At 47.2% G+C, this 243,793-nt stretch overlaps 12 protein-coding genes and 1 non-coding gene across 34 annotated transcripts; 7 read left to right on the top strand and 6 right to left on the bottom strand.

Annotated features, from left to right (window-relative positions):
- Nucleotides 1-18,158: 18,158 nt before the first annotated feature.
- THUMPD3 (THUMP domain containing 3) lies at nucleotides 18,159-24,567 on the top strand. 2 transcript variants are annotated; one of them, XM_029996141.2, is made up of 9 exons: nucleotides 18,159-18,479; nucleotides 18,967-19,044; nucleotides 19,554-20,093; nucleotides 21,283-21,413; nucleotides 21,859-21,928; nucleotides 22,315-22,430; nucleotides 22,620-22,727; nucleotides 22,980-23,103; nucleotides 23,364-24,567. In XM_029996141.2, the coding sequence occupies exons 1-9, from the start codon at nucleotides 18,267-18,269 to the stop codon at nucleotides 23,493-23,495; spliced, it is 1,512 nt and encodes a 503-aa protein (XP_029852001.1). In that variant the 5' UTR covers nucleotides 18,159-18,266; the 3' UTR covers nucleotides 23,496-24,567. The 2 variants fall into 2 exon arrangements, with proteins under 2 accessions (XP_029852001.1, XP_029852000.1); XM_029996140.2 differs by having other exon boundaries at nucleotides 18,161-18,479; nucleotides 22,617-22,727.
- A 1,874-nt stretch (nucleotides 24,568-26,441) lies between these two features.
- On the top strand, nucleotides 26,442-29,170 carry VHL (von Hippel-Lindau tumor suppressor). The gene is made up of 3 exons (XM_030043900.1): nucleotides 26,442-26,689; nucleotides 27,029-27,139; nucleotides 27,554-29,170. The coding sequence occupies exons 1-3, from the start codon at nucleotides 26,449-26,451 to the stop codon at nucleotides 27,736-27,738; spliced, it is 537 nt and encodes a 178-aa protein (XP_029899760.1). The 5' UTR covers nucleotides 26,442-26,448; the 3' UTR covers nucleotides 27,739-29,170.
- A 190-nt stretch (nucleotides 29,171-29,360) lies between these two features.
- Nucleotides 29,361-53,895, top strand: IRAK2 (interleukin 1 receptor associated kinase 2). 6 transcript variants are annotated; one of them, XM_041118661.1, is made up of 14 exons: nucleotides 29,361-29,468; nucleotides 30,931-34,373; nucleotides 36,215-36,394; nucleotides 42,495-42,665; nucleotides 43,379-43,485; nucleotides 44,932-45,126; nucleotides 45,570-45,634; nucleotides 46,100-46,214; nucleotides 46,961-47,070; nucleotides 47,455-47,650; nucleotides 48,348-48,410; nucleotides 49,474-49,674; nucleotides 49,833-50,349; nucleotides 50,753-53,895. In XM_041118661.1, the coding sequence occupies exons 2-14, from the start codon at nucleotides 34,187-34,189 to the stop codon at nucleotides 50,869-50,871; spliced, it is 2,226 nt and encodes a 741-aa protein (XP_040974595.1). In that variant the 5' UTR covers nucleotides 29,361-29,468; nucleotides 30,931-34,186; the 3' UTR covers nucleotides 50,872-53,895. The 6 variants fall into 6 exon arrangements, with proteins under 6 accessions (XP_040974595.1, XP_029899756.1, XP_040974594.1 ...); XM_030043896.2 differs by having other exon boundaries at nucleotides 29,395-29,468; nucleotides 33,428-34,373; XM_041118660.1 differs by having other exon boundaries at nucleotides 29,405-34,373.
- A 9,964-nt stretch (nucleotides 53,896-63,859) lies between these two features.
- On the bottom strand, nucleotides 63,860-70,651 carry SEC13 (SEC13 homolog, nuclear pore and COPII coat complex component). The gene is made up of 9 exons (XM_029996031.2): nucleotides 70,515-70,651; nucleotides 70,014-70,058; nucleotides 69,072-69,187; nucleotides 68,473-68,624; nucleotides 67,577-67,710; nucleotides 66,633-66,766; nucleotides 66,002-66,122; nucleotides 65,063-65,209; nucleotides 63,860-64,610 (listed from the first exon to the last, which is right to left on the bottom strand). The coding sequence occupies exons 1-9, from the start codon at nucleotides 70,515-70,517 to the stop codon at nucleotides 64,500-64,502; spliced, it is 963 nt and encodes a 320-aa protein (XP_029851891.1). The 5' UTR covers nucleotides 70,518-70,651; the 3' UTR covers nucleotides 63,860-64,499.
- Nucleotides 70,652-70,842: 191 nt separating this feature from the next.
- On the top strand, nucleotides 70,843-92,834 carry LOC115333282 (cullin-associated NEDD8-dissociated protein 1-like). Of its 4 annotated transcripts, none has more exons than XR_003920732.2 (15): nucleotides 70,843-71,038; nucleotides 73,532-73,675; nucleotides 77,599-77,753; nucleotides 79,518-79,641; nucleotides 80,290-80,546; nucleotides 81,165-81,270; nucleotides 81,954-82,102; nucleotides 84,219-84,511; nucleotides 85,870-86,011; nucleotides 87,246-88,751; nucleotides 89,125-89,220; nucleotides 89,852-90,021; nucleotides 90,144-90,304; nucleotides 91,018-91,125; nucleotides 91,346-91,478. XR_003920732.2 is itself a non-coding variant. In XM_029996020.2 (15 exons), exons 1-15 carry the CDS (start codon nucleotides 70,971-70,973, stop codon nucleotides 91,571-91,573), a joined length of 3,711 nt encoding a protein of 1,236 aa, XP_029851880.1. In that variant the 5' UTR covers nucleotides 70,845-70,970; the 3' UTR covers nucleotides 91,574-92,834. The 4 variants fall into 4 exon arrangements, 3 of the variants coding, with proteins under 3 accessions (XP_029851880.1, XP_040974779.1, XP_029851881.1); XM_029996020.2 differs by having other exon boundaries at nucleotides 70,845-71,038; nucleotides 90,140-90,304; nucleotides 91,346-92,834; XM_041118845.1 differs by lacking the exon at nucleotides 70,843-71,038 and adding an exon at nucleotides 71,820-71,895 and having other exon boundaries at nucleotides 90,140-90,304; nucleotides 91,346-92,834.
- A 214-nt stretch (nucleotides 92,835-93,048) lies between these two features.
- On the bottom strand, nucleotides 93,049-95,269 carry RPL32 (ribosomal protein L32). Its single transcript, XM_029996032.2, has 4 exons — nucleotides 95,139-95,269; nucleotides 94,298-94,398; nucleotides 93,875-94,056; nucleotides 93,049-93,227 (listed from the first exon to the last, which is right to left on the bottom strand). Exons 2-4 carry the CDS (start codon nucleotides 94,391-94,393, stop codon nucleotides 93,098-93,100), a joined length of 408 nt encoding a protein of 135 aa, XP_029851892.1. The 5' UTR covers nucleotides 94,394-94,398; nucleotides 95,139-95,269; the 3' UTR covers nucleotides 93,049-93,097.
- LOC115333455 lies at nucleotides 94,468-94,606 on the bottom strand. The gene has a single exon (XR_003920804.1). It is a non-coding gene; the product is annotated as a small nucleolar RNA SNORA7 (small nucleolar RNA).
- A 449-nt stretch (nucleotides 95,270-95,718) lies between the features above and the next one.
- On the bottom strand, nucleotides 95,719-101,504 carry EFCAB12 (EF-hand calcium binding domain 12). Of its 2 annotated transcripts, none has more exons than XM_029996030.2 (7): nucleotides 100,628-101,504; nucleotides 100,313-100,507; nucleotides 100,033-100,186; nucleotides 99,051-99,277; nucleotides 98,337-98,550; nucleotides 97,351-97,516; nucleotides 95,719-96,076 (listed from the first exon to the last, which is right to left on the bottom strand). In XM_029996030.2, exons 1-7 carry the CDS (start codon nucleotides 100,952-100,954, stop codon nucleotides 95,875-95,877), a joined length of 1,485 nt encoding a protein of 494 aa, XP_029851890.1. In that variant the 5' UTR covers nucleotides 100,955-101,504; the 3' UTR covers nucleotides 95,719-95,874. The 2 variants fall into 2 exon arrangements, with proteins under 2 accessions (XP_029851890.1, XP_029851889.1); XM_029996029.2 differs by having other exon boundaries at nucleotides 100,619-101,503.
- A 7-nt stretch (nucleotides 101,505-101,511) lies between these two features.
- On the bottom strand, nucleotides 101,512-106,652 carry MBD4 (methyl-CpG binding domain 4, DNA glycosylase). The gene is made up of 8 exons (XM_029996028.2): nucleotides 106,609-106,652; nucleotides 106,162-106,389; nucleotides 105,061-105,812; nucleotides 104,316-104,390; nucleotides 103,536-103,670; nucleotides 103,132-103,281; nucleotides 102,367-102,470; nucleotides 101,512-101,759 (listed from the first exon to the last, which is right to left on the bottom strand). The coding sequence occupies exons 1-8, from the start codon at nucleotides 106,650-106,652 to the stop codon at nucleotides 101,682-101,684; spliced, it is 1,566 nt and encodes a 521-aa protein (XP_029851888.1). The 3' UTR covers nucleotides 101,512-101,681.
- Nucleotides 106,653-106,784: 132 nt separating this feature from the next.
- Nucleotides 106,785-140,757, top strand: IFT122 (intraflagellar transport 122). 10 transcript variants are annotated; one of them, XM_029996027.1, is made up of 30 exons: nucleotides 106,785-106,928; nucleotides 107,753-107,819; nucleotides 108,796-108,880; nucleotides 109,738-109,816; nucleotides 110,619-110,695; nucleotides 111,134-111,200; nucleotides 112,232-112,378; nucleotides 113,283-113,444; nucleotides 114,374-114,449; nucleotides 115,006-115,197; nucleotides 115,986-116,124; nucleotides 116,756-116,958; nucleotides 117,427-117,564; nucleotides 118,333-118,497; nucleotides 119,452-119,649; nucleotides 121,324-121,464; nucleotides 123,199-123,252; nucleotides 125,260-125,421; nucleotides 128,431-128,597; nucleotides 129,498-129,669; nucleotides 130,815-130,917; nucleotides 132,461-132,601; nucleotides 133,640-133,737; nucleotides 134,686-134,786; nucleotides 135,963-136,128; nucleotides 137,097-137,208; nucleotides 137,652-137,780; nucleotides 138,645-138,724; nucleotides 139,384-139,548; nucleotides 140,291-140,757. In XM_029996027.1, exons 1-30 carry the CDS (start codon nucleotides 106,888-106,890, stop codon nucleotides 140,378-140,380), a joined length of 3,717 nt encoding a protein of 1,238 aa, XP_029851887.1. In that variant the 5' UTR covers nucleotides 106,785-106,887; the 3' UTR covers nucleotides 140,381-140,757. The 10 variants fall into 10 exon arrangements, 8 of the variants coding, with proteins under 8 accessions (XP_029851887.1, XP_029851882.1, XP_040974780.1 ...); XM_029996022.1 differs by lacking the exon at nucleotides 113,283-113,444; XM_041118846.1 differs by lacking the exon at nucleotides 113,283-113,444 and having other exon boundaries at nucleotides 115,117-115,197.
- Nucleotides 140,758-145,424: 4,667 nt separating this feature from the next.
- On the top strand, nucleotides 145,425-148,509 carry RHO (rhodopsin). The gene is made up of 5 exons (XM_029996218.2): nucleotides 145,425-145,960; nucleotides 146,883-147,051; nucleotides 147,162-147,327; nucleotides 147,570-147,809; nucleotides 148,196-148,509. Exons 1-5 carry the CDS (start codon nucleotides 145,600-145,602, stop codon nucleotides 148,313-148,315), a joined length of 1,056 nt encoding a protein of 351 aa, XP_029852078.1. The 5' UTR covers nucleotides 145,425-145,599; the 3' UTR covers nucleotides 148,316-148,509.
- Nucleotides 148,510-151,495: 2,986 nt separating this feature from the next.
- Nucleotides 151,496-152,942, top strand: LOC115333342 (histone H1.8). 3 transcript variants are annotated; one of them, XM_029996201.1, is made up of 5 exons: nucleotides 151,496-151,579; nucleotides 151,774-152,060; nucleotides 152,148-152,280; nucleotides 152,375-152,433; nucleotides 152,508-152,942. In XM_029996201.1, the coding sequence occupies exons 1-5, from the start codon at nucleotides 151,564-151,566 to the stop codon at nucleotides 152,853-152,855; spliced, it is 843 nt and encodes a 280-aa protein (XP_029852061.1). In that variant the 5' UTR covers nucleotides 151,496-151,563; the 3' UTR covers nucleotides 152,856-152,942. The 3 variants fall into 3 exon arrangements, with proteins under 3 accessions (XP_029852061.1, XP_029852059.1, XP_040974744.1); XM_029996199.1 differs by having other exon boundaries at nucleotides 151,774-152,265; XM_041118810.1 differs by having other exon boundaries at nucleotides 151,774-152,433.
- Nucleotides 152,943-154,833: 1,891 nt separating this feature from the next.
- On the bottom strand, nucleotides 154,834-243,289 carry PLXND1 (plexin D1). Its single transcript, XM_030043757.1, has 38 exons — nucleotides 241,953-243,289; nucleotides 241,827-241,919; nucleotides 240,268-241,786; nucleotides 220,797-220,973; nucleotides 217,744-217,875; nucleotides 215,832-215,932; nucleotides 215,027-215,156; nucleotides 213,509-213,683; nucleotides 211,899-212,007; nucleotides 210,829-210,931; nucleotides 205,614-205,718; nucleotides 203,154-203,243; nucleotides 202,173-202,266; nucleotides 199,559-199,722; nucleotides 197,617-197,768; nucleotides 197,170-197,269; nucleotides 193,709-193,848; nucleotides 192,753-192,920; nucleotides 190,336-190,426; nucleotides 189,878-190,153; nucleotides 188,809-188,958; nucleotides 184,807-184,921; nucleotides 183,627-183,734; nucleotides 182,815-182,927; nucleotides 181,467-181,574; nucleotides 180,234-180,364; nucleotides 179,615-179,813; nucleotides 173,595-173,741; nucleotides 171,374-171,530; nucleotides 170,167-170,270; nucleotides 169,028-169,091; nucleotides 167,091-167,125; nucleotides 165,230-165,334; nucleotides 164,239-164,402; nucleotides 162,645-162,792; nucleotides 159,350-159,490; nucleotides 158,307-158,381; nucleotides 154,834-157,624 (listed from the first exon to the last, which is right to left on the bottom strand). The coding sequence occupies exons 1-38, from the start codon at nucleotides 242,624-242,626 to the stop codon at nucleotides 157,508-157,510; spliced, it is 6,774 nt and encodes a 2,257-aa protein (XP_029899617.1). The 5' UTR covers nucleotides 242,627-243,289; the 3' UTR covers nucleotides 154,834-157,507.
- Between the last annotated feature and the right edge of the window lie 504 nt (nucleotides 243,290-243,793).

The raw sequence follows: 243,793 nt of genomic DNA on the forward strand, positions 1-243,793 counted from the left end.
GAAGCACACAGATGGTTTTCCACTTCTTACTCTCTTCCAATTGTCCTTCCATGTGCGGGAGTCAAGTATTCTCTCCACATAATAATTTCTGTTTAAGAAAGAGTGAAGCATAAATGGAAGCATCACCTGAATCATGATATTGCTTTCACTATTCTTCATGTACAAATACCCTGAAAAATTATTTGTAAAGACATGAATTCTTTCGTCCAGCAATCTCAAAGCACAAAGGAACCAAGTTAGTGCAGATGTGATGTGACTCTCATTCAGTCTTTTCATCGCACACTGTTCTCACCTTGGTTACATTCTCTGTTTTATACACCTGCAGCATTCAGACCTCTCACTGTCCAGATGATATTTTCTCATGAAATGCACCTTTCTAAATGAGATTTCTGATTTGCACATGCTAGTGCTCCTAGGGGTGAAAAGAACTTTGTTGTTAGCAAATGAACATAGTTCATGGGACTGAATTAAGTACTTGCCATATCCCATTAAAAGGCAGAGATGAATTTGGATAAATCTTACACTGCAAATGTTGTATCTAGTTTCTTTATGTCTGTTACATAGACACACAGAATAAGTAGGATTCAGTCATTTCGTTCATGGAAACCCCCTTTCAGAGTGAGTCACAGTAAGACCAGCTTCCTGCCAACGCAAACTCCTGCTACAGTCACTTCTGAGCAGCTCTACCAAATGAGAAGCACAGGAATATGATTCCAAAGGTGCATTTTTGTGCAAAATAGAATTCAAGTAGGTGATCAAAGTGTTTGTTTCACATGTTAAAAGACAGTGCAGGCTTCCCACTTAAAAGCGGTTATGTTTAAAATAGAAATTTTAATAGATTTTAAAAAAACCAAAACCCCAGGCTCCCCAAAAGGTCTTTTAAGTGTGTGCCAGTCTTCTTTCAAATATTCTTAACACAAGGATTTCCATTTAGTAACATAATTTAAATCTTCTATGTAGGATATATTTGCAGAAATTAGATTACAATTAAGCTAAACTGTTTGCAGTCGTGTTCAGCTGCAATGCCCATACAGGTTATACACAGGCTAAGATAGTTCTCAGCAGAGTCATTGTCACAAAGGTCACTCAAATTTTTGCCAAGCTTCTGCTGTTTAAGAAGTTGTAATTTCCCAGAAAAGTCAATGGAGCCTCACTGCGGCACGCACACTGCTATACGTAGTATACAGTACTTATTAATTCCCAATACATACACCACCTCAAATGTCAGTGTAGTCTATTCGAAATTCACTAAAATAATTTTGCTTTTTCTACCATAGAAATGACTAACAATGAGTTGGAAACAATTGAACAGTCACGAACAAAGGTCTGAAACAACAACTTTTATGTATGGACAGTTTTACTGACAGATGCTTATTATGATGACTTCAGAGAAAGAAAGAGGTCAAAGCACATTTGTGCCACCACTTTGAATACAGCAGCCTGGTTCTATAGAAAAGAGGCTGAAACCAACTTTTCCCAGCTCAAAATATCAGAGTAGGATTGCTGAGCATCTAATACATATTTTGAATGTATGGTTTAACACAACAGACGTTAGAACAACAGCTAGGCGTCTTACAAATCCTTGCATCCCCATAGCAGGGTCACAGAGAGTTTAATGGCAGGTAAATTAATAGAACTCTTTTGATATTGCAATACATTACAGATCTTGTAAGATTCCATCCTAGAGAATAATTAAAAAGACTTTACAAGATAGCTTTTCGGGGGGGGGGGGGGGGCGGGAGGGAGAGACTTTATAATTCTATTAGACTCTATTCTGGCCCCTAAGTGATATTTGGCAGGTCTTTTAATATGCAAGCCTCAATTTACTTGCTAATAAATTAGCTGTTAGGAAAACAAAGCTTCCCATGAAAGGTATTAGTAAAACACAAATGCAAACTATGGAGATGTTCATCAGTATCTGTGGTATCTCACAGAAGTTGTACATTCTTGTAGCATCAGTATCCTTTTGGACTCAGGAACTAATCAGACACATCAGGTGTAACAGAAAACATGACAATGCACATTGCAGGGCCACAACAAGATTATCTCCCCTGCTTCTGAATTATGACTAAGAATTAAGAATTCTGAATTAAGAATGAGGAATGGGACTAGTAGGGAGTTCCTGCTTCACAGGTCCTATGTCAGTAAGAGGAGTTTAGATACCTAACTGTCAGGAAAGTCTCCTCCATCCCACGCTCCTTTAGCCTTAGCATGGTTGAAGAGTGGGGAACAAAATTCTTGTATTTAATCTCAGTATTTATAGCTGCAGTTTAAAGGAAATAATGTTTTGACCCTTCTGCCATGGACAAAGGCAAAAGATTGTTCCTTTGCTCTTAGCCTTATAGTATTTTTAAATTGTGTTACCCTCACACACCTCCCCCATTTCCTTGTCCCATTTTTTTTGAAGAAAAGACAGTTCCAGTTTGGTCAAATTCTCTTAGAAGTCATGCTTTTTATACCATGCTCCTTTCACCTTTTGAATACTGTCATGATTTAACCCCAGCTGGCAACTAAGCACCACACAGCTGCTCGCTCACTCTCCCCTGGTGGGATGGACGAGAGAATTGGAAGAGTAAAAGTGAGAAAACTCGTGGGTTGAGACAAAGACAGATTAATAAGTAAAGCAAAAGCTGTGCACACAAGCAAAGCAAACCAAGGAATTCATTCACCACTACCCATCGACAGGCAGTGACTTAGCAATTCAGAAACTTCATGTAGGACCAGACTGTTTCAGTGAGGAGAAATCATCCAGGCTTGGTTTACACTTGAATAAGGTTAGCATGGATATTTCAGTTAGGGTGGGGAAAGCTATCCCTAACAGGCATACCTAACCCACCACTGACACAAATAATTTCTATCAATGAAAGGACCTCTACTATTATGTCCAGGGAACTGGTTTTTGGTTTGCTTTTTTTTTTTCCAAAACTGTTCATTTCCCTTCTACAAACACAAAACAGTGTCCTCTGGGAGAGCCTGGCAGTCCAGCTCCACTGCCTTTGCTGTACCAGCACAGCCTTGGAGAGGCAGATACGTCCTTCATAATTCAGAACAACTTTTTGGTGCCACTATTTCCCCAGAGTGGGCGAAAGCAGGATGGCCGCGTACAAGGACTGTAGCTTCACACAGGCTGTATCGCTCCTCGGTTACCTCCTGCACCCAAGCAGCACACCTGACACAACACCTTTGAAGGCTTAAGCAGCAACAACTTCAAACAGCCAAAATACCATATCCTCGCCAGAGCTGCAGAAAGCCACAGAAGAGCTAGCAGTAAAGTTGGAGGAAAGATGGAGCTCTAAAGATTTAAGTTTAGTAAAACTTCTTTTATTGGAGGGCAGAAGGGGCAGGGGGTAAAATTCAAACCAAAAAGTTTCCATGGGCTTTATTACCCTCTCCTCCCACTACAGCTATGAATAGACCAACTGATAATATTTTGCCTTCAAACTTTGCCTCATAAAAGAATTAAACAAATTTCAGCTTCAGAAATGTATATATCCTGTGATAGTGTATTCATTAAAACACCCAGAGGCTGCGATTCAAACTGCAGTAAATGGGACAAGCAGATCTCCATTTTAGATTCTCATTATTACAATTCCCTTTCAATTAAACAACTTTCTTAAAGTAGCAGAGAGAAAGCAGAAGATTTGCTTCCTTTAAATTATCCATTGGTCAGTGGCAATGGCCTCTTCCTGCAGCCTTTCTCTTGTGTGTGGTCTCCTCGATCAAGCTGCTTTATTTAAAACACATGAAAGCAGCCTGCTCAGTCTGAACTGCTGACTGAAGCTGAAACACATATGAAAAACCCTTAGCCGCAGGAAGGATCCAAAAAGTCCTTCTGATTCAGGCTTCTCAGCAGGAGGCAACTTTTTATTATACACACGTACTCCCACACATAAAAATGAAAATCCGCTAGCTGGTAATGGCCAAATCATGTTTTGGTAGAAGCAGAGGCGGCGTGCTGAGAGCGCATTCCCCTGGCCACGCTGTGGGGGGGAATGTGTCTGTCCATTCAGAAAAATGTGAAACATGCTGATACCCGTGGTCTGCATGGACTGAGCCACTGCGTCCAGCACTTTGGGCTGAATCTCTGACCATGGCCCCATGGACATACTCCATGCACCAGCACCACACCTTCACCTCTGCACCGAGATGTGCTGCTACCCTGCACACACCCATGCGCAGAAAGCCTGAGCTTTGCTGCAAGTCCAGTAGCACACAAACCCAGCACCAACAGGAGACTTAAACGGTCTCCTGATGAAAGAATCAGCACATTTACACACAGTGTTTAATAAGTTCTGAGTGTTGTGGACAATGCTGCAGCTAGCATAACGCCATTTACAGAAATGCACCAAGCTCAAACACTGTTTTTTTCCCAGCCATGTGTGCTGGTCATACTGGGAAGTTTTGAATGATGATGGAAGGATGTGACAACCCAACAAAACTAAGAGCTGCTTCTCTTAGCAGCCACCTGACGATGCTTTGCTGTTTCCATTAAAAAACTCCTAAGGACACAAACTTCTAACATTAATGAAGAACATTTTACAAATATAGCCAAGTCTTGGCAGCGGCACAGCAGATCCACTGCAGTAATTTAATGATCTCCTCTACTGACAACAGTGAATCCTGGGTATGTTTTATGGTAATTTATGCAGAGGAACTTTCATTCTGTACCATCGCAGGCAGGGAAGCCATCACAGCTGTTGTCCAGTGAAGGCAATTTCAACAACAGATGGATTGAACATTGCACAAACCTGCCTTGGGTTTTGAAAGATGGTGTATGAATGACCCTGTTTACTCAAAGATCCTATCACAGGTAGACCTATCAGAAGAAACAAAAGTGTTCATGTATACCACTCCTTCCCCCTTCCTCTTCCCCAAGGAAAGTGAGCCCAGGTACAAAGAAAGGAAATCTTAAAAACACATTGTGGGTTTGCTTCCAGAACTGTTAGAAATAAGTTTAGGGATTATTAGTTTTCCAATCTTTAAAGCTCATGCTAGCTCAGCACGCACTTTGACAAATCCCTGTTTTCTGGATGTCAAAGCAGATTCAAGACCATGAAGTTGTAACCCCTACTGGAAGAGCAAGAACTCCTGAACTGTGCAACCTCGTCTCTTCCCCACACAGGCCACTGAGACAGCACAAAGGACTGGATCCCATTAGACCTGTCTGACTGGTTTACAGCTTACACCACAGGCTATCTATCCACACTTCATTCAGACATTAACAGCACCATTTGAGGTTAAAATCCCATGAAAATTTTTGAATTGTAAGCTACTTTGTCTTTGCCTTCTTTTTTATTTGTGTGTGTAAGAGTATCTCTTCATGAAGTTATCTCAAAGTAAACTTGGCTGTCAGCTAGCAAGTAGATGCTTGTAGGTTAAAAGGTTACCTGAACAAATCCCAATACTTAACTCTCACTTCTGTAGTGAATCCATGGCAACTTTCTGTGTAGCAGTGAAGTACCCCAGAAGAGGAAGTAAAACCAGTACCAAAAAGCAGGCAGCAAGAGTGACATTTGAAGAGGAAGTGGTAAAGCTATCACCCAAAGTCCCCTGAAAGCAGTACTTTCTTAAAGAGGTTATAGAAGGAAAGAGCCTGACACCCTCACATGCATTTTTCACTGAAAAGCTTTCTATACTGCTCATAATATTTTTTATATTGGAAGAGCAAACTTTTTATTTCACTTCTCAATGCCTATATTTTAATACAAAACTAGATGCCCGGCAAGTTTGCTATTACTCCAGAAGGAATCAGAACAACAAAGAATGACAGCGCATAGATCAGCACTGTTCAGTCAGCTTGTTTCTCAAGCGAGTTGGCAATGCACGCACACCACAGCAGAGCAACCACTGAAGGCCCACCAGAGATGTGCGTTACCAGTGATTAAAGTGCTGGGAGTGAATAAGTGACAGGAAGTTTAAAACAGGATTTAATTCTCTAATCTAAAACAGTCGTTCAGGATGCCCCAGAAGCAACAATGAGAGAAAAAAAACTGATCCAGAGGTCAGAGAATCATGTGCTAGGCCTTCTTATGGAGCCTTCATGCTGTCATTTACAAAGAGGCATTTAATTACCATATCCAAGTAAACTAATCTGCGAGTGCGAAAATTTCTTTTCTAGGTGAGCAGTTCCCCACCTAAGGAAACTACACATCTGCACCCCTGGCCATTCCTGGTAGGAGCATCAGCACCACAAACGTTGCCTCCAGGAGGCCGGCATAACTCTCTAGGTGCACTAGAACTACTATACAGATCAAACTAGATAAAATCCTTTTTGGGGACGCATGTCCACTGATGAAAACCTTCTCATAAAGAGACTGCAACTTAATAGATTCATTAGAAAGAATACAAGTGAGAAGATTTGAAGTGATTCAAGCAAGGAAACTGGGAAAGCCACAACTTTTCTCAGCCTTGTTGCTGATACGTTGTATGATCTTCAGCAGGTCTCGAAACACTCAAGCCTTGGCCAAGACCTGGGAGCAACTCCCATCCATCAACATGCAGAGACCAGCCAGGCAGTTTCTAATAAGGGACCTAGAATACTCCAAAGGCTTTGGTTGCTTGTTTTGGAAACATCTTAGTTATTAAGGAATGGAAGAAAGAGGGAGATAATGTTTTTGGTTTATATATCAATGAATCAGCGTCATCACAGCAATAAAGACAGCTTTTGATTTAGGTACTAACTTATTGTACAAGAAGCTACAAGTAAAGTTTAGCTTTTGATTTCCTTTCACAGTCTTCCTGCTCAGAAAAACAGATCGTATTTCAAAAGAAGACCAGGACAATTCAACTTGGTCCCAGCAGAGCATAGTTTGTGGGCTCTTTGCTACTCTCCCCTCTTCTGTTTAGTAATGAAGGTATTATCATTGTCCACTTCATCTTAGAAACCTGCCTTTCTTTACTATCAATTACTCAAGCTTAAGTTCTGGTCTAATGAATCACTCACATTTACAAACACAAAGGACGTTAAGTGACAGGCCAGTGAGTCACTGCTGTCACTCTTAAGACCTGAATTGTTTGATTCCTCAGTGTCACAGGCGGTGTAAACTGTACACATCTCCACTAAACCGGCATGGCAGTGCTCTATCGCCTCTTGGCATACGACTACACGAAACATCAATCAAAGGAACTGTCTGTCCACTGTCCTCTACGAGGTCCAGTAGTCCTCTGCTGCCAGTTTGTTACTTCTGCTCTCTCATACCCTAATTAGTATTATTTCTATGTCAGACTTTCTCGCTGTACAGAATGTCCGTATTTTCATCTCCCCTCCATACTCACAGTCTCACTGTGGGTATTACTATTACTATTGCTGTTGTTGTTTTCTGTTCCCAATAAGCAGCTACATGAAAATTACTGATAGCAATGACTGAATACACAGCAAGGCTCTCCTCAGCCAAGGAAAGGATGGAAAGCACTGACAGGTTACATGAAACACAAGGAACTAGAGTCCAGTAACATCCAGAATGTCCTTCTCCAAAACTGGCCTAGCAGTGTTCCCAAGTACTAGAAAGATTTGTGGATGTGAAGCAATAATCAAGTTTTTCCTCAGGTTTAAACTTGTAATCTGATCAGCTGCAGGAGCTGGAAGAAAGAAATCTCTGCCACGTGTCAAGGCCTGGTGATATATTTGTATGGGGAATGAGAAGAAACATTCTGCTGTATCAGATGTTAATCTGTATAAAAGATCTGACCTATCAATCAGGGCCAATAACCTGATCCAGTATCAGGAATTCTTAATCCGGGGTGTGGCTTTTCTGGCTGGAACATTCTCCTTTTTATATAAAATCACTCCTCAAGGAGACAACTTGGATCCTACCCAACAAGATACAAGAAAGAACTCTGCTCCAAAGCTTTGGAAAGTAACATCAGGCATGCAATGTATTTAACAGACCTATAAAATACTGGTTCCTTGTAAAAAAAAACAGTACAAATAATTAATCATGGGAGCGGTTTAACTTGCACCTGAAGGATTCTCTACCAGCTGATGGTTTTATATTAAGGTCATTTTTTTCAAAACTATGCTATAGGTAAACAGAAGATACAGGCTGGATGCAGGAATTATTGAGTGAAGCTTCATGTAACAGACCTGACCAGAAGTCACAAAAATGGCTCCGTCTTTAACACTGAAGTTCAAAGAATTTTACATTGTTTTTAATGTAGTATGCCAAACCCCCACAGTTGTAAAATATATCAACATCTCATCTCAGTAGTGAAGGAACTTGATTTTTGTCTAAAAGATCCCACACACTTCTCATTCTCAGTGTCACTAAGGATCCCAATAAAAATAAATGGCTAAGGGATCTATTCTGTCAGAATACAAACTGAAAGAACCTATTCTCTTACACCCATGCCTTGAATTCTCCTTCCAGCATTAGGCTGACTAAATCAAAACTTACTTTCCAGCTAGCTAGCAAGAGCCCCAATTAGGCGGTTTGATGAGGAGCACGCTGTGCCAGTTTCTGACGTCAGTAATGGACCAGTGTAGGTGTTTCTTTGAAACAATGAAAAGCCCAGCTCACACTACCTATTTAATAGCTTCAAGCTGTTAAAACATAAATATATTTTAAAAAAGCATCCTGTGGCGCCAGGAGACAGCCCTTTGAGACATCACATATGGCTTCAAGAGAACAAATTTGAAGCCACAGACGACCTACTCTGTATTTCTGAAAATTATCTCTCTGAGGCCAATGGTTACAAGTCCTCGGAGATGGATTTGGTAGTGCTGGAAATCAAACTCACCTCTCCAAGTTCTTCTAAATTTTTGTCCTTGTTGAGGACTGACCCCATAAACCAACAGCCAGAGCAGCTCAGATCCTTCCTCAGGTCACAGGTTTATGGTGAGAGAGCATGCAGTCTGCCTGCAGTAGGAAGAAAGGAAAAACTGCTAGGAAGCAGAATACAACATTTGGCATTAACTTTCAGGAAAAGAAATCTACTAAATTACATTTGAAACCGCTGATCAAACCCCATTTCATTTCTGAAATTTCTTCCCTAACTGGTATTGTTTTGTTTTCCATTCCCAACAAAACAAGCCTGATCCAATTAAATCCAGTCCTATTACCAGCTAGTGTCATCTTCCCTAAGGGAAGTAGAAAGTATCCTTCCTCCTGTCAAAGCTGAATTCATCTCAGTGGGCTCTTCACCTGCTAATCATGAGATCTTTAGTGATGAATAAGTGGAGTAATTATCATCTGATGGATATTACATTAGCGTAATTGCTGAGTCTGAGTGGAGCTGTAGATGAAGAGCTCACTGAGCACAGGAAAGTGCCACCATCCCTGCTCCAGTGCAGACCCCAGGGATGGGTGTCCATACAGACTCCAGCACCTCCTGAGATGTCAGACCACTGTAGGGGCACAGGGCTGACCCTGCAGTGCCTCCCCTCAGGGCACACCTCTCCTGGCGGGGGACTTCAGACCGCACCAGGGTTTAATATAAGGCTCTGCATGAGCATGAGCTCACTTAAACACTCCAAGTGTCGTCCAACTGAGGTGCCAGTGATTCGCTTTTAGCTTCAGACTGCACAGAAAGGTAGGATGTGGAAATCATAGATGTTTACAGGAGAGACCCACAGCTGCTTTGCCGTAAACGCCAGCCATGCGTGGCCACTGGCTTGTTTGCTGAGGTTTATCAGGGTGTCTGGCATCTCTGGGCTACTCAGGGTTCAAACACACAAAAGTTGCTGGTATAGTTCAGACACCTTTTTGCTCTCTTTCTCATTGGGTATTTATTTATTTATTTACCTCAGCATTTGCATGCCTTATAATTTCACTGAATTTCTCATAACTCCTGAGGTAGAGGAGTGCTATTTGAGACATTTTAGAGGTGCAACACTGCGACAGAGAGGATAATATTTTCAAATATGTCTAAACGTCATAAGAGGCTAGACTCCGTTTACAGTGTGTTATCACGCTGGAGCTCAGCACTCTTTGAAAATCACTGGAATTTGGGCTTTGAATAGCTTGCTTTATTATGGGGTGCGGTGTAAGCGTGCAGTGCTTTGCTGCTGGGGGGATCCACAGCTTAGACAGGGGTGTGCAGGCAGGTTCCTTCACGGTGCCACAATGGAGGGGAATGATTAAATACTCAAAAAGGGATCTAGAAAGCCATCTAAACGTAAACTAGCAGCAGGAAATGCAGAGAGGGGAGGTACCGTTCAAGCCCTAAAGCAGTTAGACACTTCTGAGTTCTCACTTGCAATTCCCCACCTGGCCTGTGGCATGTAAGGCAAATTATCTTTTCCTCCAGAAAAATGGCTTTCCCCGCGCCCCTCTGGCTGGATTACACCAGCTTGCCCTGCCAGGTTTGGTGGTGGAGCTGGAATCCAGGTCAGCTTTGTCTCATGGAAGCACCTCAGCTCCCAGACCAGACAGTCAATGGTCCAGCAAGTACTGACACCTAGAGAGGTAACTGCAACAGCAGAGACTTATCACCCCTCCACAGGCTGAAACAAACAGCTAGGACACCCAAAGAGAAAACTTATTCTCCAGGTCATGTGGAAGAGGAGCTTTGATGGGCCCTCTCCTTCCACTCAAATTGACAAGACAAAAGAGAGCCCATAAATCTAAGCACAAAAGGTCTCAATATCTTTCTTTTGGGAAGGGTTGAGGTGGAGGGGAGATACGCTTTGATTTAAGCGAGAGATTGCTATCTCTGGATCAGTCTCCATGGGCAAGTTGGAGAAAGAGAAGGTCTTGTCTGAGAATCCTCCCAGGCCTTGGGCAGGAACTGATGAACAGCTTCAGGAATTCAGCAGTTATGTTCATGTCTGCCGACAGAAATTTAGGTATCCATGGCTTTTAGGTACCTGCAAGATTAGGCAAGACTTTTCAGTTGCTGGAGGTACCTGACAACTGGATTCGGATGGCTAACAACTGACTTGCACACATTCACAGAGAAGGAAAATGGTTGCTCAAGAGCTTGACCCCAGGTGGCTGGAGCTGGGAGTTACCACTGCCCTGTTCTTTGAATTAAAGACCAGCCCAATCCATTTGCCAGAAGCAAAAAATACAATTCAGATCTGTATTAGCTGGAATAACAGGCAACTCTTTTTCCTGAATGCGCTTTTCAAAGAATTTAATTTTTGAAAATATATATTCATTCAAAATCAAAGGAAAACTTAACAGTAATGGGGTCTTGCTCATCCATCCTCAAATAAGGCTTCAGGCTTCAGCTACCTGTGACTACAGCTTTTCAACCACCCCTCCTTTTTACCCTCTAACTGCCAAATGGAGCAATGGTCTATAAAAATCTGCACAAGTCTGGAATACCTTGGGAACCCATTTTTAGTAACATTCAGCATTACACGAATATTCATTTTGCTGGCATTTCTCTGAACAGCCAGGCACGCAGTGCAGTAACTTGCTGTCTGTGTGCAAGACCCGTACATAGGGCTTCACTGGTGGTCTGCAGTGCATTAGTTTTCATTAACGGTAAGCTGATATGATCTCTGATATGGAGATCCAAGATAGCTCACCAGAGGGAGAATGCTTCATGAATGCAGGAAGAGATGTAAACAGAGCAAAAGACTACTATTTCTTGAGTTTCTTCTGATTTTGATTATCACAGTGAACCCAGGATTACCTTGACATGAGCCTCAAATGTACCTAGTGAAGCCAATGAGGTTTATCCCAGAAATTAATTCACTCTACTATTTTCATATGTCTTTTAAAAGAAGCTATGGCTAAGTAAGCAGAATATAGAAAGCCAATCATTCTCACATAAACGTGTGATTTTCTTCATATCCACAATAAAATGTGTGGAACTATGTTTTTGCTGTTCACAAATTTGGATCGAAAATGTTTTGTCACCATAACCAACAGATAATCCTGCTCTGTCCTGCAGTGTGGCATGCTAGTCCAAGGACAGACAGACAGCTGGAAAATGTCATATATTTGTGACTTGCCAGAAACAAAAAAGGTCTCATGCAGCACCATGTTGGAGGAAAAAACCCACGCAGAAGAAACTTGTACTGAATCCAGGTAAGATCTACACAGCTTCCGCTATAGCACTGAATACAGGCAACAGCATGGTGCTAGTGCTAGCAGTGCTGATTAGCATGCTGCTTCTACAGGATACAAAAAAGTCATTTGCAGTTATCTGGTAATTCCCAGAAAGACAAGAGTGCTGACTGTTTTGGAGTCCTGATCCTACCTGCTGAAGTCAGTACTTCTAATCTGTTTACATTTTCCTTCCTCACTGTCTAATTGGCATTGTTACTGTGGTTCCTTCTCAGCCATTCTGCCAAAGAATCATTTCTGGGGTGGTTGAAATGCTTCTTCCCGTTCAAGGACATTTCAGGTAATCAAATCCAATTTGGATTAATTGTGATGTTTTTCAGTCCAAAATAAAAGTTGAGATGGTCTGGAGCAAAATCCAGACACTGAAAAAGATCAGCTGTCTCACTTTAAAGCTTTTCTTTGATGCGGATTTCTTAGGATGATATATCATGGATATTAGATCTTCCCATCCTCCAGCTTTTCCATGATGGCCTTGAATATTTAGGGATCCCAGCATTCCATAATGCTTTCTTTAAAAACTGGGCTGCTCCAAGCAGTCCCACTTGTGTTTTTCTCCTCATGAAGACCAGGCTCCTCCTTAGGTATGCCTTAGGAGGGACAGGCTTTGCAGCTGTATGTTGAGGGGCTGATTTGGAAGAAAACATATCTCCTTGCTCAAAGAACTTTAACCCTTGCAAAACCAAATGCCAGATGGGATTTATACAACACATCCCTGTTACTGCAAGACAAAGTGTACCAGTTCACACCAAATTAATTCTACAGCTCTGAAATTAACTCAGTATAAGCAGTTACTCCAGGCAAGGCAGGTGCAGACATAACTTTGTGCTTCATTATTGGAAATTCAATGCCATCTCTGAATTTGTTTATGCCCTACCAAATTAATTAAATCAATCCAAGAAGTTAATTTCAGTTACTCTGGTCCAAATTAAGCAACATCTTTGAACACCTTTCACTGTTTTCATGAAACTGTTAGTGGTGTAAAGTTCCATGTGCGCATTGAGTTTCTTGCTAGATGAGGCTCCATCAGCAGAGTTTTCATTTAACAAACCTTACAGAGGACAAACTCTGGTTTCTCTGGGTGGAGGTGTACGTGACCCAGTACTGAATGGCTTGATCCGTCTCACGTTTTAAGCACATCTTTTACACTTTGTAGTATTAGCTTCTCTTTCTTGTATCACCTTATCACTCATCTGACTTACCAGAGCACACAGCCCTGCAACCACCCATGCTGCCCATACAGAAATTGCTAATTGTGGCTTATTTGTTCATGTGCGAAATCTACTGGGGACAGGAAAGGCAGGATGGTCGCCTTGTTAACAAAATACCTCCAGTATAAGGGTTTGTGATACAATTTCTCACTTGAAGTTGTTAACTGTTTGTCTTGGCTTATCACCTGCTAGCCTCAGTTCACACCTCTTCTGACTAAGGCACAGGGCTCACCAGCGCTACAATAAACACTGACTAATTCTCCCCCATCCAGTAACCACTACGTTGCCAATTCACTCCTCTTCTGATCTCTGGGTTTCAAAATAACATTACTTTATACTTCAGCTGGAGATTGCCAAACACTATACTATATTATCTTTCTCTCCCACAGATGGAAATAGTAAAACTTGAGAAAATTAAGTAAATCCATGAAGAAAGCTGCTGATGAATGGCTTACCAGTTCTGCCTCCCAGCCCACTGCTCTACCAGCCTCGTGTGACACGAAGAAAAGCCACAAGGCCTCAATACCCCAGACCATCGCTCTGTTGGCCACACTGCCCAGCACTCCTATTCTCAAGACCTGGCTCTTGCTCTGTCATGCTAGAAGGCTGGCACTGCAGTTTCAAGCTGCTCCGAGGATAAACTGAACCATGCCAGCCCCTCACCACCTTGCTCTTGCAAGCTGTCTGACTGACAGCGGATTGCAAACACACAGTCATTTCGATCCATCACACTCCATGCTAAAAACTCCTCCGGCCCCATGTTTTTTGCTGAAATTTTACTGGCTATGGTGCATCTTGTCCCAACACAGTGCATCCTTCTCACATTGTCCTAGAGCCAACCAAGGATTCATGTGCTTGATTTTTACTTTTGAAATTCAGGACTGTTCACCAAAGAACTCCAGAGGCTTTCTGGAGAAAACTCTGATCCCTGCAAAGTCGGGGAATGGTGGTACAAAAGCAGTCTGAAAGTGGCAAGTGAACTTCTGAGAAAGGAAAGTACTTGGTTGAGTTGTTTGAGGTTCTTGCGTTTTTTTGTTTGTTTGCTTGCTTTGCTATCTATAGTCAAACAACACTTTTGGAAAATAACACATTTCTGAAAGATTTGTCACCCAAGTTGCCTTTTTCAGGGGTGAAAGAATCCATGCAGGTGTCTTAACAGGTCACCTTCAAAAACACCCAAACACACGAAAAGCCAGAAACCCAGAATTTTCTCATGTGGAAAGCTAGTAACAAAAATTAAAAGAAATCCTCAATTCATCACCCAAACCATGCTTTTTTAAAACAAATTTGCAAATTATGCTTAAGTGACTCTTCCAAAGTCACACAGCAAGTCAGTGGCAAACTAACCATATAGCTGCTGTGCACAGTCATATGCCTATTCTGAGGTACACGATGATGTAAAATCCAGATTGTTCTTTTTTTAATATTCATCCTATAGTCCTAATTATAGGATAAGTTACTGGTCTTAGTAAGTTAAGTTTATTGTAAATGTTCTTCAGTTATGTGCCAGTATTATGAGACAAATAATTTATTCCATTCCATAATCCATTATTCCATTCCATAATATTAGGACACTTTCTTTAGTTGGACAATTGCTATTTCCATCATTCTGTGGATTAACCCTGAAGAGCAAGAGTGAAGAAAAACACAGTATCCTCTGGGATACATCCTGCTATTTGAAGCGTGCCTTCCAAATGGACAGACCCAATTCACCTGGCGTACAAAACCTTTCAGACAAATGGACGGCAATGTTCTTCTTCAGGTATGTACTAAATCAGCCACAAAATCGATGCTGCCAGCTCATCAGGAACCACTATTGTCTCTAAATAAGTCTAACAGATCTACTCAACCAGTACCTTCTTGCTTTAACTGAACATTTCTTCTTCTGGGAGCCAACTGGATTTCTTGGCTCTGGGAATGGGGTTCATAATGGACATGAAAATACAACTCTGGTTTTGTCTTGAAGACGGCTTGTCATTTTTTCTCTCCTACCAAAACACAGGTCCAATATTGTCTATAGGGAAAAAATATATTGGCAGTTTGGATAAATGAGAATATGTATGCTACTACCAGTCTGACAACGCGCACTGACTCCCACAGAATAGCACAGCAAGAGTTCCTTTTTCCACCTACATTGGTGACACTACATCCCAGCTTACATAATTATGCAGCACCAACTACCAACACATCCATGGTCTGCTTCTACAGAAAGAGACAGAAATGAGGTAATACACAGTTGAAAACCAGGGTTTTTTTATCTCGTAGTCACTCAAGAAGGCTTTGAAATATACAGGAGCTTTCTGTAACCAAGGATTGATCAAAGAATGAGAATTAAAATACTTAGATTCCACCGAAACTGTTCTGAGTTTTGCCAGGGTCACCTCTCTTCTGCCCCATAAAGTCCGGAGCAGATGCCATCACTGCAGTGCATCACCATGTTCCCACTGAAAACAACTGCAAAATTCTCACAAGGGTTCAACAAATACAGCGATTTCAGTGGCAGCCGAGGACACTCAGACACTCACACAGCTGAGTCTGCACCTTTCAGATTGCATGGGAGGACTATCCTCTAATTCACTGTATGGGACCCTTCTCAAGATAAGATCTTAACAAAAACAGTAATGCAGTTACATTTATTACACTGTCAGTGTGCCTCCCACATAGGAGGGTTTGTCCTGAATCCTTAGGCGAAAATTTCTCTTTACACCCACTGTCACACGTGGTGCCCTGCAGTGCTGGTCTAAATGGGTTTGCGTCTGTCGTTCATAAAGGTAACATCTACACCTATTGAAACTGAAAGATGCTTTGGCTCTACACTTACAGAGCACGTCAGGAGTTTTTTGGAGGAAAGCTGCAAGTGAAGCATGGTATTATACTAAGAAACAGCCTTGCATGGGTATTAGACAAACAGATGTCTTCAGCTACTGAAGGACCTGGCCACTGGCAGGAAATAATTCTGCGAGTGGTGCTTGGACAGATTTCAAGAGCTGAAGCATAGCAGGCTGATTACCGGTTCTCACCTTTCAATCTGAGACCAACTGGGAGAGGTCAGAGCTGCTGCTGACAGGCCAGACATATGGAATTAATTTAAGGGTCTGGCAAACACCTTCACCAAAATATGCTGAAAATTCTGCTATTGAAAGTAGCTCAGCAAGCCGAGTTCATTATTCCCCTTGAATCACAAAGCTCTCCCTTGCTATAGGTATTGTTGCAGCATAGAGCTAAGCAAAATCTGTAAAATCAATGTGAGCAGCAAGACACACACCCGGGACCTGGCCACTTGGGTTCCCTGCTGCTGCAGGGAGATCACTGCCTGAAGCTCCACTAGCCAGGTCAGGGCTGTGCACGGCGTGCCCATGCTGCTCTGCTGGCACGGAGCCTGCGAGCAGGATGCTCTGTATTGCGCTAGCCAGCAAACCACACTAACTTTATCTACAACTTAGAAAATGCTGCAGTAAAGGTGCAGTGTCACAGGCTGCTTCAGCAGTCACCAGGGGCATAACACATGAGGATACAAGTTTGTGCAGCCACCATCACACCCCGTATCGCAGCACTGTCACTGTACTGAAAAGATCTTGCAGGGTGCCAGCTACTGCAGAAGTGCAAACATACCCTAGTGGCTCTCTCTGCTTTAGCTTATAAGTTCTCATCAAAGAAGCCATTTCACAGAAACTTTCTCCAGTATGTTTATGACCCAAATTCCATGGGTTTAATTCTGTATTTTCAGACTTGAATCACAAGTTAGAAATAAACTGATGGAATAAAACCCACACCTTCCCTCTCCGAGACACACTCTCATACACACATACTTCTCACGTGAAAGCAAAGCGATGCTTCAGAAGGCTTAATGGCAAGAGCAGTGCTTCAGGCATCCTGCCTGTTAGTAAAATGTCACAGTGGAATCAGAACGTACGTAGGAAAACAGAAACAAACCGTGCTCTCGCCAGCATGCGCTGCAACTGTGGAAGAACAAGCTGCAGAAACAAGTTGTGTTTACATTTATAAATCCAATGCTAGAAACAGGTAAAGACTATGGGATTTGAAGAAGAAAGGAGGCGGGAAGTGTGCCTCTCCAGCTTCACGCAGTTCACACTTTGTCATACTGACGCAGTCATGGCCACGGAAGGTATTTAGGGAGGCCTGTCTCTCTTTCTTTCTCTGCCTTCTGAAAAAAACATTGAGCAGCTAGTTTTTTATTTAAAAATCAGCTCTAGTGCTGGAAACACGCCAAAGACAATAGCCGGAAGACCAAGGAAATTCAGTACTTTCAATAACGAGGAAAAAAAAAAGGAAACGGCCACCCATGGTTTGCCACCCAAAGGCAGGTGGATTCTCGCGGCAGTCGTGCTCACGCGCCGTGTAGGCGCGCAGCCGGCAGAGCACGTCGACCGCTCAGCCAGAGACCCGGGCAGCGGGACCGGGGCTGCGCTCAGCACCGCACTGGGGCCGCGGCCTAGCAGTGGCCTTGGGACCTGCGACCGCCACCGACAGCCTCCGTTCTGTCAACGCTCCTCACGGAACACCTAACTGACTGGGGCCGGGTAGGCGATTCGCACGGACCCTTCCTCCTTTCCCTGCATTTTCTGGTTACATCTGCCAATTTACTACCCCTCGGCGCAAAACTCCACCTCGCCGTTTTCTCACAGCCAGGTGTCAAACACAGATCTGCTCTCCCGGCGGGAACGCTTCCCGGGCGACAGGCAGCTTCCTTAAAGAGCCTGGGCACAAACGAGCTCCTCCGCACCGCCGCCCTTCGCTCCGAAGGCGGCGCTCTGGGCCGCTCCGCCGGCGGGGCCCGGCCGGGGCCGCGGCCGGGCCGAGCCCCCCCGGCTCCGCTGCCCCGGTGGCGGACCCCGCCGTCGAACAGCAGGGGGCGCTGCCGCCAGCGCGCAGGCGCGGGCACGGCTCCCGGCCCGGAAGCGGAAGGGGCGGGCGTCGGCGGGGTGCGCTGCTGCCTGTGCCGGCGGCCGGAGGCTCCGGCGCTGCGCGGCCCGGCCCGGCCCGGCGGTCACTGTCCGCCGGCGTCTCTCGGCGGCGCGGCATGGCGGAAGCGGAGGCGGCCGGCGGCGCGGGGGAGGCCCCGGCCCCGGCCGAGGAGGGCGCGGAGCTCACGGCCGTTATCGGCGCCACCGTGCCCACCGGCTTCGAGCTGACGGCGGCCGAGGAGGTGCAGGAGAAGCTGGGCTCGGCCTCCAGGATCAGCAGGGACCGGGGGAAGATCTACTTCGAGGTCCCGGCCCGGGGCCTGCCGCAGGTCCGCGCGGGCGGGCGGCCCGCTCCGCTCCCCTCCCCGCTCCCCTCCCCACCGACCCCGGCCCGCTGGCCCGGGGCCGCGGCCGGCGGCCTTGCTGCCCTGGCTGTGACTAGACTAGCGGTGGTTTTAACGCAAAGGACAGGATCTTAGCCCACCGTGAGCGAAATAGTTTCGTTTTAAAGGCATTCGTTGTGAAAAACACTTGGAAACACTGCCTCAGCTGTCCTGGTTTCAAGAGCTATATCCAGGCTTATTGTGGTTTTGCAAGGGTAGATGAAGTCAGAGGTGGGGAGCTTAAGTCCGCACAAGGAAGTCTTCCTTGTGGCTTTGCACGTAAAGTGATAACCCCCATATAAACAAAAAAAGTGGAAAAACGCGGTCTTCTAAGTCTGGATGTAAGATTACAACATTCTAATTACAGTGAACACGGAGTCCCCTGGATGTACGTGGTTAGTAACGTGCCACTGTGGTTTCTCATTTCTTCTAGGTCCATCGCCTAAGGTCAGTGGATAATTTATTTGTTGTTGTTCAGGAGTTCAAAGACTATCAATTTAAAGAAAATAAGGTGAGTTACTCATCATTTTTCAATCAGTTCTGGGTTTTGGAGTGTTTTTTTTTAATTCAAGATGAGTTTCAGAAAGTACTCTGTTTCATGAACAAGTTGTCTTTTTTATTTTATTTGTGATATTATCCCAGTTCCTCTGTGCTGGCTTGTAAAATGGAAGTGCAGACGTGTTGTCTAACATAATTTCTTCAGTTAAATATGCTGTGTAGGCAAAATCTAGGATCAGAGCCGATACCATGCTTGTAGGTCACACTTAGACTGAAGTATCACTTCAGTCGCTTATTTTAGCATTAGCTGTTTATTTGATGAGATAAATGATGAAATACTATGGGTCCTGTGACTTTTAAGTGGACTTCTGTTTAGTTATGGCAAAAATCTCACAAAAAAGCTGTAAGCTTTGCTTAAATGTGTAGTGGGTTACATGTTTAGGAAACTAACTTGAGAGACTTAAAAAAAGGATAGTTTTTAAAGAGATGGAATGACTTCACAACTTTTTTTGTCTTTTAAAGGAAGATGCTCTAAAGGATTTGGAAGATTTGGTTAAAAAACTGCCTTGGACCGATCCATTGAAAGTTTGGGAGCTGAACAACAGCTTAAAAAAGAAAAAGACAAAACGCAAAAAACATAATCCGCAGAGTACTGCAAGCAAAGAGAAGTTGAATGAGGATGGACAAGGGGAAGGGACAGATCAAAAAGACGCTAGTAAACAGGAGGGTTGTGCCCAAAACGCTGCAGGTGTAGAACCTGCTAGCGGCCAGGATACAGAAAAGGCACAAGGAGTGGCATCACGAAATGGGGAAGAGGAGGAGGAGGAGGATAATGAACAAGCAGATGTGAAAGACGAATTGCAGGCGGGTTCTGGGAGTGAGACCAAGGCCGGTGATGGTAAGACAAGCGAAGGAAAGGCGAAGGTGTTGAAGTTCCGTGTTACGTGCAATAGAGCAGGAGACAAGCACAGTTTCATGTCAAACGAGGCTGCGAGAGACTTCGGTGGAGCTGTGCAGGAGCACTTCCAGTGGAAAGCTGACATGACTAACTTTGATGTAGAGGTATAGTGTTGTGCCTTGGAAGTACTTTTCTATGTACTGCATTTCTATTGTAAAAATTCTTAGTTCTTAATTCTGGTGCTTAGAGATCTCCAAAATGCCTTCAAAAGATGACTCTGGAACTAAAAACTCGTAACGCTGAAATCACGGCCTCCTCAGAAGCATTCCTTTCACTGACACATTATGTGTGTCCTCAGATCTCACCACTTGCTACTGCTTTGGCTATCCATAATAATAATCTCTTTTGTGGCCCAGTGTGGGCACCTCTCCTCTTCCTCTGGTCCCTCTTTTGCTCTGCAAACACTGTTGTCTTCTCCTCAGGTTAACTGATTAACACCACTACACCCAGTGCAGCTGAGCTGGTGCTCAAAAGTTTTCTGTTCTCCCTCAACCACAGCAAAAGCGCTGGTACCGAGTGTTACCTCCTCCTATAGCATTTGGTCTCATTCATATTTAAGTATAATGTAGGCGCCTTCTGCTTTACCTTTACCCTCATTAAATCTTTCCTTAATCCATTGTTTTATATCAGTGTAAGAAGTTAACAGAAGATATTTCCTCTAGAAGCTGTAGTTTTATGGGTGAAGGGGACAAAAAGGGTTAACGTTAACTGTCCAGTGTTTATTTCTTATCATAGGGAAAGCAGAGATTTGGAAAGGACGACCAACAGATGTGGTCCATCAATGGCACGGGACCACCATTTCTGAGGGGCAGAAAAACTGACTTTTTCTTGCAAGTCCATTAAGGGCTGGCCCACTGTTCTGTAACAATATTTTCACCTTCCAAATTAGTATGGTGGAGGGACCAGGAATATGATTTTTATTGCTGCTTTGCAAATGCTTCACTGTGACTTGCGGGACTTACCCGACTTCTCCCCCATACTTATAAAAGAAAACTTTTTTAAAAGTCAGCGTAATGGTTACAGCACTTTTTGAAGTCTTGTGTAAAAGATTCTGTGTGAATGAGAAAATGCTCGTTCTCATTCTGTGTGAATGAGAAAACGTGTGAATGCTTTCCTGAATTTTGTCCATTGTTGCCATTAAAATGGTGCATTGCTTTTCTTCCAAGGATGCTCTTTTACATCTAGTTCCTGGTTTTTTTTTAAATTACCATCCAAGATTCTCATAAATACCTACCAGGCATACTATGGAAAACTTCTGTTACTCCTGAAATTTAGTTCAAGTTTTTTCTTTAGGTTCTTCTGAATATTCACAATAATGAAGTAGTTGTGGGTATTGCATTAACTGAAGAGAGTCTTCACAGAAGAAATATTACACATTTTGGACCCACAACTCTTCGTTCAACTCTTGCTTATGGCATGCTTAGGTCAGTGCGATTGCATAGTATTATATTATTCTCAGTTAACAAGTCATTTTGTTTCAGAAATTAGATCCTTCATTCCCCCCCACTGCTTCCTCAAAAGCCATTTCTGTTAATTCTTAGAAAAAGAAAGAAAAAAAGTTAAAAAAAAAATAAAGCATAGTTGCTGAAACAGTGTTCTTTGTAATTAACAGTGGATGTTTTCCAGCTAGTAAATGTTTGCTGTGTTAGCCAGTTTTCAAAATACTGTATCACATTCTTGAAAGTATTTCACTGTATTGCTGCTTATAAAATGCTAATTAACAAATGGAAAAAATAATCACGTAGAAGTTTTTTTGTTAGAAGGGTAGAATTGGAGTGATTAAAATAGTTGAGTTTTCCTTCCTTACAGAAATTCACGTGTTTGAGACTTTTCTCTTTTGTCACCATCTCTTTTTTTTCTGTTTCTCAGACTCTGTGATCCACAGCCAACGGATATCATAGTTGATCCCATGTGTGGTACAGGTGCAATACCAATAGAGGTGATTCTTCCTTTATTTTTTAACTTAATAAAACTTGACAGTATCTGCAACTGAATAATATGTGTAAGTTTTCTTGGTTATAACTGAATAGCGAACTCCAAAAGTGTCTCACCAACTTTTAAACAGATACAAACACACTTTTTGTAAATGACCTCATTTTCCTTCCTAAAGCTGTAGCAGGGAGAAGCTAAAACCAGAAGTATTTTGAGCTTTTAAGGTGCATAATACCTCTAACAGGTATCTGTTACAGAATTTTAAAATCATTGACATCCACTTCCAGTTGCTTTTTTGTATTCTGTCATATTTGAGTAATTCTTCTATTTGTTTTGTTTTGAATTAAGCAGTGTTGATGCTAGTGTTGCTTATTATCAATATTTCCACCCCAGGGAGCTACAGAATGGCCTAGCTGCTACCATATTGCTGGTGATAACAACCCACAAGCTGTAAAGAGAGCAGCAAACAACATCTGTTCTTTACTAAAGAAAAATGAGAATAAGGAAAGGTGAGAAGAGTACCAGTGATTTTCTTTTCCTGCAGTATTGTATGTAAAGAAATCCATTTTGCATTGATGCATTTCACTATCTTATTTGTATTTTCCTGTTCATTCTTTTGCTAACATTATAGACCTCCTCAGTTTAAAAATATTCTCAGTAAATCATGTCTGAGGTAAGTGTCTTTGCACTTGCAGCAGTACTTCCCTGGGCATACCCTTAGACATCATTCAGTGGGATATTTGCAACCTCCCTTTGCGGACTGGTTCTGTGGACATTATTGTGACAGACATGCCATTTGGAAAGAGGTGAGGTATCGCTGGTAAAGTTACTGCGCTTAACTGCCGCTACTGCATGTTCTTGCCTGTCCAGGGTTAGGGTTCTCTCTGGTTAGTTACTTAACTGGGCCTAATTAAGAAGTGTTGATGTACTCCATATTAAAAATGCAGGACAAAATTAATAGTGAATGTGGTCCTGAATGAGCTAATCCATGCCTGAAAGACCAACAACTGTTAACTATTTTTCAATGATCACAAAGGGGATCCTAATTTATTTTGCAGGATAGGGTCAAAGAAGAAGAACTGGGATCTCTATCCAGCCTGCCTTATGGAGATGGGCAGGATCTGCACACCAGGGACAGGCAGGGCTGCGCTGCTTACGCAGGACAAGAAATGCTTTGCCAAGGTATGTTCTGAGAGAAAATCAAACCTATTTACAGTTGAAAATATATCGAGGAAAAAATTGTAAGCTGACTTCATTACAGAAGATGATCTATTTTTAGAGCAATAATAAGTAACATTTAAATGCAGTTTTAGACCTGAAGAGTCATTTGACATTGCCATCAGATGAGATTTAGAATAAACAAAAATAATTTCAAAAGCAAATTTACCCTTATTGTCTTGTCTTGAAGCCGCCACCACTCTGGCTGTTTTTTTGGATTGCAGGCCTTGTCACGAATGGGACACATCTGGCGCAAAGGTCAGACCGTATGGGTGAACGTAGGGGGACTTCATGCTGCAGTGTACCTTCTGAAACGCACCTGGGAAAGAGCAGAAGAAAAAAGGTCATTCTGGTAACCTGCATGGAAGAAGACAAGACACACCTCTGGAATTTGTTGAATAGCAGTCTGGTAAAGCAGACACCTGAGAGCATAGGTCTGTCAATTCCTGAGGAAAAGAAAAAAAACCACCTATGTAGAAATTGTAACATTAATATTAAACCAGGGATCAACTTGAGACCTACCAGTTGTACTATGTGTTCTGAAACATTGTTATTTAAATCACCTCTTTCCTCCCTGCCACCCAAACTGAAATTCAGTAGTGGAATTAGCAATGCTTTCCTTTGCCTGAGTCTTCTTTACTGTGTCCATTGTATTTTTCAGTTAAATGTTTATTTCCTCTGCTTATAGTAGAAAACATGTTGAGGCAGCTTTGGAGGTAACAGTTAATTTATTTCCCAAACTGTAGAAATCGTATATGTATCTTAAAATGACTAACAGGACTACTAAGACTGTCATCTTGAAGGGTTTAGAGGTAGTATCTCTTTAATGTAGGATTTTTTGAAATTGAAGTTTTCTAATTTATGCCATTGCCCAAATGTAAACTAAGATGATAAACCAGTATCTGTTTTTCATGGTCTGATAAGCAAATGCCAATTAGTAAACAGCATGCTGGTGCTACTGTTCTCTTCCCGTTACCTCAACTTAGTGCTAATTGTTAGTAAATATCCATATTTTAATGTACCACTGCCATGGGTGAGGGGGGTAACACGCACAGCCTTAGCAAACTTTCTGTAGTTACTATTTGAGAACAGAGATACTTTTAGCAATTATATTAAAAAGTTCATGTTTTCATTGTCTACTGTAGACATATCAAGGTGGCAATATGTTTAAATTTATTAGGTGATTTAACTGCCATAGTTATGCCACAACATTTACAAAAATATATTACCTGTTGAATAACTTGAAGTTGCAAATATTTTTTTCTTCCATGAATATACTGTGATTTCTCAAGCCTCTTACTCTTTGCTCATCAGAGGTTGAAAACACTAGTTACCAGTTTGCCATTTTTATTGAAGTGCATTCATGCTAAGTATGTGTGTTTAGAGGTGAATTAACAAGTATTAAAGTTTTAGAAATTTTGCATAGGAGATGAGTCTTAATTGTATTCTTTTTCTGGTCCGTGTCCAGCCCTTTATTTACTACAGAATTGTCTTTCTGGATAAAATAGTGCCAACAGTGTCCACTTAATTCTTTCCCACACTGCGTGGTTTATGTGACAGCATCAAGGTGATGCAGACAGTTGTTGCGTGAGGTAGCTATCTAAATACTCCTCCTCTAGTGAACTCTACAGCTTAACCTGCATGTATTACGTTCTTAAAATGCACTAACACCTTGGTGGTTTGTTACTGTTGGTTTTTGGTTTTTTTTTTTTTTAAAGGAAAGCCAAGCACAGTAATGTTTTAAGACCTTACAAGGTGCATTTTGAAGTATTTTTATTTCTTGAGTTAAAGATTAGAATGAGATTAGTAAAATGCTGGCCATCCCTTTTGGCCTGAAACATGACAGGATCATGTTTTGGTTTTTAAGCCACAGCTAACATTAAATAGATTCAAATTGGGTTGATGCGACTCAGCAAACTAGGCTTTAACTAACATCAGGAAATGGGAATTAAGTTTATTGACTGCTGCAGAGAACTTATATTTGTCTCAGTAAAATGTACGGCCTCACATAATTGTGTCATACTTCATAGGAAACTGTAGGTTTGAAATCATTAAAGAATGTGGGAATGGGAAGATATACAGTGATAAACGTATATCTCTGCTCTCTCACAAATCTGTGCTCCAAGTTGTACAATTTGAAGCAGTTTCTCTTAAAGATTGCAATTCTGTTTTTATGGAAGATTGGTACCAGACACTGAGGACTAACAGCTTTTTTTCAATTAAGACAATCAGCCTCATTGTTTATATATGCTGTGTAATCCCACAATGCTGCACAGTTTCTTGTTTCTTACAGTATCAGTAACTATCTGAAACACGTGCCCCTTCCATGATATGACTTCACTGTTTTCCTCTCACAGAAGGAAAGTGGGGGAAGTGACTTCTTTGGAACAAGGGCCAGCCAGGAAGCCTCCCTGACAGTTCTTACACGTTCAGCTGTACTGGAAAAAAACGTTAACAGACAGATGATGGCCTCTCGCTGTCATTCTCTACCGATTTACATACTTATCCCTTGCAGGCTGCTAGAGGGAGAGTACAGAAATTACAGAAGGACCCCTCATCTAAGTCTTGTTGCAGAATGAGAAGCATTCTAAAAGCAGGAGCTGGTAAGAGGTGTTGAGACATACAAGGAAAAGGCACCATCTGGATACTTTGAGCACTGTCACCTGCAATGACTGTGGAGAAAAGTACACTAAACTGCCTCGACACGTGAAGTGCTGTGTTTTGAGGGGCATCTGCTGTCATATACTTGAAAAAGCAAAACGTCATCCGAGGAGGCTTACCCCTCTCTCCAGAAAGGCTGAAGCCCTTTGCGTGTAGAGGAGACTTAAAGCCGTCAGTGCTCCAAGTCAGGTATTTGTCAAAAGGGTTCGGCCCGAAGCCCTGCCAGAGCAGCTCCGGCCCGGGCTGTCCCTGCGGGGTGGCGGGATCCCCGGCGGGGAGCGTCCCTGCCGCAGGGCCGTCCAAGCGTCTTCCAGCTGCAGCCCGGGGGCTGCGAGCACACCTCCCTCCTCTCTAACGCGGAGCACATCCCCCCGCTAAACCCAGCGCTCGGCGACCCGTTTTCGAGCCGGAACACAGACAAGGCTGATCTTTCCCAACGCTGTGCCCTCAGGGCGGACCGCAAGGCTGGCGGGCCTTCAAACGCCGGGAATCCGGGACGTGCTCTCCGGCGCGGCGGCCCCAAGGGCCGCCCCGGCACCGCAAGGCCGCCCTCCCGCCGCCCCGGGGATCTCCCCTCACGGCGCGGCGACGCGCATGCGCCAGGCTACCCTCCCGCCCCCCCGGTACCGCCCCCCCCCCCCCCGGCGCATGCGCGTCGCCGGGCCGCCGCGGCGGGGAGCGGGTGAGGGGATGTCGCCGCCGGGGCCGGGGCCGGAGGACGGCGGTGGGCCGTGCCTGCGCTCCGTCAAGACGCGTGAGCTCTCCGAGGTGGTCTTCAACAACCGCAGCCCCCGCTCCGTCCTCCCCGTCTGGGTGGATTTCGAGGGCAGGCCGCGCTGCTACCCGGTCCTGCAGCCGCGCACCGGGCGGATCATGCACAGCTACCGGGGTGGGTCTGCGGGAGCCGGGCTGCGGCGGGGGGCGGGCTGCGGCCTGCCTTCTGCCGGCGGGCACCGGGGGGGTGAGCTGGCGGCGGCGGCGGGCCTCCCCCGGGCCTCCCCGGCCAGCTGCGAGAGGCTCTCCGGGAAGCAGCAGCCTGCCTTCCGTGACAGGGCGGCTCGGCTGCGGAGGCCAGGAGGCGGCCCCGCTTGGCTTCCCGCGCCGCCCGCCTGCTCGGTGACATCCCCCGGCGGCCCCTGCACCGCTGGGTTCCTTCCGCTGCCCCGCCAAACCGCCGGGTAACGAGCGCGGTAACGGCTGCGGCGCCGCCGTGTTCTCTCTCTCGCAGGTCACCTCTGGCTGTTCCGGGACGCGGGGACGAACGACGGGCTCCTCGTCAACCGGCAGGAGCTGTTCGTGGCGGCTCCCAACGTGAACACAGCAGACATCACCCTGCCAGGTAAACAGACGGGCCCGCCTGCGCCGTGGGAAGCGGCGGGTTTCGTACTTGATCGCTGTGGACTGCAGCGTAAGGACCTCGAGAGAGATCGAGCGCTTGAGTAGTAAAACCTGCCTCAAAACCAGGAAGAGATGGTGAGGGTTTCTGGATAGAGCAGTGCAGTTGTGTTGAATAGAGCTGTTGCCAGACCTCTCGTTTTCAAGATCTCTCTGATGGGTTTCACGAGGTGCCTCCAGACAGGGAGCGGCAAGCCCTTTTCCTCTCTTTCTAGCGAGTCTAGCGTGTTGTGAGTAACGCCGCCGCGCGTTACGTTCTGTATTCGCATACTTGGAGAAGTGCTCTCTGCGTTGGAGGCAGCAGCTAACGAGAGCCCTTGTGATGAGGTCATATGTGTGTGTTTGTTTTTAACCTCAGTGTTCACCCTGAAAGAGAGATGTCTCCAGGTTGTTCGCAGTCTGGTCAAACCGATGGACTACAGGAAACTGGACATTGTTCGATCATTATATGAAGAGCTAGAAGATCATCCTGATATTAGGAAGGATCTTCAGCGGCTTTCTCTGGAGAGAAGCGAAACGTTGAGGAACGGAATTCTGGAATAACATGACGACTCACTCCAGACTCTTCAAGTAGCAAACCACTGAGTTTAAGCAGGGATAGTCACTGCGAAACATGCCAAGAACTAACGTCTGTATTTTAAGTTCTGAAACATAAACTCAGTTAAATTGTGGAAAACTTGCTGTGATGGTAAGTCAGACCCAAAAGACTAAAGAGCACGCAGAAGTACGTCAGGTTCCCAATGGTTCAGTTCTGTTCTTCATTACACGTATTGCAAACCGATGACTGTAGAGGCCTCGCACAGGCGAAGCTCAGAGAAGTTTTATTTGGAACACTGCATATGGACCAGGTCATCTCTGGTCTTGAAGAGGTCAGGTCATCTCTTTGGAGAATATGCGTACAGATCAATGTTCTCTGTATTAGAAAGTAAATTACACCAAGGATTAGTTTAATCCAGACTCTAATGATTATAAGTGGCAGATCAACACCAGTTTAGCTTAAGTAATTTGTTTCCGATGGAATTTCACTCTCTCACACTTAGCCTAGATTTGCCTGTGAATCACAAAGCGTGGGGGGTGTTTGTGTACACAAGGGTTTCCATCACCACCTTCTGAGGACCTGACCTGAAATGTTACGTTGGTGGACAGATGACGTGTGTAAATGCTTGGGGTTTTTTTCAGCCTCTTGCCTTTGCATTTATAAACCCATGTCATATCAAGTCTGAGGCTGACACATTTTCACACAGATCATACCCTGAATGCCTTATTTGTCCTTTGTGATTGGATTCTTGCCTAGCTGATCTCAAGGTGATCCAACCCAGTCAGCCGTATAGACTGGATCCTAGCTTGGGGACACCTTTCTCCTCCGCAGCTGCTTCCCCAGCTGCCTGTACAGGCATATCGGGTAGCGTTCCTAGAAGGTTGATGCTCCGAGTTCTACCTTTTCCCGTTGCAATGCAATAGTTCAGGTCGTAGTGGAAGGCCTTTTGGGGGAGCGTGGACCGCTCAAGCTGCTTATGTCTCCTGAGGAACAGACAGGAGACCATATCAGCTCCTACGGGCCTGTTGTTAGATCCAGCTCACAGGCAGATCCATGCTTTATTACAGGCTAGATAAGCAAAGAAAACATTTCTTTACCTATATTCTATTCCCCCCATACCTCAATTAGAATGTATTTGTGCGAATGTACACGTGTAATTCAAAGCAGCGTAGTTTTTAGCAGATATGTGAATTGTCCACCAAGTAACTGATGTAGTGCTGTTCAATGTTAGAAGCGGATTGATAGGACATTATAGCAGGTTATTTCTGTGGCATACGTTTCTTTCCAGTTTTATGTTCTAAGAAACACAGCTGTGAAACTGAGAATATCAACATACTCTGTAAGTGTGAAATGTCTCCCCTTTTTGTAGACTTGTTTTTCTTACATATTTGAAGTGTATGAATTGATCTTTGTCATAAAAATGTAAATCCATGCTAACTTTTTTACTCTTAATTCTGTCAAATAACTTCACAGCGCTTGTGACTGTATGCTTGTATTCCTGCCGTACTCCTGGAAGTTCTAGTTGATCAGTAACAGGTACTTTTGAATTGTGTTTACAAACTGTTCAGCCCCCTGTTGCTGCAGGACTGTGTTGTGGCTAACACTAAACTGTTATCACAACTTTAGGCAGTGTCTGCGCGTGATCGTCACTACGTGACGATTTCTGCTTTTACCCCCTTTTGCAGATCTCTTTCAGAGAAGAGTGCGCCTGTGCAGGCCTCGGGAGCAGACATCAGTAAGTCGCCCAGCTCCTAGGGAGCCCTTGGGTTAGAGGGTGCCGCACTGTGCCCCTGCAGGCAGGGTCCTACCGGTACCTGGGAGGAGTTTCTCTCCTGACATCCTTGTGATGCTGTGCGTTAGGATTAACGTGGCAGTACTGCCAGCCAGTTGCAGAAAACCGGCCTGCTCGACTCTCTAGTTTTTCTTTTAACGTAGTAGGTGTTAGGTCTTAGGTTTAACAGATCTGTACATACCACAAACATTCTGTATATTTCTGATTTATGTGGGGTCTGTGATCTCTTGTGTTGCTTCTTAGGATAATTTAAATTGATTCCATTAGTCTGTGACTTCTTCCAGTGTACAGCCAGTCGGTGATACTTTCCTTCTACAATGTTTATCACCGCTAATGGATCAGATTCCTTGGATTCCTGCGTGTTAGCAGACAGAAAAGCATACTTACGTATCTGTGACTTGCCAAAAACAAACATATGAAAACTACCTCATGATCTCATCGCTCATCGGAGCATCCTGCCTTTGCTTAACTTTTAGTTACATCTACTGAATTCCAAGGCAACTTAAATCCTTAGCCAAAAGCAGCTCCTGATAAGCAACAATTAGTTGAGAATGCTTTGTGTTAATTTGCTGTGGTTCAGCCCATTTTCTAAGGGACGTTTTCTGTCCACTCTTTCAAAGATTGACTTGAGGGTGGTTTGTTACAGTGTAGAAATGAACCAAAGATCCATCAGTTCCTGGACAGCCTGACTGATGAGGGTACGCCCAAAGCAGGGAGTGTTGGATTGTTTCTTAATGACTGTTCAATTTACATTGCATAAAAATGCAGAAACAATTGTCAGGGTAGAGACCATCCTTCAACTATGTGCTGTCATCTGCTGTCACATATCTACACAGTCTCTCTACCACCTTTCCCTCATCAGTTTGTGTTTTAAAAGTGAAACATTTAATTCTTTGGAAGACTGTGTGCATTTATCCACAGAATCCCAGGTAGAAGGTGGCATTTCCCTGAATCCTTGAGGCATGTGAGTCCTAGGACAGGAATTTGACAAACCTTGCTTCAGTTCTTTAGCATTTCATTTAAGCGCGGATGCTGTCCTTGCACAGCAGGCCAGCTCCTCTCGATCCCCTCCTGAGGTGGCAAATGCCTCATTTGCAGAACAGAGGCCAGATAGGGACTTTCGGATTCCACACCAGGCAGATGTCTCAAAGTTAGGCACAGTAGCATATGATTTTTAGTACCAAAGTACATTATTTGGATCTAGCTTCACAACTTTATACTATCATTTCATTCTGCCAACAGTAGCTGACTACTCTTTCCACAGCCACTAAGAAGGAGTAGGAAGTATTTTATTTGTAAAATAATAATTGACTCTTGCTTAATATATAGCAAGAGGCAATCCATGCTTGAAATCTTTACTTTCCCTATACAAGGTAACAAAGGAAATTCTGCTTCCATTTTGCAGATGAAATTGAGTTGTCCAAAGTTATGCAAGAAGTCTGGGAGAGGAAGGGACTGAACACAAATACAAAGTGCGATGCAGAACCCTGTTCACGCAGCTGCCGCCCCTATTCCTCCCACATGTTTTCTTGCAGTGTGGATACATTTCCCTGTGACATGAATTCTGTAACTCCTTAGATAATTTTAGCTCTCACATACTATCTAAGTGTTGATTTTCCTGTTGACAAATCAAGAAATATCTTTTTTTCCCCCATACGTCAGGTATAAAAACTTAGCAACTTCCTCTCTAAGATAAGAAGCACTTAAAAACATCTTTCACAAAGAGCTGACAAGGTTTTGTTTTTACAGTCCACTGAGTCACATCTGATGTTACATTTACTCCTCTTACCGCAGTCTGACAGTACTCTTACAGGTCTTGCTGCTTCTGTCTTGTCTTTTTAACCCACACAGCAGTGATTGTGAGCATGTTAAATAACATCTTCCTTTACCTGGGCTTGTCATAAGAGTCCAATTATCAAATGCTTATGAGACCCTACCGTGGACTAGTTTAGTAATAACATCAGCCCAGCTGTGTATCTTTTTTTTTTTTTTTTACTTAGAGGGATTCTAGCATAAAAACGATTTGATTACATATTGTCATTGGAATGCAATAGCTCATAATATTTCTGATATCATTTGGGTTTCATTCTTCAGCCAAACCCATGGCTTGAGTATTTACTCAAAGTGCAAAGCACTGACAGGTGTAAGGAAGTAATTGACATAAAAGTCTATTCAGTTAGAATTGTTAAAGCAGGTGCATAAATGCTGTACTAGAAATTTTTTAGTCATTAAAGAACTCCTGTTGATAAAATATGTTTACAAAAAAATAAACAACAAACCCAGATGTTATACATAGGTAAACTTCTGGAGATATGCTTAACATATGCAAGAAAGTGTATTTCTTCTGTTCTGGAGTGCTCCTTTGGGTCAGAATAAAAAAAGACTGGAGAAATCCCCAGCTGACTCGTAAGACAGGAACATTGGAAAATGGAGCCTCCTACTAGTTACTCAGCTAGATTAGTAATGAGTGAAAGTTGTCATTTACTTGTGACAACTACATTAAAAATTTGGGTAGTTTTCAGTCGGAGTCATAGCACCGTCTCATTTGACAGTCACGGGAGCAGCAGTAAGTTGAGTGGGAGGTCGGGACTAGAGTGAAAGTTGCCGCTCGACGCAGCTGCCGAGTGCGGTCCGGTGGGAATGCGCTGCTGCAGGAAGTGGCCGGTTGCAGCTGAAGGTGAAAAATACCAGAGAAATAACCAATTATTCTGACATTCGTTTGGTGTGCTCAGGGCTCAGAGAGAGCATGCAGTAGTACAGAGTCCTGCCTAATACCTCATTATTTGAAAGCAAAGGCTAAACAACAGGAATATATAGGATCATTCTAGTCTGCATTTGAAAAAGTAAATTTTAGTTCCCTTGTAAAACCTTTTATTACATATAATGTTTATTGCAGAACTGAAGCCATACACACAGTTAGATGCATTCATTCCCCTCATTTTCCCATGAGGCAGATAGTCCAAAAGGTTTCACAGGTTTTTTTCCAGTACCCAAGGGAAAGAAGTGTCTGTTCTTCCTGCTTTCATCCAGTTCTTTGCCACACAAGTGTCAATCTCATCTTACGTGACTTTCAGAGATGCTCTGATCATCTTTCCATGACAGAGAATTTAGGTTATGTGTCAGAGGGACAGTAACCAGGGAAAAGGGAGGGTAAAACCCCATAAATATAACTATTATTGTTGAAGTAGCACTACTGCTAAAACAGCTAGGTCCCAAGGCAATCTTTGAAATGCAATATTTTAAATAAGAATACACTTTGGATATTTTTGTTCAGGTTTTTTTTCTGTCTTTTGACCTTTTAGCTACATTAATACCACATTTTTCAGCCTTTCCTTGCTACAGTGGGGGTGAGAAATTAATTGTTACTTTAATGGTACTTGAAAGGTTCATGATTTCTGAGGCTAGAAGTATAGAAAACTGCCAAAGTTTGAAAGTTTGATACTGAAAACGAGTTAACTATACTGTAAAATATATGTGGGTTATAAAGAAATAGTAAATTAAAAGGTCTCAAAACTTAAGGTACTGTTTGCAATTAATACAAAAGACCTAGGGCTGAATATGAACAAAAAGAACAGAAAGAGGAATGGGTTACAATTATGTATTGCAAACTGTCCCATGATGGCAGAGGTAGAGCTGTAAGGCTCTCCAAGTAGGTCATTTTGCCGGAAGTATTTGTTGCGTGTACGCTGACAAATTAATTAATTATAAATTTTTATCAGAAGTGAGTTAAACACAAAAACTGGGAAAACTGAAAAATTTAGAAAAATTATTGACTTTAAGAATGTATTTTAAACCTAATCCTTGATTAGTGAGACTTGACTGTATGACAAATGTTGATTTTTTTTTTTTTTTTTTTTTTACTTCTCACTCCCTGCATCTGCTACCGTACTACATATAATAAGTGAAATCCTATATGCTGCAATGATTGTAAAATCCTGGCAACAGTCAGGCTGACAGCAGCATCGCTGCTTTTTACTGCCCTCTTTGTTGGCACGCGTTACTTTCTTAGATCTTGTGAGATCTTTGAAGCCTTCTCGATCCCCGGTTGTACAGCACCCACCACGGTGGGGAGCGTGCTTGGTGTGGCTCTTAGGGGGATCTCTGTTTAAACACACACATCTACACCCCTACGGGCGAACAAACCACTAGCTGACTGCCCTGGAGACGTGGCCAACGTCCGGGCAGAGCCGGCGGGCCGGCCCTGCCGGGCACCATTCCCGACCTCCACACATCTGGCTTTGTCCGTAAGCGGCTCTTGCACAGCCTGTCGGCAATACCAGCTGCGCGGAACGCGCAGGAAAGCGTCTTTCGCCTCCACCACGTGAAACTTGTCATTTGGCAACCAGGCTGGAGCAATAAGCGTTCATGGAGAGGAAAATCTGATTTGCATTTGGGGCCGGAGCCTGACGTCAGCCGGAGCAGGAAGAGTGTGGTCTGGCCCTGGCAAGAAACGCTCGTCTGCGTCGCTCGGCTCTTTCCCCAGCAAAGAGCGAGCCGGGCCGGGGTGGGAGCAGGCTGTCAAGGCCAGCCCCTTTGAGAAGAGGAAGCTTCGGGGAGAAAATCAGCCCTCCGCAGCACGCAGAGGAGGCAGAGGCTGGCGAGCGTCGCTGCCTGCAGCCGTGGTCCCGGCCCTAGGCGAGCACCATGCGTGGCCGCTGCTGATGGCTGCGGTGGGGACAAAGGACCCTCCGGAGAGGGACTGCGACGCCATGACCCTGCAGCGGCCGCCCCTAGCCCTGAAGGGGGGCTCCCCCCCGGCCCTGTACATTCACAGCATGCCTGCCTGGGTGCTGGAGGACTTCTGCCAGAAGATGGACTGCCTGAGTGACTACGACTGGATGCGATTCGGTGAGGGTGGGACGGCGCTCGGCGAGCCGATGGGGTGGCGATGGCGGCGACGCGTTTGGGACGTGTGGTGGAAGGGTGCGAGGTCCGGCCGAGGTAGGCGGCCGTTCCCACGCAGGGCCGCTGGCCCGGTGGTTCCCCAGCGCTCAGAAGAGCACACCCTGTGGACAGGGAATTCCCGTGCACCAGTCTGTTTTCGGGATCAAGCGAAACCTCTGATTAATAGGTGGAATTCCAGACTTCTGTGTTCCCTTGTCTTCTCCTGGGCAGCCAGGCTCCCTCCCCTCACTCTCTGCTATCTTTCACACTCCCCTCTCTCTTTGCGCTTTGATCTTCTGCTACCTGCCTGTTTTTACAACATCCCTCACGTGTGCTTCGATATCCTATTTTTTTCTTTCTTCCTTAACTTCATGTGTATTCCCACATACTTACTGCCCCTATTTTTCTCGGTCCTGGCCGTGTCCTGTTAATAAGTATAGAAAACGTAGTCCCTGAGGTTTTTTTTCCTTTTTTCTGTATCCCAGTCCAAACGGTTCTAACCTGGATCTTTTCTTAGTTGGCCTACCTTCCTTTATTTCACATGATTTAATTTCTTTCCAGACTTCACCAACTCTGCTGAGTAAACTCTTACCCCAGTTAAACTTGCTGACTTAGGGTGGGCTCGGTCTCTGCTGTCTTCAGATGCATAAAGCTGTATGTCTAATGTCCTTCTAAAGCCAGCTGAGGTGCGAACTCGGGAATCTTTGTTTCCGCACACACACCCCCCAGCCCCAAGCCTCTCTCCTTCGGGCTAATCAAGCAGCACGTCAGGTGCGGGTCAGCTGAGAGGGGCTGAGTCAGACAGGCACCCTCGGTGGGTATCTCCCCCAGCCCCCGGAGACCACAAATGAGCACAGCTGAATTTACACAAAATCCCAAGACGGAGTGACAAGGTAACCGTGCGTCACAAACCGCTGTTTCAGCACGGTTCCTCCTGGCTTCTCTCCCCTGACCCTCTGCCCTAAGGAGCTGGGGCTGCCACCTCCCGTCCTGCAGACCGCAGCAGGCGGAGAGAGGGCTCCCCAGGGCCGGCAAAGCCTTTTGCTGACGGCTGGGGAAGCTGTGACATAACCCCATCCCAAATATAGGGGCATTCCTAGACACTTTTGTTGTTTTACCTCGCCCCCGTCCAGCCCATGGTGCTGTAACTAGCACTGACGCTGTGACCAGGGGCATTGGATTTAGTGGGCGCTAAATAAGGGGAGGTGGATTACATGCTGGTAAGCCAGCCAAAAAGAGTACAGAGGGGTAACCAGCATGCTGTGCGTGTTCAGGAATGGGGACAAATTATATAGGGTCAGCTTTAGCATGCTACCTCCTGCTCTTAAAATATAGCTGCGTTTCACCGATAAGTTTATCTGACTAAATAAAACTCAGATGATTCAGTTACTATTTGGCTTACCATAATATTGGTATTTAGTAACGTAGACGGGAGTGCAGTCTCACCATTGACTTCTGTTACCTATTTTGGGAGAATCACACCAGGAATTTAATCTGAACTTACTTTGGTACAAGGTATTAAGGTGAAGGAGGATTATGGGGAAAAAAATACACTGAAAAGTGTGACTGGGTTGTCTTTTGGGGTCTCTGATAGAACGACATTTTTTCCAGAATAGTCGAAGGAATAAAAGGTGTATCTTACTTTAGGAATTTTCTTCATGTCCGCATAGCTAATTTATTGCGAGTCTTCCTTTTAAAAGTGTGCAAATGAAAAAGCAAAGTGTGTCTTGCACCTTAGCTTTCCCTGCTTGCACTTGCTTGTTTTTTCTAATTTTTAAACAGAAATATCTGTTGTCTCCCACTAGCTTCCTACGTGATAACTGATCAAACAGAGCTACGGAAAATCAAGTGCATGGAGAAGACAGGTATCAGCATAACAAGAGAGCTCATGTGGTGGTGGGGAGTGAGACTGGCGACGGTGCAGCAGCTCCTGGACCTGCTCCAAGGACTGCAGCTCTACCGAGCGGCTCAAGTCATTCTGGACTGTGAGTAGCTGCCCCTTCCTCCCGCAGGGAGTCTGTGCTGCTTCTTAGAGCACCCAGACCCAACCCAGTAAATCTGTCTTGCTAGCAAAAGAAACTTTTTGCTGGGAGTCTCATACTCAAATTCTAAAATTTCCTCCACCGATTCTGATTTTCTGCGCTCTCAAATAAAATTTGTGGTGGAAAGGAAGAGGTGACATAGAGGAGGATTCACTGGTCCCTCTAGTTCATCATCCCACCTTTGTAGTGACCATCTTAGATGCTTCAAAGAGGTGTCAAAGAGAGTTTTGCTGTGGTCTGAACCAGGGGTGGTACTTTCATGCATCAGATAGAGTTTCAAAACAGAGCTGAATTATGAATGTTTTAATTTTTCATACATTCTTGTTTCTCTGTGAAAATTTGTCATTATACTCTAATTGTCAACAAACTCAGAGTAGAAAAACATATAATCAGTTCTGCCTATGCAGCCTGCTTTCCTGCGCCATAAGAAAAAGGTTATGAAAAGGAGAAATGGTTTATTGACTACCTATATTACTATTTCTTTATCTCACTTCATATTTTCTCTATTCCTATCATATGTTCTCCTCGATCCCTCCATAAATTAAACACCTGTAGTCTTTTCTAACTCTTTGTATGTAGTTCTTCTTGCCTATCTCCAGTTTGCTCTATTTCAGATTTATCTTTTTTTGAGGTAGGATGATTAGTATTTGAACTCAGTGTGCCTAGTTAAGGTAAACCATTGCCTTATAGAAATCACAACACTTTTAAATATAATTTTCCTTTCCATTTTTCTCCATTGAAAATTACGTTTAAATTGCAGCTGTCCATTTTTGTAAGCCAAATTGTACCTTAATCCAGTTTTACCACCAAATCTGTTGAACCCTGGACAACATACTGTCTTTCTGTATTGAGCTGTTCCAAAAAGTTGAGTGGACCACATTCCCCTTTTCACACATATTCCCACCAAAAATCTACTCTCTGGAAATCAGATGTTTGTATGAATTTTGCCAGTTCTCCATACAGAATTACTAGAAAGAAAAATCACAGATTTTTGTTATGTGGCAAAAAATGCTTGGAGAAATACTATCCAGGTTTAGATGGGAAACGGTCAAAGCTTCTGAGGGCATATGCTTCCACAGGTGGAAAATATCTGGAGGAGCACCATCTGCTCTTCATATCCTGTGACAGGGAAGCTGTCGTCGACTGGGGTGGGTTATAGTTACATCACGAGCGGCTATTGCAAAACAGCAGCCAGCCTCCACAGGGCAGGGCGACCAGCAGTCAGAGGTGCAGCTGGCATTCGCTGCACAGCAGCTAGAGGCCTTTCTTTTGGAAAGTCCAATAATGCATCATGGGTTTCTTGCCACAGCATTTCTTTGTGTAGCACTGCTGTTTTTCTGTAGTGTCCTGGCATTAGCATGACTTCTAACCTTCATTTTGGTGTGGCAGAAAAAAATGTTTAACAATGGTATTGTAAAATTCTATTTTCTTTTTTTAAAAAAAAGGAATATTACAAGCAGCCTTCAAGCAAATTCTGTCTTAGTACACCAAACGCAATAACCACAGACCCTAACAAGAGCATTGCTCAGTATAACTGATTTTACCATCACCCATATGCAGCCTTTTGTTTCAGCAGATCCACTTTCTGACTGAATTCAGTCACAGCATTCCACTTAGGGGACTGTAACAATTCTTACTCCTCATTCCTCAGCAAAGCAAAGCAAGCTCCAGGAAAGCGAACTTGAATCTGTTTTAATTTGTGTATCAGTAATCCAAGTGTTAACTTAGTCACAGTGACCGTGACTTTGAGGGTCCAGTCTAGTGGACAGGATGGAAAACAAAATCTTGATTTATTTTTTATTTTTTAATCTATACATTGAATAAATCTGATCTGGATATCACCAATGTAATAAGCCTGGCTCCCTGATAATGGTATTTTTATGGATACTCTGGAGTAGAGGGTGGCTTGCATGATGTGGTGACACTTTTGCTCTGTTCAGTATTTAACACAGTTGATTCCTAGTCCATACAGAGAGTTTCTGAGTGCTCTTACATAACACAGGATAACCTACCACACCTTAAACTCTCATTAGTTACAGTCCTTGCCTTCTTTCCCTGTCAGAACACATTCTGGGGCTTACCTTTGTTTATGGCTGGCTTGTTTTCGTTTACAGAGTTCATTGACCTTTCTGTAATCTGGCTTTATACATTGTGATTTAATAAAAAAAAAAACAAACACCTGCATTCTCCTTCCAAGAAACATAAAAACTGAAATGCAAAAATTACTGAATGTTTTTACCACTACATAATAGCAGCAACAATTTTCAATGTAATTTTTAGCTGTTATGGAAAAGGCTGGTTTTGTTCAGCTAGGTACAATGCCGTTTCTTTCCCATGTGGGTTAATTTTGCCATTTTTGCAGAAGCTAAGTTCAGAGAGCTCAGAAAAATTATTTGTTGTAACAACTGAGATGCTGCTGCTTTTACCCCAACGTAGAGGGTTTTCTCTTCTTGTAATTACAGGCCTTTAAAACAAGACCATGAGTAGATTTCAAACTGAGATTAGTTCAGCACATTGCAGTGGTGTATCACTCCAAGAGAAGCTTCATGTATTTAATTTCAGAGAGCTATTGCTTGCAAACCACAACATTGTAGGATTCAAGCTGACGTATAGCACATTCCATAAAACAACCCCCTGGAAACCCAGAGGCTGCACAGAGGATCTCTGATCATTAGGCCTGGTCCTTTGTGCAAAGGCCAGAATATCACACTGGATCAAATCCTGAGAGGTGGCATTTTAAAGCCCCTAACAAGATTGCTTACACAAGAACCAAGTAAGATTTGTCTCTGATTATGCAAAATGCAAAGAATCAGGCTTTCAAGCCAAGAGCAGCTTCCAGCAACATCACCATTAAAAATAAAGATACAGCACAGCAAAAATAGTCATCATCACTGCACAGAAACATTCATTATCCCTCCGTTTGTCCAACTGGTTTTAAGTGGTATATAAATATAACTGTAGCTTGCGCAATATGCGCCTGACTTCAGCCTCTGGGACAAGAGGGGATTACCTGCTTTCTCTTGTGCTTCTGTGATTTACCTGTTGTTTTTGTTTGGTTTTTTTTGAGCTCTCTCAAAAACATGTCTGAGATTTTTTGGGCTTCACTTGCCACAAGCTGCAAAAACTGAGGGTTTTCCCCTTGTTAAAAATAAAATCCAATCAACTTCCTCCAGGCTGGAGGAGTACACTTTTGTGATTTCTAAGGAAAAGCTTGGTTTCTAAAAACTGTAGTTGGCCAGTGCAAGTAAACAGGGGTCTTATCATGATTTCTGTGGGCTAGGTAGTAAATAGGGAAAGTAAGTATTAAGAGATCATGGCAAGAAATGGACATACTCAATTCAGCTCATTAAGACACTGAATTGATGTAATATATCTAACATACCTTTGTTTCTCTGAGTTCCTCTGTGACAATGGCTGAACTACAATACTGGACTGTTCCATGAAGGGCTTCATAAAGAGTTAGAAGTGACTTTGGTTTTGACTCTGAATTCTGTAAAGCAATATGAAGGCTAGATAAAGAGGGTTTAAAAGAGGAAGGAAGAGACAAATCCTGTGGAGTCATAATTTTTTAGTTACGTTTTTGCATGATCAATATTATTTTTTGTCCCAGATCAATTCAAATGCAATAAATTGTAAAACTACAATGAAATTATCTTTTTTAAAAACTTATAATAGTCTTTTATATTGAAGTCCATAACAAAGCTTCATATTAATTTAAGTGGCAGAAAGTCTGGATTATTTTGTTGTCCTGCCATGAGGAAGTAGTTAATGTTTTCTAGAATTAACTCAATACGGGCATTCCACTGTGTGCTCAGTCATAAGCAGAAGTGATTTCTAGCAGGATCTTTCTAGGTTTAGACAAATCTTTGAAGTCTTTACCCTCTATTTCTGCTTTTTTATCTATATCTGAATATGCTTAACTCGGGTGATTCTTCTTGGGGAGATACAGAGAATACACTGCTTGTTCTATTGGGCACTTTAGAAAACTAAGTGGTCCTTACATCACCGTAATGCTATTCATTCTGATTTAAAGCAATCAGATGCAACACATGGGTAGATGTTTTGCTGGCAGATTACTTCCAGGAGAATTCTACCTCCCTTCAACAATTTCTTGCGCTACTCTAGTCCTACTTCCAGATGTCCATAATAATGATTTTTTTTGTTGGTGGTGGTTTTTTTGTTTTAATGTCAGTTCTTTAGTTTCAGCAGTGACATGTTTGATGTGCAGGAAGTTGCAAAATTCATTAAAAACCCTGAAAAATATGTTGAAAGAGGGAAGTGATTCTAATTTTAGAGACTTCTAGGTTAAAGTACAGGAGGGAAAAGCCAGCAACTGCAGAATACAGGGACTGTCAGTTTTGACTAAAGGCCTGCAGACTGTTTCATAGATGATTTCAAAAACCTGTAAAATTTGGGATTTCATAGCATTCTGACACAGTAATAAAGAAACATACCTGATTTTTCTGAGTTTTAGTTTGAAAACCTAGTTTCATTCAAACCTGCATTCATAGGTGACAAACCTATGGGTACAAACTCCAAGTAGAGGTCAAAGGAAAAAACTTGCCTGACGTGAACATGCCCACTTCTACTGTTATTGCTTTCATATACTCCTACTCTTCAACCTTTAGTATGCTGAAACTGTCATAGCTTGTTGTCTCTTACACAGTTCTACTGAATCTTGGTTTATCGTAAGGAGCATAGATTATAAATGAAACATAGTGCTTCCTGCTTGTTTCAGATACTCCCAATGCTTTGTACAAAAAAAACCCACAAAGCTATTATCTGATTTCAAATGCAAACAGAGGCCTGCAGCTTTTGATCCCAAGATCACACACCATGGTTAAGATACAAAGCTGATAAAACAGCATGACAAAAACCCCCTTGTATTAATACTCGTGCTTATTTTCTTTTATATAAAAATAAAATGGCAATTTTGATTTTGAAGAAAATGCTAAAACTATTGCTGATAAAAGGTGCCAGGTAGAGACAAAAGTTTAGAACTACAACCAGGAAAATGTTGTTATTAGGCAGTAGAAAGTCCTTATATCACCCCTAGTGCACACTGGGCATTTCCAAGCTCCTTTTCAACCACAGTTTTAAATGTATTCATGGATAAGAATTCAGCTGCTTCTTCAGGAGATTTTGACAGCCTTGTATATCACGGTATCTTGAATTTTTTTACTTTATTTTTTTCCCACCCTAACTGTAGCCTAATCTAATTATAATAATTCCCTCTAAGATGTACATATTTTTCAAGTCCGTGTACGCTGGAAGCGTCTTTGTATTTCTTTTAACCAGAATTCGAGTTGCTTTTTCAGGCCTGATTCTGAGATTTGGCAAGCTGTATACAACATAGAATCTTTGACAGCTGTAATGAATCAATAATTCGGCCTTTAATTTTTCCTTATATATCAGTAAGTCTTGACCTTTGACCATTTTTATGTTTTCCCTAGATTGTCTCCAGTTTGTTTCTTTCTGTTCATAAGTAAAAGTATGATTATTGCAAATAGTTCTATATAGGAAGGTGTTTTCTGGGAATGAGCATGGTCATGACACTAAAACCACACAATTGAAAATAGTCCTAAAATATTTAACTGATTAAAACCAATACAACTCTGTCAAACTTCCTCCCAATCCCATGACAATTAACAAAGAACTAGATGCCTTCTTTAGGCTGGCAGATATTTGTGATTTGAGATCATTGGCTGAAGGATGCTGTATAGAAAATGACAAAATAAATACACTATTATTGTTAATTTCTTATTGTAAGAGACTATGTATCTTTTGCATAGTCATCACTGGTATTTATGTGAAGCTATCACTTCTTATTAATTTTCAGTAGTAGTTAATGCCATGAATATGGTCTGAATTTAGATACCAATAGTATTCCAGCAATTTAACAATAAATTGCTTGAATCTTCATTTTAATGTTCATGTTAATTTACAGTCTGTTTTTCTGACTAGGATTATTTCCTGATAACTGATGAGAGTCAGTATCTATTTTCCCTGGTAATCTTTGTCTTTCCTTTGTTCTCTTTTGAAGGGACATCAGCCTCTAATATTACCAACTCTGAAAAAGAAGAGCTGGTAGAGCCACCTAAACAGGAGAATGTATCTTTAACTCCCACAGAAAACAAAAAGAGAGAGAGAGAAAATGAGATAAGTCTGTTGCCATCACCAGACTCTTCACATCTGGGAGTATCACCAGCAGGTAGTAAGTAAAGTAGTAGATTTTGAATTTGCTCTAACATTGAAATGACCATATAGACAAGACTGCTTCCCTTTCGCTTTCAGTAGAGTATAATGAATATATTGCTCTTCAGAATGGTCACATTTGAATATTTGCCTTTTTCCTAGCACTGTTGTCTCCTGACCTGTTTGTTTCTAACTTTAGCCCATGGCCTCCTGTTCCTTCTTCCTATAGCTCTCTTGGCCTTGAGAGATGCTGGCTATATCTATCCTGTGGGATGTCAAGACATTTCCCAGATCTCTGTGAACACCCTGGTCCCGTCCTCGCTCTGTACTAAGACTAGATCAGTGCATACATTTCCTGCCCCATGTCCCTCTCTCCATGCAAAATAAATCTAGGCCAGAAGAGAGCTGTGCACGGGTCAGCAGGTCCCTCTGCCTGGGAAGGGGACGGACCAGAACCACAGGACATAATGAGGAGAGCATCTGACCAACAGTATAGACATAGGAAGCTCTATGTCCTTGAGCCAGGACTAGAGAGATCTACATAATCATCTTGCAAAGAGGAACCAGGAAAGTAGCTCCCTATCTTCACACAGTATTTCACATTTTGACAGCTTGTCACAGATTATCCCTGGTTAGGAAATTCACCAAAATACCCCAGACCTTCATAATTAGTCACAGACTGTGGTATTACAAAAATAAGGTATATTTTCAATGCTGTTATTTCAATTTCAGGTGCTGTTTCTGAAGGAGCCTTGTATTCACTCCCTTCACCACCACCTCCCCCAAGACACCTTTTGAAATCCTTACAGTCAAATCCTCCTGTCTCATCAAGTGTGAAGGTAAATCCCTTTAGTACTCATTGATTATAACAATGAAAATTGTCTTTATGACATTCTGTGGTTTTTCAGTTAAAGTTTATCCCTCTACTTGTATAAAATACAGATCTAGTGAAAAAGCGGGGCTTGATTACAATTTGTACAGACTGAATATAATACTAATGCTTCAATTAGATTACTTACAGTTTACATCACTTTTTTTGACAGTGAAGGACCAGTGAGGGAAAAAATTAACAATATTGCATACTGCATAGCTCAGCATGGATAACATGCCCACAAATAGCAATTAATTTTGAAGGAATTTCCAGTATAGATTTTACAGCGGACTTAACACTTCTGGTATGATCATAGGACAGTGCAAAATATACCACTGACTAGTCAGAATGGCATACTACTTTTAGTTTAATTTTATAATGAAAAGGTGGTTTCTCCTCAAAACTGGGCTAGTATCAAATTTAAGTCATGTTGCCCAGAGCCTTGTGTAACTGACAGTTGAAAATCTGCAAGGATGAAGGTTCCATCCCCTCTCTGAGCCCCTGTTCCAGTGCTTAACCATCTCATGGTGAAAAGTTTTTCTCATGTTCTTAATGATTTCAGCACACAGTCTCCTGTTCCTTCCTCCCTATAGCTCTCTAGTCTAGCTAGATCTGTCCTGTGGGTTCTCAGAGTGTTTCCCAGATCCACGTGCACACTCCGGTGCCGTCATGGTTCTGCATTGGCCTGTTTTCCTTGGTTTATTTTGTTTGAGTTTTTTTAAAGAGGATTTTGTTTTAAGACTTTAAACTCTTCCAAAATAACGTGGTTCAAGAGTACCAGCCAGATGAGAAGATTGCTACAAAGAATGCAGCAGTTTCAGTGTTTCTTGAGAGGGAGTTAATGTTTTGTTTTCTCAAGTCTGGAGCACATTCAGGTTGTGAAAGCTGCATGATTAGGCTACAGTGGAACTGTAATAACAATTGGCAATAGAACTTGCCACACTGGAAGCAACAAATTCTTGTGCAACTGACACCAGATGCTTCAGAAGTAGATGCGAAGTTCCTACCGGAACATAAATACATTATGAGGGACCCTACTTTCTGATCCAACTGTTTCTTAATATATGCCCAGGCCATAAAGATTAATATTTTTTGTAACTTAAACTGACATCACTTCAAATAAATATATGGACTTTTAAACAAAACTAAGTCTGTTTTCTGAGAAAGGTGGAAATGCAAATTGGTAGCTGTTTTCAAGTCTCTTCTACTATGCAAAAATTTTACACGGGCAAAACACATCAAGACAGGTATTACAAAAGGAAACCCTAATAAGTGATTGCACAGTACCTTTCACAGTTTGTTTCAGCAATCACAGTGATTGCTCAAATCATGGAAAAGAAAATATGACACCTGAAAGAAGGAAAAAGCATATGAATTTTCATGAGATAAACTTGTTTCTTCTACAAATGTGTAGCCTTGCAGCTCTTCTATGCCTCAGCAGGAGACAATGACTGATCTCCCCAGTGGGAGCCTTTTGTGGACCCAGAGGGAAGTTACTAATGCTACAAATGGCTTCAGTGACAACAGCAGAATTTGTGAAGGTACTTTTGCGGATGTCTACAAAGGTCAGAGGAACAACATAGTGTATGTCATTAAAAGACTGAAAGAGGCAAGTACTCCACCTTTTCTTTTTCTTTGAAGGGGTATGTTATTAGTCTCTCTTGAACATTAGCAGCTGTTGCTTAATATTGTGTGGGCAAGGGACCAGAAAAGCTACACAAGAGGAGAGGTAAAAAGGAAATTATGTAAAGTAAGTAAACCTAGATTCAACAAACACGTATGAGAGATACTTTACTCATGTGTGTGGTTTTATTAACTCTGTCCATGGGAGTAGCCTGCAATGTAGCTACCTGCATTGATGATTGGATCAGAGGTGTCTTTACACTGTTCTGTTCTAATTTTCAAATAATTGTTGCCTTTGACACAAAGTTGCCACCAGTGATACTTGCCTATTTTCTAAAGTAGCTTGTCATCTAGAGGCTAAAAGATCTGTGTAAATGCAACATCTTAATAATTACTATTGACATTCTATTGCATGTTTTAATTTTTTAGATGGAATGCACAAGCCCAAATTCCACCCAAAGATTCTTTCATACAGAAGTACAGATTTGCTTTCGGTAAGTGGTTGGCTTTCAAATGCAGCCTGTGCATGTCCTGCATGTGGCCTGTTGCCCGTGTGTTTCCTTTAAGACTGATGTGTCTGTCTCCCAGGCACTGTGCTGTTCTGGGGACAGCAGGGTTATGCACTGCCTTTGCAGGAGACTTGGGGAAACAGCATGCCTCCCAGTGCTGCTGCAGGTCCCTGCTGAGCTCTGCCAGTCCTGGAGGTGGTGAGGGAGCCGTGCCTTGTGGAGCTTTGTACCCCTCCTACCTGCTCAGAACCGGGCTGTGCTATAATGATCTCTCTCTTTGCTGCTGGGTTAGTTAGCCTTCTGCAGGTCTGCTCAGGGCCATTCTGTGCTTCCAGCTGCAGGACACAATTCCCAGTTGCCTTGAATTTAGGAATTTATTCCAGCTCAGGGATGTATTTTTCTGTGCTGCTCTGACTTCATTTGCAAATTATTGTTGATCTGTGCCTGCAGGTGTTGTCATGTCAACATTTTGCAGCTGCTGGGTTTCTCAGTAGAAACCGGATTGCACTGTCTGATATATCCATACCTGCCTAATGGATCACTACAAAACAAACTTCAGTGTCAAGTAAGCAAATAATCTGGGTCTGTTAGCTACCTGTGGTTACAAGTCCTGTCCTGTCCTGTTATTGTATGCATCTCTTTGAATTCTGAGGAACAGCCAAAAAAAAAAAAAAAAAGTGCCCAAATATCTCTACTGCAAGTAGTACAAAGGCTGCAGCTCTTTTGCAGTTTTTCTACTGCAAAGCAGATCAGGTCAACAGGAAGTTTCTGCTGTGCAGCCTTTAGATTTTTAAAGTAATAAAGAATCTGCAAAATGTGTCTATTCATATTGTAATATTTCACTGGATTTGGGAATATGTTTCTGTAGAATCCGTCATCATATTCATTGGCATAATGAGCTATGAAGTTTTACGAGGGCTTAAGAGGGAATAGTTTGAAGTGTTCACAACTACTGAAAGAGTGTTTGCAGAGGAGATCATAGGGCAGAGAAACATCAGAAAAGAAGCCATCCATCAAAACCAGCGCTATGCCTCAATAATGGCCAGTACTTGGTGATTTGTACAAGCATGATCCTTGCGGTAGCCTTATCTCACTGTGTCCGATGGCAGGCAAAACGTGCAGCACAATATATAAGAATGGGTTCCTTCCTTGGCCTAGAAATCATCAGTTTCTGCCTTGGACCAAACTTTTGATTTAGGTCAGCAGGATTTTTGACTGGGACTAAAACTAAGTCTTTGGTTTTCAAAACTATTACTGTCTTACAGTTTTTTATTTTATAAAATACCATTTTTTTTCCTCACTTCCTTGCAGGATGATTCTGCTCCACTGGCCTGGGACATGCGCATTAGCATTTCTATAGGACTCATCCGAGCTGTAGAGTATTTACATAATTTTGGAATTCTTCATGGGAATATCAAAAGGTGAGGGGTTTGGCATATTAGCACTTCCTTGGTCACCTGTTCATTCCAGGATTTCTTTAACAATAATGGCTGAAAGCTTATGCAGTTTTGAAATCCGTTTGCAGTATCTTTTGGCTGTTTCTTGTTCTGTAAGGCATTTACTGTTTTATGTTGAATCTGTCTCTCTTTTCCAAATGATGGAAGTATACTCTTTTGAAGTAATTTCTGGAGTGCTTGTTTTTCCCCCTTTCCCTTTCTACCATTCTTTATCCTCTCATTCATACACAGCAGACCAAATGCTGCAAACTTTCAGCACTTAATTTTAAAAGTATAAAACTGTAATTCTTTACCTCAAGTTAAAGTAATTATTTGACCGGTATTATTATTTGTCTTCCTTTATCACAGCTCAAATGTCTTGTTGGATGAAAACTTTACACCAAAGCTTGGACATTCAGGTCTGCGATTGTCTTCTGTTGATAAAAAATCAGAATATGCTATGATGAAAACCAAAGTCCTCCAAGCTTCTCTTACTTATTTGCCAGAAGATTTTATCAGACATGGGCAGTTCACAGAAAAAGTTGACGTATTCGGCTGCGGTGTGGTACGTTGCCTTTTTTCCATGTTCTGTTGCATTCTTTGGTGCTTCTAGACAGGAAATTGGATATAAGAGCTTGGGCCTCATACAGTTGTTTTGCTGGCAATTTCATATCATAGTTGCTGACTATATAATGTGTTGAAATCCTGTTTTTAATTATGTTCACACTCCAAATATACTTCAGTTTGTGGCAAAGTGAGGTGAGAATCTTTTGAACAACAGAAACAAAATTGTTTCTTGTTGTAAAAAAATTGTTACTGCTGATTGTAGCAGAAAGACTGCAGTTAGGTTCTCAGAATTCTTGCAGATTTGCCACATGAACTGCTACAAACATCACCTGTTAATTTGGAATTTCAGCTAAAATAATTGATAATTTATGATGTCAGCTGTCTCCAGGTGTTTCCATTTAAATAGAAAGTTACTCTGTTCAGTGTGATTTCTTATCTAGATTTAGAATTACTTTCTTCTCATCCTTTGTTTCAACAGTATCTATTGTAACTAACTATAAAATTTGGACTTGGCTCTGGAGGTAGATTTAAAGTGTCATAAAGATTGCCCAGATCTGGCATTGTTAAGCCATCTGAAATAAAAATAGAATTTCAAAATGCCCTGGCAGTTCAATTTTTCTTTAGTTACAAAACTTGTTTTTAAAAATAGAATTAATTCTGAACAAATTGTTTTACCTTTCAAATGTATTTTCTAGGTCTTAGCAGAGATACTGACAGGGATTAAGGCACTGGATGAAGGAAGGCACCCTATTTATCTGGTAAGAAAAAGCAGGAATAATGAATACCAACATAAGTGAATGGGGTTGCTGTCAGAAAATGAATTTTCATTTTATATAATACAGTTTGTTATTTGCAGTCTGCTGTACACATCCTGAAGAAGGGATGTTTAGAAGCTATATCCTGGTTCCGTTAACATCAATAGTCTACCTGCCTTTAGACAGAAGCAGAATATATATTCCCATTTCACATACAACACTCATGAGTGCTGGCCTGATGATGTTAGGAGATATTCCAGAATAACTGGTGTTTAAATACATGCTTATTTAAGAGACAAGGCTTTGTGCTGAAATGCTGCTGCATGCTTTTTATGTGCCAGAAGGAGGTCTTATGAGCCAAACTGAATGGGGAAAGCTGGGTAGGTGGCAACTGCAGTTGCTCATCATCGTGTTTATCAGGCATTGGCGTATTGCAGTAGTGTCTGGAATTCATATTGCGGCCAATTTGCCCAAGCTGTGATTAGAACTACACAAACTACTTTCACAAGCAACCAGAACTGGCCAGGCTCACTGAATGCCATTAACAACCATCTTCATGAAAACAAACTCCACCTATATTCCTTCTATGGGATACACTTCTGATTTGCCATCTTGTTGAAGCCTTTGAGGGGAAAACGATAGTATTCTTTCTTACTCTTTCCAAGCAATTCAGCAATGTTCAAATGGGTTCAGAAAATAAAGGATCCTAGGTTTCTGATTTCTTTACAAAATGTTTGAAAAGTCCTGTGCAAGAATGCTGCTTTATACAGTGTTGATTATTCTTCATTCCTGTAAATGGTCATAAGCCTAGAAGAGCTGGGTCTGCTTTAGTGAATTTGACATTAGACACATGCAGAGAAAACCTTTGGCCTTTTCTCTCCTGTGAAAACAAACATTTCTGTCAGTTGCATGAATGGAGATTCTTAAAGCTTTTAGGTCTGTAAACCAGCCATTAAGGAGCAATAACAAATAATATATAGCAAGATTCATATTCTCAGTGATTCAGATAGAAATAAATGTTTGTGTTATTTTTGCCTTCACTAATGAATCTCTTTTCTTTGAATAGAAAGATATGATTGCTGATGAAATTCAAATAGCGAAAGAAAGTTCATACTCCAAAGTAAAAAACTTTGAAAAGCTAGCTGCCAAGGAAATATGCTGTAAATACCTAGACAGGAAAGCAGGACACTTGCTGGAAGAGGTTGCTATTGATTTCGCCTCAGCCATCTGCCTTTGCCTGAGAAAGAAGAATTCTAACATAGCAGAGGTAATATTTTAAATACATGACCAAGTCTTCCTGACAGCAAGGTCTGAAGCTACAACATTCATGCCTTGCTTATTTTTGAGAGTGTTGACATAGGAGAATATGTGTAAGCAGGGGTAAAGGAATTATTCTGCATTCACAGATTTTGTTGTTAAAAACAGGTGCTTGAAATTATGGAAATGGCTGAAAATAAATTAAGAGAGCATTACATCTGTGGAGGCAGCACTTCTGGGTTGTCCATGAACACTCCAGAAGAAACTGATGATGAGACAACTAGTCTCAGCATGGATGTGCCTTCTGCAGGGGAGAATAAAGAGGACAGCATGCAGCCAGTAATCCTGACAAGTGCCAATCCATGCACACCTTTAATAGGAGTTGTGTCACCTGACATTTACTGCGGACAAATGTCAAGGGTCCCTTGTGAATCAGATGAATCAAGTAGTTTTATATGGAATCCTTCAGAAGGATCTACAGATGAGCTATCTAGCAACAGCTGTAACAATTCAGAAAATATGGCAGCCTCTGACGACAGGATCAAGCAGGAAAAACCTGCAATTGGACTCCAGGAAAGAAATGCGGCATGCACCAAAAGTGATGATGTCTTGGAAACAGAGTCTACTGCACAGAGCACCTTTCAACAAAAAAATGCAGACCTTGACTCTTCATGTTCTTCACAAGGTAAATGTAGATAAATCTGAAGGGTGCATGCAGAACATTCAAACACACATGATCTTCAAGCTGTTTTGGCAAATCTGCCCATGCTTCTGTTACGATAACCAAAGTCTTTGTAAAAGTGCTCTAGTATTATAATAGTAGGGACAAATTACTCTTCTCCAGAATTGCTTAGGTTCTTCTTCCTACTTCTAAACACATTTCAGTAAATCTTTTCTCCTTGGTTATGATTTTACCAATAAATCTACAAAATGTTTTCTGGTTTTCTATCAGATTTTTTTCTTAAGCCAGTTTTGGGTTTTTGTTGGTTTTTTTGGTTGGGTTTTTTTTTTTTAATTTAAAATTATCGTCCATTCCTTAGACAATAGATAGATTTTTTTCTCAATATTTGGGCTTTTTTATTTTTCAGCATCAGCCAGAGAGACATCTTGGAAAATAAAGATAAATGATCAAAAAAAGAAGCTCATGGAAAATATTTTGCTGTATGAAGAAGACAAATTAAACAGTTCTGAACTTTTTGAATCATAAATTGGATGGATTTATTAGCAGTGGCCAGCTCAGAAGAAGAAGTAAGGACTGTCTCTTCATTAGAAGGGTGGTAAAAGTGTACCTTTTACATAAGGTTAAGTAGCAGATTTGGATCAGAAACATTAGCCCTGACTGAAGAAAACAAAAGCGATCACACTTAGAAGAAGCAGAAAATATCTGTTCTAAAGCAAATTAAAGCACAATGCCACTCTGTAAACAGAAATGCCTTCTTCCTTTTCATCTGCAATGTAAAAAGATATGGCAAACACAAACAATTGCCAAAATAATTTAGGATCCTTTTGCAGTGTATTTCAGAAAGCATCTACATATAATTTATGTCTTATTAAAAAACCACAGTCCTAGAAGTTACAGGGCAAGCACTGATCAGCAACCAGTTAGCAATACCCTTTACTGTTCTCCCACTGTGTACAGGCAGAGGGAAGCCTTCAGAGAGATGGGAGTAGGTTTCAGTTTTCAAATGAATCTATCCTAGTCCGTATAATCTTAGTCCACATAACTCAAAACCACTGCATTACCAGAGAGGGGAATTTTTATGCAAGTTCTCAGATGTATTCTATGTGACTCAATTTCAATTTGAATTGCACTGAACATAGTTGTAAGTAAGTAATTTAAGCCATGTTAGTCTACTCTATGAGCTGCTCTACTACGTATATACATAGGACACATTTGAAGTCTAACCTTTAAGTTTCACTGTCAGGAGCTCTAAATGTTTAATACTTCGTAAGAGTATTTTTGGAAGTTATTTTTTTCTAAGTGTCCTTTACATGTTGTTAACGTTTCTCATTGTGTTTCACATGGTCATTGTTGTATATTTTGGATTAGGGACAAGCTTTTAATTTAAAATATCTTTAATTTTGTTATAGGTCACTTGAAATTTGATTGGTTATATTTATTTTGGCAATGGGTTAAAGAATCGGTGAAAGATGAGCTAGCAAGTGGACCTGTTCATGGTGTCACGCTCACCACATATTCTCAGAGAGGAATAATTTTGTGTGTCTCTTGGCTTACCCAGCGTTAGCAGCCTTGGGGTCAGCCTTGGTGATCACGCTTAAAAGAAGAAAAATAGAAACTTGTATGCTGTCATACATATTATCAAGTGAAAACCCCCTTAAGAAAGTGTCACTTTCATTGCTATGACTATTTATTGTTTGTAATATTGTCAGTATATTCCATTCTTGTGCAGTCTAAGGAAATACAGGTTTATTATAAACAAAAATAACTATCAGAACATGTAGCTCAGCTTACAGACAGGTGACTGCTGCCTTCTTAGCATACGTAATAGGGCCTGATGTACAGAAATGGCTAAAATTCACAATGGAGTTCAGGGAATATTTTTAAAAAATATGAATTTATATGCAAATCTTTTCACTGGAATTGTGTAATGGTATAGTTTTCCTAGCTTTACACGAAGGTCTCCAAGTAAGGCCTCATATCTTCTATATTTGTACAGTACCTAGTTCATTTTAGGTACTATTATGAGCAGGTGAAAGTATTTTAGCTAAAAACCTGAGTATTAGAATCATCTACACATTTATCAAATTGATTTCCACACTAAAAACTGGTAAAATTCCTTAATTATAAGTGTCTTGGATACTGTCTATATATTTGCCAGTGTCAGTTTTTTATTTTACCAGAATCAAACCAAGAAAACATTGGTACTGACATAAGAAATATTGAGTATACTCAGATTGGTCAATAACTGCTTAATTCTACATGAGATTTAATTGAGATACTTTATGGCACTGAAAATTTAATATTAATTGTTTTTCATGGGTATATTTTGGGAGATCCATGGTAAATACCTCGGGTCTTCTCCACGAAGAAATGCACATAGACACGCCCCAGAGCTGAATGGAAAACCTAAGTTTTTTAAACTGAGAAACATAATTTAGACACAGTTCTGTTTCACAGAAATGCTTTAAAGGTTTTGTTCTCTTCTAGTCACAAAATGAAATTGTTACACTTTGCCTTGTTCCATGTTAGTTTTAAAATATTCTCAGGTGATATACATGGTCTTGTAGAGTTACGTATGTAATGTAACATATACAAGACGTTGCGTAGTCTTACAATAATGGTACTCTGTTACATATGTTGGCTATTCAGTATAATGTATGTTTTAATCTCAACTTGGCAAATTTATACATTACCATTTACTAATACCTCTGTGAATAAAAAAACTGAAAAAACCCCTTTTTTTATAGCCTGCTTTTTCATGATTTACAGCACAGAAAAATGTGTCTCAATCCACCCTATTTAGGTAAATTTGTGTTCATAGGGAAGCAGCTCAAGGTCTCCTTACACACACTTAATCATTAGTAATTATTAGTACAAACATGTTTATTCTATCTTCATTCACTGTTAAATAGCTAATTTTTTCCTTTGAGGTGTCTCTAAAGAAAAATGTCACTCTAAAATTAATAATTACAAGGATTACTGAGATACAACTGGCATTTATTGTTGTTTAGATGCAGAATCTATAGTATCCTTTATCCTTAAGACATTGTAGCTCTTTGTCAAAAATGGACAACTCTGCTTTTTTTTTATCTGTGAACACTAGAATAAGGGCACAGAATATAATTTAAAAAAAATAAAATAGTTGTTATAGAACTATAGAACTGTGCAAATAAAACTAATTTGGAGATTAGCACCTCCCAAAGGTGCAGTTAAAACCTAGAGGCTGAACATCATCCTATGTTGTTGATTAATGGTCAGAATTACCAATTCAATGATACATTATTCTATTTTTTCTTGTATGCTTAATTTTAATAATGTGAATAAATACAAACATGGAAGTATCATGTCTACTAGCAAAACTGAGAAGGCATTTACATATGTAGAGTGTGAAGAAAGCTGCGTTACACAGTTTTCAAGGTTACTAATTGCTATGTAACAAACTAGCGATTTTTCTGTAACCATTGACTGCATCTTCTGTATCCTTTGTACTAGAACATTTTTGCATCTAAAAATGAAATGTCCATGCTATAAAATACACAGCTTCCAACATGTGCTAGGGTTTTTTGGTTTTTTCGGGCAACAGTGAAATAGATGCATTTCCTAACATTTGATGAATCATATTTCCTTTGCTATTTCTTATACAGTTGCTGCCATTTGTTAAAGTAAATGGTAAATTTCCCTAAATTGAATGACTGGACTACACCTTCAAGCATTCCAGTAAAGTGAGTGTACAAGGACAACCCAACCACACACAACATTGATCTATACACATTATTAAAGTAGAATCTTTTTGTGTTTACAATTTGAACTGCAATTGAAAAGTTCATACTTCAAGATTGAAGTCCTACAGGAGAATATTATCATTCAGAGAAAACTACAGTATTATTTATGCAAAGCCATTGGCTCTTTAGAAAACCTTAAGGTACTTGTAGCATACTTCTCATGTATTCGCCCAGTGGTGAGTAACCCTAATCCTGAGCTGTGTGAGAGGCTCATTGGAGAGGGAGAAAGGAGCTGTTGAGCCCCACAGAAAAATCAGCGTTTGCATTTGTGGGAGGGTGTGTTTGACAGGCTGGGAAAGATGAAAAGCAAGTAGAAGAGAAAATGGCATGACTGCATAGCTAAATCAATAATAACAATTCTCACGATGACATGCGCATCCCCATGCACCAGCCTGCATACAATCAAATGTGTATGTCGTATTTTGTGTGCTGTTCTGCATGACGCCCTTGCCCAAACTGATGTCTTTCAGCTGCAGTAATCCACACGGTACAATCCACGCGGCTTTTGCAGCACTCCCAAGGGATACAAATATCTTTCTTCCCCTCGTTAAGTCCTCTAATTAATAAAGCCTGTCCTGCCGAGAAGAGGCTTGGTACAAAAGCCCACAGGAGACCGCAGGCCGCTCCTCGAGCGCCTTCTCTGCGCTTCCCGCCCCGCGGCAGAGGCTGGAGGCCGCGCCCTCACGGCGGCGGGCCGGGCTCCTGAGGGCCGAGCCCAGAGCCCGCGGGCGCCCCGGGTCCCGCAGCCCACCCCACAGCGTATTTCTGCCCGTCCCGTTGCCACCGACCCCTTTCCCCCGAGCGGTCTGAGCGCGGCGCAAACGGGCTCGGCGGCGGCCGGCGGCGGGGCTGAGAGGAGCGAGCAGCGGGGCGGAGCGTCCTTCCCGCCCTTCCCGGGCTGCCCACCACAGCCAATCGTCGCCAGCGGCGGCGGGAGGCCGCCCAATCGGCGCCAGGGCTGGCCCCGAGGTCCCGCCTTCGGGGGCGGGGCTGTCCCTGAGGGGCAGCCTCCGCGCTTGCCCCTGAGGTGCGGCGAGGCTGGGTTGGCTTCGGACCCCTCGTCCCGAGCGGGGGGCGGCTGCGAAGCGGCGGTGCTGCAGCCCTGGGAGCCGGGCCGGCGGCCTGAGGGGTGCGGGGGACCGAGCTGGGCGCAGGGTTCCCCGCACAAGCATGGCCGGCCGCCCGGGGGGCGGCCGCAGTGAGTCCGTGGGGCAGGAGGCCCAGCCTCGCTCCGCGGCCCTGGGTACCCAGCACGGGTAGCTGGTCCGAAGGTCTGCTTCAGAAGCAGACGTAGGATTTCAGCGTGAGAGGGCGCGTTGCTTTAAAAGGCAAATGCTCTTCGTGGCTGGAAGAGCCAGTGCGTAGGAGGGGAGCGCAGGAACGCTACTGCTACAGCAGCATTGGTAAAAGCACCTGAATTTTTTTATTTATTTTTTTTCTCTAGGCTTGGGTTGGGATGGAGTGACAAAGGCTTGTCCTATAACAATATGCTGTTTATTGGCTGTGTTTTAATGTAGTGGTCTGAAGTGGGACATCTGTGGAAAGCAAATGGAAGTTGTTTGCATCCTGTTTCACAAGGAAATTTTAAGTGTGTGGCTCTTGAGTTCCTAGCACTTCTTATAGAGTACTGGCAAGCGTTGGTTTTAAAAATAACTTGCAATGTATGCAGTTGGGTTCATGTTCTTTATTCCCTTATGATGAATAAAGTTGTTTCTGTAAGAGAAGAAAAGAGAATCCCACACTGCTTACGTTCTCACTGGGTACTGCTAAGACTAACGGAAGAGTCCTGGTCAGATTTGGCTTGCCTGACATCGTCATGCCAACACCAGCAATGCTAATGCTTTAAATTTTTGTCTGTGACTTAAACTTTTTGCTAAACCCTATCAGTTAATGGTTACCTGTGTCTAAAAGCACAGAGATTTAGTCATAGTCTTTAAATACGTGTAGATATATAATTATGTAATGTCATTGTTTGCCATCATTCAGTCCCGCAAGACTTTTATTATCAGTGGTATCTTCTAGTCTTGAGTTCTGTTATTGAAAACAAGCCTGTAGATGCATGTGTAAATGAAAATTTCAGGTTTCAGACGTAATTTCCTTTTCCAGTTAATAATTCTTGGAGGGCAATCTAACATCATTTGTTCACTTACTTTAAGGACTTAGAGAGTTGTTCCTGTCACTCCTATTTTTAGGTATGAAGTTATGTTTTTTTGTGGAAGACTTTCAAATCTTGGCTTCCTGTTCTTGTAACGAACTGCAAGAATAAGAATGAACATAATGGATTGAGAAAGTATTTAAATTGTAAAGCTGATGTAAAAATCCTTTGCTGTAGCAGAGCAACTTTGATTTTTTTGCTTTGCTTACTGTAGGGTGGTTGTTTTCTGTAGACCCTCAGGCTTTCTAAAAGGCAGGTTTTTATCTTAACAAGTGAGGCTATGAAACCATAACATTCATTGAGATTGTGTTGGCCAAAATCAATTGTATTCTCTAACTATTTACCCTTTTTTTGGGGTGTATGTATATATATATATAATTTGATAATGTCTGAACCTCATTTAGTATCCAGTGATGTATGATGGTCACTTAATATTTCCATTCAGGTAGACAACTACTGATGTGTTTTATTGTAAGCATAAGTGTGATGAGAGGAAAACTGTAGGGAATCAGACTACTCCATTTCCAGTTATCGTACTGGCTAGCTGCAGAGTTTTATAGCACCTTCCCCTTTCTTGGGAGGGGGGAGAAGTTCTCATCCTTTAGGTTGTTGTTCTCCCCTAAATCAATATCTGTTTAGATGTTCAAAACTGCTTAAACATGTTACTAACAAATAGACTTTTTCATTTATTATCTAGCTTGAAAATAAACCTGAGTGTGATGAGAGAATAACAGACTGGAAATCACAGGAAGAAGAAAACAAAGCATCAGTGATCCACCATAACATGCCTTGAGGCACTCCCGAGTGCTTTTGGAAAGTCAGTCAGGGAACTGTCAGTAAGGAGGTATCTCCACCAGGTGAAGTTCAGGCTGATAGCCCGCAGTGTGGAAGAAGTCTTGTAAGCTCGCTTGCATCTCAAGAAGTGTCCGTGTCATTCCAAAACTTGAAGAAGGCTGACAATTGCAACTGTGTTCAGACAGAGAAAAAACAAGCAGGTGGACAAACCTGCGGTTGTCCAGTTGTTCTTCAGAATGACTCTGAAGGACACCTTGTGATTTGTCAAAGTGCAGTCACTGAAGAAGCCCCTCCAAGTCTGCATATGTGGCTGAACCAGAGGAGAAAAAAAAAAAAAAAAAAAAAAGGGTGGTGAGTATGTCTTTGAATGGATGTGTTGAAATATTTGTGGGATCTCACTGGTTAGAATCTTTTTGAAAAATTTTAAATTAAGAGGATGAAATGTTTTTAGTCTGCTTCTTACTTTAGGAGTTTCCTGGTTTTGTAAAGCCCAGTCTAGCGATGTACTATTATAGGAAAAGGGGAAAAAAAAGCATTAGATCATTCTTTAGTTGGGGGAACTATTACCACTGAAGTGACTGGATATTTTCCACTTGCCTAATCTATAAAGAATTAAACACTTAAAGTCATTATAAAATAGTAGCTACTTATTTTGAGGGACTCTTGATTGTTATTTCTTTGATGTTACTATGAAATTTTTTTTTTTTTTTTTGCATAGGAACTGGGTTGATTATAGCTTAATTAGTCACCTTTTTTCATCTTCACATTTGAATAATCATCTCGAATTAGTGGAAGAAGACAATTTTTACTTAAGGGTTTTGGAAAATAAAAGTAATACTGCATCCTGTTCAATTTAGGGAGATTGATTACAGCTGAAGGTGAGTCCCATGGCAGCTGCATTTGCCTTTTCCTAATGTGATTTTTTTTTTTTTTAGTATATATATTTCATTCATTATCTCAAATTATTAGTAAGAATGAACCATAAAGAAATAAGCATATTCAGCTGCAGCCTGAAAAATATCTTAATTGTGGGTGCTTAAGTAATACTGGAATGGTGACCAATTCCAAAATAGCTTCTGGTTAGGGAAGTCTGGGTGAATGACTTGAGTAACACAGAAGTGCACTCTTCCTTTTCCTCCTCCCCTGCTGCCCTCCCATCCAAATAATATTTAAGGACATAATAAAATATTTGTGTAACTTTGTGGATGGCTCCTGGTCATGTAAGAGTGCTTTGTCATACTGTTACTGAGTGCATAAAGTAATATTGTTTTAGGGGTTGTTTTGCTTTTCAACCCTGCAAGAATCCATTCCCTTTGGTTGCTGAAATCTGAGAAGATGAGTATGGTGAGGTTCTTGACTTTGTTGGAAACATCATTACCAAGTGAATAGAAACTGGATCTGCATTGGCAGAGAAAACATGCTTTTACTTTGGCTTTTGATTGTGGGGGTTTTGTTGTTGTTAAATAATTCCTTGCATCTTGGCTAGATCACCTTCTTGGCATTCATTGTATGCAGTATTTGGGTTAGGACAACCAGTTCTAGTGAATACCTAGGTAATTACCCAGCTTCTGTTAGATGTTTTTTTACCTCAATGTCATTGCTCAGAAATAAGATAATGAGAATGGCACTTTTGAAATTGCCTGTGCTCTGTCAGAGGGTAGAGATCTAGCTTATTTTTTCAAATAGATTGCATAGTTGTTTTGGAAAAATCCTAGAGCAGATATGATAGGAGTAGCATGGGTTATTTTATTTTGCTGTACAGGGCAAATTGTACCACATGAGCACACCGTGAGCAGTATAATCACAGTGAGAGCTGAGATAGCCTTTTTTTTTTTTTTTTTAAACTCATGTTGATATGGGCAAAAAGAAGAATTTCCAAATATCTGTGTGCCAGCTAATTCTGATAATCATGCAACTTACTGTTCTTGAAAGTGTTTTATTGAAATTTTGGCTCTTTTTTCCATTTGGTTTGCAGCTCAAAGGGGAAGAGATGTTAGAGCAAATCAAATTTGGTATAAAGTTTTAATTTTAAAAAGCTTCTTGAACAGTTGTTACTTAGGAATGAGTTTTGCATTGAAAATGGCATGTATTCCACAATGTACTTTTAAGGGAAGTCTAGAGATAGACAAATAATTATACACCAGAAATATAATAAATTATAAATCACTTCTGCCTCAGTATGCAAAGATGCTTTAATAGATTAGACACTTTGAACTGTTTGAATCGGGTGCTAACTGCCTTCTGTGGATGTGGTGATAGGACAAGTGGTAATGGCTTTAAACTAAAAGAGTAATCATGGTAGTCCAGTGCTTTGCTCTTCAGGCATTGCTTTACTGGTAGCTACAGTGTCATAGAACCATTCCTGGAGCACTTCTGTGCTTTGCTTACTTATTCTTCTGGCTCTAAAGCAAGAAAGACTGTACAAAAAGTCTCTCTGACCAGAATACTTAGAAGAAAATAGGGAGCATCATTTTCTACTAGGCAGGTTAGAAAGCACCCGAGACCTGTTTTGTCCTTATGATCGTTGTGCACTGCTAGGTTATACTACCCTCTTGAGGTTGATGTCATATTTGCAAAGGAGAAAATACTGCACACATTTATAGGTCCAAAGTTTTTTCTCTAGAACTCCAGGAAACATTGTTGGGTTTTTTTGTGTTGTTTTTTTTTTTCTTAAGACAACCTTAGAATGTTCTACTCAATAAGCTGGGTAAGCAACGCAGCACAATAGCCTGTGCCTCGATTTTTGTTCTGTAGACTAGCTTGGCCATATTTTTTCTTCTCAGCAAGTAGACTGTATCCTGCACAGCTCTGTCAAAATTCTAGAAACAGCAATCCTACCTACACTGCTTATTATTTTAAGAAAGGATTTATGCAGGATCTGTGGCTGACAGTTTCATTGTACTGTTGGGCAGCTTATTGGCTGACTGTTTCTATGGAATATGCTTGTAAAACATTAAAAAGAACACAAGCAGTAGATCTGTTGTGGAAGTGATGATTGGAGTTCAGCATAATAAATGCGACTTCAGTGCTCTTTCTGACTCTTCCCTTTCGTAACACTTCCGCAGGTTTCAAAACGTTGTGTCCACATCCTTACCCTGGGCTAGTCTTCTAAGAATTGTTTACTCCTTTTTAATCTGCTTTGCCCTTCGCTTCTAATTCTCATTTGCCTTCTGGTGGAGTATAGCACAAAACAATGCTAGTGGCATCAAAGGGATCACTTCATTTAGGTGATTAATTCTGTGGCAGGAAAAGAGAACATGTCTAATAAAAATTGCAATTATATTTACATTTATCGCATTAGCCTGTTAAAGAGTACTTTATAGAATGTCTTCAGGAGGATGTTCTAGAAAATGTTCATGGATTATCAGATGCCCATATGGGCTGAGGTACAGAAAAGAACATGTGCTGCATTGGAGCATACTGGTTTATGTATTTGAAGGCATGAAAAATTACCTCTGATGTATGCACCAGTATGGATATGGTTCTGAATCCAAGCAAGTTAACGGGAAAACAAATTTTTTTTTTTTCTTTTTTATTTTTTTTTAACTGGAAGAGATATTAGATGGTTTCCTTGAGAAGATCCATATTAACAAATCCCTTGGCAATTAAGCTAATTTGGCAACAAAGTTGAGTCCTTGTCCATCTACTTTGTGTAGTTTATTACCTGAACTATCTAGTTTGAGCTACTCTTAAACAAAAAACAACCCCACAAGTAATTGCGGTTTCAGCATAAGCTTTATTCTCTATTATAGATATGTATGGAAGTGTAAGAAGAGGTTTTCACAGTTTAGAAAGGATTCATATAGCGTTCAAACACATCGTTTAAAATAATCACTATATTTACTAAGGAAAAGAGATGAAATAAGAAAATCAGCCTACATGTCAGGCTGTCATTAACCTTGCCCTTTATTATTTTTGGCTCTAGGTCTTGTATTCTTTCTTAAAAGATTATACATTCCAAAGTCTGTCAGGGCAAACTGTTCAGGTTCACATACTTCCTTCTTCTTTAGAGTTGTGAAATCAGTAATAATTTCATTTTAAAGTAAAATTTAAAACAAATCAGGCCATCTGGTGCTTTGTCCTTCATCTTGCCTCAGTTTTTCATCTGAGTTTCAAGATTATTTTGATAATATTTTCTGAAAATCCTGTTTTGATAATCTATCTAAAAGTTCTACAAGTGTTCAACCGAAGGCAGAAGATAAGGTGGCTTCACATAGGTACATTCTATAAGGGCACACATGCGTAAGACTGTCTTATTTGTGTAATGGCCATAGAAGTAGCCCTTCAGAAGGATTCGGAGGACAATGCAGAGAGGAGCTTGGGGGAAGTCTTAGGAGCCTGAAAAGCAGGGTGAAAGCGGAAGCATGAAGCAATTTGTAGTTGGAATGTGTAATGCAGATGTTAAGTCTGACATAAACTTTAAAACAGAAGATTCATAAAGATCAGTTTAACATGGGTGAGTGCAAATAAAGTATGACAGGCTGGCTGTAAAGGTGAAAAAACAGCTTGTGGAGGGAGTTGGTCATTAGAACTTTAGTTATCAGTGAATCTGCTAGAACTATCTTAGTTACAATAATGTTTTTAATACTTTTCACTATGAAAATTGTGAACGTCTTAGCTGAGAAAACAAGGAAATGCTGGGATTTGAGAGCTGAAAACAAATGGAGGTGATGTATCAAAAACTCCTCTAGCAACAAAGCTAGGTTAAGAAACTCTGGTAATCTTCATCTTGGCTTTTATCTGAGGGTTTGTTAATAAAAACGTTCAATAGCACAAAGAAAGCAGGCAGAGCTGCTGGATCCTACCAGAAACAGTAAGGAAGCAGAAGCCCCTTGCATTTTTACAACACACTGTGTTTTGTTCTGGGCTGGCCCCAGAATGAAGCTGTTTCTGGATTCCCAACACAACAGGGACATGTGTCCCCTGTAGCTTCCAGGAGCTGGGTCTTTGGATCAGCATCTTCTGTTCTATCAGGGCCTGTCAGCACTGCAAGTAGTCAGGAAAATAGAAGAAGTGTAGGGTATGAATTTAGATAGGCTGTTGTACAGAACAGTGGGTTTTGTTTGCTTTCTAAGTTTCAAGTGACCACATTTGCCATTAAAGACAGTCTAGATACCAGTCTGTCAGTACAAGACATGCCAGAAACTTCATAAACTTAATGCAGATTGTCTGCTAGAACTTCATTTCTTATGTGGAAACTCCTTTCAGTCATCACAAGATGCAAACTTTTCTTCTTCTCAGGCTAGACAGTGAAAGAGAACAACGGTGCACTGTGGGCACAGGAGAGACCATGCTGGCGTTAACCAGACTGAGTAGCAATTTTAAGTAAGTTTATTCTTCAGTGTGAAATTTCTGTTGAGTATGTTCTTCTCTCTTTCTTTTCCTCAATCCTGACCCCAAGTATAAGGAGGGGATTAGAGATCCAAAACCATGAAGCTTATTCTCAAGAGCAACTGAAAAACTTTTACCTAATGCTTATATTCACAGTGAATAAACTTCTAAGCCTTAAATAATCTTTTATCAATTGTAATTGTTGGGGATAATTTGATCATTACTTGAAACCATTTTAATACATTTCATTTTAAGTACGAAAGAATAACAGGCTCAACTGGGCCTTGCTTCTAAGTAGGTTTGAATTCTGAAGTATTAAAACTCATAAAATACAAGAATAACTTTTAACATGGTGAATTGTGGAAGCTAATACCTCCACAGGCAAAAACTCTTCTTGTGTACTTAAGGAGTTAGTGCCCTTCTTCCTTAGAATGAAGGGTGGTAAAAGCTAACTAAGAACAAGGCTTCATTTTTGAGCCTTTTTATTGGAGCTAATGTGCTTGATTTTGTTTGTATAGTTTCTGCAGCAGTTAAAGCCAACCCAAACCCCTCATAGATGACCAGGTACTCTGTATCAAAGAACAAGTGGGTATGGTACTGGGAATGAAAGGCTGCCTGTTCAGCTTAGCAGTTATGATTATGATCTTAGTAGAAATGGAAAACAGCTTGAAAGAAAATAGTGCTTTGCTGTATAATTTGAAATGGAACTGTTTGAATGTAATGCTAACTTCTAGATGAGTTGATCCATTTTTGGGGGGTAAGGCTACAGTGCATTTAAACAAGAACAGGAAAGTTGCATACTTCTGTTGGTATATAGAAATTCATCTATGTGTTTCTGTGAGAGCAACTAGGATATTTGGTTAGTATAGATAACTATCATAAAATAAGGTTTGTTTTTGTAGAAAAGGGGGGTATATTATCTTGACTATGCCAAACAAAAGAGCATGCCTAGGATCTGCTACCTTGGAGAAGGAGGAAGGCTACAAGTTGTTCACTTGTATTGCTTCAGTGCAACTGAAGAGTAAAGGGAAAATGTGACCTTTTAGTTAAGTACTTTCCCTCTTGTAGGAGGGGAAGAGCGCTTCAGCTTTTAGCTGAAGGCATACTGAAATGTGGTTTGTTCGAGCCTAATATACTTGCCTGAAGTGCAATGGCACATAGGTTTAACTGAAGGCAAAACTTTGTCCTGTCTTACACTATATACAGTGTTAGTCTCTAGTGGACTAATACCTTCCCAGCTATTGCAAAGCTAATACCATGGATGGGAGGGTGACATGACTGTGGCTTGACTGAAGGTAGACTGTAGACAGCCTTGACGAGGTCCCTAGGAAAAGATTATCAAATACAGCACACCAGGCTTTAACCAATAGGACTTTATTCTGTTGGTACCTCAACAAAAAAACCCTGAAGTACGGTACAGAAGTGTGGCTAAAAAAAAGGCAAACCAAACTTCAAATTACGGTTTGATTTATTGATGTTGGTTAAATAACCAAGTTTGAGATTATTGTAAAGCAAAAGATATATGCATTCCACTACTCCTTTTCATCTTCAGGAAAGCACACTTTCACCTACCCAAGCACATTATTTTCAGGAAGATCTAAGCATCACTTCACTACTACCAGAAGGGTCATCTAATGCCAAAAACTTCACACCCCTTCCCCTCAGTTGAAACAAAGTTCTGGCCTTTGAAGGGACAGAGTATTTGTCTCCTTGCACAAAGGAGTTCACACCTCACCACTTTCACAGCCTGTGCCTGTTCCTACTCACATGCTTGAAGTCTGACCACAGCATATCCAATTAAATATGATCCCTAAACCAGAAAAGCAGGGTACCACTTCTACAGCATGAAGGAGTGGTGTAAGGCACAGTACTTTGCTATGCTCTTGACCTTAAATTTAGGGGAATGTCAGTTAAGGCTGATTATCAACATATTGTAGCCTCCCAATGGTATTTATAGAGTGCTTATAAAATTGGATAATTGTTTCCCATGTTCATGTCCAGTTTAGCTAAAATCAGTTCCCATCCACTTCAAGAACGTTGCAAATCGGGTATAGTGATCACTTGTTGCAGCTGGAACACTCACTCATACATCATTGCTCATTCTGCTGCCCCTCTGTAACGGCAGACACCCCTCCTTGGCCCTTGTTGACATCGCTGATACATGCCCACAGTCCGTCTACTGATTCCTTCCATAGCGTGACCTCAAAAACAGACCAGGAAGAGGTTTCAGCCTTAATACATTCTCAGTTTCCCACTTCCTCACAACTATCACATCACTAGTTTGGTGATAGTCTACAGTTACAGAAGCCAAGTGTTACAGCATTGTTCTAAGTATCAAGTTAGTTGTTGCTGTATACTGAATAATCATCCAGTGGTAAAGGGGGAGTATGTGAATTCTGCTGTTAGTACCATACAAAATAAAGTTAAGCCTGCATTTCTAAGCTCCAGCAAGGACTAAGAAAGCAGTGCAAGTAGTTTGCCAAAGGTTAGGGTCTCCCTCCCCTCTTGATAAGTCAAAAGAAAAACTTGTCACCATTGTAGCAAAGGAGAATCTACAAGTTTTGTCTTAAACAAAAGTGACAATAGCCTATCTCATCTCATGTCTTCTGAAAATACAGCATGCAGGAGTAAAAGCCAAGGCAGCAGTACTCACTTTATTGTCTCCTCCAGACACTGCAAGAATATTTGCAGTAATGGACCAACTCACATGCCAGACAACATCATTGAACTTGTGCAGCAACTTTGGTGACCATGAATTTCCAGAGGCATCATCACATGTCCAGATAAACACTCTGCCATCCTACAAAAGCAAGCAAACCGAGTTGGTTGGACCACTAGTTACAACACAGAAAAAACAACCTTGATTGCACTTAGAGCTACACTTCCAAATCACAGCTCCGACATGAACCCTAGATGTGTTTACATTTTTGCTCTTCTATAGCTGAGAGCCAGATAGGAGTACAGCTCTCTGATGAGGAAAACTACATACAAAAGGTGACTTGCAAGCAGCACAGAAAAGCTCCCAAAATACATATGTATCAGCTGAAATTTTTTCCACAGAATGAGATTTTGCTTTCCAGTCACATGACAGCAAGTTAGCAGCTTACTGAGTAGTCTTCTTGCTATAAAAAAACCACATTTACAGAATTATGAGCAGCAAGAACACTACAGTCAATATGAAGGTTGAGGACATCAGAGCTGATTAAGAATGCCAGTTATTAGAAAACAGTATTTTTAGCTGGCAGTGCAGTGAATTTGATCCAGAGACATTAAAATATGACATTAGTTTGAAGGTCTTCCTCATAGTGAGACTATCCTGCTCATGATTTTCAAAATAAAAGATAGTCTTTGGTACAGAGCCACACACACACAAACCTTTGTTCAGAAACACTTCTATTGGGCTTCCGAGTTTGGGAGGAACAGGAATCAAAGGCTCTTATGCACAGACCCAGATATAGCAAAGCATTGCCAAGAGGACCTATTACAGCAGTTCTATCCTTACTATTCCTTTACTAGAGAAAAGGGGAAGGAAGTGGAAAGTGGAAGCAAGGGCACTGAGAGCCTGCCTCTGTCACTCCAACAGAAGCTTCACCTGTGAGCAGCTAGCGATGGTACTTGTCGGCAAACCTATGGATGGAGCCCAGGCTACATCTCGAACCCAGTCACTATGAGCCTCCAGCTTCTGCTCTTCTTTCCACTGACCATCTTCCTCCCTGAAAACACATTTATACAGTCAGAAGGGTGGCAGCAGCAGCCAGTCACATTTCTCATCTCCTGTTCTGGAAGGCTTTGTTTTTGTAGCTTTCAGACTCCTGGTTTATCCAGATAATACAAAGCACAAGTGTTCCCTGCTCTTCTCCAAAAAGCTCTATGGCTTAAACTGACAAAATCTGTTCCAGGGGACAGAAAGCAGCATAGGCAATGAGTATTTGATCTTCAGTTACTGTACAGAAATCTGCTGTTGTCCAAGTGACAGTGGTAATCAAAGACAATTGGAAAGCCACTTTCCAAGATAAGATGGAAGCAGGGCTGACACAAATTGCTATAACCATGTGATAGATTGTACATCACTAAGTTGTTTCCATTTTCAAAGCACTTCTTTAAAACGGTAATTCAAAGATGAAAGCACAGAGATGCAGGAAATATTACCTGAGATACTAACAGGAACATTCAAAGACTATAAAAGGTATCAGGTTTTGTAAGTTTGGCAACAGAGCACTTACTTCCAGATCTTGACAAGGTTGTCACAACCACCAGATGCAAATCTTTTGATGTAATTTGGTTTTTGACCAGATGGTTGCTCTATAAGGCTTCCTGGTACAACAGCAGGAGCCCAGCTAACTGCATTACATCCAATCTATTTAATGAAAAAATATCATTATTAGAAGTTGCTTACTTTAAATAAATAAATAAAAAGCTGCTGAGGGAGCAAAGGACACCTACTACATACTCTCCATTGGTGGGGAAGAAGCCCATCTTAGGAAAATAGGAGTCTTGCACAACACTGGACAAATATTGGATGAATAAGAAATCCAGATACAGTCTAATCTCAGTAAGGCACTTATTCAGAAACCCTTAGATAGCTAAGTAACTGCTTTATGTGTAAATATCATCTTGGATATGTAAACGGTGGAAACGGATATAAACTGAAAAGACACAAGACATATGCAGTTGCTAAGATTTAGGAATGCAGGAGCAGAAGGAACCTTTGGTCCAGAGCCCTATTTCCTTTTATTGAGAGCCACTGCCATTAGCCTATGAAGTTCTGCTTAAGCAAAAATCCCCACTATTTGGGAAAAACATGAGTCCTGCAGTTTTTCCAGCTTCAGTTTACTCACAGTCAGTCTGCACAGGTGTTCTTAATACCAAAGCCATTTCTTACCAGGTAGCTTCCAGCACTCTGTTTAACAATCATGCTTAATAAACAGGTATTATCAGTGCTGTTTAGTAACCTTCACGTCTTGTTTTCCACTTCATTTTAGTGACTACAAAGTGTACCTTCCTACTCTGGATTAATTTAAAACAAGTTATTCTTGATTCCAGAAACTGTTTCACATCATTTCATTGTATTTCAGTATTTATCTAGTCTGCAAGTTCTCTGAGGCATCAACTTGGTGTTTATCTGTAGCTTCAAGAGCTTTGTGCTGCTCCAAAGGAACAGACTTACCGTATGTGCATTGCTGATCTTTTTGACTTCCCACTGCCCGTCACCCGTGTAGCTCAATAATGAAATGGCCCCATCTGAGCTCCCGCAGGCCAGGATCAGTCCATAGTCATGTGGTGCCCAGCAGACAGAATTCACTGTGAAGGGTGAGACAGACTGGATTACAACACAGTGACTACCTAAAATCGACTAACCAATTCACTGATTAACATTAGTAGAACAGTTGCTAAAAGTGTGCAGCTTTGAAAGCTAAGAGTCTTAGCATTCCTGCATTTCAGCAAAGCCAGTCAATTAACAATTATTTACTGAATGACAGAAAACTGCCTTTATTTTTGGCAGCTTTCAGAATGAGAACACCAAAAGAGCACTCTTAATGAGAAATTAAAAACTGACTATCCCCTGCAACAGCAAAAGTATTGCTGACTCTAGAACAAAAGCTGAATGGCAGGCACAGTATTTAAAGACTAAATTAGTAACACAACAAAGCTGGAGACTTCTCAGCTCTGCATGTAGGAGGACCAATCATCTGAACAAAACAGTTTCCACTGTGAAACAAAACACAGCATGCTAAAATCCACCTCTTTCCTTTCTTCCTGTAGTGGATACATACAATATTTTCCTTAAGAATTCAGTACCCTACCATCTTGTTTATTTGCAAGCTGATTTATTTGTAAAACAACTCCTACACAAACATCCTATGAATCAGGACAGGAGGTTATCCAGCAACATGACCTTATGTAAATGTCCTGTTTATGCTGAACAGATTCACTGTCTCTCCGTTAGTTTATCCCCATCTGTTTGATAGAGGCTTTCTTCCTTAACACTGATGGATTTATTCCAATCTTACCTGCATCCTCTCACATCCCCAGTCTTGCTTTCCACCTCCAGACCCCACATACCTGAGGAATCATGCCCTGTGTACTCATAAGTCTTCTCCCAAGTGCCATTTTCTTCCTTCCAGATAATAACCTTCCTGTCATAGGAACAGGAAGCCAAGATATTTCCGTACATAGGATGAGCCCAGGCAACCTGCCACACAGGGCCTTCATGCCTGCAAGAAACGATGCTATTTGGAAAAGCTGAGAGAAACCCATTCCAGTTGCAGCTGTTTCACAGCCATCCTCATTGTAAATTGGTGTTCTTAAGCGATTAATGCAGTGATATGAAGAATGAGTAATGCCAAGATAAAAAACAGCATACAGGACTGTCAAAGCCACTGCCTTAAAAAAAATTCCAAACATTTATCTTTATATTAGCAATTAGGATTGTGAGTTTACTTCTTGAAAATTATAGGTGTGAAGTATTTAATGAATGAAAAAGTCCCAGTGTTATTTCTAACTGGCTCTCTGTCCCCCCTCACAGCTCTGAAGAGTTGTTTAGCAACAACCAGCCAGAATAATTACTACCTTGGAGGAATTTACCATGCATCTTATGTTACCAAATAACAAAAACGACAAAGTTTTCCACAGATCAGAATCTCCTGTTTATGACACTTTACCCTCTCAGGTCCGCAATGAGGATTTGCCCTCCGTTCCGAACATCAAAGATTTTCACGGATCTGTCTGAAGAACAGGTTGCTAACCGAGTGCCATAGTAGTCCATCTGAGCATCGTGCTGCAAGGTGATGGAAAAGCTGCTGTCAGCACGCGTGAGTTCTGCTTTGGCAACAAATCTTACTACATTTTAAAAGTAGCTGTAAGATTTGTGAACAGATGACTGAGTCACAACATGACAGGTTAAAAAGGATAGCTTTTCAACAATGCAGACAAGCCGCTTAAGTCGTTTATTTCCCCAATTGCTGTTTTCACTAACTATACAAGCGTTATGCAGAAGTAATTTAGGGAATTCAGAGCAGTAATGCATAGCATTTTTGGGAGAGGACAGGAAATTAGTGCCACTGACTACAAAGACTTGACCAGTTACATATTTTTGTTTCTTAAGATGTAAAGTGGGTGTAAGAGCACCGACACCTCTTATTTATGTTTGAAACTTCATTATCTAACTGGGCTCCCCGCCTCTACAAATTACTTTTAAATGTTTCCTCCTACCCGTACTTACACCTCTGCTCCCGGAAACATCCACACAAAGGAAAATGAGTTTCACCTGCTGAAGCTCTGTACCACTTAGTGTATGCACACATACCATTTCATAGAAAAGAGCAGAAACAAGGCTAGGGATGAAAACTGAAGTTTTAAATCACTTCCCCCTCCCCCAGTAGCTATGTTTTCCTGTCCACACAGTATAAAACATCGGGATATCAGACAGCATTCTCCATCTGATACCCCATGTGCATCGCTTTATACAGGAACATGCCTCGAGCTCTGCACCCCTCATGAGAAAGTGCCATAAAGGAGTTGTGTTACGACTGGAGAGAGCGCAGTCAACAGAGCCGAGCGGTGTTTTCGTGAAAGACCAACAGCCCCCCCCCCGGCACACTTACTATCATGTCCTCGTGAGAGGTGTCCACGGTGTTAATTACCGAGACCTGCGGGGTGAGAGAGGGGAAGAAACAAGCACCAGTACAGCGCACATCAAAGCCTGGCGACTAAACCGGCAACGCGCGGCCGAAGGCGGAGAGCCCGCCTCTCAGGCCCGGCGCAGCAGCCCCGCGACGGGCGCGGCGCCCCGGGGCTCCCCGGCCGCCCGCGGCCCCAGCCGGCGCCGAGGCCGCCATTAAGCGGCAGCCGAGCGCTGTGCCGCTTGTGCCGCGCCCAGCCGCGGCGCGGGCTCCCCGGCCCGGGAGGCCGAGGCCGGCTGCGCTCGGGCCGGGCGCCGGGGACCCCGCCGGTTCATCCGCCGCGCTGCCCCCCGCCGCCGCTCCCGACGGGCGCCGCGGAGAGGGGCAGGGCGGCCCGGAGCCCCTCCTGCGGCCGCCCAACGGAGCTGGAGCTGGGCCTCGGGCTGGCCACCCTCCCCCTTCGCCCCCCCGCCCCGGGCCTACCATGGCGGCAGCGAACTCCGCGGTGCTCCCCGGCGGCGACCGGCCCGGCCTCGGCCTCCGGCCGCGCTCCTCCGACGTGGCACGGCGGTCCCACGCACAAACGGCCCCGCCGCGGCGCCCGCCCGCGCGCCCAGGTTCCGCCCGCGCCGAGGTTCCGGGGCCGGGCGGAGGGCGTGGAGGGGGGGCCCGCGGGCGCCGCCCTCTCTCTGCCGGCGGCGGGCCGGTGCCTCCGCGCACAGGAGCGGACGGCCGCGCGTTACTGCGCGCCGGGCCCCGCCCCGCGCCCGGCCGGCGGCGGCCCCTCGAGGCCGCCGCCCTCGGTCCCGGCCCGCCGCCTCGGGGGGGCGCCCGGCCGTCGGCAGCGCTGAGGGGAGCGGACGGGCGGGCGGCGGCGGCGGCGCGACCCCGGCCCCTGCGCCCGCCGCCATCTTCCCGCGCAGCCCCGGCGCCGACACCATGGCCAGCGTCTCCTACCACATCTCCAGCCTGCTGGAGAAGATGACCTCCACCGACAAGGACTTCAGGTGCGGGGCCCGCCGCCCCCGGCGCGGCGCGGGGCGGGGCGGGACGGGAAGGGCCCTGCGGGCGGCAACCACCCGGGGACGGCGCCTTGGGGCCCTGCGGGGAGCTGCACGGGCGGGGAGCTTCCCGCTGGGGGGGGTCCCTTCGCTCTTGGGGGGGTCCTTTTGTGGGTCCCTTCCCGCTGCGGGGGGTCCCTTCCCGCTGGGGGGGACCCTCTGCGTCAGGAGCAGGCACCGTGCCCCCGACCCTGCCGGCGGGTAAAATCCAACTGCAGGCGTGCAGGGTGTGTCTGTATCGGAGGAATTAATCGGTTTTATTTACAATATTTCAAGCCAACTGTGTTCTTCTGGCTGAGGGGGGAGTGTAGAGAAACCAACAACGTTCCCTTCCCTTGCCTAGATTGCTGCGTAACGGAAGTGAACGAGCAAAGTGGAAGGGGGAATAAAAGTCTTGACAGCTAGACTTTAAATTCTTACTTGTTTTGCAAATGAAGCACATCATAGCAAAAATGCTGAAACACTTCTTAGTTTGTTTTTCCGCTAGAAGGTTAGATGGTCAGTGCATTAAAAAGGCTGAGAGACGCCAGTCTGAGCAGCCGTGTCACCTGGGTGATGGACGCTGCAGATATTGGCTGAGCTCAGGTCGCTTTAAGAACTATTTCTGTGCAATGGGAAAATATGCCTCCCTAACAGGACTATGATTCTTTTATTCTCTTTATGTCAGCAGAAAAAAATGACATCTTTCTAGGGTTGGGGCCAGTGGCTTGACGCTTAAGGTGCTGTGTAAGAAATTGTTAAAACTAACAAGTGTGGAGGATTTCACCCATGAGCATATTGTTCTCTCAATATCAACCTGGAAGGTAACGTTTGTGCCAGACTTGATATTTTGAGGTCTTTTAGAAGAGACGGGTTAGTAATATCCTAAAAGTAGGCCGATTTTTGCAGAGGCTGCTGATGTTTTTCTGATGTTAAAATAGGTACTTTTTAAAGAAGTAGGTGATGGAGTAGTTGCACAAACAGTTTGTTCAAAGAATATTCGGTTAATACTCCAAACAAGATGTGCCCAACACAGGGCATGTGTCATGTTACAGAGGTATTCCAGGGCCATTTCCTCCCAGCACACGGTCAAACATGAGCCTGTTGTCTGTCTTCAGTTGCACGACCAGTTATAGGAGCAGGTTTCACAGGCTTCCCTCTCATAAATGGATCCGTGTGCCAGTTTCTGAAGTCCTGTGGGCAGGATGGCAGAAGGTAGCGAGTTGACAGCTGGATGTGTTGCTGCAGAAGACTCTGCTCAGCCTGTGGCCATAATTGGTCATGCTTGTTCTATGCAGACATTGAACTGCAAGTGCAGCTTAAGAGCTCTTGCGGAATCAAAAATGGATTGCGTGTTGTTAACATTATAGGGCAAAGTCCCTCTATTTTTCTCATTTTGGATTTCAGGCTGGCTGTCTAACACTACAGCAGTCCCTCGTTCCAGACGTACCTGGTTGCTACTCAAGAACGGTCCTGCAGATTGAAGACACAAATGTTGCCCTGGTGCATGAGGGCTCTTACATGCTGAATGAATGACATCAGAGCCTAATTTAAAATGGAGGTGTCATTTGGTAAATGAGAGGGAAGAGCTTCTCTGTGGTTCCTTTTAGACATCCATCCCTGTGCTGGGGCTAACATTAGAAAGCAGCTAATATGTGATAACCACACTTATGTTTCTCAGAACCTCAGACTTCTATACTAGCACCTTTTATGTTTCCTGGTCCCAGGAAAATAGATACTTTCCAGAACTTCTCAATATCCGTTTTGACATTGTCCCTGTTAGAAAATTATGTTGACTAACAGTCAGCTGGAGTTTGTTTTTCCTTCTAAGCTGGAATGGTAAATACTTGCTTGGTTTTGCTCATAGCAATCTAAATATAGCCTAGGGAACTTCTGAGGTATAGTTAGTCTGGAGTCATGACTTTATTTTTCATTTTTTAGCTTGCTAGGACTTTTCCATGTGTGGGATCATACTGTCAGTGCTAAATAAGACAGAGGAAACAGAGCCAGGTGCATTCTTAGACCCTAGACTGGTTTTCCTAGGCTGGGCAATTGGTGGGAAAAAAAAAAAAACACCATGATTTTTTCTAGCATAGTTAACCATCTTGATTTAGCAACTGAGGAACAAATACGCAAGCTGGATGCCAATTTTAGAGTTTTAGTTTACCCCATCCCTGTTACGTATTTTAAGGAGAGGAGAAAACGTCTATTTCTCATTTTCACAGACTCCTTAGCTAAAGCCTTTTCACCAGCTACCTCTATCTGAGTTTTCCACTTGTAAGATAGTAATAATTCTTTGTACCTTATTTTTCAGGAGAGTCTACAGGGTTGTAAGTCACTCTTTGAAAGTGTGTTTTCGTACAAGCACTAATTGTCAAGTTTCGTTGTCCAGAGTGATGTGAAGGAAGTGCATTTGTGTCTGTATATCAGCCAATCCACTTTTGCTGTATGTTCCTTCAGGTTTATGGCCACCAATGACCTGATGATGGAACTGCAGAAAGATTCAATAAAACTAGATGAAGACAGCGAGAAGAAAGTTGTGAAAATGCTTTTGAAATTGCTGGAGGACAAAAATGGGGAAGTACAGAACCTCGCTGTCAAGTGGTAAGAGCCTCGGCCGTAATTACCTTATTCCCTGGCAGTAATAAAGCTGCCACAGACCGCAGAGAGTGCGTTAGAGTGGAGCCTGGCCCTGCTGCATTGGCACCTTACTCAAACCTCCCTTTGTAGGGGCTTTCACTCTCATGCCAGGCACAGCAGTTTCTTTCTGTGTTGATACTCAGAAAGGGTGAGCATACAGGTATCTTTGTAGAAACAATAGGTGATTTTTGAAGTAGCTCAGCGTTTATATTATGAGTCTTACTATATTAAAAGTAGCATGCGTAAGATTTTATTTCTTCAGAGAGAAGCCCAGTTTAAAATTTTGGTCATCAAGTTCCTCTCCTTTCTTGGGCTTTGAAATCCAGTGCTGAATTTCCCAGTGGTCCTGTCTTTGACAGAGATGGTAATAAACATGTATAGCCCTTCAAAAATGGCATTTGAATTTCAGGTCCTCATCCTGCTTGTTGAGGGCATTTTCATTAAAGTTTATAATGTACTTGGGTTTTTTCCCAGCTTTGACTCCCAAGTGTAGCCTGTGCTGTTGCTTTACCTTTCAGTTTCATTATTTTTTTAAATCCAAATGAAAAAGGCAGAAGGTTCCTTTATTACTGAATCATCTGATGAAGTGATCCTACTGCTGACATGTTCTTTCCTGTCTCTTTCCCCCAGCCTGTCTAAATGGGAGTGTTCATTCTAGAAATGAAATTGAATGGGTCAGTTCACGCACAGGGCTCCAGAAAGGTGGGCCATTTAAAGACAACTTTGGGTTCCTCTATTTTTTCCTACTGTGGATCTTATTCATACTCCCTTCTTTTTAACCATATATTGCTTCTATCCCTGTACTTTCCCTGTGATCTTTGGCCCTTTCTTTTTGATTCCCATTTTCCTGACTTTTTCTGGCCCTGTTCCTGTCTCTGCCTGCTTTGGGTTTGTTTATTCTGTTTTTTAACCAAAATTTTTGAGCACTGAACGGAGTACAAACTTCTTTGGCTGTTTATCTATGGTTGCATTAGCAATAAGTCCATACTCACTACAGTCTCTGATTCATCCAGAATGTGATAATGAGAAGGCCTCAAAATGGAACCAGTAATATTTCCTTTTCATACTGAAGGAGCTACCTATAACAGTTCACGTCCAGTCAGTTGGCAAGGTTCTCTAAGAAGGAGAAATGTGACGGTTTGAAGGACACTGGCAGTTGGATTAGGCCCAAGTGTGGATTTGTGCAGCCCATATCAGGATTCAGGAGTGAGTTAGGAAACTACTGCGAGGTCTTGCAGTTGATTTTATCATCTAAAACTATGATCTTATTTCTTCAGAGGAATGCTGAAATCACACTTCACACCCAAAAAACTCACAAGTTTGAAATCTATATAAAAACTTGCCCTGTTTCTGGATCTGTGATTTATTTTTTTTTTAATTTCAATTTAGATGAGTTCCTTAGCTTCTCTGTGCCTCAGTGTCCCTGCCTGTAAAATAGGGATAACCATCAGTTCTTTTCTGCATGTTGAGGTGTAAGATTGAACACTACTTGCACTTGCACAAAGTCTTATTATTTAGTATTTCTTTTCTAATTCTTGTATTTCAGAGTAGCTACTCAGACTCTAAACAGCTATTATTGTCCCCATTGTTGAATTTAGGAATAGTCTTATATAGAACAGGCTGCATGTGAGTTTGCTTTGTGTACTCTGGGAAACACTGCGCTTATAGTGTTTGTTAAGCGTGCTGTCAGGGTAATTGTGGTGTGCCAGCAGGGAGACAACTACCTGTGCATAGGTGTTCCATACAGTTTGCATTACTGAAGCTGTGCCGAAAGGAAGAGAGAAAAAGAAGACAGAAAATGCATTTTTGTACAACAATTCTATAAACTGTGTTCAGCAATAAACATTCTAGAGTGCTAGCACCATATCTTCTCATACAAGCTCTTAAGGAAATGTAAGTCATTAAGGCCGATGTTTTGACAGTCCTGTTCAGCTTCCACTGAAGTCAGGGACTTTTACCACTGACTGTCAGGAGCAGAACCTTTCCTGTGTGTAAATGTCAGTGAAAAAAGAGTATGCTGAAAGCCCTACATGCGTCTCTTTTTGTACTCCATTGGCAACTGGTAGCCTTCCTTTTGAGCTGTATGGACATGTAGCACTGACGATAGTCCCCAGGGATCAGTGGCTATGCCCTAGCATTATGCAGCATACAGAGCCAAAACCTCTAGTCCCTCTTTTCTGTATAACATGTATAAAAAAGAAAAAACAAAACTCCAAAGAGGCAGATTAGTCCTTTCCTTCACTCCATTTTCTGTTTTCACCTGGCTATGTGGACAGCCTGCTGAGAGAGGGGAAAAAAGAACTGTGAAACCTTCAGGAACTGGTTATTTAAATATATTTTTGCTCTGGAACAGCAGCATGATGTTTTTAAAACTCTAGAACCCTGTTTAGAAAAATAGTTGTGCTGCACATGAATCACAGGTGCTGTTCAATTCCCATACTGTTTTTTGAACCAAAAGGAAAAGATCTATATTATTCAGTTCAAATCATTCAGTTTTGACTAGTCCACACAAGAAAGGGAACAAGGAAGCAGTGACTAACATTTTGTACCTGGCACAGAAATTGGAGCACAGCCACATCGCTGCTACAGCAAGTAGCTGCTTCTCTGCAAGGTGGTATTGACTCAGGGAAATAGAAAAGTACCTGTAGCATCTGTCAGGAGTCTCTGTTCAGGCCCAAATCCTTCCAAAGTAATTTCTAGATTTGGGCATGAATAATTACCTGGTGGTGTTAATCTGCAAGCTAGGGCCCCAGTTCTTCACCTGGGCAGACCATTCAGTGGGAGAGAAAAAGGTGGCATAGCCACGGGGGCTTGGGCATGGATCTCCACCACTGGTGGATCATGGAGCCGTGGGCAAGCTCTACTCAACCTGTAGAAGAATGGCGTGTTGTTAGGACTGAAATTGGGCTCAAAGAATTTTCTGTGGATGTTCACTAAAACAAGAAGATGGAATTTTCTGTGCAGTATGATGTTTCCACTCATCAGTGTTTGCTTCTCATGAAAATTCTAGCAACCAGATTTGCTGTCTGTGAAACAGCAATTTCTTAGTAAGGGATACAGAATATTCACGGGAAACAAATGCATTTTGAATTCATTAGCTTAATTCAAAGAGTTAAGTGCAGCCGGTTAGGGAAGGAAAGCCATAACATGTGACTTGCTGAAATACAGTTAATACTTTACATTTTAGCTAGTGACCTTGTAAAGATACAAAAATAAATAGTTGCAAACAAATGCTGACAAACACTCTGTGCACAAATTTGAATACAAACTTACCAGCAGGAAACACAGGTTGTTAACAGAAAGTTTTTCTAATAATAATAGTTAAAAAAAAGTGCAGGGGAAAGGGAGCAGTCTTCCCTCTGTTGTAATTCTGAGCCTTGGCTCAAGTAGAGGTTTTCACACAGAGGGCAGAGGGCAATAGGTAGCTAATTGCTTGTGAAAATCCATTTGGCATTTCCTCCTGAAAGTCATTTTTTGATGGTTGGGTTGGTTTAGGTTTTTTTGCAAAACCTGACTGTGATTTTACCATTACTCTGTGTAACATGGTTGCTTTGATTGAAGTTCATCACCTCATAATTTCTGAGCTGCTCCTTCCAGTAAGATCTTAACTGGCCTCATGTTTGCAGTAGTTGATGTGAAATGTCCTCCTACAAATCTGATCTAAAATCCACTGAAGTCTGATATAGAGTTAACTGAGGCAACAATGCAGGGTACATAAATCCGGGGACACAACATGTGCTGCAGGATATCGGTACTCGATACTGATGTTTGGTAGTATTTGCACTTGAGGCTGAGCTGCATTTGAGGAGGAGTGAGCCTGAGCATCCCTTTTGATGGTGGAAGGCATCCCTCTTCCTCTTCATTCTGACTGGCTTCTCCTTCCACAGCCTGGGCCCTCTGGTTGGCAAAGTGAAGGAGTACCAAGTGGAAACCATTGTGGATACGCTGTGTACAAACATGTTATCGGACAAGGAACAGCTGCGGGATATCTCCAGCATTGGACTGAAAACGGTCATCTCTGAACTGCCACCAGCTTCTACAGGTATAATGTCTGTCCCTTTTTGTCAGACTGAGGCAATAGGGAATCACAGCCTTTGGGACACAGAGGAAAATGTGTAGTTCAGACCCTAAAAGTTATAGATTTCTTATTCACTTGCTAGAGGACAGCTAATGAAATAAGGAGGAGACATAGTAGAACCTGAGACACCAATGTGATTAAAGATGGGATGAAATGAAAACTTGAGCTGGTCACCCTGAGGATACTTAAGTCTGAAACTGCATCTGACTTCTTGGAGAAATCCACTGCTGTTCACGGCAATCTTAAAGCATTCAGTGTGTGCCAAGATACTGCTGTTTGGGCAGTCTGGCAGTGCTGTTGGTCTCCACGTCAGCAATGCCACTACCCTCTGCGATCTCAGCAGTGGAAGCACTGCACCACCTCCTGTTTGCAGCCTGGCTGGACCATGTCTTCTGACTGCCACAGCTACCCTGGCTGCTTCTCCTGCTTTGGGAACTACGTAACCCCAAAATGCAGCAGCTATTCAGGAGATACCTGAGGCTCCCAGAGATTTAAGTTTCCTCTGCAGCCATCTCATGTATCTGTTGTGCCTTCATGGCAGGCGGCAGTGGCAGTGCTGCCAGGCTGCTGGATTTTAGGTTGGGAGGAGAGCTAGAATCAGTATGCAAATACTTGCTGAACGTCTCTCTCAATTTCTGCAAAATCTTAAGCTCTTGTGAGCCATCCTTTCAGAATTCTTTATTTAGCATACATCACATGAACTGAAACTGTTTTAGGGTAGCAACAGATAAGTCATCTCCTTAAGGGTTGGGATTGACACCGTGTGGGCAGAAGGCAGCGAAAGCAGTGTGGGTTTGCTGCAAAATGGAGAGGTTGAACATCTCCCCCAGTGCTTTCTTCACCCTAAGCCCCACTCCGTGTGGTTGCTGTTGCTGTGGTGCTGTCTGGAGCAAAGGGAAGGTTTGAAATAATAGTCCAAGAAACAGCATGTGCCTGAAGCAGGCTCCTTTCTCAGTGTTGTACAGTAGTTAATGATGCTCCTAGGATGTTCCACTTCTGCTTTGTTTCTGTTGCATCATGGAGGCTGTTCAGAATGGCATGAGAAGCAATTGTCCCTTCCTTTTAAAGTTTTGTGGAATTTGAAGCTGCTTATGCTTTGCACTGAACCAACTGGGAAAAAACCCACAACAAAAATCAGTGTTTGGACAGGCACAGCCCAGCATGAAGACTAAACTGGTATCTAGACATTGTTCTGGACTGTAGGAGATTGAGGTTCTAGACTGCAGTTGTAATCTCAACATGTTCTTGAACCTGGGTTATATATTATTTTGAGACAGATTTATCTAGTTCTACCCTTAAATTTCATTATGGAGCTGAGAAACAGTTTCTGTCAGGACTGTTCTTCCTATCGAGAAAACCTCGATTTGTTGAAACTGAACATTTTCAAGGGAAAAACGGGAAAAAACATGCCAGAAACTTCCCACACAGCTCTACTCCCTGCATTGCATGGGCTTGGGAGCTGCCTGTGAGACAGCCAGAGCATTTTAGGGTAAAAGACGCTCTCCGAGAAGAGAAGCTTCTTCCAAATAGTTAAAGCATCATACTGCAGGGGGAGATACTTCACTGTTTGCAGTGTATAGCCACCATCTCAGACAAAAGCTAGTTGACTGCTCTTCTGGTTAGGTCTCCCAGTGGTGATTTCTTTTTTTAATGTAGGAGGGATTGAGTGGTTCTTAGCAGTAAAAAGAATTCTTTTTAGCTGACAGGGGGGAAAACTCTCTCTTGCAGGCTCCACCATGACAGCAAATGTGTGCAAAAAGATCACAGCCCAGCTGACAGGAGCCATTGGCAAGCAGGAGGATGTATCTGTGCAGCTGGAGGCCCTTGACATCCTGTCAGATATGCTGAGCAGGTACCAAAGGATTTCCTTCTGGCAGCTATGTCCAGCGGGGGCTGCATGTATGTGTTTGCTTTTGATTTCTGTATTTCCCTAATCCTACTACGAGGACTTAAAAATAAAGGATTTGGGTTGGCTGCCACTGGGGAATATCTCAGCAGAGCAGATTCCCCAGCAGGGATGAGAGATGACATGCTGAGCCTTTCTGTGCTTGGGAATAGCAGTAACATTGGTGATGGATCCCACAGAGGCTGAGTTTCAAACAAATGGAGGGAGGGAGAGAGCCAAGCAGGGAAGTTTATTTTAGCCCTGTGAGCTGATCCCACATACTTTTTTTTCCTGGCTGCCTCTTTCTTTTGTAACATAAGTCAGAGTGACGGTGTCATTTGTCAACTGCATGCAGGAAATTATTGACAAACCTCCAGGTCATCCAGAAGGACACAGTCAAAATCAAACTCCTCCATGACAGAAACAAAGAAATTCTCCCATTGTTTTACAGAACAAGTCAGTGTTCAGACCAAAATGCCAAACCCACCCTTTTCCTCTCCCTCCCCACAACATGTGTGAAGTCTTCATAGCTGAAAGATTTTTACATTTTTTGCTGGCAAGAGGGCTTTTTCTCTGAGGCTTTGACTTTCAGTTTCTGCCTTGTTCTGTTTGCAGACTAGGGGGAACACTCTACTCTTTCCATTCCTCCATCCTGAACTGCCTCCTACCCCAGCTGACAAGCCCCAGGCTGGCAGTACGTAAAAGGGCCATCATTGCCTTGGGTCATCTTGTCTTGACCTGCAGCGGAAACATCTTCTCAGAGCTCACAGAGCATCTGCTTGCTGAGCTGAAGAAGAATGAGTCTACTTCTACTACCAGGACGTACATTCAGTGTGTCGCTGGCATCAGTAGGCAGGCTGGACACCGCATAGGTAGGATGAGTAGCTTGAAATGGCGCTGGGAAACGTGCACACACTTTAGAGCAGCTCCTTTTAGTGGTAAAAGAAGTGTGCTCGCTCTGTTCCTAACGTGTTAGTGGCTTGTGCTTTGCTATTCCCTCTGTGGTCCTGACCTGGCTCTCTGATCTCCACTTGGAAGGGAGGGGACACCAGAGTAACTCTCTGGCTGCCCTTCTGTAGTGGTATCATCTCAAGGTCTTGCAGCACTTCCCTCGTCTGAATTAACACCTCTGTGAATTAGGTCAGTGGATTCACCCCACTTTAAATGAGAGGAGAAATGGAGGGCAGCGTATTGTATTACTTGTCTAAAACATCTGCCAGAGCTGACATTAGGTCCTAGAAGATCTCTGATCACAGCTCTTTCCATGACTGAAATGCCAACAAGGGGCTGAAGACAGGGAGCAGGGGTTGTCTGCTGAAAATCTCTGCAAGGCTGGTCTTTGGTGGGCTGCTGGCTCCTTGCCCATGTGGTCCAGGGGAGGAATGCTTTGCCAGGCACACGAAGGAAGTGGCAGGTGGCTGAGTTGTTAGCTGCTTGGATGAGTGAAGGCTGGGATGATTTTTCACTGCTGCTTGCTTTATCTTTCCCAGGAGAACATCTGGAGAAGATAATTCCTCTGATTGTTCAGTACTGTAACGTGGAAGATGACGAGCTGAGAGAGTACTGCTTTCAGGCCTTCGAGTCTTTTGTGAGAAGGTGTGTGCCCTTGAGAAACAACTGTGCACCATCCTGTGCATCAGTATCCTTCTGGTGTAAATATCTATATGTTCGGTGTCAAGGGTTGAGTACCTTCCTACGTGCATTCCTGTTGGGAAGGACGGTTCACACGAAATCTCTTCTTCACATGCAGAGTTGGGCTTGAGTTATGAGCTATTTTACCTCAACATGTGAGAGTGTGTTTCTGTATTGGTTTTGCAGGAGTGGGAGTTTTCCTTGTCCTTGGAGGATTCCTCAGCAAGAGGGAACTGCCTCGCTCCGGGTGCGTGGAGGGAGTGGGAGGCAGGAAGGGGGCTCAGGCAGAAGAGCTGCTGAGCTGCAGCTCTCCTGTTGTTTAATCAGACATTTACTGCTTGTCTTGGAAAAGGAGCCCAACAGAGCTGCTGAGGTTTTCTCCCATGAAGGGAGGATTCAACTAGGTGGTGAAGGCAATTTATTTATTTTTTTCCCCTATAGAAATCATTGCATCCTCCCCAGGGGAATGTGGTCTTGCTTCGTGCACAGCAGGAAGGAGCAGCTCTGGTTTAACTGATGTTAACAAAACGTTCATATAGTCTGTGAAGCATTTTGGGATTCTTTTGAGATTAATTATATTATTTGGATATTTAAAATAGCTTAGTCTTTAATTTATTAACTATTAGGATTTTTATTTGTCGTGATAGGTGCCCAAAGGAAATTGACCCTCACATCCCTAATGTGATGGGGTTATGTTTGAAGTACATCACCTTTGACCCAAACTACAACTATGATAATGAGGAGGAGGAAGAGGAAGAGATGATGGAAACTGAAAATGGGGAGGATGAAGAGCAAGGTGCCTACTTGTGAGGATGACTGTGCTCAGCAGAACACTGGGTTAACATTTCTCCCCTTCCTGCTTTCTCACCCTCTGTGATGTTACTTTCCAGATCTGCTTCGATCTTTTCAGTTCTTCTAAATGGGTTATTTTAAATTACCAATGGTAATAACATAGCTGTATGTGCGAAGTTCCAGCAGTAATTCTGAGTTTGTTAGTTTTATTTTTTTCTGAAAAGGTCCTCAGATCTCTGCCTGCCTTAGGTGGCAGAGAAAACACTGAAACTTGAACTCTGAACTAGCTTAGTGGGGAGCTAGACCAAGGAAGCACTGTTTTTCCTGTGCCCCCTGACTGCAGGAGTTTCTTAGAGCACATCCAGCAAGCACCCAGGCATAATGCCTGGAGATCCTGAGGACCAGCTGCTCTGCCATCCTGACTGTTGGAAACGCTCCCTTGTGCTCCCAAAGGTGCCTGTGCTGCTTGCAGCCTGCCAGGCAGACCTCGGACCCCTGCTGCAAGCAGTTGACTTGATACGCATGGGTCGTTCAAGGGGAGGTGTGAACGCTGTTGTTCTTGCCTGCTTTCTGCCCTGTCCAAACTTCAGGTGGTGGCAACAAGCGTTTGAATGCAGCTGTAACACGGATTCCTGTCTGTCCTCATAGTTTAGCTCTAGTAGGCTTAGGCTTGTGTGAGAGAGATGGCTCCTTATGGGGTCCTGACAAAATGGGATTTCTTGAAAAGAAAGATGTTACAGGCAGATCTAGAAATTGCAGTTTGTTACCCTCTTACTGCATCTACTGGGGTGTTACGCAGTGTTACCTTTTTTAACCAGGTAGCTAGCCAGCATTTGTAGCTTACTCTGGTTAGAAAAGGAATCAGAAATCTCTGATGTGCTCTCACTTATTTACAAGACTGGACAAACTCCTGTTTGCCCTGGTTGCAGGGGAGGTCAGGCAAGCAAGCAGCAGTTCCAGGCTGTGGCAGCCAGCACCCCTGCCCGGGTGCATCAGAACCATGCTGCTTTGTCAGGCTGCAGCTTTTTCTCGGTTTCTGTGTTGCTTCCTCTTATCTCTCTGTCTACAAGGCTGTTTTCCACACATACATACTGTTCCTGAGCACAACAGCCAGCCAAAGCTCATCTTTGCAGTCACCCAGAGGCTGCAGAGCCTGTACTTCTGCACTTGAGCCCCCCTTTGCAAGGCTGGTTGCTTTTTTTTTTTTTGCAGGAAGAGGTAAATGCTTAACTGCTATTTTAAATGAAGGCCTGAAATTTTAATGTAACAGTTTCAGGGCAACTTAACTCAGCCTACAAACCTAGTAGCCACACAATTACATTTTTACTATAAGTTAGTTATTTTTTGCTACTTGTAGCAAAAGAGAGCAAAGCTATAGTCCTGAACACTTAAAAGTGCCACCATTAAAAACATCTTGGTCCACCACTAAAAACATCTTAGTCATCGGTGAAAGCAATCTGATACTGTCTTCAAAAGAGGCCTTTCATTTATTTTCTGAATCATGTTTACTTTGAGGTGGATGTGGAGCCTTGGTCAGATAGGAGGGGTACTTTAATGTTAGCTACAGACAACATTTCATAATGTCTCTATTTATAGCTGTGTATAGTATGGCAGCTAAGAGCAAAAGTTAGAACAAGTTCCTTGGAAGACAGGCATTTTTGTTTACTTTCATACTAATTGGGGTAAGATCCTGGCTGGCTTCCTGGAGAATATGTTAAATGTTCTGCCAATAACATAGTAAATTGTTACGCTGTTTTGTGCCATTCAGGAATTGCTAAGACAAATATTTACATATTTCTGGCTTTAAAATCTGGGAACTTCATTCTCCCTTCAAAACAAAAGCCTTGATGCCTGAGCTGAAGTGGCCAGTAAAGGTAGTAACATCAAGGTTTATTCTCTGTCAGCTCTTACTTGGAACAGAAGAATCTGACACAGGGCAGCCTGGCTGGTAATAATGTCTGCAGGGACAGGCTATTCTGGACAATTTCATGTTCCCAGATATGTGTGAGTTATTGGCATCTGTTTGGTCAGCTGGAGAGGGAAGCTCTGAGGATCAAGTGATCCTCTAGCTCCAGTTTTCTCATAATGGTGCACCTTGTTTTCCCTTGTCTTCTTTCCAGAAAGCGATGATGAGTACAGCGACGATGATGACATCAGCTGGAAAGTCCGCAGGTCTGCAGCAAAGTGCCTGGAGGCCATTGTCAGCAGCAGGCATGATCTCCTGCAGGACTTCTACAAAACCCTCTCCCCAGTCTTGATAAGCAGATTCAAAGAGAGGGAGGAGAATGTCAAAGCTGACATCTTCAGTGCTTATATCTCCTTGCTGAAACAAACACTGCCCATCCAGAGCTGGCTGCATGCTTCAGATGCCTCTGGCAAAGATGACGTTCCCCTGACAATGCTTCAGAACCAGGTGGGTGAGAAGATGCTGGGCTGGATTAAATCAGAAAGCAATGAAGAGCAGTAGGTACCATGCCACCGATGAATATGCCTAGTAGTTAAGCCTGAGAACATAGCTAGCTGAAGGAGCCCTTGGGCACGCAACCAGAGGGGACCAAATCCTGAGGGCTGACCGTTTACTGTTTGTCTCCCACCATTACTGGGGAGAGAGCGCTGAGCCAGTGCAGGAGCACTGAGGTATAACCTGCATTGCCCGCCTCCACTAGCCTCTGACACGTGTTTGCAGACTGCATATGAGACAGGTTAGCCTTTGGGTGAAGTGGCAGTCTGTTGCCTTACAGTTACTCCAGCTGCTGCTCAGGAAACTCACCGAATAAATTGTGTAAGCCATTGGAAGCTCAGTAAGGTTTGGATCTGGTCAGTAGGCATAAGAGAGCATGCAGCTCGGTTCGTTACAGGAGAACAGCCAGTGGCTTCCAGGGTAGCTTGCTGTGGTTCTGCACATGGTCTGGACATTACTGCTGATCAAACAAACAATAGTGGAAGCAATTTTTCTGACGCACTGCTTTAATTCAGAAATATGCTGGAGTAATTACAGTCAGAATAATTTAGCCACACAAGCTGATCAGGACTCTGCCTAGCCCAGGATCCTTGCTAACGCGGTGGTCCACACTTGCCATTTCAGAAGAAGTCAAAAGAAACGTTGGAAATAACCATGTTGTTATAGAATAGCATGACTGTGAGAGCAGCTTTTTCTGGCTGATGCTACTACTGACTGGTGAGTCCCTGAAGCAGGAGGTTTAAAATCCATGCCAAAATGTAATTACATCACTGATTAATCATCTTATATGTATGAGATATTTATTTAAATAACTTGCACCTCAGCCCTGTGATTTGTTTTTTGATTTCACTGAAACACTGGCAGGGTGTCCAAGTTTAAGTATAGTGATGGGGCTAGATCCTTAAACAGCAGACCAGGAAGGAATCATAAAACTCTAAGCTCCTTTAGCATTGTGTCCCGGTCTCATCATTTTGTTGTGTTTCTTTAAGCTTCTGTGTTAGCGGATAACGCCAACTTCAGGAAGGGCTGCTTAGGAGTCTGTTTGCAGAATATGGAAAGGAAGAATAACGTCCCCTCCCACTCTTCTGTTCATGTAACTTTTCTTCACGTGCACCGTCTTGTAATCTATCCCAAGTCTGTTCTCCTCCGGTGAACAGGTGCACTGTTTCTTGCTGTCCCCTGTTAGTTCTCTTGCTGTGCTGTTAGTGCCTCTGGCTCAGCTGAGCAGGCTACTTTGGTAGCATAGCTCTGTGCCCTGGGATCTGGGATGACTGATGTGTTTCTTTCTGGTCGTCTTTTCCGAACTGCAGGTCCCCAAGATTGTCAAGGCCTTGCACAAACAGCTCAAAGAAAAGAGCATCAAATCAAGACAGGGATGTTTCAGCCTCCTGACAGAACTGGCCAATGTTCTTCCTGGTTGCCTGGCAGATCATATCCCTGCACTTGTCCCTGGTAAACTTCTCCGTGGTCTGCGGGTGAAGGAGCAGGGTTGGCTCAATCCATTCCTAACACATATGCTCCTTGCCTGCGTGTTCCAGTTTTATTCCTGTATATTGCTGTGCTCAGCATCAGGACATACACATCAAGTTCTGCTCTGTGCTGATGTGCTCCCAGATCAATTCTGGCTTCTGTCTACCACCGAAAGCCAGGATAAGAACATCAAGTTCATTTCCCCAGTCCCCTGAAGAGGTGCTTTTAGGATGGCATATTCCAGCCTCCTTTGAAACTAGCTGGAATTATGCTGTTAGCCTGGTGAGATCAGTAACAGGAGTGACGCTTTCTTTTACAAAATGCAGTGGCATTTTAAAAAATTATTTGTACTGACTGATTAGCTAATTTGCACTGCCATATTTTTCTCTGAGCCTTTCTGCCTACAGGCTCATGAAGCATCCCACTGCTGAAAGGCTCATAAAGCTAACGTCCTGTCTTTGATTTTGGCATGATTGTATAGTAAATATAAAAAAAGTCTCCTGTGATTTTCCCTGGGGCTCTTACAAATTAATAGATTGGAAAAAAGCATTCAAACCAAGAGTCAGGCATGACTTCATGGGTAGCAATTGTTGTAAATATTTCTCATTAAGTCTTCTGGGAAACATAAATATGTGCCACAGAAATTGGACTTGGAAGTACCTCCTTTCTGCAAAGGCAGTCCATCCTTAATGGTCCACAGTTATGTTCCAAACAATACTAACAGAAGCTGTAAAACTAGATAAACATAGAGCCCCTGGTTTGGTTTTGATTTGTTTTGTTTTGTTTTTAAGACTTCTGACAGAGGGATGAAGGAAAAATTCATGAAGGGCCATTCCTGCTGCCTGGAGTGCCTGTTGTTGAGACTAGGCTTTCCCAGTCTTAATTTCATGCCATTTTGTCACACTTGTTCACACTTGACTAACCATCCCTTCTCATCTTAGCACGGGATGACTTTTCATATTAAGTTTTTAAGAAGTTTTTGTAGCCAGCCATCCAGGACGGCTACAAAGACCAGTTCTGTCTGAATTGCTGCTTACTGGGAAGCAGAAAGACAGCAAGGAGAGCAGCTCTCTCTCTCTAATGGCATGTATCTTTTGGGTGGGGACAGGAAAGAAAGAAAACCAATTCCAATTGTGTCCTTCTTTGAGGGGGAGGGGGGTGTGATAAAAACCACTTGATGCAATAAGACAGCAGTCATTCTTGTCTCTTTGCACAGGTATTGTTTTCTCCTTGGCTGATAAATCCAGCTCCTCCAACATGAGGATTGATACGCTGTCTTTCCTTCATGTTCTTCTTTGCAACCACCAGCCGGAGGTATTTCATCCTCATATCAAAAGCCTGTTACCTCCTGTTGTGACCTGTATTGGAGACCCCTTTTATAAGATCACTTCAGAAGCTCTGCTGGTTACTCAGCAACTTGTGAAAGTTATCAGGCCTTTGGACAGATCTTGCACTTTTGATGCCAAGCCCTATGTGAAGGACCTTTTCGCTGGTACTCTGAAGCGACTGAAGGCAGCTGACATCGACCAGGAGGTGAAAGAGCGTGCTATCTCCTGCATGGGACAAATTATTTACAATCTGGGAGACCATTTAAGCACTGATCTCCAGCTGACCTTGAAGATATTTCTGGAGAGACTCAAAAATGAAATCACCAGATTGACAACAGTCAAAGCATTAACCTTAATTGCTAGTTCTCCACTTAAAATAGATTTGAGACCCATTTTAGGGGAAGGTTTCCCCATTCTAGCTTCCTTCTTGAGAAAGAATCAACGTGCCTTGAAACTGAGCACTCTGACTGCTCTGGACATCCTGGTGAAGAACTACAGTGACAGCCTGAAGCCTGCCATGATAGAGTCTGTCCTAACAGAGGTCCCCGTTTTAATTACTGAGAATGACATGCATGTTTCCCAGGTGGCTACCATGTTCCTTACTACTTTGGCTAAGGTTTATCCATCCTGCATTTCTAAGATCAGCGGTTCAGTTCTTGCTGAAATCTTTCAGCTTGTCCACTCGCCTTTGCTTCAAGGAGGGGCACTGAACGCCATCATAGACTTCTTCCAGGCTCTGGTTCTGACAAAGACAGCCACCATGGGTTACTCAGAGCTGATGAAGCAGCTGACTGCGCCTATTTACTCCTCAGGTTCAGCTGGGGCATCAGTGACATTACACAAACAGGCATATTACTCTGTCGCAAAGTGCGTGGCAGCCCTTTCCTCAGCCTGCCCAAAGGAAGCCCCTGCGATGGTGAACCAGTTTATCCAGGATGTAAAAAACCCCAAGTCCAGCTCTGCTGTTAAAGTGCTAGCTTTCCTTTCACTGGCAGAGATGGGTCGCACCACAAACCTCAGTGCTCAGAGAGAGCTCAAAACCGTCATCCTGGAAGCATTCACTTCCCCCAGTGAAGAGGTGAAATCCGCTGCTTCCTATGCGTTGGGGAACATCAGTGTTGGGAATCTTAAGGAGTATCTTCCCTTCATGCTGAAAGAGATCGGAAGCCAGCCAAAGAGACAGTACCTCCTGCTGCACTCTCTGAAAGAAGTCATCAGCTCCTCCCCAGCTGACGGCCTCAAACCTTACGTGGAGGATATTTGGGCTCTGCTTTTCAAGCACTGTGAGTGCACAGAGGAAGGGACACGTAATGTGGTGGCTGAATGCTTGGGGAAGCTGACTTTGGTGAATCCTTCTGAGCTGCTGCCTCGGCTGAAAAAACAGCTGTCATCAGGTAACGGGAAGGGCAATGGTGAGAGTGGGGAAATGCCTTCTTTTGCTGGAAAGTCCTCTTGTAAACTGCTGGTTGGAACAACAGGGAGCGAAGCCAGCCTGCAGAGACAAGAAGGAAACACAAGGGATCTCTGCAAGGGGGGGATCAGAAGAGCACTGGTTGGCACAGGGGGCAGGAGGGTGTTAGGAACAGAGACTGCACATGGAGATTGTGCGGGAGCGGGATTTAACAAGGAGGTTGTTAAGACAAATCTGTTCTCTTACCTCTTCAATGTGCTTGTAACGTGACCAAGAGCAGAATGGGTACTACAAAGTTACAGCAGTGATATTATCTCTTGACCTTTCACTGTTTTTTCTTTCCATCTTCATCGCAGGCTCTCCACATGCCCGGAGCACAGTGGTAACTGCAATCAAATTCACAATTGCAGACCAGCCTCAGCCTATTGATGCTCTCCTGAAAGGCTGCATAGGTAGGCTAGCACAAACAGCAATGTGAGCTGGGAACATGAGATGTTAGGTGTCGTTAGCAGCCTGGGGATTTTTCACACCTATGCGAACCTCATCTAATCCAGTTTTTATCTGTCTCTACTTTTGGGATTAAAGAGCAACACTGTCACCTGAGTCCTTGTTAAATTCTCTGATGCCTTACTCTTGGCCATTTTCTATTGGTGACAGAGTTTTTCAGGGAGCATAAGTTCCTTCTGTGTTTAAACTTACGATTCAGGCATCTCATGACAAGGATCTTGGAAAATATAACCTACATTAAAAGGGTCTTACGTCTGGGGACCCTACATCTCATGTCTGTTGTATAAAACTGAGCCTTCTGTTTCAGAGAAGTCTGAGCAGATGAGATCCAAGTAAGAAAAAAAGAAAACCCAACTTCCTTGAATACCAAAGCTTCTGATTTGACTTTAGGATGAGGTAGCTAGAATCATCTGGTTTGGTTTTATGCCCAAATGCAGGAAAGTCATGTTTCTGCCCCTAGAGTTATTTTACCATAGGTGCTTTCGTAACCAGGCTTCTTGAAATACACTGTGATAATACTTTTAAAATACTTCTAAAACACTGCAGCAGGACTGACTGTGTGTTCTTATCCCACAGGTGACTTCTTAAAAACTCTTCAGGATCCAGACCTGAATGTTCGACGTGTGGCTTTAGCCATGTTTAATTCTGCTGCTCACAACAAACCTTCTTTAATCCGAGATTTACTAAACGCAGTTCTCCCCAGCCTGTATAATGAAACGAAGGTCAGAAAGGAACTCATCCGGGAGGTATGTCATTAGTTTGGCTTGGGTGCAGTATGGCAGTGGCTCGGTGCCTGTGAAGCTGAGATGAAGCTGTCACCCTGTCTGTTAGGTGACGCCTGTATTTTTTTTTTTCTTGTTTAAGGTAGAAATGGGGCCATTCAAGCACACAGTGGATGATGGCCTTGACGTGAGGAAAGCTGCTTTTGAATGCATGTATACGCTCCTGGAAAGCTGCCTCGACCGACTGGATATCTATGAGTACCTGAACCATGTGGAGGATGGACTGAAGGATCACTATGACATTCGGGTAGAAGCTGTGCCTTAACTGCTGGAGGGTGGTGACATCACTGATGTTACTCGTTCTCTGGGGGTTTGGGCTTGAACTGAGCTGGTGTGTCACCACAGCACCAAGTGCCCCTGCCATGCCGTTTCCTGTTCTCTGCGGCTGCTGCAGACTTTCACCTGACATTGTCTAGCTCTAATTTGACTGTGGCAGCCTTGAAAATGCAACCCAGGTGTAGCCAGGTTTACAGGAAATTTACCGAAGTCTAAAATAAGTTCCTTTTGCCTTTAAACTTAGATTGTCACTTCCTCAGTGGGGCCAGTGACACTGTATTAAAAAAAATCAGCACTGTCATTGTTGATGGCCTCATAGCTTAATAGGAAGCGCTACATCCTTTCATACTATTACTTGATTTACCTCCACTGAGTCGTGGGTGCAGCAATGGCACAACCTCTGGGCTGAATGTTGCCGTTTCTCTCAAAGGCTGTCAGCCCTTTACAGCACACCACACGCACCTGGGACAGGTTGGCCGCCAGCGGGTGCATTTCCAATACGACCAAAGCTCTTCCCAAAACCCCTTGCGTAAGCGCAAAGAAAGTCACCACTGTGTGGGTACAGCACGACACCCCAGGGAGAACGACCAGACGGGCTTTGGCAGAGAGGATCCACGCTCCAAGCCTGGGGGGTCAGAGGGTGCAGCGAAGCAATGCCTGTTTTATCTTTCCTCCTTTGTCTAGATGCTGACTTTCATAATGTTGGCTCGGCTGTCCACACTCTGTCCCAACGCTGTGCTGCAGCGGCTCGAGCGACTGATTGAGCCACTCCGAGCAACTTGCTCCACAAAGGTAAGATCAGACAGAGTGTGTGACCCACTCAGGGTGGGTTCTGCCACAAAGCCACCTCTGCTGTTAGCTGCCCCTGTTGCTGCTGCTGAGCTGCCCGCTCCCCACACTCCACTGGCTAGAAAATCATCTGCCCATCTCCACCTCTGCTGGCGTGTCTGATTCTTTGTGCCTGCACTGTCTTTCCTGAATGCCAACTAAAAATGGTGCTCTGGATTTGTAGGTAAAAGCCGGTTCTGTGAAGCAGGAGTTTGAGAAGCAGGATGAACTGAAGCGATCTGCCATGAGAGCAGTAGCTGCTCTCCTGACAATCCCTGAAGTAGAGAAAAGTCCAGTGATGGCTGAGTTTTCATCTCAGATCAGATCCAATCCTGAAATGGCGTCACTTTTTGAGAGCATTCAGAAAGATTCTGCTTCCCTACCCACCTCAGAGGCAATGGACATGAGCTAAGTAAAATCTGCCTGTTTACTCCGCCACCTTCCTGCCCTCGCAATGCATTAACCGAACGGAGACACTGCAGACGGGCCAAGGGAGAACATCATCGAGCTGGTCTCTAGTGCAGCAGCTCCTTGCAAGTCACTGGGCACCGACAGGAGAAAATGGCTGGTTCCAGCTGCGCTTGCAAGCAGCAGACACCTCTCTGAGGTGTAACTAGATAAGTGAGATAAGGGAGATGTGTCCTTGGCGGGGGGGGGGGGGGGATTGGAAGACAAGTATTCTAATTTTTCAGCAGCTTTTTAAGGGGCATACAAAGCAATTGAAATTGAGCATGGTTCCATGAAAAATGGAAAGTACTTTCCGAAATATTTCCTTACTGCAGGACAAATAGTTGAAAAGTTTTGGGTTTTTTTTAACCACTGCACATGCACTTTCTACCCCAAATTGCCTGAAGAACATATTTATATTGTTTCACTAAATAACATGGCTAAAAATGAAAAGTCACCTCTTCAATTACTGACGAGCATTACAACTGCAGGCCCCGTGTGAAGAAGCGGAGACTCGTGCTGGCCGAGCAGCAGGAGCTGCAGGGGGTATTTTGTTACCCAGGCTCCCCAGGCTTTCCGCCTGGGGCTCGCTTTACTTCACAGAACAGCCCCACTAGTTCAGTGTTTCTGTGGTCTTTGGGCGATACAGCTATCCTGCTTGGCTTCCATTTTTACGGTTTTGACTGCAAAATACCTCAACCAGCCGTCTTCCAAAAGAGATGATTACTTGATTGCATTACGATAACAAACCTTACACTAAGCTTTTCTTTGCATTTAACTCTGGCTTATCTTTCCCCCTTCGAGCAGTGCGGTGTTTGTGTTGAGTAACCAGCCACAAAGGCACCTATGTGCGCTGAACTCTGGTCACTGAACAGCAGCGGACACTGGCAGGAAACCTGGTGTTCAGTGTTTTAACATCACAGAAGTGAGAGAGGTGAAAGTCAGCAGCCAGAGGTGCAGCCCCCACTACCCCTTCTGTGGTTTGCAACCTCACTCTAGAGTGGCCGCTGCGCTCAAATACTGCTTTGCATAGGGGAAAAAAAGCCTTAAGAGATGCAACAGCAAATGAGAGAACAAGGCCACCGTGACACACTTCTGGTAGCCACGGAGCTGTAGTAAGCTTTCATTTCTCCTTTTCTGACAGAGTGGTTGATGTGAAAAATATAGTGCCGCGTGAAAGAACATCCATTGTTTGAGTGGTATAAAAAAATAAAAATATACTTGAAGTTGTGTGCACCTCTGAATTCATTAGCTATCACGGTGACTTCACAAATCACAAGCACGGGCACTCCTGCGAGTCCACCCTTGGGCAGCCAGGCTCATGCAGTGGCTGCACCGGAGCCACACCGTCTGCTGAGCCCCAGCAGCAGCTGTTGGTCCTCCGCATGCAGGCAGCAACCCAATGCCTTTCCCTTTGGCCATTCAAAACATCCACCTGAGTTTGCTTTTACACTTTATTATTAAATACATCTCAGATGCAGAAACCGGTTTATTCATTCTCCTCGCTGCGCAGTCTGGCGTTAGGATTGGTGATCTTGATGGCGAGCTGAGCAGCTCTCTCCACGATTACCTTCCGGTTCTTGGAAGACACGTTGTGAGCAATCTCTGCGCAGTACGACCTGTTGGAAACAGACTGCGCGTCAGGCTCGACCCAATAGCCCCAGCAGCAGCCAAGGCAAAGCACTCTGGAGCCGTCCCACCCATGGTGTGCAGGTGCGTCGCCGCCTGAGAGCTGAACCGCGCACCGCCCACCCCCCTCATCAAGGCTGACCCGTTCTGGCCTGAAGCAGGACCTCGCCTCCGCAACAGCTCGACCCTTCTGCTTTTTTCCTTGCGAATGAAGAGTCAGTAAGATGTAGTTTTTAATGGTGTTAATTATTGCTCTTATTACTTTGTTTTGAAAGAAGGGGCTGCAAGCAGGTTTAGGCTTGTGTCTGAACAGATAGGTAGCCACAGTCCTGATCGCTATTCTACCAAAGCGAGGTAGGTGCAGTGCTGTTCACCACCACTACAATGTCGTATTTTTGCCAAAGGTGCGAGTTTGCCAACCCCAGGACACCCCCTGTGCCCTCCCACCAGCGGCGCTGCAGCACTAAGGAAACCAAGACGACCTTAGTGCTCTTGAAAGCAAGAGCTTCCCACGTCTCCCACCCTGACTGCGCTGCCCTTCTGTCTCCCGCCCCAGCGCCATTAGGGGACGGGCAGTGTACGGCCCCAGCGCCCCGCTCTGCGTGAGGCAGGGAACGCATGGGTCCTGCAGACTTACTTGTTGCTCATCATGAGCACCTCCAGCTCCTTGACGTTGTGGACCAGGAACTTCCTGAACCCCGTGGGCAGCATGTGCTTTGTCTTCTTATTGCTGCCATAGCCAATGTTGGGCATCAGGATCTGACCCTTGAACCGCCGGCGAACTCTGTTATCAATACCTCTCGGTTTACGCCAGTTACGCTGAAGAAACACAGAAAATATTTAATAGTTACAAAACGAGATCAGTCTGAAAATGCCCGCCTCAAGGTAACAGCTCTAGCCAAAACCGAGCTCCAAGAAGATCCACCGTGCCAGGCTGTTACGGCACGGCCCGCTGTTTCAGCACTGGCCCTTTATGCTTCCATTCACCATCAGCCTTAAAAGCAACGCCGCCCAACTGTCCCAGAATTCATTTTCTAAAGAACTTCCAGTGACTTTTTACCTTGATCTTGACATAGCGATCAGACTGATGGCGGATGAACTTCTTGGTCCTCTTCTTGACGATTTTAGGTTTCACGAGAGGTCTGAGGGCAGGCATGGTGCCTAAGAGAAAGAGAAGCACTATGAGAAGGGAAACCCGACGCAAAGGCGATGCGTTACTCCACTTACAGCATGTGTAGCAGACTATCTTCCGCTCGCTGGCCACTCTGGAGGCTAGCGAGGGAATGGGTATTCATCTGCAGCGTCTCTCCCTCCCGCCTCCGAAGCTGGAAGAGCACTGAAAGCTCTCCAGATGCGATCCTGGGAGGTCACGCCTGGCTCGGACGGCTTCCACGGCCGCCTTTGCAGGCACTACGTTCCCCGCCCGTTATTCTCCTGCCCTAACGAGCTCGGAGCCCTCCCAGCTCCGCAAACCCCGCGCAGACGGACGGACCGACCGAAAGCGCTGCCAGTTCTCTCCTTCGAGATCAGAAGCGACCGAGACTCGCCTGACGCGAACCTCCGGCGGATCCGGCCGCAGCCGCCTCTCCGGTCACGGCCAGCACCCCCTCCGGCGGCGCAGCCCCCCCCATTGTAGTGACAACGCTACAAGCAACGATTTTGGCTCGTACTCTCCCTCCTCCGACCGCACGCCGGCACCCCGAGCGCGGCCGAGGCCCAGGGAACGAAGGGCCCCGAGAGGCCGCCGGCGAGGCCCCAGCCCTGCGGCCCGCCGGCTCCCCGCGCCCCGGGGGAAAACGGGCGGCGGAGGGAAGGGGGGGCGCGCCCGCGGGGGGCGGCCGTACTGGGCCCGCGGCCCCCGGGGGGCAGATGGGGGCGGATGGAGGCGGATGGGGACTCACCGGGTGCGGGATGGCGCCTCCCGCCGCAGGCCCCGCCGAGAGAGGGAGGCGGCGCCGCGCGCAGGGGCTTATGGGATACGCGGACGGTCCTGCCAGGTCAGTGCGGCGGCGCGGCTGCGCAGAGCGGGCCCCGGCCTCTCGCGGGGCCCCGGGCCGCCGCCGGGACGTGGCACCGGGCGAGCTCTGTCCGGCGGGGACGCCCCGAGACAAGGGATCGGTGCTTCCCGCCCCGAACACGTGCGCCGGTACTAAGCTGCCAGGACCTGCCCGGCGTCACTTTCGCCAGGCTGTGCCCGGGCGGGCGCCGCTTCCGCCAGTGCCGCTGGGCGGGCGGGCGGGCGCCACCTGGCGGCGCGGCGGCGCGCCCCCCTCCGCCCGGGCTCGCGCGGCCACCGAGGGCGGGCGGGGGCCGAGGCTGCGGCGGCCCGGGGCGGCCGCGGGACCGGGACCGGGAGCGCGGCGAGGCTCCCCGAGAAGACGGGCCCCGTCCCCCGCAGAGGAGCTGCCAGCCCAGCGGCAGACTGCGCTGCCTGTCCAGCTCCTCCACCCTTGACCCGGACGTACGGCTCGGTACCTTCACCTTCGCCTTCTCCACCGGCAGGGCCCGGATCCCCGAGCCGAGCGACGGGCCGCGGAGCCGCCCTCGCGTCTCGCCCCGCCGAGGGAAGAACTTCAGAAGAAACGGGTCTGGCTGACGGCAGCACGGCCGGAGGTCGAGCAGCCCCCCTCCCCGGAGTCAGCGGCGCTCGGGGCTGTAAAGGCCCAGACAGGCGGGCTTGGTCGAACGGACGTAGCTGAACAAGGCGTGCGCCCGGCCAGCCTCCGTTTCGGGCAGGTAAAGGCGTATCTTGTCCAGAAGATGACCTGGCCAGAAGTTGTTGTCATTTGACTTGCTCACGTGTGCAAACTTCATTTGCATTTTATTCCTTTGAAACTGCCTAAAAAAAAAAAAAGTAAGGTAAGAACGTGTTTTACCGAAATAAAACTCTGGGCGGTTTCACTGCTGCTGCTACAAATGGCAGAAGTGAGACTAACAAGAACCAGCTACCAGGGCTTCCAGGCTCTGGGAAGCTCTGCCAGAGCCGTGCCCTTTCAAGATTAGAGTTACGAGTGGTTTTGTTTGAACAGACTGAGATGATGACCCCCTTCAACAGCATATTCAACCTGCCAGCCTTTCAAACTAGGCTGCCAAATGACCTTCTTGAAGAGAATTTTAATCCAGCTTTCTTTGTGTTAGGTCCAAATATGTGCTGCATAAATCGGGTATCTCTGTCATTATTCCACATTATTTACATTAGAAATGCCAACTTGTAAAGCTGTCTTAAGAGCTGACACATTGCCCATCGCTGCAGTATCTAAACACCCTTTAACTGAGATAACAAGGAAAGTTGTGCTCTACTTTGCTGTATTTTTTCCCTCTGAAAGTTTCTCCACCAATCCAAACAGTTTGGACTGTTCAATTTTTGGAAGGAGAAAGTTCTTTGCCACTTTGGCAGCCCTCGTCTGGCAGGAGGAAGGTGGGACCATGCTGCTTGCCTCCGAGAACCAATTCTTGTACTCCTCCAATGTTCAGGGTAAACTCAGAACAAAGGCATCACTTCTTAAATGGGCGTCCCAGTCACTTAAGACCTGAGCAAAGCTTTTGTTTTCAAAGTGCTATTTACTGCTTTCTGAAAAAAAACAACCCATGCAAATGGCTGTGAGAAGTTCTGACTTAGGTTTAACAACTGAAATGCAGTGTTGTCAGTACAACAAGAGAAGGGTAGCTGCAGCTGTAAGGCCACCCAAGATCAAAGAGTAAAGCTTGATTTTTTGGGATTGTCTTTTTTCCACAAGAATATTCTCTGAGTGGATTTCAGACAGTGTAGGGTCAGTCTGAGGAGGACCTTCCGAGGAGAGAAGATTGTCACCTCTGTAGCTCTCTGCAAGTTCAGGGTACAGAACCAGACCCAACTAGACCATAATGCTCCTGCCAGGCACCACAAACAACTCACCAGCACCACCGCAACCCGATGACTTAATTGAAATACATAAGCGGCCGTGCAGCCGAGGGGAGACTCTGCCTCTTCGCTGTCACTGGCTGCTCCCTTGCAGCACCCTGACGTTTCACTCCAGCACCTCGGTACCACCTCTGATGCAGTGGGCACCAAGCACAGAGGAGTGACACACAACAGGGCAGCAGGAGGAGATCCTAAACCCTCTTTCAACAAACCTATTTTCTGCCTCTTTGGCCTGCTTTCCAGATGCAGTTCTTGACCTGGATGTGCTCACAGGCGATGGAGCGGGATCACGTGCTTTGGTGTAGTATCCTCCAGGCTGCCTGATCTGCCTTGTAGCTTCACCCTCTCTGATGACCTTGTCACCCGGGTGCAGCAGGGCTGTTGGCAAAGCACACAGTGAAAAGAAAACAGTCATGCCTCGCCCCACCCAGCAATGGGGTGAGGACAGAAGATGCTGAATGCATTTACCCAAGAAAACCATTGAATTCTCCTGCTGCCCTGGGCTCATTCCCCAGCTGCCCCCTCCCCATCCAATCCAGACCATCTCTGTTCTAGTCTGCGACACTGCCCAGGAGGGGATACAGCCACAGTGCAAAAGGAGGAAGGTGTGAGGGCCCCAACTGCGCTAATAGGACTTAATGGCCCTGACTGGCTCCACTCAGGACCCTTCCCGCAGGCCCAGGAGCCCCAACTCAGCTCAGCCGTCACCCTTCAGTCCCACTGAACTACGCAGCAGTGTAGCGGTCTCCAGCTCAGCCACAGCCGTGTCTGTGCCTGGGTCCTGACTGACTGGGACTGACTTCCCGGCTTGACCCTGGACCTCCCACAGCACCAGGAACTTGCCTGATGACGTGGACTCTTGGTTGAACCTGCCTACCAACCCAGGGGCAACGGGATGGGGCCCTGGCCGCCAGGCTCCTGCCCAGCCAGCTGTGGTATCGCACTGGGCCATTGCTGTGCCCAGACGCCGATCTGTAGTGCCCAGACACTGATCTGTAGCATCCTTTGCTATCTTAGCCTTGCTCTGGCCCTAATGATTGTTTTCTGATCCCAACCAGCAGCATCCCATTGCCATGCAGGGCTGCAAACACGCTTCAGCAGCAGCCCCTCCCACAGGAGCCCTGTTTATGAGCTTGGGAAGAGACACAAGCATGTCAGATTTACTACATTCACATCAAGCCTTTGGTCTCTGCTTTACCTTTTTGCAGCACTAGCTCTGTGAGACGACTGTTGGGTCCTCTGCACAGCTTGAGGCTCTTCAGATAGCTCAGGAAGCAATCCCTGTGGTACTGGTCCACCAGTGCTCCCAAGTCACCCTCTGCAGTTGACGGCAGGCAGTGCTCATCAACGGCTGCATCCCCAGATCTCACCAGCCGACACTTTTCTTTCCATTCTAGTGGGCCATCTTTATCCTACAAGTCAAGGACAGGTCCTGGTTAGCACTGCTGGGTAAGTGCATCTCTGCACTTGCCAAGATGTTCCAAATAAAGTGTTTTGGGGTGAATGAATCGGTGTTACACTTTTATTTGATCATCTTGCACTGACCCTGGTAACTGAATAGGACAAAATGCTTATCAGCATCTTGTGGGACGAATCACAGTCCAGTAGGCATGTCAACTCAGTGATCAAGAAGACTCCATCCCCAGACATGAAAATTGTTTCAATATCATCTTTTTCTTGCCATTAACCCATAAAAAATATTAGTCTCGCCAAAGTGTTCAGAAACTAAACCAACTGTTTTAGAGGGCTTGTAACACCTCAGCTCCAAGTCCTGTGTGGTCAAGCGACTGTGAAGAGGTTAATATTCACAACAGCTCCCTGCCCTTTCCTTTCCTGCTGTACTGTCCTCTAAACCACCCCATGCTCACCAGCGCATGCAGGTGCGCTTGTTTTCCTGCCACACACACAGTACCTTCTTCCATCGCCTCCTGTCTCTGAACTGTTTTCCAGCCTCTTCCATTTCATCGTAGCTTAGATATCTGCGTTCTGGCTCAGTGTTGACTGGGGGAACTTCTAACAGCATTAACTGTGTTTTAGGCTCGGTAGGAGCACGAGGCTTCATCTCTTTGGCTTTGCCCCCGGCAGGAGTTACACAACTGACCGCTGTGCAAGTGGTTGTATGGAACTGTGCTTGTACACCTATGATATAGATCAAAAACCAAACAAACAAAAAGCCCAGAGAAACTGTGTTACAGAGTAGCAGAAACACCAGGGCTGACCAACATTTAAGGTAAAGGGCTTTTACATTTCGTGCACACTGGAACTCCCAGCAGACTCAGATCTTTGAATGAAAACATCCTTTAGCTTTTGACCCAGACACAAATATTACAGATTGCCCCCGTCTCTGCTTTGCAGTTTCCCAAAGTGTTTTGCTATCCACGTTCACTTCTGTGTTTCATGCTTACAAAATCTTTTTAATCTGCAAAACAGTTAGTGCAATGAAAGGGCAGCGAAATGCGTCCTATCTCACAGATGTGAAAACTGCAGCTTAGGATGACACAGGTACTATGAGAAGCCTTCAGGTTTGGGTTAGGTTTTAAAAGATAACCTCTTCAGAACCTGTGTTTCCCAGCTGCCACCAACAGCTGGAGGAAGGGTCTGCTTTTGATCCACTGGATGGTTAATGGTAACTAACAAAATCCAGTGCAGTACATTAAACCTCAGGGCTCACATTTTAAGCCAAACCCGAAAGATTGGATAATCTGTCTCCTGCAGTTGGGGTGACTACAGTATTGCACACCTCCTGGACTGTTACGCTTTTCCCAAGAGAAGTCTCCTTCTGTCCACTCTGCTACAGGGCAGTGGCCTCAGAGAACCATATTCTGGATGCAGTTCGGTATTTCCCATCAGTAAGGATACAGAGCTGCTTTCCCAGCACAGTGCTCTCCTCTCACCTGTTTTGGTCTCTCTGGATTGTCCTTTCATCATTTCCAGCCACTGCTTTTGACATTCAATCAGATCTTCATTGCTTATAAAATCTCCCCTCTTTGAGGAAGCCAGGAAAATGATCACTGTCTCCAGGTCCTTGTCGCTGATGGGAACTTTGGTCTGGCAACCAAAACCAAAACAACAGAGTCGTCACAAAAACTTGCTCCACAGAAACCACTCCGGGTTTGCACGTGGGAAAATACAGCAGAGTTGCAGCAGTTCCTGCCTTTTCGCTTCCCTACGTACCGCTTTGATGACGTGAACGAAGTCTGCTCTTGTGATCTTCCTCCTGTCCATACCAGCCCTCTTGAACGTGTCCACCATCGTCAGCTTCTGCTTGCGCAGGAGGTTATGCAGCGTGACAAGAGCCGGGGGGTATGGTGCATGAATATGGGGAGGGTGACCGCCCTGCCAGGGCTGGCCACTCGCTGGTGGTGAGCGCTGAAAAAGAGTGGAAAATACCCCGAGACCACCATTACCCAGAATCCCCACACCAGCAGGGGCTGAGGAGATGCAGCGCAACGATCCCAAGGACAGAGTAACAGCACTTACAGACAGCACCCCCAGGCTGCGGGTCACGGCCGATTTGCTTTCAGCCCTCCTGTCTGCTCTGCACCCCTTTATTCTTTCCCAGACTCTTTCTTCTTGACCGCTACGGGCCGGCTTTCCCATCAGCCATTTTCCTACATCTGTAATGCTCTCCAGCCGAGATCGGAGCTGCTTCCTCTCCTCAACCCAAGCCAGCTTCTGTGGGTCACCTTCAGCATCGGAGGCGATTTCTGGAGACCTGAGGCCGTCTCCTCCCTCTGGGAGCAGCTGCAAAGCAGGCAGCTGGCAGGAGCCTGCGGCCCGCGTTGGCTTGGGAAAGGGAGCAGCTGCTTTTGCCATCGGTGGCACAAAAATAACACGCCGCCTGGCCTAGACGCGGCAGGGCCGAGCCCGCTTGCCTTCAGCCGCGAGCAGAGCGTTGGGCGCCTGTGTTTTGGGTGACGTGGCTCGAAGCAGCGATCCAAGGCTCGACATCGGTCAAAGCCTCGCTGGTGAAAACAGGCGCCGTCGGTGACGACAGGCACGCTCATTACAGCCGCCGGCCGGGACTCGACCGGACAGCACCGGCGCTCGCTCTCCTCGGGCCCGGCCCCGGGGGCGGGCAGCGGTTTCGCGGGTCCCGCCGAGCCGAGCCGGCTGAGGCGGAGGGGCGGGCGGCTGCGGCCCGGCGGCTCCCCCGGGAGACGGCCTGCCCCTCGCCCCTTGACCCCTAAACTTGACCCCGCCCCGCCGCTTGCCGTTTCCGCGGCGCAGCCGAGCGTCGCCGAGACAACGGCGCGGCCCCGCCCCCCCGGGCCGAGACCCCGCCCCCCCCGGGCCGAGACCCCGCCCCCCGGGGGGCGGGTCAGCGGCCAGGAGCTGCGCGGGGCTCGGCGCAGGCTGGAAGGCCCAGGCGCTGCCAAAACGGGAAACCTTTATTAAAAATAGACAGAGACTTTAAACACTTCACTACGGCGACGGGCGGAGCGGGGAACGTCCCGCAAATAGTTACAGCAAGGACTGGACGGCACCGCAAGGACCCTCACACCGCACCGCGGGCGAGGAGGAGGAGGGTGCCCGGCCTTCCTCAGTCTATGCTCAGCCGCTCCCGGTTCTCCCAGAGCCACGCGTGGTACACGTTCAACTTGTGGTCCTGCGGCTGTACCTAAAGCACACAGAAAGGGGTTAACGTTTACCGAAATACCTTCTCTTACATCACCTCCCCACCCTGATCTATTTCCCCTCCCGGCTCAGGACCCCTGCTTAAGGGTCAGCCCCAAAACCAGCCACCCCTGTGAATCGGGAGGGGGGCCCTATGCCGGAGAGCAAAACGGCCCCTCAGCTGCCCCTCACAGCCGCCCGCCACAAGGGGATCCCGGCAAGGCAAAGGTCCCACCTGCACCGATCACGGAGGAATGCCAGGATCTGGCTGGCAGGAAACGTAGGGAACCCGGTTCTTAACCGGAGCAGGGAAGAGACTCTCACCCCCACAGCAAGGAAATAAGAAAAAGAACACAGTGAAAGTGGAGAATTACGGGGGGGTAGGTGGAATCAAGGTGGCACAAGTCCTCCTTTACAGGTTCAGACCTGTAAAAGGTACACTCTGGGAATTCAACCTACCCAAGACATAAAAATTGCCCTTTTTTTTTTTTTTTTTTTTTTTTTTTTTTTTTTTTTTTTTTTTTAACCCAAGGGAGTCCACAGGTACAAGCCCAGCAACACCAGCAGCGCAGCCGCAGACCGAGCCCTGGCAGCACGGCCGCACCTCCCACCTCCTTCCATTCGTTGACACAGAAGATTCTGTAGGAGTCGTTCCCGTACTTCCCGATGCCGTGCAGCTCGATGGGGTACTTCCAGCGCTTGCTCAGGTACTCATCTGCAACGCAGGGTCACAGGCTCCACTGCCTGCTTGCAGGCAGGGCGCAGAAAGCAACTCTGGACAAACTCCCGATTCTCTACTATTGTAACACGTCTCCACTTGGGAACATTTTAAATAAAAAACACAAGTTTTAGCTATTTCCCAGTGAAAGTAGGTGAGGAATCCCTATGGGGTGTATCTTAAACACCTTTTAAACAAATCACTGAGGGCCAGTCTTAATTACCTTTCTCTCCTCAGAACCCACAGAGGAATACTTTTATTCTAAGTATAGAAAATATCAGAATCACAGAAAAATTCAGGCCGGATGGGCCTTCTGGAGGTCACCTGACGCAAAACAGAGCAGAGTCACCTTATCACGGTGCTGCGAAACACAAAACCAGTCCTGCAGGTGTTCATATTTTTTCCCACTCAAAGAAGTCTCCCTGACAACAGTCTGTCGCAGAACTCATTATGTGTATGTTACTTCATTCTCAGTTAAGACAACAGGATCGGCTGCTTTGCATATGTAAGACCAACATATCCCAAAGTTGCATAAAACAAGCCACCACCAATATTTGCCAAAGAGAAGGAAAAGTCACAGAGCACTGTTTGAAAATAATGCTGTTTGTCCTGCTAGTATAATTTAGACCATTCCACAGACATATTCAGGAAAACCTACCTGAGAACTTGATGATAGTTTTCGCTCTGAGTTCATAGAGGCCAAGAGGTTTGAGCAGCTCTGACATTTCTTTCCAGTCTGCAGTCCTGGTTATTTCAGGAGAAGGATACTTCTTCAGGAACTCCCAGAGTACAGGAATTGCCATTTTACCTAGTGAAAGAAACCATCATGAACAGAAGGCTGTGCGGGCAATTCTCTTTTTTGATTATCTATGTATGCTTTTTGAGGTGAGCTTTTTCAGAGGCAAGAGTTACAAATTAAAGACTTTTTTTTTTTTTTTTTACACTGACACAAATTAATATACATTTATTCTTTCATTAATGCCATTAAAAAATAGCAACTGTTCTGACCCTATACCACCCCCCCAACATTTATACAACATGAAATTGTATTACTCTATTTACCTGAAGTTTTATTGAGAAATATGGTTCCAATGAGAAGTTTCCATGGATCATGGAAAAGCGTTTCTTGGACCAGATTAAAAGGAGAACGTGGAGGAGTCCATTTTCTGAAGGCCTTCCTTCTAGGTGGGCTGGGAGCTGTACACAGAGGCAATACAGGAAAATTTATTGGGCAGTAAAGGATGGGCTTACCTATTTGAATGAAAATAATAAAAAAAAATGAAGACCTTTTGAAGCAGATTCATCTTTGTGGAGGCACTATATGTGGATGGAGCAATGGCAGCTCCCACACAAATTTTACAGAACTGCAAGGGACTATGCGTCCCCTGGTACAGACTGCAGTAAGAGTCCAGGCTGCCTGCGTGTGCCTCCATGTTCCATGTTACATATATTTTCTGAGGAGAGAGGCCCTCCCCAGCCACCACCACGCTCCTGTGCAGGTACAGAGCAGCACCCGCAGGGTACCGGCTTTCCCCCTGACAGGAGAAACACCTCAGCGGTCTGAAGAGAACTTCCCCAAAGCCATTCACCCCATCACCTCACAGTTGCTGAAAGAGCTGCCGAGGCATTTAACACCAGCCTTAATGGTTGTTTGCGAGACACAAACCACCGAGGTTTAAAACGGGACACGATCAGCACTAGTGCAGTAAGCCGAGCTCTCTGATGCCACCTAAGCATGGCCTGCCTAAAACTGGAAGAAATCTTCCATAACATCACTTGATCTTGAGCCATCCTATTCCTCTCCTGATAAAAAAAAAAAGATTTCCCCAAAGAATATTATACCTTCTTTACTGTATTTACTGGAAAAATACGGACTTGTTTTCCTCCTATCCACTTGCGTTCGTAGGATGGACTCTTCTGTAAAGAAATGATACTTTAGCATTAAAAAGAAAAAAAACAACCAAGTATTTTGCTGTCACGTTTCATACACCATTTCCGCTTTACATTGTGATGGAAACACAAGCATTTCTCGTAGGTGTACAGAACATAAACATGCTTTAGATTCACTCCAGTACTCCTTTGTATTCCAACTCTATGAAAAATCTTCAGAAGATAAACAGTTACTTTGCCACAGTCTGAGGAAACAGGCTAAAACTACAACCAAGGATTAAATGTTGCCCACACACTCTAGCACATGAAAACAGCTAAAACTCACCTTTTTTAAGAACTGAGCTGACCAACTGTGCAACATTAAAAAAGTTAGTGCAGCAAAGGTAATAAACATTATTATATTATACTATACTGCTAAAGAGATTGGTAGAGTAAGTTCCAGTTGTGAATAAATCTGCATTAAGTTAAATGCTATTGGATAAAGAAATGAGACGGATTCAGACATCAAAGCAGCTTGACCTGAAACAGAGTATTTTGCTCATATAGTTAGGAGAACCCCTGGCAGAACGTTAGGATCACATTCTCCTCAAAAACACAGATATACCTGGTGGCATTTTAACTGCTGTGAAGCTTGTCTCATCACATGGCTGCAAGACATTAGCATCCATTTCAGTGTCAGATTTAAAATCCTGGTTACCTGGATTCCCTCGGTCTGTCTCTTTCCCTGTTTTCAATTCATTGGTTTTCTCCTCAGATTTTGCAGAAGATGCATCATTAGATCCTGTCTCCACACATTCCTCCTCTGCCAGACTCTCCAACTCCCTTTGCGAGCGTGCTGTCACTGACCTTAGCTGTGTGACTGACCGTGACCTGGACATTAACAGAGCTTTTCCTGCATCCATAGGGTCTGCATTCTGACCATCTATGCCCTGACTATCAGCGACACACAGGGCTGTCTTTCTACAGATTTTCTTGTTTTGAACGCACTCAGTTTCCTGTTTGTTACGTACTCTTCTCTGTCTTTTGTTTTGGGTATTATCTTGATTCCTCTTTCCTGAGCTCCTTCCAGTTTTCTTATCCTGAACTCTTTTTCCACCTGCCCCCTTTTTTTTGGTTTTCAAACAGTCCTCCGGGTCTATGCCTTTCATGAGCAAATCTTTGCTTTCCAGAGTGGTTGTAACATCTTCCAGCTGTTCACATCCAGTCTGAATGTTTCGAGTTCTATCCTCTGCACCATTTTGTATACTGAGGCCTTGCACTTGACTGTGACAATCCTCATTCTCTAAAACAGTCCCCGCAGCTTTTGTGCTGTATCTTTTCACCCTCGAACGGGTACTCCTCTGATAAGGAGCTGTAAAATCAAAATCTTCTGCTTTTAGCGTCATCTCCCCAGTTTTCTGAAAATACTCCATGAGCGCACGTTTCGATCTTAGCTTATTTCCTTCAGGGCTGTGGTAGGGAAGAAAAGTAAATTAGTGATGACTTCTTCATTCTCTCGCTCCTCATTTAAAAAACTGTTCTAGAGTTTAAAAAAAAAAACAGACCAAATGACAACGATAGCCAACAGGGTGACGTCTAGGCAAGTTTCTGCGACTTGACCAAAGAAGGTGTACACAGAGAGTTTACAGATGACCCTAGGTGTACTACGCACCTCACCTCACGAACTCTGTGTGCGGCATGCACGCGTGTTTACCCTCGAGTGCAAGCTTGTACTACCGGGAGGGGAAGAAGTGGTTTGCCCAAAGGCGGCGGCAGCTTCCCCCTAGCCCCGGCCCCGGCCCGCCGGCCCCATCCTCACCTGACAAAGTACACGTCGATCCTCCCTGCCGTCCTGCCCGACTGCCTCCGCCTGGTCACCTTCTGCCAGCCGCCGGGGACGGCGCTGGGCCCGGCCGCGGCCCGTTTCCTAGCGAGTCCCCTCCCCGCCGCGGCGCCGGTGCCCCCGCCGCTGGGACCGGGACGCTCCGCCGCCGCCTCCTCCTCCTCCTCCTCCTCCGCCGCCCCGTCTCGGCTGCCGCCCGGGAGGCTGCACGGGGAAGGAGACGCCGCAGTGGAGCCCTGCTCCGAGCGGGGGCCTCCGGGGCGCGGCGGGCCCGGGCCCGGGCCCGGACCCGGACCCCCCCCGCCGGCCCCGGGGGCCGGCTCGGCCTTGGGCCCGCCACCGCCCCGCGGGCGTCACCTGTCGGCATCGCCATCGTCCCCACCCCGCTCCGCCGCCATCCCGCCCGTCGCCACCGACGCCTACCCGCCGGCGGCCGCCGCCGCCGCCGCCATCTCGGGCGCCTCCATCACGTGACGCCCCGCCGCCGTTCCCGCGTCCCGTCCTGCGCAAGCGCAGCCCGGCCCCGCTGGCGGACGCCCCCTGCCGCGGCGGCGGGCCGCCGGGCCCCAGGCGCATGCGCGTTGCCCGTGGCGCCGGCGGGGCGGGTGTAAACAAGCGGGCGGCGCCGCCGAGGCGGGACGGGCTGTGGGGCCGTGAGGGGAGGTCCGGCCTGGCCCGGCCCGGCCCGGCCCGGCCCGGGGGATGCGGGCCGCGCTCACCTGGCGCGACAAGGCCGAGCAGTGGTGAGCGGCCCCGGGGGAGAGCCGGGCCGCTACGGCCCTGCTGCGCGGTGAGGCGGCCCGGGGCGCGTCCCTTACCCACCCGCCGCGCGGCCTGTGAGGAGCCGCGGCGGCCTGGCGGTGGGGCTGCGGCCCGGGAGCAGGCCGGCCGCGGCCTGGCCATCGGGACAGCTGTGCCGGGCCCGGGGGCGGCGTCGCCTGCCCGCGGCTGGGGCTGGGGGGGCGGCCGGCCGGCCCGGGGCAGCGCGTTCAGGCCGCGCTGGGCTCGCCGGCACCGGCCCCCGTTCCGCCTCGGCACCGCCGCAGGGCACGCAGGCGGCGGGGGGGGGGTCCTGGGCTGGGAGTCCTTTCTGCAGCCAGCGCTTCTCCTGCCCCGTGGTAGGCAGCTGCGGGCAGGAGCGGCTGGATTCCTGTGGTCTCTTGATTGATAGCGGTGATCCCGTAACGCAAAGCCTTTCTGGGGGTGGTTTTTGCTTTTTTTCACTTTAGAGGTAGCCAAAGGCCAGCAGCCGGCCTCGGTATTCGTGTGGTTCTGCCTCCAAGGGTACAGCTGCGAGCTTCTTCCAGACCTCCCACCCGTGTGTGTCCGGGCGTGGAGCCTGGATGGTGGCCAGTGCTTGGGCTTCTTCCTGAGTGCGGGGAGATGATCGCAGAGGGTTCTTTCTGTCCGGGGAACTTTCTCAGGGATCAGATATACCCTCAAGCATGCAATTAACGGTTTTTGTTACGTGGTGTCTTTGATGTTAAAGGAAATATATTTTCTGCCTACAAATACAGGGGTTTCTTGGTTTTTTTTTCATTTGTTTGTTTGTTGTTTTTTTCTTTAGTATTTATGATCTCGCATTCAAACCGGATGGGACTCAATTGATAATTGCTGCTGGAAATAGACTGCTGGTAGGGAAACTTTTCTTTCCTCTTGCATTTACAGCTGTATGAATATGATGTCTTTACACTAACTCATGAATATAACCTATCACAAATCCTCTTATCTCTACTAGTCCAGCCTCATATCTACATACATATTAATGCAGGCTAACTGTAAAGTGTTTTGAAGCTTTTCAGTGTTTTTTACCAAGTTTTAAGCTCTATTTCCAAAAGTAATGAGATTTAAGTTACTTGCATCATCTCATCCTCTAGCACGTCACCCGGTGGTTTGAAATCCTTTAACCTGCATCCAAACTTAGCACAGTGGCATGGTATACAGATACTGCATTGTTACAAGTTTCGTGCAAATCTTTGTAAAAAGGGGAAAGAAACTCAAACTGATGTCCCTACTTTGTGAGAAGCTTCAACTAGAGCCTTTTGCAGTTCCCTGGGTCTGCTTGCCTGCTGCTAACCCATCAGCAAGAGCAGCTCGGGACTACGCTTCTCACGGTTCCTGCAGAGCTTTCAGATGGGGCCAGTGTAGAAACTGCAGGGATGGATGGATGGATGGCATGATTATAGAGATGTAGTTCAGAACTGCAGGACAGCAGGCTTTATTACTTTCAGTGCTTGCATAATGGTATATTTAGTGATGGTCTTTTCCAGTAATTTGTTATGTTTAGACATCTTATGTGGGGAAAGAAGTAAAACAAGCCGGCCAAATCAGGTGTTTGGAAATTTCTTTTGTGCACGTAATTTTCTAATGCCGAGTCTTCTTTCATTCTGAGAAGTATCATGTTAAGGAAAGCTGCTTCTATACTTTAAAAAGTTGTGTCTTGCATGGACTGTATGTTATGCAAGAAAGCAAACACAAAAGAAACTGTGTAGTCTTGTTGGCCTTAAGTGATTTTACATCCTAGTCCTCACTGGAAGATTTTTTTATATATGTTTTTTGTTTGTATGTTTGTGTTTTGTTCCCACCCACTCCCTCCCCCCATTTAAATAGGTATATGATACTTCTGATGGAACCTTAATTCAGCCTTTGAAAGGACATAAGGACACTGTATACTGTGTGGCTTATGCTAAAGATGGTAAATATCACTTTGGGGGGCTTTGTTAGTCTGGTTTGTAAAGTGCATATCTTCCATTTCTTATTGCCAATTGATAAATGGAGAAATCAGGGTTGTTTCAGTAACAGTATCCTGAACACGTGTGTGAGTGCTGGTGTTTTGTTTTTTTTAATGGAGAATTTGCACTGCTGTACAAATGCTACATGCAGAAGTACTGTATTTTTACATGTAAGGCTACGTGTTAATGCAAGAACTGTAGTCCCTGCTTCCCCTCCCCTTTTACTTCAGTGACGGTTAAGTTTATATTTGTGGGGCAATGTGAGGAGGAGGCTTACCCCAGAGATCCCTCTTTCTAGTACGCCACCTGCCTCTGATTTTTATTCCCAGAGTTCCTCTACCCTGAAGCTTCCCGATCTTCTGATCCTTCACACATTACCATGCTCACTAGAGACCTTACTCTGCTTCCAATTCTTTCATTGCCTCAGATTCTCATTCTGTGGGGACTTACTGTCTGTGGGCTCAGAGGACTTCCTCTCAAATACTACTGTGTTAAGTTACAGGTGATACCTGTGAAAATGTACCATTTTTGCCTTGGCACTGTTAACATAAATCTCCAACCTGTTACTGACAGTGTTGGAAAGACTGTCTGCTTGCTTGTGTTGCTGGGCTTTAATGAGGTGCGCTCTATGGGAATAAGAAAATAAAGTCATCGGAGTTTCACGTAGTTGGAGAAACGCAGTCATGTGAAGACACTTGCAGTGTTAGGCCCTTCATTACTTGAGGTTTGTTAAGTTCAAGAACTTCTTGCTCTCTCTTTGATTATTTGGAGTGAAAGTGATTCTTGTATGTGTGGGATTTAAATTATATCTAATTCTTAGGCAAACGTTTCGCATCTGGCTCTGCTGATAAAAGTGTGATAATTTGGACTTCAAAGTTAGAAGGAATTCTGAAATACACGTAAGTGATGCCTTTCAATTCTGTGTCTCTCAAAAGTGGACTTTGATTATGCACTTCTGCTGTCAACGAGTACATGCTGTTAGATTTGGAAGAAAGTTGACTAAGGTCAGAGAAAATGCCAGGGTGTAAGAGGAGGGGGAAGAGGAAGAGAACAGTCAAAGTATCTGAATGAGGCAGGAAAGCAATTAAAGGCATAAAATAGGGTGGGAAGTCTAGATAAGTCTCTGAATTTAGAGGGCTGGCAGGGAACTGGAGAAACCGTATAGATCAAAATAAAATGAAACTGAATATGACTCTGATCTTGTATAATAAACAAAATTAATATAATTCTTGTTCAAAGACCAAATTAAAGATAAGCTTTGGTACTTTCGGTATATTTCCATCTTTCTTCTGGCTTTCTTTTTATGTCATCCCTCTTAAGTGACATCTTCAAATTCTGTTTCTGAATGTGTGTGTACATTTATTGCTAGTTAGTGTACACAAGCTAGTGTACTACTAGGAGCATACACAAGCATACTTGTTTTAGAATTTGGCTATAACCTTTAATTATATTTCACAAACCACCATCAACGTACATTTTTAGCTAATCTGGATGAAATACAGTGAATCCTGCCACTTGGAGACAATTTTTTAAAGGTTTATTACTGATGTAGTTTACAGTAATTGCAGATTAATTTGATGTAATGTAAACTGATCGAATTATTTCTGACATCTGGTAAACCTTTCAGCTTATCTTGCTGAAAGTCAGAAAAGGGGGCATTTAAGAATGATTTATTGAAATATGATTGTAACTTCATTCTAGGCATAATGACTCTATACAGTGTGTTTCATACAATCCACTTACTCATCAGTTGGCATCCTGTTCTTCCAGTGATTTTGGTATGTCTTCTTCCTCTAACTTCTCCATTAAGCCAGTAAATTCTGTTAAGTTGTATAGCTAAGCTAACTAGAGATAGGTTCAGCTCTTTATATCCAGAAGAGATGAGATATAAAGCTACCTAAAGTTAAGTAACACTAGATATGTATTTAAATCACTTAAACTCAATTGGAAAGGACTATGTAGTGAGGTGCCACAGGGTAAAATGTACTACTTTGTCTCTGCAAAAAATCATAGTAACATCCTCTGTGTTATTTAGATGGATTTTTTTTTCCCATTTACTGATAAATAATATGTATTTAAATGTCCTTCTAGCAATGGATGAGACCTTGATCCCTCCGAAATCCCAGCTGAGTTTTCTGACAATATTAGTTTCTAATCTGAACACTGGTAAATGCTTACTTGTTATTTACTTTGGCTTTTTGTTTGCTTTAATCAAGGCTTGTGGTCTCCTGAACAGAAGTCAGTCTCTAAACATAAAACTAGCAGTAAGATTACTTGCTGTAGGTAAGTTTTCAGGATTACCTATGTCACCTAAGTTAGTTTTAATACAAACCATTCAAAATAATATGCAAGCTTAAAGAAAAAAAAGTGCAAGTGAAGTAGTTCAACGTATGCAGAGACAGTACTTAGTAGCATGAGGTAGGCTCTCCTACCTTGCTGTTCAGTAGCATTGTGTCCTTTGTGCTGCCTCACCATTCTCATCATTAAAATACCTGAGTACTGTTTATAATGCTCCAGTAGGAATATGACTAATATTTATCAAAGATGATTTGTTCGTTCTTGTGCAGTCTTCTCGGCGAGACGCACACCACCCCCCACCACCCCTTTTTAGTAGCAAAGTGTTTTGGTTTTTATTTGGTACTGTTTATAACTGAATTCTTCTGAAAGTATCAGAGAGGTGTTCCAATCTTGAGCAAGTGTCTTAACTTCTCTCTCCCTCTGTTTAGCCATCTTGTGCAATAACAATAAAATGAGGAAAAATAATTATACTTTTTGTTTGTAGAGCTGTTCATCTCCTCTGTTGTTGGTATTTTCAGTAGGAGGAGATATGACCATTATGGGGAACCTGAGGCAAGGGTACATTAATTTGTGTAAAGTCATCCATCTAACTACAGTAGAGGCGAGAATAGAAACGAGGTCTCCTGTCCCACACCATGCAGTTTTATCTGATCAGAGTTCTAAATGTGGCTTTTTAAAACAGTCTGGTCTACTGCCAACACTGTCATCCCCAAAAATGTATCTGTTACTTAGCACATGTTAGAAGTTTTGCAAGCAGATGATAGCTTTAATTTTTTTTATTTCTACATTTTTTTATTTCTGTGTATATTATAAAATGTTCTTGCTGTAGTGCATGCTGTTGCCATAAATGTGGATTTAGATGCATAAACAAACTGTAGGATTACTGGCTACCTCCCAGAACTCCCTCTTAGAAGTATATGTCAATCTATCATCCCTATTTGAGTATGCTGTACCATCCTACCTTCCTGCTGCTTGTTTTTAGTAGTTTGTTCTTCAGTATGTGTGTGTTTTACCAGCTGGACAAATGATGGCCAGTATCTTGCTTTGGGGATGTTCAACGGCATTGTCAGCATAAGGAATAAAAATGGTGAAGAGAAAGTTAAAATAGAGCGTACAGGGGGTGCTTCATCTCCAATATGGTCAATTTGTTGGAATCCATCCAGGTAAATAATTTCATCCTTCCTTTTTTCATGCCAAATAGATAACCCTTGGCTTATTGATTGCAGAAGGGCTTGACTTTTATCCCTGCTGAAACAGATTAATGCCATGTACGTTACCTTTTTTTTTTTTAAGTGATTATGTATTGGGACTTTGGCTTTGCTGCCAGTCTTTAATTGAATGGAGAAACTGGGAACATGTTCCACTTAAATCATAGAATCATTTAGGTTGGAAAAGACCTTTAAGATCATCAAGCCCAACCATTAACCTAGCACTACCAAGTCCCATTAAACCATGTCCCTAAGCGCCACATCTACATGTCTTTGAAATACCTTCAGGGATGGTGACTCAACCACTTCCCTGGGCAGCCTGTTCCAGTGATTGATAACCCTTCCAGTGAAGAAATTTTTCCTAATATCCAATCTAAACCTCCCCTGGTGCAACTTGAAGCTGTTTCCTCTTGTCCTATCGCTTGTTATTTGGGAGAAGAGACTGACACCCACCTCGCTATAACCACCTTTCAGGTAGTTGTAGAGAACGATAAGGTCCCCCCTCAGCCTCTTTTCTCCAGACTAAACAACCCCAGTTCCCTCAGCTGCTCCTCATAAGACTTGTGCTCTAGACCCTTCACCAGCTTCATTGCCCTCCTTTGGACACACTCCAGCACCTCAGTGTTTCTTGTAGTGAGGGTCCCAAAACTGAACACAGTATTTGAGGTGCAGCCTCACCAGATCTCAAGAAACATTCCTGTTTTCTTTTATATTGTTTTTGGTTTGGTGTTGGGGTTTTTTGGGGGGGGGGGGGGGCAGTTTCTGTTTGGATTTGGGAGGAAGAAAGAGGAGCTGTTTTTTCACTCCAATTCAGAGGGAATATTGTGCCAAATATGTGAATAAACAATTGCTATTGCAGTAGGTGGGAGAATTTTTGGAGTAGAGCAGATGAACAAGAGGAGTCAGTTCACAGCTATTTAGAGGAGATACCAGTGCTGAAATCCAGGCCTGGCAGTAGGCAGTATAGTCAGACAGAGGGAGAAGACCATGAGGAAGAAGAGACCTCTATGGATTTCAACTTGTGAGTGAAACTTCAAAGGAACATATGTATCTATACTATCTACAACAGTAATTTACAAAAAAGACCAAGGGCAGAGAGTATTATGCAGGGTACAAAATCAGATATTCAGAAGTTAGGAAATTCTAGATTAATAGTTACCTGTATGGTCTTAATTTATTTTGCTAGTTATGTGTTCATTATGAGATAGTTCTTTAGTATGTGATACCTTTTCCCCACAGGTGCATGCATCACGCGTTGAGCAAAGGGAGGGTGCTTGCTAAACAGTTAGCTTTTCATTAGTGTTTTTTGTCTGTTTCCTTTTTGTTCAGTTTATGGCTAGAGGCATTATTTGCAACAGAATGTTCAGATTGCCATCTCCCTTCTTCCTAGGCAAGAAGCTCTGGAGAAGGTGACTCTCAGTTTTGCTCCAAGCTGAACAGATCATGTCAGAGTACCAAAGTTAACAAATTTGAGACCTGAAGCCTTTCCTCTGTCTGCTGCTGGTCTCACATGAACAATTTTTTTTAATTTTTTTTTTTTTTCCCCTGCCTTACACTGATAATTGTAGTTTGCTCTTGCTCAGCTGTATTGAGTTTGATGTTATGGTAGCTTTGTACTACTGTAGCTAAGATCAGAATCAGAGCCCAGGTGCTTCATCTTTTTAAGGGACCATTAGCTTCACTGTACCCACTGCTTATATAGCTGTATGTGAAGTGATACATCAAGTTTTGCAGTTACTCCTGTAAAGGAGACTGATTTTCTTTTGTGTCTCACATCTTGCCATTTAAAACTGAGGAAGACAGCTTGATCTGCTGTCCTTTCAGTTTGTGCTTTTGTAAAAAGTAATATGAAGTAAATTCTGCTATCCTATTATATGGTTCTATTGCTCTAAGAAATTTATTAATAAATTGCTGTAGAGTTACTACATAATTTTTCTTCTTTTTTGTTAGAGATGAACGCAATGATATTTTAGCTGTGGCAGACTGGGGTCAGAAACTTTCCTTTTACCAGCTTAGTGGCAAACAGGTATGTTCTAGAAAGCGCACTCAAGAGTGGCAGGGTATTTCTGATTCTGTTTTGTGTCCTATATTCAAAGTGTTTGTATACTAGTGCTTTATTAACTACATTAAATGTTTTTCTGTTTTCCCAACCTTTTATGAGTCTGCTTTTTTTTTTTTTAAACCATCTTTTCCCTCAGCTCTTGTTTTTCCCATGGCAACTCAGCTGCTGTGTTACAGTTCTTGTATTAAAGCCCTTACAACTTTGCTGACTTTTGTGATATGGTTTACTGGTCTGTAGAGGACATCTTCGTATTTTTTCCAACTGGTCAAAGGGAGTTTTGCGAGTTGCTTGCATTCTGAGTAGACTGGTTTGGTAGTGGAGGGATTTTTCGATGTATTTTAGAACTGCCTTTGGGAATCTCAATATAGCCAGTGGGTCTGGGGTATTGAAAAGTTGTGCGTGGCCGGAGAGATGAGAAGAATGGTATCAATGATGGCACTTGTTGCCTCAGGAAATAAGGAATGATCCTTTCATTAATGCTTTTGATTTTTTTTTTTTTTTTTTTTTTTTCCCCTTGTAGATTGGGAAGGACAGAATGCTCAATTTTGATCCTTGCTGTGTTAGCTATTTTACTAAAGGAGAGTATATTTTACTGGGAGGTTCAGATAAACAAGTTTCCCTCTTCACAAAGGATGGCGTGCGTCTTGGTACCATAGGAGAACAAAGCAGTTGGGTTTGGACATGCAAAGTTAAACCAGACTCCAACTATGTGGTGAGTAAGAGCACTCCTCTGTCCTCTGACGGTTTCACAGACAATTTCTCATATAAGGCAAGACCATTAATTTCAAACTCAGTTGCTTAGTCTAGATGTTCTTACTGAGGCAGCAGAACCTAAGCAGTGTCTAGTGAGGTCCTAGAACTATCACTGAAAATAAAAGTATCCTGCAGAGGTAAAACTTGGGCTGTAAGAAAGCTGTAAATGAGCATAACACCTGTTTTCAGATGGTAAGGCATTAGGTGCATTTTGATTAACAAAGAGAAAGGAAAAGAATTAAAAATGGCAGCTAATAACTTTCAGGTTGACCAAATCTAATTCCACGATGGGAAGAAAATGCTCAGATCTTTCTGAGTTTCTAGAATTACACCTTGTGGAAAATGCCTACAAGGCAACTGTTAGCCATAAATGCTGCACTCTGTCATTGTACAAGATTGTGAAGAGATACAGAGTGAATTTAAAAACAAGCAAAAAAAAAAAAAAAAAAGCTCCCCCCCCCCCCCCCCCCCCCCAAAAAAAACCCCAAACACCAAAACACAAAACCAATGACAAAACCAAACCAAACCCCACCCACCCAACATGGTGGTCTCCATGGTCTATGATGAGATCAGTCCTCATTTTGCATTGCACTTTTACCATTGTTTTAAGTACAAGTAGGCCGTAATTGGTATCAGTCTATACATTATGCAGGAAAAGGAACATAATGTTCATATAAATACTACACATTTTGCCAATTCTCACCTACATGTACCAATTAACTAAAATAATTTTCTTCTTGTGTTCAGGCAGTAGGATGCCAAGATGGAACAATATCCTTTTATCAGTTGATTTTCAGCACTGTTCATGGCCTTTATAAAGATCGCTATGCTTACAGAGACAGCATGACTGATGTTATTGTCCAACACCTCATCACTGAACAAAAAGGTAATTTCACACTTGAAGTCAGGCCAAAGCTTCACTCTCATTCTGTTTTGTTTTGGTTTTTTAATTAATATCCATCAGAACACTTGGAATAGATGCTGCATGTACCAGACAGATTGTTGTCACTTTTGACAGCAAAACTGAGGGATACTGTTTGCAGGATAAGAGTGCAAACTTGGATTCTGGAGGATCAGTGCTGACAAGCTTAGTGAAAGATGTGGGGATTTGGAAGGACATTGGGCGGGGCAGAGGCTTTTAAGATAAGGTTTTAATCTTTGCAAATGAGATAAAAATATTGTACGTGATATTTAGCTTTTTTTTTCCTTACTTGCAGCCTCAAGGGTTTGTGTTGATTTTGTTTCTTCGTATCCACTGGCTTTTTATGGCAAGGAATCAAAGTCTTGCTCCAGAATGTGTTGTTGAAAAATAATGGAGGGTGATAAATTGTGACAGGGATAGTGGATTACATAGATGCAGAACAACAAACGTATCCGAGCAGGAATCTGCTTTTAATTTTAGAGGTGCTTTAGAAAGATTAAATTTTAATGTGTTAGTAAGTTTTCCGATTTCTGTATCCATTATTTTTGTGTCAGCCTATACTGTATTGCTTTTGTGTTTTTTTTTTTCTCTCTAGTTAGAATAAAAGGCAGAGAGCTTGTAAAGAAAATTGCAATCTACAAAAACAGATTAGCAATCCAGATGCCAGAGAAAATCTTGATTTATGAGTTATACTCGGATGATTCTTCTGATATGTATTATCGGGTGAAAGAAAAGATAGTAAAAAAATTTGAATGCAACTTGCTGGTTGTATGTTCAGATCACATTATTTTATGTCAGGTATGTGCCTTAAAATCTTGAGTAGTCTTGGGGTGCATTCAGACTTTAAGATAGCTGTCCAAACATCTGGTAGGAAAAGATTGTACTGTGTATCTATTACAGTTTTTCCCCAAGGTACCAATGTGTAGTGTTGTTGTAATGTGCAGCACTGACATACTTCTAAGCAATAGCTGTGGCATGCCACAGCTGGCTGTTTCAGTAAAACAGTCTCTGTAGTGAATTTGATAAATTAGCACGTGATCCAGGGGAACACTACTAGAAAAAGGGTGGGGGTGTTCTTGTTTGCTTGTTCAGAGCATTGGAAAACCTTAAAGAATTCACCCTGTTAAACTGACTATTTGACTTCATGATTTTTATATGTAAAAGTAGGCACACATGCTAGTAGTATAGGTATAAAGATAGCACATGAAAGACACAGGGTTTTATCTTTACATCCATGCACTATTTTCTATATTATTGTGTCTTTAGGAGAAAAGATTGCAGTGCCTCTCATTTAGTGGCATTAAAGAACGAGAATGGCTAATGGAATCTCTTATTCGTTATATTAAAGTAATTGGAGGACCTCCAGGAAGAGAAGGCCTCTTAGTTGGTCTAAAGAATGGTCAGGTAACACATAATGTCTGGTATGTGTCTTTTCACTGCAAATAAAACCTGTTCTGTGCTCTTGGGGGGAGACCTTAGGAGCAGCACGCTCTTTTACAACCTAGAATTCTATTTGACAGAGTCTCATCTTGTGATTAAAAACTAATTACTTCTATCTTTCACATTCTCTGGCTGTAAAATTAATACAAACATGTTTAACTTTGTCTAAAATCCGTAAGTTGTTAGGAACAACTGACAAAAATTGAGTTCTTGGTGAACTGAGAGAGCGTTTGTCTTTAGTGGGAGTTGGGGAGGTGTGTGTGTATACTTCTCCTGATGACCACTTGTGAAGGTGTGGACGTTCTAGAGGTAAAACTACTGTCTATTTCACAAGCCAGTTAGCAGCTGAAAATTTCAAACTGGACCCCAGAGGTATTGGTACAGAGAACAGGAATAGAGAGGAAGTTGAGATCCTTTGTGTCTTCTGTATCTATGCTATATATTCCCATAATATTATATTAATGTAATTGTTTAACTAGTGGAGCATTAACAAATCCAGGATGTATAGTGTGTGATTTATTTGTATAGGCTTGCAACCTAGAGTATGTTGTGGAAACAAGTCTTTCCAACCTACCGCAAACTGAAAGCATTTTCTTCATTTTAATGCACAGTTTATCTCTGAAAAAAATTGCAATTGCATGCTTTAAACAGCGTTTAAGTTTGTACTGCTGTGCTGTTACTAGGTTTAGGAACAAAAATGCATAGACTGACTTTGGTTTCAAATGTGTCTAGATTCTGAAGATATTTGTTGATAATGTCTTCGCAATTGTCCTGTTGAAGCAATCCACAGCTGTGCGCTGTCTGGATATGAGTGCATCCCGAAACAAGCTGGCAGTGGTTGATGAAAATGATACCTGCCTAGTATATGATATTCATACCAAAGAGTTGTTGTTTCAGGTAAAATTCAAAGGTTTTTTTTTTTGGTTTTTTTTTGGTTTTTTTTTTAAGAAAAAAAGGGGGGGGGCGGCAGGGGGGTAGAAGTGATTCGGAGCACAGACATAGCAAAAGTGTTGCTGTGCAGAAATTCATATAACTGTCATTTAAGCCATTAATCATATTTTGTAGGATCTAACTGTGATCTATTTCTCTATCGAAACTACCTTTTTAGAGATGGTAGACAAGGAATTAGAAGACAGGAGATATATGTGAGCAACAGCTGAATAAAGAGCACTTAAAGATGTGACCTTTTCAGTTTAATTTAGAGCTCTGTCCTGCTTCCTTTTGAAGCATTACAGTTAATGAGCATTTTGGCTTTATCATTAGTATGAACAGAATTAAAGCCTAAACTTCTTTGTTTGTCATGTATTCCCAGACTATAAAATGAATAATGATAATTCTCTCTTCATTGGCATTTTAGCAGTCACTCTCAGGGTTCACTCATTAATGTTGATGAAACATTTTCAGAGAACACTGGATAGAAAGTATGAAGTGCTACAAAGACAGGGTCTGTAACTTTCCTTTTGTAATGGGTAGAAAGTATGAAGTGCTACAAAGATAGGGTCTGTAACTTTCCTTTTGTAATGGGCAGAAGAATGATCAATTAAATGTGCTAGCTAACAGTGTATTATTGCGGAATTTTATATTATGTTCTACAGTTTGATAGTATAGAGCATTAGTAAACATAAAACAATGGAAAGACAATCACAGCTGTTTATTAAAATGTAAAATATGTCTGTGTAAATCTGTTCAGAAATATACTAGGCTTTAGAATATTACAAACGTAAATAATAAGTGTGTGTGTGTAGACAGCCACGCTATAACAGGTCAAAAGTTCTAGCTGAAGGATGCATATTTCTTAGGAAGGAAGATGTGATTGCATCTGTTGTAATCCTCAGTTATTTTGCTCATTAGGAACCCAATGCTAATAGTGTGGCTTGGAATACACAGTGTGAGGATATGCTTTGCTTTTCTGGAGGGGGTTACCTCAATATCAAAGCTAGTAACTTCCCTGTTCATCAGCAAAAACTTCAAGGCTTTGTTGTGGGTTACAACGGCTCCAAGATCTTCTGTCTTCATGTTTTTTCTATGTCAGCTGTTGAAGTTCCGCAGGTAATCCTTTAATCTCATTAAGTGTTGCTTTACATTTCATAAACATCAATGTTTAAGAAGTGAAGAAGCTTTTCTGAGATTTACTTGTATTTCATTACCATGATTGCAGTTCACAGTTTCTTCATCATTATTTAAGTTATATTGCATGATCTTTTTTTTTTGTTTGTTTATTTGGCATTAATTAAGCTAGTTTCCTTTTTGCTGTTGTTGATTGTTGTTTCTAATTCTCCCTTTCTAATTGCAAATGCATATAATCTAAAAGCAAAGATGAAGATAGGGTGTGGGTGTTACCTCTTTCTGTATTTTTACTGTAGTCTCTCTATGTACCTTTTCTCAAGTTGTAATTTAATTTTTCTTATGAGTACATCAAATACTGTCTTATTGTTGCTTCATCTAGATGTGTTTAGACAATATTTAACCTGTATATTTTAGTCTGAATGTATAGTACATATGTAGCCTTTATACTCTAAATTTAGAGATTGCCTTCCACAAAATCCTAGTTTATGCGTTAGGGGGAAGCAATGGAAGAGTCTAAAACAGTCCAAGAAACGAAACGAAAAGAGGAAAAGAAGAAGAAAAAAAAAAAAAAAAGGTTCTGACTTATGTACCCAAGTGTGGGCAGGATTTGAGACCGAGAGTCAATGAAGAAGGCAAAGTGCCATGTGGTTTTATTAACTAATGGATACCTGTGTTGCAGACTGCTGTCTGCTCCTCTGAGGCATTATGCAGATCCTTCATTAGAGTCTGGGTTGTCCAGTGTGGTTGACAGCCATGAGACTGACCAAGCCGAGTATACTTTTTGTCTGGCTTTGGCATGCTGTAGGCACCAATATGCCACAAAATTATTGTGAAGTATCACAGAGGCAGCTTTTTCAAAGCTATGCTTTTAGAGGGAGGGAATACCAAAAAGTATACAATTCTCAGCTGAACTGATAAAAATAACATAGAAATCAATCTGCATACTGGCTTCGGTGCAAACCCAGAGTTAAAGGCAATCTAGCTGCAGTGCTCCCCGTTCGTTCAAAGGGTTCGAGCTGTAGCTGCAGATCTTGATAGTTGACCTTAGTCTATCCGTGTCAGCCTGCAGTTGACAGTTTCTCTCTTTAATTCCCTTTTAGGGCCCGTCCTTGAGGTCAGTGCCTTTTGGGCTTAATAGTCGCAGTCTTGGTAAAACAGCTTTGTCATCAGGGTTGGCATGGAAGGGTTACCTCCTCATGATACCTCTTCCTGTTTTGTCTGAGTATTTCCAGGGATGCTTCACACTGGGTTGTTGTGCCACTTTTCATGCTTTTAGCCTTTGAGAACAAACTACCCACTCCTTTGCTTGGCTTCCATAGTATAAAAAAAAAAGCTCATTGGCTCTTTATGGATAATATTTAGCATGTACAATGCTCAGAAGAATTCACATTCCTAACTACTTCCTAATATGCTAGGAACTGAAGATTTCAGGATGGATGAATTTGGAATATAATTAACCCAGCTTGTCTAAAGATACAATAATAATCATCCCAGAATGTTGTTCTATCTGTTACGCAAAAAACGTACATTTATTCTCTGTGGAGCTTGTAATGGTTGTGATTAGAATATAATTTTTTTTCCCAATGTATGTAGAGAATTTCACTAATGTATCTCTATTATGGTTTCTGATACATGTTTTTCAATGGAAATCCTCAGTCTGCACCCATGTATCAATATCTGGAACGAAAAATGTTTAAAGAAGCCTATCAAATTGCGTGTTTAGGAGTAACTGATACTGACTGGAAAGAACTGGCCATGGAAGCCTTAGAAGGGCTGGAGTTTGAAACTGCTAAAAAGGTAAAGCAGTTATTTACTTATTTAGCACAAAACTCGTTTTGTATTTCTTTTTTTTATATCTATGTAGTGTGTGTGTATAATGTATGTTTTATGGCTGGAATACAAAGTGGTGTTCCTGGGTTACTATCTTGCTTGTCTTTAGTGTATATATGTTATTCCACATACCAAAGAAAATGTTGGTTTGTTATATACTCAGGATCTTGAGATGGGGTTTCAAACTGCAGTCTAATTTATCTGTCTAGATAAATGCCATGTTCTAAATCAAAGTGTTAAATGCAGAGAAAATGGTTTCTTTCATCTGCTGGAAAATGCATTAATGAATTTGAGGGAAATAGAACCGGAAAGTTGTTCGGTGGTGCTGCTGACCACCGGGTGGCAGCAAAGAATGCCTTAGCTGACTTCCCCCCCACCTCCGCCAGTGCTATAAACTTACCCTTTTTCCCCCTAAGCATTTGATACAACCTCAGTTCAAATGTGGAGGTTTCATATTCTTTGTTATCTACACATTAATGTTCTTTGAAGGCAATGGTGATGGGATGTCATCGTTTTAGTTGTTTTCTATCTGAAATGCCTTGGTTTTGGGAGTGGCCCATAAATGGGCATATACTGAAGAACAGAGTTTTCTCCAGCATAAAATACTTCCCTATTTTCTTTCACCACCTTCTCTCAAATAAGAGAGGGCGAACTGAGTTCAGTGTCATGAATATTGTATGAAAGACAAAACATTCTAAAAATATGCAGGGAATAGCCTGTAATGATAGGCATCTTTTAATAACAGGGTTTTTTAAAAGGAAATTAAATGCTTTATTTTTCTTTTTTTCCCTTAAGTGGAGGCATCAGAATAATTCCAGTTTCATGGATGGCTTTATGCAAATAGATATTCTTAAAAAGAAGTTTTCGGTGCCTCCTTGGAATTTTAAAGTAGTGCCCTCTTAGAATTAGAGCGGATTAATTTGAACAAAAGCAGCTTCTTGACATTAAAGGCTCTCATAGTTCCTAGTCCGATCTGGTGTAAGCAGAATATTCTATGCCCTCTTAAGCATTAGTTTGGTTAGAAGTCTTGAACATGCAGTCTAAAGAGTTAAATTTCTATTTTTTGATGCATGTCAAGAATAAGTGCTAAGCTGCTGTAACTTGCACGTGACTTTGCCACTTGAGACTTTGAGTTGCACATTTATCTCCATTTGCAAAAGATATTACACTGTCTTGCGGTACTTTTATCTTACTGTCTTCTTACTTCCTTTCCTCTCCCTGAGCTACTTCCATACTGGATTTTCAGAATGGTATAAAAACTATAAGCATATGCAGTATGCTTTGGCAATATGATCAATTATATGTTTACGTTGTAATAGTTTCCTTAAATTTCCTTGTCTGTATCATGCCTCACATCAAAGTGGAAAAGCTATAAAATGGCCAGAACAAAACTATGTAATATTTTAAATGGCATTTTATATTTCTTGGGGGACTGACATACGTACAGCTACTAGTCCCTGCCTTTGCTGTTTCTTTTCAGAGATAGGCTGTTTGGATTGTACTCTTGTCTTATTTACTGTAATGCCTCAGGGGCCACAGCTGTAGTGGGAGCCCATCAGGTTAGGGACTACGCAAACACAAACCCCAGCATATTTCTGTCTGTCCTGTTTGCATGAAGACAGCTTTATTTGTGCATAACAATATTTTGATTTTTCTGGCTTTTCAAGTTAATTGCTTTTATTCTTTTTTTCTTTTCAATAGGCATTTACCAGGGTACGAGACCTTAGGTATTTAGAATTGATCAGCAGTATAGAGGTAAGAGACTGTTAAAGATAGTGTATTTTCTTATGCTTAGTACTATGCCAAAATCAGTACTTTCTATTTTGGAGGGACTTTTGTTTGGATTGTGCTTCTGACTGTTGGAGATGTGTTTAGAGTGAAAACCCGTGATTAGCAGAGGTGACTCAAATTCTAGTCATATGACTGAAACTTCACGGAAAAAAAAATGGGGGTGTGGGACGAGAACTTCTGAAACTGTCTTCAGGAAAACTGGAAAAACGTTCAATATTCAGTTAATAATTGGTAGAATACTACTGTGCTAACAGAGCTTAGTACAGAATACTTCATAAACACGAGTTAATTAAGCCTTTCCTTACCCCCTGGAGGTAGGTAATTACTATTATCTCTTCTTTGCAGAGCCAGAAACAGGCCCAGAGAAATAAAATAAAAAAACTCGAGGTCTCATGACAAGTCTGTGACAACTGGAAATAGAATTTGGGATTCCTTACTTCCATACTGTGCTCTAATCACTAGTTCTTATTCTTTTCACACTTCTTGATAGAATTTCATTGGACAATAACTGTCTGTCATGAGCACATTAAAAGACATGGTATCACCCTTGTCCTTTTACAAAGACTGCATGATAATGCTTAGTTTAAAGATCTGTGTTGAGATGGCATAAAGGGAATTCCTCTTTCTCGTGCTAATCAGATTTATACCTTCTCTGAGAGAATACATTCCTTGTCTTCCATTTCTGCAGAGCTGTCCTGGTTCTGTCAAAACACCCATTGGTTGCAGTTAACTTTTCTTGGTGTCTAACATGGGACAAAGTTCTGCGCTAGAAGCCCCCTTTTTTTTTTTTAATTGCTTTTAAAGGGTAGATAGGTACATGAGAGCATTCTCTTACCACTACTAATCTTCCTTTTCCACATATGCATCTCCAGATCTGCATCTATGGAGGATATTCTGGAATTGTCATCTTATATTCTGTTTAATGATAAAGATTCCCTTTGTAAATAAGCATAAACTTACTTTCAGATTTCTTGAAAAAGCTCCTTCTGAAGTGAGAGTTCTACATTATTGCTCACTCTTGCTTGTGGTGTATCTGATTCCTTTTAAGACTTGTAAGGGTGTAACTAAGCACACGTGTTCCATTAATATAATGGTTTTCTCTCAGTAATGACACGTTTATTTTTTTCTAATTGATGACAGATCTTTGTATCTGGCGAGATTCTGTGAAGTCTTTAAAAAATGTTGTAACAACTCCTCTGATTATTCTTTTAACCAAGTTTTTAAAGGGAACTTTCAACACCAGTCCAGTATCAGCCTAGTCAATAAGTGTGACCAGAAGGAGTGATGGCTGAGTTTCCTTTGGCAGTAGAGAATTGAATTTGTATGCTCACGGAATGCTTTTCCCCCTTTCGTGCAGTTTTTAAATTCAATTCACATCTATGTATTTCCTTATGAGGTGGGCTGGAAGTGACTGCTGCCTACGTGAAATCAGGAGCTCTTGCATGTGGGGACAGTGGTGGTGACACTGGTTTTTATTCAGGGGCAGGTTAACATACTTTTTGAATCTGCTTATTGCTAGCAATTATTTTCATGTTTGTCATCCCACCCGCACATATTGTTAATGTAGCCAAATTATATGCTAGTGAGTTTCTACAGGAGAAAATGAGGAACCCATCAGATGCCTTTTTTAAAATAGCATAGCATAATGATAGCGTGTGTTCATTTTCCTGTGCGAAATCCAGAGAAATGATTTTTTCATTACTTTGGTTTGTATAGTGACATTTAATTTTGTTCTTCCTAATTTTAATTAAGAAGGGATTTAATCCTTTAATTATAAATTCACCAGAAATGTAGGAGAGGCATAATTAGGATATCCTGTTACAGGTTTTTATTAACAGTTAAAATCTAAGCCTGAAAATCTAATTCTTCAATGGCTATTTCTCACCTAGGTCCTGATGATCTAGAATATTTTCTGCATCTCTCTGTGTGTTTTGGTTTTTTTGTTGTTTTGTTTTGTTTTGTTTTTCCCAGGAGCGGAAGAAGCATGGAGAGAACAACAATGAACTGTTCCTAGCAGATGTTTATGCCTACCAGGGAAAATTCCATGAGGCAGCAAAGTTGTACAAAAAGAGTGGACATGAAAACCTAGCTCTCGATATGTACTCTGATTTACGCATGTTTGACTATGCAAAGGTAATAGTTTGCAACTCAATATTTAAATGCAGAAATATTTATGTACCTGTAACTGTTTTCAAAGTACAATCCTACAAAAGGATTGGATGCAATGCAGACTTTGAATTCCGACTTTATTTTCTCAGTTAATTGGTTGAAGTTCATTTGGCTTATAAGGGGGAAAATGGCTATCTTCTGCGTGTAGATATAATGGTAACCTTTTTCTTCAGAGTCTTCTATTGAGGTAGCAGATTGTTTTGTGTAGTAGTCTCAAATGTGTCCATGGAATTCATGGCTTTTCAGTGGACTTTTTTGTTGGACACCACCAAAGGCAACTCTTTCATTTTGATTATATAGTAGTATTCATAGTAATTTTCCTTTTTTAAAAAACTTAGTATTTCATTTTTATGACTGGTTCTTCCCCATTATCTTGCTCAAGAGTCCCTTTTTATTTTTTTGTCTTGCAAAGATAAGAAGGTAGTAGACATGTGAAGTGGAGGTGAGCATACCATGCGTTTAATTCACCTCTGCATTATAATAAAAATATTTTTCTTTCAGAGTTTGAACTTAAATAGGTATGTTAGTTCTATATTAGTGTATTTTATAAAGTGTATAATATACTAACCAAGTATATTTTTATTTACTAGAGAATTTTCTTCCAAAGATTCAATATGTCTTGGCTTTTTTTTTAAACTTTGTTTTCATGTAGAAATAAATTGAATATGGTTTTAAAAAGTGATGTTTTTATATGGTGATAAGAAAGCATTACTTGGCTTTTAAGTCCTCTATGGTGTTTTCTTATCAAAATCCCTGAGAATGCATGTGCTGTTTAGTCTCATTCATCACTCGTCAGAGCTTTGTTCTGCCCAATACAGGACAAAGACTTTACCATGACATGCATATCGACTGTTTTAGCATAGATTCCACAAACTCTGTGTGCTACAGAGAAATCTTTTTTTTTTTCCAAGAGCTTAATATAAATACTTTGGGGCTTTGCTGATGTAAGTCTGACTTCCACTATTTTTGGCTGATGAGTCTTTGTTAGCTTCAGTGTTTTGGCTCCTCTTGAACATAAATGTAATTCATAGATGAAAATTTTCCCATAAGTCTTCATAAGAATCTTTTAATTCTTGGCTGTAGTCATGTCTATATTTAACTAGCAGAGAGCAAAAGGTCTTGTGTCTCCTGTCCTTGAAAGTAACTCCATGCAGAGGAAATTAAAGGTACTTCATAGCATATGAAGGAAGCTTTCTGTGCAGGGAGTGCACAGTACATGGAGGAATATGTAAACCCCCCTTGTTTGCCAGTTATTTTTCCAAGGAAAGATAGATGGGGGGGGTGGTGTTGGTGTTTTTGTGTTGGGTTTTTGTTGTAGTTGCTGCTGTTGTTGTTGTTTTAACGTTGCCAGAATTATGCAAAGGGACCCTTACAGAATCTGATTTCTTGTGCTTGACTTTGATTAGCTCTGGCTAGAGAGTCCAGACTGGAGGCAGAGGTCAGGAAGTCCTTTGATATCTGGTCATAGGCTTGTTAGCACAGTACCAGATCACCAGTTACTGAGAACTCACAAAAAACTCTTTATACTGTAAGAAGCAGAGCTTTTGATTTTTAGAGTTATTTTGGTGACCTAAGCTGGCAAACAAGTTGTGTCAAAGATACTGTTCAACTTGATTCTTTGCTTCAGTTTTTCCTATTCAAAGACGTATCATGACATCCTTATAGTTATTCAGTTGAATCAGGGCTGTGTTGGCAGTAGATAATGCTAGAGCAAAATCCTATGGAGCTCATTTAAGAGCTGACATAGAGATGGCATATAGTTCTGTACCTGTCGACTGGCTGCATCAGGAAAACTGCTGAATTGTGGTAGTGGAACAGATCTGTTGTGTGGGTGTCTTTTGTGGTTTCTTTTTCTCTTGTTTGTTGTTTTGTTTTGTTTTTTAAATCTGAACCAGAATTTACCAGAAACACAGAGGATAAGGTGATTTTTCCATTCTCTTCTCACCTTTCCATTTCTCCTTTGTTCTGATTTTTCATTTGATAGAAGCTGTTTTAATGGACAGTAGCCTGTTCTGTTAACAGACAAAACTGCCCTCAATCAATCCTCTGGTGTTGAAGTACTTTTTTTTTTTTTTTTCTTTCTCTTTTTTTTTTTTTTTCCCCCCCCTCTCCTGGCACATGATGTCAGCAGATGTGAACCATATGGTGCCAGGGCTTTGGTATTGGCAGAAGCAGCTGAGCAAACTATTAGAAATATTTCCAAAATGGTCATCATCACAGCATCCAGATTTGGTGTTTGCATTCCTTGCAGAAGTCCAACCAGTTCAGAGTCACTCTCACTTTTGAGCAGCTGTCATTCCATCCTTATAGAAGAACTTCTTTGATATATTGCAATATAATTATCAAGTGTCTTTGCAGGAAATGAAATTTCAGTTTTTAATTGATTTGTGGCTAGGCATCCTGATACTAACATATGATTAAGTGGGTATACTATTGTTACCTAAGGATGGGGTGGAGCTGGCTTATCTTCAAGAATGAAACTGTACCTTCTTGGCTTGCAAAAGAAAATATGAAACTTGGAATTGATCTGTTACAGTTTTTGAGATTAGTATTGTTTTGTTTTGGAAAGGCATGTTCCTGAAAAGCATGCAGGAATCATAATTTGTATCCACTTAAACAGGATCAACAAAGAGCAAGCTTCCCAAGAAATCGAGTGGGGACATATTGATTACCTCTGAGGCATCTGTATTGTCCTTCTCCTGGCCCTCGCAGAATGTCCCACCTGTTTTGGGTTTTTTTTTTTAATTGAAAACTATCTAAACAGGAGATTTGCCATTGTTTCCTACCAAACATTGGGCCTTGATGATTACTGGCCGAAGGCTGGATCAGTTCATGTTGCTCTGTATGCAGTATTTCTTTTCTTAGGAGTCATAATGATATTAATTTAAAAAGTCTTTATGTATTTTAGAATTTGGACTGTAACAATGTTTGTGGCCAGAAGGTAATGCAAACTTTTGTATTGCACTATTTCAGGATTTTCTGGGATCTGGAGACCCCAAAGACACAAAGATGCTAATAAAAAAACAAGCAGATTGGGCTAAGAATATCAATGAACCAAAAGCAGCAGTGGAGATGTACCTGTCTGCAGGCGAGCACATGAAGGCCATAGAAATCAGTGGGGACCATGGCTGGGTTGATATGTAGGTTTTAGTTCCATCTCAGAGATAATATATAATAAAAACTCAAATGAGTTATTATGAATTCTGCATAATTTTGAAGTAAGACAAAACTTGTTTGATATGTGCCTTTGTTTATATCAAATTGAGTATTTGAAGCATATCTACAATTAAAAATGTTTTAAAAGTTACATATGTTTAGAGGGTAGGGACGTAAATATGTTACGAAAACAAATGCATTACAACAGCAAGGAGTATGAATGGGCTCATCTGTAGCATGAGACTGTCTTCTAAAATATGCATGCCTTAAGCTTTTCAGAGTAATCACAGTAGTGCTTATATGTGATAGCCTGTTTCTGTTATTTTAAGCTGTTAAGGATAACCATCTAGTGGGTAGAGAAGACAACTAGAGCACAGAATCCCAAGGAATTCTAGGGCTACTCCTGTCACTGGTCAAATTCTCCTTGATTTGCAATAGGTGACACTTTGGGTCGATAGCTGAGTTGCCACAAGGTCTTGGACAGGTCACTCGGCCGTCCCTTGCCTCAGTTTTGCTGTGTGGCAAATAGAGTAATATTTATTCAAGGGTCTTTTGTTTAGGTCAGGGTTGAGGAAGTATGTCCCATGTCACTTAGTCATGTAGGACCTACTCCCTCCCTCCATTTTCATGAATATGCAAAGAGTCTGAGAAACAGGATTGCACATATGAGTAGAGATTGAAAGAACAGGTTTCAAGTTTGTAAAAGGTAAAAAAAGAATTTGGAATATTTACTGAAAACTGTTTAAACAGTGTTGCATGGTACTACTATTATGATATTTATTAAATAATAACTGATTAAAGGTAAAGGCATTACAATAATTAAACAAAAAGGCAAAACAACAAGGCAGAACCTGAAATATCTGGCTTCTTTTTACTGGGTCTAGGTTAATTGAAATTGCTCGAAAACTGGATAAAGCTGAGCGCGAGCCTTTGTCAAAATGTGCCTTCTATTTTAAGAAACTTGATAACCCTGGCTATGCAGCAGAAACCTACATGAAGGTTGGTGACCTGAAAGCATTGGTCCATCTCCACGTGGAGACTCATCGCTGGGAAGAAGTAAGTGTGCTCTTGATTTCTGTGTTTAAAACCACTACTTCTTATTGTCCCTGGTTGCAAGAAAGGGAGACAAGTGTCTGCCTCCCCCACCACTGTAGTGAAGGGAGAGGCAGGGAGGGAGGCTTCTGTACAATGCGATTCAGAGTATTTAAGTTAATTTTGTACATTCAGTGTTTGATTGGTGGTGGTTTTTTGTTTGTTTGGTTTTGCTTGGTTTTTGGTTTGTTTTGTTGTTTTGTTGTTTTTTTTTTAGTTTCCTGGCTGAATTTTTCTTGGTCTCACTTCTGAGCACCTTTTTTGCCTGTTGAGTTATAATTGCCCTCTTCCTATGGTAATCCATGGCATGCTTCTAGTCCATCAGAAAGAATACGCAGTAATTAAATCATGGCAAATTCTGCTTTATACTGTATTATTTATAATTCGGACACACCTGAGTGAAAACACCATATACATAATTTATATCTGATGAATGTGTGCTGTATTAGTGTGGACCCCACTCTATAACTGGATTTATGCTTTTGATTAGGTAAAGTTCTGACTTCACTGGGTTTTTCCATAAAAACACAGATCTGCTGGTACCACCCACTTCATAGTTGGGGTCACCATTAATTTTGTTTGTGTTTCTTCACATTAAGTTTTTGATAGGTGTAGTTTCTTAAGGAAATGTTTTCAAAGTGCTGCTGGAATTGACAAACTCCATCCCCAGTTATATCAGTGCTTTGGAAGACTGTAGACTTAGTCCTTTGTTGACTAGTTGGTGAGTTTAGAAAGTGAATCTAAACTGCATTTACAGTGTTAGTTCAATTTCTTTAGAAGATATATTCAGTAAAAATAAAAATATTTTTTGTCTCTTGCTGTGAAATCTACTAAATTTTCTTAGATAATCACTTTCAAATTTCCCTGATTCAATAACCAGACCATTACTATGCTTAGCTTCTTTTCTTTTGTTGTTGATTGCTTTCTATTTTAAAATACATTAGTTTCATACTGGAGGAAATATGGATTGCATTCTTTATTCTGTGTATGTATTTTTATTGTGAATTTACTTAGAGCTAAAGGACTGATCCCATGGAATATTCTAAACCCTTTAACTGTTTAAACCATGCAGTATTCTAAAAATGATTATTTTTTTTTATTTACCTCAGGCATTTGCTTTGAGTGAAAAGCATCCTGAATTCAAAGATGATGTCTATGTCCCTTACGCTCAGTGGCTAGCAGAGAATGATAGATTTGAAGAAGCCCAAAAAGGTAAGAGTGTCACTGACAGATCACTGGTCACTCAAAATGTATGCCAGACTTTTCCAATACAGAATATGTACCATCTGCCCTGGAGAGTTTCTTATTGGTGGGATTCAAAACCAAATAGAACCTGTGTTTTCATGCCAGTCTTAAAGTAGCTGGAGGTCTCCTTATTTGGTAAGAAAATGTGATGGATCTATCAAAAATGATGGCATCTAAATACAGGTCCAGATTTTCCATCTCGTCGTAGATGTGAGTGTGGCACGTGACAACAGTATTTGGCATAATAAGCTGAACTGTCTGTATTAATATTTTTATCACAATAGAATTCAAAATATGGCAGCCACCTTAAAAACCTGAGTGGAAAGCATAGTTTTTCCTTATATTTAGGTAATGATGGGTTTGTACAAGTAAAATTTTCCTGTTTCTTTAAGAATTTTAATGTATTTCGTTAGGCTTATAAAATTACCTTTAAAGAGAACTGTCAACCTTCCATCATGTAGACAGGCTTCAAAATTTAATTCATAAACTGTTCCAGGGACAAGGAGATGTTGAAGCAAGCTCCATGTGGAGCCAACATGTTTTTAGTATAGTTACTCTTCTCAGGTGCAGCTCCATGTGACTGTTGCATCTGTTGTTTCCAGAGCCAGCTCAGATCTAAGTGTATAATTGCATTTGCTTATAAGGGCCAAGCTGGTGAACATGCCAGACATGATCTGTCTCCACATAAAACTAGTTTGTGTGTCTCGGCACCTGGTTTTAGGGCAGTTTGGTAGTTTGCACATAGTACTCTGAATATAGGTACGTTGTTCCCAGTTTGTTCCACAAAGCTCTAGTCTGCTGTGGCTCAGCAAATATGAATGCCTCAGAATTGGGTGAGCTAGAGATCATTGCATAGCTATGTGAGAATTTGGTTATATCTGAGCTAGCTGAAGTCAGGAGGCCATTGTGCTGTGGGGTTGGGTTTTATGTCCCATCCCCCTATCCCCATTACTCTATATGAAGGCTCTGTTTGCCAAATGCATGTTTACCAAGTAAGAATTCAGGATCTTGCTTTATACGGGCTTCTGAGCATCAAATAAAGAAATACTGTTAATAAATGATAGAATGATATAGTAAATGCTGTACTCTTTCAAAATATTCAGCATTAAAAACCAGACCACTAACTTCAAACATTAATTTGTTGTACTTTTGAATGAAGTTGTGATTTGCAGTGTTTAGAGACTGCCATTGTTTGTATAGAGATCTAATCATGATAGCATTTTTTGTTCTTTTCTATATTTAAAAAAAGCAACCAGCATTGTACAAAACCTATAAGCTCATGAGCTGCTGAGGCAGTGCAAAAGCCACAAAATACCTACAGATGCTTCTCATGTTCCATTAGTGTCGCTGCTTTCAAGGAGAAAAATAGCAGTGTATAATCCTTTTTATCCTGCCCTGGATAGACTATTTGATATTGGCTGAATAGACTGCTCTTAATTTAAAAACATTAATTTCAGTTAATTGATATGATCACACTGTAAAATCCTCTTTGTTTTGGCCTTCTTTGTAGCATTTCACAAGGCTGGCAGGCAGAGTGAAGCGGTAAGAGTGCTGGAGCAGCTAACGCACAATGCTGTGGTTGAAAGCCGATTTAACGATGCAGCCTATTATTATTGGATGCTTTCCATGCAGTGTTTAGATATAGCCCAAGGTAAGTAACTGAAAGGAAGCTTATATTTGTTACCTTCTTGTGCATGTAGACGAACAATTACTGACTTGTGATAGCATTGCTGCAACTACTTCACTGTTGTGTGGCTTTGTTTTGGTTTTTTTAATGCTGTGCTTAACTCTGGCTTGTGCTATTTTTGTAGTTCCCCTCGATTTCCCATGTGCTTATTTAAAACAAATAAGCAAAACAGCAACATCAGCATCCTTAGGCCTCCTTCTGAAATCTGACTAGAATCAAAATCACGTCTCCTGGGACCATGCATCCTCATGTACCTTCCCACAACACACGTTAACTGGAGAAGTGATAGGATGGTTAACGTACTAGTAAATAAAAGATGATGTTGGAGTGTAAGATACATCTAGTATTTGAACATAGGTTGGAGACATACTTTACAAATTATTTGTGCCAACAGCGATAAAACTGATTGTTCATTAGCTAACGTCTTGTCTTCTGAATGTATTTGACTGGGAGAGAGGTGGAGCCAGTAGTTAGTAGGTGTAATTTAGTAATAATGAATACAAAAGATTGATAATATTGCCTTTTGCCTGGTGCTATAACTACTTTTTTTTTTTTGTTCAGCTGATGCATGATAGTGCTGATCTGTTACCCCTCAGGTATTTTATAGAGAAGCAAATTTTTCCAAGTGGTTTAGTAGTGTATTTAGTATTTATGAAACAAATGTTTCAAAACTAATTTTATTTGTAAACTCTGAAGTTAAGGATGAGGTTTCCAGTGATGCACACCTACTATTTTCTGCCTTTAAGCTATAGCCTCTAGCTATGTTAAAACCATTGCCTCAACTGTTTTGTGTTTTACCATGCTTGTTTTAGACCAGAAATTTCCTCAGAAAAACGGCAAGTCTGTGTAATGTGTGGTTTGCACAGGTAGATGGAACACATTTGAACTGGTACATACCTCTTTTGGAAGTACTGGTGCTAAAATCATAATATGCTGTTTTCTTCCATCTGAGTCTCATAGACTCATCTTGGAGACTTACACTAATGCCTTTGCCTCCTGCAGAGAATGAACAACAGAAGACTGAAATGTTACAGAAGTTTCATCACTTCCAGCATTTGGCAGAAGTTTACCATGTCTATCACTCTATTCAAAGATACACTGTAAGATATTCACTTGAGAAGTTGTGTATTTATGCTTCCTGAGCATTTTTCTTTAGGGAGTCCAGAAATAACTAGGAATAATTAATTACTTTTCAGGCAATTAAATAGGGTGTAGATTAGTGATAATGTATAGTAACTTTATTTATTTCTTTATTTTATTTTATTACACAGCCTTCTGCTGTACTGTACAAGAACTTCTGTTGTCTCAGTTCCTAAAAACTGCAGTGCAGTTTTAGCAGATCTGTGCTTGTCTTAGTGTGAGTAGATGATGTGACGATGACTGACTTCCCACCCTCAGCCCTTTTTTGCTAGTTGTGTCGGTTTGGTTCCACAGTGACCTGAGCCTCTGGTCCCACACAGGTTACAGTCAGCTTTTCCTTTAATCATGGGAAAACAAGATTGAACAGAAGGCACCCTAGCTTAGGGATTCCCACAGTGTGGTACGTGTAACAGTAGTGATGTGTGTAAACTACTCCAAAATGATAAGCAATCATGAGTGAGGAGCTCCTGCTATTTCCAGCAATTGTAGCAATGTTGCTGCCACTGCTGGTGAAAATATCTGTTGTAACACATTTGAGAACCCTTGATCTGTGCCCTTGCCCAAAAGAAGACTGTGCTATGGAGGTCTTTGCTGGTCAGACTATTTCAGACCTTACAGTGCTGGAGACTACACTATTGCTGGCCAGTCTGTCCTCATTTTTAAATAGTGTGTTAAAGAGTCTGGTTTAGGTACACGTATCTCTCTCTCTCTTTTTCTGCATGTAGCAGACATGAGCTTTGGTGATAAAGACATGCAAAATCCACTTGCTATATTCTGTCAGCACCTCTTCTTTTTGCAACTGTATGAAAGAAACACAGTACTTGAGATGCCTAGTGCTGTGATGCTTAGCGATACGAGTTGTTGGTTTTCCAGCTTAGAAATATGTGTCTGTATTTTTAATACTGCAGGAGGAGCCTTTCAGTTTCCACTTGCCTGAAACCCTCTTCAATATTTCCAGGTTTCTGCTTCACAGCTTAACAAAGGAGACTCCTTTGGGGATCTCAAAAGTGTATCCTTCCAATACAGTACAAAATCTAGAAGTTATCTTGTGAGATACATGAAAGAAATAATTGATGTTGATCCACAATGCAGCTATCTCCTGTAGGGTATCTTCGGTTTCAGCTGTTGGTTATAGTTAATGGAAACCGACTTTTGTCCTTAAGGAAATAATCAGCATCTTCAAACCATTGTGTGCCATTGTGTGTTTAACTGTGCTACCTTTTTTTTTTTTTTTAAATAGTTTTGGAGAGCTGTACAAATCGGCTAACATGTAATTCTCAAAACCACCCACCCAGTCTGGTGTATCACCTTTGTCAGAGAAGCAAGTTCTAGGATACCAGTCACTGGAACAGGATGTTGGCTCTGAATCTTGACAGTGTTGTTACAAGGAGACTGAACTGAGACAGGAGGGGGGAAAAAAAAAACCAGGAGCGTTTGCTTCGCATGAGGCTGGTATAGCTGTGTAGTGTCTGTCAGGCTAACATTTGCACAGCTTTGTTAGTGCATATTGCATCTTTGGAGAGTACTTTATAAACGGTCTGTGTGAACCCTGTGGAAATGCACCTGTCTGTAAAAGATAGCAAGGGTTGCTGGATGCCACAGGGAGGCCTGATTTTTTCCTTTTCACTTAATTTATGCCTTTGGATGGGATGTTAGCTTTCCTTTTCATAACTTCCTCACTTATAAATGTATAATCTTTCATAATGTGTCTTGTGATCAGTAGCTTTCTAAACAGCAGTTAGTGTTATACTCTGATGAAAGGGAAAGACAACCCTTGGTCAATGACACAGAGCATATGCTTTATTTCCAATAAGATGATGTGTATTTAGTTGGTGTCAGTGGGTTGCTGGTGTTGTAAGTTTTTTTGTTTTGTTTTGTTTTTTGGCTGGGGGAAAATCCATTTGCCCTAAAATTACTGAAATTTTGTTAATGGAGTCAGAATATTTAACTAAAGCAATGTTTATGTAGGGTCAATTCCTTACCTTGCTAATAATTGCCCACAGACATTTTGATAGTCCTTTCACACTCGTATTTAAATGGAGTTATGTAAATAGATTTCTCTTGTTAAAGCCTGTTTAAAGTACCGGTGTTGGATGTGCTTCATTGCCCAACTTCTCTGATTAGAAAGAGTATTGCAGTTTTTCTGAAATGCCATATGTATTTTTATTCCTTAATTAAATTATAGCAATACATTATTTGCCCTGGCAAAACAGAGTAAAGCTCTTGGTGCATATAAACTGGCTCGTCATGCCTATGACAAGTTACAGGGACTGCAGATCCCAGCTAGGTTCCAGAAATCAATTGAGCTGGGCAGCCTGACAATCCGATCCAAGCCATTCCATGACAGTGAAGTAAGTTATAATGTGTTTCATGTTAGTCATTAATATGTGGCCTAATCCAAGAATCTGAGTTGCTCTGTGCACAAAAAAAAATCTGAAATATATTATGCATAGCTCTGCGATAGAATTATATTTCTGCTGGAAAGACAGTCCTTTTATTATTATTCTTCAGGTCAGACTTCCTTTTGCTCCTGAGAACAAATTAAAATCAGTCCTTTCTTTATGGGCAGCTTCCATCCTCCCTCTCCTGTCTTGCATCTACCTTCCTCTCTGCCTATTAATTCTTTCAAGCCTTTTTCTTTCTGATCCACATGCAATTACTCCACAGTCTTTGTCTCTCTGTCCAGCTGGAGGTCACTTTCATTTGTCCCACTCCTAGCACTCCTTCCCTCCTCCTATCCCTTAATGACCTTCCTTCCTTAAGTCTTATTTTAACACCTTTTCTTCTTTAACTGAAGTCTGACTTTCTGCAGTGTTCTATAAAGCCATGTCTCATGGAGTACTCACTAAAAATAAATTGCATTGTGCAAGTGAACATGCACCTGGCCACCTGAAATAATAGAAACACAATCTTAAGAACTGCCTAAAATAACTGTGCTCTTGAAGAGATGAATTAATTGGAGAACTTAAATTTGATCAAACCTTAGAGCAAAAAACTTTGCTTCGATAACCTTCTTTTCAACTTCTTTTGTCACTGTGTATTTGATGCAGAATTCTTCTGTTACTGCCAAGGCAAGGTGAAAATTTAATTATTAGAATGGTGAAGACAGCTATTTTTAATGTGAGAACTTGCTGTTTTATTAAAAAGGGAAAGCATTTTCAGATGTTTAAGGATCTGATTTCACAGCAGTATTTCTCCAGATTAGCGCTGATGTAGTATCAGTGGTGTAAACCCTGGGAGCCCATATTTAATTGAAAAGAAAGAGTTCAGGATGTGCTGATCTGTTTATGATTACTTTGCTCTGTATGTGTCTTTGCAGGAGCTCGTGCCCTTGTGTTATAGGTGCTCTACCAACAACCCTTTGCTAAATAACTTGGGGAATGTCTGCATTAACTGCAGACAACCTTTCGTCTTCTCCGCTTCCTCGTATGGTGCGTTGGAATATCACATTTGGTTGTGCTTTTCAAGTAGATAAATGTTAAATGAACCTAGTAGGTTAATACTTAATTTGTTCTCTCTGCAGTGTTGTTTGGCCAAACAAATCTTTCCTTTTAATGTTAGATTTGACTAAGTGCCTGTGTCTTGTCCCAGGGATTGTTGGATTTCATTGCAAGATAGCAGCAGCAGTAAAGCATTGCTTTATTATGAGACAGTGAATGTATGAAGTGTTTCATTAACACAGATGAAATCCTTTGAGAAGTTGAGGGAGTTTTTGGTTTAATTTTATTTAACTTGCTTCATAAGAACATGTGGGCAGAACACTGCCATCATAGAAGCCAGAGGGTGTTCATTTCTTAAGGGGCACAGTATCTTCTAGGAGGCATTTTCTGAGTTCTTGCAGGTCAAATGCTCCTTGCTTTTCACACCCCTTTAGAAGTACTGCATCTGGTTGAGTTCTATTTGGAAGATGGCATCACAGATGAAGAAGCTGTAGCTCTCATTGATCTTGAAGTTCCAAGATTGAATAAAAGAGAGAATAAATGGCAAGAGATGATGAGTGACTGTATCCTTTTGATTAAAATTGGTTTCCAGTCCTTTTCTTAGGGGGAAAAAAGCAACAATTTTGAAAATAAATTTTTTTTTTTGCCCCCATTAGGTTTAAAATTTTCTTTTTTGTCATATGACTGATGTAAGTACAATTGCATCATGTTTCCTTTTCAAGTTAGTGTAACAACCAAAGTGATGTTTTAACTAAACCTAATATTTTCATAAAGCTTTTTCATCAGGACAATTTGTTTCTAATCATGTGAAACATTTCCTTTTAACAATGGAATGCCATGCTTTACCTATTCTGTTTTAACCGCTTTCTGTAAAGAATGGGGAGAATCTGAAGTGTGTTACCTCCCCTAACAGGTTGCTCTAGAGGCTGCCTTCTCTTAGCCAAGGGAAACCAGCATGGCCTTTCTTCATAACCATTCCTGTTGGAATCTGTTTTGTAATGCTTTGGCATCCAGAGCTCCCAGTTGCTGTGGAGGCCATATAATATTAGTGCAGAGTAGTGCACAAGAAAACACAATCTCTGACTAAAGCTGCTCAAAAATATAATTTAAATAGGTTGCTTCATTTGCTTTTTGTCATCTGTCAGAAGGGGGCAGAGGGGGAAAGAAGGCAGAGCTGATGTCATACTTGGTTGTGGTCAGTTTTGCTGTACCGCATGACAAATTTCCCCAGTCACTGTGAATCACAGCAAACCCTTCTCTAGTACTTTCTACAATAATCTAGGCACTGTAGCAGTTTGAGAATACTCTGGAGCAACAAGGATACCGGTCCTGCTGGTATGTTTTCATATTTATTCTGTGAGTGCTAGCTACTGTGAGAACAGCTAATTTTATAGGAACTCTTTTTCTTCCTTAAGAAATGCATCTAGATGCACAGAGTTTGAGGCTTGATGACAATACAGATATTATTGAAGATGATGATCCCTTTACAGCAAAACTGAGCTTTGAGGTAAGAGCCTTACCTGTATCTTCCAGTTGTTTCTTCCTTGTTAACAACAGAAATGAATAGAAATTTTTAACTTGGAATCCATGCTGCTCTTCTGGTGTGAATGTGTTGCAGAGACTACCACGAGAGAGATACAAAGCAGGGGACTGGAAGAGAGGGGTGGCACTTGGGAGGGAAAGGGATTTGCTATTTAACTCCTTTCTTAAAAAAAACAACCAAACAAACAAAAACCCTCCAAAAAAACCAAAAACCTCAAAACAACAAAGATTTTAAAGTAAACGTTCCTGGAATTCGGTTTTATCATCATACAATGATAGAACAGGACTGTCCCCCAGGCTATTTCTGTGTCTAAGCAGTATACCTATAAAACAGTTGTTACTGTGAGGTTTTAATAAAGGCTGTGGGCATGGGTGTTATTTACAAGGAATTGTGTTAAAATGAATAATGGAAGCTCACTGAAACCAAGTTAGAGATGTGGCTGGATGCTACTGTCGCTGAAGGTATTGATAAAACTCACAGTGAGTTTGGTGAGACTAGACTCAGGCCAATTCTATATTAGCTTTTTCTACTAAATTTCACTTTGCTTCTTACAACATCTTATTAATCCTCAAAGGGCTTTGCAATTGGTAACAGTAGTTCTTCCTAAACCTGCTCCCCTGCAGCAAGGAGGCTCAGAATTTGTTCCAGTGATTGTGAATCGTGCTGTTCTCCAGTCCATGAGCCGGAGGGATGTCCTGATTAAACGCTGGCCAAAGCCATTGAGATGGCAGTACTACCGTTCCCTGCTACCAGATGCCTCCATTACCATGTGTCCATCATGCTTTCAGGTAGTGTTTTTATGGAGAGGTTTGAAAAAAAACCAAACAAACAAAAAAAAACAAACCCAAAAAAACAAACCAAAAACACCCTACTGAGAACCCTATGGCTGAAACAATTCTAATCATTGAAACCACATACTTTAAAATGTATTCAGCAAATTCTTGAATGATGCAGAGACAGAGAAGGCAATGAAAACCAAAAACTAAGCTGTGTGATGCACAGAGGACCAGCTGCCTTCTGAAAACTTTGAGGTAGCTGAATTTGAGAAGTTGCACTGACAGCAAGTCAGAGCCTCTCGAGCAAACCTTGGCTGAACAATGAATGCTGATTTGTATTTATTTATTTTTGCTCTGTCTCTGACTTTCGGCCTGGTCTAGCAGGGAAAATTAGTCAGTAACTAAGTTTGTGGTTCAGTCCCTCTCCCTCTCCTTCCCCTCTCAGGAATGGCTTTTTGAAATACTGGAAGTCAGTCACGTTTTCTTACACAGAAACTGTCTAATTTTTGTCCTTCCTTCTGCAAAAGTAATTAATTGGTTTGTGCCTCTTCAACAATAATGGCAGTGGTCTGTGAAATGCTTGCTGCTCTATTCCAGCCTATAGCGCTCTCAGGCAATTGAAAGTAAGAGGCCGATTCTCTTGTAATGGTAGCTTCAGAATGTCTGTGCCATAGAGAAGCTGTTGAACTCAGTTTGTGTTTTCTTTGAGCAAGTCACAGGCTAACTTGTCCCTAAATCTGTTCCTAATTAACAGATGTTTCACACAGAAGACTATGAGCTTCTTGTACTCCAGCATAATTGTTGTCCATTCTGTCGGCGGAGAATAGATGAGTCAAACCAATGAAGAAAAACAATCTTATACCTCAACTGACAGACTCCCCTATTGGCTTGGGCAAAACACTTCTTAGATTCATAGAGTTTTCCTAACAACTTAGTTAAGTCATCTTGTTCCATTTTGTACATTAGAGTGGAACTGATTTGAAGAAATGTAACTTTTTTTTTTTTTTTTTTAAATGAAAATGTCTGTTGTTTGTTAATGTCCTCTACATTCCCCAGGCAAGCAGCTGAAGTGCCACAGATTTTTACAGGAATGTTTCTAGGGTCCAGTTCAGCCTTGAAGTAATCGTTGTTTTCACTCCAACTTGTGTTAGGACTTGATTTGCTCCTTAATATGTACCTGTTATTGACAGATCTTCAAATAAATGGGACTACTTTTCACTACTTTTTGTCTCAGAATTTGCTATAATGCTGCTGCTTCTGAGCTTGAATTTTTTTTTCTTTCTATTCCATTTAGGCAAGAACAGCATTAGAGTTTAGAGCTCTTAAAATGTGATTGTAAGAGTTACACTGATCTTGGCATAGAGGGCCATCTCACAGCCACACTGAGAGGAGGGTGAGCGAAGCTTTTAATCTGAGTAGAATTCACCCTTGTTAAAATGCAAAATGCCAGGTTGTGCATGGAAGTATGCATTTCATGTTAACCAAGCTGCCCAGACATAAGTACCTCAACTGCCCACTGCTACGTATGTAATCCTAGTAACATTAGCGTGTTCACCACTAACGAAAAACTGGGCTAAACTGAATGTATTTGCCCACTTCTAAATGTGCCAGGCAGGAATACCAAAGCAGCTGAGGGCTCACAGTCAGCCAGTGGTTTCCCACAGCACCTCCTCTGTACCCAGGATAGGAGAGTTCTTCACTGTCTGCTGAGAAAATCATAAGTGATGTAACTTGCTGCGGTACTGAAATCACAGGATAGTTCCCACGACTCCTGGTACCCTGTCCATTCTTGTGGCATTTGTGATCTGAGCGTACCTTTGTGGTGTGAGCGCATAGGCCTTTCTGAGCTCGCGCAGGTCCCTTGGCCCTCATGCTGAGCAGCGGAGTGATGTGCTAAAGGAGTATTTCTGACCAGTATCTCCCCAGCATTGTTTCAGTCCAGAGCCATGGGCAAACAATGTGTAGAGGTGAGAGCAGATGGACCTGCTGCCTTCTACTTCAGCCTCTTGCTGAGGCTGAGGGGATTTTAATGATGCAGCTGCTTGACCAAACATGGTGGGTCAGTCCCGGGCAGCAACTAAGCCCCCACACAGTAGTTTGCTCACTCCCCCACCTCCCTGCAGGACTGTGGAGAAAAATCAGAAGAGCAAAAGCAAAAAAGCTCACAGGTTGAGATAAAAACAGTTTAACAAGTGAAGCAAAGCTGTGCATGCAAGCAAAGCAATAAGGCATTTATTCACTGCTTCCTGGTGGCAGGCAGATGTCCAGCCTGCTTCCTGGAGAGCAGGGTGAGTAATGGTTACTTGGGAAGGCAACCACCACAAACACAACATCCTCCCTTCTTCCTCCTTTCCCTGATACTTTATTTCTGAGCATGACATCATCTGGTGTGGAATACCCCTTTGGCCAGCTGTCCCAGCTCTGTCCCCTCCCCACTTCTTGCCCAGTTCTGGCCAAGAACTGGAGGGACAGAGCAGGGAAGAAAACCTCAGTGCTGTGCAAGCACTGCTCAGCTATTGCTAATCCTAGTGTGTTATCAACACTTATTTAGACACAAATCCAAAACACAGCACCACATGGCTGCTATGAGGGAAGTTAACTCCATCCCAGCCAGACCCAGAACACCATTGTACTCCTGGGTAGTTGAATCTCCTGAGGATGGTCACTGAGTAGTTCTCTGACAGCAGGAGAATTTGTGTGGGTAACCAGCTGAGCTGGATTGGAGCTGGGAAGCAATAGGTCTTTTGACTTCAATCCAGTATAAATTGCGCCCATGTTACCATGAGTTCTATTGTTGTTATGACATCCTGTCTGTCATGGCCTCCCTTTGCTTTGAGTGGGAAATGATATTCTACTTTACTGTCTTAAGCTATTGGCTGAGGTTGTTGGGTGCTGGTAAACCAGGTACCACGTAAACAGCACTTTGCACGTGAAACTAGTGATGTCTCCGTGCCTGCTTGAGTTCCTCTTGAAAGTGACACCCTGCGATGGCACTGCAGGGTTTCTGAGTCCCTCAGTGGTTCCTGACCAAGTTTGCTGAATTTGCCACTTCAAAAACATTCTGTTGTAATTACTGCTCATCTGCTTTTTGACTCATCTGTCACTGTTTGCAATGAAGACTTTGCGATTGACATGGATAAACAATGCTGTTTGAGATGTGAGCCAGAATGGAATTCGGCTCATTCTCCCAGAACTGAGCTGGCTTTGCAGAGCTAGTGGGAATGAAAAATTATAAAAATAAATAGATAGGGTTTGCCGTGATACAGAGACAAAATGGATCAAACCAGGAAGCTTTTTTCTTTTTTTAAACAATCTGTGAATACTTTCTGGGTTTGAAAAGTGTATTGGGCTTTTCTGGGCAAAACCATACTCAACGCATCTCGTGCATTGTGAAGATGTTGTAGTTCCAGACTGCCCTCTGCCATTGAAACTCCCAGGTAACTTCATGATAAGGAGTCCCTGGATGTACAAGAAGTCCCACCATGGCGCTTTTGTCTGAAGCTATTGCGAGTGGTTGACCCAACTGTTTTCTTTGATTTACACTGTTCTACCTCATTAACTGCTTGCCTGTCCCACTGCTGTACTCCAGTGGTGACGCACACCAGGCCCTAAGCTGTGAGCAGCAGCTGCTAACCTCAGCAGTGGCTTATTGCATCAGAGCTTAAGGTGGCATATTTGTGTATTGGGAAGATAAACCTTTAATCCTTCTTGTATGCCCGGGTATGAGTATGAACAGCTGCATTTGCAATTAGATAGTGGCACTGCTCTGGCCTTGGCAACGTGAAAAGTTAATTGAGAGGGACTTAGGATGAGCAGAGTGTGTGTGATGACGTGGTATTTTCATGTTAACATGAAGGAAGACCTTTGGGACTGTCCGGAGTGATCGTGGCCTGCCTTTGGCTACAGCCAGCCAGGTCTTCCTTTGTCCGTGGTGCCAGCACTTTAGCTCCTTCAGACCTTCCCACTTAGAGTGAAGGTTTCCCAGCTTGGTCTCTTGAGTACAGCGCTTTGTGCTTTTTCCTTTAAACTTTCTGCATGTGCTAAACGCTAACCCACAGGGAACACTGGTAAAAACTGGGCCAGGATTGAAGGAAGTTTATTAAGGCCAAGAGGACGGGAGCTTCTGCCCACCTTACACCTGTGAGCTCCAGCGTCTCTGGCACATCCTCCGGTGCTGGATGGGGCACTCACAATTGTCCCCTCCTCTGCTCCTGGCTGCAGGGAATGCTCAGCTCAGCCCCCCGCCCGGCTGCAGCCAAAACAGCAAGGGGAGGTGGGTGCTCAGGTCCCCTCCGGCCTCTGTCCCTTACCGAGGGGCAGAGCAGACAGTCCTTGCCTAGCCGCCACGGGGGAAGCAGCTGGTACCTGCCTGCCAGCTGGAACATTATTGACTGCTAATGAGAAAGGTGGTAAACAGTGGGGGGAAAAAAAGAGAATAGATAGGGAAAATAGCTTAGGAGCTTAAAAGATTAATCATGATGGTGTGAACTGTAAGGAACCACCTTCTCCAGAAGAGAGATCCTCTGCGGTTGGCTTCTTTCTGCTCACTCTGCTGTACGTGCTGTCCCATTGCCTCTGACAAATTAGGAGAAGATAATGTTTAACTCAGTTGCTGGCATTGAGTGCATGGAGTGGGGAGGCAGAGAGACACGGAGGTCATGGGAGGCTCCAAAGACAGCTTCCCCTGTGGAATTTGATGATTCTGCAAGGTTTTGGGGAGACCGAAGATGTCTGTCAGCCAGCATATGAAGTTGAGTGTTGCCTTCAGCTCAGAACCTCCCTGCAGTGCCCTTGTCCAGCAGCCTTCTCAGCACCAGTGCAGAATGCTACCTGTCCAGGACAGATGGACTAGGTTATTTATTAGGTGTTACCAATGTAATTGTCATGACCCAAAGCACATACAAAGCCAGGCACAGAGGAGAGGGTACAACTGGCAACCTGCCAGAAGGGTCAGTGTTTCACTGTGGTGTTCAAACCTCCCCAGCCAAATCCTGTAGCAGAAAAAGAGGTGGCTGAGGGCATGTGGAGGAAGAGTTGGTGATGCTCGTGCTGCCTGAGAGCACTCTTCTGCAGCCTCCCAAAGGGAATGGCACTTATGGTGGGGCCAGCTCTCCAGTGGGGACTAGCTGGTGTCATGGACCTGCCTTCCCCTTGTAAGAACGGGCCTGGGGGACCCCTCTATCACTGTCAGACCACACCACACCTGCCCAGTCCAGCCACCATTTGCAGCCCTCAAACCCACAGTCGTGGGGTTTTGAACCACAAACTTCCCTCCTGTTAGCAGGGGACAGAAAGGAGCTTCTGTTTGTTGGCAAGCACTGAAAGCTCAGCCCAGGACCCTTGAGAAAGTGCAGCCAAGAGAAGGATCCCTGTGTGCCTCATCTTCTCCTGGCACCCTCCGCCTGGCAACCCGATGGTAATGCATCCCATTCCTGGTACCTTTGTGTGGGGAAACTGAGGCATTTCGCACGGATGGGCAGCACACCCCTGAGTGCCTATGGAGGGTGGACTGGGGTCCGTGGGGGCGGAGGGGCGAGTGCCCCCCCGGGTGACGGCAACGTGAGCAGTGGATGTCCAGCTCTGGAGCGTGGGGTGGAAAGACTGCCGTGGGTGTGGGGCCACCCCAAACTCTTGCACCCTGGGGAGCACAGCCGTGCTGAGGAGCAAGGCTGCGTGAGTGGAGCTGCCATCTGGTTTGGGCCCCCCCAAATGAAAGGTGCGGTACAGAGCTACCTCTTTATGTACGACCATGAGCCGTGGTCTCCAACAATGACAGCGCAGGCCAGAAACAGGTGTCACCTTAATACTTTCCCAGGAAAGCCAATTACCCCTGGATGATTATGATTAATAATTCTCTAAGCCCTAATCGTGCTGACACCAGTGCCTGGAGCTTACCCTGGGGGGGACTTTATAAGGGGCACGCTGCGGAGGTGAGCTTAGCCGCTTCTCCTCGGGGTGACGGTGAAGGCTGAGAGGTGGCGGGAACCCCACTTCAGAGGCGATCTCCCCGCACACAAAAACCACCCCTGAGTAAGAGCAAAAGGCACTTCACAAACCGCAACCATGAATGGGACAGAAGGCCAGGACTTCTACGTGCCCATGTCCAACAAGACCGGGGTGGTGCGGAGCCCCTTCGAGTACCCCCAGTACTACCTGGCTGAGCCCTGGAAGTTCTCGGCGCTGGCTGCCTACATGTTCATGCTGATCCTGCTCGGCTTCCCCATCAACTTCCTCACGCTGTACGTTACCATCCAGCACAAGAAGCTCCGGACGCCTCTAAATTATATCCTTCTGAACCTGGCGGTCGCCAACCTCTTCATGGTCTTTGGAGGCTTCACGACCACCATGTACACTTCAATGAACGGGTATTTTGTCTTTGGAGTAACAGGGTGCTACATTGAAGGCTTCTTTGCTACACTGGGCGGTAAGTTTTCCAAATATTCAAAAATCTTCTGCCAGGAATTGCCCCAGATTTTAGGAGGAGGAGGGAAGATGCCCAGATGATCTTGGGAAACATGGTATCTGGAAGGTTCTTGGTCTGCTGCTGATGTGGGCCAAGGCAGTTGCAGTGTTTCAGGGTGGGAGGTGAAGAAAGTGACAAATGACACTTTTTTTTTTTTTAACCTTATTTTGGTAGCCACCTGCTCAGTATCCTGAGAACAACAGTGCAGCAATGAAAAGCAACTAGTAGCAGATTTTGCAGTTGTTGGATTTGCACATCTTTTTGGCTTGCTTTCTGACGAGAGATGACAAATTTGTTCTTCCTGTTTTGTGGGGCTGAGTCTGTCATTTGCTCTGATGCGGTGCATGGTGGCACAGGCTAGCAAAGCTGGCTCGCCTCCCCGTGTCAGCCAGGCTTTGACCGAAACAGATGTTAAATAAAAATTGTGTGTCTAAAAATGCCCTCCTCTGTTCAGCTCAGCCTTCAGCCACAGGCAACTGTTGTACTGGTTTGGTCCTCGTGGCACAAATTTCCCGGGAAGCTGTGGGTAGTAAGGGGAAATCCCGGGATGACGGGCACTCGCTGCATCTCAGAGTGGGACCACAGGCTTGCAGGTGCAGGTGATGTCCGGGATGAGTGGTAGGATCCAGCCATGGATCTCAAAACACAGCAGCAAAGTGGTTACTGTGGGTCAGCAGTGCAGTGAGGAGGTGTCTTCTCATGCCTTCCTACTGCATCTGCACTCGGCCTTTCTCCTTCTGAACCCTTGGTGGAGATTTATCTGCTGCCAGGGGTCTTCCTCGGGAACAACAGCCCGAGGAAGCCTCGTGCTGCCATCAGCGCGTTTTTCTCCCCCTGCTGCTCAAAGTCCCTGTGTCCCCATCCCTCTCTCTCCCTGGTGCAGGTGAAATTGCTCTCTGGTCGCTGGTTGTCCTGGCTGTCGAAAGATACGTAGTGGTCTGCAAGCCCATGAGCAACTTCCGCTTCGGGGAGAACCATGCCATCATGGGCGTTGCCTTCTCCTGGATCATGGCCTTCGCGTGTGCAGGCCCTCCGCTGTTTGGCTGGTCCAGGTAGGGAGGACGCTCTGCCTGGGGCCGTGGAGCCTGGCTGGTGGCGGCTCGGCCGTGGCTGCCAGCGGGTCTGCTCCGCTGGGCGCTGACCTGCCTGGCTCACCTTGCAGGTACATCCCCGAGGGCATGCAGTGCTCGTGCGGGATCGACTATTACACTCTGAAGCCAGAGATCAACAACGAGTCTTTCGTCGTCTACATGTTTGTGGTTCACTTCATGATCCCGCTGATGGTCATTTTCTTCTGCTATGGGAACCTGGTTTGCACTGTCAAGGAGGTGGGTACCTGCCAGTGGCGGGCGGCCGGGGGCCGCCCCCGTCCCCAGTGCTGGGAAGGGGCCCACGCCAGGCTCCAGACTGGTGACGGAAAGGGCCCTCAGGCGCCCAGGCTGACCCTCCACGAAGGGGGAAATAGCAAACTCCAGACGTGCAGCTTAACTACCCCAAGTCCTGACCCCGCGCCCCATGCCGCCGCAGCCCTCCCCAGCTCCATCGCATTTCCATTCCTTTCTGCCTGCAGGCTGCTGCCCAGCAGCAGGAGTCTGCCACCACCCAGAAGGCAGAGAAAGAAGTGACCCGCATGGTCGTCATCATGGTCATCGCCTTCCTGATCTGCTGGGTCCCCTACGCCAGCGTTGCTTTCTACATCTTCACCAACCAGGGGTCGGACTTCGGGCCCATCTTCATGACCATCCCGGCTTTCTTTGCCAAGAGCTCCGCCATCTACAACCCTGTGATCTACATCGTAATGAACAAACAGGTAACTGGCAGGATGCCAGGCGATCTCCTTTTTTGTGTTTTGCTTTATAACAGTTTGCAGAGAGTTATGGCACCTCGAGGTACCAGGGGGGTGTTTGTTTCCGGCTGATCTTGTTCCAGCGTGCAGGAGGGTGATTGTGCAGCTAATCCTTAGCGTTGCATAAATCTCATAAATGCAATCCCATCCCATCTGAAATGACCCAGGCGCTGGGTCGGTAGAAGAGCTGGGGCCGCATCCGTCCCTGAGCAGCGGGGAAGGAGACTCCACCGCCTCCTGCACTGCAGTGCTGGGGGGCTTCCAAGCAGCTCTGCTGGGCTCGGAGGCAGCCCTGCAACAGGAGCCGCCTGGCACCTGCCTGCTTCACCCCGGGATTCCCTCTCTTCCAGTTCCGTAACTGCATGATCACAACCCTCTGCTGCGGCAAGAACCCGCTGGGCGACGAGGACACGTCTGCTGGCAAGACAGAGACCTCCTCCGTCTCCACCAGCCAGGTCTCTCCCGCGTAGGCCCCGCCGGAGCGGCCGGTGCGCGTTGCCGCCCCGGGAACATGAACCTAGCCCCGCCGCCGCCGCCTGCCCCGCTTCACCACCGCCACGGCCCCGCGGGGCGGGCTCTTCTCTCCTGGTACTAGGAACCCTGGGAACAAGGCTGTAAATGTGTACACACGTTTTGTAATTAAAATGCAAAGGCTTAGCTCCTCTGCTGGTGTAAATCCGTGCATTTCTCTTGACTTGCTGAGAGCTCGCGCCCACCAGCCCCGAGCGCAGACCCCTGGGCCTGACAGCCCCGCCATGCGCGAGCCCCGGGGCACGGCAGAGCCGTCCTCGCCTTCCCTCGTCCCACCTTGACGGCCGGACTGGGGCTGGGGTGCACCGCTGCCTCTGCCACCACGGGGGCTGGAGCTGGGGCCGCCTCCCGGCTCTGCCGCCGGAGATGGAGCCCGGCCGCTGCCGCCCACCCGCTCGGCCCTGCCGCGCTCCGGCTGCCTAGGGCAGGTTTGGCTGCTGCCAGGTGCCCCCAGGCCTGCCAGGTGCTCCCACCTCCAGCCCTGTCCCACCGCCGGCACGTCAGAAGCCCCGGGAGGCACCGTGACCCCTCCAGGAGGGACGGGACAGGGTACCGGTGCACGCGAGCCCCTCCGTGCCGCAGAGGTGATGGCTGCGGATCCTGCCCTGCAAGCAGGTGGCACCGAGGGGACCTGGTGGCATGGCACGGCACAGCCATGTGCGACCGCGGTTGGATGTGCTGGGGGAGGGCTCGGTGCTTGCTCCTGCGGGCACCCAGCACAGCAACACGCACACGGCGTTTGCACCCTCAGCAGCAGCCCCGCTTGATGTCCTCCCACCAGGAAGCACACCCTCCCCTAGTCCCGCCATTCATCCTCAGGCATCTTCGGACCCCTGCGGCCTGGGGCCATGCCCCGAGACACACTCCTCCCGCGCACCTCCCCGTTCCAGCTGCAGTCAGCTTGGCACCAGCCCAAGTAGGAGGTTTTGGCCAGTGCTTGTGCTTTTGAGGATTGATCGGTGCATCGCTAAGCTTTCCTCCGCACTGTAGCAGGCAAGACATGGGAGCATATGGCTCAGAGACGTCGACATATGTTTTAAGCACTACAAGATGGCATATTGCAATTGTAGCAGTGTTCTTCATTTTTATTTTTAGCTCAGTTATACAAATACGATGTTTTTCTCGCTGTTCAGTGTTATCAACAGTTGAAACTATTTTTGTACATTATTATCCTCTCTGATTTCTAATCCTATGCAGCTTTGCAAGGTCTAATAGGGAACGTATAGAACCCATGCAAGTTAAACCTTTAATAAAGAGCAATTTGCAAGTACAATTCTCTCATTTTTTTTTTTTATCGATACTTCTGCATATTCAGTGAAATCTAAAGATTAGAGGTTTATGAATAATTCAGTGTTTAGGCTGATGTCTGATTCATGTACTTCAAATCTGGGAGCTGGTTTTGGAGGGAAGAGGGGAAGGATTTGGTGTTTATTTGCTGTCCGCAAGGCTGTGCTCCACAGCAGCCCTGTGATGCTTGGTGCTGTGGCTTTCCCGCCTGCGCAGGACCGGCCCCACCACATGCTGGTCATGGCCTGGCCCTGAGCCCACGGGCTGTCGCCCCACACAATGTCCAGCCCTATGGCTGCTGCTGGTGGTGGTAGGGGCAAGTGATGGTTTGGGACTCCCCTGCCAGCCCAGGTGGGTGCCGGGGGCATCACGGAGCTGCTGGAGGGGTGATGGCCAGATCCAGGAGGAGGAGACGGTTGGAGGAGGTGCACCCAACCCCGCCGTGGTGCCAGCTCCTGCAGCCCTCCAGTGTCCCCACCGTCCCCTTCCGGGGGAATTTGAAAATGGAGCAGGGAACGGGCTGGTGGTGCTGGTCCAGGGGGAGCTGGGCATGTGGGGCTCCGGGCACAGGGTGCCTCTCCCAGCTTCTTGCTCCAGACCTGGCTCCTGCTGGCACCTCGGTCCCTGCCAGGATCCAGCCCCCAGGCTCAGCAGGTGGGCACAGACCTTGACAAAGGTCTTCCTGGGCAGCGCTTTGCACGTACATTGGCGCGGTAACATGTCTGCTGAGTCAGGCCGTGACCCAGCCCGGCCGTCACATAATCCCGGCCCTTCCGCAGGCTTTCACAGACGATGTGTACGAAAGCCTCGCGACTCATGCGTAAAGAGGAAGGGACTGACACGGTGCCCTGTGGAGAAACACAGCGGTCCCCAGGGTGGGGATATTCACGCTGTTCCTGCACCAAAGAGCTGTTTGTTTGTGACAGGCTCACCCTGCGAGCACAGGCAGAACAGAAAGTAGCATAAGCACTCTACCCCACTGGAACAGCAGGGAAAGTGTCCATAGGATCACAGAAGGACATTTTTAACACGGCCATGACACAGAAGTGCCCTGGGCGCCTTGGGGACCCCGGATGGCCAAGGGCTCAGCTCACACCTGGCCCGTGGGACAATGCTGTCCTCGGTGTGGGGTGGTTGCCGCGCCAGGAGCCAGCATGGAGGGGACACGGAGGGGACATGGAGGGGCTGCCTGTGTGTGTGGGGCTGGCGTGCTCTCCCCCAAGCACAGTGGGATTCGGCGGGCAGGGATGAGGAGGGGTCCTGCTCTTGAGCGCACACCTGGGGCTACTGTGGAGAGTCACTCCTGCCTTTGCTAGCCAACAAAGCAGCTCTCCATTTTCCTCCTCTTGTTTGTGGGATTGTTTTTTCTCCCCCACTATCAGGCTCCCCTGGCAGTGCAGCTCCCCACTTCCCAGTGGGGCCATCCCGGGCGAAGGGAGCTGGCACGTCACGCCAGTGCACCAGCAACGGGTCCCATGCGGGCCCCACACTGCAGGCTGGTCCCACAGCAAGTGCTGTCAGCAAGCTGCAATCCCAGCACCCCGCCACCCACCAAGCAGCAGGTAGGTGCCTTTCCCCGGCGCATTCAGGGCAGTCACCCCGCGACCCCCCCAGCCTCTTGCCCCTGTCCAAACCCTCTGCTCGGACGTGCCCCTTCTCCCTCCAGCCCCTCGCAAAGCTTTGGCAAAGGGCGCTCGGCTCTCCAGCCACCTGCTCCCATCCGGGCGGTGACCAGAGCAATTAGCAGCTGCTAACCAGCCCCTGCAGTTAGGGTGCTAATCAGATAAATTAGCTGGAAGGGAACTGAGCCTGTGAGCAAGGGTGGTGGTGTTGTGGGCAGAGGTGGGCTTGCCTGGGCCTGGGGCTTTAGGCTGGTGTGCTTGGGCGGGTGTGTGCTGCCATGGACCCTCCGATGGGTAAGGGGTCTGCCGAGCCCTGTGGCTCCCGTGCGGCTGGGGCTCTGCTTGGGCTCTGGTGGCCGTGGTCCCTGTGAGCCCGCAGAGATGAGCAGCGTCGTGGCTGCTCAGCTTCTGGGAGGCTTTTCAGCCCTTGGGGGTGAGCGCTTCGGGGCTGGGGCTGGGTCCCAAGAGGTGCCTCTTGCCTCTCCCAGCAGCTGAAGCTGCCGGCACAGCCCAGCTCCCGAGTCTGCCGGCCCAGCGCCGGCGGCCCCCGCACCCTCCCACCCTGCACATGGTCATCGAGGCGCTGCAGGCCCAGGACCAGAGGAAGGGCGTCTCCGTCGTCGCCATCAAGCGGTTCATCCTGACCAAGTACCCCGCTGTGGACCCCGTCCGCCTCAAGTACCTGCTGAAGCAGGCGCTGAGCAAGGGGCTGAGCCGTGGAGACCTGGTGCGGCCCCGCAACTCCTCCGCCATGGGGGCCACCGGCCGCTTCAAGGTGAGCGGGGGGCTGCCGGCCCTGAAGCGGCGGGGCTGGGGACCGAGGTGTCGCCTGGCCCCGCTTCCACCCCTCTCTTGCCCCCAGTTAGCCCCCGAGAAGCTGCGGCCAAAGCAGCCGCCGGGCCAGGCGGATCCTGACAGAGGACAGGCCCCAAAGCCGGGACGGAAAGGGACCACCAAGCCCCCCCAGGCCCCTGCGGCGGGTGCGCGACAGCGAGGTAAAGGGCTGGTGGTGCCACCGGCTGCCCCGGGCTGTCCCAGCCCCGTGGAGAGGCCCCTGCCTGGGGTCATCTACCGCCCCTTCTCCCACAGGCGCCGCAAAGGAGAAGCCGACAGCAGCGAAACGGAAGCCGAGGGCGAAGCCCGTGGACGTGAGTAGGGCGCAGTGGTGAGGCTGGGTGGCTCGTGGCATGGCAGCAGCCTTGAGGTGCTCTCTCCCTTCTAGGCCAGGCCGCCAGCACCAGCGAAGCCCAGGAGTGGTGGAGTGAAGGCCCCGCAAGCTGCCGGCCGCCCCCGGGCACCCGGCAAAGGACCTCCAGGGTCCTCTGCAGCTGCCGAGGGTGCAGGAGGGGGCGATGGCGACAGCCCTGTGGGTGCTGGGGCAGAGGGGCCCCAAAAGGCGCCGGTGGGAAAGAGCAAGAGGAAGGTGCCCAAGGGCGCGCAGCAAGATGCCCCCAAGGCAAAGGGGGATCAAGGCAAGGCAAGAAAGCCCCGGGTGACCCCAGGAGCCGGTCAGGGGCAGGCTGGGCTGCGGAAGGCAGCCCACCCACCAGCAGGCAGGAAGGTCCCATAGGGCGTCCCGGACAGCCCTGCTCCCCTGGGAGCCCAGCCCTGCTTCCAGCTCTGGGCCAGAGCCCTTGGGGTCTGGGTTGGTTTTAGTCCCCAGGACAGGTTTTAACTCTGTGTTCACTTCCTACTGATAAAGCTGTTTCACTTCCCTCATGAAATGGCGTGAATGCTGCCCTGCTTGTGGGTCTCTGCCCCTGCACTCCCATCTCCCAGTGCCAAAATCCCCCAGGCTCTGGCCTCATCCCCCGTGGTGCGGCAGTGAGCTGGTGCTGCGGGCAGCTGCCTGCCATGCCTGCTCTCATGGAGAGGTGCCCTGTCTGTCCCCACGTGTCCCCAGCTGCAGGCTGCAGTGGACACCAGGCCAGCCAGCAGTGCCGGGGGGGTGCGGGGCTTTGGGGGCTGCGTGTGTGCAGGCTGGTGGTGATCCCCACTGCAGGGTGATGGCCTGGGCAGGGGGCCCTGGGACCCATGGGACACGGCACAGTGCCACTCCTGGGCACTGCGAAGCGTGGGCTTGGCCAGTCCTGCCGGTGTGGGGCTGTGGTGCCCGCAGCCTCGGTGTGGGGTAGGTGTCTGGCCCTCTGCCCTCCTGCCTGCCCTTGTGCTAATGACTGGCTGAGCCAGGATTACAGGAGTGCCAGGGCAGCAGGTCTGGGTGCCTGCCATGGGCAAGGGTCCCCAGTGCTGGGGGAGCTGCCTGTGCTGTAACCATGGTAAGAGGTAAATAGAAGTGTTTTAGGGCTCAGAAAAGGAGTTTGGGCTGTTTGCTGTAGACTGCAGCATTGCTTATGCTCTTGTTATCTATCTGTGGCACAGTTCCCCCCTCTAAACCTGTCTTGCTAGCTCCTGTGGGTCAACATATGAACGCTTCTGTTTAATAGCTTCAAATGCCTGAATTTCTCTTGCTCTGCACAGAGCAGAGCCCTTCTGAAGGTCAGTCTGATAATGCAAAGGGTTACAGTCCTCCTGGGCAGGAGAAAATAAGTGGAAGTAAAACTCTCTTCTTAAAGAGGATTTTGCTAATCTTCAGCTGGCCTTGCCGATGCCCTCCAAGGCTCCTGGCCTTGCTCTGGGGCTTAAGCAAGAGCTGAGCAAACTAACTTCTCTTTAAACTTCAGCCTTGGCCATGTTGATCCACCTTTAATGGAGCTGAAACTCGTGTTCCCCCAGGGATGGGGTGGGGGTTGCTGCAGTAGTAACTGAGCAGCACTCACCTGACCCTTCAACCATGGTTAACCATGCAAAGCACTGCTTGCTTACATAGAAATGTCCCATAACAGAACCGGGCAGGAGCTGTGTTCTCTCTTACCAGGCACTTGGTGCAAAACATGACGCTCTTTCACTTTGAGAGAGGCCAAATCATTTAATGGCTGGGTTTAGCTTTACTAAGAATCAACTTTCTAGTGGGAAAAGAAAATCCCTCTGGTATCTGGAAAGAGCAGCTTTTACTGGGGGAGCTGGAAGAGAGAGGATTTAGCAATGCCACGGTTATTGAGACCTACGGGCTGTGGCTGGTGTCACGGCACTGAAGCCAGAAGCCTCAAGGCCTGGCTGCAGTGGTGCAGAGCAGGTGCTGGGCTCCCCGGGGCTGGGAGAAGACATGGTCTTTGTAGGTCAGTGGCACCTGGCAGAGGTGAGGGTGCCTGGCCCTGGAAACTGCGTGGTATTACTGGTCTTCGCCTGTGCAGTACAGCATGCGGTCAGTTCAGGCGCCTGGTTGTGTCCTCATAAGGATCTTCCCCCTCCCGCGCCAGTTCCTGCTCTGGCAGGAGCCGTGGTACTGGGTAGCAGGAGTGGTGCGTGGCTGCAGCCCAAAGGGGTAAAAACCCACCTTGTTTCCAGATGAGAAGGGTATCAGCTGAGCTGCCAGCCCTGAGCACAGTACCTCTCAGGCAGGCAAAGCTTGCTGCACACACCCGTGGGTGTCTTCCATAATGTTGTGTGTCCTCTGTGTGCGCAGGGCAGGAACTTCACTACGCAGGTTTCAGCACCTTGTTTTATTACAAAGATAGGCTTTTCCAAGAGTCTGCCACTTCCACTACACAGCAGGTAAGGGCACTACACCCACAACACGTGCCAAAGTTTAAAAACATGTTACAAAGGGCTTGGGGTTCAAGGCAACACTACAAACCCTCAAGCTTCTGCTCCATTAAAGTTGTTCCTTTAAAATGGTTGTAGCAACTACTTTTTTTTTTTTTTTTTTGCTTTGGAAAAAATTAAATAATAAAGCAATAGGCCTCAATACATGGCCCAGTCACATTACCTGGAGGCAAACTATACTCACTATCAGCTCACCTGTATCCTTTCCTTGTAACAACATGGGGCTATCGCTCCATGGTCCTTTCCCTACCTCCAGCCAAGCTCAACGTTCTCTGCTACCTTGGTCCTTCTCACCCTCGCCTTCCCTGTGCTGGGCCTGCCTATATCTCTGGCAGCTATTCACAGTTTCTAAAAGAAGAAAAAAAAATTCAAGAATTTTTTGTGAAATCACTTTCAAAATAAAATGTAGCCCAGCTACATTCTTAGAGTTTCTATTCTGAAGCCACATCCTCAGCAAAGACATTGAAACCTCCACAGTGTATGTACTTTTTCTGTAGTTCTCTTTAAAAAAACCTCTGTTCCTCCCCTTCCCCCCCCCCCCCCCCCTTCTTTTAACATACTGGATAAAGTCTATCATTTGCTTTAAAATAGATATCTATATACACATACACAATTTTGATGTTCCAATTTCTGACAAATGTGGCGTTACTGGAAACGATGGGATGGAGGCCACCTGTCCATGGCAGTGAGTCACCCAGGAGGAGTTTTGGTGGACCAAAGTCATCTAATACCAGGTTGCATCCTTGCCAGCTGGATGAGTAACGGAGGCTCACCTTAGACCCTGCCTGGAGTGAGGTAGTAACTTTTTTCTTTTTTATTTTCTTTTCTATTTGGCAGTTTGAAAACGCAGTGGCTACGGCTGGGTTTAGCTTTCATGGGCAGGTTGCCTTTGCCTGCATGTAAATGCTGGCTTCAAGCATGTGGCCTTAGCTGCGGTCCAGCCTCTACAAAGGGGCCTGTGTGACGCTGGAGAACACCAGAGTGGTCGTGGCTCCCCTGGCTGCAGAAAGGATGAAGTTGCCTGCAGAAGGGAGAATGGGCCACCAAGCTGGGACAGGGGTTTTGCCCCAGTGCGGATGCCGTGGGATGGCAGTGGTTTCTAGGTCTCAGATGAGCTCTGTTTGCGCAGTGGGACCCTGCTCGCTGACCCCAGTGTGGGACCCTGCTCGCTGACCCCAGTGTGAGTGTCCAGAGGGACACTTTCTGCCTTTGTTGGCAGCTTGTGGTGCTGGAGCTCTGCTGGCCTGCGTGAGCAAGAGCGTTGTGCTGCCAGGGGGATGGGGTCCAGTCCCTTTGCCTTTGTGGGCTGGAAAAGACTGGACACGCAGCAAAACCGCTCCCTTGGTTGCTCTCAGGTGACAACCACGGTGGGCTGGGTCCGAAGCAAGCAGAACAAGCTGCTTTAGGAAGACACCTCTGTAGCACTGGCCTTGTTTTCGGTGATGATCACACAAGATGCTGCAGTGCATGGTGCAGAGGGAGGGAAGATGCTACCTGTTGTTTTGCCCCACGCGTGGCTCAAGTCCACTCTGTCAGAGTGCTGTCAGCAGGAGCTGACCCCTGTTGGCACAAGCGGTGTTACCGGGGCTGAGCTGGGGCAGCACCATAGGTGTGTGCGCAGCCAGCGTGGCAGGGAGACTGGAGTGCGAGGCACAAGCCCTTCCCCTCACTCACTATGTCTGGTCCTCTAGGCAGAAGCCATGCCTGCGACCAGCTGGCTGAACGGCGGGGGATATTTGCCTGCCCACTGCAACTCCAGCTCACTGTGCATGCAGATATGGGAACCTGGGGAAGGGGGAACAGCCCTTCCCACGTTGTCTAACAAGTAACACACTCCCTCCGGCTCTGTAATGGCCGTCTCCATTAGGGGATAAAGTGCTTTCACCATGCCTTAGCTACTTGGGAAGCAACTGCTTCGTCTCAGCCCCGAGTTCCCTGTGTTGCCCAAGTCTCAGACAGAGGAGTGGTTATGTTTACACATACAGTACAAAAATTAAAAGGCACAAAAACACACAGAATGCAGCAGATAGTGAACAGCTGGTAAGAGTCCCTGGTGTTGGCAAAACGAGGATGTCGGAGGGATGGTATGGAAGGGAGCTCAGGTGTTGCTCCGATGGCCTTTGCCGACTCTGCTCATTACTCCCTGAGGCTATCCTTCTGCTTCACATCTATTGTTATGGCTTCTGCAGCCCCGTCTCTCATCCTGAGGAACCACAAACAGGGATGCAGGGAGCCACTGACCGCTCGGGCGCTGATCAGAGGGAAGTGGTGAACTGAGCTTGCCACAAGTGTCATGTCTCCATTTCTGCATGGCAACGGCAAATAAATTATGGGTGCCACAGTGCAGACCAGAGGGGTTTTGAGCTGCTCGGAAAGGTGTCTCGTGGCTTCTTGTTAGGTGAGGGAGCCCTTCAGCCGCAGGCCAGGCCCACCCCCACCACGAGGCTGGTTTGAGAATGACCCTGGCGGAGGCGATCCATGGTGTATCCACGGCTGAAGGCAGGTTCCCTATGGCACTGCGCTGCGGAGAAGGTCACTTCCAGGGCTGCAGTCGGCCTAGGCTTCGCTGCAGCACTCGTAGATGTTATCCTCCATGAGCGCAATCACTTGCTCAAACTTGTGCTGGAGCTGGGTGCGCTTTGTCGTGGGGTTGGCATCCAGGGCGGCCACAATCTGCAGGAGACAGGAGCAGGTGGGTGGCTGAGGCAGTGCAGGCGGAGGTGCCCACCCGCCAGCCCAGCTCCCCCTGCCAGCCCTTTCGAGCCCAAATCCCAGCTGGATCTCTGATGGGGAGAGCCCACCCTGCCCCACAGCCCCCACGCTCACACGCCCTGGCACCCCCCGGCTGTTCTAGGGCACAGCCGAGTCCCTGGGCAAGGGGTGGGCGAGGAGGGGCACGCAGCTGAAAACCATCGTAATGGTACAGCTCATGGCGCAGAGCTAGCCCGCAGCGCGGGGATGCACGGGGTCAGGAGCCAGCCAGGGCCAGTGCCTCAGCTGGGGGTGGCTGGTGGCAAGTTATTTTGGGTGTGGACTATATCAGGGTGCTCTGCCCTCCTGAAAGCATCTGTGGGTCTACACACTGGGCAGCCCCACTTCAGTCCGGTCCAGCCAAACGCTGTTAAAATCAGCCAGGAGTAGCTGGCCTCCTCTTCCAAGAAGTCGTCAGCCAAGGGATAGGAGAGCAGGTGCACCTGTGTGTGCATATATTACATATGTGCGTGGAATTATGCAAAAAACCATAATCCCTTTTCTGTGAGACTGGATGCTGGCATCTGACCGCTCAGTTACAACATACCGCTTGTTATTCCCTCCACAGGTATGCTGGGGCCTAAGTGCAGCTGAACCCACTTACCTGGGAGCGGTATCTCTTGGCGTATTTGTATATCTCAGCCATGGCGACGTTGGTGTTGAATTCATTCCGGTATTTCTTTACAAAGACAGAACAAAGAGGGGAGGAATATTAACATGATGCAGCAAGTGAGTTCAAGCCCAATCAGCAGGCATTAACTAGATTAAAAGAAGACTTTGCCTGGCTATTTTTGTTACGGTTGCATTGATGCAGCTGGACTTTTGACTTACTCCTTTAAGGAAGGTGCATTTGCTTACATCAGAAACGGTCCCAGTCTTTTTAAAGCCAGCCTTAAATGCCCACGCCCACACCTGATAGCACTGTTCACCCCTCCATGCTCAAAGCCGTTTCTAAGGATGGGGCAGCACAAGAGCTGGGCAGAGGAACGCCGACGGAAAGCAAACAGTCGGTGGCTGAAGCCAAAACGCTGCGGGGAGCTGGTTTGATTTTGAGGAAGCTGTGGCACATCGCTGGCAGGACTTGGATCCGGAGCGCGGCAGCCAGCTCCCGTAGCTGGTACCAGGGCTGGTATCCCGCACCCGGGCCGGCTGCCAGGGCCGGCTGCCAGCGGGCTGCCTGGGACTCGGGGCCAGCCCTGGCAGCTGGCGCCCAGGGGCCAGCTGGCCGGGGGGCTGAGGGACTGCAGAGATCCTTTTCCAAGCTTCCTGGCTGTTTGGCACTGAATTTCGCTTTCAACTCCCGGTGGTGCCAAAGCTAGTTAGGTTCAAGCTAGCTCGTGGGTGTTTACTGCAGCTCTGGCAGTAATTGAAGATGCTTGGAATTAGGTCAGATGAAGTTTGTGCGTGGAAGTTTGAGGCAAAATCTCCTTTCTTGTTTGCTTCTTCCAGCATCTAAGCAGTAGCTGATTGCAGCCTATCTGCGCTCCCTGCCGCTCCCAGACTCCTGCCGTCAGCCAGAGCAGAGCAGGCTCGGCGCTCCTTGCTCTGGCAGGGCACCGAGCCTGCAGACCCGACCCCGTCCCCGTCCCCGGGGGCATGCACCGGCCGAGCCCCCACCTCCGCCTGCTGCAGCCCAGCGCGCCTTACCCGCGACTCCTCCGCGAGGTGGGCGTTCATCTCCTGCTCGCTGAGCGGGGGCATGTCGTGGATTTGCTTGTAGTATCGCTGCACTATCTTCCTATACTCGGGGATCTCCTTGGCATACAGTAGTTTATTGGTCGGGGAGTCCTAGAGCGAGGGCGAGATACCGAAATCAGACACCGTATTGTTCCTGGCTGAAAACTTCTAATCCTGTTTGTCTGACCAAAGCGCTAACCATCAGACACAGACTTCAGTACAGCTGGGTTCAGGAAACAGCTACGTCTTTGGTCCTGGCTTTACACAAACAGGACTGCGGTGGGACGGCACCGAGGCACAGAACAGCTAATGACAGAGGCGCTTGTTCGAACACATCAAGGTGCTGCGGACAGGTACCACCTGCCTGCGGAACCACAGCACCGTCCCTCTGCCCTTCTTCCTAGCGTGAGCTAAACGTTTGTTAGCTACAATGCCAGTGAAGGTGGTCTATGTGAATGTGTTTTAATTTGGAGCAAGGGCAGGCTAAAAAGCATGCACAGGGTCAGGCGAGGTGGCTTGCTGCCAGGTGATGCTCTGCAGATGAGTGTAGCACGACTGTATTAGATAAAACACTTGTGCTCCGTGGCTCTGCGTGTGGAAATTAGTAACAAGGGAAGGGCTTCTGCATGCATTTACTCGGGTCTCTCGAGCAGCCAGCTTGATTTAAACTGAAGAACAAAGCTCTTTTACAAGCTGAACTTTGTCAGTTGAAATGTTCCTCTTGGATTTTTCATGTAGCTTTGATTTATTTTGCATTGGCTAACCCAGCCTGCCTGGCCTATATTGAGTGCACGTAAAGTAATTAACAGAAAATACTGAGTTCTCTTGATTAATGTCAGCTTGGACAAAGCAGTCTCTTAACCTCCCAGCCACACAATCGGGTTGTACCAATGAAGGCATAACCCTGCCTGCACTCCTTGCAAACACAAGCGTGAATGATTTTAACCTCAAGGCAATCCTGCCCCGCTGATGTCATTACCCCGGGAATGAACTTGGCCCACTGGCCTAGCATTGCCTCCCAAAGGGAAACAGACCCAGGCTTGGGGACACAGAGGGGAGTCAGATCAACGTGTCCCGCCACCCCAGCGCTGGAGTGAGGGACTGCTCCCTGATGCTCTGACAGGTGGAGAGTGGAGGGAGGATCTTCAGAGGAGACAAGCACGGCAGGGCTCTAGCCATGGAGGCAGCATCTTCAGCTGTATCGGGCAGTAAATAAGGAAGCCCAGGGTAACTGCAATCTGCTGCTGCAATATGTAGCGTGGCTAATGCTGCAGGGGAAATGGGAAATGGGCACCAGGCTGTGGCACCAGATCCCACAGCAGTTTATTTTCAAACCCAATGACAAGGCATTACAGGAATACAGCCAAGTTACAGAGCCTGCTGAAAACATTTTTTTTCTCCCTTAGAAGCACAAAAGAAACCCATGCTGCCTCTTTTTGAGTTATTTTTTAATTTGTGTCTGATTTGTCCGCTCTGTATTATGAAGAGATGGGTACCGATTTATTAACTGCTTGCGCACTGTAGATGTACGGAGTCTGAGTCTGCTCTCATATTTGCAGTATCAAGAGCAACATGCTGAAACCGGGGGAGGAATCCAGCCTGGAAAACATTCAGCGATATACTGCGTGTATATGCAAGCTGATTTTTAAGCTGAGGATTTATTCTTCCCACATTACTCAACAATTCCTTCACTTATGCTATTGTATTCCTGAAAAATGTTTCCATCTGCTGTCTGACTCCAGCTGACCCCTCTTCCCCTCATCCACAGCTTGACAAGGACAAATTTTAGGTGTTTCGCAACACATGCAAAAAAAAAGACCAAAACCCAAACAAACAAAAAATCAAGTGCTCATTAGATCTTCCTCCAGTACTAACCTCTCCCAGCGAAGGCTTCCTGTTGCTCTCAGTCTGGGGGCTGCACTGAGCAGCGCCCACCTCCCGCCCCTCTCTCCATACGGTCCCCTCTACGTCACACACCGCACTGCTGCCAGCCTCTGCAGCGGGGGGGCAGTGGGCGACGATTTACAGCATTTCTTAATAAAACTTATTTATGTCGGGAAGTTTCAAATGTCAACACTGCACTCAGCCAAGCCAGCGGGAGAACAGAAAACATGCGCGCTGGACGTCCCGCTGCCTGCCAGCCCCGCAGGATGGTGCGCGGGAGCCCGACGGTGGGAGAGGAGAGATGGCCGGGGCAGCCTCGCGTTTGCTCGGAGCAGGCTTAGCTTCCTAGGCGGGTGTGCCGAGTCTGCCGGGCTCTGCCCGCAGGCCAGAGGTGGCCAGCGTGTGATGGAGACACTGCCGCCGGTGGGGAGCACCAATGGCTCCGCTGGCAGGGCTGCGGCAGCGCCCGCCAAGTGCTTCCCAGGTGCTGATGGATGGTGTTAGGGTGTTAACGGGATGTCCCCGGGCAGTCCCCACACCTCCACGTGAGCCACGCTGGGTCTGTGCTGCCTGGGCAGGCGCAGCCCATGTTCTTGAAGGCTCGGCTCGCCTCCTGAGCTTCTCACAGGTCTCCCAGGTGAGAAGCTGTGCAGAAACCACTGACAGCGACATTAAAGCTTCACCTGAAGCTGCGACATTAAAGCTTCACCTGAAGCTACGCCATTTTCCATCCTGCCACTGGGAGTTTATATTGTCCCTCAGCTGCTGTTATGGGATTGTTATGCTAATGCTGTCCCCTAAACCAGCGCTGACTGAGGGAGCTGGGCTCCCGTGCCCGTGCCCAGAGCAGAGCTGACACCCCACGTGCTCGCCTTGGTACGTTACACCCCTGCCCGAGCCAGCTACAGAGAATATTCGTGGGCTCGCGCACCAGCTCAGCCCCTCAGGAAGCGTTACAGACCCTGTGCTAAGCTGGGCGCTCTCCTCCGACCGCAGGACAGGTCATACAGCCACTGGGTAACACTGGGCACATGAGCCAGCGGCTGGGTCTCCCTCCATCGTCCAAGCCTTCTGGGCTGGGGCTTTGCCCTTTGTCCATCCTGCCTGTGACCCCCGCGTTCCCGCTCCCTGACCTCTGTTTGTGATGGAGGGGGTGCAAATTTCAAGCTCAAGCCTGAACAAAGTAGTGGGGAAGGGATGGGGAGAACTCATCCTTGGAGACAGCCAAAACTCAACTGCATGAACCTGAGCAAGTGGCTCCCAGCCAGCCCCGCTGCTGGGGGAGGTTGGACTGGGTGACCTCCGACAGTCCCTTCCCACCCGTACTGATCTGTGTCTATCACTGCCCCAGCAGGAGCGAGATGTCCTCTCTGGACGGTACCTTGCCCAGCTGCAGGTCAGAGAGGGAGCAGGCATCAATGAAGGCCTGAGCTATCACAGAGAGACAGGCATCGATGTGGTCTGTCTTGTCAATGTCGAAGACGAACTGGGGGTTCTTCAGGATGTTGACCCAAAACCTCAGAGGTAGGCTGCAAAGGAAACAAGCCAGGAATACACACCGGGTGAATTTTTGTACTCCAGTAGTAGAGGGGAGGAAATGCAGGAAAGATGATGATAGAATGTAAATAGTAGCGAGGAAAAAAATGAGGAGCTGGGTTCTGCTATTTAATCACATCCTGGTAGGGTACAACCCCCTGCCTAGCTAGAGGGGCAGGCACACATTTTCACCCTGAAGAGACATTTCTTCAGGCTGAAGCACACAGCCCAGACAGGAGACTTCATGTACAGCCTTGTCCAGGCGAGCGTATACCCTTGCTCCTTCAGCAGCTCCCTGAGCCAGCTGTGGTCCAGGAAAGACACCGGCAGGTTTGCCTGCATGGGGCTGTTGAATCAGGCTTCCCCACTTGCTGATTTTTGTAGCAACGGTGTCAGCTCCTTTTCCTTCTTCCCTGACAGTAACTGTCATCTGGTTCTGATGGTAAGCCTGGCCCCATGAAATGCATTTCATGTGTCTTTTTTTTTTTTGCTCTCTCATCATTTTCTCCTCCAGTTATTTCACTGCTCATTTGGCCACAACAGTTTCAGTATGTCGCTCGCCCTTCCTACCATCCCTCCTCAGCAGCTGAGGAGTGAAAGCTGCTATAAGTCTTTGCTCTACTGGCAATTAAAGGTAATGAAGGATAGGCAAATCTGTAGCTCAATGGTTGTGTCTGCATGTCTGCTACCCCAGCCAAATTTGGTTTTCATTTTCACACGTTGGGCTGCAAACAGTTACTGTCCCTGCAGCCTCAGAAGCATTAAGCCTCTCCTCGACGCTCCCTCCAAGCTCCCTGCTCTCCCCAGTTAAATCTTCTGGTTTCTCCCCTGTTTTATTTCCCCCCTTCACTTCAGCTCTCCCACCCCATTCCAGCTCCTGGCTGGTCCCCAGAGCTGCAGTGCCCGCCAGCAGACTACTGTCACAGCACCAGTGGAGTCCTGCAAATACCCTGGAGTCTCAGCTTGGTTACAGAGATAAGCCGGGAAAAGTGCCCCCAAGGGCTGAAAAGCCAGAAAGCAAATGAAAAGGAGCCAAATATGCTGTTTTTAAAATCTCCATGATGTTTTAAGACCTGACATGATTTTGGACTCAGTCTCCCATCTCCAATGCTTGGAGCTAACACCATTGCTGTCTCCCGTCATCCTGTCCCTCTTCTGTTTCTCCTTTAATTATTTTTATTAGTGTGGTAGTTTGTTCTGCCCTTTATCTGCCTATGCCTCCTCTTCCAGCTCTCTGTTTCCCTGAGCTCTGTTTGTTCAAAGCTCTCCAAGCCTGTGTTTGGCCTCATCTTTCGCTGCCCCCGCCACCACCCCTCCTGTTTTCCAAGTCATCTCTTCTACTTTTAGCAACCTAATGATTAGTCCAGGACACCAAGGCCTGCTGCTCCTGAGAGATGGAAGGAAGGAAGGAAAGAAAGAAGAGACTTCGTCTTCCAAACCTGTTGGTCTTCCAGATGTGCATAGTGTCAGGGTCTGTGATGCCTCTTTTCTCTGCTTGCTCCTCTAGGAAGTCAAAGAAATACTTCACGGCCACAGGTGGTTTATCATCTCGGATACTGAGAATGGCTTTGAACAAGTCGTCCAGGAACTTCTGCAGTGTGCCCTGTGGGACAAGCGCACACAATGGAGACTGGGGAAAGCAGCAGCACCCGAGCCCAAGAAAACAGTGCGAGAGGCTGCGACTGTTGTGCACAAGGGGAAATCCTTTGCTGCCAGTTGGATAAATCAGAAGAGAAAGGGGATGCTGAAGCAGGGAGGGAAAGGTTTGTTTGTGCATAGTGATATAATTAGCTTGCATTTGGGTTTAATTTCTTTTGGCATCAAGATTTTTCTTTCTTACTGCTAGGATCTCACATCTGTGATTGTTCTGCACAGTAAATACAAAGAAGACTAGAGACTGCTGGCCATTCTTGTGATCTCTGCTCCAGTGAGGCATCATGCTGGGATTAAAGATGGGCTGGGAGCCCAACTGCTGGAGCTGAACACTTGCAGAGAGTGGGGAAGTTCAAATCTGAATTAAGATCGCACAGACATTCCCCCTGCTTCCAGAGCTGAGCACCATCTCCTTTCCCAGCAGAATGTCTTGCTGGGGAGATGGGTTCAGGTCTAAACTGTGCATCACAAGCCCTGAGGCGGTCAGCATCCCTTTCATGTGCACAGACCCCAGACCAGCCTGGGGAGATCGTGTGGGGCTTCACGCAACAGTGCTGCTTGCTGCTCTGAGGGCGAGCTGGAAAGCTGGAGGGAATCCAAGGAGCCAGTGGTGCCCAGCAGCCTCGCTAAACATGCTCCAGTCATCCAGGACAGAAGAGTCCCACCACCTCTCGAGAGTGACCAGCCCCACAGCGCTCCTTCCCTAGAGCAGGCTTCTCGTTACAGACCGCAAACAACAATCCTACCTGCCACGAACGAGGGCGTCCTGTCTCCTACCTTTGTGGAGAGCAGCCTGGTCAGGTAGATCTCTGGTAGGACTTTCTTCCTATGGCTCTGTCTGTGGGACTTCTTATGTTCAACGGATTCATCGGTTGGGAGAACCTGGTCCAATATAAAACACATGTTCAGAGTGCTCCTCTCTGCAAGTGTCACACTGAATTTTCCTTTAAGGATAGAATTTCAACTGCATATAAAATTAAATTAGAAAGTAGTTACTGTGTTATAAATACATCCTTATATGGCTTTAAAAAAGCGATTCATAATACTCAGTTTTTCTGACTTTTGTTTCTCTTGTGCTCTTTATTGCCTCTCTCAAGCTAGACAAAGAAAATGAAACAATCAATCTCACTTTGGATGTTAGTCTGCTCGCCTTCCTGGTCTCTGTGCAATACTCCTGTGTGGCTGCAGTTTAGGCTCCCAGAAGCAATGCACAAGGCTTCCGCGGAAACCAGCTTTTCTTAGATTTGGAAAAAGTGCAAGAATGATCAGCCAATATTCCTGCCCCGGCCTTTTTAAAAACAAATCTAAATATTCCACAGTCAAGTCAGTTAATTACTGCTCTATAATGACCTAGCAAGCCATTTAAGTCCATCTTGGCATTGTTTCACATATGCACATTTGGTTTCCCATCCCTTCTCCCTCCTTGCTCTGCGTGTACGTGTGTGTGAGTGCACGTGCATGCATGCATTGTGTGTTTGTACTCTATTTGAGCACAGAAACTTTACCAGAGGGGAAAAAAAAAATCAGGCTATAAAATATTGTTGTTGTTGTCCATAACACTTTTTTTCACAACAGCTTTTAGCAACGTTTAGCACTTCGTACTTCCAGCGTGGCGCACAAGCAGGAACTAATAAATCTCCCCAGCTCTGGGAAGCAGGCAGCATGCCAGGAGCTCCCGGTAGGTGACTTGACCAAGGCTGTGCGGGGTGCTACCGGCGGCGCTGCACCGTGCTCCTGAACTCTCTGTGGCTGCTGACAGCTACATCAGGCACAACAATTATTTTGCCATCCTGGTAATTTTTTATTATGTCCCATAGTACTAAAGCTTGTCTACAGATAACCTTTCTGCGCCTCTGAGCCCCTCTGAAGAAAACTAACGAGCACTGATCCAGCTTGTTCATCACATCTGACATTCCAGCCCACAGAGATGAATTAAATTAATATCAGCGAGGCTGAGAATATTTTCTCCTCTTTCATCACATACACTGGAAAAACAGGACCCATAGACTTAAGTGCAGGAGAGAAGAGGGATCGCTGCGTGCACACAGCCTGACTGGTCACGTCTTTGCTCCCAGCACTTTCCAGGCTGCCGCCTTCCGAGGGGATGTCTCCCGGACAGCCAGCCTGGCAGCAGAGGACAACCTGGCCCCCCTGCCTGGCTGAGAGCTCACCACAGCCCAGGGCCTGCCTGCCCCAGTGCAGTAGGGACCAGCTGCTGCCAGAGATGAAACAGCCTGTTCGGCACCCGTTTGCGGGGACAAAAGCAACAGCTTCCATTGTCTGCCAACGGGCAGCCATCGTAAAGGTGAAGTATGTTGAAATACGCAGGAGATTAGACGGGCACCCCTCCACTGCCGCAAGGAGCCCTTCCTCCAGCGCCCTGCCAGCCCCCCTGGGCTCAGCCGTGCCGCCCGCCTGCACTCCGCCAGCATCCTCGCTGTCACGGCAGCAGGAGAGATCTGGGGGAGCGGAGCCACCGCTGCGACCCGTCCCCTCGCGTGCCGGTTCTACGCTGCAGAGCGGGTGTCCTGGAGCGACGGCTCTGCTCCCCATCAGCACTCCCCTGGGAGGGCAGGAGGGGAGAGCGGCCCCCCACCATGCAGCCGCCAGCCTCCACAGCCAGGAGCCAGATACTTACCAAGTGGAAGTACTTCTCGGTGTCCAAGTCCTTCACTGTGAAGAAGAGAAAGAGAGACACGGCGGCTCAGTCGGGTGACCCAAACTGAAACCTGCTTCCGCAGACGCCCTCCACGTCAGGAGGCATTTCGCTTTCCCCAAGAACCCCAACACCGAGCTGGTGTTCCCACCCCAAGTGACCTCAGTATTTTAATTTGCTTTGGGGTTGTTTATTGCCTTCTGGGGCACATGGCAAGTACCTCAGGAAGTACTTTAAGGAGGACTAGACGTCTCCCAAGGGGCATTTTAGGAAGGACCCAAGAGGGCACGAGAGCAGGATCAGCACAGGGGCACTCCTGCATTGTGATGCCCTGCGATGCCCCACTGTGCCCCGCGATGCCCTGCAGGCCCACGTGCCCTGGACCATCTCCTGGCCTCCTCATCGGGGCAGCTGCAGCCCCAAGCAGCTCCTCGCTCCAGCGGGTGAAAGGACTCCCACTGCAGAGACAGGCTCAGTGCAGGTAGCCTGGAGACAGTGTTTGAAACCCCTTGTTCAATGTGAATTTTTGTCTCCCTTGGTCTATTTTGACTCTCTGCACAGCCTGAAACCTAGAAATATGCTGGCAAGAAACTGAACATGTGTAACTGGGAGGGAAAGGGCTTTTCCAATCAAGTGGTTTCAGATCCTTTCTTTTTTTTCACTTTGTTAGCACAGATTGAACACAACCCCCTAATGAGGGTGTGAGATGAAAGGTGCAAACACCTCTACCTTAATGGCTGGGAAAGCACTCAGCACCCCAGCAACCAAAGAGAGGAGGATACTGAATAACACATTTTTAAAGTAAAACCACAAGCATGACACTTGCACCTCCCATAATGTGTGTTTCAGAAATGTATACTTCCCAGACCTTCTTCATTTCTCCTACAGAAGGAAAAGCAGGCACAAACCCCCACTTTTGCAAGTGACATAGAAAAGCCTTGAAGTTAGAAGGGGTGTGGAAGCTACCCACTCTCCACGATCAGTCCCAGACTCTTGGGGATCTGTGACCTCTCCAGTGGTCACTGCAGCTTCGACCGGCTGCCTGCTCCCCCGGTCCGGCTGGAGCTCCCCTGCCGGCGCCTGGGGGGGAGCATTCGCTGCACAGGGGAAGGGGCAGCACACAGCCCAGCAGCAGCCATGGAGGGACGGGCAGTGACGGACAGGGCTATTCAGCAGCGCTGACATGGATGTCCTCATGCTGTGGCCATTACAATCCCGGCTGCTTGCTGTCCAGCGTGCCTGCTCTGCCCACACCCTGCAGAAACCCTGCTCCCTGCACCCCTCTTCCCCCCGGGTGCTGGCTGCAGTTCAGGCAATGCCACCATGCATGGCAGTTGTTAAAGTGCCAAGTATCTCCACTCTGACTGTCTGTCTTGCCATCCGTCCCACCTGGGACAGTTGCACTGCCACTGCCTGCATGGCAGGACTCAGACCTGCAGTCCCCATGGGGAGCACGGGCACATGGCTCAGCCATAGCAAGGGGGAACCCCATGGGAAGGAGGGAGGTATGTCTCCTGCAGCCCCATGGCTATCTCTGCCCCAAACATACACCACAGCACGGGCAAAGGGGCTTTGCAGGAGAGCAGTGGAGATCCTGCAGGACCCAGAGGGCTTCCTGAGCATGTCCTGGGCTGCCAGCTGGCCAGCTCGCTCGGTGGCTGCAGTCCCAGTCCGTGCTCAGTGTCTTCCCTGGCCCGACTGATGCCCAGCTCTGCCCAATGTGCCACTACAAAAGGGTGCTCTACGACTGCTGGTAACGCCAGAGCCAGCCCTGCATGGGCTAACGCCACACCCCAGCATCCACAGGCAAGGGGGCTGGCAGCCGACTTACTTAGCATCCCTGGCCAGAGACACTCCTCTAAAAACACAAGTATTTCTGCCCGTTCACCAGCAACAGGGGAAGAGAAGTGAGACATTACCTCTGCTCAGCGTGGTATCCTTCTTGTCTGACAAACTCATGGCCAGTGATGCCCCTTCGGGGATCTGCAGAGGAAGGGAAGAGAAGCCTCGATGACGGGGGGGCCGTAATGGTGCCTCCCATGGAGCTGGGGGCAGCCCCAGTGAGATCCCGGGAGCTGTGGGATGCTGGTGCAGTGACTGCTCTGCCACAAACGTCCTCTGTGCCTGTCCTGCCCTGCTCCTGCTCCCCAGCTTGGAAACTGGCAGTAACGGCACTGCCTTACGTGGAAAGGGTTTTTTAAATGCAAATACGAGATAGTGAGGTTCTCAAATCCGATGGGAATCAGGCAAATACATGTATCCAAGATACCTTTTTGGATGCCGACACCAGGTAATTTGAAGAGGAAAGAGTGTTATGCTGTGCAGATCCTGTTTTGCCTTTCCCCAGAAGGGGAGAAGGAACCTGGCTGCAGCCTGGACCTGTGGGGCTGGTACTACCTCTGTGCTGCGGCTCCGGCTCTCAGCGCAGCAGGGCACTGTGCCAGCAGTGGGGCTCCGCGGCACGGCTGTTACACAAATAATAATATTAATAAAGTACTTAGCTCCGTTCTTGATTTTCCATGCACTGTTACAGACCAGTGAGGATTATGCTCCCAGGCATACCAGGGAATATGGAAATCATATAAGGATTTCTGGTTTCATTTAATTTTAAAAGCAAAACCGGTCAAGAAAACAATTTGATTCGCTACATTTCCCCACATTTTTGGCCTCTGCTCCTCAATGGCATCCCTAGCCCCTGCTCTCAGGGCAGACAGTGACAATTGTGCCAGTGATTTCAGCAGGAGCACAGATCAAGAGCAGAGTGATACTAATCAGCCAGGCTGCCGGCCGTTGGGAATAGGAGCTTTTTTTCCTCCTCTTTCTGTTGTCAGTAATAACTTGTTTTGCATGAAGAGTGTTTAATTAGTTTCAGTGTGTTGCAATATTAACGAGTGTCTCGCCAGGGCAGATGTCTATTCCCCGGAAGCTCTCACGGAGCTATGGCAACCTCCCTGCTTGTTCCTGATGATCCTGTTTTTGGAGGGGGAACCGCAGCTCACCCCTGAGGCCAGGCAGGCTCTGAGGAAGCAAAGCTTTCCTGCAGCGCTGGCAGGTTTACCTTGTAGTGTGCTAATGTGTTGAGTTTCTTCCTGCCGTCCTCCACCACCGAGGTGTCATCAAGGTCCCGGAGGATGTAGCTGTCGGTGCTGGTGGCGAACCACTCTGGACACAGAGAAGGGAGAAGTGAGACATCAGCCCGAAGGAGGCACGTGCAGCGGGGCCTGGGGCTCTGGAGACCGGCCACACAGCACTGGGGGGGCTGCACAGCCCCCCTGCCAGGGCCTCCGGGGCTCTGTGAAACCAGAGCAGATGTTTAGCAATGGCCTCCAGGCTTAGCCCCTGGAGCGGGGATTTCCAGACTAGAGCAGACCTGGGTGGAGCTGGGAGAGGTGACAAAGGCTCTGCTCGGAGCGACGGGGAGGAGCACATCTCCCCCCCCCCCCCCCCCCCCCCCCCCCCCCCGTCCCCTCTCCCCGTCTCGCCCCTGGGGCTGTGTGGGACCTGCCTCATGGACCACCAGGCAGGTGAGATGCTGCGTGGCCTGCACGTGGCCACTGAAGGTTGGTGGCGGCTGCCCGCCGGGCAGAGCTGGTCGTGTATCTGCGAATGGGGGACACACCACGTGCACCAGCTGAGAGGAGCGGGGCCCCGTCACCGCTCCAGCCCGGGGCGTTCTTCCCTCCGGCACTGACTACGTTGAACGTCGTGCCTTGCGACTGCTGCCAGCCAGGGTGCGTCTCCATGGCGTGCTGCGTGGCACGGAGGCACCACAGACAGCGTGGGTTTCTCTTACCAGCATTGGGCTTGGATCCTTCTTAAATTTGGGGAGAAGGAGTCGGCCACTGGGTAGACAAATGACAGATCTGAATCTATGGCCAGACAGGAGTCCATGGGCTCAATTATGGCTGCTTATGGAGAGACATGTATTAACAAGCCACCTGCAGGCTCAGGGGTGTTTTAGAGGGTACCTGTTCTAGAGTTAACACTGTAGACTTTAAAGGGTGCAAGTCCAAGCATCCCTCTGCTCCACTTGGGCTTTCCTAAAGCTTCTTTCCAGTTATGTGCCCAGTTATTCCTGCCCACCAGTATCTGGTCTCATCACTCATTCCTGAAGACCATCCTCAGGAAAAGGCTGCCCTGATGTCTGCCCTCTTGTCAGTGCTGCTTCAGCCACTGCCCTCTGGTAGATACCAAGAGCTACTGTGCAACGTCAGGTGCTTCACCTGGTTTTAAGGACTGGCTGGTCCAATGCATCTGGTCCTTACCGAGGTCGACGTCTTCCACCCTTGGCCACTGGGAGTAGGGGACGTTCTTGCAAAAGGCCTCCAGAATCTTCTCCTTTACTTGGCTGAGCGTGTCTGTGTCCATGGCTCTGACACTCAGGGAGTCCATCCCGCAGCCTTGGAAGGAGACGTTGAGGTTCTGCAGGCAGAGGCCAAGTTAAGGGTGACCTGCCCAGTTCTGCTGGCTCCCAATGATGCACGGAGCCTGCGGCACCCGCACAGCTCTCACCCGTGCGCTCTGGACCCCCCGCTGCTGGAAATCAGGCTGAACAAATGGAGTCATCTAGGCTTTACCGCCAGTGAGAGGTGCTGATTTATAGCCCCCGGAGGCTGAAGGCCCCTGTTTGTTGATGGAGCCAGGAGGACACAGGGAGCAACACTGCAATCTCCTCTCACGCTGTCTTGCTAATGGGCCTTAGCCCTGACGCGCAGAGACCACCTCGGGGGTGGGAGGAAAGGTCAGCCCCCATAACCAGTCATGTCTGCAGCTTCTTGGCTCCAACCGGTGACTAATGGGACCGCCAAGGCTCATTGCTCAGCCTCTCCCTGACACAATGGGCCGAGCTGCTTTGTTTAAACAAGCTTTAAGCATGCTGCAGGCTGTGTCTGCTGCAACACTGGAGCCCACCACCAGCACCACCCCATAACCTGCTCAAGAGCATACTGAACAGCGGGATGAGCAGCTGCAAGGGGCTGCAGGCTGCTACAAACACCTGCTTGGACCTCAGGGATGCACAGCTACTGCTACAGTCACAGCAGAAAGCTGCAGGGCAACGAAAACGACTCCCTTCCTGTAAAAAATCCTCTCCTCTTCTGGGAGCGGCTGCCACGCCAGTCCAGCAAGGAGAGGCAGAGTCCAGATGCCTCCCCCTCTCCCAAGCTGTGCCGACCCAAACACTACGAGCGTGGCATCTCCCTCCCGCCCAGGGGCTTCACTCTGGGACAGCCTCAGCTCTGTCTCTGCTTGTGTCCTCTGCTCGAGCTACGGCCGAACCTGAGGGCAACGCTGCGCCTTCATTTAGTGGTGAATGCAACCCTGAAGCCATCTCACTGCCTGGCTGGCAAGCCCAGAGCGGGAAGCTGCACATGCCAGGAGCATTGCTCGTGCATAAGCACAGCTGCCTCTTAGGAGGACACTTGGTACACCTGAGAGTTATGGCTGGGATTTTCACAGCCTAGAGGTTCCTTTACAAACACTGCTTTTCAGTATCAGGATACAGAGTCAGCATCCTTGACTATGAACATTGTGAACGCACAGGTGAAGTCCAATTTTCTCCATAGCATTAAATGAAGATGTTATTTCACATTGTATACTATGCAGGTGTTTTTTGAAGCAGAGCTTCAGTTACCAGCAATGTGGGGGATTCCCAGTTAGTTAGCACTAACCCTGCAGTTGCTCTCCTTCCTCCAACATACCCTGTTCATACTTTTCTTTCTCTTCTTGCAAAGTAGGAAGCAGCCACACTTCCCCTGCTCAGACTTACAAAGTTACCATTTCTCCCAAGAAAGCTAATACTTTGCGCCCTGCTGCTAACCCCTCTTGGTCTGCACTGTAAATTTACAGGTCAATTGGTAACAGGAATCTGCAGAGGATGTGGAGCTCGAACCTGCTCTGAGTTACGGTGATGCACATCTGGGGTAACCTACTGACTTCAGTGAAGCTGCTCCAGATTTATGCCAGGTAATTGAAAGCAGGATTTGACCCAGCCTCTGGAAAGGCATCTGCTGAATTCTGCATCAGGCACTAGAAGGAACTGAGGCCTTCACACGCACAGCCCTTGTCAGTCCTGTTCCCACAGGAGGCATTTTGCAGAACCGCTTTTCAGCACCACTCCTGTAACAGCCTGGGCAAAGCCCTCACCCCGGGACTCAGGTTTACGGCCAGCACCTTCCCACTGCTAGTGAAGATGCTCTTTTGCCGTGAATAGTAAACCTGTTGGTTTAACTCTCTGAATATGGCAGAACAAATTTTCTTACCTCCCTCTACTCCTAATCTGAGCTACTTAGGTGACCCACCAAGGGACGGACCTGAAAACAGTCATTGTGAGCCTTGTTCTGTAGTCATGAGCTTAGGCAGCAGCAAGGTGCCTGCGCAGGTGTACAATTTATGTGGTTATCGCACCTGCATGTGTACCAAATCAGCCTCGCACAACTACCCTGCTGGGGTACGTACCCGTCAGACCCCTGGGGTGTAGGTACTCACCCTTGGCTTTGCCTCGATGTTCTCCCTCAGGAGCCACTCCTCGTTGAGGGTGTACCTGGCTTTCCCTGTAATGGCGTCGATGGACCCTTTGTTAATCTGCTGTTTGATCGCACAGATCAACAGGAAGAAGGGCTCTCCCACCGTCTCCTGGGGAAGGAAAGAAGACCAAGTAAGCAAACTGGACCTGGTGGTGGTAACTCCTTCCAGCGGTGTGGCAGGGACAGGCTCTCCACGGACACTGAAGGTGCCTCCATACATCAGGGAGCAGGACTGGTCCACCCCAGGTGCTGTGAACCCCCAGTGGGTACTCAGTGCCATCGCCCCCCAACTCCCACCAGCATGTCTCTGAGGTTGCTCACAAGTTTTCAGACTTGTGGCAACATGACAGCGCAGACAGGGAAGAGGACATAACAGCCGACAACAACTGCAGGTGATTTTCGGGGAGGCTGAACTGTGCTTGTCAGCATCAACATATCCCATCCAAGTTCTACAGCAAGTACTGTAGGGCTGTGGATTGCCACCAACAGGCTGTGCCAGCATTTGCTGTCTCACGGGCAGAGTGCTCGGGTACCGCTCAGAAGGTAGGGGCATACGTGTAGCTGTGCTGAGTGGGTACATGCATGCACGATGCTCAGCAAAATACAAATGTGCATTAATTTACATGTGAAATTACACATGAACTTCAGGGAGAATCTGGCATACTCCAGTACAGAGATGTTTCTTGCAATCTGACAGAGTGCAGACTGTACAATGTACTGCACTCAGCAGGACAAGGATGGGGCTGATGTGCACAAAAATCCAGGCCTACAGAGATATTTGGGTGCCCAGCTTTCTCATGTATCAGCTGAACCCCTCTTTGCGCTGCCTGGTTTGCCATTGAAATCCATGGAAGCGAGCCCACTGCGTGTGCCTGTGGCTCTGGGAACTAGTGTTCATACTTCTCATACCACAGCAGAGCCCTGATCACAGCGAAACAGAAAGGATCAGGGTCAACAAGCTGTTCCCATGCAACAGCAAGCAAACACACCATTTAACTCCTTACATTCATCAAACTTCGTCTTACAGGAAAGAGGTGAATTGTGACACTGCTGCAATAAAAACAAAAACATAACAGGGACCAGCTATTTGTGATGTGGTTCAGCTACATGGTTTAATGCCAGATTTCTGATCCTCTGCTGTCTGCTACGCTGATGTGCAAGTAAAACATTAGCTATTTTCTTAAGAAACTTTTCAGTACTGGAGTACGTCCCGTTCTCCCTAATGTTCATGTGCAATTTCCTTCCAACGAGGCAAGTGCAAATTATTGCACATTTATGTACTTTCTGAGTATCACACACACCCCGCACAAACACTCCTGCCATCTGAAATCCCAGTCAAGACAACAGATATCGAATGATTTTGATATTTCTCAGCTAGGAGCTGCTAAATCCTGTTCAATCTGCTGCTTAATTAAGACTTGGTGATTCTTTTATTCTAATTGCCCTATAATTGCTAAAGCAATTAGTTTGATGTCAATTTTGATTCGGCTGCATTCAGCGCAGTTGACGATAAGACACTACAGCCGGGCTGTAGGTGGGCATGCACCATCTGTGCCAATGGTGCACCCACTTTATTTTCTGAGGGCAACTTTTTTTATGAACACAGGGAAGCTCCTTGGGCCTTCTGCCGGGGTTTAATGACTTCCTGCAACGCTCCTTCTGAGCATGCAGCATAAAACAGGATCAGCAGCAGAGCTGCCAGTGCTGGAATTGGAGGAAGGCACAGCTTCCAGAAAGCAAAGACGTGAAGTCGTGGGGATGTGGAGAAGTTGAGGATCGCGAACAGAGTGGAGAAAGTGTCAGAAGACAGAAGGAAGACTTAGCTTCCGAGAGAATGGCAGGAGCACGAGATAACAAGCAAGGGGATGACACCGACACAGAGACATCCCCAGGCTGCAGGACCTGCTTTCCCCGTGATGTGAACCGTGGAGCACTGCCAAGCTGACCCTACACGAGAAGTGCTGACAGATCCTGAGGACGGCCTTGCTCCGAACAGGAACTCTGTTTATGGTGCATGTGTGTGAACACACGGCAAGGACAAACCCAAGGCTAAATTCAGCGCCGGGTTTTGGAGCCTGCCCCATCCGCCCCGTGGGAAGCTCTGGCCCCGGCCACAGCTCTGGCCACAGAGAGATGTGAGGGGGCTGCCAACGGCTATGCAGCTGCCTCCAAAAATATTAAAAAAGTGCCCGTCCTGCTGATACAGGAGCTCTTTACGGCTCGAAACCGGCACAGGCTGCACGGGTCGGGGCTGGCCATGTGGCACCTTCCCGCACATGTAAAGCTGCACTGGAAGGGGCAGCCTGGGGAAGCGGAGGAGTGGGCGTTTCAGACCCGCCACAGTGTGCAGGAGCAGGATCAGCCCCAGGACTGGCTGCATGGGAAATAACGACAGCGCTCTGCCGGCGAGATACTATTTCTGTTTGGCTTTTTGGCTTTCAGGCTCAGGAACTGTGGGATGTTATGGAAATCTGCAAAAGTGCTAATCAGACAGCAAATTTCAAAGAGGGGAAAGAAGGGCTGGCAGGCAGGGACTAGAGATAAAATGGCAAACTTGGAAACCTCAAGCATTGTTCGGAAAACTCATCTGGAAATGAATCAAAACTGTCTTTGGACTTGGCTAGTTGGGAGAAAGGAAGTTTAACTAGAAGAGATCAGTGCTGATTCAGGACAAAAAAATACTTAAAAAAACACAGTCTGGGGCCTTTTTTCCTCCTATTGTGAATGTATTTTAATGAGACCTCATTTTCATTTTTGACTGAACTGTTACGGGCTCTTAAAGCTACCCAGGGCACTGAAATAACTTTGCAGTAATGGAAAGCACAGTTCAGGCTGGCATTACTTGAACTGTTTCACGCACGATGAGCGTGGGAGGGCTTGGTTTTTATATGCTTGGGAAAAAAAAAAGGTTTAGAGCACAGACTGGATTCACATGTTGCTGCCCTATTAACAAGGCTGACAAGTCATTAGAAATGTCCTCCCAGGAACACGTTACAGCCATTTCCAAAATGTATTGGTGAGGCTGGGGTGGGAAAAGCACAGAAAACAGCTGCTTATCCCAAGTGCTTGCTAATTTTGGGACGATTATCTATTTGCATTCTGTGAAGAACCAAACCTCAGCTCCATCCCACATGCAAAACTTTGGGAAGCTTGGACCCAGACCTAAAAGCTGAATTCTAAGACCTTAATTTTCCTTTAACTCTGGGTCCTCCGATCCTGTTAGGACCCAGGCACAATGGTACCACGGTATCTCATGGGAAAGGCTTTTTTCCGCAGTATTTTCCACCAAAGCTGCAGCAGAAAGAAGAGACATGGAGCATTTTATCTAGGATTCTCACTCAGTTCTGCAGAAACAGAGGTCTGCATCAATTGTGCAAATGCTGCAAAATTCATCTGAATCCAGTCCCAAGCAGCAAGCCTCCTGCTGGTTCTATCATCATATCTCCTGCATGCACCGAGCCAAACCTCCCCCTGTTGAAGTGGTGACTCCATTGCCTTCAGGTGCCCTCCACATGTTCAGACCACTAGTGACTGTGGCCTGCAACTCCTTCCCAGTTGAAGACAGCTCCTTCAAATCATTTTCCCCCAAAACACAAATGGACGGACTGTTAGGCAGAGCATTAATATGAAACAAATGTTTCGAGCATGTAGCGTTGACTTACAAGGGAAAATACAAGCACTTGGAATTTTTCCACTGCACAATGGCAGGGACCTTTGCAGCAGCTGTTTCAAATAGACGTTGTGATTAATGGGGATAATTCAGGAATGAAAACCAGACCCATCGTCACACGTCTGACAGACCAGTGCTACAGGCAGGCGGGCAGCCTTTTTTTTTAACCAAGAAATGCCTCTCTGAAGGCAACAGAGTTTGATCCAGAGGAACGCAAGGCACTTGGGAGGTGTTTGACTATCGCTAGTATTTAAATCACAGCCCTGAGCTGAAACCAGCCCGCGTGTAAGGAGATGCCGTCTGTCTGACTGCAGTGGCTCCGTGCTCATTTGCACGGCAGGGAAAGGTCCCAGCTCTGCCGATCCGGACTGAGACCCCCCATCCCTCTGCACAGCTGAGCTCGTGTCCACCTGGGACAGCCAAAGGGCCTCTCTGCACATTTCTGTCTCATCAATTCTCTTCCTCCTCCATATTTCAGCAGGCAGCATGGTTTCTCCTCTGATCACATCCCCTGCCCTCACTGTGGAGCACATGTGATGTGAAAGTCTCTTGGAAATCAACTCTTTATTGCACTCTAGTACGGAAACCGGTTGCTTTTCAGAAATGGGAAATAGGCTGCGGTAGAAAGTGCTGCAATGGTTTCCACTGCCATGGCTTCAGGCTGAGCACGTGAAGCAAGGAGGGGACTGCAAACCCAGCGTGCAATGTTAGCCCCTGCTGAGGACCCACCCGCAGGCGAATGGAAATGCAGGTTCAGCTGGTGGCCTGTCAGCTCTGCAAAGGGCCACCGCCACCCCGCAGACCTGCTCCCGTCCGCACCCTGTCCTTCCTCCTCCCTCCGCGGGGTGGGCCAGGGCTGCAGGGCACGGGAAAGCCCGCTCACAGCTGGCACCAGCACTGCCGCGGCCGCAGGGATGGCCACTGGCCCCACTGCAGACCCTGGACAAGCCTGTGGTCATGGGCACCTCCCCGCCAGGCGCCCCAGGAAAGGGCAGTGTGCCGGCACTCGGGAGCTCCTTGCCATTAATTAGCTATGTAACGTGCCCAAGTCTTCAGGTCCACGTGATAAGACTCAACTTTCTTTCCTCTTTTTTTTTTTTTTTTTTCCCCTGAGAAAGCCTTCTTGCACAATGTCCATTTTTAGCACAAACTGGAGTTGGATCAGATGCCTCACATGTGGTCTCCACTCTCCAAAAGGAGAGATCAGCACTTTTTTTTCTCCAATGGTTTAACTACAGGAACAAAACCTGAAGATTAAAAAAAATTCACTAATTCACTCTTTTCTGCTCTTACAGGCTGGATAGCCATGCTGCATTGGCACAGCCATCCTCATTCACTCCTGTAACTTTTATTTCATTATACTGGCTAATTATGTGAGCTAAAATGAAAGATTATGAACTACAAAACCACAGGCTTTAGGACAAAAAGTGATCATCGGCTGGGATCAGAAGACATTATGATATGTATGAGGACAATACAGTATTGCTTCTGTGGCTATAGCAAACACTTTGGGAGAAGAGATTTTTCAAAGGCTTTTTCAAGGCTTTCCCCCGTGGGTATAATGGGGTGTCCTCCAATTAACTGCCGTGGAATCAATTAAGTTATTGCTCAATTCTTCTGGGAAATTCCAGGCAGAACTGGCAAACATTGGAGATAAAGCACTGAGCAGATGGACTGCTGATGTGCTCTGAGATGCCAAATATATTCCTTTTCGTTACCATTGGAAGACAGTCAGGCTTCTGGGACAGACATCCCACCTCTCCTGCTAAGATCTGTCTGGCCATTGTGGAACCACGAGGATGCCTCCTGCACGAGAAGCCCCACATACCAACGAGCACCGACATGGAGCAGCCCACTGCCCCAGTGCCACCATCCCTCCTGACAGCCGGGGCTCTCGTGCTCAAGACAGACAATGCTGAACTGGCTGGTGACCATGAGTACGGCTGCGCGAGCTGGTCAGAGAAAACAATTAACTGGAACAGCTTCCAAAACCTCAAGCCATTCTGGTTATTTTTCAACTCCCCTACGGCTCTCTTCTCAAGCATGGTGAAAACGTTAGTTTGTGCTCTGGCATTAGGAAAGGCCTGCCGCGAAGTCTGAGCTCACCAAATCCCCAGGAAGAACTGGAGAAGCAATTGAATTTAAGGTTGCTTTTCCACTCTTGAACCTTTCAATACACTGGAGTTTGTCAACCATTAGTTGATGGCAATGCTGGCAGGTATTTAGGTCCTCAGCTGTCCCACGCATCCCTCATGACCGCTGCACGCAGTGCTGAAATTGTACCCACAACAGCAGTGATCTGGTTCTCTTACTCTGAGATAGCTGTACATGCAGATGGACATCCAGTTGGTGAGCATCTTCTCCACCACAGATTCTGTTCTCCTCAGCATCAGCTTGGGGTTTTTGGAAGCTGAAGCATCTATTAGATCCACCAAGAGGTCCTTCATGATGCTGGTGTAATACTCCAGTTTCCCATGCAACGCAATAGTAAGCAGGGAGGCCAGGTTACATCTGAAACACAGAACTGTGTATGACTCAAGCACCAATCCAACAAGACTAAACTGCCAACTGGCATCAAAAAAACCCAAAACACAAAGGCAGTATTTCAGACAATTTTCATGAGCCTTCTCAATGGTGTTAAAACTTCAAACCCTCTTTCAGTGCTGCAGGACCTTGGGTCAGCTTGCACCCTCTTACAGGTAAACCAAGTGTTCAGGGACACAAACACTCAGGAGCAAGTCACTCATACCTTTTGGTGCTCTTCAGGATAATGGAGGTTTATGGCCGTCCATTTCTAATAGAAAAGTGGGAGGCAAATGTAACTCGACCTTCAACTGAAATGCACGGCTCCCGATATGGGCTGCATTGCTTACAGGTTAGGAATAAGTCAGTCTCCTCCAGCTACCAGGTCTTTGGTTATGAAGCTCATACCTGTCTCTAACAGCAAAGTCCTTCTGTTGCTCGAGAGCATGGACAAACACGATGAGAAAGTGCTTGTTGTTGAGTAAGGTGGAGAACAGCGAGATTCCTTCTTCCATATTGGGTCTGCAGTTTTCAGGGATCTAAAGAAAAATTTAGAAGGCAGAGTGAGAAGAACACTGCTTGTTGTTTTCCTCCAGCTTTTATCCTTCTGACTGCAAGGATGTCCCTGCTGAATGTGGAGGTACTGACCTGAAGACCCCTTACTCCCTCTGCTTGATACCAGTCAGTAGCACGCTCTCCTGGCGAGGGCACGACTGCAGGTGATACACAGCTGTATCAGAAGCAGCTTGGCCAGCAGGGCAGTGGCACTGGCCATTCCTCTCTGTTTAGCACTTGTGAGGCCACCTGGAGTACTGTGGCCAGTTTTGGGCTCCCCGCTACAAGACGGATGTTGGCAAACTGGAGCAAGAGCAGCTGAGGGCTGCCAAAACAATTAGTGGGCATATGAGGAGAGGTGGAGAGGGCTGGGTTTGGTCAGCATTAAGAAGAAGTGGGAAGTGGAGATCTTACTGCAGTCTTCAGCTGCCCCGTGGGAGGGCAGAGAAGACAGCACCAGGCTCTTCTCTGCCAGCACAGTGCTAGGACGAGAGGGAAGGGACACCAGATAGAGCATGGGACACTGATTAAATATAAGGAAGGAAGTTTTCACCTTTAAGGTGGTTGGACACTGGAACAGGGCCCCAAGAGGCTGTGGGATTTCCATCCTTGAAGATATTTGATACACCTGGACAAAGTCCTCAGCAACCTCATCTAGCTGGAGCTGCTTTAAGCAGATCTCCCTTCCAACCTAAGCAACTCTCTGATTCTTCAATTCCTGCTGTTTGTCCACATGAAACACAGCTCTGGGACAACCACAGCTTTTACCAAGTCCCTGCTTAGGAGGAATCTAATTTATCATGAACTGCGTATGGGAGTGAAGTGACATACAATACGATACACCCAGGAAGAAAAGCCCACAGTGGAGCCAGGGAGGATCTCAGGACAATGCTCCTTCATGTGAGAGCAGATCCACAGATCTGCCTTCTCCAGTCAGCCAAAGCTGATCTGACGCTGGTATGTGTTAATTGTTTTCAGTGATCAAGCATCCCCCACACACCACAAGAAAACTCATGGCATTGTCAGCACATGCGAGTATGGTTAACAACCACTCAAAAGCATTTGTTTTGTTAGTGGGTTACTCACTTTCCATTCCCCCACCAGGAGTGGATGAGTTTCCTGGACCTGGGAGCCCACCTGGGAGCTGAGCTGCTGGGACGGCAGGATGTAGCACTCCTCGTAGAGTGAGGAACACTGCAACCAAGCACAGTGTTAGGGGAGAGCGGCTGGACCCGGCTGAGGACCTTCTCATTGCCGTGCATGACAAGGGAACGAGATGGAGAGACATGTCATCGGGACTGAAGACCACCCATTATGAAGAAATGCATTGGTATGGTTTACAAAGCCTTTAGACACTTTGCAAGAGCCTCTTGAATGAGCAAACACCACAAGAATGGGGGGAGGCAGATGTCTGTGCAGACACAGGCTGTTAGGGTAGGGAGACTGCAAATAGACTAATTTGACAGCTAGAAAAATCCCAGAAGAGAAAGCATTATTGAAGACTAAGTCAAAATAGAGGAGTACTGGGTGTTTTAACATATGTAACTTTTGAAACAGATGGGAAAAATGTTTAAATCTCTAACATTCATATAGCAGCCTGAATCTTAAAGACTCTAGTGTGCAGATATATAGAGATTGGATAACTTAAAAACCTGAGTAATAGCTACTAATGAAACACTCTGCGGTCATAAATCATCATCTCACTCCTCACCACTGCAATGCAACTACCTCAGGGGTGAAATACAGCCGCTGTTAAGGGCACACAGCGACACAACGAAGCAGCCGGTGATGGGAATTACGGCACCGGTACGTCTGGTGCAGCCCGGGAGAAGGACTCTGGGTAGACAGACTGGGACTGGGCGCCCAAGGGGCATCTTACTGGGAGCACCATGCACCCAGCCTTTGAGAGAGAGGAGAGAAAGGGGGAGAGAGAGACATCTAACAGGCTCCTGAGGACCAGCAGAGCAGCTGGGAATGCTCGGTGGCATGCTGCATGTAACAAAAAGCCCTCTCTCCCTGAACACCGACAGCAGAAACGCCCCTCAGCCACCCTTCAGCCTCAGCCTTTGCCAAACAGAGTGGGGTGACATTGAAGCCCCTGGGGAGAAGGGGGAGCCCCCAGCACTTTCTGCTCATGTGAGAGACCGCTTTCGGAAGAGGGTGTCCAACTGCATCAAATGGGCGAGCCAGCGGGACAGTGCCGCCGCTGGGCTCCTCTCGTGTGCAAGCAATCCCAACCTCCCTTCACACCCCAGGAGCTGCAGCTCCACTTTTGACAGTAATTGAGGCTGAAATATGTGACAAGTAAATATATAACAGTGGAATGATTTTGCTACACTGTAATAACCCTTTAGCAGAGGGAAAGCAGAGCCCTGATCTGGTTAGGAAGGACCTGGGAGTGATTAGGTGCCGGAGAAACACGGTATCGCCTTACTTTGGGGAAGAACGTCCGGGTGACAAAGTGCTTGTACTCCAGGAATGGGATCCCCTGGCTGCGGTTTAACTCCTTGGTCAGGTCTGTCATGTCTGTCTGCAGTTCCGCAAAACCTTACACAAAGAGACCCGCAGACGGTAAGAGTTCCAATACTCTACCAGCTGAGACAGTAAGCAGGCCGGCACTGAAAAACGTGGCATGTCTCATCTCTGCCTCCACGAGCCTTTCCCTCGAGTGAGCTAAAGCAGGGTTTTCTCGAGGAGCAGCAGATTACCATCAGGGTTTAACCGTCGGCAGTATACGTCACATCCCGTGGCACTGATGGAGAGAACATTTCCCTGCCTCCAGAAGATCATCCCTCACTCTGGTTCCGCAAGAGGACCTCAGCCTACGCTGCAGTCACATACTGCAGGGACATCAGATGCAGACGCTTAGATTGCTTCTCCCATTGCTCTAGCAGGACCATGCTGCAATTTTTGTTGCACCCAATCATAAAGCACGCTAAAGATTAGTGTGGCCTTCAAGCAATCCTCTGACACAGCCAAGGGCCATTAACCCCGAGACAGGAAAACCAGTGACACTGAAGATCCGTGGCTTGCCCAAGTCAGGCAGCAAGACAGCGGCAGAGCCACACTTCCAGCCCCTGAGCCTCATTCACAAATCCTGCCAAAGCTCAAAGGCGATGACAGAAATTCTCCTATAAATAATTCTATAAACTTCTACAGAGTAGGTGGTGAATGGCTTCAATCCTGCTATTCCGGCATCTCCCTCCCAGTCCTGGCTCCTCCTCGGTGCCCAGCATGGTGACTTACCTTTGCGGATTTCCTCTCGGATCTGCGACTCCATCTCCTCCATCTGGAGCAGGGTTTTCTGCCAGTAGCGCTCCGCTCTGCGGCTCTTTGTGCAAAACACAAAGAGAGCTGGAAAAGAGGAAGGGAACAAGCCTTTTGGACTAGGTCTTAGGAGCAGCTGCAGCTGGGATCAGAGCAGTCCTCTGCTGACACGGGTGCAGAAAGCTAAATTCAGTGTTGGTTTAACACCTACAACAAGACTGGTATCTGATCAGGCAGTTGTCAATTATCTGTAAATAAGTAAAACCAGCTGGAATTTAATGATCATGCTGTAACTGTCATCTTCCATTTAGGTCTGGGCTGTCTATATTCAACTTAACTGTGTATTAATGTATTCCAGCTGATTAATGAATACAGATTTTAAGATGTTTACCACCTGTATTACAGTGTTCATGTCTGACAGTCTTCCCATGCCTCCAGAAATATGTTTCTAATGACAGGTGGTGCATTTAATAAATAGTGTGCGTTATAACCTTTATTAAAAATAAATTAAATCCCTATTAGAAACATCTCATTTCCTGTGAACTGACAGGTTTCTTGCTGCACAGTCATTCCGGGCATGCGATGAGAAGATACCCTAGCCAGAGGACACAGGTGTGTAGCACAGCTTCCATTGAGGTTAGCAAACTGTTGTGTCTGCTCCAAATCTGCAGCTAAGGATGCTTACTCTGTTCTTCATACTCTTTGCCAGGTGCCTGTCACTGGCTGTTACTGATGACAGGACCTTGGGCTAGGTAGACCTCTGGGATGGTCTGGGACAGTCATGCCCGTGAGTGAGCCCTGTTCAAGTCAGTATGAGTCCAAGACCAATTTCTCACACCCTTCTTTATTTTGTATTATAGTGGCTACTAAGTGTTTGTGGGAAAAGGGTAAGTTTATAAATATCACAGGCTCAAGTAACAGAGTTGAACTATGAATTCAGCCAGCAAACACCCCATGCTGCAGGAAGCTTTGATCTTGGGTACTGGCTTGGTCCCGTACAAAGAGTGGCTACTTGATGCACCCAGACCAGTTTCAGATATTGCACAACTGCAGCCCACAGAGGTTTCCTAACATGTGAGTGAGTCATCTTCACCCCTCCACATGCAATGAGAAAAAAAACCTCAGCACAGCCTGGAAACTCATCATTCTGTTCCCTTACCTACAACAGACAGGACCAGCAAGATGCTGCAGATGACGATGGAGACGATGATTGCGGTCTCTCCTCCTCCAAGGTGCAGCATTGCAATTGTGTAGTTGAACTTTCCAACTTGGATCTAGGGAGGGAGGAAAAGCAGGAGCTGAGCAGCATGTTGCCAAGCGGCTTAGAGGTCGAGCAAGGAGGCACTATGAGGCAGTGCTCAGCAGACCTTCGCCCAAGGATGTATTGACCGCTCTGGCTCAGCCCACCAGGCTTTGCAGGGAGGCTAGGCTGTGCCTTTCACTGCTGGATGTCGGGGACTTTGTGTGTCTCGAAAGAGCCCAATTCCCTTCCTGCATGCTCTGGTGGAACGCTGAGGCTGGCTCACAGCAGGCTGTGGTACCGTAGTGGTGCCCATCCTAGGACCACCATAGGGCTTCAGTGGCACAGCTGCAGGCTCCAGCCCACGTCATGGCCCCACTGTACCCACCCCAGAGAACAAGACAACCCTTTCCTAGAGAGTTCACCATACCATATAGTACTGTCTGTACTACCTTTACTAGAAAACCACTTCCACTAATCATCCGACTTTGTTATGCCTTTGAATGGCCTTTGAATTCCAGCTACACTCTCCTTTCTCCTTCAAAAGAAGAACTGCTGCCACTCAGGAGAAGGAGGGTAAAGGAACTTTAAAGTCTTTGAAATACAGTAAGGGAATAAAATAAGGGAATAGAAATAAATAATAATGAGACCAGAGACGAATAATGAGCTTGAGACTAAAGCACTGAACTGGGTGTCAGGAGGTGCTGGCTCTGCTCCCAACCTGTACTTCTTGTGACACCAAGCACAAACCACTTGAGCTCAGTCCTTTGGTCTCCTGATCACCAGAAGGGAAGAGGCCAACACACATCACAGGCAGGCTGGCGAGTCTACTCGGCGCTGTTTATAAAGAGCTCTCTAGGGCCCTGGGATGAAAGGGTTCAACAGCATCATCTGATAAGGAAAACTCATGACCACACTAGTCTTTTGGTTCTGGAAATGCCAGTTTCACTTCTCTCAAGGAATGAGGAGTGAGAGAAACTTGAGCAAAAAAACTGAAATGAGGTAGGGAAGAGATGGAATAATCTTATGATTACATCTGTGCCACGGAGCACCTTTGGGGAAAGTCTGCACTGTGGTTAAATTACAGTCAGCTCTCAGGAGCTGGGCCAAAGTAGTGCCACAAGCAGGGCCTTCCCACCACGTCCATGCATCAAACACCGTGTAGCGCACAGATCCGTGCCCGCCAGGAAATCCAAGCCCTTGCTCTTGGGAGCGCTGGTGAGGGCATTGATGCTGCCAGCTAAAGGCATCCAGACAATCCTGGAGGTCTGCCCCTGCGCCGCTCCCTCCACAGGCAAGAAAGGAAGGACTGCCCTGCTGCGGGCAACACTGGCTGCCATCAGGGGTCAGGGAAACCTTCAGTGCCTCCGACCATCAGTGCTGGACCACACGGCCAGGCTCCTGCGGCTCCAAGCCCCAGTGTGCCCTTGTACCAGCCCTCAGACAGACTCTGGTGCTGGCGGTTTCTGGGGTGGTGCCTCCGGGCAGCGTCCAGCACGAAGAGCCTTGGTCTCCTCGCCGGTGCATGCTGGCTGGGAGCCAAGGTGCTGGATGGGGAGCCCTCAGCATCACGCAAGCATTTGTGGAGGTTCATTTGACAGTCTGCATGGTACCCTGCTGAGCCTCAAGATTTTCACCTCTTTCGTCTGAAATGCTGCAATGAGGCAAGTCCTCGATGCGTTTTGAGTCTTTTTTCCCCACCAACTCAACCTTTTGCATTTGCCAGAGGAGAAATCCCACACTTGCTGTTTAATCCAGTGTTTAAACAGTTTGGTCATGAACAAAAATGGGTTTGAAGGCCTTGGCAAGCTTCTCTTGTGTATTTGGACAGGTCTACTCAATACAATTTTTTCTAATTAGGCTGCAGGTTAAATGGCAACATTTCCTGTCACCAGCATGCGGGGGGCAAGCAGAAGGGGCTGGGGCTGGAGGACACCCTGCTCCTGGGAAGAGCTGTCGGGGCTGGGCAGGACTCCTGGGGCACGGGGCCACTGGGAACCATGCTCCAGCTTATGGGATGGAGCTGTCTTGCAGCCTCCCAGGGCGTGAACGGGATCCCCTTGGGACTCAACTAGACTAAAATCAAGCTCCAGCTCACCTAAGGCACTCCCAAAAGAGCTACTTGAAAGTGACCACCAAAACACAGGAAGGCTCAGGAGCCCCATCTTCATCACTGGCTCCTTCTCTCTACAGACAGCTGCTGCTGCCCTGTGCGATTTGCTAACATGGACCTGGCCCCAGAACACATTCACAGAATAGGCATACCCAAAATCATGGTCAGAATTGAGATCAACAGGGGGACACATTCTAAAGGGTTGGTTTGCTGTGCTCTGATCACTGCAGATGTAAGCTCTATCATCTAAACAAGAACAAACTGGGCAGTCACAACAACAGGCAGCTCAGCTTGCCAGAAGAGAGAATTTGCATCAGCAGGCAAGGCTTCTGCAGCCCACAATAGCTGTCCTTGACGAAAATCAGGTAGGGACCACTACGCAAGTCTGGCCCCATGTTATCAAAGCTAGTACAAGTATGTTATAAAGGCAGCTGTTGCCTATGAAATGGCCAGCAGGCGATAACTCAAACCACATATGAAGGTTTAATAAGCGTGCACAGATGTGAATACAAGTTGATTATTTAGCTGCACTCTCACTGCTGGTACACTCTTAATAGCTATGTGATACTTTAGGGCTGGGTATCATTCTCCTGCTTCCTAGGGACCTACTAGGGCATTGCCCTGAATGTTTTATGTCAAACCAAGACTAGCAAACTCATAAATTCCTTTTCTTCCCCAAAGGGATTTCCCTGTTTCTCAGTTCTCACTAAAACCAAAATTACCCTATTTAAAATTTCCATTAAAATGACTTGGGAAATTCTGCTACTTCTGCATTTCCATGTTTCCAGTTTACAACAGAATTTCATACACCACAGACTGTAACCCGTAAACTGGACAACCCTGTCAGTGAATTGGTGGTGCATCTTTGTGCTTTTCTTCTGGGCAGCGCAAATCCACAGCCTCCTCAACTCCCTTTGCAGCCTTCCTCCTCCCTGCCCATGCTGCTGGCTCCCACCCCTTCACTGTTAACACACGGACTGGGAGGGGGGCTGCAGGGTCTCAGACCATGGAGATGCAGGCATTTTCTCTTCACATACGAAGAGCCATAGTCACATCCCTGCGTGGCAATCGGCTGCATATGACATGAGAGAAACTGAGGGCAAGAAGAGCAGTTAAGTCAAGCCCTCTGTGGAGAAAAGGACAGTAACAATATTGTGAATTTTGCAGACACAAAGATGAACAACAGCCCTGAATACTGCACTCTTCGCAGGGACAGAATGGCAGCCCCTGGGAAGCAACACGAAACTTTCCAGTCCTGCGTACTCCTCTCGCCCTCCCCAGTCACACACAGGGACCCATCTCCAGTGGCTTATTGCAGCTTGGTAAGGGTTGGATTCTCATGTCCGCTTGTAGCTCTTCTGCTGGCAGGAGGAGGCCAGCTGACTGAAAACTGTATGGAAATCCCCAAATGTATCTCATGAGGGGCAGAAAGAAAATTACTGCCAGTGACAAAAAGTCATGTGCCTGGGATTTCAGAGTGCCTTACAAGAACTGACAAAATCTTCCCCCTCCAGCTTACAGCACAGCTAACTCAGCGGGCAGCTGCCGATGTGCCACGATTCGGAGCGTGGCAGCCCCTCTCCATGACTCAAGGCAGCCTTAGCACTGACTACACCTGCATCCCGCCAGCGAGCCGCCCTGGGGACAGCTGCAAGCGCAGCACGCTTCGTCCACCCTTCCCCACGGCTGCCTGCGAGCGTGCCTGGCAGGTCCTGCCTGCGCGCACAGCCGACTCCTTCGCACACAGGTTTGCAACAGGGATCCCTTCTGCCCTGCGCTGTCGGAGAGTGGAGGCTCCTAGAACTCACCGTCACGGGTAACTGTCTTTCCGAGGTGCTCAGCGACTCGTTGACAGAGCAGTGGATGACTTTGTCCGAAACAATCTGGATCTCGCACGAGATAAGGCCAATTTTCACTTGGTACTCATTGCTTTCCAGGCCCAGGCTGTCAGGCTCTTTCTAATGACAAAAATAGAATCAGGATGTCAGTCTTTAGAGTAGCAGTTGGAATTGCAACGGATTTCCCTGCTTTACTTTCCATATTCCCTGCTGTTTTTCAGACCTGGGAGGACTCTCCCTCACCAAGGACGTTTTTCCAGCACTCCACAGGAAACCCAGAACTGGGCCATTCCCCATTTTCCTGTTTCCCATTCCTCACTCAGCATGGGGCATGGGATGAGCAAGCCCCTCATGGAACCTGGAAAAAGCTGCTTTTGATCTGCCCTGGCTGTGCACTGCAGATAAGGATCTAAGCCCCCACCTGGGAGGGGGGAAGGATGTACAAGAGGGGATAGCCAGGGGATGCGTCTGCAGAGCCTGAGAAAGGGGGAGTGTGTTTCTGAAGCACGTTGCAACCAGTGAGGATATCCTGCAGTGAACAATGGCCTTTGAATTACTGTTGCAAATTGTCCAAGCCACTCAATTGCTGTACCCTGACTTCCTTGTTAACTGAGCTGAATTCAGTAGCCAAAAGAGAAGGATGCATGACCTGTTTCTGCAGGAATAAATATCTGTTGTCAGGACCTTCTGGAGTACCTGCCTGATTTCAGGCCAGTGCATTATCATTCTTTTTCATATGTCCAGTATTTTATTTAGCTTCTTGCTATTACATCCTTCAAACGCAGCTCTCTGTCGTCATGCCTCAAAGGGCATCCTCAGGCTGGGCTGTGTCCCCTGGTGAACAGAGATGCAGGTGCAGCAGGCTGAGCAAGAACTGCCTGCTCCTGCACAGTTCCTGCCTCTCCTGTCCTCATCCACCCCCCTTCTCTCTCCTGTGTTTGTGAACAGTCACTGTGCTGGTACTTAGGACTGAAGAGCTTCCCAGTGGGGAGCAGGCAACACCCTGAAAGAAGCAGAGCTGTAAATGCCACTCTCTTACATGTATAACCAGAGTTAAGGGCTCGCCAGGATGGTGCTTGATCCACTTCTCCTTCTTGGCTGTGAAGAACTGGGGGTCGGCATAGTACTCCAGGCTGAACTTGCTGATGTGCAAGGCCTCCTCGGGGTACATCTCCTCATCCAGAGCCGGACGGTCGTCTGCGTAGAGGCGACCGTTGAGATAGAAATCAACGGGTGCAGGCTTGCTCCCTGCAGTGATGTTGGAGGCAGCTGGAGAGGGGCAGGTGATCACAGTGTCGGTGTGAACCTTACAGCTCTGAAAGCAGCAGAGAGCATGCACATCAAAAACATGACATCCTGAGTGCTCCCACCCAGCCTTGCTCCCAGCACAATCTGTAACACAGGCTAAGGCCTCAGCTTCACACCCCGAATGTCTTCAGGCACCCGGCACGCAGCCCTGCTCCCAGTTACTGTGTGATACCCAGCAGGGGCACCCACCGTTTGCTCTCTGCCGATGCCACGGACAACCATGGACACGTTCTGGACCAGCTCAAAGCCTCTTCCTTCCAGGGTGATGATCCTGCCCCCGCTTTGAGGAGAAGGGGAGAAAAAGAGGGTGACTGCAGAAGACAACACAGCAGCGAGGTGCAATGGCTGGGTCTCCCTGCTGTCATTTTCCCAGGGATGTTTCCCAGCTGCTTGAGCAGAAAATGTAACCCAACAGCCAAAGTCGTCTTCCTACTTAGAGCAAGCATCCACACTGCTACCAAGATATCAGGGAAGGAAGGAGGAGCAGCAGCTGCTGTGGTGGAAAGGGGGGAACCTCTTCCAGCAGCAGAAAACTGTCCCCCTCACTCCCACTCCCCAGAGACGCAGCCTGCCTCTGCATGCCAGGGGTATGCAGCAGGTTGCCCAGACCACTGGCGGTAAAAGAGGTTAACCTCCAACCCCTCAAAGCAAGGGCCAGGAAATATTCCCTGCCCCACAGCGACCTGCAGAGAGCTGTAAGTCTTGGAGAGGGAAGAGATCCCTTTAAGGTTGACAGGGATCCTGCATCTCCCAGACACTTCTGATTTAGATCAAAATGTGAAAGTTGTTTTGTGTTTTGGATCTGCTGCCTGGGGAATGCGAAACATGGGCCTCTCAATGTGCAGTCAATTAACGACAGTAACAAGAGGGCCCTGATGCACACAAGACTGCCAGGCAGAGCAAGGGGTGGAGAACCGGCACCGCTTGTCTGTTCTGGACATCAGAAGTTATACCCTGGATTTACCTTCTCCTTCTTCCATATCACATTTGATCTGTTTGGAGTATCTGTCAGGGAACAGTCAGGACTTACAAATCCTATTATCTGAAGACCACTCCAGACACAGTGACTTTGGGTCCAAGGCCCTGAAAGTCAGGTTCTCTGAAATCTGTGGATATTACCATGTAGTTATGATCAATGTTTCTAACTAAGAGCTTGTCACATCTGCAGACTAGTTTACAACTTCTGTTTTGTTTTAAACTTTGCTTACACAGATTATTTTAGCAATATGGTAAGATAAATCAGATCCAGCTAAATTTTTACACAAGTTATTGAGCCCTCATGGTCAACAGCCCAGCAATGCACTGGGCTGAACTAAGTCAGACTACACGAGCCACAAGCAGTCTGAAGAGAGAGACTGCTGTCATGTTCTCAGTGGTCTGAAATTTGGAAACTGCTGTAAATACTAAGAAAGCAGATTAAGGTGAAGGAGAAATACCCTGGTGGTTTCCCTTGTGAATATGGGCAGTGACATTCTTCCACTGTCTCTGTGTTTAGATACCGCTCTCCCCACTCAGCATAGTTCGCAAGCCTGCTAGGAGCTGAGGTTGGCTGAGTCACTGCTGTGCCTTGTCATTAACTTTCCCACAGCCTGCATCTTTGGCGCTGTGCTTGGGAATGCCGAGACACGGCTTTGCTCCAAGGGGATCAGACCGTCAGAGCCTGCTGCGTGCTCGTGCCCTGAGCGTGCTGCTTTCACCATGGTCCTGCGGGCACAGGCACTGGACTCTCAGATTTCTTGGTCAGCCCTGGGTTTTCCAGGCTCCACAGCTGAGGAAGGTGGGATTTCACCATGGTATCCAAAGGAACAGGAGCCTGAGAGCTCCACAGAGAGACATGAAATTAAAAGCAACACGCTTTAAAAATTAAATACTGTGACCTCGGGGAAGGCTGAAATCCAAAATTACAAATCTCAGCTTATCCTTCAGCAGTTTTACTGCCAAGAAAAATCCTCAGGGTCTCATAAAGCCCCCCACCTGAACCTCCCTAAAGCACCCACCAGGTGTACACAGTGCAGTTACCACGGCTGACTTCCATGTCCTAAATGCGCTGAAATGAGCTATGGACAGTCCTGGTGTGTGAGACCTTTTCTACTCCAGTGCTGGGGTACCCTGAAGCACCCTGAGAGCACTCTGCGGTGCCCTTTTGTACCTGTCTGCAAGGCAATGTGTCAAACCCCAGGTCTGAGAAAGCCACTTTTGCCTGGCAGGACCCTCTCCCACCAGCCTGGAGCTGACCCTCTCTTTTGCAGGCAGATACAGACACGTGCCAGCTCTGAAATGGAATTCATGATGCTACAACAGTGTGGCATGGGGTCCCAATACCATACCCTGCCTCCTGGCTGTGCTTCAATGACTCCTGGGGTTCCTGACACGGGGTTTGCTCAGGATCTACTCTGCATCTGGACAGCTTGAAGCACAGACGGGACAAGCTCGTGTTGCCTGCAGCAGGCTACACCAGGATACTCCAATTAGCTCTGCGCTTTGATGGGACAGCACTGTTCACTTTTGCATTCGGCAAAAGTTAAGAGGCTGATCTCAACAAAGGCCACAAATTGAAGGACAAATCCTGGCAGACTTGGCTGTCTCTGCTGGGGGAGGGATCTTACCTGATCTGGCTCTTTTTGGGGTTTATGTCTGATATAATCGGGTTCTTCTCATACTTGAACGTGATGTTGTAGCTGGCACAAGACTTGTTCTCGAACTGAACGCAGACTCGCACGGCCGTGGTGAGCTCCGCAGATGGCATGGTGCAGGTGATGGTGCTGTCATTGCGGCTGCGCAGGGAAAGGCAGGGTAAGCTGCAGAAGCCATGGCAGACAGAGTGCCCGGAGCCAGACACCGTGGACCTGAGCACCCCCTCGGAAGCGAGGCAGATGGCAGACACAGGCAAGAAGGAGCTTCCAGTCACATGCCAATTGCCTACATTGCCTACTAATGAGCAATTCTCAGCATATACCATCCCAGGCTGCCAGCCTGATTTCCCACACAGCCAAAGGGGAAGGGCAGGCTCCTACTTCTTCCCACTGATGAGACGGGAACATACAGGAGGAGGGGTTTCTTCCGACCAGCAAGCTGCTGCAGGAGCGGGACCCTGGGCACGCAGGTGCCTTCTGCCTCCAGCAGATATGGGAATGAAGCCTACGTCTGCTTCACTCCCAGGGTTTTGGTCCTGGTCCCAGACCACCCACGGGGCCTGGCAGCATGCTGTGAATGGGGTGTGAGAAGCACTTCGTTTGCTGCTGGTCGCTGCTGCCATGTCATGGCAACACCAGTGCAGTCACTTTGCCACAGAAATTTGCCCCATCCTGTGTCAGGCACCCGCACCGCAGCTCTGCCTCACCGCTCTGGGGACACCAGGCTCATTGGGTGCTGGAAATAGAGGAGACAGCAGCCAAACGGGCCGGTGGGGATGCTACGCTGGCTCCAAGGCTTAGCAGCAGCATTCAGTGGTGCCCTCCACCCAAACCCCAGCTCTTCCTGATCTCCTGGGGGACAATAACATCCTTCCTAATGCTTTGGCTCTTGCCACTAGTTCAGCACCAGCCCCCAGACCCAGTCCCACCTGAGGTCAGTGCACTGCTTGGAGGTATTGACGAGGACGCGGAGCTCAGAGCCGACGTCCAGCCTGCTGCCTCTGATGGTCACTCTGGTGCCTCCAGCCTTCGGGCCATTCGGGGGAGCTATGGACTGCACCACAGGAAGCTAAAAACAGAGGGGAAATCTGTTTTCTAGCCTGGTAAATTCACAGTTGGATACTCCACACTGCACATGGGAATTGCTTCAGTAAATTTAAGTATCCAGTATTGTGAGGCTCTGAAACAGCACAGCAAAAGCTTTTGCCAGCAGGGTTTCAGAACAAGGGAAGAGGTACAAGTGCTGAGGAGTGAGATCATGTAAAACCTCTGTGACTCTCTGCAGTCCCTAAGTTCTGGCAATAAATGAGACATGAGTCCAAACTGGAGCCCAGGATCCCACCAGTCCCTTGAGATTTCCAATGGAGTGTCCAGAGCTGGTGACAGCTCAAGGTCTATCAACAAAAGGAAATTTCTCATTCACTCCAGCTCCCACCATCTCTGCCCTTCCAGATCCATTTCTTCCTGAATGCGAAGATAATGCTAAAGCCCTGCTGGATGATGGCCTTGAGATCTGTGAAAACAGCCACCTGGGTCTAGATAATTGAATATCAAACTCCTTCTTAAGGAAGCTTCAAATCTGAATCTCTTGAGGCGACAGGAACTAAGGCGGAAGTTACTTTGCCTCTTGCCATTTTCAGCAGAAATTAGCATGTATGTTATCTGCATTTGCAGCCCCTGGAAATCTTCCTGAGATTCATGAGCTTGAGGCTTTGATAACTAATGCAGCACTGAACCCTCATGTCTGCTACACAGAGCACCCCAGGAGACTCTGCTGGGCAACTTCCCTGCTCTGGTTTGAATAGGACTCCAAGGGCAGAGCAAATAATTATTTCAAGACCCTTCCATAAGGCACTTGGTAATTCCCTGTCAAACACCGCAAACCCTGGAGGCACAAGACCCGCCAGGCTGCAGAGTTTGGCTGAAGCCTGCTAACCACTACAGCCCATCCTTCGCTGCAGCCGCAGAGCAAAACCGCACCGGAGCAGACTGAAGAACATGGGCTAAGCTGCTTCATACTGCCTGGTGCTAATGCCCTTTCCTGTCAATCTCAGCCACACAAACATGCTTATTAATAGCTATCCTTGCCCTTGTCCTACACTTAGACTGCTTTATTCCTCCACAGCCATTTCCTCTGTTGTTTCTGATCATTACCCATTTCCACAGGATTCATTTTGTTAATTTGTATTTCTCTGAGTGTCTGCAGGCAGCTGTCTCCTGCCCTTGGCCCCTCACCTATGCATTCAAATGTTCAGTTACAACAATAGCAGAGAGGATTATTCATGTTACCCAAAGCCCTCCAGCTCTTCCCCTCAGCAAGAGCCACTGGCTACTGCTCTCGGTGCACTGCCAGCACTGATTGCCTCCATCACAACTTTTGGAAATTCAGCTCATTTGGCAAATTCAGCTCACCCAGAGCCTGTTATAATGTCCTGGAGAAGTCTCTCAATTATGTTTCTCCCTCCTCGTCAGCAGAATTACAGCTGAATTCTGTCTCTTCTAGACACATCTAACAGGGACTTTGAAAGATATAGCTCACAAACAATATTTGGTATTTTACAAAGGCTCTTCTTTGGAAGGGCAGTTCTAAAAGTCTTTTAAACTTTTTCAGGTAAACTGCTATCAGTGCTCAAGCTCAGGTCTCACAAGACCAGCCTTGCCTGGTGTAGTCTACTCCATCTTCATGCCATTGTATGTGAGAGGAGAATCAAGAAAACTAAAGAGTGTTGCTTAGTTTGCAGATGTGGAAGCCACTTTCGGTGTGGAACACACCACCAACGACAAAACATGCAGTTTCACTCCCTGACATACACATGCACAAAGCAGGGCACTCCCTCATCTCTTCTCCAAGCTTTGCTGAGATAAACAGACACAGGACAGCTTTCTGCTGTGCCACCTGAGCAAAAAACAGCTCCTCTCCCACTCCCAGGAGGACAGCCTTCTCCTTAACCCTGCCCAGGAGCTGCCAGCACAGAGCTGTCATGGACCCGGTTTGAGTTCAGTGACTGGCTTTTGCTCCTCTTGCTTTGTTTAGCACTGGTGCTTTTACAGGTGTTTCCTGAGAGGGCTTTTCCTTGCATGCCAAGAGCCGGTGAAGAAGCCGCCCAGCCCTTTCCCACTCTTCAGTCCCTTCTCCTCTTTGTCAACCAGACAATTGGCCCAGCAGCGGGCGATGCGGACGAGTCAACACACACATCCTGATGGCAATGCACCAGAAATCCCAAACCCAAGGACCGTTACTGGGTCGTACCCATGGTACCTTGCCCCACTCCAGACTGCTGGGTCTCTAAGATGTTTTGGATGTGAACACGGATGCCTGGAAATGATGGGAACGGGTCCCAGAGCAAATGTCCTCCCGGGAACTACCGCTGAGCCAAGGCTGGCAGTGCCCTTGCCTCACTGGTCCCCTCCTCATGCGCTGCCAGGCCTGGCTCTGCTATGGGGCGCTGGGATGTGCCGTACCTCTGCTGGCTGCATGCTGTGTAAACCTCCCTGAACTAAACACCTAACACGTGATCGGTTACAGGGTCGGGGATTACACTCCATGGTCCTGTCCTAAATTCCTCACAATGGCTACCAGAAATCAAATGTCGTTTCCTGGGGCTCAAGTCTTCTTTCAAGCCACTAGACTGCAGCACAGTCTATTCTTCTCCAGCTAAAGCAACAGCAGAAGCACAAAGGCTCTGAGTAAACACCATACCCTTGGCACCCATCCTGTTGTGTTTGCCCTGGACGCGTGGGGCTGCCCATGAATAGCATCTAGCCAGAGACGAGGGCGCTTGTAGGAAAGAGAAGAAATGCATAGATTTCTTTCGGGTTTATAGAGATGAAAGTTATCTTTGTGAGACGGTACAGTACAAAGCTACAAAGGGCTTTTCTTTGTGTAATGACACAGGGTTAGCTCAAGTCTAATCCCTACATATTATTCTCATGCAAAAACTAAGACAATCTCTGCAGCAAAAAATATCAGTTCTAAATAACATGAACCCATGGTACATAACTTGCATAGCACAAAGAGACTTTGAAAGTCTCAAAAAATCTCACAGGTTGTAATGGCACTTTAGCAAAAGAGGAGGAAAAAAAATGAGCTCCTTTTTATCGCAGCAGGAACAGCCAGGACGGGTGATAAACCACTGCAGGAGCTGAGGCTGGGAGTGAGGTTGTGCTTGACGACACCCCGGCTGCAGTCCTGCCCCTCGCGTTCAAGCCTGGCTTTGCCAGAGCTCGCTCAGGTAACCGCAGGTGAGGAGACAGGTCAGCTGCTCCTCAAGGACCCCGACGCTTTTTGTCACAGATCCTCTTTCTAAGCCAGCTGGGGGTGGGAAGGCTGCAGGCTTGTTTTAAGGGGTGCAGGAATCACCAAAGAAACATCCGGAAGGCAGCTACTCACCACGTAGGAGTATCGCTCCCTGGACTTCCCTTCCCGGCTCACGTTAACTGCTACCACGTCAGAAAATGCCTCCTGAGCCTCTCCGGTCTGGCACACGATCCTGCGGACAGGAACGGGGATGTTGGCAGTCGTGCCAGCGGTGGAGGGGACGCCCCACCAGAGCAGCAGGGCAGAGCCCTCGGCCTCCTCCTCCTCCTCCTCCTCCTCCTCCTCCTCCTCCTCCTCCGTGCTGTGCCCGGCGCCTGCTGCAGGGGTGGTCCGGGCAGCACCAGCGGCCCCGCGCGTGGCGGAGGGCATCCACGTCCCGCCTGGGGCAGGTCACTGCCCCGCTCCCACCCAGGGGTGGCCGGCGGGGAACCGGGCGAGCGACGGCGACGGGGAGGAACAGGCGCAGGCAGGGGACGTGAGGGGGACCGGGACCTCCTCCCCGACTGCCCCAGCACTCACGCCTCGGAGACGACGTATCTGTCGGGCAGCGGCGCGCACTGCACGCTGCCTATCCTGACGGCGCCGAGGACGTCGCTGAAGCGGCGGCCCAGGTTCCTCCCACGGATGGTCAGCAGGGTGCCCCCCTCCAGCGGCCCCCGCAGTGGCTCGATCTGCGGCACCAAGGGAAAAGTCAGAGGAGAACCACCAGGAAGCTTCTTGCTTCCATCCCTGAGCCTGTGTCCACGTCCCACTTGGCCCCCCATGAAGAAAACGGACTCGCTCCTCATGTTCCCGCTCCCCCCCACAGCACCCCCACCGCCATGCTCCCCTTGCTGCAGCTTTGCAAATGAGAAGCCATCGCTGGGTTTGCTGCTGGGGTTTGGTCAAGGATTACTCCAGCTGCAAACACATCTGAGGTGAAACATCACTCCTTCCACACCACAGCTTCAAATGGGAGTTGGGGCAGAGACAAACCCGCAGACTTGGAAACCCAGAGGAGGGATGCTAGTGTGCTGGGAAGAGAGAGTCCTACCATCATGTTTTTAAGGGCTGTCCCAAATGCAGCGGGGCCTTTCAGGACAAAAACAAGACAAAAAGTGTCCTGATGCATGGAGTGTGGCCAAGACACCAGCACTGTGGCATGCTGGGGCGCAGGACGAGGCTGTTCCCCATCCATCTCCTACGCCATCGGTTTTTCACCTGGCAGCTGCTGACCCCACCGCTGCGAGGGGACAGGGTCCTGGGCGTGATGCTGTTCCACCGTGTGGGGGGCATCCCCAGGCAGTGTGACTGCATTATTCAGCCAGTAAGACAAATCTCTCCAATTCAGGAATGGCTCTTTTCCCTTTGCAAAGGCAATGGCACCCAAAGTCAGCACAACGCGCCTGGTGGCACCAGCTGCCCAAGCTGGCCAAGGTGGGTCAGGACCCACCAGCAGGCTCGGCACCCTCCTTTGCCTGCTGCGTTGGTCCCCCTCTCCAGGAGGGCTCTGTGAGGGCTTGTTTGCTTGCGTGACTCCGGAGGACTTGGATTTACCGGCTACTATTTGCTAAGGAAATAGCAACAGAGTCCTGTGACGCTCTGCGACCTGAACTGTGGTTTCCTTCCATTATTTTCTGGCGAGGTGCTGGTAACACTTGATGTGTGTTGGGGAGGGACAGGCTCATGGGGGAGCACCCTTCTCCCATGGTGATGAGAAGGAAGAGGCAGGCAATGGGGATCCTGCAGTCCCTCCATGCAGTTTTACTGCACCCAGATTTTGAGCAGCCATCGCTACATGCTTCCGTAAGAACAGAACTCCCATATCCTTGCCGATTTTGATGTTCACATTAGCTGTTTTGCCTTTCCAGCTTCTCCTTTCCTAGGGAGTTCATTTTAAGATTTGCTCTGTATACTTACTTTGCTACTTGTCAGGGACAAATTTGTTGGCTCCTACCGTACCTCCAAGCAGAACCCCAGATCCAAATGCCCCCAACAAACATTCATTCAACTAAAATTTAAATAAAACCCATTTCAAAATGCATAATGCCAAAAGGTCCCTCTGCCACTCTTAATCTCAGCAGAACTGCAGAACACATGTACCTGGAGATAGGGCTCACGTTCACACTTCAGCTATGCTCCACTAAATGCTATTCCTGATAAGAACCCTTCAGTCGACCCTATAATCTTTTTCACTTTTACCAACCCCAGGAACTCTGGGACATTTTGATTGTGCTGCTGTTGTTTTTCCCACTAACATGATGAAGATTGGATCTTGTCACTAGCAAGATGTCCTTGGCATCAGGTGACTCAACAGCATAGGAAGTCAATGAATAATTCAGCACTGGTCTTGACCCTGTCCTTTGTCAGGGACAAAGCGTGGCTCCTCCTTTGCCCCCAGACAGGGACAGCGCAGCCGATTTCAGCCCTCTACACCACCTGCTATGCCATGCGCGCCTTCCACGTTGCACTGGGGTCTTACCTTCTTAATCTCTGGAGCTGGGCAGATGTCTGAAACCTGGGAGGGCTCGCTGTGCAGCCTGCAGCTGGAGCTGCTCTCACTCCAGACGCAGCGGTGCCCCAGGTCCTCCCTCCCCAGGCACTGAGAACAGTCAGCACTCCCAGTTGCACAGTTGTACACCTCCACTAAACCACCAGAGACAACAGAAAATGTGAGCTCCTGGGCCTGACAGTTTCATAGCTTTGCTTAGCTTGAGGCAGTCAAACACCCCCCTACTCCCCCCACCCCCTGCTATATTAATCCAAGTAACATCTGAAATCCAGTGGATGAGCAGAGCAGCTTGCACATACAGCAAGATGAGGCAGTGCTTGGCTGCCATCCTGAAGATTTCCCAGAAGGACTGGGTGCTTGTTCTCACTGCAATGTAATTTAGCACTTTCTTTTCCTTTTTCTTCCTCTTGAAAAACAAACAACACCCAAACTCAGAACCTTTTGTCGATTTATACTACATGTTTCCAACTCTCAGCATCCACATGGGAAGCTGCCTGGCAAAGCTGGCTCCATCCTGTTAGCAAAGCAATCACGTTGCTTCCACACTCTGACAAAAATTGGATGGTTACAGTGCTTAGTACAATGTTTACAGTTCCTTTCCTTCCCCCTGGTGACCATGGGCCCCTTTCATTGACTTCTCCCTTCAGATCTGCTCAGCTCAGCTTCCACATCATTTTCCTACACCGCTTTCACCTCTTCATTAGCTGCTGCCCTAGGTTACATTTCCTCTCCAGCCTAAAGACTTCTGCTGCTGGAGTGTGGGTATCCGCTGAGATAAACAGCCAGAAACACTCAGGAAACATTGCTTTCACACCCTTTTCCCCAGAGGAGACTTTGCAGGAGAACATAAAACAAAGAAAAAGTCACATTTTGCACTTCTGTTCACGGGAGGATCTCAAGGCACTTCATAAGCAACTAACGAATCCCTCAGCCTTCAACAGTCTGCCTGTGCTCGTGCTAATGAAACGTCATCAGCACTGAGGGAGTCTCCCATTCTCCACAAAAAAATGAGCTTATTTCACCTTCTCTTGAGTTGACTCAGTGAGTTACACTGATTGGTTTTCCACCCAACAGCAGAGAGCTGGGATTCCTTCAGTGGACTACCAAAATGCAGTTTACAATAAAAGCTAATAAATATTGGAATAATAAACACTAATAACAGTAATTCCATTAAAGACAGTATAAAAGATGCACACATTTATAATTGGCCTGGCAGACCTCTGTCTCTGCTTGCCAGTCAGCCTCTCTAATTTTACTTGCACCAATGTGATCAAGGCGAGGAGGAGCCAGAGCAGTCTAATAGTCCCACAGCGTCTCCAAATATTCTGGCAAATTCATACCAATGCAAACACAGTCTGTGTTAGCAAGCTCTTTCTCTGTGCAGGAGGGGGGATTCCGCCATGCTCTTTCTGCTGTCGTTCCTGCTCCCAGCACCACCCACACCGAGAACTAAGAGTCTTCTCTTGCACATCAAAATAGTCTTAGCTCAGATCTCCTGCCCCTCTCCTCAGGGTTACCTCTGTATCTCAAAAATACGGACACCCTCTTCTTTCTGCAAGGAAGTCATGTCTCATGCCTACCCATGCTGGTATTTCAAAAGGTTATTTCACCAACATGGAATGCTTTGCAAGATAAGCCTCTTTCATACACTGGGATTTACTATGGGGAAACCTTTTTATCCTGGGTCAGTGGCTGATGGTTTTAATGTCTCTCTACCTATTACAGCTATCCTCCAAAGAAAATCTTACTTCAGGCATCTAGTTCTCATTCGCATCTAGGGTAAATCGGCTCCTTCTACTACAATTGCTGACACTACTGAGAGGGAAAAGAGCCCAAAGCTGCTGCCTGCAGCAAGAGCACACAGCTAGGTGCAACACTGAGTCTCCGGCCAGGGCAGGGAGAGGCGGCTGTTGTGCAAACGCTGGCTCTGTTGGCCAACTGGCTGGGCTCGTCCTATCTAAACGCCTTGTCTGAGTGCACTCTTAATCTGACTCTTTGCCCGCCTTCCTTAGTCTGCTGATGTAGCAAGGGCTTTTTTGGGAATCCGAGCGTTCTTCCCAGAGACAGAGAGCGGGCCAGGGGTGAAATGTGTTTACACATTTTATTCTTTCTCAGCACAGGAGGAAAAAAAAAAGACTCAATTTTTACAGCATGCTGAACCTTGATGCCACGCTCCTGTGAGAGCCCAGGGCAGAGCCCTCCCCCATCCCTTATCTCCTCCGAGAGGAATTCCTCCCTGACCCTGGGGACGCTCCACATCTCTGCTGTGACCAAGAGCACCAGCACACCCCGTCCCACGCGTCGCTGGCAGGCGAGACCTCAACCGCTGCCTGAGCTCAGGGACGGGGCTTGACTCTCCCTGGGTGTAAAGGGGATGTCTGCAGGCGTCCATCTGGTTTCTGGGGACACGTTCACATGGGTGCAACTCTGGGTAAATATGTTTTTTTGCGTTTGCCTGAGAGACAGTACTGAGCTGTGCTCGGCTGAGCCATGGTCTCTCTCGTGAACCCATAAACTTTGTCAGGATTTGAGAGTCATTCAAGCTGACCAGATGAGAGCAGAATAAAATATTTTCAACTCAGACCTGTCATCATCTCTGGACTGTCGATAAATCTGTCTGGTCTGTCCTTCAGCTGAAGGTTCACTGGGAAGAGATGGCTTTTTTCTGATGTGTGGAGCTGCACACAAAAAACAAATAAACAAAAGCTTAGGAAATTTAGTAACATACGAGGCTCCATACACACACTACAGGGATTAACATTCCTCGTAAGGCTTCTCTGACCACTGCTTCTCAGTACAGGAGGGTCTCATCTTTAGCAGAGAGAAAGAGAGGGAAGCTGTTTTCTGCTTTAATTGTTTTGCTGAGGTGCCAGTGCAGGGCACCAGCGCACAGCGCACACCGCAGTGAGAGCAGAGCCCTGGCTTGCTGCTATTTTTAGTAGAAGCGGACAGGAAAACTAACAGACTGGCCAGTCTGCACATTTTCAATGCCGGGCTACAATAGAGAGTTTTGCAGGTGATGTGATGGGAAAGTGCTCCTCTCCGGCTTCCACTCACAATATTCCCATTGGTGGAAGCCCAAATATTTGCTGCATTTCAGAGGTGCAGTTTGCCCTCCAACAACCACACACTGCTCTTCGGTGAGTGTCTGAGCATTTTCTCAGGCCAATTCCTAGTTCAGAATAAAAGCTACAGAAATAGCAACACTGAAAGGTGGCCAAATTTTTTGCCTGAACTGAACTCTTCCCATTTCAAAAGGTAAACAAGCAGCTCCTTCCCAAACCCCAGCGGAGCAGGGGCTGGAGCCACTGCAGATATCCACAGAGCAAACAACGCAGCATCGGCAACTCATGAACACCCTTCCAGCATCAGCACAAGCAAAGAGCCTCTTGCCGGAGGGGTGAACCCGGTTTGCACTTTTTTCAGCTGGAAGTAGAGGGAGGGAGGACGGGAGGCGACAACCCAGCCGCCAGGTGGGAGGTGGGGAGCAAGACCCTCCCTGCCCTCAGACCTGCCCCACGCCGTGGAGGGCAGCAGGAGCTGGCGGCCTCACCCCCCAACTCACCAGCACGTGTACGCACTCCACGGCGGAGGAGTTCACCCACCGGGCTTCAAACGTCCTGTCTGTCCCAAAATGGCACTCCAGAGCTGTCTCCTGGGAGGGAAGACAAGGGCAGAAGGGCTGCAACAACTGTTTTGTGCAGTTCTCTGTCTCAGTCAACCGATATGGTGGGCGCCGAGTCTCACCCTGTTTCTGCCATCAGTACCTGAACTGCATTCAAGTCAAATAGGAGATCAGAACCCGATACTGTAAACAGGACTGGGATCTGTGCCTAATTAATCCAGCTCTGTTACACACCTATACATAAAACTGCTGCAGGCTGAGCATCGCATGTGGAGCCAAGCTCTGTCCCTTGCTCTCGCCCAGTGTGCTGCTGTAAAGTGTCATGACCAGGCGTGGGGCAGCCGCTCTCGAGCCGGGGACATGCGGCACGTGCAGACCAGGAGACGCGTCTGACCCACAGCATGCGCAGACCAGGAGACGCGTCTGACCCATGGCACATGCAGATCAGCAGACGTGCCTGGCTGGGCTACACTCTCGTAACCCCTGCCAGCTGGGTACCTGGGTTCCTCTGGACCAGGAGTGTTTAGAGCTCATGCTTGCAATGCAGACTAAGAGCCAACACGGTCCCAAGCCACCTCGCCCAAACCAGACCAAAGCAGTCAGTGATTTGGGCTCAAAGCCACCTTTTGCACAGAGCAAATCTCTAATTCAAATGAGGACCTAGCTGGGAGTATGTTCAAAGGCAGGTTTTGTGTGCTGTTTTCCTGATAACACAAGGATGATATCCTGCCCCGAGTTACTGCTGTGCCCCCATCCTGCAGGAAAAAATCCTATCTCCAAGCAGGTTGATGCTCCACCACTACTGAGGTCTAACTACCCTTTGAAAACCAACAGATCTGATAAAAGACATGAAAGAAAGCACCAGACTCCTGGCAGACAGCTGCTGGCTCAGCAAACACACACGTGGCCGTGAGGGGGAAACTGGAATCTCCTCCAGTGCCTCGCTTGCACCCAGGCAGCCTCTGCTCCGCAGGCTGGCCCGTGCCCCTCGCATCTCGCCCACCGCCCGGGCAGTCCCCCCGCAGCAGCGAAGGTGTCGGGGCACACGTCTCCGATGCTCCGAGCTCCGGCAGCGCTCGCGAGCTCCTGCAGAGAGGAAAGGAGAAGGAATCCCGCCCGGCGGCCCGGGACAGTTTGCAGATGGTGGTGGGAGGAAGCCGGACTGCCAGAGCCTCTCCAGCCGCCCCAGGAGCGGCGGTGCCTTGGCCCCTTTCCTGCTGACTTCATTTCCTATTGGGTTACATGCGGTATTGCTTCCTCTTCAGCCACCTCCAGCATCCACAGAGGAAGAAGGACTTCACGCCTTTTTTTGCTGATTGCGGAGGGCACATCCTCTTCTACAGAGGCCGGACCATGCAGGAAATGGCAGCCCCAGCCAGGCGGGGAGAGATCCTTTCTGCCCCCACGCCAAAGGGCAGGAGGTCCGGTGGAAGTAGTGCCTCTGCAGTGCCTGGCAGCACCCCCGCTGCCCCTGGCGGAGCAAGCCAGGCAGCTCCACCAGCATTTCCAACCTTCTCCTTTCCCTGCAGAAAGAGGAGTTGCCTGGCTGTCCAGTATGCAGGTATCCTCCACAGGGGCATGGCAAACCAGGTCCCATGGGCCCCGCTGAAAACTCGACCCAAAATGATACAGGGCGGCTTTCTACAAATACCAGAGCTTAGTCAAGCACTTTCCCAGTGCCCCAAATTCCTCTGGTTCCTCCTGGCGTGCAATGCATCTCCAAAGGCACCATTTGACGTCCACTCCTGTTTTTCGCCCTATTGCAATTTGCATGCCAGAAAATGTCACAGAAAGGATTTCTTCACAAAAAAAAAAAGAGCTCTGCAGTGATGACCAGAAGTTAAGTTAAAACACATTTCCACGCTGTGCTCCAAGCAGTGGCTTAGCCAGCACAGGGCTCTCTGCCCGCAGCTCGGGGCTTTGTCCTTCATTCCTAAGCATGGGGCAGCAGGGCTGGGCTGGCACACGGCGCTGGGAGAGCAGGACACCAGCATGCTCTGCGGTGGAGCGAACACCCACAAGGAAACCAGGAATTCTATTTCCCCCAAACATTTTGTTCTAGTGACTGTTTTACAAGGTGTATAAACCTCCTTTTTCCACCGAATGCAAAAAGCCTGTCACTAATTGCAGGAGATCCCTGGAGAATGCTTGGACACAAACAGCTTCTCCCTCCGGCTTTGCCATGCAACCTCACTCACCATCGGGGTGGCTGCTTTCCACCAACGTCTTTTGTTAATACAGCAATTTCAGCTGCTAACACAAGCTAGGACCGGCCCCATCACCCACTCCCGAGGCAGAAATCAGATCGTACTTAAAATCCCTTTGGCTGACCCGACCACCTTGCTGCACACCAGCCTAATCTCATCTGAACCTTCCCAATCTCTCTAGTAACTCATTTACCTTAGAGAAAGTTGTGTTAGCCAGTGAGATCATAATGTCCCGAGATACGCCCGTGGGCATTGGATCCAAAGAGGCAGGTACAATTCGCGGACAGTCAATTTTCTTCTGTTAGGTACAAAACAAGAAAAAAAAAAAGAGGTTAGCTGGGCTGGGTTCATGCCGAGTGTCCTCAATGATGAGGCAAAGAACACACATCAGGGGCCCTGATAAGATTAATTTCACTACATCTATAAAGTCAGACCACACTGTAACCCCAGAAAGTGAAATATCAAAATGGCACTGTGATACACAGAGCGGTAATGCCACGTGGAGCCTTCCTCCCCCAAGGAAGGCTTTAAGTCCAGCCCAGCATGGCACTGCCTTAAAATCCACCCCTCTGCTAGCTGCCAGATAACCACAGCATGGTGGCCGGGTTTCCAGGAGGGCTCGGCCGCTGCCGTGGGCCGGCAGTCACGGCCCGGCAAAGGGAGAAGCACAGTAGGAATTCCCCTCTCGCTCCTGCTGGGCTCCTCCGCCAGCTCGGGGACATCGGCAGCTCCCGGCCCCTGGGCAGTGAGGCTGCCAAGCCTGCACTTTCATCTTCCTGCGCTGGGAAAAAAATGTACTCCCAGATAAAAAGCAAATGCATATGCACTCCTCAGCTGCCACTATGGGCAGCTCCCTCATTACATGCACTTAAATGTTAGAAGATGGGGCCGAGGTGACACAAAAAGGAGGCACTGCAGCCTACAACGGCAAATCTGCCGGTGCGACCCCCCTCCTGCCAGCTGGAAGCCTATGTCTCATACATTGCAATGCACATTTCTGCAAGCCCCTGCAGAGATTTCGCTTCCCAGTGGTCTCCCTCCTGCACAGTGTCATTTCAGAAGCGTGCAGGGATTTGTGTGTGTGCACACGTGTGCGCACAGAGGAAAGGGTATAATGAGCTATAGGGGCTTCAGCAAGGGGACTGCAGCAGTAGGACAGCTGAAATGAAAGGCCTAAATGAAGCTGAAAAATGATTTTAAAAGGTCATCTGTCCCGCTACTTTTGTTCTCACTTTAAATTGATGCTCAGATACTGGAGCTGACTCAGAATTCAAGTCTGTATGACAAGCCCATCCTGTTCTCTCATGAGATGTAAATCACACTGTAAAACTACAGCAAAAATGAAGCCAGATTCTCCATTGCCCCTGGGTATATCGAGATTAATGCCTTTGACAATGGAGGCATTGGGGTAAAAGACAACCAAATATTTGGTCCGTTATGCAGAATAATTTGCAGTGGGCAAGATTTCCTTCTCACTTGCATTAAAGGTTACCCCACTGTGACTCTGCTGGTGACAGCGCTGCTGCTGCTCTGACGAGCAGTAGAGCCTGCCCTCCTAGCACCGAGATGCCCAGCAGGACACATCCCTAGTGCCGGACACTCGGTGAGCATGAGGTTTCTCTCTTGCCTTCCCCAGACCTAGCTGGGGTCAGGGAACTATCTGGAAGTGCCTGTTTGACTGTGGAAAACACGCTTCATTTCTGTCAGGACACTCATCTTAACTAAGCACAGTTGGTGCCACCTAAACAAGGAGATTAAATAACAGAGATACACATGATAAGAGAAGTAAAACAACAAAGCAAAGCACTGGAGAGAAATTTCAGTCCCAAGCCCCTTCTGGGAGAATCAAAAGAGTTAAAATAAAACCAGCAGGGCTACAACTGAAAATTCATGCAAAAGCTCCTATGGCCTGGTGTGTCCTTGCATGTCACAGCAGCTGGCATAGCTTGCTAGATAAATACACTTTAGAGGACTGATTAACTTGTCGTCTTGCAGCCCCTTCTCCTGCTGTTCATCAGCGCCTAGAAATAGAGCTTTCCAGCTGATTATATCATTCAGGCTGGATCAGGGCAAAGGGTCTGAATGTTTAAAATGCTGCGGATGAAGCCAATATGATGCTGGCTTCCCGGCAGACCAGTTTTCAGGTGCAGCCACACCAGCAATGGTTTGTTTACTGAAAGCTCAGACTATAGGACGAGGCACCATGTTTCCAGGGCTACAGAGCACCTCGTCCTGCAGGCTGCTCACTGAAATCAGCGGAAAGTGCTAAAAAAGGCACAAAGATAAAACAGGAGTGTGCCCAAACCAGGTGTAGCATCCAACCCAACTGTACCTCTGGAGTAGGAAGTCAGAGGTGAGAAAGTGAGGGTAGGCACAGTTATCCTTAAGGAAGGGATAGACACAGTTATCCCTGCCAGAGGGTAGCCCTGGCTCTCACCACCTGCTCGAGGTGATGGGAGCAGTGTGGGAAGACTAGGTGCAGCTCTCCTTAACATCTAGGCAAGAGTCCTTGAGACACATGTCTATTACCCTAATTTCCTCCCTCCGGGTAGAAGAGCAGCTCTTCCCCATGATGATACGCGAGCACCCCGTGCCATGCTGTCCTGCACGGTCCCCGCGGCCAGGGAGGCAGAGCTGATGCTGGGCTGCCGAGGTCCAGCTGTCCCAGTACCTGTGTCCGCCCTTCACACCGGCACTGGCACTCAGGAGCAGACCAACGTCTCTGTTGGGTTTGATTTCGGCCGGGCCAGTTCCTCTGGCACGTGGCTGCACGAGTGCTGGGTGCTGGCCCACGCACAGGGGCAGGAGCGAGCTCGGACAGGGCAGGGACGTCCTGCCAGCTCGGAGGGACCAGGTGGCTGTGGCCCCTCCACCCCTGGCTCAGACTGCTCCCCGTTTGCAGTACCACAGGCAATGCCACCTCACTGTCACACCACTCTCCGCTTGTTCCTGCGTCCCGGGACTTGCCCCAGCCTCGTGCCATGGAGATCCACCAGACCCGACAGTTGGCACACCAGGTCGCACGGCGACTCCAGTGCCGTGGGAGGCGTCACCGACCAACGGCGACAGCCTCAGGTTTGGCTTTACAAGGGATCGTTTGGGTCTGGCCCCAAGAGGCTCCATGCAAGAAGCCCCGTGCCCTCCCACCAGTGGCATGGACACTGTAGCAGGGGTTTAGCCCCACAGCGTCGGTTTTATGGCTTGTCCCCACTCCAGGAGCTCCATGCAGGGGAGGGGACAAGGCCAGGCTCTGCCTTGTGGGGCAGGGAATGATGGGGCAGCTGGACTCGGCAAGCTGCAGTTCTCAAATCCTCCCTAACATCTCCCCAGACAGTCTGGGAGGGACACCTGGGCAGAGCTAGGAAAACACACTGCTCCCTGCTCCGCTGAATAACTGCTCTTACCCTGCCTTTCAAGAAGCAGCTACGCTTAAGTCAAAGGACACAAATTATCTCAAGCAATTTTTGCCTTTGCCAGCTGAGTTGCAGGCTACGTGGCACTTTGTCAAGGAAAAAGTCAATCCAATAATGCGGGACCTTCTTCAGAAGTCCTCTCGCAGCCTAAGCTCTTCCTCTAGATTTAATAAGAAACAATGCGTACCAGCCATAAGAAAAAACATTGATCGAGGACTAATCCGTGGCGGTCCCCAGCTGCCCCCACAGCCCTGATGTCACCCACTGGCAGGGCTGACAGCTCCCAGAGCCCCCGCCCCAAGTGGAAGCCCCAGCGCCCGGGACCACGCGCAGCACGAGCATCCACGGCTCAGGACCCTCCGTGCCACGAGGCCTCATGCCCCAGCAGCCCCGCACACCGCCAGACCGCCGGCACAGCTCCCCGTGTCCTGACATGGGGCAGACACCCCACCATGCAGCCTCAGCGCATGGGTCCCACACCAGGAGCAGCCATCCAGTGATGGTTTTCAAGTGCCCAGCACCCATCCAGACAGCAAGAGAAAACGCCAGATAACTTTCTGAAACCTGGGAAGTTGACAAAAGCGGAGGGCGCTTCCTCAGACTGCCCAGTATAAGCAGCCCAGATAGGCACAGGGAAGCACAACCGATCCAGACGCGCTTCCCAAGCCAGAGGACAGACCAGCGCTGCCCTGTGCTGCTGGGAGCTGTCACCCAGCTGCCACCCGGCAGGGACGGGAAATGCTTCCCAGGGTTTTACAGTAGACATGACCACGTGGAGCTGTGACGTGGTGGCCCCATCTCCATCCCCATCCCCGGCGTTTGCAGCCGCCCACCTCCTCCCCACTGGAGGGGAGCGGATGCCAGGGCCGGTCCCAGGGTCAGCCCGGGGGGTGAGGGTGGGACGTCGGATACAGGGCCAAACTCCTGCTGGCAACGAGCATGGGGAACGCTGGAAGAGCTGAGATGAGAGCAGAGCACTGGTGCTAAAGGGATATTCAATTTACAGTGTAAAAGCTTGGCTTGGATCTACGGCAGATTGATTGCTAAAAAGGCAATTTTATTTAAATTAACTTCCAATTTAAATTTCAGAAGCAGGAACACACTGAGCCTCTGGGTTATTAAAGCTATAATTTGGAAAGGGGCGATTTTCTCCTTTAGACGAGCATCACCAGTGGTGCTCCAGCAAATTATTAACATACCACAACAGCCTAGTCAAAGCTAAACGAATTGTAAAGTATTGCAACGTTTATTGTATTACTCAAACCCAGGCATCCCAGGATGCGGAGAAGTAGTGGCATTGCTCCAGACGTGAGAGGTGATGAAGAGCCAAGGGACGAAGCCCGCTGAGGGCACCGGGACAGCCGAATGCTTTAGCCAGGCTGCCAGCCTCCTCACATACACGTGCCTCCAGGCATGGCATGGCCGCAGCCTACCTGCCCTGCATGCGTCCCCCTCCTGGACACCAGCAGAGGAGGGTGCCCCAACTCCAGCCCCGGGCAAGCCACGGCTAGCAAGTGTCAGCCGCTGGTGGAGGAGACTCAGAGCCTGCCGGGAGGGGCGGCTGAGACCGTGCTGAACACCGATGCCTGAAGACCCCCCAGGGTCACTCACTAAAGCAAGGCTCAGCCTGGGGAACTGGAGGCGAGACGGTCCGAGCCCGCCCTGAGCCCCACGCTTGCCCGCACTGCTGGGGAGCGCCGCAAACACGACGCACGCAGTGCCAACGCTCCAGGGCGGCCCTTCAGCTCTCCATCTGCTGAGCCTTTGGAAGCGAGATGCGTATCACTGCATTTCCAACTGCGGAGACTCCCCAAGGCCAGGCAGCACGTCAGTGACGCCGAGCAGTGCCGTCCTCCGAGCTGCGCCCCTCCCGCTGGGGCAGCACTGCCAAACCCAGGCCATCTGCCTCCATCCCCGGGAGAAGAAGGAAAACAACAGCAACAGCACCGCGACGTAGGAAGGTCTCCCAGAGCAGCAAAGTCTGATGGGCCTTACCTTCATCTGCAGCGCGTCGTCACACTGCGAGTGGTTGGAGACGCAGGTGTAGGTGGAGGGGCACCAGTGACACTTCCACCTGGTCGAGAGGCAGCTGGTGCATCTGAAATGGCAAAGGTGCGGTGAGAGAAGCAGATTTCAGGCTGCTCAGGGGAGCCAAACCTCAGCCGTGCAATCAATCTTCACACATTGTGTTCACTCTTTAATGGTGCCCAGAAAAACCCATGGCAGGTGCTGGGCTTTCCTCTCCTCCTCTCCCTGGGAGCTGGCGGGGGATGCGGGCAGAGCCCACCATCCCCTGTGCCACTCCGAGGGCAGCTCTGGGGCATCACTGCCTGCGGTGCCACTGCCTGGCCCCAGACCACAGCAGACTGGGAGCCACCCTCCCCTGCTTAGCAAAAAATGCTCTTTTCCCCCCAAAACACACTTTCCCCCCCATCTGTCTCTCCAGGGAGCCAGGCACGCTTGCGCCTGACGAAGGCTCTCCCCCGTGGTTTGCACAGGGCATGGGACTGCTGGTGGGCAGGATGCGGTGTAATCTTCCTGAAAGGTGGATGAATTTCTGTGGGTGGCACCAGACCCTTCCCCTCCAGCCCACCGTGCCGATGAAGGGTATGTGGCTGCTCCCACCCGGGGCTGGAAGGGGCGACAGAGCAGAGGGAACGCGTCCCTCCCTCCCTCACCGCCCCACAGACTCCCCCCAGGGATCGCTGGGGAGGCCGGCTCCACTGCCTAAGGGTTAACAGAACAAGCTTTATATAAAAATACTATTCACGTTTAAAAAAAACCCAACATGTCCAGATGGCTCGAGATGCCGCGAGGACCCTCCTTTGTAAATCCCTGGCAGCGCAGCCCCTGCGCTCCTGCCAAATCCTGCCCAGGCTCCCAGCCGCCCCGCTGGCAGGGCGGCCGCGCTCCCCCATTAACCTCACGCAGGGGGACCCTCGTCCGGCTGCGCGCGTGCACCCTCCCGGCCTCAATCCGCTCCATCTGCCTCCATCGCCCCGGTGCCACGCGGCCAGCGCGGTGCCACCCGCACCCTGCCGCCGCCTGCGGCCAGGGCCACTTACGCTCTCTTCGGGTAAATGTTTCCAGTTCTTTTGCAATCGTAGATGGTGAAATTGGCCCGGATAATGTTTTTGCTGTTGACCCGGAGAGCAGTTTCGACGACCACGTGGTCTGAGAGAATCAAGCCAAAGAATATTGGGTTGCAAGAGCCTCTCACTCGTGCTCATGCTTAGAAGACAAGACAGACCCTTGGGAAAACAGGGGCTAAATCTGATTTGTTTTCTCCAGGGCTTCCTCCGAGCTGCATTTCAGAGCTTGGACCATTCATCTTTTGCCCTCTGACTTTCAGCTCTTCCCTCTTAAATCAATGCTTTACATCACCCTCACCAGAAAAGAACATTGCGACTTTCAGCAGAAAATTCCAGCTTGTTGTGCAAGTGTTAATTAGCAGAGTTAATTATTGTCTTCGCTTACAGTTGGTGCTAAATGATATTTAAAAAAAAATGTGGTAATTAAAACATGTTAGTTATCATGTTTTAAAACCCCGCTCACTTTCCCCATGACAACAAACCCACAGAGAAGAGTGGAAATCCCTTTTTTGGCTACTTAACACGCTATACTAACTCCCCCTCCCCCCAAAATTGCTTAATATTTTTTCTTTGCAATTTTGCCATATAAGCACCAGGGACAAGAGACAATGCCTCTTTCAGAATATGTACAATAAATCAGCGCATTGGATTCCAGAAATTCATTTGGACATTGCCGTAACCAACAATACAGAACAGTTAATGATCTCCCATTCTTTGGATAGCTAGGGAGAAAAACAATGCAGCTTTATAAACTTGCCTATGAAAAGTGGGATTTTCAAAAGGACTGGCTAATTCTTCTACTGAAGTCAGCCATCTTCAATAGAGCATTCACTCCAGGCTTGAAAGATGAAAATTTAACCAGCACTCAAGTCTGGAATGAAGCATCGAACTTCTCAGAAGGAACTACAAAATGGGGCTGTCTCCGTCGCTAAACAGCCAGTATCAGATCTGGTCAGCTCGGTCATCAAGACTCGGCTGACTTCAATCAGATCTGCAGGTGTTTGTCACCTCCAGAACACAGCTCCATGGAGCCTCAAGATGGGCATCCCGTTTGGTACCATCTGAAAACAGGGGGATACTAGAAGACCTCAGTCTGGCTTTTGATTGCATAAACAGGATTAAGAGTTTCTGAGCTGCCTTTAGGTACACACTTGCTCTTCTTCCAGAACTTCTCCTGAAAGGTAGCGCATGTTCGGGAGGGAAATTAAACAAAAGCAATTGAAAATATCAATATGAGTAGCAACATTATTTCCCCAGGGCTAAAACATTTTTGTTTTAGTACTTACTAAATCTAAAGCAGAAGCTCTAACCAGATAAATCTTAATAAAATAAGTACATGAACTGGCTTTTAAATTCTGATGTTTAAAACAAAAATTGATAGGTTTGAGATACTGTCAATTTGTGTTAAGATGGTGGAACTCCTACACTTTAAAGTCATATGCCATATAAAACAGAAGCAGCTTGGGTCTTTTTTTCCCTGTATGCATTATCTGCACATACAATTGGAAAAAAGAAAAAAGCCTATGAAAAATTATGTCCACAAAAGTGGTTAGAATGAACCGAGCTTGTTTTCCTCTACATACCTTGGTCGTCTGGAAATGCTGGATATGTCTCACGTGGAAGTAAACTGCAATAAATAAATTGGTTTACATAATCTCCAGCAACTCTGGCTACCGTGTGGATATTATTTCCATAGTCACATGAAATATTTGTTCCATTCAGGTTCGGGATAGTCCCATTTATTTGTATTATCAGGGCCTATATTGGACAAAAAAATAAATCAGTTATTATCACCGAAAATTATATTTAGAATTTGTCCATGTTTTACAAGCTTTTCATAGGCTAGCGACTCCAAAACAAGTCCACAGATAGCTGTTTTCTTTCATTTTATGCACTTTGAACTTGAAAAGCCATCTGCATACAAAACCTTGTTTCAGCAGTAAGAGCTCTGTCACCACGAACTCCAGCAACTGCAGCTGGCATGAAAACCCAGCCCAGGGCTTCCTTGGGCGACCACTCGGAGGAAGCAGGATGCAAAGGCTAAACCCTCCCCAGCCGCCCCGGCTGTCCTCAACCCACGCTGCCCGCACGAGCCCTGTTTGTCCCGCTCCTGCGTCCTCCTGGGCTGGGCTCCCACCCGGCTGCCTCCCAAAGCTCTGGGGAGGGAGGAGGAGGAGGAGGAAGAGCAGAATAAAATTAACCCCTGCTTCTGAGTGCCTGAGCCTCCCAGCACCCACGAGTCCGTAGCAGGGACCAGGGACAGGAGGTGTTGAGCTGGCGGGAGCCTGCTGGGAGGGCCGCGGGGGTCCGGCCGCAAGCCAGCATCCTCCACCCGCACACAAGGGCCGCGCTGGCTGCAGGGGTTTCTTTTTGCAGTCAGCCTCCGAGGGGAAGGGACGGGAAGTTTTGCAGAAAGGGAATGCTTTTGAGAAGGGCAACTCAGGAAAACGCGCAGCCCACATGCTCGGCTGGCTTCCCCTGCAGTCAGCAGGGTGACTCCCTGGAGACCCCAGCCCACGGCTCCTGCGTGGCAGAAGTGGAGCCGGACCGGTGCTAGGGTCCCGTGGGATCCAGCTCTGGTCTGGGCTCTGCCTATTTATGAGCAATTTCCCCATGTTAGGGCTGGTCGAGAAGTTTGGCACAGGGAGATTTTTGCCACTGGGAGAGGGTCTGTCTTTAAATGAAAAATATTTTGATGAAAACATTTAAAATTAAATTTAAATATTGTTTAAAATAGCAACAATACAAAAACAGAAAATGAATTTATTTAGCTGTCTGCAGCTGATCTTCTGTATTTTGAAATTTTGCAAATCTCTCCAGTGTGTTTAGTGTAGCAGCTTTAGAAGTCCTGTTCACCTACAGGCTCAGCAGCTGGCATCCTGCTGGCTTCCAGGGTGCCGAGGTCACCTCCAGGCGCTTTTGAGAACCTTGGCCTGACTCCGTAGCATACAACAGAGCTCAGCATCCCCACAACCCATATCGAAGCCACGTGGAGCTGTGCTGCTGTGCTAGAGGAGCATGGATATTTATCAGCCCTGAGAGCAGGTAATGACTCTATGGGACACTGCACATGATTAATTTGGTATTCACATCAAACGCACCGGGTTCTCTTTGTCGATATTAATCTCGGGCTCCAAGATGGTCATGGAAGGGCACTGCTGTACTCCTTCACTTGCACTTGCCCAGAAGTTGGCCCCTGTGAAGTTTGTGCACTCATGCTGCAGAGAACACCTGCAATGAACAGCGGAACAATTTGTGGTTGATTATTTTTAGAACAGGTGATAAAAATGTTTACTTCCTTGTGAGGGAATATCCTGAGAAAATCCTATGCCTACATATTTTTCCTCCATCCATGCAGCTAAGCCTAAAGCTTTGCTGCTATATTTAAAGTGTCTGGTTGCCATGATAAGAGCACTTACTCCCACCAGCATCAACGGGGCACCAGGGTTCCGGGTAAGCCAGAGCAGGCCAGGCTGAACCCAGAACTGAAGAGGAGGTGACATTTTGTCCGACTTCTTCAATTTGTAAACACAGAGTCTAATTTTGTAAATCCCTTTCTGAGTGTTGATTGTTTCCTACTCATAAATGATAACTGCAAGGGCAAAAGACGGTCTTTAAGAGGGTGTTGGCTCTCTCAGTCGCATGGTTGGATGCCTGCAAGATACTCTTTGCACTGGCAGCTGACTGCAGCATAACAAAGCAGCTACAGTTAAATCCTGGCTCTCAAGAGCACCCCAACCATTTGAGACCAGATGCAATTGTTTTTAAAAGCACATATTTCGTAAGAAATGGACAAAGACTAATGGTAGTATGACTGTGTGGAAATACTAAAGGCATCAGAAATTCTTGCCTGGGCTCGAGGGCCAAAGGACACGCCAAAGCACACTAGGACACAACCAGTCCTACCTGGTCTCCATTGTGCACCACCCGCAGTAAGCATCAGCGGCAGCCAGGCACTCCGTGCACGTCAAGTACTGGTTGCAGGCAGCCACCTTCACCCGCGTCATCTGCACAACAACAGCACAACTGCTTCCAAATGTTTTACAACATCACAGAAACACTCAACCGGACTGGGATGCGCTGGTATGGCCACGCATAGCTAGTGACGAGACACCAGCATCTCTGGCTACTTTACTCATCAGCCTGGACCAAGCCTTACAGAATGGACAACAAGGAGCAGACCCTGGCACCGTCGTCCTCCACCCCACACCGCTCAGAAGCGGGTGGTCTCTGTACAACCAGCCTGCACGGGGACTGGCACAGGCAGCTGCCCGCTGCCCTGCCGGTGCCCCCAGCAGAGCCCGTCCCAGCCTGGGAGCCACGCACGCCGTGGCAGGTAAGAACACCCAAGGGACAGGGCTTGCTGCCGCCAGCATAGTCGCCCTGTGGGGTGCACAGCAGCGCTGAGCTGAACTGAGCTGCTCCTTTTCAGCTGGCACCTTGGCAATAGAAGTGTGATGGTCAGGCTACGGAGAGCGACACCACACCTTTCTGATGTGTCAGGTGGAGGTGGTTTCACAGCTTGTCTCTCCCTGTGAAAAGCTCTCTCAGACCTGCAGAAAGCTCCTTTCTAGACAGAGCTGAACACTATCTGGCTATTTACAAAATGACCAGAAAGCAACACCACTCTGGAAACTTTAATTTGTAAAGAAATCAAAGTACCTCTGGGGACTTGCTCAGCAGGAGCAGTTGGAGAGAAAGCATGTGTTTGTTTCTGCTTTTTCCTCCCTCGATTTCTAAACATTTGTAAAGGAAAACTGAGTCGCTCGGTACGGCAGGGACTGACAACGTGAGGTGCTGAGAGCCCTGAGCTCCCACCATGCAAGCGCACCTTTGACCGTGGGCTCCTTGGCCTGACCCCCGCTCTACCTGCACCCCTGCAGTGTGCAGCAACCCCCACCCCAACCCCGTCGAGCTCCTGGGGAGCTTCCCAGGATGCTAATTCCACCTAAGAAAAATCAAGTCATCTGGTTTATTGGAAAAGAAGCAGAGGAAAGCATCACAAGTGGTACCAGCACACCGCACTGGGTGTTTGATCAAGCCCGAATGAGGTGCACAGCCCAGCCTGGGAGCTGAGACAGACTGAAACATCAGCTAAAGAGGCATCCCAGGAGGGTTCTGTGAAATGATAATGACCAATCTGCAGGGAATTAGGGCTTGGAAAATATAAATGCAACATATAACATTTTGTAGTTGTGCATCTGTTTTGACAGATTAAAATGTAATTCAGGACAAACCACCAGCGCCTGGAGCGCTCAGCTCTCAACTTCCTCCCCTGCTCACTTGACGGAGATGAGACTGCATGTTTCTACCTGCTGTGGCATTCCTGGTCTCCGTAGAGATCCCTCCTCCCATTCAGCCCTCCTGCCGGCCAGGCTGAGCAGAAATCTCCCCCAAGGATCATTTCTGACAGGCAGACTTTTTGTCTGTTGGATTTCCCAAAAGCGTCCTTAAAGACTGTGTACTGTAATTTTCAGGTTTCTATACAGACACAACCTCTGCTTATTTCTGCACTCACGTAAGTGGGATCGGTTTCAGTATCTTTTGCTCTCCTTTCTACCTGGCCACCACAAAGACAAGAAAGCCTGACAAGCCGGTCTGCTCGGCATGACCTCCACCCCGTGCAGGAGAATGGACAGGCAGACGTACCCCTCCGGAAAGCGCTTTGACACCCTAGCCAAAGCTCTGAACTTCTTGGCTCTGCCCATTAATGTTAAAGCAAATTTTATTGTCCGTTCCTGCTCCCAGCTTAGTGCTGAATGCTAATTCAAATGCATGATGTTCAAAGGACTATTTTGCTGAAGACTAAAGATCTCACCTGATAGGAGGTCATCAGATAGAGGTAGGTGGAATCAGAAGGGTCGAACTGCATGATGGGGTGGACAGGCTCTCCATAAGCCACCGAAATGGATCTCCTGCTAATAACCTTCATGGTACTGTCCAGATTAATCTGTAGTGAGAAGAAGCCACTCACTGAGACCATTTTTCAAACACTATGGGGAGATTACTTTTCCTCTGTTATAAACAAGAATCAAAGTGGTATCTAATGGTGTTCCACATTTTCAAGCGCTGTAAATCTCTACACACTTTGCAGGCTGCACACACAGAGCTTTACTGAAAAGCCAGCTCTGTGCCACAGGGAAGGCACTAAGTGGTCCAGAAAGCTCAGGCCACGGCCAGGAGCCCTGCTCAGTGATGAACAACGCTCGCAGCCCTTGGTCTTTCTGTTTAAAGCCCTCTGTTTGAAAGGCTGCCTGGAAAACTTCTAGTCTAAGGTTCTACCCACTGCATGGCTCGACTGCAAGGCTGTTTCCAGCAGGCCACCGCAGCATTACTCTTGCCTTACCCTAACGTAAGTGGCACCAGCCTTCAGCCCTGTTACACACATATGTGCATTTCTCTTACAAAGAACGATGCATTTCCAAAGCTTAATGAAAAACAGTGAAAATCGGCAACAGGGCTGTACAACATGGCATCCCCTGCTCCCTGCGTATTTGGAAATTAAGTGTTGTCATTCCTGGCCAAAAGAAGCTTTTATCTCTGCTAACTCCAGAAGACCGTGGCAGCTGCCGCAGGAGAGCCGAATCCTACCTTGCCTCATGAATCACCAGCTGAAGCGCTGGCAGTGATGGAAGAGGCTGCAAAGCATCAGCCTGCCTTTCAGATCTCAGAATGTCTTGGCATTTGACTTGAAAACTCAGCAAATTAAATGTGGCATTGCTGAGAGGAAATAACAATAGGGCTACACAATTTTGCGTGACAGTCACTTTTCAGCTTAAAACAGAAAGGGAGCAAGGAAAATTTCTACCTCCTTACTAGCAAGGGAAGGCAATAATTGTAAGGACCCAGCGTGTCTCTGCTTTCTAAAGTCTGGATTAATTAATTAACACAGGATTAATTAATTCTTACACTACAGCAGCACCGACATGTCCTAGTAAGATAGCACAAGCTCAAAGCAGAGGGCTTCCCTCTGCTAAGAACCATATGCAAGCACTGCAAGCTACTATGCAGAAAAAAGAAGGGAACTATCATTATTCCCATTTTAAAAGCTGGCTATCCAGAAGCTCAATAATTTGCCTGCGATCACCCAAGATGCCCATGAGCCAAGACCCGACACCCTCCACTTTAGCTTTGCGACCATCCTCTCTCTCTTCTTGCTGAGCTTTGCTCTACGCTTGGCTGTTTCTAGGCACCTGTCCCTAGGTCCCGCTGCCTCCTGGGCTTGTTTACCCTATGCTTTCACTGCGCAGGCACATTCCCTGGATCCCCGTGAGCTGCGGGCTGCAGGGGAGAGCCACCACAGCAGCGCAGAGGGGCAGAGACCACCAGTGCTTTCACTGGAGCAGGGCTGGGGCACGCCAGAGGACACGTGCTGCTCTGGCGCTGGCAAGAACAGAGTGGGCTGAAGTTCTGGGTAACCCCAGCACAGCACCTTGCCTACAGACTTCCAGACCTGGACACGTGGGGACATGCCAGAACAGACCCTTCCCACCCCCCATCTCCTTCGAGGGCATTGCATCCTGGCACACCTTGCCCTGGCCACCGCTTCTCAAGTGCTGTTCTTCCTCTAATGACTGCTGGATGTGGCACTGATAATGGCCCTCGTGAAATGCCCGTCTGCAGCCTATCTGATTAATTCCCCATACATAGCCCTGGCAGCCATAATTGCTGCTGGCAGGAGCTGGTCGAGCACTATTTCTGCCCCCTTGCTGTCTTTTCTCAGGCAGCAAATCTGAATGATAACTCACGCAAAGTATCTTGTATCCTGTGCCAAATAATAAGGAGCCCCGAAGGTAAAAGGGCTTCTGGTTATGCAGCTGTGTTGTAGAATTAGATTAGAGCTATCTGAGCAAATTATCCCAGCAAAGGGTAGCCAGGAGCCTCTCCCTAATGGAGGCGCAACAGATAAGGCTGCTTTCTCCGAGATGATAATGGAAGCAGAGCTGTTAATACTGTGTGAACAGGGGCTGCGCTGCGTGTGGCATGTGCCTCTCCAGCCCAGTGCACCTGGCCAGGGTGCCAGTTTCTTCCCACCCTTACGAATTACCTGCCCCTGCAGGCAAAAATCAAAGCTGTGAGTTTCTTTGTGATGGTTCCCACATTTCTGCCAGGAGCACTTGGACACAAGGGAAGAGATTGGATCAGTTTTCTTCTCTCCAAGCATTTTGATCCAGTATTCCACATTATGCACCACTCACCCCAGGCTGAGACAAAGCAGGTATCAGCTGTGTCTCTGCTCCAGGGCTTTTTTCCCCTCCTCTCCTCTATGGACTTTCGCTGCTGAGAGTTCATCAAACTGTTGTGGCTGGCTGGAATCAAAACTTTTTTTGGCAAACTTCAAGTGCTAAAGTTACTGAAACCTTGGCCTTGCATCTTGCCTCTGGAGCCAGGGTATTGCATTGCCATACATTGCCTTTGGCACATTATTTAAAACAGATACTCTATCAGATGCACGGATTCACACCTGCTTTGGACTCAGCTGTGATGAAGCATCTCTTGGTGATTCCCCTGTCTACATGGAGCCTTCAAAAGCCATCAGCTCGGAGGGAGAATTTATTAGAAGAGCTGTTAATAATTAAATGCTGCACAATAACATTTCCAGTATAGGGTTCATCAAGAACATCCTGCTCGCATAGCAGCCTTGAACAGTAATTAACGGCCACCAGTCACCAGGCAGCATATATCACTGCACAGATTACAGCAGCATCCAATTACTCCTTCATTGCCAAATGAAAGCAGGCGCTCAGACAAACTCGACAACAGACATTGTCCTCTGTGCAAACCAGAGGTGCTGGAAGGGGAAGCCCCGCCGTCCTCCCTGTCCCCCCAGCCCTGGCTCCCCCCGTGTTGGTGCTGCCGCGCTCCACTTGCCTTCAGGAGTCCTCCGCTGGCAGTGCCCAGGAACACAACGGTGTAGTTATTGACGCTGGCCACCGCCACCGCGGTCAGGCCGCTGTAGGTGAACACGGGGGTCGCTGTGACGGGGTTCACGATGGCCAGTGGGTGCTGAAGGTGCGCTGCTCCACAGTCCAGCTGCTCCGGCTGCAGCTGCGGAGAGACACACACGTCAGTGGGCTGCAGCAAACACCAGCAGGTCCCCCCCGCCATCACTGCCTCAGGCTCAGTGTGGGCAAACTGCTGATGGCCCTGCTGCGCCCAGGGAAAGCTCCTCACTACCGAGTGATGGAATAGGAACATGTAACGGGTTAATACAGGAGCAAAGAGCTGTAATAGAATCTTCTTTGTGCTTGCCAGATCTACCCTCGGAGCCACATCCAGAGCAGGCTTTGCTGGAGACGGGCTGTCGGAGGAGCTCTGCCCTTGCCCATGCTATAGGCAGGATCAGGGCAGCACTGGGATTGCCCAGGAGGGCGTCCTCCAGCCAAAGGCCCGTTTACTGCAGCAGCACCCGCACCTCAACACAAAAGTCTGGTGCAACAGTAAAAGGGGATGAGGGGGCTCCCTGCCTCCTTCTCCCACCGAAGCAGTCAGAGGTCTCTTCTCCAGCATGGTGCTGGAAGCCCCTTGCCAGCGGGGGCTGCGCTGCAAGGGAGGTTTCTCAGCCCGTCGAAGACGAGCCCTCCCCAGTGGCCGCCTGCTCTTGCAGAGGTGGTTGCTCTGCCCGCAGAGGGCTGGTCCAGCGCACCGCCCCAGCGCTGCCATGGGTGCCCCTTCCCGCGGGTCAGAGCTTGGGATCGGCACTCAGGAGCACGTGCTCAGCTGGGGTGGCTGCAAGCCCGGCAGCCATCTCCGGCTCCTTCCTTCTCAAACAAAAGGTGAAGCAAGAAGTTTCTCCAATAAAAGAACTCAAAATATTATTTCCCTGCGACTAAGTGAGGAAGTGACTGAAAACAGAGCCAAGGGAGGGGGCAGGGGAAAAAAGCTTGCTGGCAACTCTCAGGACTGTAAATCCTGGCTCTGATCTTGCTGCTACTGCAGTCAACAGCAAAATTTCCACTGGTCTTCCACTGGGATGGGATGGGATGGAGGAGCTGCCGAGCAGGAGGAGGCACTGCACTGCAGGACATGGAGGGAAGAGCAGCGGCTGTGAAACTCTGCCGAGAAATGCTGGAGCCACAGCCTCAGCCCGCAGCCACTCGCCATGCCCCGGGGAGCAAGTACAGCTGTGCCCCGTGCCCAAGACCACAAGATGTTCATTATTTGCCTCTGGCTTCTGCTTTCAAGCTGTTCCTCGAAGCTCTGGGGGAGCAGGAACTGCCTTTGCTACAGAAAAGTTAAATTCAGGACAGCAGGATGGCAGGCGCTGCAGCTCGAGCAGGCGCCCAGCTCCGGCAGGAACCGCCGTGCCGAGCGGGACGGCTGGGGCTGGCCCCGGCGGACGAGCTGCCCCGCGCGAGGGCTGGCGACCGGGGGCACGAGGCCCGCGTCAAGGCTCCCGTGTCGATTCGCTATCAGGTGCCAAGGGGCAAAGGCAGGGGGCAACTGTTAAGGACTCCTGACCTGTGAGCCTTGTCTGCGAGCAGGCATCTGGCTCATTTGGCCCAGAGCAAGACAACAGACTTCACTATCCTGTGCTAAATTAATTAGCACAGTTGCTGCATGGCAGCAGCATTTGAAAATGGGACTGATGCTTCATATTCCTCCTACCCTGCCGAGACACACCCAAGATTTATGACCACTCTCACCCTGAATCCTCTGAGACTGTTATAATTTCTGCTCAGACAATGTGAATGGATTCAACAATGTCTGAACACCACAACAGTCTCGCTGCCGACAATTTACCTGCTGTCACTCCTGCAGCAGCTTTTATGAAGTGCTGTGGGTGCAGACGAAGCCGTTCAAATCATGGGCATGTTTCAAGGGCCATTACCACATCATCTACAGTGTCATTTCAGGCTCATCTTAAGCCGCAATTGCGCTGTCACCCTTCCCGGGTGTGGGCATGCGGGGCTGACATGCCGACAACTGCGGGTATTTGCAGGCTGCCTGAAAGCACACCAAATTAAGGCCCTGATTGCGGGAAGTGCTTATACAAAACTCCAGACAAGAGACTGCTGGCCGACTGCAACCCACACCCCTAAAACTAAGCACATTCTACACCTTACTGAACTCAGCCATAACATGGATATTCTTTCCAAAATAATAAGGAGTACTAATTTAAGCAGAAGAAATGCAGGGATTTGAGGCTGTATCTTTTAAGAAACTGGACCACATGCTTCCACCAGGCAGGAGAATTTGATGACCAGCCTGTTTAGCATAGTCCCTGCTCCCTGGGCTGAGTGCACGAGGGTCTGTATTTTAATTCCCTTATTATCGTTATTATTTCATTAATGGAACCAGGCTAAATCTTCAGCTCTCCCGTCTCTCCAGACGGTTTAGAAGATTAGGCAAATCTTCAGGCTTTGCAGTGAGAGCGTGAGACCCAGGCAGGACCACCTCTCCGCTCTGGCCCCAGTTTGGGGTGCACCTCCCACCTTGTGCCTGTCCGCCCTCCTGGGCACGACCACATGTCTTGGGTTGGTGCCACGCTACAGCAACATCCCTGGACAAAAATGGGGAAGAAACTTGCTAAAATCCAAAACGTATGCGAAGCAACTGGGCTGTGTCTCTGGGAGCGAGGGACGACATCCCCTCGCAGGTGGGAGGAAGGAAGCCCCCGCCAGACCACCACAGGGCCGGTGACCTCTTTGCAGTGGCCAGGGCCAGTCTGGTGCAGGGGGGTGCAGTCGGCATGGGGACCGCAGGCCATGGCATTGCCCCCTCCTCCTCTTTGCATGGGAGAAGACAGCAGCAAACCCCACCAGGCTGGGTGTGAACTGTAGGTGCCAGCCAGCTCTTGGTCTTTGTAGCTGCTGGTCAGCAAACAGCACTGGCTTCCTGAGTACCCCATCCCATCACAGACCCACAGCACCCTCTGTGCAATGGCACACAGCAAATTGCCCTGTTTTGCAGAACGGCTCATACCCCCTGCCCGGAGGGAGCGTGCCGCTGCAGACACATCTAGGGCTCATTTCCCTGCTGCTGGACCAGCGCAAGCACGCTGCTGCAAATGGCAGACTGGGTCCTCTCCATGAAACCACCCGGATCTTGGTCCCCTGTGCCCCAGCAGACACCAGACCCCGCGTCCGCTGCTGCTGCTGGTTGCATCAGATGTGACAAAGACTGATTTGAAAAACTTCCTCTGGTAAACCGAGTGCCAAGCAGAAGGCAACACACTTGGAGCTGCAGCTCGGTTCACATGGGACCGAGACGAAAGGATCAAGTGTTCTGGGTCCAAGTGACTTTGCTAAATGCATTTTGCAGTTTTACGGCATTTCAGTCTATTAAAAAATAAAATTGCAGCCCAAATTCTTAAGCGCATATGTTTCCCCCTTAACTGGGCAACACAACTTTTTTATACCATACAGAGGATACAGCAAGCCATTCATGTTTCTGATTTAATGGTCCCCTTCATTCACAGCCAGACCTTTAGAAATGCACTTGGGTTTATTTATTTGTCTTGGGGATGATTATCTCTAGCCCCTCTTCATTACTCTTTACCAATATTAGCCACCTGAAGCTCACAAGGCTCCTTCCTGCTGGGAAACTGAGGCACAGAGGCACCTCAGGCCACCTGAGAGCCCAAGGGATGCTCAGCACCTCGTCTCCGCAGCAGCTGCCCAGGGAGCCAGTACCGGCATTTGTCTGCCAGCAGCTTCGCCGCCTCCCAGCCCGAGGGACACAGCCCTTTCCTCTCACAGGTGGCTGAAATCACGGGAAGTTCCTTATCTGCTGTGCCTGCCTGCTTATAAATTACGCATTTCAGAGCTAATATCAGTGCAAAGTGTTTTCCACGGTAAACAGGATATAACTATTCTAACACAGGCCAAGCTTTATTCTGGCTGCATACATCCTTCCCCTGAAACACCTTTATTTAAATGACATCAGCTCTTCCAACAGACGGGCAGGCAGAGACATATGGTGTTTCCCTCTTTCGGGTCCCCGGGTGCGGTGACACACTGTGCTGCTGCTGTCTGTACACCACAGCACTGAGGGGACATCTTAACTCTGTCACGTTACGGTAAACAGGATACGGCCAAGTCACATCCTTCTGCAGGCACCAGGCAGTCAGTGCAGCTTGGGAAATCGCACTTAAAGGTTGTGCTAAAAGGCTTTCTCCATGCGGAATGGGTTAAATCTTGCTCCATCTTAAACCAAACTGCCCTACCCTGAAGCGGGGAAAGCATAGACCTTAAGTTTTCTTCCAAAACCAATCTCTTTCTATCATCTGTATTTTAAAACAACCCTGTGGGCATTCACGGCATTGCCACTATTTTTCTGCTACACACTCTGGACACTCAGTAACTCACGGAAATTTTGGGCGAGTATAGATTTGAATCCTTCTGCACCCAAAACATTTCACTCTGCCACTTTGACACTAATGAATAGCCACCTCGGGCACGAGCTGGAGACAACCCACAGCCAGCACTGGCCAAGCAGCGTTGCTGTCACCCCACGCACCTGCAAGGAGGGCATACTTGGTATTTCTGAAAAATTTCACAAGTGATGCAAATTAATTCAAACCAAGGAGCCACATCTAAGAGGAGGGTTACTCAGATTAACCCCTGAGCACGACTGCAAAAACAAAGCGGGACAGAGATAAAAGATTTCCAGCCACATCAGTGCTCAAGAGTTCAGCTATTTTCACGGTGCGAGTTCACTTCTTTATCCCAAGCCTAAAAGAAGCAGAAAAAGCGATTTCCCAGAATTTCCATTACAGCTCCCCAGCCCTGGGCGCTACGCCCCAGAGGCAGGCATGCAGGATGTCCCTTCGGGAAGGAAGTCTGCTGGAAACAGAAGGAGGAAGAGGAGTGGTGAGGCAGCACTCAGGAAAACCATGAAACGTACTGATTTCTGCATCCTGTGTTTGTGACCTTAAAAATAGGTCTTAAGCAAAGATGGAGTTTATTTCTGAATCAAAAGCAGGCTGCAGTTCAGAAAAAAGCCCTGCAGCTTTTGCTTTCAGGAAAGCTTTTCTGACTCTACTACAGCAGGGGTCTGAAAGCTTCGCGGAGCAGCAGTAAGTGGAAAGGGAGTCCGGCCCCTTTCATGCATCGTATCAGAGCGGATTAAAGTGTTGGCTTCTAGCATGCCTGGAGTCCTGGGAAAATGACACAGCCAGCATCCGATAATCCGCTCCAAACTTGTTGATTTGTGGGACTTAGCCATCGTCTTCATAGGCTCAAAATTTGGCAGTTGCTCCCACACAACTGACATTTTCAGGCCATTAAAGTCTGTGATAAAAGGGCTCTAGTTTTATCTCTTGCCTTCCTTAACATAAACCATTAGGCTTTTATGAACATTTAGGTATGACTCAGGGAAATCTCTGATTGCAGAGAGAATATTCAAAATAATTTGGACACCGTCTGAAGAGAATAGCAGGACTTGGACTCAAAGTTGAACAGTAGGGAGAGGCTAAAAACCAACATGGAAATATTGCATAGACACCATAGGAAAATGGGCAGAGCGAGAGATGGTGGCAAGCCGGCCCGGCTGCATTACGAAAACGGAAAGTACAAGCCCTCCTCTGTACCGGGCAGAGCCCAGACTGGCCATGAAACCCCTCCCAGGCAGAGCCCATTCATCCCGGAACCCCCCAGTGCTGCCAGCAGTTTGTACACACAATCACGCGTTTATCTGCTGGAGCGTCACAACCAGAGCTGTCAAAAACAGGCTTTTTGGGATGCCTGGAGGAAAATGTCATCCTCAGAAGAGGACTCTACTGTTAAGGCACTTGAGACGTAAGCAGTCTCTAATTGTAGTGCTGCTCCAAGGGCAGGCATTACCACAGAGCTCCTCTAACTTCCCATCATATTTTTTAGGCAATGGGAGGCAAATCAATGTGCACTCTTGGCCAGTCGAGGTACTTGGGCTGAGAACTTCTGATAAAATCAATCTTACTGATTTTTCTCAAGAATCATCCACACTAAGCAATCAGCACCCCCACAGCACAGCAGATGTGCTTAAAAAAAGGCTTAAAATGAGATTTTCACCCTGGTTTCGCTGTGTACTTAGACCACAAGTTTCTTGAGCGAGGAAGCGGCAGTTTTCCTGTGTTTTGCATGTTTGCACAGTGCCAGCCCTGGCCCACGGTGCTACGCGAGCCACCAGTAACGGGCTGTCCAAACACCCATCTGTCTGCTCTCAGTGGCAACGCAGACCACGTCCTGCCCACAGGGAGCCCCAGTCCCGGCTCTACCACACCAGCAGCTTTTCCAGCCGGACAGTATCTCGACTCGGCAGGAGGCAGAGTCGCAGCAGGTAAATCAGCACCACCCGACCGATGCCGATGCCGGGGGGCCTGTCAGCATCCGCAGGGCCTGCCCGGATGCTCCCCCGAGCGTGCACGAGAGCTGCTCGGCAGCATCCCTCGGGACCTCTCCTGCAGACCTCCGTGTTGGTTCGAGCCCTGGGAAACCACAGCAATCCACATGCAGCCCCACGTGCCTCACCCCCGCACGGGCAACAGCGGGGACGACTATCGCCTCCAGCCCCCAATCAGGAAAGTTAACGTCTTGCTGAAGAGAAGTAATCGCTAACGAAAAACTATCACCAGGTTCCCTCTGTCAAATCCCCATCAAGCACCGCTCCCCGACCAAACGCACATCCACCGCAACACAGCCAGCGGCACCGGCGGCAGACTCGCATCGGCCGCGCCGAGACAAAAATGACCATGTCAGTGCACCCGCTCCTCCCTCCACCGCAGACAAATGTCACCCCCGTGCTGAAAAGTGTTCCTTCTGCTTCTGCAGAGCTCCTGATGCCTGGCAGTTTCTCAGCCTCTTGTCTTCATTTGTATTTTACAGGAAAGCTTTTTCCCCCCTCGTCTTATAAAACTCATTCTTCCCTCTCTCTACTCTCGACTCCCACCCTTTTCTTTCCTGCCAGCTCCTAACCCTCACTCTTGGCTGCTTCACATGGGACATTCACCTGATTAAAACGACCAAGGAATTCAGGCTTGTGTCCCTCACATGAAGTGAGCAGAGTGAACCGGGAGGGAAGCCCAGTGAGCACAGGACCGATGGGCATTGGGGAAGGCAGGGTGCAGCAAGCACTCTGCAGACCAGTGGTTCTCCTGGGACTTTTCATCTCCTCAGACCTGTTCAGGAATTACTCGGGAACCTGCACAATCGGAGGCACGAGATGCCCGGCAGCCCTGAGTGCCCGTGCCACGTGTCCCACCCTTCACTGATTTCTGAGTTTTCGGCAACGGTCGAGGTGCTCACCCGTTACAAGGTGATGGGCTCGGCCGATCGCATGCCTGAAGCCGGACTCAGGGCCAGAGCTGACCCGACAGGCTGAGCCCACCAGCCCCCGAAAGCCAACAAGAAACTGTTTTCAGAGAGTCTGCAAAGACAGACCTCCAACCAGTTCAAGGCCAAGCCTGGGGCAGGCCAAACCACTGCATCGAAGCAGCAGCAGTCACGTTCACCTCCACCGCAGCCCTCAAACCACCCGCGGTGAGGGGGTTTGAAACGCCAGAAGATGCTCTCAGCGCTGCATCTCATCTCGGAGGGTGAAACCCAAGCTCTGGCTGCTGTTCCAGCAACGGCAGCCCCGCACAGACCTCACGTACGCCTGCTTGGCTGCTGCCTGCAAGGACCCGTCTCAGAGGGAAGACGCAGGTGACTCGAAGGACTGGGACAAGACCGGGGAACAACTGGGCTGCAGGCAAAGCCAGTCAGTCTGCTATAGTGAGGCCAGAGCCCAACAACGGCTTGAGCAAACACAGGCTTCCTGCAGCCATCCATCTTCTGCTGTGTCACTTCAGGTGCAGGAGGAAAGGGCGGCGGTTGTCTATCCCGGGAGCCTTCCTCAGGGTGTTAGGGAGGATGTAAGAGCTCCAAGGAGTCCCCAGAGGCTCCAGCCTCAGCTCCAGCAGCGGCACTGAAGCTGGATGCCTGCAGCTAGACGGTGTGATTACCCCCCTCGGTCTCCTCTGCCACCTCCTCTTGTGGGAACTGGCCGGACTCGCGGCCACCCATCACTCCCCAAGTCCCAAGCCCATAGTGCTGACCCCTAGGCTGAACTACTGGTAAAGAAAGCCGAGGGCAATGTCGGCAGGAGCCTGCACAGCCCTCCCCCAGAACACCTTCCCCCCAGCCCGGGCAGCCCCGGCACGGGTCCCCCTTCCTCGTTCCACACAAGCCGGGGGTCTGGCACATGCCGGCACTCCCCTCTGCGGGGAGCTGAAGCAGCACGTGCGACTGCACGGGGAACTGCTCAAAGCAGAGGAATATAAAAGAGTAGCAGTCTTTTAACTGAAATTGCACATCCTTCATGCCGCCAGGAAGACTGGTCAAGCTTATTATGTTAGCCTTCATCCTGCATTAAATACAATACTTCAGATTATACAATCAAATCCCCCAGGAATGGGCAGGCAGAGGGATTAACGAACAACAGGCTCCAAAGGGGTTGTCATAGTCAAAATAGCATGCATTTAAGCAGCAAGAGTTTGTATGTCCTTTAAATTCACCCCCGTTGGAAACACGGCTCCTCTGCCCCACTCCCCAGGGGCAAGGAGCAGAACGGATCACCCGAGCACGCCTTGTCCCAAGGACACCGCGCTGCTCTGGAAGCCAAACTAACGCGTCCCCCTCAAAACTGTTTGGATTAAGACGCCTGATTTATTCAGGCTGTATTTTCTTAGCTGCTCTTTCCTTGGGAGAGCCCCCTCTTCCACCACTCAAGCTGTGTTTCTCATTTATGTTGAGCTTTGGCTTCAGTAACCAATCTCAGACTATTCAAACTCCTTTCCACAGGGAGGAGTCCTGGGTGAACCGTGAGTTTGGCTCCTCGATCTTCGGGGGTTATTTTTTTATTATTGCTACTACTAACACTTAGCACTTTACATGCTCAGAGTGCTCTGAAGGCATATCTGTGTGATTCTGGGCTGAAAAAAGCATCCATTAAAGTAACAACTTCTTACTTAACACAACCGGTCTTTTGCATGTGTCAGTTCAAATCTGCTTCATTTAGCAATAGTTTATAGTAAATGTTTTCCTGTATTTTCCTCATTAGTTCTGCCGAATCAATTAAGCTCTGAGATAATAAGCAGAACTCTACTCTTCTTCTATGCACCCTCAGTAAAACCTGCCTCTGAACGGCAGCGCTGTTCCACACCACCGTGCCACAGAGGCGTCCTCCACAGGTACCACCACGTGCATCGCCTGCTCAGCAGCATCGGCACCGGTGCCCAGAAACAAAACACCACTGCTTGCTCCCGGCACCCAGCCTGCTGCGGTAGGTTGGCGTGGAAATGTTAAAAAAAGCCTTTTTGCTCATTGACAGAGCACTCCAAATGCAGAAGTGACCAAGGCATAAAGACGTGGTCTACAGCAGATGCACTGCTTCCCCAGCTGACAGGTGTACCCTTCCTCCACTCTAATGCACAAGATAGAGACCTCCATCCTCATTTTGGGGACTGAGAAAATTCAAGGTTAAAAGGATGGTTATGGAAAGTGCAAAGAATGAAGGTGTGAGTGCCGCCTCCTTGGACTCGCACACATACTCTCCTCTCACAGATGGCACCTGTACAAAGCAAAAGCCATTCTCCAGGCATCTCTCTGAAAGCACTGTACTTGTTGACTTGCCAGTATTGCATCTCTACAGCTTTGTCTTTGGAGGTCCTCACTCCCCACCCTGTCCCCCCCAGTTAGGAAATTAGGATCAGCAGCATAATTTCAAAATTTGTTAAAAATTAATGGTCCTACTGGATTCAGTAGCTGAGCACCTCTCTTATTTGGTTAAAGTATGGAAGGCTTTCCTCTTCTCTACCATTTTATATTTTGACTTCAAGATTTGTAGAAACTGATGTTTCCAAAGTTATTTGGAAAGATTCACTGAGCTTTGCTGCTTGCTGTGATACTGTATCTCAGCAAAAAATGACACTACAGTTAGGAGATCCCAGGGACATAAGGTTGCAACCCCAGCTCCTCCCCAAAGCTTGAAACTTTCTTCAGCAGCTTATTTGACAGTGGCCAAATAGCCTTTCTGCAGTCAGGGACCCCAGCGCTCCGAGGCAGCCGGCACACCAGCTGGAGTGCTCTCCTGGCAGAGGGAATCCCAGGAGGAATGCGCCGGAACACCCATCCCAGCCTTTCGCCATTTGGCTCACCCCAGGGACACATGCGATTCAAACCGAATGAAAAAGTGCAGGGAAGAAATCATCTGTATCAGTTGCTCTCCAGATGCAGGTGTCTGTCCCCTCAAGCAGAGATTTAGCCACAATTTCCCTCCCATTGAATGACTGGCCACACTAATTGCCAAAAGCCCAACCCAAGCCCACTCCCTGTGTGAGCTGGTTCCCAGACTTGGGTCCACCGCTCTCCAAGGAACCACAGGCAACAGCACACCAGTGCTGGTGCCTTTGTACCGCTTGCAGCTAACATCTGGATCTACGAGACATGTTGAAGGATGACAGGGACTCACGAGTCAAACAACTTTGGAAACTGCTATTTTATATTACATTAAAAACCGCTCATCTTTCACATCTCCCCTTCTTCATCGAGCACTATCATTATACTGTAAACTTTTCCCAACTCTTCCTAAAAAGATCACTCTACACACAGCCATTTTCTAGAACATGCCAGGTTTTCAATGGCCCCTTTTAATTAGGCGATCGACCAGAGATGGCTTTTGGCCACTAAGAGCTCACAACCCATTGAATGTTGGCAGCGGCCAGCAGACAGCGGGATGAAAATCTAATAGCTCAAAGCCTTTTGCTCCAGAAGGGAGCAGTACAAAGCACCATAATACTTTAAACAGAGATGAGGCAGAAATGGGAAGACAAGCTCCAAATTTCCTTCAAATAATAGAGGTACGTGTTTGCAAAATCCAGACTTTCAGGCAACTTTGCTTCTGAGTTAGAATTGAAAGATTTGTATTCCAGTGCTACTTGCAACACATAAACTGCAGAAATCTTGTCAGAGCAATGACCCTCCAACGGTTCAGGCCCAAAAAATGGGCAGCCTTATTCCAGCAGCTGGTCCTGTCTGGCCAGACTGCTGCTGCCCAGCATCAGCCACCTCCCACTGTCTATGCCACGGGCACAGCAGCCGGCACAGGTTTGGTGGCCGCAGATCCAAATGCGAGTCTGCAGCTTTGCTGAGGCCTGAGACTTGGAGTTTGTGCCCTGGACTCAACCAGCCCCACCACGAGCCCTGAGCTCCCTCTGGGTCCCACAGGTCCCACGGCAGCACCCTCGGCAGCACGGCAGCAAACCCAGGGACTGCAACTCTAGCCATGCCGTGCTCAGAGGAGGGCACAGCAGAATGAGATCCCCAATATGGAAAAAAGCCTGAATACTCAAGTTAGCCCCTATCCTGTTGCCCACCAGAGAAACACCCCAAGCTGATGCACCTCTTGTCCCACCCCTCGCCTGCAAGGCTGTGCTTATCTGGAGGTCCCTTCCTCCAAAAAACAATGCATGCCGAACTGGAGAGGAAGGCACAGGGGCTGGCAACAGCAGATCCGCCCTGCTCAGACCACAAACCATGACTGCTGCACCCCTGTTGCTGCAGGATGCTGCAGCCCCCGTGCCCCCTGTCCCTGGGGATGTCCCGGTCCCAACCCCCAGCACAGATCTGGGTGAGGAGCCAGCGTACACTCCCCACACTGGACAAGCCCCGCTAATGCTCAGCGGGTAATAAGGCAAAATCATCACAGCCTTTGATATCAGCCCTGGTCATCAGCACACCACATCTAACACGGGCTCATCCAGGTTCTGTTTGATAAGGGCCTTCTCAGGAGCGAGCCATCCCACGCCCCCGCCGGCCTCGCTCTGCTGGAGCAGCAGCTGCCAGCAGAGCTGCTATCCAGATGTTAGAAATTAGTACTGCTCCCTCTGCTCAAAAATGTCAATAAATTCCACCAGTCTCTCAAAGTGGGATATTGCCGTAGACAGTCTGCCACCTCCTCCACGTGCTGCAAGGTGTTGAGAGCCCAGCTTGAAAAGAAAGTAAGGACTTGCAACCATTTCCTTACCAAGCCAACCAAAAAAAAAAAAAGAAATAGAAAAGCAAAGTGCAGGTTTTGCACTTTTTGCAAAGTCCAAAAAGCAGATGCAGGGGTCGGCTCACCCCCCCCCACCACGCCGTGCCCCTGGGTACGTGTGCTGGGGACGGTGACATAGCAGCACTTGGGACCTCAATTCAAATCCTGATGCTGCCACCCATCTGATCAACAACAAGGCATTGATCAGGCGGTCTCTGACCACCTACTTCCCCCAGTGAAAAGAAGGCAGTAACGCTCCCCCAGCACAGACTGGTGCACTGTACCGAGGGTTCACAGCAACGAACGGATCTGCGAGTGCACGGGGCTGCAGCAACGCCACAGGCCCAGCCCTGTTGCGCCTTGCACAAGGGGCACAGCACAGGCAGTAATGCCTCCGGGCATCGGCCACGCATCCCTGACCATGGAGCTGTTTCTTCCTCCTGGTTAAGAATGCTGATCCCGGTCCGTCACCTCCTCGGTGCAAACGAGCGGTCGCACGCAGTCCCTGCAGCCGGGGAGCCCCCAGCCGCAGCTGGCGACCCCTCGCGCGTGCCGTGCACAAGCCTGAGCTGGGAGGCACAGCCGCGCTGCTGTAGGTAGCGTGTGGTGGCACTCAGGTGGTTATAATTGATTGTTTCCAACCGCTGCTGGTTCTAGCTTGCCCGGTGTTTGCATTAAATTACCACAGCCAGGGGCTCAGACCTATTATGTTTCCAACAACTTGCTAGAAGAGGTCATCAGACCAGAATATCACAAGGGTACAGATGCCTGCAAGTTTAAATAGATGCCTACTGGGATTTACAAGGCATAGTGAGGTGTTTTTACAGCATCCCCAGGCACCCATCCACATCTCTAGGTGCCTTGTTCACCTCTCCAGGTGCCCTCAGCCCTGCCAATCTTCTCTCTCAATCATTATAAAATAGACTGAAAAATCAGAAAAGAGATGTCCCAGTCCCTTCACTTCCACCCACCGAGACCCCGCAGCCAAGCTAGCAGCCGTCAGGGCTCCTGGGGAGCAGGTTTGTGTTCATGTGTGGGAGCCAAATGACTGGCCTGGAAAATGTCTGGGGCTACACAAAAGTGGTTGAAAACCCCGAATGAAGGGACTGCTGCCGAGATATGATCACTGCCTCCATACGATCATATGAGCACCTCTCCAGAGGGCTCCAGCGTCCTCCCAGCCATGATGTACCTTCCACGTGCAACACTGGACTTGACCAAAAAGATCCTTTTTCTGTTTTCCACCTAAATCATCATTTAGTTACACAAGATTTGGTGAGCTCAATGGATGAAAGTTGGTCTGACTGCCAAGCTATCGAGAATGACAAGGTCTCTGTGCAGCTGGCTCTGGTTACAGCTCTCCAGAAGCCCAAGGGGGCAGCTCTGACCCCCCTCTGCAAAGGGACCCAGCGCCCACCTCGCTCAGCCAGCCAGCACCCGCCGGCAGCACGGGCCCAAGGCTCCAAGAGCATGCGGGCGCTTTGCCGTGGCCAGGAGCTGTTTTCGGTTCTCGCCTGAAGCAGCACAACTTCTGGTTTCCAGGCACAGAAACATCTTCCACTTCAACCAAACTTCCCTTTGCAACTTGGGATCTGTTTGAGCTTGAGATGCAAAGCAGGGGGGAGCCCCGGGGCCCCCGGGAGGTGCGTTCCCACCACCCACCTTCAGCTCGGAGGCACCGACCCGCTCCCCGGGAGACTCCCCTGCTCAGCACAAAACGCCGGCGCTGCGCCGGCCCTCGGCAGTGGGAAAGCCCCCAGGCACAGGCAACCCACGGAGCTGAGCCTGCCTTCCCAGGAAGGACGAGATTCACACGGCTCCCACTCTCTGCTCCCAGCTGCCTGCATGTGCCTTGACTGCAAGCAGAAGGTCGTATTTCCACATAAATTCCCAAGGAAACATAGCCACCAACAGTTGGCCGTGACTCGCTAATTCCAGGTGAGAGACAGAGCAGGTACACCGTCCTCGGGTCGGGGCCCGAGGTCTTGCAAAGCCCAGCAAAGCTCAGCCTGTGGCTTGAACCTCTTGTCTGGGGCATCCTGGGTCCTGCCGGCCCCTCCATGGGCAGACAGACCGGCCCCTCACCACCCAGCCCTTGGACAGCAGCTTGGAGGGACACCAACTTCCCAATGCTTGTAAAACAACATCCAGAGGCAAAACGGATTATGGCAACGCAATGGTGTTGTTCAGCTTTGCAGTAATCGGGCATTTGCACCTTCAGGTGCGTGCTAGCAACTCCAAACACAAGGCGCTCTGCAAAAAGCAGAAATTAAGTCTGCTACAAGAACTCCTGCCTCATTTTTAATGTACAAATTAAGTGTAAATTCCCAGTTTCCTTTCTGTGGCTAATCCTCTGGATTTATTTGAGTAGATGTAAGGTTAGAGCACATTTATTTTCATGTTTGGAATTTCTAAATTAGTATAAACCAGCACTTCAAAGTAATTCAGCTCCTATAAAACCCAATCCCATGGAGATGCCACAGTATATTTGGACAGTAAGTAGATGCTTTGTCATATTCCCACGTGTATATGAGGTTTTTTTCTTTGGGAACATTTTCTGACCAGTTTCAAACCACATTTCCATGCCCAGGCATACATATACACTGAGACTGTTTATACAGTCTGCCCAAGGAGTTCGTTTTATTTAACAACCCGTTATAGTAAAGCTCGCTGGTGGGTATCTCATCATTACACCACAAAACACTGTGCTCAATGAGCATGCAGGGTCTGACACAAAGCCACAAGAGCCAGAAACTTGAGAATTAATGCTGAAACGCATCATTATCCCATGCCGCTGTGCCTATGTTTTTCAACATAGGAAGCAAACTGGATTTTCAGCCTTTTTTGAGTTGCAGACCCCAAAACATTTCCCAGGAGAGATGTGGATCCCTGGCTAGCAAATCTAAGTCTAATGAATACAAGTCTGCTTTCCCTAGTTACCTCTCGGGGAGTTTTTAGAAGGAGAGCGTGGGGCTCGGCGCGGAAACCACAGAAGACAAGGAGTCCGGCGCAGCTGGGAGTGTGGGATGGGGTTACCAGCTCAGCTTTTCCTCAAGTGTGCTTGTTCGTCACGTGGTGTGTTTTATTTTGTGTTAAACTCAGACCCCCACGTCAGCCACTGCTTGGACACCCAGAGTGGGAAGGTTTATAGAGATGCCTGGAAATCCACATTTGTTTGCCCTTCTGCTGTGGCCGTGGCCAGGCTGGGACTGCCCGGTAGCCGTCCTCATTTCCCTGGCCAAAAAGGCAGCTGCCAGCTGGACCAGCACAAAGGTGCCCGGTCGTGTCCCCCTGCCCCAAACACCAGATCGAGAGATGGGGCGGTGGCCAAAGGATGTCGTGATGACTCGCTCCACTGGGATGTGGCGGTGATACAGCACGGCTGCCCACACCGCAGGAGCAGCCATATCTTTATTTTCAGTGGCACCGAGGAGAAAGGTGCTGGGACGCCCCACACGGCCGCTCCTCGTGGGCCAGCGGGAAGCCGGGGACAGGGTCTTGTCTGCTCTGCTTTCGCAAGGGCTCTGGCGTACCACAGCTGCGCCATGCTCCAGCCACGCAGCCGGCATGACCTTCAAACCTACTGGGCCACAGTCCTGCTGGGGCAGAATAGTTCAAATATGAAGTAAACCCACTCAGTGTCCTCAGAATTTGATAAGCTCTGTGAGCGCATTGCTGCAAATGACATTAAAGACAGAGTGCTACAGAGAGCTCATACTCCTCTCCTGGGAGGTCGGGTCCAAATTCCACCCGGGCTTCGAGTGGGCAAAATGCAGCAGTGACTCTGTGCGAGTACTTCATTTTAACTGCATGCCTTACAACGACAGCCCAGTATTTGACACAAAATTCATTAAAAAAAGCTATTTCTGTTGAGCGAAAGCAATCCTAGAGCTCACCCACTCACTCTCAGTACAAGAACCCAATCAAACTAAATCCTTCCCCTAAGCTGCCGCTGCGAATTCACCTCCTCGGTAAATGACTTTTCAGTGGCACTCGCTGAGAACAACCAACCAGCCTCCACTCCTGACCCAGACCATCCTCCTCTGCACATTTTCTCTGTGTCTCACAAAGCCGTTAAGCATGTGCTTAATTGCAAGTTAGCACCTCCATCAAAGCAACATGCCCGTTCCCAGGCTGAGCCGGCAACTTCCCTTGCCCAGCGGTGGGGATGCAGGCTAACCAGGGTTAACCCCACCCGGGTTCCCCTGCCAGCCAGCGGCGATGTGCTGTCCCCAGGTCCACCTGCCCTATCCGCCCTCCGCAGCTCCCTGCGTGGCCGGTCCCAGCAGGAGCCGAACAAGCGGCTGCCATCACGCCAACCACAACTGCTCGAGAGCGCTCCCCTGCACAGGGACGAAGCCCCTCTTTTCAGTGCCGGCCTCCTGTCAGACCTCCTGTCACAATGCCGAGGGGTAACGAGCCTGGCGTCTCACCGGTGAGGTGCCATGGGGACAACCAGGGACGGCCGGCGCGCCGAGGGCCCGTTCCTGAAACCCATCACCAGCGGCTGAGTGCTGCAGCTCCCTGGCTGAGTCACAGCCGAGTGCTGCAGGAGAGGAGCATTCAATTAGACAGAAGAGCACACAAGGGGGCAATGATTTTCCTTTCACACCGCATTACGCCTAACAGCCCATGCTCCATATTTGTAACAACCGACTACTTCAGCCGAACGCACGCTCGGAATGAATCAGGCCATCATTAGATTTTTATTTTTTCTTCCTGAAGGAGCTTAAAACCCAACCACCTAGTCCACAGGAAGAACTAATGAACCACAATTTTGATAATACCAGAGCACCTATCAGTGATGCATAGGCAAAAGAAAACCTGAAAACCCACTAACGGGTGGAGAAGTGGAGCTCATAATGGGAAGGCAGCTAGATGCTGATCTGCTCCGCCAAACCAGCTGCTGCTTTAATACATTTTCCTGCTGCGTTCCCAGGGCTGGGACACAAAATGTATTAGAGTATTTCATTGTCTTGAAGGTGGAAATTGATGTTAGGTTTTCGCAGCACAAAGAAACACAGTATTACAACTCTTCTCTTGACACTGCCACTCTGGGACTTGAAAACGAAAACAGCTTGTTAACTTGTTGGCAATTCTAATGATTAAGTAGAAGGCAAAAAAAAAATTGAAAGGCTCTCCTTCTGACTGGTAGGAAAGCTTCCCAGCAGGCTTGGTCAGCGGTTTTAGAGGAATACGCTTCAAATAAATAGGAAGCGTAGAAATATTAGGCATGAATGAAAATTAATGGTATGCTTCATTTACATCCTGCTGTACTCCACATCAAAGGATCTCAAAGCAGCTTTACAAATGCAATCTTACACTACATGTGAGTTAGGTTTCTGAATAATAGTAATAAATACGGAGTATGGAGCGAATCAGGAAGCTGAGGTGCCTAGGGTTACATGGCTGGTTCAAGGTCAGTGACACAGCAGCAGTGTCAGTCAGGACTAGAACCCAGTTTTCCCTGTCCACCCCACATAACCACCAGCCACACTGCTGTCTCCATGTAAACAAATTTTCCCGCACCCTGATCTCACCGCAATGGCAAACATGGAGGGTTTCTACTGACTTCTACAGGATTGGCGAGGCTCGGTGATTTCTAGCTTGCTCCTCTGAACCTCACATCCTCTATCACTCACGCCTTCAAGAACACAGCCGTCCTTCACAGACTGCCTTTGTGGTATCAACTGACAACATACTGCTAGTCACCTTCCTCGCCTACCCAGAGAGCACTCAGAGAGAAGGACTGCTACCAGGAGCACGCTTTACAGCGGAACAGCGTTATGGGCCAGACCCAAAGACGGAGTGACATCTCATTTCTGCGCTGAGCCTCCCTGGAGCAACTAGGGAATTAACTGTCTAAATACCTTACTGGATATAGCATTTGATATTTTCAACATTAATAAACCCGTGTTAGTCATGGTTATTTTCTTTACTGAACAAAAGTTAGAAAAACCAGTATCTTCCCAACAGTCCTGGAGCACTGAGGAAGCTCAAGGGAAGCATGTGCCTTTCTGCCATTGACTTTCAGTTACAAGTAGGCTGTTAACTCCCTAAGCACCCTCCAGAAGTCTCAGCCACAATGCTTCCTCTTGACCTGCCTGGCAGAGACAGTTCAATCCTGCCAGGGGCTGAGGGGCCAATTCACAGGGATGCTGAGCTTCAGCCACAGCCAACAAGAACTGCGGGTGCCTTCCCATCCTTTAAATAGGATTCCTGACTCCCGGTGACTCCTCTGAGCGCTGTGACCGTGCCAAGGCTTCAGGACTGGGCTCCCAGTGTTTAACGCACCGAGTCTTTGTGGAATTAACTCAAAAGCCAGGACAACTACCAGATTTCCTGGCTGTCAGGCAGCTTGTACTCTGCCACCAGGGAAAAACTATTCAACTTTGCTAGAGTAGGTCTATGAACCAGTGCATTAAGACTACATATTTTAACACAGCATGGAGATGCCACACTAAACACCACGGTTACCATGGGAAACCTTTCTCTCTTTGCCACTGGCATTGCACAGGGAAGCCCAAGCCCAAGCGCTCTATCTTGCCTTTGAAATCAAACAGATGTTTTTACGATCTTTGATGGAGCTGAGTTATGCGTCCTTCCCCAGAGGAAGGGAAAAAATGCAGTGTTAAAGCAGCCCTTTTTTCTTTCTTTCTTTCTTTTTTTTCCCCAAGCATCGCATGTCTTTAGTGAAAGGGAGAACAGACGTCTTTATCTGGCGTTAACATTTACGGCCACTCGGTAACAAACTGTGACAATGGCAAACTTTTACCCGAGCGCAACGAAACAAGGCAGCCTGTGTGTGCGTGTCCCCTGGCAGGGCTGTCCGGCCGCGGTCGCGGGCGGGACGTGGGAAGGGGTCGGCGGGGCCGGCGACGCTCACCGCCCTCCCGGCCGCGCAAGGGCACCCACCGGGGACGGGGACAGCGCGCCCGCCGGTCACCGCGGCTCGCCGGGGACAGGGGCGTGGGAATAACGGCGTCCCCTGGCAGACGGGGGGGTCGTCGTCGTCGACCCCCGGCACGTTCTCTGTTCCGTACCAGCCCCGCCGCACGCTTTGGCTGCGGGGGGAAGCAGCCGGTACCCAACCGGCTTTGACGGCGCGACACGGACCGGCGCGGGGCACGGAGAGAGGGGAGCGGGGGGGAGCGGAGAGCCTCCAGCCGCGGGACGCGCTCCCACCCGCCCGGGGGAGGCGGCGCGGCGGCGGCAGCAGCAGCGGCGGGACGGGACGAGACAGGACCGCTGCCTCCCGCCGGCCACCGGCTCCCCGCGCCCGTCCCGGGACGCCCCGGCCCCGCTGCCCCCGCCCGGGCGCCGGCAGGTGCCCGCCGCCCGCCCGTACCTGTATGTTCCTCTTCTCGCAGGCCGGGCCGGTGCCCTGCACCACGCTGTCCAGCACGGTGACCATGCCGGCGCTCGGGCTGACGAAGCAGGAGTTGCGGGCAGCCCGGATCGTCTCCTCGATCTCGGCGAAGCGGAAGACGCAGAGCGCGGACTGCGGCCGCCCCCCGCCGCCGCCGCCGGCCCCGGCCCGCTCGAAGACGCCGAAGAGCAGCTCCTCGGCGGGCGGCGGGGCCGGGGCAGGAGCCGCGGGGCTGCGCCAGGCCGCCCGCGCCGGGAAGACGGAGACGAGGCGGGTGAAGGCGTCGGCGGCGCCGCCGCAGCGCAGCCCCAGCTGGATGTAGGACTCGGTCAGCTTCTTGGTCTCGCCGCTGCCGTTGAGGGTGGCCTCGGCCGCCTCGCCCAGGCAGATGCGGGCCAGCAGGCTGTGCGAGGGGCTCTCCTTGTCGCCCGCGTTGGCCTCGCTGTTGAGCGCCAGGTAGGCGTAGGGGCGGCGGGCGGGCGGCGCGGCGCCGCGCTGCAGGAAGGCGCGGACGAAGCTGAGCTTGTGCCGCGCCTTGGCGCCCTGCTTGATCTTGAAGATGTTGTCGTCGGAGGGGTTGATGTCGAAGGTGAAGAGCTTGGCCAGGTCGCCGCGGGCGTTGAGGGCGCGGATGGCGATCTCGGGCGTGTTCTCGAAGCGGTGGTCCTCCAGGCTGCGGTTGCGGGGGAAGAAGGGGCTGCCGAAGCCGGTGTAGGTGGCGGCCACCAGCAGCCGCGCCCCGCCGCCGCCGCCGCGGCGCAGCACCAGCCCCACGGTGGAGGCGTTGGGGTGGTTGGCCGCCACGTTCAGCATGCTGGGGAAGACGGTGACCGGGTCGCTGCCGCCCGGCGGGAAGCGCACGGCCACCGCCGAGATGTTGGCCATGCTGCGCAGCTGGCAGAGGCCCTGGTAGATGGAGCCGCAGACGACGAGGACGCCCTGCTCGGGGTCGGGCTGCAGGATCTTGTTGTAGTTGTTGGTGAGCACCTTGGGGTGCTCGCAGGAGGCCTGCGGCAGCTGCGGCGCGTGGCAGAGCGGGCTGTCCAGCACCGGCCCCACCGCCGCCTCCGCCTCCAGCGCCAGCTCGCCCCCCGACAGCTGGAAGAGGCGGTTGACGGCCGCCAGGTAGACGCGGGAGCCGGGGCCGTCCAGGGCGAAGTTGTTGGTGGGGGTGGGCGAGAGGAACTTGCGCTGCACCTCCAGGCCGGCGGCGCGGCCGGGCAGCAGCAGCGGCAGCAGCGGCAGCAGCAGCCGCGGCAGCAGCGCGGGCGACCGCGGCTCAGCGCCCGCCGGAGCCGGAGCCATCCCGCCGCCGCGCCGCAGAGTGCATGAGCCCGCCGCCGAGCGGCAGGAGGGGCCGGGCCGCGGGACCGCTTCCTGCGGAGGCAGCGCGCCCGCCGCCGAGCGACGCCCGCGGGAAGTGGCGGCCGCGGCGGGTGCGCGGCGCTGCGCGGCGGAGGGCGGCGGGGCGCGCTCACGGCCGCGCCTCCCTCCCTCCCTCCGCCCGCCCCCGCTCCCGCCCTCTCGGCGTTACTCACTGGGTCTCGCTCGGTGCGGGCCCGTCATCCGAGTGCCGTGAAGTTACCGGTGTTCCCCCGCGCCGCCGGCCGGCCGCGCACCGGGCAGCACCGGGCGGGGCGGCGGCCCCCCCCCGCTCCGCTCCACTCCGCCTCGGGAGCGGCTCCTCCGCTGCCGACAACGCGCCTCCTCCGGGCTTTCCGCCTTTCTCTCCGCTGGCTCCTTCGCGTTTTCCAGCAGAACGGGCCGGGGGGGAGGGGGCGGGGGAAGCAGCACTTCGCTCAGCTGCGGAACAGCACGGCGAGCCGGAATAGGCAGCCCCCCCCGCCGCAGGCCCCCGCCAGCCGCCCCCGGCCCGGCCGCTCCCCGTGAGCCGGGCTCGGGGCAGGGACGCCGGGAAGCGGCGGTCGGGCTGGCCGGCCCCGGCGGCACGTGGAGTGGGCAAATACGCCAAGTACGCGACGTGGGGGTACGGGACGGGACGGCCCCCGGTGTGGGCCCCCACCTCCCCCGCGGCACGGACGCCGCGCCGGGGGCTACCGGGCCCGTCCCGTGCGGGCGGCCGCGCTCGCTGCGGGCTGCGCGCTTGAGGGGAGCGGGGGGGGGGGGCCTTGGGGGTGTAAGCGCGGCCCCGGGACACCACCCGCCCCGGCCCCGGGTCGCCCCCCCAGCCCCTCTGCCGCTTGCGCGCTCGCCCGGGGGAACAGCTCCCCGGGGAACTGGGCGGGGGGCGAAGCGCGGGCCGCCGCCAGGCTCCACCCCCCGGGAAGCTTCGCCCGCACGGCTTGCCAAAAGCGGAGTTCAGAATAGGACTGTGCATCTCCTCTGCCCTCCAACGGGCTCTTTTTTAACTGTGGAGGAGAACAAGAGACGGAGAAAGAAGTGATGATATTCCCAAATTCCACCCACCGGAATCCACAGCGGGGGGAACAGCCCCGAGATAGCACAGCCTCTGATCCACCCTCCCTTATCGGCGTGGGAACGCCCTACCTGCGTGGGTGAAGGTGTCAATTCACATCCGCTGCCGTTCTTCCCTCCTCCGCGGCTACGTGCACTCGCCCCCTCGTCGTGGAGCGGAACGCGCTCCGAGACCGAGGAGCACTGCTGGGTGAGCCTCTACAGAGAAAGGATCTGTCCTGGGACGGGAGACTGTCCGGGGCCACGCTCTCTGCAGCAGATGCTTTGTTTGCCCACGTAGCCCGTGTCCCTGCGGTCTAAGGGAAAGAGCCCTGAGCGGTTGCCCAGACCAGCGCTCGCCTTCTGCTGCCCCGTCCTGACACAGGGCACAGCTGTTAAGGCTCAGAGCGCATGCAGGGGAAACCCCACTCCTTGGGCAGCACATTCAGGTCCCCATGCAAGAGGGGGCACGGGTGGGCTCCAGTGCACAGCAGATACCCCGGTCGTGGTACTCTCAGCACTGTGTGGATGCTTCAAGCCAAAGCAATGGCAGAGCTGACAGCCAAGCGGAGTGGTTATAGGATGTGGGCACAGCATCCTTTTCTCAAGCCTGAGTTTCCACTGAGAGCAGAGACCTAGCCAGAGCACCCGTGCAGTGGAGGAAAGCAAAAGGGAAGTTCATAGGCTTGGTTTCACCATGCAGCTACATCAGTATAATGGCACAGGTCCCCTTTTAAGGGTTGAATGTGGAGGCACCTTGCCATCCACAAACAGCCAGCAGCATTTAAAGCGAGGGTGGGAAATCGAGGCTGGTATTCAGTCACAACCACCAGGAAATGCTCCACAGCCGAGCCCTGGAAAGCTGTCCTCCCTCTCCCTATCCCCAAGCTGGGCCTTACTGCCCTGCCCGTTCTCATGGCATGTATCTTCATTTATACAAAACATGTTAGCAAGGCTGATGAGGACTCTGCACGACTAATGTTCTGGAGAGAAAAATCCTCTGTTGTTGTCTAATCTCATTTCTACACCTGCCAATTTCCCTCTTCCCCTTCCTGTCCTCCTCGCCCTCTTCAGAGCACTAATTAATACA

The sequence above is a fragment of the Aquila chrysaetos genome, chromosome 20 (assembly GCF_900496995.4).
Source record: "Aquila chrysaetos chrysaetos chromosome 20, bAquChr1.4, whole genome shotgun sequence".
Taxonomy (NCBI): Eukaryota; Metazoa; Chordata; class Aves; order Accipitriformes; family Accipitridae; genus Aquila; species Aquila chrysaetos.

What these genes read in the sequence shown, in the direction of transcription:
- LOC115333282 (XM_029996020.2), top strand. Translation starts at nt 70,971, where the DNA reads ATGGCCAGCGTCTCCTACCACATCTCCAGCCTGCTGGAGAAGATGACC. An exon ending in CAGAACCTCGCTGTCAAGTG is followed by an intron (nt 73,676 to 77,598) that starts GTAAGAGCCTCG and finishes CTCCTTCCACAG; the next exon opens with CCTGGGCCCTCTGGTTGGCA. An exon ending in TTCGAGTCTTTTGTGAGAAG is followed by an intron (nt 81,271 to 81,953) that starts GTGTGTGCCCTT and finishes TTGTCGTGATAG; the next exon opens with GTGCCCAAAGGAAATTGACC.
- MBD4 (XM_029996028.2), bottom strand. Translation starts at nt 106,652, where the DNA reads ATGGAGGCGCCCGAGATGGCGGCGGCGGCGGCGGCCGCCGGCGG. An exon ending in GCGGCGGCGGCCGCCGGCGG is followed by an intron (nt 106,390 to 106,608) that starts GTAGGCGTCGGT and finishes TTCCCCGTGCAG; the next exon opens with CCTCCCGGGCGGCAGCCGAG. An exon ending in GACAGACCGAGGGAATCCAG is followed by an intron (nt 104,391 to 105,060) that starts GTAACCAGGATT and finishes ATTTCTTTACAG; the next exon opens with AAGAGTCCATCCTACGAACG.
- IRAK2 (XM_041118661.1), top strand. Translation starts at nt 34,187, where the DNA reads ATGGCTGCGGTGGGGACAAAGGACCCTCCGGAGAGGGACTGCGACGCC. An exon ending in GGGAGTATCACCAGCAGGTA is followed by an intron (nt 42,666 to 43,378) that starts GTAAGTAAAGTA and finishes TTTCAATTTCAG; the next exon opens with GTGCTGTTTCTGAAGGAGCC. An exon ending in CTCTTCATGTTCTTCACAAG is followed by an intron (nt 50,350 to 50,752) that starts GTAAATGTAGAT and finishes TTTATTTTTCAG; the next exon opens with CATCAGCCAGAGAGACATCT.
- IFT122 (XM_029996027.1), top strand. Translation starts at nt 106,888, where the DNA reads ATGCGGGCCGCGCTCACCTGGCGCGACAAGGCCGAGCAGTG. An exon ending in ACCAGCTTAGTGGCAAACAG is followed by an intron (nt 114,450 to 115,005) that starts GTATGTTCTAGA and finishes TTCCCCTTGTAG; the next exon opens with ATTGGGAAGGACAGAATGCT. An exon ending in CAGCTGTTGAAGTTCCGCAG is followed by an intron (nt 119,650 to 121,323) that starts GTAATCCTTTAA and finishes GGAAATCCTCAG; the next exon opens with TCTGCACCCATGTATCAATA.
- VHL (XM_030043900.1), top strand. Translation starts at nt 26,449, where the DNA reads ATGCGCGTCGCCGGGCCGCCGCGGCGGGGAGCGGGTGAGGGGATGTCG. An exon ending in GATCATGCACAGCTACCGGG is followed by an intron (nt 26,690 to 27,028) that starts GTGGGTCTGCGG and finishes TCTCTCTCGCAG; the next exon opens with GTCACCTCTGGCTGTTCCGG. An exon ending in AGCAGACATCACCCTGCCAG is followed by an intron (nt 27,140 to 27,553) that starts GTAAACAGACGG and finishes TTTTAACCTCAG; the next exon opens with TGTTCACCCTGAAAGAGAGA.
- RPL32 (XM_029996032.2), bottom strand. Translation starts at nt 94,393, where the DNA reads ATGCCTGCCCTCAGACCTCTCGTGAAACCTAAAATCGTCAAGAAGAGG. An exon ending in ATCGCTATGTCAAGATCAAG is followed by an intron (nt 94,057 to 94,297) that starts GTAAAAAGTCAC and finishes GTGTTTCTTCAG; the next exon opens with CGTAACTGGCGTAAACCGAG. An exon ending in GTGCTCATGATGAGCAACAA is followed by an intron (nt 93,228 to 93,874) that starts GTAAGTCTGCAG and finishes TGTTTCCAACAG; the next exon opens with GTCGTACTGCGCAGAGATTG.
- SEC13 (XM_029996031.2), bottom strand. An exon ending in CTCATTGCGGACCTGAGAGG is followed by an intron (nt 68,625 to 69,071) that starts GTAAAGTGTCAT and finishes CGTTTCTTGCAG; the next exon opens with GCATGAAGGCCCTGTGTGGC. An exon ending in CCATCGCTAGCTGCTCACAG is followed by an intron (nt 65,210 to 66,001) that starts GTGAAGCTTCTG and finishes TTGCTTTTGTAG; the next exon opens with GATGGCAGAGTGTTTATCTG.
- LOC115333342 (XM_041118810.1), top strand. An exon ending in CGAGGGCGAAGCCCGTGGAC is followed by an intron (nt 152,434 to 152,507) that starts GTGAGTAGGGCG and finishes TCTCCCTTCTAG; the next exon opens with GCCAGGCCGCCAGCACCAGC.
- PLXND1 (XM_030043757.1), bottom strand. Translation starts at nt 242,626, where the DNA reads ATGCACAGTCCTATTCTGAACTCCGCTTTTGGCAAGCCGTGCGGGCGA. An exon ending in ATCTGATGACCTCCTATCAG is followed by an intron (nt 215,933 to 217,743) that starts GTGAGATCTTTA and finishes GTTGTTGTGCAG; the next exon opens with ATGACGCGGGTGAAGGTGGC. An exon ending in GCATCGGCAGAGAGCAAACG is followed by an intron (nt 190,154 to 190,335) that starts GTGGGTGCCCCT and finishes TGCTGCTTTCAG; the next exon opens with AGCTGTAAGGTTCACACCGA.
- THUMPD3 (XM_029996140.2), top strand. Translation starts at nt 18,267, where the DNA reads ATGGCGGAAGCGGAGGCGGCCGGCGGCGCGGGGGAGGCCCCGGCCCCG. An exon ending in ATCAATTTAAAGAAAATAAG is followed by an intron (nt 19,045 to 19,553) that starts GTGAGTTACTCA and finishes TGTCTTTTAAAG; the next exon opens with GAAGATGCTCTAAAGGATTT. An exon ending in ACAAGAAATGCTTTGCCAAG is followed by an intron (nt 23,104 to 23,363) that starts GTATGTTCTGAG and finishes TTTGGATTGCAG; the next exon opens with GCCTTGTCACGAATGGGACA.
- RHO (XM_029996218.2), top strand. Translation starts at nt 145,600, where the DNA reads ATGAATGGGACAGAAGGCCAGGACTTCTACGTGCCCATGTCCAACAAG. An exon ending in TGGTTTGCACTGTCAAGGAG is followed by an intron (nt 147,328 to 147,569) that starts GTGGGTACCTGC and finishes TTCTGCCTGCAG; the next exon opens with GCTGCTGCCCAGCAGCAGGA. An exon ending in ACATCGTAATGAACAAACAG is followed by an intron (nt 147,810 to 148,195) that starts GTAACTGGCAGG and finishes CCTCTCTTCCAG; the next exon opens with TTCCGTAACTGCATGATCAC.
- EFCAB12 (XM_029996029.2), bottom strand. Translation starts at nt 100,954, where the DNA reads ATGGCAAAAGCAGCTGCTCCCTTTCCCAAGCCAACGCGGGCCGCAGGC. An exon ending in AGAGCTAGTGCTGCAAAAAG is followed by an intron (nt 97,517 to 98,336) that starts GTAAAGCAGAGA and finishes CTTTGCCAACAG; the next exon opens with CCCTGCTGCACCCGGGTGAC. An exon ending in GCCAAAGAGGCAGAAAATAG is followed by an intron (nt 96,077 to 97,350) that starts GTTTGTTGAAAG and finishes TTTTTTTTTTAG; the next exon opens with GCAGTTTCAAAGGAATAAAA.